Source organism: Neoarius graeffei, chromosome 18, assembly GCF_027579695.1.
Source record: "Neoarius graeffei isolate fNeoGra1 chromosome 18, fNeoGra1.pri, whole genome shotgun sequence".
Taxonomy (NCBI): Eukaryota; Metazoa; Chordata; class Actinopteri; order Siluriformes; family Ariidae; genus Neoarius; species Neoarius graeffei.
The window spans coordinates 23,664,788-23,953,145 of NC_083586.1; the positions used below are offsets into that span (position 1 = coordinate 23,664,788).

General features: G+C 42.6%; 3 protein-coding genes across 7 annotated transcripts; 2 read left to right on the top strand and 1 right to left on the bottom strand.

Annotated features, from left to right (window-relative positions):
• The first annotated feature begins 43,154 nt into the window (after positions 1-43,154).
• elfn1b (extracellular leucine-rich repeat and fibronectin type III domain containing 1b) lies at positions 43,155-45,590 on the top strand. The gene has a single exon (XM_060899446.1). It carries the CDS (start codon positions 43,155-43,157, stop codon positions 45,588-45,590), a length of 2,436 nt encoding a protein of 811 aa, XP_060755429.1.
• A 64,069-nt stretch (positions 45,591-109,659) lies between these two features.
• mad1l1 (mitotic arrest deficient 1 like 1) lies at positions 109,660-225,018 on the bottom strand. Of its 5 annotated transcripts, XM_060898575.1 has the most exons (19): positions 224,814-225,018; positions 221,940-222,157; positions 212,611-212,788; positions 210,469-210,609; positions 207,776-207,955; positions 207,563-207,687; positions 207,402-207,483; positions 207,167-207,297; positions 206,870-206,984; positions 197,513-197,574; positions 189,904-189,990; positions 171,667-171,811; positions 168,550-168,690; positions 168,365-168,421; positions 157,371-157,462; positions 145,895-145,985; positions 140,977-141,181; positions 131,782-131,972; positions 109,660-110,272 (listed from the first exon to the last, which is right to left on the bottom strand). In XM_060898575.1, the coding sequence occupies exons 3-19, from the start codon at positions 212,755-212,757 to the stop codon at positions 110,111-110,113; spliced, it is 2,154 nt and encodes a 717-aa protein (XP_060754558.1). In that variant the 5' UTR covers positions 212,758-212,788; positions 221,940-222,157; positions 224,814-225,018; the 3' UTR covers positions 109,660-110,110. The 5 variants fall into 5 exon arrangements, with proteins under 5 accessions (XP_060754558.1, XP_060754560.1, XP_060754557.1 ...); XM_060898577.1 differs by lacking the exon at positions 221,940-222,157 and having other exon boundaries at positions 224,965-225,018; XM_060898574.1 differs by lacking the exon at positions 221,940-222,157.
• Positions 225,019-253,176: 28,158 nt separating this feature from the next.
• LOC132866023 (interferon-induced protein 44-like) lies at positions 253,177-264,124 on the top strand. Its single transcript, XM_060898579.1, has 9 exons — positions 253,177-253,267; positions 256,269-256,325; positions 256,511-256,565; positions 256,682-256,715; positions 256,845-257,055; positions 257,242-257,394; positions 258,293-258,464; positions 261,074-261,174; positions 261,340-264,124. The coding sequence occupies exons 2-9, from the start codon at positions 256,317-256,319 to the stop codon at positions 261,511-261,513; spliced, it is 909 nt and encodes a 302-aa protein (XP_060754562.1). The 5' UTR covers positions 253,177-253,267; positions 256,269-256,316; the 3' UTR covers positions 261,514-264,124.
• Positions 264,125-288,358: the final 24,234 nt, after the last annotated feature.

Sequence of the window (288,358 nt, forward strand, 5' to 3'; positions counted from 1 at the left end):
GAACATGTCAGGACATCTGTCCATGAACTGAATCTCAAGAGAAGGTGGGTCATGCAGCAAGACAATGACCCGAAGCACACGAGTCGTTCTACCAAAGAATGGTTAAAGAAGAATAAAGTTAATGTTTTGGAATGGCCAAGTCAAAGTCCTGACATTAATCCAATCAAAATGTTGTGGAAGGACCTGAAACAAGTAGCTCATGTGAGGAAACCCACCAACATCCCAGAGTTGAAGCTGTTCTGTATGGAGGAATGAGCTAAAGTTCCTCCAAGCCGGTGTGCAGGACTGATCAACAGTTACCGGATACATTTAGTTGCAGTTATTGCTGCATAAGGGGGCCACACCAGATACTGAAAGCAAAGGTTCACATACTTTTGCCACTCACAGATATGTAATATTGGACAATTTCCCTCAATAAATAAATGACCAAGAATAACATTTTTGTCTCATTTGTTTAACTGGGTTCTCTTTATCTACATTTAGGACTTGTGTGAAAATCTGATGATGTTTTAGGTCATATTTATGCAGAAATATAGAAAATTCTAAAGGGTTCACAAACTTTCAAGCACCACTGTAGTCAGGTCTTTCATTTCTTTGTAAAACCTGTATACTGTGTGCATGCTGTCACCTGAGTTACCTTCAGTTTTACTCTTGTGACTCAGGTATATGACCAGTAATGGTTTGACCAACAATAAAATGAAAGAGCTGACATTTATCCCTCTGCTTCTGGGAATATCTGGACCCTAGAATAAAAACGTCCAGAGAAAAGTTCTCGTCAAACATATGAAATCGACTTTCCAGCCCTGTAAACAAAGTTTTCAGTCTTGTACAGTTCATGAAGGTGTGAAAAACAGTCTCCTTCCTGCCACAGAAAGGACTTTCACTCCTGCCCTCTGAGTTAAAAACACAGATAAAGGAGTTTACTGCAATAACACCCTGAAGGGTTCATACCTCCCATCTGTAAATCCCCCTTCAGCCAGAAAAAATTTTGCCTTCGCGATAAACTGCACAACATCTGAGAAGAAGTCATCTACTCGGGCATTTCTGGCACGTTTGGTTTGCTTCAAGAAGTTTTAATGTTATCAATATGACATGAAAGTGTCAGGAAGTCACTGTGCTGGAGACTGCATTTGATACTACAGTCAAAGAAGGATTCACTCTCACATTGTGCTGAGTTAATGCTGGTAGTGTCTTTTCTCTCTATCTGAGCCTGTGTTCCAGTCTTTTTCCTCCTCTTATGGGGAACTTTAAAAAGGTTTCAGTCCCCCATAAGGGGATTACTACTTTCTTCCAGGTGGCACTGTGGTGTAATGGTTAGCACTGTTGCCTCACAGCAAGAAGGTTCTGGGTTCGAGCCCAGTGGTTGACAGGGGCCTTTCTTTGTGGAGTTTGCTTATTCTCCCTGTGTCTGTGTGGGTTTCCTCTGGGTGGTCTGGTTTCCCTCACAGTTCAAAGAGATGCAGTTAGGTTAATATGGGGTGGCCTTGGGCAAGGCACCTTACCCCCAACTTCTCCCTGGGCACTGTAGCATAGCTGGGTGTGTGTGTGTGTGTGTGCTCATTGTTCACTTGTGTGTGCATGTGTGTGTTCACTGGTTCAGATGGGTTAAATGCAAAGGATGAATTTCACTGTGCTTGAGTGTGCATGTGACAAATAAAGGCTTCTTCTTCTTCTTCTTCTTCTTCTTCTCTATTCTTCTTCCACATGAGCCAGACTCACTTCCTCTTTATTGTGGTGCACCGCCTCTGACTGTGTGTCCTGTATCGGGTCATGTTTATCTCCTGCTGTGTTCTGGTGTAACTGAGTTCTGCTGTAATTGTTTTCTGGTGTAACTGTGTTCTGGTGTCACTGTGGGTGTGTTAGTGGAAGCTCCAGCTTCATCCCTTACTGCCTGAATATCATTGGTGTTTATGGTTTCTGTTGTTATCTGATTTTCCCTTATCTGTTTTTGGTGTTATTGTTCACGTTGTTTTCAGGAGCCTTTGACATTGTTGTTGTGTTTCTTAGGACACAGCCTTACCACCTGACCAGTTTGACCACAACCAAAACATTTCATCAGGTTTGTGGTGCCATAAATAACAATGTTGAAATCTTCCATTTTTCATTAAGAGTTAAATCTGGTTCCTTGTTGTCTTTACAATAATACACACAACTCGCCTGAAGGAGACTGTGGGTTTAACCAGCGGGGGTTTACTCGCTGTTCCTATCAGTTTTAACCGAGACACTAATTTACAATTGTGAGAGAATATTTGTTTCAGTATCTGTATCAGTATCTCATTCTTTATAAATGTGGAGCAATAGAGAAGATTATTTCTCTGAGGGAACAGCTAATGGCAGCACATTCACCAGAACAGCATCAGTAACTACACCTTTATCAGCCAACCCGTTTACTGGCTCTACAATGCACAGGAAAAGGACAATAGTGTTATTCGTTCAGGCCGCTGACAGGATGTTCATGTGGCTCACAGTTTCACTGATGGCAAGGCCACAAACTTCAACACTAGGGGTGGGGACCATCATAATGACTTGCAGCAGCGGAATAAAAGCAAACTTCTCCCTGCCCAAGTCAGTCATGATCCTGGACTAAACCAGATTAAACTGGAACTGCAGCTCAGGCAAAGAGAAGAGACCTTCATTTTTACCTTCTTTTTCTTCCTTCTCCATTTCCTCTGTCCTTTTGTGTGTGTGTGTGTGTTAAATTGCCCTCCTGTGACTCTGTCCCCTCAGCAACACTCGTCTGAGAGAGACAGAGAGAGACAGAGAGAGAGAGACAGACTTATGAAAACTTTTTTTCAACAAAGTGTGATGACAAAGGGTATCAATTAACTTTAATCATTGCTCAAGTAGAGAAAAAAAAACAGAATCAAAATGAAAGCAGCAATTCTCCCTCAATTCTGAGAGTACACAATACACCTCCCATAGCCCACAGGTCACTGAAAGTCAGTTATCAACCGAAGTATAAAAACCATGCTCCACTCTGATACATGCTTTAAGAAGCCCTCTGAAAATCTGCTCATCATCCACACAGCCCACACCCTGACACCCATTCTTACCGCTCAACCAGACAGCTTAGCAGTGGCTGACAAAAAATTAATCAGTGAGTGGATTTTTCCTTTCTTTGCTGAATAATTTGGACCATAGATAAACAACTGAAAAGAAAAGTGCCCCCCCAAACCCTGAACCAATACCCTCAACAAATCAAAAAGTGCCACCAAACGTGAACACAGAATAAATAAATGTGCTAAGGTTTCTGGCTATGAACAGAAAAAACAACCCTCTGCATGATCAGGATCCAGGTGTGCTATGTGTCTGTTTGTGGCTATTGCCTCATGCACGACTATCCACTGGAGGCTCACTGCCCATTTTTCAACAGGTCATTTATATAAGGCCAGCAACTTTTCAGGGATGAACATGGGCCAAAAAAACTCAGCCTGCCTCGGTGCTTTTATGTCCCAGAGTGACTGAAAGTTCTGTATCTTCACACATGTGAAATACAGTGCTTTCTCCCCCAAGCCTTCGAACTTTCATAGCTGTGGTGTTCTGAAGGACAGGAAATGATCTTCTCTTTCTTGCCATTCAGCCACATTGGCACTAACTTTAACTAAGCACTCAGCCCCACCATACAGTATACCCACCCATGACAAAAGAACCACCAAACCCAAATGCATGCAATGTAAAAAATAAATAATTGTGATCTACCCTATCAAAAGCTTTTTCCTGGTTCAAATAAATTACACCAAGGTTTACATCATAAACATGGCAAACGTCAATTAAGTCCTGAACAAGAAACAGATTGTCCAATATAATTCTCCCTGGAATACAATAAGTCTGATCCATGTGCAAAATTCAGTCCAAATAGTCTTTCTGTCCATTAGAAAGTATTTTAGAATCAGTACATAAAAAAGCCACTAGCCTCCAGTTCTTTAAAAGTGCCAAATCCCCTTTTTTCAGTAGGAGGGAGAGAACTGCCCTTCGACAGGACAAAGGCAATGGCGCCCCCACTGAAGCATTCAAGAAACACCTCATGTAAATCCACTCCAATGATTCCCCAGAACTGCTTGTAGAAGTCAGCAGTGAGTCCATCAAATCCTGGTGCTCATCCTGAAGCCATCTGACTGACAGCTGTGGTTAGTTCCTCTGAATCCTGTCCAGATCAGCTTTCTCCTGTGAGCTCAGTTGTGGAAGCCCCTTGAGCAGCTCTGTAGCACACTCTGGACTGTAGCAGTCTCCTGAAAACAAGTTGGCGTAAAAATCCACAGCACAGTTCCTCATCTCTTTGGGATCTGTAGTCATTGTCCCATTAGGGAGTTTCAGAAATGTCATCATTTTCCTTCTCTCAGTATTCCTCTCTAGGTTAAAGATAAAGGAGCTTGAAGCACCCATGTCCTTAATGTTCTGAAAACGTGATCTAACCAGAGCTCCTTTCACTTTCTCCTCCAAAAGCGTTCTAAGCTCCATCTTTTTGCCATTCAATAAGTTATTGGTAGCAGAAGCTGGTTTCAGTTGTAAGCCACTCTCAATGTCATGGAAACTGTTCTCTAGAAGCTGAATTCAAACTTTGAGCTGTGTTGTAGAGAAAGAGGTGTATTGCTGACAAAAAATGCATATCTGAGACTTTCCAACCTCCCACCACTGCTTCAGAGAAACAAAGTTGGCTTTCTCAGATCTCCACCTTAACTAGAAGTATTCAAAGTTGCTGCAAAAGATGTTGTCTTTCAGCAGCTTGTTGTTAAAATGCCAATAAGATGGGGGGGGGGTTGTCCAGAGGTAATTAACTCTATGCTGATGAGGTGATGATCTGTGAAACCACCCAGAATGATGGAACTGCTAACTAACCTGGACCTGAGTGACTGAGATGTAGAAGCGATCTAACCGGGCTGCACTTACCCTGTTGTCGTTCACTTTAACCTATGTGTACTGTCTAACTGTTGGATGTTTGAGTCTCTAAGCATCCACAAAGTCCAAATGTGAGACAATCCTGCCTAAAACAGTAGATGGATGAAAATGTGGTTCCTCACTAGTTCTGTCTAGAGTGAAATCTGTAGTGCATTTCCAGTCCCCTCCTGAGATGAGGTAATTGTCACTAAATTTTCCTAATTCATCTCTCCATAGACTAAAAAGAGCAATTCTTTCTGGTCCTTCATTGGGTGCATATGTGTTAACTAAACAAAAAATAATCCCCTCTACTTCCACTCTAACAACCAGCAACCTTTGTTCAACAAGTTCTGAATTTGACAAGATTTTTGTATTATTATTTTTCCTAAATAAAACAGCCACCCCCTACAGCAATTAGTACCATGGCTGAGTGTGTATAAACCCTTCTATCACAGTCTCCAGTCTACTTCATTTTTCTTGTCACTGTGGGTTTCCTGCAGAAAACTATGTCTATTTTTTTTCTGTTGAATGACTTCAGCAGTGGCGGCACGGTGGTGTAGTGGTTAGCGCTGTTGCCTCAAGAAGGTCCGGGTTTGAGCCCCGTGGCCGGCGCGGGCCTTTCTGTGTGAAGTTTGCATGTTCTCCCCGTGTCCGCGTGGGTTTCCTCCGGGTGCTCCGGTTTCCCCCACAGTCCAAAGACATGCAGGTTAGGTTAACTGGTGACTCTAAATTGACCGTAGGTGTGAATGTGAGTGTGAATGGTTGTCTGTGTCTGTGTGTCAGCCCTGTGATGACCTGGCGACTTGTCCAGGGTGTACCCCGCCTTTCGCCCGTAGTCAGCTGGGATAGGCTCCAGCTTGCCTGCGACCCTGTAGAAGGATAAAGCGGCTAGAGATAATGAGATGAGAGATGAATGACTTCAGCAGCGGCGGCACGGTGGTGTAGTGGTTAGCGCTGTCGCCTCAAGAAGGTCCGGGTTCGAGCCCCGTGGCCGGCGCGGGCCTTTCTGCGTGAAGTTTGCATGTTCTCCCCGTGTCCGCGTGGGTTTCCTCCGGGTGCTCCGGTTTCCCCCACAGTCCAAAGACATGCAGGTTAGGTTAACTGGTGACTCTAAATTGACCATGAGTGTGAATGGTTGTCTGTGTCTATGTGTCAGCCCTGTGATGACCTGGCGACTTGTCCAGGGTGTACCCCGCCTTTCGCCCGTAGTCAGCTGGGATAGGCTCCAGCTTGCCTGCGACCCTGTAGAACAGGATAAAGCAGCTAGAGATGATGAGATGAGACTTCAGGAGCTAAAGCTCTCTTCTGTGCATCCCTGTGCAATGCCTCATGCACATTTATATTTAAAGAGGCTACCTTAAGCATATGCATGGAGGAGTTGGAAAAAAGAGAAAGACAGAAACAGGAGGAGACAGTAAAGAGAGGAATCCTTACCTGGTGATGCATGATCATATAATCATTTTGATAGTTTCATCCTTTTGCCAGTTCTTCCCTTTTCTATCTTCCTTAGAGCTGTGATATGTTTCTTAAGATGGAAATGTTTCTTCACAACCAGTATGTCAACCCCAACATGTTTTTACCAAGTCACAACTGATCTAATAAATTTATCTGTGTCATTGAAATAATCCTTGATTTTTACAGTTTTTCCAAAAGATTCATTTAAAAAGTCATTATTTTCTTCCAATGAGTATAAATCATTCTGCTGTGAGCTGTCACCAATAGAACCACAGTCTGAATCCATCTCATACTCCATATTCTCCACCTCTCCTCCACACTGACTGTTTAAACCATCTTCCTCCTCTGTGTCATCCACACACGCTGCCACACCAGCAGGCGTGACCTTCGCCTCCTGCCCATGATCAGCAGGTTCACTGGTACTTATGGAGGCATTCGCCTGCCCAGGGGCCATAACAGGCTCACCAGTACTTATGGAGGCATTCGCCTCCCCAGCGGCAATAACAGGCTCACCGGTACTTACAGAGGCATTCGCCTCCCCATTGGCAATAACAGGCTCACCAGTACTTATGGAGGCATTCACCTCCTCAGTGGAAATAACAGGCTCACCGGTACTCACAGAGGCATTCACCTCCCTGGTGGCAGCAGTGGGCCCACCAGTACCCATGGAGGCCTCTGCCTCCCCGGCGGCAGCAGTGGGCTCCACCATCCTCTCCCCTCCAACATCCTCATCACAGGCCGCTGGACTCGCAATGGCTTTAGCCTCCTGTTGTTTATGCGGACATGCATACTGTTTATGGCCAACATCTCCACACTCAGGCAGCACGATGGTGTAGTGGTTAGCACTGTTGCCTCACAGCAAGAAGGTACTGTGTTTGAGCCTAGTGGCCGATGGGGGCCTTTCTGTGTGGAGTTTGCATGTTCTCCCCATGTCTGCATGGGTTTCCTCCGGGTGCTCTGGTTTCCCTCACAGTCCAAAAGACATGCAGGTTAGGCTAATTGGAGGCTCTACATTGACCATAGGTGTGAATGTGAGTGTGAATGATTGTTTGTCTCTATGTGTCAGCCCTGCGATGATCTGGCAACTTGTCCAGGGTGTACCCCGCCTCTCGCCCATAGTCAGCTGGGATAGGCTCCAGCTTGCCCACGACCCTGCACAGGATAAGCGGCTACAGATAATGGATGGATCTTCACACTCAAAACATTTCATGTGCCCCACACTTGCATACACCATGTAGGAACCATCACTCTAAATGAAACTTCCAGTGTCTGAGTGGGAGAGTCAAGGAACATGAAGGCATGTCTCCTCAGAGACCAATTATGTCTCAGCTTCGGTTCTTTACAGAGCAGACTGACCATACGAAACCTGCTAGCAAACTTACCAAACCTCTTCAACTCATTTTCTAACAGCACATTGGGAATAAACGGAGGAACGCCCAACACTCTTACATGAGTAGATGGAACTGATAACAGGGAAATTTGACTAAATAAATTGGTAATGATTACACCGCTCACTATCAAAGCACTGATATGTTTCTCCTCTTTCAAAAACACCACCATCACCCTATTCATCCAGGAAGCATAAAGTACATTTTCATGTTCTAGCTTCTCACCTACAGCCAGCAAAACCTCCTCCACTGTCACACCGGGATCCAACAGTACTATCCGAACACCATGATGGATGGACAAATGAGGTGTCTTGAGAGATGCCATTCCTCCCAAAACAATCCACAAACTTCACCTGACTCACCATTCAACAAATAGCAATAAACCAAGAAAAAAAGACTCACCTGATCGCGCATGTAAAAGGGAAGAAAAATAGATAGATAGATAGATAGATAGATAGATAGATAGATAGATAGATAGATAGATAGATAGATAGATAGATAGATAGATAGATTCACACTCTCCACCAAGCTCTTGCACACACCCAACTCCCAGCATGCAACAAAAAGAGAGAGACCTCCAGTCTGTTTCTTTCCTCTGTAAACCCTCAAGGTTGATTCTCTTATTTTTGGTTTTGAAGAAAAGAAAAATCCCATCTTCCCTTTAAGCAATTCAAACTTGAATGATTTTATTTTTCCCCAAAGGGCAGTGGATCTGGTATATCAGAAAATTCTAAGTTTAAATAGAATATTAATGTAATGTTAATTTAATATGGCAATTAAAGTGTAGCCTTGTACTGTATAACGTACTGAATTTTTTCATGCACTGCTCATTTTTAATAAACTGTGCATCATCAGAGATGTTACATTTAACTCTGCTGCATCTGAAATATTTTAATTGAAAGTCAAACCCTATTTGTATGATAATTACAAAGCGTTTACAGTATCTGATCTGGAATATCTGAAACTCCCAGTCTATCTCACTGCTGTTTAATGATTTTCTGAATGGTTGTATTGTCCAATTTAACCAACACATGATTTTGCCTCCACTTGAGCCTGGAATGTAGGTCGTTTCACACAGCTATTGAAATGTTCCAACTCTGAATATGGCACTCACACATGGGCTGGTCCCGATCCAGCTTCTCTGTTAATGTGATTCATCCAGAGACCATCTACAACCATCATTGATGCTCATCCAACAAACCATTATTTAAGAAAAACACGTGTACTCAAGACTTTTTTAGCATGTGTAACACAGTTTCATTGTGGAAATCGAAATTGCTCTCACCCACAGGTCACATTCTTTTAACAAATGGGATTTAGTGTGATCTCTGAGTAATAAGAAGGCAATTGTTGGTGTTTTCCAGACTGTCTGGGGCTGTTTGATATTACAGAGGCTAATTACTTTGTGGAGTCCATTTATTCCACAAAAGGTGTGGTTTTATGGTCCAGGAGAGTAAAACTATAGCTTCAGATTACTTGTTCATGCCTACATTCTGCAGTTGTATTTCTGTATTTCTATAGAGATTAAAGTTTAACTCCATTTTGGCCTGATTTATAACACCTCCCTATGCTACTCCTCTGCATCAGCAGAGGTCACTGTCTTATGAATACTCATGAGCCCTACTTTATTCCGTGATCATTACATTTGGCCATTTAGCATGTGACCTGGAAATTGAGTGTTTTGGAGTGTGACTTGGACCTACACGAGATCTACAAGTACAAAATTCAACTGCTGAAATTAAAAAATATAAATAATCAATGGGTACAGTATACTGCTTTCAAAATGGAGAAGCCAGATGATAGGCAATAATGTATTCTTTTCCTTATTCTTCCCTTGCACCCTTTCTCCACTTCCTCAGAGGAAGTTGAAAAGATAGCCAGGAAAGGGAAGGAGGACATGCAAATTCAGAAATGAGAAGAGCCCAGTATCATTGCGAAGTCTTGCCAATTTTCCCATTTGCCTAATTTCTGAGTGGTATTATTTCCTGATCTCCTTGTTGTTAATTTGATTCATTTTGCCATGACTATTTAACCATTGCTTGCCTGAGTACCTTGAGTTATTGGTAAATCCTGTGAACAAACCTCATGCACATGGATCTTAATCCTCTTTCTGAGTCTCCACTGTTACACCAGTGTACCGTCGCTTTTGAAAATTTAAACTTAAAGTATGTTTATTGTGATGGAGCTGTCTCTGGATGTCTCCTGAGACAGGATGGCATGGTTAAAGTAACCTATGTGAAATGGAAGACTTAAGGTATCTGAGGATCTTATTGATGGACTGACATGAAAAGAGAGCATTGATCTCAGGTTAGGTATAGTGAAAGTGAAGCTCTTAATTCAGCCACAGGTCTTGAATCCATGGGTAGTGAGTAAGAAGTGTTTTCCACAGTGCAGCCAGGCTCTCCAGTATAGAATAAGAATTTTGGTAATCTGGGTGGAGCTCAGAATACAGCTACTGCTCTTCCACATTAAGAGAAGCCAGTTGAAGTGAAGGGACGTGTGATAAGTGACCCCCTGACCTCCTCCAGCTGGAGATACACCAGGTGATCAGGGCTGGCTCTGATATGTAATAGGGAGTGGCACAGTGGTTAGCACTGTTGCCTCACAGCAAGAAGGTTCTGGGTTTGAGCCCAGCTGCTGACAGGGGCCTTTCTGCATGGAGTTTGCATGTTCTCCCTGTGTCTGTGTGGTTTCCTCTGGGTGCTCTGGTTTCCCCCACAGTCCAAAAGACATGCAGTTAGGTTAACATGGGGCAGCCATGGCCTGAGGTTGGGCTGAAGTGCCCTTGAGCAAAGGCACCTAACCCACAACTGCTCCCAGGGTGCTGTAGCATAGCTGCCTACTGTGTGTGTGTGTGTGTGTGTGTGTGTGTGTGTGTGTGTGTGTGTGTGTGTGCGCGCGCTCATTGCTCATGTGTGTGCATGTGTGTTCACTGCTTCAGATGGGTTAAATCCAGAGGTTAAATTTCAGTGTGTGCTTAAGTCTGTGCTTGAGTGTACATATGGCAAATAAAGGCTTCTTGGCTGGGATTATATCTCTCATCAAACGTGAAAACTGGAGGACATTTTTGGGACAGAGATGATGTCTGTGGTTCTCCACTCTTCATGTTGCCACCAATATCATGAGTGGGACTTTCTTATCGCGCTTTTAGAAGATGAGATGTGAGGATAAGAAGAGAGTGAATGTGATCGTGTTACTGGGGTCAGTTGGATCTGCAATGTCACTAATGACATACAAATAAAAATACAGGATCTCAATATAAATACACCTGTTCCTAGAAGAACTCAGAGTTTGTGAGAGGACATATTTAAACACACAGCACCATAAAGCAGAATAAAAGGCAAATGAACCCCTAATTAAAGAGACTCAGCAAATATATGGAAAAAGGTTTTCTGGTCTGATGAGAGGAAAACTGAACTTTTTGGTACAAAGCACTATATTTAGCAGAAACCTAATACCCTGAGAACACCTTCCCTAATGTGAAGCATGGTGGTGGTAGTTTCATGTTGCTTGACTGCTTTTCATTAACAGGGTCTGGGAAATTGTCAAGGTATACTGAATTCTTATGCAACCAACACATGTCTGCTTTGTCTTTGTTTAATTAGTGTTTGTGTCACAATATAAACTGCTGTGTAAATCAAATGGTAAAACTAATTAATTCCATTTCAATTCACACTGTCATGGTGGCACCATGGTGCCGAACTACACAATGCTACCCATCAGCCCCAGCACATTACATGTCCCATTAATCACTCTCACCTGTGTCTCCTTATGCCTTGTTATCACCATTATTTAGAGTAAGTTCTAGTTTTTCAGGGTTGTACCATATTGTTGCAGTTGTTGTTTGTTGTCATGTGCCACAGTAACGTGTATAGTCTGCATGTTTTTTTGCCACGTATCCACAGTTCATATTTGTGGTTCACAGTTTTGCTTGTTTTGTTTGTGCTTCACAGAATAAATTACCCACACTTGCACCCTACTCCAATCCCTGACATACACAATGTGGAGAAGTTCAAGTGGGGTGAACATTTATGCAAGACATTGTAATGTATCACAAACAGGAAAAACTGATGAGCTCCATACAAAAAACCCCCACAGAGAATACACACAGAGTGATAATGAGTCAGTAAAGAAGCAGGGACATATGTGGGTGATCATTATCAGGAGGTGCCAGAGCGGAGTGAGAGAAGAAGAGGAAATGAAATGGAAAAGTCAATGTGGAGACTCCTGGGGTGGAGAATCTGTGACACCACTCGATTACCATATACATCTGTCAGACTTAAACTGACTGAGTCAGTGTCTCCTCACATCTCTGTATACATTTAATAGTATTTATGGAGGTCTAGAATTCATTCAGACAATATAATTCCTCGTTAATGTAATTTTTAGGAAAGAAAAAAGCAGGAAACTCCCCATATTGCTAAAATATATTGTTCATCATCACAATGAAGTCAAAATACATACATTAAGTACAGAAGATCTGAACCATATCCTGTCAGGTTTCTTCATTCTGTCAGGGTGCAGGCGCTTTGGATGCAAATGCAGGGGAGAGCAGGTGTGCCGCAAACTGTAAAAAAAGCCAAATCAGGAAACTGAAAACATAGTCAGGGATGGACAAGGGTCAGTCGATGGGCAAACACAATATCAGAGATCAGGTGAGAGAACGAAGTCAGAAATAAATGTAAACAGAGTTAAATAACAGGAAGTCAGGCAGATAGTCAAATGGCTTGGTAAAGTCAGGCACGGGGACATAGAATGATACTTCACAAAGTCAGAGTGTGGGAGCTGAGCTTATATAGGGAAGGTGATTGCCGGTAAATTAGAAACAGGTGTTGGGGTTAGAATTCTGGTGATGAGGGGTGCTGTGGTGCTTGGGAAGTGTAGTCCAGAGCGATCATGTTTAGAGGCTGCTCTGAACTCAGGTTTTCAGTGCTGTTACTGACAGAACCCTCCCCCCGAGCAGCTCCCTCTGGGAACAACTTATTTTCTTGGATGACCTCTCTTCCTTGGTGCTGGTTTGTCTGGGTGCTCCCTATGGAACTCTTGAGTGGGGGGGGGGGGTTAATATGTCCTTGGAGCTAACCCAGCTGCACTCTTCTGGGTTGTACCCCTCCCGGTCATCCAGGTATTCAAGTTGTCTTGGTCTACAATGGGAGTTGAGGATCTTATTGACTTGGTAAATGGGGTTGCCTTCTAGATCTAGGGATGGAGGTTCTCTGGTGGGTGTGTCTGTGGCTAGAAGACCTTGGATGGCAGGTTTTAAGCATGATACGTGGAACGTGGGAGCCATCTGACAGTTAGGTGGGAACTTGAGCTTGTAGGAGACCACATTGACCTTGCACACTACCTTGTACAGGCCAATGTATTGGGCTTGAAGCTTCTTGCAGGTGCTGGGCTCCCTCAAGTCTCTAGTGGATACCCACACTTGGTTCCCTGGGGCATTCTCTGGGGTCTCCCCTCTGTGCTTGTTGGCATATTGCTTGTACTTTGAATTGTTGTGCTCCAGTCTCTGATGGACCTCCTCCCATACCTATTGACTCCTCTGGAACCAAGAGTCTACTGCCAGGATTTGAATGGGTGCATCATCCCAAGGGAAAAGTGGTGGTTGATAGCCTAGAACACACTGGAAAGGGGTTAACTGAGTAGCAGAGTGTTTTAGTGAGTTCTGTGCATATTTGGGCTGAGGGGGGTGGAATTGTACTCAGTCTTTCTGGTTCCTCATGCAAAAGATTCGGAGGAAGCAACCCACGTCTTGGTTCACATGCTCCACCTGGCCGTTGGATTGAGGGTGATATCCTGAAGTGAGACTTACTCATACCCCTAGCCTTTCCATGAATTTGTACCACAGTCTGGAGATGAACTGGAGACCTCAGTCACTAACAATGTCTTTGGGAATACCATAATAGCAGAAAATGTTATTGAGCAACAGTTCTGCAGTTTCAAATGCTGTGGGTAGGACAGGTAATGGGATGAGTTTGAGTGCCTTGGTGAACTGGTCTATGATCACCAGGATGACTATATTGCCTTGGGATTGAGGTAGGTCAGTGAGAAAGTCAATGGCAATGTGTGACCAGAGTCCTTGGGGTATGGGGAGAGTACAGAGTTTACCTGCAGGTGGAGCTCGAGGTACTTTGGCTTGGGCACAGGCGGACATGAGGAGACAAAGTGGTTGATATCAGAGACCATGTTCTCCCACCAGCACTTGCTCCTCAGAAGCTGGTAAGTGCACTGGCTGCTGGGATGCCCTGTGGCTGGAGAGTAGTGAGTCTATGTGATGAGTTTGCCTCTGAGTCTTGGTGACGCATGAGTCAGGGAGGACAGTTCTCAGGTGGGTTAGCTTCTTGGAGTAGAAGGTGATGGGATGTAGCTTGGACTTTTCCTCAAGACACTGAGAGAGAACCCCTCCTGAGAGAACCCCTCTCTGAGGCATCCACCTTCATGATAACAGCTTCGTAGGGTCTAGATTTTGCAAGATAGGGGCCGCAATGAAGGCAGACTTGAGGCGGTTAAATGCATCTTTGGCTGCTGGGTTCCACTGGAGGTGGCATGGTCCATTTTTCAGCAGGGTCATGAGAGGAATGGCGATCATGCTAAATCCACGAATGAAGCATTGATAAAAGTTTGAAAACCCCAAGAAACATTGTAGCTCCTTCACTGATGTGGGAGTGGGCCATGATGTGACTGCTGAGACTTTGCCCTGATCCATGCTCACACCCTCTGAGGTGATAATATATCCAAAAAATGAGATCTGGTCGATGCGGAACTCACATTTTTTTGGCTTTGACATACAAATGATTCTTGAGCAAACGGGAGAGCACTGACCTGACGTGTTCATGATGGACATCATCATCTGGGGAATAGATCAAAATGTCATCGATGTAAGCAATTACAAAGCTCCCCAGCATATCCCAGAGCATGTCATTAATGAGGCACTGGAAGACACTTGGCGCGCAAGAAAGGCCATAAGGCATGACCAAATATTCAAAGTGACCGGCAGTGGTGCTAAACACTGTCTTTCCATTCATCGCTCTCTTGAATCCTCACCAGGTTATATGCACTATGGAGGTCTAGTTTGGAGAAGATCTTGACTGTTCTTAGCTGTTCCAGAGCTAAAGGCACCAGTGGAAGTGGATAGAGGTATTTGACAGTGATCTGATTGACACCTTGATAATCGATACATGGGTGGAGACCTCCCCTTCTCAACAAAGAAAAAGCTGGCTGAAGCTGGAGATGTTGACGGTCTAATATACCCTTGTTTCAATGCCTCTTGAACATACTCCTCTATAGCAGTTTGTTAAGTTATGGACAGGGGGTAGATACGGCTGCAAGGAGGAGTTGTTGTTGTAATACAGCAGGGGTGTCCAAACTGATCCATAAAGGGCCGTGTGGCTGCAGGTTTTCATTCCAGCCATGCAGCAGCACACCTGACTTGGCTCATTCAATCAACTGAACTGTCTTCACACAGTCAAATACTTGCAGCCACACCCACCCTTGATTAAAGGGTGGGTGTGTCAGTTGATTGAATAAGCCAAATCAGGTGTGCTGCTGCATGGCTGGAATGAAAACCTGCAGCCACATGGCCCTTTATGGATCAGTTTGGACACCCCTGTAATACAGTAATTTGACAATGGAAGCTAAGACAGGAAATACTGCCACCTAGTGTCTGTCTGTATGTTTCACTTTCATTCTGAATAAACACGTAAAACTTCAATAGGTTATGGGCCCAGTCTCTTAGCTTAAAACGGCTGTTTTACACTGAATTTGTGTGATATAAACGGTGTTGTGGGATTCACAATGGAAGATAAGCTGTTTATTGAGAAGCTGAGCGGACCAGAGAACTGGGCAACATGGAAATTTCAAATGGAGCATCTACTGAAAGCTAAAGGACTGTGGGGCATGGTAATGGAAATGGATAACTTAGCAGCAGATGCTAATGCACAGATACAAGCTGAATTCACAAAACAGAAAGAAAAGGCATTTTCTGTCTTAGTGCTGAATGTAAGTACACCCCAGTTGTACTTGATTACAAGCTGTCAGTCTCCTAAAGAAGCGTGGGACATCCTAAAAGGACATTTTGAGAGAGATACTCTTGCAAATAAGCTGTTTCTAAAGAAAAAGTACTTCAGGTGTGAAGTGAAGGCAGGAGAAACCATAACTGAGCATTTAAAATTAATGAAGGAGCTAACTGACAAGCTAGGGGCTATAGGTGCTGTAATTGAAGATGAAGACCAGATTGTAACACTGCTAGGTAGCCTGCCACCAAGCTATGCAACAATTGCCACTGCACTAGAGACGAAGATGGACAATTTGACACTGCAGTTTGTGCAACAAGCATTAATAAATGAAGAGCAAAAGCGAGTCCATGCTAATGATAATGTTGTTAGTGCTGCATCCGGTGGTGCATCAGCAATGTCAACACAAGTTCGTGGAGGTCTGCAGGCTAATACTAAGGCAGTGGGAGCAGACAGATCTAAATGGAAATGCTATAAGTGTGGGAAGGAAGGACATTTAAAGCGTAATTGTCCAAGTATGAAAAATAAAAATCAAACCCACAAGGCTAAAAGCATGAGGTGCGAGGATGCTGAAGATTTGTCTGAGAGTGCCTTTGTCACTAAAGAGGCTAATCAGAATGAGATGCCGCAGCAGGTCGAGTGGCTGATCGACTCTGGAGCATCAAAGCACATGACCTGTCGTAAGGAAATTCTTCAAGACTACCAGGAATTCTCTAAACCACAGTCAGTGAAACTGAGTGATGGCAGAGTGGTTGACGCCCAAGGACTTGGTAACGTCAAACTGAAAATGACTTTCAAAGTCAGTGATGTCAAAGATGTCACAATGTATGATGGAGAGATACAAGTGCAGGCTTGTCGCTAAGGGTTACTCACAAAAGTATGGCGATGACTACGATGAAACTTTTTCACCCGTGGTACGATTCAGTTCCATTTGTACATTGCTGTCCTTTGCTGTTCAGAATAATCTACGGTACATGTTCATCAGATGGATGTCGTAACTGCATTCCTAAATGGACAGAGGAGGAAATCTACATAGAGCAACCAGAGGGGTATGTCAAACCAGACCAGGAGCACTTAGTGTGTAGACTGAAGAAGTCAATCTATGGGCTTAAGCAGTCTCCTCGCTGCTGGAGTAAGACTTTCACAGAGTTCATGAAGGATACTGGATTCAAACAGAGCACATCAGACCCCTGTGTGTTTGTGAGATCTCAACAGGAACTAGAGATACTAGCTGTGTATGTTGATAATTTGATTTTGAATACAGAGTCAATAGAAAGCATGAATGAGTTGAAAGTTGCTCTGAAGATGCACTACAAGATGAAAGACATGGGTGAGCTGTCTTACATATTGGGCATCTCAGTTGTCCAAGACAAGACAAAGAACTATGTGTTTCTTCACCAGAAGCATTACATTGAAGCCATTCTTCAGAAATATGGAATGGATAAAGCCAATCCAGTTACAACCCCGGCTGACGCAAATGTGAAGTTAAAAAGAAATGATGGTGTCAGTAAGCCAGTGAACCCAAGTACCTATCAGTCCATTGTAGGTAGTCTGCTGTATGCTGCAATGGCCACAAGACCAGACATCGCACAAGCAGTGAGTGTTGTGTCAAAGTTCAATGCAGATCCAACTACTGCACATCTGACTGCTGTGAAAAGAATTCTTCGTTACTTAAAGGGCACTGTGAACCTCGCTCTCAAGTATGAGCAGTCAGAGACTGGAACCTTAGTCGGGTTCTCAGATGCTGACTGAGCTGGAGATCAGGATGACCGTCGCTCTACAACCGGTAATGTTTTCATACTGGGTGGAGGAGCAGTGAGTTGGCTTAGCAAGAAACAGTCAACAGTTGCACTGTCAAGAGTTGAAGCTGAATACGTCACAGAATGGACAAATTCAACTGCAATATTGTCCTACAGAAGACATGAAGGCAGATATCTTGATCAAGCCATTAGCAAAGCAAAAGTTTGGGTATCTTATGAGAAAGATTGGACTTTGTGCTGTGTAATTCTGTTAATGTGTAGTGTTTAGTATAGCCTAAGTTAAGAAAACTGTAAGCAAGGTAAAAGGGAATAAGAAAAAGAATCTTTCTAATTTGACTAAATAGGGCATGTTGTCCCGAAAGTGTTTAAGTTTAACTATCCTCCTAAGTAATATAATTTAGTGAAAAAAAGTCTTAATTTCATTGTAAAATTAAGTGGGAGTGTTGTAATACAGTAATTTGACAATGGAAGCTAAGACAGGAAATACTGCCACCTAGTGTCTGTCTGTATGTTTCGCTTTCGTTCTGAATAAACACGTAAAACTTCAACAGTTGTACCTGGGGGGAGGTCTATGGCACAGTCGTAGAGATGTTGAGGAGGCAGGCCACTGGCTTTACCCTTGCTGAACACTTCTTTGAGATCTAGGTAGGATGAAGGAACATTATCGAGTGAATTGGGCAGAGGGTTCTCCACAGAGGTAGAAGAGAGTACAAGCTGGGGGAATTTCAGGCAGTTCTGGAAACAAGACGGTGAGTAAGGCTGGGTTCAAAAGATCGATTCACAATCCGATATCGATTCACATTCAAAAAATACGAGATCGATTCAAAAATGTGTGGATCGATCTCTTCCAGGTGGCTATAGGCATTGAGGTATTTCACCCACGTGACCAAGTCACGTGATGCAGCCATTTTGGACGGCATGCTTAAGTCCTTCAGTGCAAGGCAGTATGAGATGGTGGAGACCTTTGCACATTTTAACAAGAAAGTAAGCTGTGATTCGTGTTAAATTGGATCTGACTTTTATCGCAAATACTGTACCCAGCCTTGGTATGGAGCCAAGGTTGTCGACAGAAGTCAACAGTTTGATGAAGGATGACCCCAGCAGTTTGAAACGGTACAAGGTAAGCTATGTTCACAACACTGTCTTGTTACTCGGGGGATCCGAGATCCCCTGAAACAGACATGAGATCCTTTGAAAACATGATTTGGGAAATGTTGGGGGGGTCTCTAAAATATTGGCAAAATGATGTTTATTGACATAGCAATCGTGTGTAACGGGAAGCATTTGCATATCCGAAGTGTTGTGTTTACATGACAACGACTGCTGCTGCCAGGTTGGTTGTTGAGTAGCCTGACTGTTTTTTTTTTTCTTGCGTGTGGTATCATTGTTGACGCGAGGTTGTTTTTTGAACATGCCAATGCAGACACGATTTCCCCTGATGAGTTATGACTTCAGACGCGATGCGTGTGTGGAGTCCACGTGATATGTGCGTAAGATAGGCTTCTCATGTGTTTGGAGATCCGCGCTCTTTTTTTTTCTTTTTTTTCTCTTTCTTTCTTTTTACTTAATTTCCCTGTTTATTTCTGTGTCCCGTTTCTTTCTAGCCTCTGTTATTGCATTTTATGTCTGATGTCTGCTACATGCAACCCTAGACAAATTAACACTGCCTTGTTTCACTGCTCAGATGGGTTAACAAACACTGACCCATTTACTTTTTGCTATATATTTTATCAAAATTGCGTTAACTGATAAACTAACCTGAAATGAAATGATCACTGCAAAGTCTGGAGTACTCTGTTGGCTCCCAATCCTGTCTTTTCACAGCTGTAATCCCTCTTGTTTGGGTCAGTAGGAAACCGGTAGTGATGTGTCGGTCGCGAACAATCCGGTTCAAAGAGCCAGCTCTTTGAAGTGAACGACGGGAGCCGGCTCTTCGGTGGGAGCCGAGTTGGGGAGCCGAATTATTTTTTTGTCCTTAGGTGCCTCAGAGAGAGAGAGACTTTCACAAAAAAAGTTGCTGTCCGATTGTGTCTTTGTGTTGTCTATTACCATTCAAAGGAAAAAAAGTAGCATGGTGTACGCCTACTTTTTTTGATTGATGTCATTCACAGCTGCGAAAATATGAAAATTGGTGTAATGCTTAAAGCTGTGGAGCGCAGGGGAGAGGAGTCTGTGAGGCACCTGAGGTGGGGAAAATCAGCTGTGTATTTTTTTGCATTATGTTTGTGAGAAAATAATTTATTAATTGGTAAGTTTTATTTCTATAGCTAGAACATTGTTACACTGCTATACTTTACAAAGCTTTACAATGGCTACAAAAACTAAAAAATAAAATGGAAAACATCCTATTGATAAAATATAAATAATGTAATTAATTAACTAGTTAATTGCAGCAATTAAATCAAAAATAAAATCTCAGGAGCCGTTTGGGAGCCGAAAGAGCCGGCTCCTTATAGTAAGAAGAGCCAAAAGAGCCGGCTCCCGAAAAAGAGCCGAAATTCCCATCACTAGAAACCGGTAAAAGGAGCGTCCTGCACGCTGTCCCTGTCTGTTGTGGCAGCCCACAGCACAACAAGCAAACACCATGGTTATTTATAGAGTGCTTACTGACAAATTAATCTATTCTAGGTGTCTGTAGCACTTTTTTTTCAAGCCGGTTCTCCCTCTCTGTCTGCAGTGTTAGTATGTAGCTTGACGTTCAAAATGGCGGACACCAGGGCGTCACATGACCCTGTGACGTCAGGTGAAATACCTCAATAGGCACTATTTTCTCGACCGTGCAAGGACCGCTATAAAAAGCAGGTGCTGGCAAACGAAACCGAAACTTAAGAACGCGAGATGGCTGAAGCTGCACAGCTAAAATTACCACCTGGCCTGAAAGCTGATGTATGACATTACTTTGGATTCAAACGTTACGAGGACAGAGACGAAGTCGACAGAACAAAAGCAGTGTGCAAACTGTGCCACATAGAGGTAAAATATAGTGGCAATACAACCAATCTCCGCAACCACTTATCCAGGCACCACGCCGACACAGTTTCAGCTAAACCTGCGGCGAATCAAACTGCACTGGAGAAGGCATTTGGTGTTAAATTACATGCACAAACACACATGGGGCTGTTCCTGTCAATAGGGACAGTTTTTACTTTAAAGTGACAATCCAGCAATATCTAAGTAAATCGATATCGAATCGGATCGTGACCTTATGAATTGGAATCGAATCGATCCAGGAAATCTGGATCGATTCCCAGCCCTAACGGTGACCATTGGAGGATTTATTTTTGTTGCCAAAATAATAAAGAATCATGAAGCTGAAGCCACGGGAATCCCAAAATAAGGTCATGATGGGTAGTACGGGTGACAAACAGGAAAATTAGCTCAGAGTGGATTGCCCCCACCTGAATTTCAAGGGGTGACGTGTGCACAGTAACAAGACCATCACAGATGGGACCCCCATTGATGGTTTTTAATTTGAGTGGTCTTTAGAGTTCATCAGTGGACAAGTGGAATTTCTGGATGATCGAGCTGCTGATGAAATTTCCTTCTGCCCCGAGTCTATGAATGCAGAGAGAATACGGGTCAAATCTGGCAGTTTTAACACAACAGGTATCTTAAATGAGTGAGACTTGTGAATAGCTTCGGAACTCACCGGGTTAGGAAGACTGGTTACTTGGTGGGTCTGATTTTCCCACGGTGGGCAAACAGGGCACTTAGCAATCTGATGACTGGACTCACCACAGTAGAAACAGAGGCCCTCACGGCATCTCCTGTCTCTCTCAAACTGTTATAAGCAAGCGTGAGAGACCTCCATGGGAGTTGGGGAGGCCAAAGTAGGAGAGGGTGCTGGAGATGGATGCAATGAGGGTCTGTTCTTGATGAGGTGATCCAGATGAATAGCCAGCTCAATTAAGGAGTCAAGGGAGAGATGTTCATCATGCCAGGCCCGTTCACTGAGCACTTCAGGGTGTAGACCTTGACGAAACATGGCCTTTAGTGCCAGCTCATTCCAACCACTGCCAGCGGCCAGTGTGCAAAAATCCAGCACATATTCAGCGACTCTCCTATCTCCCTGTTCCTGTTGCAGTTTGATCAACAAACTCTCACTGACTTCAATTCCTTCAGACTGATGATCAAACGCTCGCTTAAAAAGCTGTATGAGCCAGTCATAGGAGGTGGTATGTTCACCCCAAAGCTTCCACACAGCGCTAGCCCACTGTAAAGCCTTGCCTGAAAGGAGATGGATGAATTGAGCAATCTTCTGTTCTTCTGTGGCTCCTGTGACAGCAGAGAAATACAGGGAGCATTGGAGCAGGCATCCCTTGCAGTTAGACACTTCACCCAAATATTTTCAGGTCATGGAATCATCTGAGAAGCACCAGCAGAAGATGAGGGGTGTGTGAGGATGGCCTGCGACACAACAGCAGTGAGTTGCAACATCCTGGTGTTGAGATCACTGATCATCTGCTGGTATTCTCCTAACAGACACCTCTGAGTGGTAATCGCAGTTTGATTAGTTTCCTCTGCTGCATCCACTGATGGTGAAGTATCCTGTCAAGGTGCACGCACTTATGGATGCAAACGCAGGGGAGAGCAGGTGCATCACAAACTGTAAACAAAGACAAATCTGGAAACTGGAGATGTAGTCAGGCACAGGCAAGGGTCAGTTGATGGGTGAACAGAATATCAGAGATCAGGCAAGAGAATGAAGTCAGAAATAAATGTAAACAGAGTTTAATAACAGGAAGTCAGGCAGATAGTCAAATGGCTAGGTAAAGTCAGGTACGGGGAGACAGAACAAAACTTCGCAAAGTCAGAGTGTGAGAGTTGAGCTTATATAGGGAAGGTAATTGCCAGTAAATTAGAGACAGATGTTGAGGTTAGAATTCTGGTGACGAGGGCTGCTGTGGTGCTTGGGAAGTGTACCACAGCACCTAAGCACCTAAGCAGCTATGTTTGGAGGCTGCTCCGAACTCAGGTTTTCAGCACTGTTATTGACACATTTGGATTCCCTGCATTAACAGACAAGTTAATGTATACATTAGACAAGTTAGTTCTAGAGCATAATCCAAATTGCATTGCATTTTCAAAAACCTGCAAAATCTTTCAAGAAAAATAAAGCAATTAAAAATTTGGTAAATGGCCAATCTTGGCAAATCAAAGCAGTTATAAGACATTTGGCTGCTACGCCACTGGAAAGCTTCATCATTTTTCCAAATCCTTATCAAATTTAACAAGGTTAGGCTGTGAATAAGAATACCAATTTCACACTGCTGATGGAGAAGTTATTTATGGCTTGACACATCTACAGTGGTTCCTCTTTGCTCATAACCTTTACATCATGTTCAATTCAGACTATGAAGTAAGTGTTCGTGTTGAAGTAAGTGTTTTGTATTGGTTGAGTTCTGGCAATCAATCAACAACAAAAAAAAAGAGAGAAGTCAAAATAATGTTTTGCTGTGAAACCTCAGATTTAAGAAACCATGAATATATTCAAGCAAAACTATGTGGAATTTGTTTTACTCAAGTCTTGCCTTTCTTCCTAAAAAGGTGCAAAGATCATTTTAAAGTTAACAAACCCAGCAGTGAAAACAGTCAACCTGTGTAAAGATGTCTACAACTTTACTAGCTGTGTGTGACTTCCTCACACGGTGAACATCACGCTTCAATCAAGTTGTTGTACTGTACATTTATGCTGCAGAGAAACAGGCATACAGTAATTTTAATCAGATCAGTTTGTAATCAGAATATCCATGAAGCTCCTGCTCCATCACATCATCAAGATCATCATCAAAACAGAGAAACAGCACTTACACGCTGTTAAAGATGACAGAGATTTAAAATGTTTAAATGACCGAATGAATCATTGATTATTTCCCCATTGATGTTTTAGCATGAACAGAGATCAGTGGAGTGCAGAGGCAAGGATGAGGTTTGTCTTTAAATTATGCTGATAATCAAAGTAAGAACTCGTTTCCTGTTATAAACTTATCATTAAATAGGACTTTCTCCCTTTTCACTTTACAATTCTGGAACTTTGCTTCTGCTGCAGAAACACACAAAATCAAAAAACATATTTCAGCTCGGGGCGGCACGGTGGTGTAGTGGTTAGCGCTGTCGCCTCACAGCAAGAAGGTCCTGGGTTCGAGCCCCGGGGCCGGCGAGGGCCTTTCTGTGTGGAGTTTGCATGTTGTCCACGTGGGTTTCCTCTGGGTGCTCCAGTTTTCCCCACAGTCCAAAGACATGCAGGTTAGGTTAACTGGTGACTCTAAATTGACTGTAGGTGTGAATGTGAGTGTGAATGGTTGTCTGTGTCTATGTGTCAGCCCTGTGATGACCTGGCGACTTGTCCAGGGTGTACCCCGCCTTTCGCCCGTAGTCAGCTGGGATAGGCTCCAGCTTGCCTGCGACCCTGTAGAAGGATAAAGCGGCTAGAGATAATGAGATGAGATATTTCAGCTCAGGAAAGTCTGTCATTTTCACAACAATATAAACATAGGAGAACATTTGACCATGTGAATTTTTAGACACAAATAATATAGATTTAGATTGGAGAAATGTTTAGGACTGAACTCAGAGTATATTAAAAGACAAACCTATTCACATAAGTGTGTAAGTGAGGAAGCTCTCATACACCCACATGTCTACCCACATACCTCATATGTAGGATAATAAAAGTGTGTAAGGGTAAAAAAAAAAGTACAATCATGTCTGTGTCAAAGTCAAATGGAGGGTTGGGAACTCTGGGTCTTGATCTGTTCAAGCAAACAAAAAGTGAGCAGAATTGATGAATAGCAACTACCCAACACAGGCAGCAGGCCTGGAGGCTTAATTTGACTTGGCTCCTTATAGCAATCAATGTGAGGCATGATGCTACAACAAAGATGAGATGATGTAGCTGTAAGGACAAGCAGCAAAGAAACACCAAGATATGCCAGAGCATGGCAGCATTAAGTTTTTTTTTAATAAACATTACTGGTCAAAAAGTAATCAAATCTCACAAAGAAGGATCTGATAAGAAGATATCACTAACACTGGAACTTCACAAGCTCTTGCAATCTTTGATATCCTCCATATGTCCTTCTGGTCAATGAGTAGTTTCTGGTAGTACCAGTTCAGCACTTGAAGGCCAGATTCGGATTGGTTCTGTGGGTGCAGTCATCCTATAATATTGTGTATGTTTACAGAAAGAGCAGGGGGGTGTAATTAAATTGTCCGAGCTATTATTAAGGGATGGATTTCTTGCCATCCCATACATTAGTGTAACCATGGTGTAGGATGTTTACATCATGAGCTGTGATCAATGGATAATTGATTTGAAATGTCCAATTAAAGTTGCACATAATAATAAAGCAGCTTCAGGGTATCCGTGTACAGAATGCTGATCAGTTCAGCAGCAAAGAGGCCTTCATTAACAATACTTCTTGGACGAAAGTAGAAAGCTGTGACAGTTAAAGCCTTTGCTTGGTAAAACGTCAGATCAGTGGCCAGAAAGTCATATCTTCCTGAAGCTATGGCAGTGTTTCCGTGTCACTGTACCTGTGAGTGTGAAGAGTGTGCCTTGTTGTGTATTAATTTAATGAAGTACATTTTACTGGTGTGCTCAGGGTCAGCTTTTAGCTTGCTGATATTTTGCTCACATGCATATCACCTTTGGTGGGATCATACAAATATGCCTCTCAACTCAAATTTGCCTCTCCAGTCAAATCTGCCTCTCAGCTCAAATCTGCCTCTCCACTCAAGTCCGCCTCTCCACTCAAATCTGTCTCTTCACTCATGCTCAAATCTGCCTCTCCACTTAAATCTGTCTCCCCACTCAAATCTGCTTCTCTGCACAAATCTGCCTCTCTGCTTCTGCTCAAATCTTCTTCTCCAGACAGAACTATATCTCCAGACAAATAGTTTCTCTTGACAAATCTGCCTTTCCATTCAAATCTGCCTCTCTGCTTCTGCTCAAATCTTCTTCTCCAGACAGAACTATATCTCCAGACAAATAGTTTCTCTTGACAAATCTGCCTTTCCAGAAAATGGCCTCTGCAGATAAAACTGCCTCTACTTAGTCATGAAAAAGATCATAAACTCATTGTGGCAGTGGGGGCGTGGTCAAGCATCGGTCTGTGACCGGAGGGCGGAGTCAGGGAAGGTAAGTGGCAGAATCACTGCACCTGATGTCAATTAACCTGTGTTTATGTGTCTTCCCCAGTGACCACGCCCTATATAAGGAGAGAGAGAGCAGAGGAAGGGAGCTCTCTCCCCAACCAGACGACTGATGTGTGTGTGTGTGTGTGTGTGTGTGTGTGTGTGTGTGTGTGTGTGTGTGTGTGTGACTGGGAGAGTGTAAAGCTGAAAAGCTGCAAATAAAGAGGTTTTTGGAACTCAGTTCTGGCCTCCCGTACTTCTGTGCTCCACCCACCCACTCAAAGTCCTACAGTGGTGCCAAAACCCGGGACGAGCACAGAGGAGAACAGCCCCATGGAGTCCTCCCCCTTCGTGGACCTGATCCACGCCCTCGCCACGGCCCAACAGAGCCAGCACCAGGCGCTGGTCGCCCTCCGAAAGGAGCAAGCGCAAAGGTTCGAGGCCCTGGTGCTGGCACAACAGGAAGATCATCAGGCATTCCGGCACGTCCTCACGTCGGTGGGGTCCACCACCTCCACCGCCGCGGGCCCTCCCCACCTCACCCTAATGAAGATGGGCCCGCATGATGACCCTGAGGCCTTCCTAGAGCTCTTCGAGCAAGCAGCAGAGGCCTGGGGCTGGCCGGTGGAACAGTGTGTGGCGCACCTCCTCCCCCTGCTAACAGGCAAGACGCAGCTGGCCGCGCTACAGCTCCCTGCTGACAGCCGGCTGGTCTACGCAGACCTGTGCCGGGCCGTCCTCCAGTGTGTGGGGCGCACCCCAGACCAACAACGCCAGTGCTTCCACGCTCTACGCCTAGAGGAGGTCGGCCAGCCGTTTGCGTTTGGCCAGCAACTCCGGGATGCCTGCCGGCGGTGGCTGAGGGCTGACAACCGCGACACCAAGGGAATCATCGATCTGGTGGTACTGGAGCAGTTCATCGCCCGACTTCCTGAAGGGACCGTGGAGTGGGTCCAGTGCCACTGCCCGGCGTCGCTGGATCAGGCCATCGAGTTGGCGGAGGATCATCTGGCAGCTGTTCCAATGGCAGGATCACAGATCTCCTCTTCTCCTCTCTCTCTCTCTCTCTCTCTCTCTCTCTCCTTATATAGGGCATGGTCACTGGGGAAGACACACAAACACAGGTCAATTGACATCAGGTGCAGTGATTCTGCCACTTACCTTCCCTGACTCTGCTCTCCAGTCACAGACCGATGCTTGACCACGCCCCTGCTGCCACACTCATCAACACAGCCGCCTCCTCAGTAAAGTTATTATAATGATAAATATAAATACATTATAAATTATAAATTATTAACCTTTCTAATCCATCACAGCTTACCAATGCCTTTCTAATAATATTTTAATATTATTTTTGGTGGAGATGAGAATTTGAACAAGCAATTGGCTTTTTTTTAATCTGAAAAGAGCAGTCAACCCTAAAGCATGTTATGAGTTTATGCAAATTACTGAATTTAGATAAATTACTGCGAGCGCTCGTATCTCACAGCAGAATACGCCTCAGCTTAACCAAACAAATATCATCCCTTCTCATGATTTCACTGTCACATGATTGCGTCAGTCCCAAATATAACACACACACACACACACACACACACAGTGTGAAAAAGCCTTTTGCTGTGGTATAATAGGAATAAAACACATGTTGTTCCTGGAAAATAATCAGCGGTGAAGTGGTAACAGTTTCTCCGCTTCATTACAACACTCACCTTGTTGTTGATTGTTTTCCCATAACAGCATGCTTTTACATTTCTAAATATCTAGACACAAAAAATGTAATATTATCATATCATTTCTGTGCAGTTGCAGTGAACGTGTATATGTGCAGTCAAAGGGGAAAAGAACAAAGACATTTCTATTAATAATGAATTGACTTTATTTCACAGGTACTTTCATTTCATTACCATTTTCATGTTTGAGCAGCTCTACTTTCTGAACTTTGTTCCTGGAGCATGTGAGAAAGTGTCCTGCCATCAGTGTAGCTGTATAAGAGGTGAAGGATAAGAGTCTCTGTGGAGGCCACACACCTCTGAGGTCCACAGCAGTGACAGTTTTTGGGTCAGTACAGACTTTATGAAGAGCAGTAATGAGAGAACATTTAAAAGAGATGGACAAGGACATGGGTTTCTCAAATGTTTGATTCTTTATGCATTAGAAAGCAGCTAGATGATGATGATGGAACAGTTTTGGTTTTCTTTCCAACCATAAACTGTATTTTCTGGTATTGTCCGGTTCGTGAGTCATTGTGCCAGAACCCTGAATTCTGTTTATTACATTTTCAAGGCTTATAGAGAACAAAACCAAAAACATACCAAAATGTCATATCACAAAAACACATTTCTACTTCTTCAGTGTTCTGCCTGATGGCAGGTCTGCTCTGACAGTTTCAACCATCAAAGTTTCTAAGGAAGAATTGCAGTAGTAGTTTCCCATTGCCTTCTACTGGATTATGAAAGAAGTTTTCTCCTTTCAACCATTCACACATATGGACAATTTAGAGTAGCCAGTTAACCTAACTGCATGTCTTTGGATTGTGGGGGAAACCCATGCAGACACAGGGAGAACATGGGCTCGAACCCAGAACCTTCTTGCTGTGAGGCAACAGTGCTAACCACTACACTTTTCTACCACCCACATTTCTACTAATGAACAAAATAAAACCACATTTATTTTTGATGTTTAAAATCTAATGTTTATTTATTTAAAAGTGTATAATTTTTTAACATTGAAAAAGACAAAAAAAAATTCAAAAATGTTTAACAAAGACTAAGTACATCACATGACCTGCTTTCAATCAGTTTGTGATTATTTAAAAAACATTATAAAAACATATCAGGATATCTCCAAAACTGTTCTGTGACATAATTGATCATGATTTCAGGATGATGTGATCATACAGTAAGGCCATGACTACACAGTCTCCAGTTTAGTGGGATGGAGGATTTCTCTAATCCAAATAGTGAGATGAGAAGAGCAAGCAGATGACTTCTAACACAATCGAATCAGTGGCTGGATAAAAGGTTTTTTTAAAAGCTGCAAAATATCCGCTTTATATTTTGACATCACGTTGTACGATTTCGGATCAGCCCCTGAGGCAGGGGCGTCAGAAGCATTTTTAATGTGGGGGGACACACTGGTGGGGGTCCTCCCCCAGAAAATTTTTAATTAATTAGATGCCATTTCCTGCATTCTGGTGTATTTTTAACAGGTTGTTAAACACGTAATTTTACCTTCAAAAGTCACTTAATTCAGTGACTATTTTCGAGACTCAACAATAAGTCCTCATTCAACTAGTCCATATATTCATCAGCCTGTTTTTAAACCCACTGCTATGCCTAAGATAATGAGATGAATGTGACACAATTTATCATCAACAATGACTTGCCTGCGGCCCTGTAGAACAGGATAAAGCGGCTAGAGAATGACTTTATGGGTGCATTTTACTTTTTATTTTGTGTTTCCTTTTTTATTTAGTTTTAGATGTAACACAACATGCCACTGTGCCAAGCAATAGTGACACTCAACTGTATGTTTAAAAATAAGAATATTCATAATTTCACACAATGAACAGGCATGACATGGCATCATGCAAACTTCATAACACAAAATCACACTGTGTCAAGCAACGGTGACACATAAAAAATAACTTCACACAATGAACAGGTGCAATTTTGTTAAGCACCAACAGTGACTTTAGTGGGTGCATTTTACTTTTTTCACACAAAATCACACTGTGTCAAGCAATGACACATAAAAGATAACTTCACACAATGAACAAGTGCAGTTTTGTCAACCTACATGCAATGGTGGTACTACAGTAACATTTACAGATTAGTATAACAAATAGATTTATAGATATAACTCCTTACATTGGTGCCACCACAGTTTCTACCACTTCATAACTGTTATCCCCCTTTCCTTCACAATCCACTTGGAATAACATCCATCTCTCTCCGTTGCTTTCCTTTCTACTATTCCTTCCCCATACACTGATTTCCCATGTTAATTTCCAGAAAACTGGCAAAGACCAGACAAAACAAGTTCTTCAAATCACAACAGGGAATCAATAAATATCATCAGAGCAGACTTGACCTCATTCTTGGCATTACAGTAAGGCAGGCCTACTGGGGTTGAATTAAATGATAGCTAACAATAACCTAGCTGATACATCTCCTAACATTGACTAACCAGCTAACTGCACTAACATTTCCATTGGGATAAAAAACCCTGTCCTGTGGGGAAATTTTGACTGACTTTCCACTTCTTTGTAAAGAATGTCCTTATGTCCATTGTGTCTGGGGAGGAGCAAATACTGCAAACAATTCATCATCAACCAAGAATACCCCATTAGACTAAGCTTATTTCATTGTTGAACATTAATTTAACGTGGTCTAGGGTTAATTTTGAGGGCAGATAACAAAAGAATAAGGTTTTAGCAAAAGCTAGACATTGTGAGGTGGCAATGAGGCTGATGTCACTTCCTCCACTTTTGAGCAGCTGCACTAACATTTCTCTGCTCGCGCTGAGATTCACTTCACTCGCTTGCGGTGAGTTGTTGTCGGTAACGCCCGGAAAATCTGGAGTGGATTTTCAGTGGGATGTGTATTCTCTTATCGATCAAGTGGAATGGATTCTTTCACGAAGCAATAGAAACAGTGCTGAGTGAACTAATGCCGCTTTTCCACTACCAACGCGGCTGAGTTGGGCTGAGCCGTGCCGTGCTGAGTCGGGCTGAGTCGAGCTGAGTGGGGCTGTTGGAGTTGCATTTCGACTACAACCGCGCTGAACCGTGCTGGCTGGAAGTGGGTGGACACATTGGGTGGAGTTAGCGAAAGTGGGTGGATGTCACGTGATGTCATTAGGCTGCGCAAACAGTGACATCAGTGATCTTTTAAGCGGTAGTCTCACGACCTGGATAGTAAACAATAAACATGGAGTCGTTAGTGTTGCTGGTCTTGGTGCTGTGGCTTGTTGTCACCGACAACAGATACTGGCAAGAGCGTATAGATGAGGCGAGGCGCATAAGGCTTCAGAAATTCTCGTAATTCGTAATTCTTCTTCTTCCGGGTTTACGGTGTTTACAGATCCCAGCGTGCTCGCGGGGCATGTGTGGGCATGTGAGGACACTCCTCCTCACCAATCAGTGCACAGAGGAGTGTCTGCTCACGCCCCTAGCCCCACTCGGCTCGGTTTGGCTCGCTTCAGCCCCACTCCAAAACCGTGCGAGTTTTGGGTGCTAAGCAGGGCTGAAGCAAGCTGAGTCGTGCTGCTCTAAGGTAGTCGAAACGCGAGCCGTGTCGGGCTGAAGTGAGCTGAAGCGAGCTGAAGTGAGCTGAAAAAGGGTAGTGGAAAAGGGCCATAATATTTTATGTTAAATGTGGGGGGGTCCAAATGAAGAATTATGAAATGTGAGGGGGACACGTCCCCTTCACATTCAATGGTGGCGACGCCCATGCCCTGAGGAGCATGCATGAGGTTTTCCCATCTCTCATTTGAGATTTCATCACCTTCATCTTTCTTCTATCAAGCTTCAGTATGAAGCAATGATGTGAGTCAGAGTGCTGGACTTTTAACATTCAGCATGATGTTGATGGAGTGAACACATCAGTGCTCTTCTTCTACACATGATCATCCATCTGCAGTGTGTTTATGTGGAGCCAAAGCTGCTGCTTGTTTCAGGGAATGAAGTCTCACTAGAGACCGTCCTAATAAAGACTATCTGCATCCATCTATTTTTGTGAATCGCTGACGGATTGATTCTCAGCGCAGAGTGAGTCTGCATGCTGTCTGTCCACGTGGTTCTGTGTGTCTCTGACGGGTGTAAGCGAACTCACAGCAGTGTTTTTAATAAAATAATCTTAAAGAAATTCCTCCTCAGTGTAGCCTAAAATACATAAAGTGTTAGCACTGAATTTTTCCTCTGATGTTAGAAAAGTAAGAGAATTGCTTTTTCTTACAGAAAAACATCTTCATAATAAATGATCATTTTTAAAAAATTAATAATGATAAAGAATGTGAAGAACATTTCGACACCTGTTAATATTATTACAAAAACAAATTTGATAAATCTATACTAAATTAATTCACAACACTACTACAGATTTATTAAATGCTTTTTTTAAGTTACTGTTAAACAACTTGATTACTGAGTAAAGTCACAAGCACGAGCTTTTATTCATAGCGTAAAAACAGCTCCACACTAAAGGAAGACAGAAAATTGGATTGACACTTTCTCTGTGACTCGCCACTCTTTCTCATGAGCTACACACAACTGTGTTTATAAAATACTGCACAACTGCTTTTATATTCAACACATCATCAAGACAGGCTTGTTGGAATTCTCTCCCTGTAATGTATTATATGTAACTGCTTTCTTAACATGCTTGATGGCACTTCAGTTTGCTCAGAAGAATTATAAAGCCAGATTTGAACTGGGAAAGCTTCAGGAGATTTGAATTTCTCTGTAACAGTGAATTTTGACCCAACTTAAATAATTAGGACACATTTTCATTTTACATAACAATCTAGGGTGACCAGATTTCCCTAGTCTGAAACCGGGACACTTTTGCGCGCGACCATGCTCGTGCACGCACACCTTTTTTTTACGTAAACATGACACTCAGAGAGGTGCTCTTATCATTTTGTTGAAGTTCACATTTATCAACATCTCACATGAAATAAAACAAACAGGCATTTTGTTATCTAGTAGCATAGTGGTATACAGATCAGTTAAATTATGGTCAGACAACAGATTTGGTAATGGCTGAGAATAGGCCAGGCTATGTCCATAGGCCAAATTTAAACTGATTTATTTCACCTGTTTGTGAGAACACCAAGAAGAATGCATATGCACATGTAGGCTATATCTCTAAAATTGTATGCACTATAGCATGAACTTAAAAAGTAGATATGTGACCGCAACATAGCCTAGGTCAGAATCAACCTTACTAACCATTCCCCACAACTGAATGAATAAAGCAAGAAGATGTGCACAAAAGTGAACACTTTAATGGAAGTGAACAAGCTGTTCAACACAGCAATATGGCCAAACTGTCAGAATGGTATGTTAAACAGAAACAAAAAAGAGACAAGTGATTTGAGAATATATACTACGGAAGCTGAGAGAGGCCCTTCATATAATCCTTTTTTTTATTCACCTTGTTATCCCAAGGTAACGACATAATTAATTCAGGATCTCGAGAAAACAACACAACTAATTCGAGATCTCGAGAAAACAAAACCGTTATTCCGAGATCTCGAGAAAACAAAACAATTATTTCATGATCTCGAGTAAACAGCTGAGAAATGGTTCATTCAGGTGCGCCAAGAGACTTGTGATATGCTGACTTTGGGGCTATTTCTCATTCTGTATAGACGCAACTTTGGTCATTAGAATGTCTGGAATAATCGATCACCGAATAAGGCAATATTTTGATCAGGGGTTGACACAGGGAAAGATTGCATTAAGTCTTTTAATAAGGGATCATTTCAAAATTAGTCCGCGGCACCTCCGCAGAAGACTGGCCCGGCTTCGTCTCTACCGACGGAGATACAGTGATCCAGCTGAGATCATGAAATAATTGTTTTGTTTTCTCGAGATCTCGGAATAACGGTTTTGTTTTCTCGAGATCTCAGAATAACGGTTTTGTTTTCTCGAGCTCTCGAATTAGTTGTGTTGTTTTCTCGAGATCCTGAATTAATTATGTCGTTATCTCAGGATAACAAGGTGAATAAAAAAAGATTATATGAAGGGCCTCTCGCGGCTTCCGTAAATATACACTCAAACAAAACAGCAGTAAAGGAGGAGAGGGGCGACAGCCCGAGGAAAGCCCCCACAGGAGTGCACAGCATTTGCAACATAGGCTACCCAACTCAGTACAAGAACAAAACACTTACAGTGTGTGCAGTAGGCTTCTTGCGCATTGTTCTGCACCTCTCGGAGGAAGGGGTAGGTGCCCTGTAAATCTTTGGAAAAGGTACATTTTCTTTTCGGCATAATTGCTGCGGCATTACTGCTGCTAGCTGCTAGACAAAGAACATTCGTGCTAGTTAATGTTTATTTTATTGTTGCATGGCAACATGTTCTGTTGTCTGGAATAATGTGGCTAAATAAACACCCATGCCACAGGGCCAGGGGGCAGTAACCAGGAAAGTTTGCGATTCCTGTCAATTCATCAAAATAGTAAATGCAGACATTTCTCCACTAATGATTCCCACGCTGCTCAGTCGCAAACGTCGTGAGTGGCGAAAACCGGGACATATCCGTGTCCCGACAGACTTTTGTCGGGACTCAGGACACACAACCCCAAATCGGGACTGTCCCGGTAAAATTGGGACTGTCCCGGTAAAACCGGGACGTCTGGTCACCCTATAACAATCACAAAAGCAGTGATTACCGTACAACTTGGATTAACGGTAAAGTTGGTGGACTTCAGAAACTTTTAAATGTGTGTGTGTGTGTGTGTGTGTGTGTGTGTGTGTTTAACTCCTTGACCCTATCCCTATTCCCACCCAGGTGCACAAAGCTTAGCTAGAGTTAGCATTAGCATGTACTGTTATAATGTTACTGACTGTTAAACAGACAAATCAGCCACAGATCTCTCGGAGTTAATTCAAAATTCAATACACAGACTCAAACTGGGCTGATGAGGATTATTCTCCATCCATTATTATGTTAACATGAGTGTCTTCTTCCAAATGAATAATTTAGACTGATTACCAACAACATAGCCACAAGGAACCTTCAGTGTGCCATTTATTCATCATGGTCAGTCAGACAAAGGGCAGTAGCAGCACACTGACTGAACGACAACAAGGACATTTATTCGCTTGTTTCCAAACCCTGTATGGTGAAGGAACATGAGGCATCAGACTTCAAGTTAAATTCCATATTAAAGCATAATCTGTTCTTGGTAGAAGAGAGCAACTGGACTTGCTTGAAAAGTCTTGAAGACGTTTCGCCTCTCGTCCGAAAGGCATCCTCAGTTCTGTCTGTCTAATAGGGAGTATCAAGTATTTATCCTCTCATGGATCATCATAGAATCCGAATCAGAATGCTGATGGCTGCATTGTAGGTGGCTGATAAAAGATGTCATAGACACCCACCTCTGTTCAGTGATGGTCGTTCCAGGCTGACAAAAATGAACGATCCTCTCTGGCTAAGATGTCTGCCAGTTTTCTGGAAGTCCTCTCATACTCCCGCACCAGTCGAAGGGATCTCATCCCAAAGTGCGTAGAAACATATCTGTGAAGATACTCAGTCATCCAGGTACATAGTAATCTGTGGTTGGTAGAAGAGAGCAAGTCCAGTTGCTGTCTTCTACCAACCACAGATTACTATGTACCTGGATGACTGAGTATCTTCACAGATACATATTAAAGCATGTTAGCAGTTTAGGAAATATATAAGCATCGAGCTATAGGTGGATGGATGGATAGATAGATACATAGATAGACAGACAGATTGTAAACAAAGTACTCAGATGCGCAAATGTACAGGAAAGTATAGAGGTGCCAGTTAAAATTAATATTAAATTTGTAAAAATGTTATGGTGAAAGACATTCAGTCAAAAAAGGAAGAATTTTCATGGGTTTTTCATTCCCTTTAAATTCTCTGGGCTGATTTAGTCATGAGTTGGAAAGTTGACAATGAGAGCAACATATTTAAAGACAAAGTCAGGCACTAGTTATATGTAGTAATAAAACAAAAGATAATCAGTTTTAATTATCTTATTTATAGCCATAAAGTAATTTTTTATGTTTAATCATTAAAAATGTAACTGTGCAGTCATGCTAGTCTCTTTTCTGAACCTTTATAAGCAAAGGATTTTATATATCTGGACATTTAGGAATTTTTTAAAAATATCAGTGCATTAAAAATAAGACTAGCTTCTGTGTCTCAGTTCATAGAGGATTCTGCTAGCACAGTATATACAGTATGACCTGCATTATGTACCCAAAAGTGCTCTAGATCAGGTTCTTTTTCCATGAGTTCATCGAGCTTAGGTGAGATTTTATATTTAAATCATATCATTGCACTTTATAGTATTAACAGGGACACCTCTGTGATGTCTCCTGTCCTTCTTATTTGCATTAAATACTAGTTGAATAGATCATTTTGTGATGTTGACTAATAGCTCAAATATGCACAATCAAACATTTCTCTGGATATTTCAGCACTTCTCCAGCATCCCAGTCACCATGGAAACCATCTCCATGGACCAGGAGGTCTCTGTTTCGCAGAGCAGAAATTTCTCCAGGTCTGTGTAATATCACATGGCAGATATTATTCGAATAAAAATCTCTCTGTCTTTTGATCTGATGAAGAGTAATTGACATGGATTATGGGGATAAGAGATCTCAGTCCAGTTACATGTCTATGAACATCACTTTATTCCACAATAACCATTACATAACAATTTAACAGGCAGTTTAACTCAAATCAAAATATTTATGAAGTCCATGATAGGGGATTTAATAATGAAGTAATTTTTTTGTGAATGTTTGTCATTGCCTGAATAAATGTATGCATCTGCATTGCACGTCAAGGTTTCTCCCATTGTCCAATAATGTGATAATGATTAAATGACAGGAGGTCTCCTCTGTACAGTGTGACAAAACCATTTTTTAAAACCATGGAGAGTGTAGACAGCATGTCAGCATGTAATACAATGCCACTCTCTCTGTATATTAAATGCTCTAACTATCAGCCCCTGTGTCTGTATACAGATTTAAACACAAAGTTTAGGGCCTAGCCTAAACCAGACAGGTTTTAAGAGAGATTTGTGGTTTCTTTGGGTCTGTTTCTTTAAATTCCTGCTAATAGGCTTATTGGTTTGCTTGGGTTTTTTTTTTTTTTGACATTTTAACAAATCTAGTTGGTTCCAGATATGAACAAACTATTAGCCTAATTTAAACCACAGTGACCCTAACCACGCACTTACTAAGGATGAAGGAATTAATACCATGCATATATTGCTGTAAATGCATCATTGGGGGATTTGGAGTGCTTGTAGGAAAAAGCTCTGCTGCCTGCTGTAGTCATCATTATTCTAGGTACAAATAAAGAACCTGCATCCCTTGATATAATCAGATGTGGTGGATTTTAATAGACAAAAAAGAACAAGGTCACTGTTCTTGTGAGTCCACTGTGGAAGGAGTTGTGGTGCCAGGGCTTGAACTCACAACCTTCTACTCAGTAGTCAGCATAGCAGTAGAAGGTGTATGAATAATTGAATATACAGGGGGGGAAAGCAGTGGATCTAGAAAAGAACCTTGTAGAACACAAAACTTAAGGGATAATGTACAGTGAGCTGGTCATTATTGCTAAGTAAACCTCAACAGGGTGATGCAGGACCCTGACACCAAATGGAGGGTTCTTGAATCACCTGGAATTTATTTCACGACAATGACTGGCCCGCTGTGCATTTTCCTGCTTAATATATGTCTCATCTCATCTCATTATCTCTAGCCACTTTATCCTGTTCTACAGCATTGCAGGCAAACTGGAGCCTATTCCAGCTGACTACGGGCGAGAGGCGGGGTACACCCTGGACAAGTCGCCAGGTCATCACAGGGCTGACACATAGACACAGACAACCATTCACACTCACATTCACACCTACAGTCAATTTAGAGTCACCAGTTAACTTAACCTGCATGTCTTTGGACTGTGGGGGAAACCGGAGCACCCGGAGGAAACCCACGCGGACACGGGGAGAACATGCAAACTCCACACAGAAAGGCCCTCGCTGGCCATGGGGCTTAAACCCGGACCTTCTTGCTGTGAGGCGACAGCGCTAACCACTACACCACCGTGCCGCCCCTTAATATATGTTTATTTATTAAATGTTGACTTAAAAATTATTTTATTGATTGAAAAATAATTTTATTGCTTCCTCTAACGACATGATCCATAGCAATGGTCTTTTACACTTAGAAATGGCCTGTTATTATGAACCATGTCATTAACACAAGCAAGAAGATAATTTTTAAATCAATATTTGCATCAAATTATTGAATTCTTTAGTAGAATGTCATATTTGAGTAATAAGAATCAAGTATTCAACAAATGTACGAAAATAAGACCTGAGTCAGAAATGTGCAGTTCCCTTAAAACTAACAACATAGTTTATAAAGAAGTATAATATTAACTATTGTATTAATATTTAATATTAAAATAAAAATAATTAATTAATAGTAAAGTACCCGGGCGGCACGGTGGTGTAGTGGTTAGCGCTGTCGCCTCACAGCAAGAAGGTCCCGGGTTCGAGCCCCGGGGCCGGCGAGGGCCTTTCTGTGTGGAGTTTGTATGTTCTCCCCGTGTCCGCGTGAGTTTCCTCCGGGTGCTCCGGTTTCCCCCACAGTCCAAAGACATGCAGGTTAGGTTAACTGGTGACTCTAAATTGAGCGTAGGTGTGAATGTGAGTGTGAATGGTTGTCTGTGTCTATGTGTCAGCCCTGTGATGACCTGGCGACTTGTCCAGGGTGTACCCCGCCTTTCGCCCATAGTCAGCTGGGATAGGCTCCAGCTTGCCTGCGACCCTGTAGAAGGATAAAGCGGCTAGAGATAATGAGATGAGATGAGAATAGTAAAGTAAAAATAGTTAATTAATAGCTACACTGAGGTCGAGCAACACAAAGCAATGAGACATGACCCTGATCAGTACCAACATCATTCTCTACTTGTATTAATGATTCCAATGCAGAATTATTTTATTATTTCAGATTTTGGTGGTCTAGGTTTGTCCTGAATCACACTGCTTTCCACAGATATGTGAAAATTTTGCATCCAGAAGGTTTTTTTTTTATTTTTGCTTATGTCCATACAAAACATCAGCTAAAACCTGATTTGGAAGGGGGGGGGGGGGGGGGGGGGTTACAAAATGAATTCCACAAATAATGATTCTGTACATGTCTCTACATGTGTGCAGTACTCTTAGATAAGGCTCCATGTAAACACTATATGTGTGTGTGTGTGTGTGTGTGTGTGTGTGTGTGTGTGTGTGTGTGTGTGTGTGTTTAACCCTTTCAAACATACATTATTATAAAACATCTCAGGTTTTTAGATGGTTTGACTGAAATAAATTTTGAAGCTTTCTAAAAAATATATTTATAAGCAACTGAAGTGAGCAGGTATCAAGTCAAATAAAATGGCTAAAAAGTAAAGTTATAGAAAAAAATATGAATTATATCTTTAACAAATGGAATAATTATGTAGTTTATCTCTGAAGTTATACAACAATTTTTACTTGAGTAGAAATATTTGTGTAGAAAGTTTCATGAGAAATGTTTGAGATGTTCTGCAGCTGTCACTGTCAGCCATGTTGGAGTGGGAGGAGCAATATTTAATGGATAACAGTCTTGGAGTAGCATGAAGGGGATTTATATCCATTAAAAAATAAATTAACAGTTACAAGTGTGGACAATGTTCAAGAAAGGGTTAAATTTGAGACTTATTCTGATTAGTACATACCTAGAAGTGAGTAGTGTCACACAATGCCACTGTATGGATTAGAACAGTGAGGAGCGTGGGCTACAATTTTACAAGTCATAGCAACAAATAGCAATTTGCAGAATTTTATACAACTCCTGAACAGTTCCTCAACCTCAGCTACAACAATGAAGTTCATAACCAGATGTCTTGTGGAAATGTCTAGTGAGATATTCTCTCATTTCCAAATGATGGAACTCTTGTTTATAGTTGATGGCAATAGCTACCTAATAATATTTTATTCAGTTTTTGAGTTTGTTACATTCCAGAAAGATCAGAAAAGCATGAGCAGTGCTGCTACAAGCCAGAATGGAGTCCTTTAAGCTACATTTCATTATCTAGTGATTTTTGGGGGGAAGATTTTCTTTTAATATTGATGGAGAATGTTCATTTAAAAATGATGATAAATATAACTCCATTTCCACAAAAGTTGCGATGTTGTGTAAAATGTAAATGTAAACCCTATATTTCATTGGAAATATTCCAAAGACAACATTTCAAATGTTGAAACTGAAAAATGTTATTGCTTTTTGAAAACTATATGCTCATTTTGAATTTAGTGCCAGCAACACATTTGTCTATTATTGAAAACATTTGGCACATTATGAAATGTAAAATATGACAAAGGAGACCCTGAACTGTTAAGCAACTGAAATTGTATATCAGGGAAGAAGGGAACAACATTTCACTTTCAGAACTACAGCATTTGGTCTCCTCAGTTCCCAAAAGTTTACAGGGTGTTATTAAATGTAGAGGTGATGCAACACAGTGGTAAATATGCCCCTGTCCCAACTTTTGTGAAACATGTAAAACCAATAATTATGGTTTTATTTTGGTGCTCAGTGAAGCAGTGTTAAGTGTTTAGGTGGGTTGGGGTACAGGAGCAAATCACTGACAAAAGACCAAAAAACAGCCCCCAAATACAAATAGCATCTCCTATTTGTATATGTATTTGTGTCTGTTTAGAACATACTATCTGTTCAAAATAATTTATTTGTATTAAGTTACATCCATCCTAGAAGTACTAGTACTTAGTAATTTAACTTTGTGCTTCAAAACATGAAGTAACTGCAGAGTTTGCTTTCATTAGCTAAATAATGGTAACATGGAGACAAAGTGGCAGCACAAAATTGGAAATATTATGTGCATATTATGTGTAGAGCTAAGCAGGTTTCTTGTGTGCTCTAAGTCAGTAATTGGCCTCTGTGTGGTAGGGGAATGTTTCATCGAGTCTATTTTAGGCTGATAGCAGGGAGGCATATATAATGACTGTGTAGATTAAACTGTAAAGTCAGCTAAACAACAGTTGTCTAAAAATATACCTGAAAAATCTCATGGATGTGCAAGAATTGTTTTTATCTCTGCGCTTCCAAAGTAGGTATCTTCCATTATGGGTGGAAGTCAGACAGCAGTAGAGGAGGTGGTGATGGTGTGGGTCAGAAATGTATGTAATTTTGTAAGGTACAATCTACCATCAGCCAATATTCCCATATTAATGACATTAAAAGGTGAAGGTTGTGTGTAAGAGAGCAAAGTCAATTTTGCCATTTTGGACTCCTGGCCTTATGGCATTGGCATTGTTAGGATTTTAACTTGCAATCTCCCAATGATAAGGAACATTCGCAAACATAGAAAATTACATTTTACCTGAAGAAAAAAAGAAAAACCCCCAGATCAAAACAGATCTTTATCTCCTCTTGCAGTAAACATCCATTACTTTATCAGTATACCTGAGCTCAGAGAATTTCTAGTTAGTCACTTTCAAACAGAAATGGAAAAATGCACAATTTTGATTTGTTAACCTTGTTTCTTACCACAGCAGCTTATATCCAATAAAATGCTATTAAAATACTAATGGACAAACTAATGCTAATTGTGGAAACATAATGCTAATGCTGTCAAACCTTTATAAAAAAATCTTAACAGCAGAATTACTGCAGAACAGTGTTGTGTGACATTTATACAACCCTGATTCCAAAAAAGTTGGGACAAAGTACAAATTGTAAATAAAAACGGAATGCAATAATTTACAAATCTCAAAAACTGATATTGTATTCATAATAGAACATAGACAACATATCAAATGTCGAAAGTGAGACATTTTGAAATTTCATGCCAAATATTGGCTCATTTGAAATTTCATGACAGCAACACATCTCAAAAAAGTTGGGACAGGGACAATAAGAGGCTGGAAAAGTTAAAGGTACAAAAAAGGAACAGCTGGAGGACCAAATTGCAACTCATTAGGTCAATTGGCAATAGGTCATTAACATGACTGGGTATAAAAAGAGCATCTTGGAGTGGCAGCGGCTCTCAGAAGTAAAGATGGGAAGAGGATCACCAATCCTCCTAATTCTGCGCCGACAAATAGTGGATCAATATCAGAAAGGAACTCGACAGTGTAAAATTGCAAAGAGTTTGAACATAACATCATCGACAGGCATAATATCATCAAAAGATTCAGAGAATCTTAAGGGTCAAGGCCGGAAAACCATACTGGGTGCCCGTGATCTTCGGGCCCTTAGACGGCACTGCATCACATACAGGCATGCTTCTGTATTGGAAATCACAAAATGGGCTCAGGAATATTTCCAGAGAACATTATCTGTGAACACAATTCACCGTGCCATCCGCCGTTGCCAGCTAAAACTCTATAGTTCAAAGAAGAAGCCGTATCTAAACATGATCCAGAAGCGCAGACGTCTTCTCTGGGCCAAGACTCATTTAAAATGGACTGTGGCAAAGTGGAAAACTGTTCTGTGGTCAGACGAATCAAAATTTGAAGTTCTTTATGGAAATCAGGGACGCCGTGTCATTCGGACTAAAGAGGAGAAGGACGACCCAAGTTGTTATCAGCACTCAGTTCAGAAGCCTGCATCTCTGATGGTATGGGGTTGCATTAGTGCGTGTGGCATGGGCAGCTTACACATCTGGAAGGACTCCATCAATGCTGAAAGGTATATCCAGGTTCTAGAGCAACATATGCTCCCAACCAGACAATGTCTCTTTCAGGGAAGACCTTGCATTTTCCAACATGACAATGCCAAACCACATACTGCATCAATTACAGCATCATGGCTGCGTAGAAGAAGGGTCCGGGTACTGAACTGGCCAGCCTGCAGTCCAGATCTTTCACCCATAGAAAACATTTGGCGCATCATAAAACGGAAGATACGACAAAAAAGACCTAAGACAGTTGAGCAACTAGAATCCTACATTAGACAAGAACGGGTTAACATTCCTATCCCTAAACTTGAGCAACTTGTCTCCTCAGTCCCCAGACGTTTACAGACTGTTGTAAAGAGAAAAGGGGATGTCTCACAGTGGTAAACATGGCCTTGTCCCAACTTTTTTGAGATGTGTTGTTGTCATGAAATTTAAAATCACCTAATTTTTCTCTTTAAATGATATATTTTCTCAGTTTAAACATTTGATATGCCATCTATGTTCTATTCTGAATAAAATATGGAATTTTGAAACTTCCGCATCATTGCATTCCATTTTTAATTGCAATTCGTACTTTGTCCCAACTTTTTTGGAATCGGGGTTGTATAATCAACGTTTATGTGTCTGTGTTTTATGTTAACCATTCATGAATAAATCTTTGGAATTGGAAATTATTTCAAAGGGGTTAAAATCCAAAACCTCACCCATCTAAGCCTCTGGTGTATTATATCATGTCTCATGTTTGTTGTCTTTTTTTCTAGGGTCAAAAATGACAGAAATGGAGTGTACAAGCCAGCAACTGTTCACCAGCAATTTGTGGAGCACTGCAGTGGTCCAATCTGACCAGAAGTTGTACACATCTGAGATCATAACTGGATGTTTCTTTTGATAAGTGAAAAGGCAACCAAGACATTCAGCTTCTGCCAAATCTGATTTGACTATCCTTCCGAAGGAACAGACCAGATCAGCTCAATTGCTAACAAGCATTAAAGTGGACGTTACAGGTGTGGCAGGATTGCAAAAGTAAATAACCATCTGTAATTTTTTATTTCTCCAAGAGGGTGAACCTGTGCTATCACCTGTATGAGCCATGAAGGAAACGCATGTGAGCAATTCAGCTCGGTCAAGTGGAAATGTTAGAGGTATAGTGACCAGTGCCTTCTTCTGGTGGACCGTGGCAGTTTTCTTTTTGTCATTTTCACAGATGCCAGTGGCCCAAGCTGATTGTTGGCTAATTGAAGGGGAGAAGGGTTTTGTGTGGCTGGCAATCTGCAGCCAGAATCAGCCACCATATGAAGCAATTCCACTACATATCAACAGCACTATTGTTGACCTACGGCTCAATGAAAACAAGATTCGGAGCATCCATTTTTCTGCTCTAAGCCGCTTCAGCAACCTCACCTACCTGAACTTGACTAAGAACGACATCTCCTACATAGAAGATGGGGCATTTTCTGCTCAGTTCAATTTGCAAGTACTGCAAATCGGTTTTAACAAGCTAAGGAACTTAACAGAGGGCATGCTGCGAGGCTTGGGCCGTCTGCAGTACCTCTACCTTCAAGCAAACTTGATTGAGACTGTCTCACCAAATGCTTTCTGGGAGTGTCCTGCTATTGAGAATATTGACCTCTCCATGAACAGGATTCAGCAGTTGGATGGAAATACATTTCGTGGTCTGTCAAAGCTGACAACCTGTGAACTCTACTCAAACCCTTTCATGTGCTCCTGTGAGCTAATTGGATTCCTGCGCTGGCTAGTAGCATTCCCTAACAGGACAAGCGAGAGGATGGTATGTGATACACCAGCTGGGTTTTCTGGCTATAGCCTTTTAAGCCAAAATCCAAGGATGCCAACATATCGGAATGCATTCCATGCTCTCTCTACAGTCTGCACAGATGACAATGTGACCCAATACCTGCTGGGATCTTCAGATGGAGGCACTCCCACAATCCTGCCAGATCTGACCCCTTGTGGACTGGAAGACTGCCCTTCAGGGACACCTCCAGATGAGCCCATAAGCATCAGCCCAACATATTTTGACCCAGATGCCCGCCCAATCATGAAGCTTAAAGAGGTGACACACACAAGTGCAGTTATCACTATCCAAATACCAAACCCTTTCCGAAAGATGTATATTCTTGTCCTTTACAACAACAGCTTCTTTACAGATATACAGAACTTAAAAAGCCAAAGGGAAGAGATTGAGTTGCTCAACCTTAAATCCCATACAAACTATACATACTGTGTAGCCTCCATACGTAATTCTCTGAGATATAACCATACATGCTTAACTATCTCCACTGTCACAAGGACAATAAGAGAGCATGTTCCAAATGATTCGACAGCTACTCACTATATCATGACCATATTGGGTTGCTTCTTTGGAATGATCATTGTGTTGGGCGTGGTGTATCACTGCCTAAGAAAACGTAAGCAAGAAGATGAATCAAAGAGCAAGAAGCTTGAGAAGATGAAAAGGAATTTGATAGAGATGAAATATGGGGGTGAACTGGAAGGTGGGAATATCTCTCAGCTATCACAGAAGCAAATGATGTCTACTGTCGACCCCATTCAGAGGATGCCATATTTACCAGCTGCCAGTGAGAAAGACCCATATAAGATACAGGAACTGTCCGGAACACCCAAAACAACAAAAGGGAATTATATAGAAGTAAGGTCAGACCAATCAGATCGCATTGAATGCAGCATTCCACCACCTGAAAACAGCCAAGGGTCTGTAGCAGAGATATCCACAATAGCCAAGGAAGTGGACAAAGTGAATCAAATTATCAACAATTGCATTGATGCACTTAAATCTGAATCAGCATCCTTCCAGGCAGTAAAATCTGGAGCCGTCTCAACCGTTGAGCCTCAGTTGGTTCTTATATCTGAGCACCCACCAGGCAAGTCCAGTCTTCTATCACCAGTGTATAAAGGAGGTTACCACCACCCACTACAGAGGCATCACAGTATGGAAGCACCACTTAAGCGTGCCAGCACATCATCAAGTGGATCTTTACGCAGCCCTCGATCATTCCGTTCAGATGGTGCCTATCGATCAGAGTCCAAGTACATTGAGAAAACGTCTCTGGATGAGTCTGGGATTCTGACAGTCACCCCAACTTCTGCGATACTTAAATCAGAGGCAGAGAGAACGCGACACTACACGGAGCACCGGCACTCGTACCCTGGCCCACACCACATGGAGGAGCAATTGGAGGTTTCTGCAAGCAGGAAGTCATCCATCTTGGAGCCGCTAACACGCTCCCGACCACATGAGCTGTCATATTCGCAGCTTTCACCACAGTACCACAACCTCAGTGGTTACTCTAGCCCAGAGTACACCTGCCGACCATCACTTAGTCTATGGGAACGGTTCAAACTCCACCGCAAACGCCACAGGGATGAAGAGGAGTACATGGCTGCTGGTCATGCATTACGGAGAAAAGTACAGTTTGCGAAAGATGAGGACCTCCATGACATCCTCGACTACTGGAAGGGAGTGTCTGCCCAACAGAAATTATGATTGCTTATTTTAATTTAGAGTTTATTTAAAAAGTGGCTAAATAAACCACACCTCACTCTCTGGACCAAATAAAGCCAGTCTTTATTAAAGCTGCAGTAAGTAACTTTGTGATTTAGAGATTTGGATTTAGCCATCTCTGGTACAAAAATTTCACTGCAAATAACTCAGTGAAGAACAGTTGTGTTGTGCTCATGGTGAGCGTCAAATCAAGACCATTTAAACAATGTTCAAGTGCTCAAATCTTCATAAATAAAATGTCTCTGGGGATATAATTTATCATGACAATAATATAAATGTGATTATTCTACTGTCTGCATTATTACAGAAGGTTATTTTGCAGTGAAGAAGTATAAGTTATAGGATTTATTCTAAGTGGGAAGTCAATCCAACAGACAGGAACTAGCTAATTGGCTTAGAAGCTACGAAACTGGCTAACAGGATAATTAGCTAAGAAGAAGTAAATAAGTTAATATTAGCAAAAAGAAAACACTATTAGTGAGCTAGCCAACTCACAAAGCTAGCAAACTTCAAAACTGGGTAATAAGGGTTAAATTACGGAGCTCTCATGACCTTTAAAAAGCCAAGCCGATATTCATCTTTGTGATGGAAATTTTAGCGAATATTACCTAGTGCTAATGTGTGTTTAATGATTTGACTTGATGCTTGTGTATCTTTGTATTTTATCAACTTTTAATGCACAAAATCTCCGACATGGAATTTTAGCAGCGAGTGAGTTGCAGCAGTGCAAGAACACCAGGTTTTAGTGTGTTTTTTTCCCCTCTACTGTCGCTCTAATACAAAACAAAAAAGTTACATACTGCAGCTTTAAATAGAAATACTCATTTTTTGGAGTTAGAGTAGCTTAGATATAATGAAATCACTAGCTATTTTTGCTATTTGACAATAAAACATGAAACATTAGCTCTTATGGTGAGGAATAAAAAGTAATAGATGAATTTTAACAGTATTAACCTCAAATTAAAACATTTTTATATATCAGTAATTCTAAAAGTAATTATAGGGTATTATATATTGTCTAATTCTTATTACTATCATTATTATTATCACAGTCATCATTGTCACTGTCATTTCATCATCACTATTATTATTAAGATTATTCTTACTGATTACTATAATTAATCTTTGGTTATCGCATGGCCGTGTCCTGTGACAGTATATTGACTGTTGTGCACTCGGAACAAAGAACTTAATCAAAATGTCTGCCGAATACTGTTTCCTGTAAGAGTTCAAGAAAAACAAAAACAAAACTGTGCTACTTTTTTCCAACGGTTCAAAAGGACTGCTACAGAGTTCTCCATCTTTTCAAGGGAATCTGTATCCAAAAAAAAGTTATACCTTTGCCACAGAAGCACACGTGTTTACAACAAAACAACAACTTTAAAAAGAAAACACAGCTTCTGTTCATGCTCTTTTTGTAAAGTTTATGTTCAAATCTGCAATGAATGTCTCAAGACCTTAAGGATTGCACTGTTGAACTGCACAAAAATACAGAAACACACACACACACACAAGAATGTATGTAGAACGGCTATTCTAGTCTTTTCAAAGTTCTGAGTACCACTTCAATTTTTATGTAATGGTTTATCCATCTTTGACTATTCACAATGATAAATTCTTTTTTAAAATCCCGGATTATCTTCTCTGAGTAACAGGCATCAATTGTGCCAGATTTGTGCCAATGCACTAAACAACTATGACCTCCAGATCAAGTTCACGTAAAAGCCACTTTCAGAAAAATCACATCAGTTTCACGTGTGTATGAAAGTACATTCCAAAGTGCAGGTTATTCCCTGAAATTACACATAACCTCGCAAACACGTGACATGTGAGTAAAGAGATAAATAAAACCCTACACGTCAAAAAGTAATGTGAATCATGAATCATGTAAAAGTAAATGAATCGTGTGGGATCAATTTATGTGAGAATAAATGAATCATCTGTTAAAAAATCAAGGGGAAATAATTAAATCAAGTGGAAATGAATGAATGAATCTTTGGGGGGAGGGGGAAATCATGTGCAAAAAAACGATTCACATAAAAATAAATAAAAAATGTTAACATTCACATCTGGAAATAAATGTGGGGAAAAAATTAAAGAATATAAATATCTTTAAAAAATTTAGCTAATTTTTACAAATGCAAAAAGGACGTCTTAAAATTAATGTTATGCAAAAAGATTCATGTGAAAATAAATGAACCGTTAAAAATCATATGTGGAAAGGAATCATATTAAAATAAATGAATCATGTTAAAAATCACATGAATATAAATGAATGTTATTGAAACTCTTGTGAGAAACGTGTGATTTTCTGTAAGGGTCAGCTCTGTAAAGTTGTAAACAGAACGTTTTTCTCCTTCAGCTCTTGCAGCAGCTGTAAAGTGCTGATCACGGCGAGTTTCCAACAGACTAATCTTTCTTCACAGACAGTAAGGCCGATGGACCTTTTAAACTCCTCCAGTGGAAATGTGTTATAAATTCTGCAGCGTATTCATTTCAAAATGGCCACTGCATTACACACTCGCAGGCCGGAGTTCAGATGGGGTGGGGCTCGGCTCGGGGACGGCTGTAAACCTGAACCTACATGACAAAGATAAGGCTCATCACGTGACAGGTGTGGCTCGTTTATTACAGTAAAAATAGTTAGATTTATTAAATTTGTTATTATTCTTTATCGGAGTATCAAAATATCACATCATAAACTCCGCATTGTTTACTATTCAGTATCTAATACAAATGATTCAGAAAGTAAACCGAGAGTAACAGTAAGCATGTTGTACAAACACACATTAAAACTGTCAGGAATATTTACGTTACAGTTAGCTGGTGAGTTAAGATGAGACACTACATGGAGGAGTGGATGAGAAATTTCAGCTTTTTGGATAAATCACATCTCTAACACATCTCTCAGACTTTTTTTTTGTTCCTCAGACTTTAAGCTCCACCCACTTCATAATGACATCATGTCATACTGTATATGCCTGAAAGGCTTGGTCATCATATAAACCACACCAGCTAGAGTTAATATTAAAATGCATTATTTTTATATTTTATCGCAGAAGAAATGTTCATAATTGTTGGATTTAAAATTATGATTTTATACTAAAATAAAAATGTGTGGTATTTTCATGATTAAATAATAAAAAAGATGATCCAAAGTCTTCCTCTGCAATGTCCCAGAAAAAAAATTCTAATAACATGCAAAGATGAGATTTTATAAAATAAGCAAATTTACACATATGTAATTAGATGAAGATCCATTTGCACAAATAAATGTCCAGTAAAAAGATCCAGCAAATATTATTTGAAATATATATTGTGTTTTTAAAAAATCCCCCATCTCCTGTAGTGTCTCGCCTTAATAACAAACTAAATGAGATTTCTGTAAAATCACACATACACTGAAATATCTGTAACTTGAAATTATTGTATTAATACACTTAAAGGTAGACTGCCTTTCAGATTTTTCAAGTGTAGGTCATAAAAAGAATTTTCCCTGACACCCAATTATTTTTTGTTTCGTAGACTGAAAGCTACTGAATTCAAATCACAGACTTCCAATTTTATTAGGGTTTTTTTTCTAATAGAACAATTAATGAATTTAGGGCCACGTGGCCCTAAATTCTCCACTATTTTTTCCAGCTTCACCATGACCCAATTCAAGATACTACATCATGCATCTTGTGGTGGGCTTTCCCTGTTTGCGCAAGGCACTGTGGAATACAAATTTGAAACAGGAGACGAAAATGGAGGATGCGAGTGTGTGAATGAAAAGTGGAAGACTGACTACAGTAACAGAAAGCAAGAAGAAAAGACGTTATGTTGCGAAGGAAAGGAAATGCAAGACCAAACTAATAAATATCGGTGGTCAGTGAGCACCTCGGTGTGATCAGCTGTTCATTTAGCAACATAACTGTCAGTGCACGGTCAAAGGTAAACCTGCGCATGTGCACACGGACTTCCTCTGTCTGTTTGACTGAACGAAATGTGCAATTTTATGCACATTATTTGCTCGGGAATCCCCTCAAATTAAATAACTTCCCAGCCACAGAATGGCCTGATATGTTGTGAGATATTACAGAAATAAACATATATCACAATGACCAAATTTCAGAGGGAACTAAATTTCACCAATTTTATGAAATTGAAAAGCAATCTCACTTTAAATGTGGGTTGTTGTTGGGTTTTTTTTGCTATAAATTAAATGATGTGACTGTGCTGTGATAAAACACAGCACAGTCACATCACTGCTGTTAATATTGACAAAATTACCATTAAAAAAAAGAATCAGCATTTTATGGATTAAAAGCAGCTCAAAACACCACTTAAATTACAGCCATTTAGCAGATGCTCTTATCCAGAGAAATGTATAATATACCCAGAGCAGCCTGGGATTAGATGCCTTGCTCACAGGCATTTCAGCCATTCCTGCTGGTCCAGGGAATCAAACAAGTGACTTTTTGGTGCCAAAGCTGCTTCTCTAACCATTATGCCATGGCTTCCCCTTTCACCTGCTGGTGAAAATCATTCTGAAACTTTCAAGGCCGAAGCTGATGTAGACTCGCCCGTTTGGTGCTTCCCTACATCATGAAATTTTCATGAAAAAAGAATATTAGCACTCTCTAATCAGAGGTGGACAGCCCCTACCTCCCCAAGCTCTGCCCTTGGGTGGGAGACTGTAAAACTGTGCTTTTTTTCAAATATACCCTGTGTCCCAAATCACTCACTACTCACTATATAGTGGACTATATAGTGAGTTTGGCATTTTGTAGTGCTGTCTGAATATATAGTGAGAATTATTACACCCTATATAGTGGACTCATAGTATCCCACAATGCACCCTGAAAAGTAGTGTACAATTGATGGTCACTAACCAAGCAATATATACCATCATGCATTGTGGTTGCACTGAAAAAAAAGTGTGTTGGGGTGAATGGACGGAGGAAGAAACACATTATAAACCAACATTCAAGTACAACTGAAAATAGTAAGAGAATAGAAAAAAACCTAAAATAGAATAAGACAAAATACAAGAATAACAGTTACAATGCAGAGCAAGGAATTAATCAAAAGCCTAAAATTTGATTTATTAAAAGGCAGCGGCAAAGAAGAAAGTATTCAGCCTTGATTTAAAAGAACTGAAAGATGCAGCAGACACAAAGTACTTTGTATTTATTAATGCGGGAAATATGCTCAGTGTAATACGTATATATCACAAAAATATATGCATGTATTTATTATTTTGAAAACCCACCAGCCGACTGATCTGGCACATTTAAATTGTGCAACAGTAATGACGTAAATAGCGGCACAGTGGAGTAGTGTCCAAAAGTGTTTTTTTCATTATACCAATGAGCTCACTATATAGTCCTCTATATAGAATTCGCTAGTGAGTGGGGAGTAGTGAATGAGTGAGTGATTTCGGACACAGCCATACGCTAATCAAGACTCATCATTCATAAGAGTGAATTCACAAGACTCCACCCCTCCTCAGCTCCTCCCTTCAGCCCCTGCCCACTTTTTAGCATTTTTCAAAATTATGTAGTGGGTGCAGTCAGGCTCAGAACTGGTGGTGGAGTTAAACTTTAATTATTAGTTGGAAAAAAGGACGGTTTATTTATTTATTTTATTTAAATGAAGCTGAAATCTCTTCCACCTTCCTTTCCGTGTGAGAAAATTTAATAATGAAAACTTTAATAAATAAAATTAAGGTTTGCCCTGATGCTAGATTGTTGCTCATTAATTATTTAGCCACTGTGTGTGGAGCTGGAGGTGCTGGAGGTGGGGGTCTGGGGGGAACCCACCAGGAGCCTCTGTGACTGAATTCTGGAAAACAATCAGTGATAAATTTTGAGGAAAACCATCATCCTTAAATGGAACTGGAATGAAATCTTTACATGTGATTTTGTTCCTTTCTTTTGAAATCTACTTTTAGTTGAGAAAAACATTACATTCCAAGCATTTAGCAGACACTCTTATCCAGAGCAATGTCCAGCATACCCAGAGCAACAGTCAGCCATTCCTAATGGTCCAGGGAATCAAATATTTTGGCCCCAAAGCTGTTTCTCTAACCATTAGGCCATGGCTTCCCCATGCTAGAAAGAAAAACAAAAGAGAAACAGTTCAGGAAAATCTGTTCCTCTGTATCTGAGAAAATGTTCGATTTTGAGTGTGTGTCAGCTTTTCCATCCCCTGCATAGAGCTTTCTGGTTAGTTTCCTGTTCGTGAATAATAAGATGGAAGTTTAAGAGTTTTATTTCAGTAGAAAGTTCAGGTTGATTGGACACACCTTCAGAGTCCAGTAGCCTAAAAAAACATGAATCTTGTAATAATTCTTATTTCATATTTCATGATAATTCATGTCGGATTTGGTGTTAGAGGTCACTGCTGATTACAGCTCTGACATTAATATTAAACTCCACCCTCCATATTCACACTCGCACAGTAGTCTTTATTAATAACTATTTAAGGTGTATTTTAGAATCAAATCAACATGTCGGTATGTTTTCACAGTTTCCAATATTACCCACAATGCCATTCTGATAGAGGTGCAATGGGATGTCGCCTTCGTATCACTTTTACCTGAACAGAGTGATGCAGCGGCGCTTTAGTGCTTTACTCTGTTCAGTGTTCTCACCTCCTTATCTGTACACTCTGCTCACACACCAGCTTCCAAAGCTTTTAATGAAAATATCACCATCAGTGGTGTCACCCTCATCATCTCGTTCATCACTAACTCGGCGTCATAGAGCTGCATTGCATTCTGGGCTGGTCTCCGAGTTCAGCATTTGCTCCGACATCTCCACTGGATTTCACGGGCACTGAGAAATGAAAAATAATGAGAAGAGAAGCTTGAAATGTGATGAGTTTTTCACCTATTAAACTCCAGTGTAACTGCGCTAGCAATAACAGTAACAATAACAATAACAGTGTGTCCCTCTTCCTCACAGGAATAACGACAGTACAGCACCAACCAGACTCACAAAACACATCACACACACACACTCCAGTATAAATAGACTGAATATGTTTTAGGATGGACTTTAGCATCACGGTTACTGAAATGTTCAGTTTGTTTGTGCTTTATCTTTTATAAAGGTTAAGAACATTCAGGTGATTACTGTAATGAACATGGAATGTCATTGTTTAATCCCTCTAAATGATACAAACACAGAATGTTCTTGTTTCTACAATTATCCAGAGGATTGCAGATTAATCAGGTCTGTTTCTCTTCAAACAATATATGTGAAGACTGAATCATGTTGTCATCATTCCATGGGTGGCAGGCCTTATAACTGTGATGCTTTTTTTATCTCAAGTCTATATTGTGCAGGCCTTGACCTCTGGGCCTTAATATTAATATGAAGGATATTTATATGCTTTAGAGCTAAAAAATGGATCATTTAAAATATGTTAATATCCATTTCTTAAAAAAAAGATCTCTGGGAAAAGACTACAGCATGGAGGAACATTTTAGTGTTAGTGTTTGGAGAAGGCCATGAGATTTTTCCATACAGCCTTAAAAACAATGTAAGCTTTGTTGTTTTTTTCTTCTTTTCTATTGATGTAGCTAATCAATGTAAACTTTACATGACTGAAAAACTGAAAAATGATGTTTCTCACTCTTTATCTCTTCATTTGTATGTAACCTTCATCCTTGTATGCTCAAATTGCGATCTGTAGCACTACTGAGTTACCATGGACATTTTACAGGACGATGAATGATATGGATTCGGAAAAGCCTGGACTGTGCTGTCACCATCTGCTTCTAAAATGGTTCTGTTGGATCCCAAAGGGCTTTTTGGTCTGATGGAACTTTCAATGAGCACAATAAAAAATAAAATCTGTTTATTTCTTAGTTAATAAAATGGTGGGGTTTTGATTTTGTTCAGATTTTGTCACACTTTGGTCAAGAATGATGTGAATTAAAATATTTAGTATTTTTTGAGTCAGTTAGCAGTGCAGGATGGCTTAGTGCTGGTGATTCTCAATCTTAGTCCTGAAGTCCTGAAGAACCCTCAGAGATTCCAGTCAGAGGTTATTAATGAGATGAAGACTCCAGGGAGAGTGGGGAACTGAACCAACATCCAACTACTCAATCAGGATTTATTCCCTTTTTGCCCTGCACTGTTAGAAGTGTAATAATATAGTCAAAACACAAATGTTTTAAACTTTTGAAGTGAAAAATAAGTTCACACCTGAAATCACAGTGACTTTGTCCACACATGGAAAGGAAACTAACCTCAGAACATGAAGTCATACAAAATAGATTTTTAATCTTTGAGTTCACACAAAGTTAGCATTCGACAACTTACCTTGCTCTCCTCTACACCACTGGGTCCTCCTCCGTCAGTAGATGAATCCGGGTGACTACAGCTTGCTCCGGTTTCTGTACAGTTTTATATACAATTCTTCTTTGTTCATTAGACAGTGAACAACTTTATAGAGCTGCAGGACAGAAACAGACCCAGACTGATGGAATGTCTTACTTTCAGGACTTTACACAAGAGCTCCAGTTGGAACCAACTCAGCCAAAGCTGATTGAAATGCATGAACGACTTTCTGCTTTAGTCTTTAATCAGAAGAATCAATTGATTTTTGCAGGAAGTGAAGTCTGGTGTCGATCATCATGTGTTGAATGCAGTCTGAAAACTCATACAGTGTTACTGAGATTTTACTGTGGCTCTGATTCTCCAGTGTCCTGATGAAGCTCCACTTAAGGCAGAGTAATAACCTGTTAATAAGCTGATAATAACCTATAATAATCAGGAATAAAAATAATCATTCATACAAACACAGCATTCAAAAAAGGGGAACATTTCTACTGAGGTAGATTTAATAATCAGAATGTGACTATCACTGTGTGTGTGTGTGTGTGTGTGTGTGTGTGTGTGTGTGTGTGTGTGTGTGTGTGTGTGTGTGTGTGTGTGTGTGTGTGTGTGTGTGTGTGTGAAATGTTCATGTTACACACCTTAAAGGATTTAAAGAGAACTGTCAGGTTCGATTAATGATGAGATGGGAATTAAACACAAACAGTGTTTAAGTAGAGAGAGAGAGAGAGAGAGAGAATTTTTAATGGGAAAAAAGTAATCAAAAATTTGGTAAATGGCAAATCAAAGCAGTCACAAGACATTTGGCTGCTACACCACTGGAAAGCTTCATCACTTTTCTCAATCCTTATCAAATTTAACACAAATGGTGAGGCTGTGAATAAAAATACCGATTTCACACTGCTGATGGCGAAGTTATTTATGGCTTGACACATCTAAAATGGTTCTTCTTTGCTCATAACCTTTACATCATGTTCAGTTCAGACTATGAAGCAAGTCTTTATTGGTAGTCTGGGAAAAGTTGTTTGTACTGGCTGAGTTCTGGCAATCAATCAATCAACAACAACAACAAAAAAGAGAAATCAAAATAATGTTTTCCTACTTTGACACCTCAGATGTAAGAAACCATGAAAATATTCAAAAACTATGTGGATTTTTTAAACTCCTATCTAGCCTCTCTTCCTACAAAGATACAAAGATCATTTTAAAGTTAACAAACCCAGCAGTGAAAACAGTCAGCCTGTGTAAAGACATCCACAACCTTGCTAGCTAAGTGTCACGTCCTCACACAGTGAACATAACACTTCAATCCAGTTGCTGTATATCTATGCTGCAGTGAAACAGGCATACAGTAATCCTAATCAGGTCAGTTTATAATCAGAATATCCACAATGCTCCTGCTCTGTCACATCATCATCATCATCAAAACAGAGAAGAGCACTTACGCACTGTTACAGATGACAGAGATTTAAAACATTTAAATGACAGAATAAATAATTGATTATTTCCCCATTGATGTTTTAGTATGAACAGAGATCAATGGAGTGTAGAGACAAGGATGAGGTTTGTCTTTAAATTATGCTGATAATCAAAGTGAGAACTAATTTCCTGTTATAAACTTAGCATTAAATAGGACTTTCTCCCTTTTCACTTTAAAATTCTGGAACTTTACTTCTGCTTCAGAAACAAGCAAAGTATAAACACATTTCAGCTCAGGAAATTCTGTCATTTTCAGAACAATATAAACATAACATTTGAACACGAATTTTTATACACAAAAAAATCTCTATATAGATTTACATTGGAGACACATTTAGAACTGAGCTTGGAGTATGTTAAAACACAAACCTATTCACATAAGTGTGTAAGTGAGGAAGCTCTCATACACCCACATATCTACCCATATAACTCATATGTAAGATAATAAAAATGTGTAAGGGTGAAAAAAATGTATAATCGTGTCTGTGTCAAAGTCTAATGGAGAGTTGGGAACTCTGGGTCTTGATCTGTTCAAGCAATCAGGAAGTGAGTGGAATCAAGTAACCAACACAGGCAACAGGGCCTGGAGGCTTAATTTGACTTGGCTCCTTATAGTAATCAATGTGAGGCATGATGCTACAACAAAGATGATATTAGCAGTAAGGACAAGGAGCAAAGAGACATCAAGATCCACCAGAGCATGGTAGCATTAACGTTTTTTCTTAAATAAACATTACTGGTCAAAAGGAATATCATCAAATCTCACAAAGAAGGATCTGGTAAGAAGATAACACTGGAACTTCACAAGCTCTTGCAATCTTTGATATCCTTCATATGTCCTTCTGGTCAATAAGTAGTTTCTGGTAGTACCAGTTCCGCACCTGAAGGCCAGATTCAAATTGGTTCTGTGGATGCAGTAATCCTAGAATGTTGTATATGTTTACAGAAAGAGCAGGGAGGTGTAATTAAATTGTCCAAGGTTGTATTGAGGGATGAATTTCTTGCCATCCCATACATTAGTGTAACGACAGTGTAGGATGTTTACATCATGAGTTGGGATTGAGGGATAATTGATTTGAAATGTGCAATTAAAGTTTCGTATAATCATAAAGCAGCTTCAGGGTATCTGTGTACAGAATGCTAATCAGTTCAGCAGCAAAGAGGTCTTCATGAACAATACTTCTTAGAGAAAAGTAGAAAGCTGTCATAGTTAAAGCCTTTGCTTGGTACCTGAAGCTACATCAGTATTTCAGTATCAATGGATCTTTGAATGTGAAGAGTGTGCCTTGTTGTGTATTAATTTAATGAAGTACATTTTACTGGTGTGCTCAGGGTGAGCTTTGAACTTGCTTATATTTTGCTCACATGCATATCACCTTTGGTGGGATCATATAAATCTGCCTCTCAACTCAAATCTGCCTCTCCAATGAAATCTGCCTTTCCAGACAGAATTATATCTCCAAATAAACAATTTCTTTGAACAAACTGCCTCTCCACTCAAATCTGCTCAATCAATCAAAATTGATTCCTGGTCAAATCTGACTTTCCACTAAAATCTGCGTCTCCATTCAAATCAGCCATTTTGCTCAAATCTACCCCTCTGCTCGAATCTGCCTCTCCACTCAAATCTACCCCCCCACTCAAATCTGTGTCTCCACTCAAATCTACCCCCCCCACTCAAATCTGTGTCTCCACTCAAATCTACCCCCCCACTCAAATCTGTGTCTCCACTCAAATCTGCATTCCCACTCCTGCTCATATCTGCCCCTTCACTCAAATCTGCCTTTCTGCTCAAATATGCCCCTCCAGTGAAATCTACTTCTCCACTCAAATCTGCCCTTCTGCTCCTGCTGAACTCTGCCTCTCTGCCCCCAAACTTCCCCTCCACTCAAATGTGCCTCTCTGCTCAAATCTGACCCTCCACTCAAATCTGCTTCTCCACTCCTGCTGAAGATGTCTCTCTGCTCAAATCTGCCCCTTTACTGAAATCTCCCTCACTGCTCAAATCTGCCACTACACACAAATCTGCCTCTCCACTCCTCCTCAAATCAGCTTCTGCACTCCTGCTCAAATCTGTCTTTCAGCTCAAATCTACCTCTGTGCTCAAATCTGGCCCTCGACTGAAATCTGCCTCCCCACTCCTGCTCAAATCTGCCCCTTCACCCAAATCTGCCTCTGCTCTCAAATCTGCCTCTCCAGTGAAATTGGCTTCTCCACTCAAATCTGCTGCTCTGCTCCTGCACATACAGTGCTTTGCAAAAGTATTCATCCCAATGTTTTGTTGCATTACAAGCTGGAATTAAAATGAATTTGGGGGGGTGTAGCACTATTTGATTTACACAACATGTCTACCACTTTAAAGGTGCACATTGGTTTTGTTTGTGTGTGTGACACAAACAATTAAGATGAAAAAAAAAACAAATCTGGCGTGTCCATAAGTATTTTCCCCCAAGTCAAGACTTTATAGCTCCACCTTTAGCTATAATTACAGCTGCAAGTCTCTTGGGGGTATGTGTCTATTAGCTTAGTACATCTACCCACTGGGATTTTTGCCCATTCCTCAAGGCAAAACTGCTCCAACTCCTTCAAGTTAGATGGGTTGCATTGGTGTACAACAATCTTCAAGTTATGCCACAGATTCTCAATTGGATTGAGGTCTGGGCTTTGATTAGGCCATTCCAAGACATTTATATGTTTCCCTTTAAACCACTCCAGTGTAGCTTTAGCAGTATGTTTAGGGTCATTGTCCTGCAAGACCGTGAACCTTCATCCCAGTCTCAAACCTCTGGCAGACTCAAACAGGTTTTCCTCCAGAATTGCCCTGTATTTAGTGCCATCCATATTTCCTTCAGTCCTGGCCAGCTTTCCTATCCCTGTAGATGAAAAACATCCCCACAGCATAATGCTGTCACCACCATGCTTCATTGCAGGAATGGTGTTCTCAGGGTGTTGGGTTTGCCCCACACATGGCATTTCCCATGATGGCCAAAAAGTTCAATTTTTGTCTCATTTGACTAGAGAATCTTCTTCCATGTGTTTGGGGAGTCTGCCACATGCTGTTGGGCAAACTCCAAACACAATTTTTTAAGCAATGACATTTTTCTGGCCACTCTTCCATAAAGCCCCAATCTTAAAGTGGTCCTATGCACAGATACTCCCATCTCCACTGTGGATCTTTGCAGCTCCCTCAGCATTATCGTTGGTGTCTTTGTTGCATTTCTGATTAATGCCCTTCTTGCCCAGTCTGTGAGTTTTGGTGGGCGGCCTTCTCTTGTCAGGTTTGTAGTGGTGCCATATTATTTCCATTTTGCTATAATGGATTTAATGGTGCTCCCTGGGATATTCAAAGTTTGGGATATTTTTTATAACCCAACACTGATCTATACTTCTCCACAACTTTGTCTCTGATCTGTTTGGAGTGCTTCTTGGTTTTCATGTTGCTTGCTTAGTAGTGTTGCAGAGTCAGGGTCCTTCCAAAACAGGTTGATTTATACAAACATCATGTGGCAGCTCATGTGACACTTTGATTGCACACAGGTGGATCTTAATCAACTAATTATGTGACTTATGAAGTGAATTGGTTGGACCAGCTCTTATTTAGGGCTTTCATATGAAGGGGGGTGAATACCTATGCACACTCCAGATTTCTGTTTTTTTTTTATCTGAATTATTGTTTGTGTTACAATTAAAAAAAAAAAACAATTTGCACCTTTAAAGTGGTAGGTATGTCGTGTAAATCAAATGGTGCTAACCCCCCCAAAAATCCATTTTAATTCCAGCTTGTAATGCAACAAAACAGGACAAACACCAAGGGGAATGAATACTTTTGGAAAGCACTGTATCTGCCTCTCTGCTCAAATCTGCCTCTTGACTCAAATCTGCCTCTCCACTCAATTCTGTCCCTCCACTCCTGCTCCAATCGGCCTCTAAACTCAAATCTAATCTAACCCTCCACCCAAATCTGCCTATCTGCACAAATCTGCCCCTCCACTGAAATCTGTCCCTTCACTTAAATCTGTCTCTCCTGCCAAATCTACCTCTCTGTTCAAATCTTTCTTTCCAGTAAAATCTGCTTCTCAACTCAAATCTGCCTCTCTGCTCCTGCACAAATCTGCCTCTCCACTCAAATCTGCCTCTCTGCTCAAATCTGCCCCTACGCTCAAATCTGCTTCTCCACTCCTGTTCAAATTGGCCTCTCTGCTGAAATCTGCCCCTTCACTGAAATCTCCCTCTCTGCTCAATCTGTCTCTCTGCTCAAATCAGCCTCTTTCGTCAAATTTGCTTCTCCACTCTTGCTCAAATCTGCCTCTTCACTCAAATCTGCATCTCCTCTCAAATCTGCCTCTCCTCTCCTGCTCAAATCTTCCTTAAAGGTCAAATCTGCTTCTCTACTTCAGCTCAAATCTCTCTCCTCAAATCTGCTTCTGCAGACAAAACCCTAGGCCCTAGATGAATAGTTTCACATCAGAAATCTGCCTGTCCACACAAATCTGCCTCTCTACTCCTGCTCAAATCTATCTGTCTGCTCAAATCTGCCCCTCTAATCCTACACAAATCTGCCTGTCCACTCCAATCTGCCTGTCCACCCAAATCTGCCTGTCAGCTCCTGCTTAAATCTACTTTTCTGCTCAAATCTGCCTCTCCACTCATATCTGTCTCTCCCCTCAAATCTGCATCTCCACTCAAATCTGCCCCTGCACTCAAATCTACTTCTCCATGCCTGCTCAAACCTGCCCTTCCACACAATTCTTCCCCTACACTCCTGATGAAGTCTGCCTCTTCACTCAAATCTGCCAATCAAATCTACCTCTCCACTCAAATGTGCCCCTCTTCTCAAATCTGCCTCTGTGCTAAAATCTGCACCTCCACTCAAATCTGCCTCTTCCATCAAATGTGCGTCTCAGCTCAAATCTGCCTCTCTGCTCAAATCTTCCCCCACTGAAATATGCTTCTCCACTCAAATCTGCCTCCCCACTCCTGTTCAAATCTAGCTTTCAGCTCAAATCTGCCTCTCTGCTCATATCTGCCCCTCTGCTCAAGTCTGCCCCTCTGAGCAAATCTGTCTCTCCACTTCTCTTCAAATTGGCCTCTCCACTCCTGTTCAAATCTGGCTTCCCCCTCAAATCTGCCAATCCAGTCCTGTTCAAATCTACCTCTCCATGCAAATCTGTCTCTCTGCTCCAATCTACCTTGTCACTTAAATCTGTCAATCCACTCCTGCTCAAATCTGTCTCTCTGCTCAAATCTGTCTCCACTCAAGTCTGCCTCTCCTCTAATGTGCCTCTTTGCTCAAATCTGCCCCTCAACTCAAATCTGCCTCTCCAATAATATTTGCCTCTTCTCTTCTGCTCTAATCTGCTTCTCTGCTCAAATCTCCCTCTCCATGACTGCTCATATCTGCCACTCTACTCAAATCTACCTCCCCATTGAAATCTGCCTCTCTGCTCCTGCTGAATTCTGCCTCTCTGCTCAAATCTGCCCCTCGGCTCAAATCTTCCCCTCTGCTCAAACCGGCCTCCCCTCAGTTGCTCAAATCCGCCTCTCCACTCAAATCTGCCCCTCTGATCAAACTGACCACTCCACTCGAATTTGCCTCTCTGCTGAAATCTGCCTCTATAATCCTGCTCAAATATGCCTCTCTGTTTAAATCTGCCCCTCCACTGAATTGGGCTTCAACATTGCAATCTGCACCTCAGTACAAATCTTCCCCTCTGCTCAAATCTGCCTCTCCACTCAAATCTGTCTTTCAACTCCTGCTCAAATCTGCCTCTCTGCTCCAGCCAACCTCTCTGGTCCTATCTGCCTCTTGATTCAAGTCTGCATATCCGCTCCTGCTCAAATCTGCCTCTCTGCTCAAATCTGCCTCTCTACACAAATCTGCCTCTCCACTCTTGCTCAAATCTGCCTCTCCTCTAATCTGCCTCTCTGCTCAAATCTCCCTCTCCATTACTGCTCATATCTGAGTCTCCACTCAAATCTGCCTCGCCACTCAAATCTGCCTCACCACTCCTGCTCAAATCTGCCTTTCCTCAAATCTGCCTCTCTGCTACAGTCTACCTTTCAGCTCCAATCTGCCTCCCCACTCAGCTCTGCCAATCCCCTCCTGCCCAAATCTACCTCTCTGCTCAAATCTACCTCTCCACGCAAATCTGTCCCTCAGCTCTTGCTCAAACCTGTCTCTCTGCTCCTGTTCAAACCTGCCCCTCTATTCAAATATTCCCCACCACTCATGCTCATATCTGCCTCTCTGCTTCAATCTGCCTCGTCACTCAAATCTGCCATTCCACTCTGCTCAAATCTGCCTCTCCTCTCAAGTCTGCCTGTCCTCTAATGTGCCTCTCTGCTCAAATCTGCCCCTTGACTCAAATCTGCATCTCCACACAACTCTGTCTCTCCACTCATCTGCCTCTCCCATAATCTGCCTCTCTGCTCAAATCTACGTGCCTTTCCATGCAAATCTGTCTCAGTTCCTGCTGAAACCTGCCCCTCCACTCAAATCTTCCCCTCCACTCCTTCTCAAATCTGCCTCTCTGCTCCAATCTACCTCGCCACTCAAATCTGTCAATCTGCTCCTGCTCAAATCTGCCTCTCCACACAATTCTGCCTGTCCACTCAAATGTGCCTCTCCACTCAAGTCTGCCTTGCCAATCAAATCTGCCTCTACACCACCTGTTCAAGTCTGCCACTCCACTCAAATCTGCCTCTCCATCCCTGCTTAAATCTGCCACTCCAGTTAAATCTGCCTCTCTGCTTAAATCTGCCTCTCCACTCCTGTTCAAATCTGCCTCTCTGTTGAAATCTGCCCCTCCACTCAAAGCTGTCTCTCCAATGTGGCTCAAATCTGCCTCTCCACTTAAATCTGCCACTCCACTCAAATCTGCCTGTCCTCTAACATGCCTCTCCGCTCAAATCTGCCCCTCAAATGAAATCTGCCTTTCCCCTAATCTGTCTCTCTGCTCTGATCTACAGTACCTCTCCATGTAAATCTGTCTCTCAGCTCCTGCTCAAACCTGCCTCTCCACTAAAATCTGTCTCTCTGCTCCTGCTCAAACCTGTCCCTCTATCCAAATCTTCCCTTCCACTTCTGCTCATATCTGCCTCTGCACTCGAGTCTACCTCTCTGCTCCAATCTGCCTTGCCACTCAAATCTGCCAATCCACTCCTGCTCAATTCTGCCTTTCCACACAATTCTGCCTGTCCACTCAAATGTCTCTGCACTCAAATCTGCCTTGCCACTCAAATCTGCCACTCCACTCAAATCTGCCTCTCCGACCCTGCTCAATTCTGCCTCTGTATTCAAATTTCCCTCTCCATTCAAATCTGCCCCTCTATTGAAATCAACCTCTCTGCTCAAATCTTTCTCTTTGCTCAAATCTTCCCCTCCACTCCTCATCAAATCTGCCTTTCTACTCCAATCTGCCCCTCCACTCAAATCTGCCTCTCTGTTGAAATCTGCCCCTCCACTCAAATCTGTCTCTCCACTGCTGCTCAAATCTGCCTCTCTGCTCAAATCTGCTCATCCAATCAAATCTACCTCTCCACTCAAATCTGCCCCATCACTCCTGCTCAAATCTGCCTTTCTGCTCCAGTCTACCTCTCTGGTCCAATCTGCCTCTCCACTCAAATCTGCCTATTCGCTCCTGCTCAAATTTGCCTCCCCATACAAATCTGCCTCTCCGCTCCTGCTCAAGTTGGTTTGTCCACACAAATCTGCCTCTCCACTCCTGCTCAAATATGCCCCTCCACTCAAATCTGCCTCTCCACTCCTGCTCAAATATGCCCCTCCAATCAAATCTGCCTCTCCACTCCTGCTCAAGTTGGCTTGTCCACACAAATCTGTCTCTCAACTCCTCCTCAAATATGCCCCTCCACTCAAATCTGCCTCTCCACTCCTGCTTAAGTTGGCTTGTCCACACAAATCTGCCTCTCCACTCCTGCTCAAATAAGCCCCTCCACTCAAATCTGCCTCTCCGCTCCTGCTCAAGTTGATTTGTCCACACAAATCTGCCTCTCCACTCCTGCTCAAATACACCCCTCCACTCAAATCTGCCTCTCCACTCCTGCTTAAAGTGCTGATGACACGTTTTTGACATCTTTGGCGATGTTTTATAACATAAAAAGTAATTCCCGATGATCCATATATTAATTCACGAAGGTGCCTATTTTACAAGTTATGATAAAAAACGCGGCTATTTGGGCAAATTTGACAGGGCTGCAGCACCCAGGAGATGGAGGAGGAGGAGGAGCTACATGACATCAGCGAAAGAACCTTCCTCCTAACTTACCAGTTTATTGTTGATGCGACAGGTGTTCAGTTTATCATTATTAGTATTATTATTATACATTTATATATATATATATATATATATATATATATATATATATATATATATATATATATTAGTTATTATGCCTTCGCGTTGTGTTGCCGGCTTTTGCTCCAAAACCTACAAGGATGGGGTAAGTTTATTCAAGTTTCCCAGAGATCCCGAGCTGCATGCGAAGTGGGTGAAGCAAGTCAGGCGCACTCGTGACAAGTGGGAGCCCTCACCAACATCCGTCCTGTGCTCTGAACACTTCGATTTGGATTGTTTTGACACCCTTCCCAGCGTAAAAGAATCTCTTGGGTGTTCAGTTCAGCACAAACGTGTGTTACTACCATCAGCAGTGCCTACACAGTGTTGCCAGATTGGGATTTTTCCCACCCAGTTGAGTGGTTTCAAGTGCATTTTGGTGGGTTTTGAACATATTTTGGGCTGGAAAACATCAGCAGTATCTGTTGCCAGTATCTGTTGCCAGATACTGCTGAAGTTTTCCAGCCCAAAATATGTTCAAAACCCACCAAAATGCACTTGAAACCGCTCAATTGGGCGGGAAAAATCCCAATCTGACAACACTGCCAGTATTCCGGAGGGGGTCTACTAGTAGCTATGCCGGATCCAAAGACAGTCCTCCTGTCAGAACATGTGTTGTGAAACGACATAAGATAAAGGTACGTAGAGCTATAGATTGTACATGATAATCATAAATGTAATCATAAAGTTGGCGTGATATCAGTCATGTATTTGCTTGTGAAAGCTTGTGGCTTTCATGTAACTGCTGCCTAGCAACGAGAGGCAAAGGGTAAAGAGGGTAGACTATCATAGATTCTATTCGGAAGAGATCAACACAATTCTAGACTCCCAGAAGAGGAAAAGCTAGCACTAGAGAGTTCACCAGCGTTTTCATGCGCCATTTCCATTGAGTAGAACCAGAGTAGAACCATAGGATGTCTATGAGTAGAACAGCCAGTGAACCGCAGCGTGTTCTTCCGCTGACGTCACAACATGGCCGTGAGCCACGGACCCAGTTTTCTTGCGCTGTGCAATTAAAAGTTGGATATTTGCGTAACAACAGCTTCTTTTCACGTAATTATAACAGAAATCTAACATGTTTGCCATGTTGTATAGTTTATTTAAGAAATTGCATAGAGTCATGTTCATGTCATCAGCCCTTTGAGTTGGCTTGTCCACACAAATCTGCCTCTCCACTCCTGCTCAAGTTGGCTTGTCCACACAAATCTGCCTCTTCAACCCTGCTCAAATATTACCTGCCACTCAAATCTGCCTCACCACTCCAATCTGACCCCCACTCAATTCTGCCTCTGCACTCAAATCTGCCCCTTCACTCCTGCTCAAATTTGCCTCTCTGCTCAAATCTTCCCCTCCACTCAAAGCTGCCTCTCCTCTAATCAGCATCTCCACTCAAATCTGCCTCTCTGCTTCTGCTCAAATCTACCTCTCCACTCAGGCTCAACTCAGCCTCTCCACTCCTGTTCAGATCTGCCTGTTCCCTCAAATCTGCCTCTCCACTCAAATCTTCCCATTTGCTTAAATCTGCTTCTCCACTCACAGCTACCTCTCCACTTATGTTCAAATCTCTCTATCAAATCTGCCTCTTCAGACAGAATTATATCTCCACCTACAGTAAATTGTTCCTCTTCACAAATCTACCACTCCACTCAAATCTGCCTCTCCAAACAGAACTATGTCTACACATAAATAGTTTCTCTTAAGGCTCACTCACAGCCCGCCGTACATGCTACTACGGGTGGTCTATGGTAAAAAATTTGGCAAAACGTACTTTCATGACCATTGTCATCCTCTCCAGGAGTGGTCGACCATCAAAGATCACTCCAAGAGCAAGGCATTTAATAGTTGGCAAGATCACAAAGGACCCCAAAGTAACTTCTAAGCAACTGAAGGCCTCTTTCACATTGGCTAATGTTAATGATCATGAGTCCACCATCAGGAGAACACTGAACAACAATGGTGTCCATGGCAGGGTTGCAAGGAGAAAGCCACTGCTCTCCAAAAATAACATTGCTGCTCGTCTGCAGTTTGCTAAAGATCACGTGAACAAGCCAGAAGGCTACTGGAAAAATGTTTTGTGGATGCATGAGACCAAAATAGAACTTTTTGGTTTAAATGAGAAGCAATATGTTTGGAGAAAGGAAAACACTGCATTCCAGCATATGGTAAGAACCTTATCCCATCTGTGAAACATGGTGGTGGTAGTATCATGGTTTGGGCCTGTTTTGTTGCATCTGGGCCAGGACGGCTTGCCATCATTGATGGAACAATGAATTCTGAATTATACCAGTGAATTCTAAAGGAAAATGTCAGGACATCTGTCCATGAACTGAATCTCAAGACAAGGTGGGTCATCCAGCAAGACAACGACCCTAAGCACACAAGTCATTCTACCAAAGAATGGTTAAAGAAGAATAAAGTTAATGTTTTGGAATGGCCAAGTCAAAGTCCTGACCTTAATCCAATTGAAATGTTGTGGAAGGACCTGAAGCAAGTAGTTCATGTGAGGAAACCCACCAACATCCCAGAGTTGAAGCTGTTCTGTACGGAGGAATGGGATAAAATTCCTCCAAGCCAGTGTGCAGGACTGATCAACAGTTACCGGAAACGTTTAGTTGCAGTTATTGCTGCACAAGGGGGTCACACCAGATACTGAATGCAAAGGTTCACATATTTTTGCCACTCACAGATATGTAATATTGGATCATTTTCCTCAATAAATAAATGACCAAGTATAATATTTTTGTCTCATTTGTTTAACTGGGTTCTCTTTATCTACTTTTAGAACGTGTGAAAATCTGATGTTTTAGGTCATATTTATGCAGAAATATAGAAAATTCTAAAGGGTTCACAAACTTTCAAGCACCACTGTAAGTGATCACTATCAGTTTGTTGATGTAAATGGTGATTTTTCTAACTTTACTAAGGTAAAGTTGGGTGTTCTACAATGTTCTGTCTTTGGCCCAATGCTTTTTTCTTTACATATGTTACCTCTGGGTAATATTATTCATAAACATGGTATTAGCTTCCACTGTTATGCTGATGACACACAGTTGTATGTTTCTGCAAACCCAGATGAGAGACACCAGCTTAATAAAATTGAGGAATGTGTAAATGACATTAGACACTGGATGCTTATTAACTTCCTTCTACTTAACTCTGACAAGACAGAAGTACTTGTACTAGGACCACATGCAGCTAGAAGTAGGTTTTCTGATTACATAGTAACCATGAATGGCTTTTCTGTTTCTTCATTTGCAGCAGTTAAATACCTCAAGGTGATCATTGACTCGGGGTGATCATCTTTCATTTGAAACTCATATTGATAACATTACCCAGATAGCTTTCTTTAATGTCAGAAATATTGCTAAGATAAGAAATATAATGTCACTATATGATGCAGAAAAACTAGTTCATGTTTCTGTTACCTCTAGGTTGAATTATTGTAATGTTTTCCTGACTGGATGTTCCAAATAAGTGCATAAAAAAAGCTCCAGTTAATTCAAAATGCAGCTGCAAGAGTCCTCACTAGAACTAGAAGATATCACCCCATCCTATGCAGATTGCACTGGCTCCCAATCAAATTTTGCATTGATTATAAAATACTACTCTTGACCTTTAAAGCACTGAATGGTCTTGAACCACAGTACCTGAGTGAGCTGCATGTGGTCTTAGTACAAGTACTTCTGTCTTGTCAGAGTGGGTCCTTTATGACCCACCACACCTACTTTGATCAAAAGGTGCAGGCTATCTGTTGGTACCTCATATAGTGAAGTCTCAATCAGGGGGCAGAGCCTTTTCTTACAAAGTCCCACAGTTATGGAATAGCCTTCCAAGTAGTGTTCGGGACTCAGACACAGTCTCAGTGTTTAAGCCTAGGCTGAGAACATATATTTTTAGTTAAACCTTTTGTTAATCGCTTTTTATTAGGTAAAGGAGTAGATCTGGAGGGTCCTTAGGCATAGAGTGTTTTGATAAACTGGGATGTATGGATGCTGTCCCCCTGCCCATATTCACTGGGGTATGTTGATGGTGGAGTGGCTGCTGCTTTATATCCCAGGGCTTGCTCATGACTGTGTTACCTTTTGGCTCTCCTTTTTAGTTATGCTGTCAGAGTTAGTTTTGCTGGAGTCTCTGCTTGCACTCAATGCAAAATGTATACTGTTCTTAACCATTAGGTGACACTGGGCATACATACCAACCTGTGGGTGGCAGCAGGGGCATGGTCGAGCATCGGCTGTGAATGGTGAGGAGGCAGGTTGAATCAGCAGGTAATAGGTGATGAGGTGCACTTGTGTCAAATTACTGGCTGTCTATTAACCTGTGTGTCTTTCAGGCAGCCAAGAATGAGAGAGAGAGAGAGGAGCGTCACCCCATGTGTATGTTTATGTCTGCGTGTTAGTTGTCACTGAAAAGAGAAAAAGAAAAACACCTGTTCTGATGCCTGCTTCCACTTCCTCTGTTCCCCACAAGTTAGAGAGTTGTTACACTGTGTTTTCTCTCTCTCTCTTCCCTCTGTCTCTCTGTCGGGTTACATGTCGATCCTGAGACACCAGTGATGCTGACCTCTTCTGCTCTTCAGACCTGCCTGATCCATCCTGATGCTTTACTTCTGGCTGGAGTCTCATCACATTACTCCTGTGGAGGATGGCCCCATATGGACAGTCAAAAGTCACAGTTGGAAGATGGCTCTGGACACTTACAGTTTTGCTATGATAGCAGAGGACTACAATCACCATGGTAACTTTAGGACTGCAGTTGTCATGAACAGTTTTGCACTCAAATCTCCATCAATGAACAGTTGATAACTTCAGCAAAATACACTTCATGCTAAAACTATAATGAATTTCCTGGTTACACAGTTGTACTTTGTGACTATATAGCACACAGTTATAGAAGCAAGTTATTTATAATCATGCTATCTGCTATCACCCAAATGAGGATGGGTTCCCTTTAGAGCCTGGTTCCTCTCAAGGTTTCTTCCTCATTTCATCTGAGGGAATTTTTCCTTGCCACCATCGCCACAGGTTTGCTCATCAGGGATAAAAATTTGGATAAATTAGGGATAAAATTAGTTCATGTTTAAAGTCTTTAATTTTCTGTAAAGCTGGTTTGCAACAATGTCAGAGTCTAGACAGCATGTCAGCATGTAATACAATGCCACTCTCACTGTATATTTAATTCTCTAACTATCAGTCCTTGTGTCTGTATCCAGATTTAAACCCAAAGTGGCCATGGCCTCAACCAGACAGGTTTTAAGAGAGATTTGTGGTTTCTTTGGGTCTGTTTCTTTAAATTCCTGCTAATAGGCTTATTGTTTTTGGGTTTTTTTTTTGACATTTTAACAAATCTAGTTGGTTCCAGATATGAACAAACTATTAGCCTAATTTAAACCACAGTGACCCTAACCATGCACTTACTAAGGATGAAGGAATTAATACCATGCATATATTGCTCTAAATCCATCATTGGGGGATTTGGAGTGCTTGTAGGAAAAAGCTCTGCTGCCTGCTGTAGTCATCATTATTCTAGGTACAAATAAAGAACCTGCATCCCTTGATATAATCAGATGTGGTGGATTTTAATAGACAAAAAAGAGCAGGGTCACTGTCCTTGTGGGTCCACTGTGGGCCCATGGTGCCCCTGCAGAGGAGGGAGTTGTGGTGCCAGGGCTTCAACTCACAACTTTCTGCTCAGCAGTCAGCATAACAGTAGAAGGTGTATGAATAATTGAATATACAGGTGGAAAAAGCAGTGGATCTAGAACAGAGGCTTGTGGAACACAAAACTTAAGGAATAATGTACAGTGAGCAGGTCATTCTTGTGAAATGAACCTTGACAGGGTGATGCAGGACCCTGACGTGAAATGGAAGGGTCTTGAATCACCAGGAGATTATTTCACAATAATGACTGGCTCACTGTACCTTTTCCTGCTTATTACATGGTTATGTATTAAATGTGGATTTAAAAATTATTTTATTGATTGAAAAATAATTTTATTGCTTCCTCTAATGACATGCTTCATAGCAGTGGTCTTTTATGCATAGAAATGGTCTGTTATTTCTGTATAATAGACTGCTACTATGGACCATGTCATTAACACTAGCAAGAATTATTTTAAATCAATATTTTATGTTTAATTATTGATTTCTTTAGTAGAATGCCATAACTGACCAATCAGAATCAAGTATTCAACAAATGTAATAAAACCAGATAACAGTTAAATAAGACCTGAGTCAGAAATGTGCAGTTCCTTTAAATCTAACAAAATAGTTTATCTAGATGTATAATATTAATTACTGTATCAATAGCTGCTTTGAGGTCAAGCAACACAAGCAATGAGACACAACCCTGATCAGAGGCCAGTATTTCGTTATTCACTTCTTTAACCAGTGCTATCTCAGTACTGCGATGAGCCATAAACCCTGATTGATTGCAAGTTACAAGTGATTTCCCGTTGCTTCTTGCAGGACTTGTTTAACATCATGTGCAGGTATCAGATCTATTGCATATCTTGATTTTAAGGAGAAAATTAGTGAATTCAATTTTTTTGTATTAGATTGCAGTAAAGGACTGCAATGACTCCACTTATATGTTTATATAGTTTTCTACATAACTAGGAATCAGATAGTTTGATTTTAAATGAATACTCTGAATTTACTGTCTGATGTTTTCAATTTTGTTAGAGAAGACAAAGTTGTGCTTTGGTGGATGTTTTATTCTGAATTAAATATTTTACCTTATTAAATAAAAGTCAAGAATTTTAAGTGCTCTGATTTAATGTGCAGATGCAGTTATTAAACCAGGGTTTGAGCTTTTACTTTAGAATTATTTTATGTTAAGTGCGGCATTGATATTTAGTGTGGCAGGAAACACTGACTCTGAGCTTTTAGTCACTTAATGGAGTTCTATGGGCTCAGAGAACAAACAAAGTTAAATAAATCTGGGAAATTTTCAATTAAGCTGGATGCATACATGACATGATTATTTAATGAATCATGCAATGTGACATCTATATTCTATATGATGATTGACATGTTTTCAATGAAATGAGGTAGTAGTCTGAAATGTGCAAAACATTATTACATAACTTAGAATGGAAAAGTTAGAGATGTTAATTGGATTCACACTTTAAATCAAAAACAATATGACTTTTGAAGTATTTTAATGATTATTCTTGAAGATAAAGTGTAGTTATAGTGATCTGGGACAATGAAAAATGCAGTGTTGCCAATTTAAAGTGATGTGTCTGAAACATTCATGGAGATTGTTGTGAAGGAAACACTCTGTTTTTAAAATTTATTTTTACTTACATTGAGATGTAAATTAGTGGCATTCTGATCGTGGAATTACCCCTCAAACAGCAAATATACAGTCATTAAATTAGCCAGCACTTAACAAATATGCTAATCATTATTTCAAAAACAAGTCAAATTGCTAGATTTTTTCCGAGTACATTGTTTTGTTCCTCATTACATGCCTGCCAATAATTCATAGGCATGAACCACATCATTTTGAAATGTTAGGCTTTTATGGTACCAACATCATTCTCTATCTGTGTTACAGGATTAATGATTTTATTGCAAAATTATTTTAATATTTCAGGTGGGTCGTCGAAATGCATTCCACAAATGATTCTGTAGATGTCTCTACATGTATACAGTACTCTTTGATAAGATTCTGTGTAAATACAATATATGGGCATACGTGTGTGTGTGTGTGTGTTTAACCCTTTTATGCAGACATTATCATAAAACATCTCAGGTTTTAGATGGTTTGAGTGAAATAAATGTTGATGGTTTCTAAAAAATATAAGCAACTGAAGTGAGAAAGTATCAAGTTAAATAAACTGACTAAAAAGTAAAATTATAGAAAAAAGATTGGAACAAATATATAGAAGATTGGGATTGGGTGGGGTGCTAAGATTGCTCGTGATAAGGCACCATCTGGGGTCTGGTCTAAGCCGGAAGCTGAAAAACACATTAATTATCGAGAATTATTAGCAATTAAATTTGCCTTTTCATCTCTGTTTGAGACAAAGTCAGATTCATATTAGAATAGCGTGTGACAGCTGTCGCATATGTTAACGCCATGGGCGGGTGTAAATCTGTGGAATGCAATTCTCTTACTTGAGCGATATAAGACTGGGCAATTAGTAGACAGATCTGGCTATCAGCAGCACATATTCCTGGTTCCAGTAATGTTGATACAGATCAATTATCTTGTAGCTTCAATTTAGATCTGGAATGGATGCTGTACCAAAGTGTGTTCCACAGGATTGTCATGCTGTTTGATACACCTGACTTGGACTTATTTGCTAGTCATCTAAATGCTAAAACTGCCAACTATGTCTCATAGAAACCAGACCCAATGGCCAAATTTGTTGATGCATTTACTATTGATTGGTCTGGTTATTTCTTTTATGCATTGCCACCTTTTTGCCTTGTTTCTAGGTGTGTTGAGAAAATAGTACAGGAACAAGCATCAGGAATCCTGATAATTCCTTTGTGGACAATGCAACCATTTTTCTCAGTGGTTCTTCACATGTTAACCAACATTCCTCAAGTTGTGAAAGCCCACAGCCACAACCTAATTCACCCAATTCGGTGAATTAGGTTGTGAAAGCCCACAGCCACAACCTAATTCACGCTGACAGGACCCCATCCATTGCACAGCCGGCTGGAGCTGCTGATATGCAAATTGTCCGGCAATCCTTGCAAGAGTCAGATATTCCAGCAAGTGTTGTCAATGTCATCATGCTCTCCTGGAGGAAGAACACCCACAAGCAATATAAAGTCTACATTGACAAATGGGTACAGTTTTTTGGCCAGAAAGAAACTGATTCCTTGTGTCCCTCCCACTGTAAAATGGGTCCTAGTGTTCCTCCACTCACTATTTGAGAAGGGGTTAAGTTACTCAGCACTAAATACTGCTCACTCAGCAATTTCTAACATTGACTTGAGAGATGGCCTGAGCCCTAACTCTAGGCCCATAGGCCAATACCCCCATGTATGCAGATATCTTAAAGGACCCATGGCATGGTGGTTTGTTGATGCTTTAAACAGGCTCGTGGAGGTTTCCGGATGTTATATCTGCAGCCTTTCTCGAAATGAACCCTCGGCATGTAGATATAGCCTCCTGGGAGAAAGCCCCATTTCAGCGCTTTTCCCAGTGCGTCGTTTTGCTAATGAGAAGCAGGAGGCGGGGAAGGGTGGGGGTGGGTCTTATCATTAATATTCATGACATGTAAACGTGTTACCTCTGATTGGCTAACAGTACTGTGATGCTACCTCCAGTGGATCAGAACAAGCGGATGTGGGTGTCTTACTATGGTGAGAGAGAAGGAACAAACCGCGAAGGGAAAAATACCGCGCGCTGACGTCATTAAGGTGCGACGCGAGGAAATAAAATAAATTCAACAAATGTTTGGGTTTTTACTGAACAAACAAGCAAATAAAATGAACGAGTGACTTAAAAAAAAGAATGTGGGTGTCTTTGTAAAAACTGTTTTGATTGGCTATTATAACAGAGCATGCTGCATGCTTTTTGGTTTTGTAGCGCAGAGTACCTGGCTAACTGCAGGAAGCGGTTAGCTGCACAGCTAATGTAGCCATTGCAAGGCTAACGTGGCACCGATTTTAAACCATGGCAAAACATAAGCTCATAAGTTACAGTCAATTTCCAGACTAAACTCAGTTTAACAGAGCATGCTGCATGCTTTTTGGTTTTGTAGCGCAGATTACCTGTATATTACCTATATATGTTACCTCTGGGCGATATTATTCGTAAACATTGTATTAGTTTCCACTGTTATGCTGATGACACACAGTTGTATGTCTCTGCAAAACCTGATGAGAAACACCAGCTTAATAAAATTGAGGAATGTGTTAAGGACATTAGACACTGGATGCTTATTAATTTCCTTCTGCTTAACTCTGACAAGACTGAAGTACTTGTGCTAGGACCACATACAGCTAGAAGCAGTGTTGGGGAGTAACGAATTACATGTAACGACGTTACGTAATTTAATTACAAAAAAAGTGTAACTGTAATTCGTTACAGTTACAACAGGAAAATATGTAATTCAGTTACAGTTACTTATGGAAATATTGAGAATTACAATTTTAGTTACATTTGAAAAACAAAAACCTTTGCGACATGAGCAAGGATATTTTTATTGCTTTGCGCATAATTTTGCCGTTTCCCGCCACGGCTCCTTGTCTGTCCTGGGTTTTCCTATCATGTTTGCCAGCAGCAGCGCCACTCTGTTTCTGTGCTTGAGCACTAGAGCAGCAAGAAGCGCGCGGTTCAGTTCAGCTCAAGCAGCAGTCAGGGCCGTAACTACCATTGAGGACACCGAGCTCATGTCCTCGGCATTTTTTTCCCACGGTTTTTTTTTTTCACTCAGAAATGTGAAATTAATATATGATGAAAATCGTTCTGACTTTGATCGGTGGAAAATTCTAAATTCAGCTTGCATCCCCCTGTTCTCATTTGTTTGTCTAAAAATAAAGTCCACATAATCATTTTTAAACGAAGCTGAAATATCCGACATTGGAAACATTTCATATCCGGCAGCCTCGCGATAGTCAGCTCAGCACCGCGGGATACACAAGAGCTGAGAAGTGTTCTCATCAAGGTCCGACTCCGCAGCCAGGCAGTTTGTCAATTAGTCGTGGAATCTGAAAATTGACATAAGATGAAGAAGTCTACTACACTAAAACAAACCAAACTCAGCTCTGGAAAGTCAACAAGTGAGAGAAAAAGAAAGAGGGAAGAAGGGGAGTTAATTTTGCCAGTCACTGACAGTTATGTGCCGGAATGCTTATGATCATTAACAGTGCAATTTTAATTAGCATTTCAAGCAACAACAGTGGAAGCCACTTAGCTAGATAGGATTTTCGTTTTCCAGGCGGCACAAACTCTTTTATTCTCTCTCTCGATTTGATTTGGTGCGTTTCAGATCAGAAAAGGCTGGACAGTCGTGACCTGTTGTTTATGAAGTTATTGGGTGCTGACGAGACTTGAGCTATTTTGCTAACTTACCAGACTATAGGCTAACATGAACACAAGACACTATTGTTTTGATCATTGGTTGTATTTTCGAACGGAAATGAAAACGGGTAGCAAACTTATTATGTTCACATTTTATTTACAACATGATGTACCACCTCTGACTGCTTTCTGTCAATCATGAGCAGCCCAGCCGCGTTCACAGCTCCTCCTCCAATCAGCAGCTGGAGATGAGCCTCCTCTCGGGAAGTCTTGTCCCGCCCCTCTTATTGACTCCCATCTCCAGTGAGGCTCAGTCTCCGAATGGAGCGGTTTAGTCGGTTTTGTCCAATAACCGTCTAGTATTTTGCTATTGAAAAGGGCAGATATTTTTTAAAAAGCAATTGAAGTCCATTCAGGCTCGGCTAGATTGCGTTGTCACTCTCACTCACTCACACTCCATCACTCACTCAAACTCTCACTCACTCACTCTCACACACTCTCTCTCTCACTCACTCACCCACACTCACTCACGCACACACATACACAAAATACTTTTGTGATTGTGCAGTTTTGAAATTGTTAAAATAAACATGTTCACCTATGTACATGTTCATCTTGTTGGGCTTGTGATTTTGACTCGTTTCCAAAATGTATGAAAAGTCACCATATTAGGACATTTTTTTGGCAAATAAGATGTATCGCAATGTTTGACCTCGGTATTTGAAAAATCCTGGTTACGGCCCTGGCAGCAGTCATGTCAGACGCCTTCAAGCATTGGAAACTTAAGAAGCATTTCATCTACATCACTGAAAATGGCTCAAATTTAACTGTCCAATGCAAGCAGTGTTTGCCGGCCATCAAGAAGTTGTCCACGTCGAAGCAGTCTATGTCAAACCTAAGGAAACATTTAGAGGTAAGTGCAACTCACTGGTTTATTTCCGATCAGAAGGCATTCATTTTGAGGTTGTAAGCACATTAACAGCAAGGTAGGCTATGCTGACGAAATATGTTGAACTACCAGCTCTAGAACAACTGACACCCACCTACATACCATCGTTGTTATTAATCCCAGTGGGCAACATAATATAATGATGTACAATTGATTCAATGTCATATATCACAACAACGGTTAAGCACACATGTCGTTTCCCTAGTTAGCTACGTGCTAGGCTACTACCATTCACTTGAATGTGTTTATTGTTTATTGTATTTTTTTGTAATCAACATTCCATTGACTCTTAAATGTTCAATGACTGACTACCCATCGTCAGTCTTAATTCTTGATGGGCTGTATTGTGCCATGTTTCATTTTACAAGCAAAGAGAAAAACAAGAAAAATAAAATGTGATGTAAAAGTCTCACTTTGGTTATTTATTACTAGATTAAAGTAGAACACTTCATTGTCATTGCACATGTATGAAGTAATGAAATGCAGTTTGGCATCTAATCAAGTGCAACACGTGCAGACTGCACATAATGCAGTATTTAGAGACAAAATGCCGTTATTTACAGCTAGTGTAAGTAAAGATGGTTATATGTGCAGAGCATGTATGCGCAGAGTATGTACAATGTAGTTATGGCAGTACAATGCACAGGGCAATGAAAAATAGCATGGTATAAATAAATGTGATGAATACAGATGGAATCATTATACAGGTAATCCTATACCACTGTAGATAGGGCTATACAGATGTGAATTGAAGAGGAACACTATATGGATGGTAAGGTGTGGATAGAGGGGAACGAAAGACTGGTCTTTGGGAAGAGTTCAATAAGGTGACCGCTGTGGGAAAGTGGTTTCTGAACCTGCTTGTGTAGTCTGCAAACTGTGAAAACAGTAGAGCCTAGGGGAGGAACAGAAGAGTATGGCCCCTATGACAGGAGCCTGAGAATCACATGCACGGTGCAAGCATCTCTTATGGACCTCCTGTGATTGCTTGTCAGCAATTCCCTCTCAGCTTAGTACTGCTTTAAGGTTCACACTGTTGGTTTTCAAAAATTAAATGGTGAACATGGGTCAATATTCATTAAAACCTTAAAGTAATTAAAAAGTAATCCAAAAGTAACTAGTTACATTACTTTTTAAAAGTAATTGAAAAAGTTACACTACAATTACATTTTAAACAAGGTAACTTGTAACTGTAACGAATTACATTTTTAAAGTAACTTACCCAACACTGGCTAGAAGTAAGTTTTCTGATTACACAGTAACTCTGGATGGCCCTTCTGTTTCTTCACGTGCAGCAGTAAAAGACCTCGGAGTGATTATTGACCCCAGTCTTTCATTCGAAACTCACATTGATAACATCACCCGGATAGCTTTCTTTCATCTCAGAAATATTGCAAAGATAAGAAATTTAATGTCATTGCATGATGCAGAAAAACTAGTCCATGCTTTAGTTACCTCCAGGTTGGATTATTGTAATGCCTTACTGTCTGGATGTTCCAATAAGTGCATAAACAAGCTCCAGTTAGTTCAAAATGCAGCAGCAAGAGTCCTTACTAGAACTAGAAAATATGACCACATCACGCCTGTCTTATCCACACTGCATTGGCTCCCAATCAAATTTCGTATTGATTATAAAATACTACTATTGACCTTTAAAGCACTAAATGGTCTCGCACCACAGTACCTGAGTGAACTTCTGCTCCTCTATGACCTGCCACGCCTACTTAGATCAAAAGGTGCAGGCTATCTGCTGGTACCTCGTATAGTGAAGGCTACATCAGGGGGCAGAGCCTTTTCTTACAAAGCCCCACTGTTATGGAACAGCCTTCCAAGTAATGTTCGGGAATCAGACACAGTCTCAGCATTTAAGTCTAGGCTGAAAACATATCTGTTTAGTCAAGCCTTTTGTTAATGGTGTTTATGAGGTAAAGGAGTAGATCTGGAGGGTCCTCAGACATAGAGTGTTTTGGTAAACTGGGATGTATGGATGCTGTCAGTCCCCACTCGCTTGCTCACTCGAGTTTGTTGACGGTGTAGTGGCTGGCTGCTTTATGTCCCGGGGCTCCCTCATGCCTGTGTTACCTTCTGGTTCTCCCCTTTTAGTTATGCTGTCATAGTTAGTTGCCGGAGTCCCTGCTTGTACTCGGTGCAATATGTATACTGTTCCTACTTATTCAGGTGACATTGGGCATACCTAACCACCTTTGTTTTCTTTCCCTCCCCCCACCCCAAATCTGTCCCTCTGAGTTACATGGAGTCAACAGGAAATCTTTTGGTGGAGAGGGTGGAGACCTCGACTGGCTATCGTAGCCTGCAGGGAATCGGCCGTCAGACATTCTGTCGCATGTCCCACACCCGGTGAAATGTAACTGAATTGTCTTGGCCAGCCCTAAGGGTCCCATCTGCATCTCATCATTGCTGAGGAGTGTGCTCCCATCACCCAATCAAGCATCCAGCCAGAGCAGGTCATGATATATTTTACCATATTAACATGCCATTGTTGTGTGTTATGCCTGATGTAAAGACTCTCATCTCTGCAAGCCTACCACACAGATTTAATACTTGTGATTTTTAGGGCATACCTAACAACGTGTTTTCTTTCTCTCCCCCCCCCCCCCCCCCCCCCCCCAATCTGTCCCTCTGAGTTACATGTTGATCCTGGGATTGAGATGCTGGCCTCTTCTGCCCCTCGGACCTGCTTGATCCATCCTGGTGCCCTGTGTCTGGTCGGAGTTTTATCGCACCGCTCCTGTGAAGGACGGCCCCATGAGGACAGTTGAGGGTTATACCTGTTAAAACTGTTAATGTTATAGTCATGCTGTCTGTTGTTGCCCAAATGAGGAAGGGTTCCCTTTTGAGTCTGGTTCCTCTCGAGGTTTCTTCCTCATGTCGTCTGAGGGAGTTTTTCCTTGCCACCGTCGCCACAGGCTTGCTCATTGGGGATAGATTAGGATTAAATTAGCTCATGTTTTAAGTAGTTCAAATTCTGTAAAGCTGCTTTGCAACAATGTTTATTGTTAAAAGCGCTATACAAATAAACTTGATTTGATTTGATTACCTGGCTAACTGCAGGAAGTGGTTAGCTGCACAGCTAATGTAGCCATTGCAAGGCTAACATGGCACCGATTTTAAAACACGGCAAAACATAAGCTCATAAGTTACAGTCAATTTCCAGACTAAACTCAGTTTAACAGAGCATGCTGCATGCTTTTTGGTTTTGTAGCGCAGATTACCTGGCTAACTGCAGGAAGTGGTTAGCTGCACAGCTAATGTAGCCACTGCAAGGCTAACGTGGCACCAATTTTAAAACACGTCAAAATGACTTAACAGTTATACACTTACTTGTTCGCTGTTTGTGGCTGATGCGGCAGGGATGCTTAGTATGGACCCAGGCTTCAGTGACAGTTGATGTGCAAAACCTGCCCTGTACTGTCCCAAGTTGTGGAAACATTCATCAGGAAAATGCTTCCGACAAACATACACCGTCTTAGGTAGACTCGACGGCGTATTATTGAAGTAAATAAAATTAAGTCACTGCGTCTTCAGGGGCTCTCCCGTCGGCAGTAAAAACACTCTTTTCTGTGTTGTCACATCCATGTACAGCGCAATTTCCATGTTTCACTCACTTAGGTGATGCCATGTTGTTGTGTCCTCTATGGTCTCCTCACTACAACTGGGTGGGCAATTCATACAGTGGGTGGGAATCCAGAGGGGGCGTGGGGATCATCTCCCTTGCTGACGTAGTAAAGGGAAGAGCTTATCAACGCGCCGTTTTGACGCGCCATTCTCAAATGTTGGGCATAGTTTGGTTTACACATTATGAAATTTCTAGCCACTGGGGTGACTTAAGAAGGTCAGAGGAACTCATTTTAATGTTAAAAAACCTCAGAAAGTGAAAATTTAATGCCATGGGACCTTTAAAGGGGTCTTTAACAAAGTGAAACCAGTTCCTAAGTACAACAACATCTGGTCGGTGGACCAAGTCCTTGATTACCTGAGGTTTGTGGCCTCTAGGAAAGATCACCAGAAGGAGCTGACTCAAAGTTGACCATGCTGATTGCACTAGCTATGAGTCAGAGGTGTCAAACATTAACATTCCTTGACACTTCAGAGGATTACATGCAAAAAGATGATAGATGTTACAACTTTGCACTGACAGAGCACATTAAGCAGGATAAACCAGGCAAGATATTTGGGAATCTGTGACTCTACAAATATACTGTTGGAGAACTGTGCATGTATGAGACTCTAGATTACTATCTTAAAACAACTGCAAGTCTCAGGTCACCCACAAAAAATCTTGTCTTTTACATTAAACCTCACAATGCATTTGCACCTTCCACTGTTGGCCACTGGATTAAAACTACACTTAACCAAGCTAGTGTCAATACAACAGGGTTCTCAGCACATAGTACCAGGTGTGCTTCAACAAGCAAGGCATGTGCATCAGTATCTGCTGATGTTATCATTGCTACTGCAGGTTGGAATGAGGAATCTACATTCAAGAAATTCTACAATAAACCTGTTGCCATTACCAATCAAATGAGTCTGGTAGTGCTGGAGTGAGGTATTGCTATTATGACAAACTGTAATTGAGTAACATATGAGTGTTTGAGTGAATTGTTGGTATAATAAACAAGCTGTAATTAATCTTTCTGCATATGCAATTAAACATGGTTGTTTTGGTTATATGGTATTTTGTGGTCCCAGTCTGCTTTAAAGTCTCATTTTAACCCGGAAGTATGTAATGATTTGGTAGAATTTAAGATTAAATGAGACTTACCTGGTAAGTTGAAGTTTGATGATAATTCTGCTGAATCATTAGTAGTACAATAGGGTCAACTTGCCCATTCAACATCCTTCCCACCCATATGGGGGTCTCACTTTGATGTCATTACAACATGGTAAGGGAATCTGCCATACCACAAAACGTTTTAAATACTGAACCATGGTGGTGCATGCACATCTGTACTACAAATGATTCAGCAGAATTATCATCAAACTTCAACTTACCAGGTAAGTCTCATTTAATCTTAAAATATAAATGAATGTTATTGAAACTATTATGAGAAATGTAAAGGCATGCACTCAGTGTGAAATGTGTGATTTTCTGTAAGGGTCAGCTCTGTAAAGCTGTAAACAGAACGTTTTTCTCCTTGAGCTCTTGCAGAAGCTGTAAAGTGCTGATCGCTGTGAGTTTAAATGATCTTAAATGATTTGAAGAGAAGTGTGAGGTTGGATAAAAGATGAGATGGGAATCAAACACAAAAATAGTGTTTAAGGGGAGAGAGAGAGAGTAAGTATCTGGATCTAAGTATTTGTAATAACTGATTGTGTATCTGTTGTTTACAGTATTTTTCTCCTGGTTTACAACAGAGGATCAACACGAGTTCAGAATCCTCTCTGTGTTCATTCAAATATTTGAATCTGAGCTCGTCGTCTTCTCAAGAGCTGAAATCAATAAATATTTGAGAAAATGAAGCTTGGACACATTTCCACTTCATCACTACCTTCCTACCATCAAGATATTAAGTTTTCCATAAATTACCACCCTAAAGGTGAATAATCTGTTACTACAGAAACCATAATGAGCTCATTAATATAAACCTGCACTATTGTAGAGCTGCTGTTACAGAGAATTAATCAACACTTGGTGATTGTTCCACAGTCCCACTCCCACACTCTCTCTCTCTCTCTCGTCCCCCTCCCTCCCTCTCTGTGTGTTTGTAGAGGTGTGGAGAGTGTGCTGTCTCTGTGTCTCACTGTCTCTATGTCTCTCTTCAGGCAGTTTGATGTTAAATGACCCCTTTAATAAAACTGACAGTGATGTCACTTCCTGGTCATGACCTCACACATGAGCCACCTGTCAGCATTCAGCAGCTCAGACAGAGGAAGAGAAACAGACCTGCAGTGAATAAATATTTATCTAAAGGACATGCTGATATTCAACATACAGCACTTTACGTAAGTACTTACACCCTTCAACTTTCACACATTTTAGAGTGTTACTGAACTGAAATGGATTTAACTGGGCTTTTGTCATGAATGTGTGTGTGTGTGTGTGTGTGTGTGTGTGTGTGTGTGATGACAATAATAAATGATACACAATAAATAATAAATCATTTGAACAATGTGTATAATACTTTATGAAAGCATTATGATATGATAAAAAACATCGTAGTTCTTAGGGAGTTTTATCTGAAAGTTTATGATGAGTGAAAAAAAACCTTACAGGCAAGGCAAGGCAAGTTTATTTATATGGCACATTTCATACACAGTGGCAGTTCAATGTGCTTTACAGAAGTAAAAGCAAAACAGTAAGCAATAGAAAATAAAATTACATAAAATAAATGGGGAAGAAAAATAATAAGAATTCAACAATAGTAGAAATAAAATAATAAAATGAAATCTCATCTCATTATCTCTAGCCGCTTTATCCTTCTACAGGGTCGCAGGCAAGCTGGAGCCTATCCCAACCGACTACGGGCGAAAGGCGGGGTACACCCTGGACAAGTCGCCAGGTCATCACAGGGCTGACACACAGACACAGACAACCATTCACACTCACATTCACACCTACGGTCAATTTTTAGAGTCACCAGTTAACCTAACCTGCATGTCTTTGGACTGTGGGGGAAACCGGAGCACCCGGAGGAAACCCACGCGGACACGGGGAGAACATGCAAACTCCACACAGAAAGGCCCTTGCCAGCCCCGGGGCTCGAACCCAGGACCTTCTTGCTGTGAGGCGACAGCGCTAACCACTACACCACCGTGCCGCCATAAAATGAAATAAAAGTTCAATTTAAAAAAAAAAAGGATGACAGGATGACAGACTGGAAGGGGCAACAGAACAGCAAAACATACACACACACACACACTGCTGTCCCAGCAATTAGAGCGACAGGTAGGTTAATTAGGGAGGCTTTAATTTGCTAGAGGTTGATCAGCCTCATGATCTCTTCTCTAATTGCTCTGTGTGTGTGTGTGTGTGTGTGTGTGTGTGTGTGTGTGTGTGTGTGTGTGTGTGTGTGTGTGTGCATGTCAAAATTAAATTACTAACAGAGCTCACTTCAAGGACAGAGAAAAGTCAGAAACTCAGAAATATACCTGGGGAAATGTTTAGAGGAAACAGCAGCTCGCACAAAAAATGTCCGAAATACTTTAACTAATTAATAAAACACATAGGGTCATGTTGTTACAGGAAAATAATCAACAATGGGTTGGTGTGATGGAGCAGAGTTACTACTACCATCTTGAACATGATTATTTCCTCGAACAGGACATCCCTGAGCGTTTTATTCCTCTTACACCACAGCAATTTATCAACTATAATAATTATTACTCATTAAAGAACACCACCTCATACTTTTTATCAGTTTATAGTTACATTAAATGTTGTGGAGTTTGTTATATTAGTGAGAAATTACAGGTTTATATTAATGCACTGATTCTAATACATTGTCGTTTCAGTAGTAACAGTGCAAGCGAGAATTTTTTGTTGATGTGTGACATGAAGTGTAACTATAAACGGATAAATCATACTACAGCGGTAGTGAAAATGAAGGAAACAGCAGGAAGTGTGTGTGAGTGGGCGTGGTGGGGGCAGTGTGATGAAATTATCAGGAGAATTACTATAATTTGTTGGCCAGGGTTGTACAGCTTCATCTACTGAGCTTTATTTTTTCCACCACAGCCCACACACGTACTTTTTCAGTTTTCATAAAATATGGAAATCTGATTGAGCTTCTCTGTGTCTCTCTCACACACACACACACACACACACACACACACACACACACACACACACACACACACACACACACTTTACACCATGACACACATCTCCTCTCTGCACTTCTTCTCCATAAAATATAACATAACCTTTTATTCAGAAATATAATGATACCTGCAGGCGACTTCATGACTCACTGTATAAAGACTCTCTTCTTTCCTTCTGGAAAGTAAATCTAAAATCTGAGAGCAATTTAGAGATCTGAGAGAAATCTAATTTTGACACAACACTTTGCACTTGGAAATGGATAAATACTAAATCACTTGTTCCAGTGATGAGAGCCATCAGTGAAACAAAAGCTGACCTCAATTCAACAGGCTGCAATTCAGTTATTAAAGGTCCCATGACATGAAATTTTCACTTTCTGAGGTTTTTTAATGTTAAAATGAGTTCCTCTGACCTTCTTAAGTCACCCCAGTGGCTAGAAATTTCATAATGTGTAAACCAAACTATGCCCAACATTTGAGAATGGCGCATCAAAACGGCGCATTGATAAACTCTTCCCTTTACTACGTCAGCAAGGGAGATGATCCCCACGCCCCCCCTCTGGATTCCCACCCACTGTATGAATTGCCCGCCCAGTTGTAGTGAGGAGACCATAGAGGACACAACAACATGGCATCACCTAAGCGAGCAAAACATGGAAATTGCGCTGTACATGGATGTGATAACACAGAAAAGAGTCTGTTTTTACTGCCGACGGGAGAGCCCCTGAAGACGCAGAGGCTTAATTTTATTTACTCCAATAATACGCCGTCGAGTCTACCTAAGACGGTGTATGTTTGTCGGAAGCGTTTTCCTGAGGAATGTTTCCACAACTTGGGACAGTACAGGGCAGGTTTTGCACATCAACTGTCACTGAAGCCTGGGTCCGTACCAAGCATCCCTGCCGCATCAGCCACAAACACCGAACAAGTAAGTGTATAACTGTTAAGTCGTTTTGCCGTGTTTTAAAATCGGTGCCACATTAGCCTTGCAATGGCTACATTAGCTGTGCAGCTAACCGCTTCCTGCAGTTAGCCAGGTACTCTGCGCTACAAAACCAAAAAGCATGCAGCATGCTCTGTTATAATAGCCAATCAAAACAGTTTTTACAAAGACACCCACATTCTTTTTTTTAAGTCACTCGTTCATTTTATTTGTTTGTTTGTTCAGTAAAAACCCAAACATTTGTTGAATTTATTTTATTTCCTCGCGTCGCACCTTAATGACGTCAGCGCGCGGTATTTTTCCCTTCGCGGTTTGTTCCTTCTCTCTCGCCATAGTAAGACACCCACATCCGCTTGTTCTGACCCACTGGAGGTAGCGTCACAGTGCTGTTAGCCAATCAGAGGTAACATGTTTACATGTCATGAATATTAATGATAAGACCCGCCCCCACCCTCTACCCTTCCCCGCCTCCATGCTTCTCATTAGCAAAACGACGCACTGGGAAAAGGGCTGAAATGGGGCTTTCTCCTAGGAGGCTATATCTACGTGCCGAGGGTACATTTCGAGAAAGGCTGCGGATATAACATCCGGAAACCTCCACGAGCCCGTTTAAAGCATCAACAAACCACTGTGCCATGGGTCCTTTAAGGAATAAAACACTTCAGTTTCTCGAGGTTTCTTCCTCATGTCGTCTGAGGGAGTTTTTCCTTGCCACCGTCGCCACAGGCTTGCTCATTGGGGATAGATTAGGGATAAAATTAGCTCATGTTTTAAGTTGTTCAAATTCTGTAAAGCTGCTTTGCGACAATGTTTACTGTTAAAAGCGCTGTACAAATAAACTTGATTTGATTTGATTTGATTCAGTGTTTGCTGTTATAGTAAAATAATCTACAACTCGGAGTGAATTTTACCATCTTAAAGCTGCTGCTGATGATGATGATTATTATTATCTCATCTCATTATCTGTAGCCGCTTTATCCTGTTCTACAGGGTCGCAGGCAAGCTGGAGCCTATCCCAGCTGACTACGGGCGAAAGGCGGGGTACACCCTGGACAAGTCGCCAGGTCATCACAGGGCTGACACATAGACACAGACAACCATTCACACTCACATTCACACCTACGGTCAATTTAGAGTCACCAGTCAGCCTAACCTGCATGTCTTTGGACTGTGGGGGAAACCGGAGCACCTGGAGGAAACCCACGCGGACATGGGGAGAACATGCAAACTCCACACAGAAAGGCCCTCGCCGGCGACGGGGCTTGAACCCGGACCTTCTTGCTGTGAGGTGACAGTGCTAACCACTACACCACCGTGCCACCCTATTATTATTATGTTACTATGGAAATGATAACATAGCAAGCTCATTAATATAGGGTAACCAGTAGCTAAAAATATATACAGTGGTGCTTGAAAGTTTGTGAACCCTTTAGAATTTTCTAGATTTCTGCCTAAATATGCCCGAAAACAACATCAGATTTTCACACAAGTCCTAAAAGTAGATAAAGAGAACCCAGTTAAACAAATCAGACAAAAATATTATACTTGGTAATTTATTTATTGAGGAAAATGATCCAATATTACATATCTGTGAGTGGCAAAAGTATGTGAACCTCTAGGATTAGCAGTTAATTTGAAGGTGAAATTAGAGTCAGGTGTTTTCAATCAATGGGATGACAATCAGGTGTGAGTGGGCACCCTGTTTTATTTAAAGAACAGGGATCTATCAAAGTCTGATCTTCACAGCACATGTTTGTGGAAGTGTATCATGGCACGAACAAAGGAGATTTCTGAGGACCTCAGAAAAAACATTGTTGATGCTCATCAGGCTGGAAAAGGTAACAAAACCATCTCTAAAGAGTTTGGACTCCACCAATCCACAGTCAGACAGATTGTGTACAAATGGAGGAAATTCAAGACCATTGTTACCCTCCCCAGGAGTGGTTGACCAACAAAGATCACTCCAAGAGCAAGGTGTGTAATAGTCGGTGAGGTCACAAAGGACCCCAAGGTAACTTCTAAGCAACTGAAGGCGTCTCTCACATTGGCTAATGTTAATGTTCATGAGTCCACCATCAGGAGAACACTGAACAACAATGGTGTGCATGGCAGGGTTGCAGGGAGAAAGGCACTGCTCTCCAAAAAGAACATTGCTGCTTGTCTGCAGTTTGCTAAAGATCACGTGGACAAGCCAAAAGGCTATTGGAAAAATGGTTTGTGGACGGATGAGACCAAAATAGAACTTTTTGGTTTAAATGAGAATAATAATAATAATAATAATAATAATAATAATCTCATCTCATCTCATTATCTCTAGCCGCTTTATCCTGTTCTACAGGGTCGCAGGCAAGCTGGAGCCTATCCCAGCTGACTACGGGCGAAAGGCGGGGTACACCCTGGACAAGTCGCCAGGTCATCACAGGGCTGACACATAGACACAGACAACCATTCACACTCACATTCACACCTACGGTCAATTTAGAGTCACCAGTTAACCTAACCTGCATGTCTTTGGACTGTGGGGGAAACCGGAGCACCCGGAGGAAACCCACGCGGACACGGGGAGAACATGCAAACTCCACACAGAAAGGCCCTCGCCGGCCACGGGGCTCGAACCCGGACCTTCTTGCTGTGAGGCAACAGCGCTAACCACTACACCACCGTGCCGCCCCAATAATAATAATAATAATAAGTTAAATTTATATAGCGCCTTTCAAAAAACCCAAGGACGCTTTACAATTATAGACAAGGAAGGAAAAAAAAAATAAATAAAAATATAATAAATAAATAAATAAAAAGTAAAAAGTCCACCAAGTAGGGGTCAGGATGTAATTCCCATGGTGTAGCAGCCACAGTCCCACCAAAAGGCACACAAAAACAAGTCCCACATCTCCAGCACCGCCGCCACGACGCCGTCAGCAACATCGCTCGAACACCACGCCGTGGATCCACAAAGCGAGCAGAGAAGCTCCGCCACGCACAGCACTGGTGTGTCCCAAACCGCCTGCACAGCCGCCGTGACACCACCGAACAACATCGCTCGGAACATCACGCCAAGTGTTAAAGCGCAGAGCGCTGGACAACCACGATGTAAAATGAGCAACGAGCTCACTGCAGTCCACAGCTGGGAGCACAGGCATCACCCACAGCAAACTAAGGCCTGGAGGGAACTGACGCCCAAAACTAGGTCCAGAGCTACAACACAACCAGGGGAAAAAACACTCAAACAAACATCAAACTACACAAACACACAGAAAAAAAAATAGAAAAAGAAATAAAATAAAATAAAAAAGCTCTGGTGAGAAGCGGCAGCCAGAACGCGCACGACGTACTCTCAACCGGAAACGGAAACAAAACAAAAAAATTTATGTTAAGCGTTATGTTTGGAGAAAGGAAAACACTGCATTCCAGCATAAGAACTTTATCCCATCTGTGAAACATGGTGGTGGTAGTATCATGGTTTGGGCCTGTTTTGCTGCATCTGGGCCAGGATGGCTTGCCATCATTGATGGAACAATGAATTCTGAATTATACCAGCGAATTCTAAAGAAAATGTCAGGACATCTGTCCATGAACTGAATCTCAAGACAAGGTGGGTCATGCAGCAAGACAACGACCCTAAGAACACAAGTCGTTCTACCAAAGAATGGTTAAAGAAGAATAAAGTTAATGTTTTGGAATGGCCAAGTCAAAGTCCTGACCTTAATCCAATCGAAATGTTGTGGAAGGACCTGAAGCAAGCAGTTCATGTGAGGAAACCCACCAACATCCCAGAGTTGAAGCTGTTCTGTACAGAGGAATGGGATAAAATTCCTCCAAGCTGGTGTGCAGGACTGATCAACAGTTATCGGAAACGCTTAGTTGCAGTTATTCCTTCACAAGGGGGTCACACCAGATACTGAATGCAAAGGTTCACATCCTTTTGTCACTCACAGATATGTAATATTGGATCATTTTCTTCAATAAATAAATAAATGACCAAGTATATTATTTTTGTCTCATTTGTTTAACTGGGTTCTCTTTATCTACTTTTAGGACTTGTGAAAATCTGATGATGTTTTAGGTCATATTTATGCAGAAATATAGAAAATTCTTAAGGGTTCACAAACTTTCAAGCAGCACTGTAAATACATTTGTGGGTAAATTAAAAAGAACAAGCCTTTATTTTTGTCACATTCCTCCTCTACATTTAACCCTTGTGTGCACGCTTGCATGCGCACACACACATACACACACACGGAGAGAGAGAGTGTGCGCATGCAGTGGGCAGAAAAAATAAACATGTTTGTGGGTAAATTATATGGTTCTGTGATGCCTGCTGGAAGAGAAGAGCAGGGAGAATTGAGAATCAAGCAGCTATGGTTTGTTTACACCTGATAATAAAATTTGTAGCATCCTAGCAACTATCACAAAGATGTGTACAAAAAGCCCAGAAATTTCTCCTTACCCTGGCATAAATGATACAGGATTTATCTTGTAGTGTTCTGATCCCCAGATCTTTAGCCCAGCCACATATAAAAAGTTGTACTCCTCCATGCTCTTCCAGGTTTTCATCTGTTTGTCCATGTAGAATGATATCTGCAGCACCAGGTAGTTTGAGATGTCAGGAACTCAACAGATGGATAATTTTCCAACTCATAATGAATGAATGAATGAATGAATGACCTTATTCAAACACAATAAGTTGATCAGCAGAGCTGGTGGGGTCATGCATGTACAGATACAAATAATTGCAAATACAACAACAACAATAATAATAATAATAATAATTATTATTATTATTATTATTATTATTATTATTATTATTATTAAGTGCCTTTCAAGACACTCAAGGACACTGTACAATGAATAAAAAACAATAAATAAAATCAACATACAAAAGAAATAATGGAGAGTGTAATAGAAGTTAAAGTGAGTGAGCAGTCTTAAACAGGTGAGTTTTGAGTTTAGACTTGAAGATGGAGAGAGATTCAGAGTTGCAGATGTGAGGAGGCAGAGAGTTCCAGAGGTGGAGAGCAGAGTGGCTGAAAGCTCTGCTCCCCATGGTGCTGAGGCAGGCAGAGGGGACAGTGAGGTGGATGGAAGAGGAGGAACGAAGGGAACGGGCTGGAGTGACGATGTGAAGAAGATCAGACAAATATGGAGGGGCGAGGTTGTGGATGGCCTTGAAGGTATACAGGAGGAGTTTGAATTCTATACGTTGCTTGACCAGAAGCCAATGGAGTTGCTGGATGATGGGGGTGATGTGGTGATAAGAGGAGGTTTAAGTGATGATACAGGCAGCAGAGTTCTGGACCAGTTGGAGTTTATGGAGGGACTTTTGAGGGAGGCCAAAAAGAAGAGAGTTGCAGTAGTCAATCCAGGAGGTCACAAGACTGTGAACAAGGATGGAGGCAGCAGTATGGGGGGTAAGAGAGGGGCAAAATCGATTTATGTTACGTAAATGGAAGTATGCAGAGCGGGTAATGTTATTGATATGGGATTGGAAAGATAGTGTGCTATCTAGGATGACACCCAGGCTCTTAACCTGAGGAGAAGGGGAAACTAAGACGTTGTCAATGGTGAGGGAAATGGTGTCAGCTTTAGACAGTATGGATTTGGTGCCGATGACAAGGAGTTCAGTTTTATTGCTGTTTAATTTTAGGAAGTTTGAGGTGAACCATGATTTTATTTCAGATATGCAGGAGGTGAGAGAGGAAGGAGGGAGACAGGAGTCCGGTTTGCAAGATAAGTAGAGCTGAGTGTCATCCACAAAGCAGTGAAAATGAATGTTGAATTTGCGGAAAATGTGGCCAAGGGGAAGGAGGTAGGTGATAAAGAGAAGGGGCCCCAGGACAGAACCCTGGGGCACACCTGAAGTGATAGGAGAGGGGTCGGATTTGAAAGTTTTAAGCTGTATGAACTGAGTGCGGCCTAAGAGGTAGGAGTGAAACCAATCCAGGGGGGTATGAGTGATGCCAAGGGAGAAGAGTCGGCTGAGGAGGATGGGATGTGAGATGGTATCAAAGACCCCACTCAGGTCAAGGAGGATGAGGATGGAGAGTAACCCAGAGTCAGCTGCAAGGAGGAGATTGACTAAAAGACAAAAGACTAAAAATATACACAAGACTAAAAATATACACAATCTTTTTAAAAAAAAAACTTAAAATCTGTTGATTATCTGTTAATTATCTTCACATTAAGTTAATTAATAGTATGCATAACTATTGTCTTTGTATTTAGTTACAGCTACAATAAGATCAAAATTTATTCTATTAATGTCAAATTTAGCTAGTAAATTTTTCTTCCATAGGAAAAATCCTTCTTTGTTAGCGTGTAAGGATCTAATCCCATTGAGTGGTTTCTATATCCACTTGAGTGTACTTATTGGTTTTAATAACTTGCTTGTTTGCTGTACACAAACATGGCAATAATTCCACTTATGGATCATTAATCCCTTTTGACTGAGAATGCCCTGCATGCATGGTTTGGCTTCTGGCACATCCATATAGTTTTAAATACAATACCTACAATTAAAAAAATTGTTTTTATTACATTTATTTAATTCCTGGGCTCCCATCTGTAACAGGGAGTGATGTTGCATTCCATTAATACACTTTACAGTAGATTATTAGATTCTAATAGAATAGATGAGATCTTTTTTAAATGGGCCCCGACTCATTACAAGTATGAATAGGTGGGCCTTAAACTAGAAAAGGTTGAGAACCCCTGTTTTAGAACACCTCTGGTGATAGCCTTTCCAGTGTTTTGATTGGTGGAGCTGAGGAACAACTTTTTAGCAGAGCACGAGAATCTTTTCCTAAACTAAAGTCATTCATGCCCTGTGATGACCTGGCGACTTGTCCAGGGTGTACCCCGCCTTTCGCCCGTAGTCAGCTGGGATAGGCTCCAGCTTGTCTGCGACCCTGTAGAAGGATAAAGCGGCTAGAGATAATGAGATGAGATGAAAGTCATTCATTCAGCTTTGACAGATCACTTCATCCGTTCCTGGACAGGTGAACCATGTAGGCCTAAGTGACATTGTTTGTTATCTATGTTATTTAGCCTTTAAATGTGTAAGCTACATTTTGCGATGTTGTAGGTGACATAACATTGCTTGTCACACTGTAATGAGATGTAGCGGTCGACCTAACAAACCGTAGCTGACTGTGGCCAATGCTAGCAGGAGAAAGCTCAGTGCAGCACCAATGAGTCAGCTGAAGTCATTGCTAGATGTAACATTGCTATAACAGAAATCCAGCTGAGGTAAAATTGTAACAGTTCAATGGCATAAGCTAACTTCCAAGTTGGTGTGTTATCCCACAGAGTAGCTGGCTATGGAAAGCTGTAGGCTTATGGTAATGTTACCAAAGTGTCAGTAATTTGTATGATTTGTTGTGATGTGAAGTGGACAATACATTTTGATTAAGGCTACTCATTTAGGCGAGGTCATCAGTTCAGTGACGGCTACAGTTTAGGCTATGAGAGATCGGAAATCATTTGTATCCCCAATAATAATAATAATAATAAGAAGAAGAAGAATATGTTACCATCCCTTGAAATTGCTTGGATTGAAGTAAACTGTTTATTTAAATAGTGTTGTGTGTTTTGTATATTTTTAAATACATTGTCCATTACTAGTGGCATATCTCATCTCATCTCATTATCTCTAGCTGCTTTATCCTTCTACAGGGTCGCAGGCAAGCTGGAGCCTATCCCAGCTGACTACGGGCGAAAGGCGGGGTACACCCTGGACAAGTCGCCAGGTCATCACAGGGCTGACACATAGACACAGACAACCATTCACACTCACATTCACACCTACGGTCAATTTAGAGTCACCAGTTAACCTAACCTGCATGTCTTTGGACTGTGGGGGAAACCGGAGCACCCGGAGGAAACCCACGCGGACACGGGGAGAACATGCAAACTCCGCACAGAAAGGCCCTCGCTGGCCCCGGGGCTCGAACCCAGGACCTTCTTGTTGTGAGGCGACAGCGCTAACCACTACACCACCGTGCTGCCCCTAGTGGCATATATGGTAATTAATTTAATATATTTACTTTCATGGGTCTAAAACATCTATTTCAGCTTGCCTACAGTTTAAGAGTCTATAAATCTAAACTATGTACCCATCTCATCTCATTATCTCTAGCCGCTTTATCCTTCTACAGGGTCGCAGGCAAGCTGGAGCCTATCCCAGCTGACTACGGGCGAAAGGCGGGGTACACCCTGGACAAGTCGCCAGGTCATCACAGGGCTGACACATAGACACAGACAACCATTCACACTCACACCTACGGTCAATTTAGAGTCACCAGTTAACCTAACCTGCATGTCTTTGGACTGTGGGGGAAACCGGAGCACCCGGAGGAAACCCACGCGGACACGGGGAGAACATGCAAACTCCGCACAGAAAGGCCCTCGCCGGCCCCGGGGCTCGAACCCAGGACCTTCTTGCTGTGAGGTGACAGCGCTACACCACCGTGCCGCCCACTATGTACCCATACCAGAGATTTTCACATTGTCTTTAATGAATGTAAAAAAAAAAGCAGTTACAGAATCAGCCTACAGTGCACTCAGTGAGGAAAATCCCACGTTTTATGCAATGCATGATCAAAATACATTAAAACCAGAAATCCCCCCCCCATTACAAAGATGAAAACATTAGATGTTTTAATTATATTTTTCTTCTCAATTATAGTTTTCTTCTCAGAAATCTGGTCACCTGACATTAATATAAACCTGTACTACTCTCAGAGCTGCTGTTACAGAGAAATAATCAACACCTTCTGACCAATCAGAGTCCAGAACTCAGCAGCTGAGGGATAAATATAAAGTTGTAAGCAGTTTAGTGCTGTGATGTGACTGTGATCTAAACCCAAATCTCAGCAATCTTCAGTAAAGTTCAAGGGTTTTTTTCTGATAGAAGTGAAGGTTTTTCTGTCACCAAGTTGACGTTCTCCTGTCAGTAAGATTATTTCAGAACAGTCCGTTGTTCCATGTTTCTAAATGGTTTAGTTGAAAAGGATTAGCAGCTGAAGCTGGAAAAATGTTCTGTTCCTAAAATCACAAGTTCGTGAACAATAAAGCTGGAAACACTCTCCTCAGTCTAATTCTCCACATCATCAGCAACACGTCAGTTACAGTTTGTGTAGAAAATCACACATTTCTGTGGACGGATCCGAAGCCGAGTGTAATTCGATACCGCAAAGTAATCACGCCTGCAGCAGGGAAATGAAGAAAAGGAGGAAAACAGATCAAAAGAAAAGATACGATGAAGAAGACGAGTGGAGAAATGAACAAAGACGCCTTCTGGGTTTCCGTAATCTGTTTAGGCCACTTCTAACTCGGCTACCAAACTCCTTCTGGAAGCTTCTGAGCAATCATGATATGGTGGGTTATGGAACTAATTTGATCACACACACACACACACACACACACGATAATACACCTCCATGAGTTTGAATGTTTTGGGCCAGAGGGGATGAGAGAGAGACAGAGTGTGAGAGAGAGAGAGACACAGTGTGTGTGTGTGTGTTTATGAGCACTAAAGCGGTGAGGGAAGCTGTTATCTGGTTGGAAGACATTTGGAGAATTCCTCAAAGGGACATACGGAGGCACTTCCTGAATCTGGTCACGGAATGTCGCTTCTTCAGGTGAGTTTGCGGTTTTGTGCTCAAACAAAACTCACCATGGATGTTTGATGAGGGAAAACAATGATCCTCAGATGAGTTGTGCTCCAGGAGTGGATCTGAGGAATGACCAGAAAAACTTCAGAATCCTTTGGCAGAAAAAAAGACACAAAAATATTAAAATAAACTACGAAAGAGGAAAAAGCAGAACGTGAGACAGTTTACTGCTCACCGTCAGTGTAACTCATCTCTCTTTCATAGCACATAGCACATATGAAAGTTAAATATAAAGTGCGATCAGAAAGTTCCAGGACTTTTCCTGTTGCAGACAAACGCAGTAACTCTGGTGAGTCAGGACGCTGCATGATGTCACGCTGTCATCACCAGGACCATCAGGACCATCGTTACACATGTAACGTGCACAAATACAATTTTACTAGAGACTTCAAACTTGAGCAGAGAGCAAACATCACAAGTTTTATGTGTCAGGATCATCAGATTGCCCTCCTGCCCTTCCTGCAGCAGTACTGCCCCTCAAGACACCTCATGGCTCATCGCTTCAGTTCTGTAGGTTTGCTGAAGAATTTCCAGGGACTCTGCTGCTGATTTCTCGAGTCTGACACAGAATTGTATGTTTGCTTTCTGCATAGTATTTCAAATGCGCGCATGCACGTTGTCACAAAAATGTGTGTAACACAGGTCTTGATGGTCCTGATGGTTTTCATTGTCCAGGTGATGGTGTGATGTCACACGGCATCCTGACTCACCAGAGTTACTGCGCTTGTCTGCAACAGGAAAAGTCTCAGAACTTTCTGATCACGCCTCATAAATAATTATTATAAAATATTACATATTGTAATTGCAGTGGGGTGGCACAGTGGTGTAATGGTTAGCACTGTCACCTCACAGCAAGAAGGTCCGAGGTTCGAGCCCTGCGGCTGTGTGGAGTTTGCATGTTCTCTTCGTGTCTGCGTGGGTTTCCTCCAGGTGCTCCGGTTTCCCCCACAGTCCAAAGACATGCAGGTTAGGCTAATTGGTGACTCTAAATTGACTGTAGATGTGAATGTGAGTGTGAATGGTTGTTTGTGTCTATGTGTCAGCCCTGTGATGACCTGGTGACTTGTCCAGGGTGTAGCCGACCTCTCACCCATAGTCAGCTGGGATAGGCTCCAGCTTGCCCGTGTCCCTGTAGAGGATAAGTAGATACAGATAATGGATGGATGTAATTGCAGTAACATTTATAAAGTTTACATATATCCATCCATCCATTATCTGTATCCGCTTATCCTGTTCTACAGGGTTGCGAGCAACCTAGAGCCAGAGGCGGGGTACACTTTGGACAAGTCGCCAGGTCATCGCAGGACTGACACATAGAGACAAACAGCCATTCACACTCACACTCACACCTCCGGTCAATTTAGAGCCACCAATTAGCCTAACCTGCATGTCTTTGGACTGTGGGGAAAACCAGAGCACCTGGAGGAAACCCACGCGGACACGGGGAGAACATGCAAACTCCACACAGAAAGGACCTCTTCAGCCGCTGGGCTTGAACTCAGGACCTTCTTGCTGTGAGGTGACAGTGCTAACCACTACACCACCGTGCCACCCGGTTTACAGATAATAATCTTTTTTTAAATATCAAAAATGGTAAAATGGTGAATCGCAGTCTGCATGTAGAGTGCGTAAAGAAACTTAGGGGACCGAACCGAGGACTTTCAGCAGAGACGAGGAGCGACTTAAACATTTCAGTGGCTGATGACTCCATCTGACACGTTTGAGAAACATCATAATGTTGTGAAATGAGAATTGAGATGATCAAAAGATGTTTTATTGTCCCAGCATCAAAGGCAAATCTGATGTATCTCACCTACACATCTGTATCTCACCTCTACATCTGAACCGTCATAAGCAACAAATTTTCACCGATAAATAAAATGTATTGGATTAGATTCAAAGCATATGATCAAAACCATAGTGTGATGTGTTTGAACACAACAAACAATTATCATAGGAAAATCTTATAGCACAAAAAAAATCCAACATCTAACATTTTATTCTGGAATACGTGAAATTTACTCAAGGATTGATTTCACCCTATATACAGAGAGCTGCAGGAGATAAACTCACATCCAGCTTGTGCAGATTCTCAGCTCAACACACGCACAGGGTTTGAGTGACAGGAGTAACGGTGCTCAGGATGACCTCTGTCACAATCATTCTCATTGCCATCGTCCACATCGATACACCAGGGAACGGCTCCGTCTCACACATTCTCTAGTTCAAAATGGCAAACTGGGTAGAGAACAGATAACATGCGCGTGCACGCGCACACACACAAGTGATATCTGCAGTCTTATCTTCAGTGCAGTCACGCTGTGTCTGTGGAATTCAGGCTTTGACACTCCGCTCTGCTCAGCCACTACAGATAAGTTGGCAAACTTTTCCGACTCGTAGCCGTTTCCCCTCCATCTTAATTCTAGCTGTCATTAACCCCTCAGTGTCATCCTCATCCAACTCGGTTTCACTTAAGTTTTGTCCAGGGAATGTTCACACAATGACTAACTGACTTTTTATTTTTACTTTGTTCCCAGACAGAGCACCATTCATGTTCATTTATATGCTTCCACATACTGAAACTCAAAAACGTTCTCATCGTTATCTGGAGACAGAATGGCTGTGAGATGTGGGCAGGTCAGCTCTCCATTCATTTACTGTCTTTCATTAGCAAAGGACATCCTTAATCCCACATCATGGAAAAGGCACGAATTAAACTTCGGCATGAATTCATTATAAATGAACAAAAAGACCAAAAAAGGTTCATGGACAGTTTAACTTCATTCTAAAATACCAACAAACATGTCAATTGCAAAAGATGACGTGTCAGAGATTCGCACGTTTCTCCAGTAAAGAATAGTTACATATGCAAACACGGTTCTAGGAAACGGGAAAAAAAAACACAAGGCCAGGAAGAACTCCAGATGTTCCAGAGCGGTGAAAACATCCCGGACACATTTAGATTTGATGAGGCCAGATTCCTGTAGAGCTGATAGTGTTTGGTGTGGATCAATAAAATATCCAGTTGATTCTCTGATGGTCCTGAGAGGTGAAGTAGAACTCTGATCTGTCTTAAACGCAACACATTTATCATTTTTATCCATTTCTGGGATCGTGACTCATTAACCTGAAGGTGATTTCTAAAAGCACTGTTCAGTATAGTAGAATAAAGTGTGTGTTAACATCTCATCTCATCTCATTATCTGTAGCCGCTTTATCCTGTTCTACAGGGTCGCAGGCAAGCTGGAGCCTATCCCAGCTGACTACGGGCGAAAGGCGGCGTACACCCTGGACAAGTTGCCAGGTCATCACAGGGCTGACACATAGACACAGACAACCATTCACACTCACATTCACACCTACGCTCAATTTAGAGTCACCAGTTAACCTAACCTGCATGTCTTTGGACTGTGGGGGAAACCGGAGCACCCGGAGGAAACCCACGCGGACACGGGGAGAACATGCAAACTCCACACAGAAAGGCCCTCGCCGGCCACGGGGCTCGAACCCGGACCTTCTTGTTGTGAGGCGACAGCGCTAACCACTACACCACCGTGCCGCCCTGTGTGTTAACATACTGCAGATAAAAACTGATTCTAGCATTACAGTAGTTTTTTTTTTACAGTAATGAGTATACAGTTTCTTGTGTTTTTCCCCAACATGGGTTTAGGCCTGTTAGCTTTTCATCACTCATATGAAAATTCAGGCATGGGTTGTGTGTTTTTCCACGAGTCTCGAAGGTTTATGGATAAATAAAATGAACAGTGAAGTGATCGCAGCTCTACAGTAACGTTATCGAAGAGAAACACAGTGCAAGATTTTATTTCACATTAAAGCTAGACTCCCTTTCAGATTTTTCAAGTGTAGGTCATAAAAAATTTTTTCCCTGACACCCAATTATTTTTGTTTAGTGGACTGAAAGCTATTGAATTCGAATCACAGACTTCAGATTTAATTAGTTTTTTTCAAATAGAACAATTAATGAATTTAGGGCCATGTGACCTTAAATTCTCCATTATTTTTTCCTGCTTTACCATGACCCAATTCAAGATACTACGTCATGCATCACGTGGTGGGCTTTCCCCATTCACGCAAGGCATTGTGGGATACAAATTTGAAACAGGAGAGAAAAATGGAGGATGCGAATTAAACGTGAAAGACCGACTACAGTAACAAAAAGCGAAAAGAAAAGACGTTATGTTGCAAAGGAAAGGAAAGGAAACGCAGGACCAAACTAATAAATATTGGCGGTCAGCAAGTACCTTGGTGTGATCAGCTGTTCGTTTAGCGAGAGAATGATGGAACTGTCAGTGCACAGTCAAGGTAAACCTGTAAATGGCAGTAATGCAACACTGGATGCCAGCTGCCATAAAACCCAAAAGAAGAAGGAAAAGAAGGTGGTAAACTTGCACATGCGCACACTGACTTCCTCCGACTGCTTGAATGAGCGATTTCATGCACATTATTTACTAGGGAATCCCCTCAAACTAAATAACTTCCCAGCCATAGAATGGCCTGGGTTTTTTGGGTTTTTTTTGAGATATTATAGAAATAAATATATCACAATGACCAAATTTCAGAAGGAACCAAATTTCACCGATTTTATGAAATCGAAAGGCCATCTCACTTTAATGAACTAAAAACATTTGAGAAATTATTCATGTGAGATGGTGTGAAGGGGCCAGGGCTTCCAGAGAGCCAGTTCATATCAGTGAATTCAAAAGCATCTACAGAGCCAAAGTGTTGTTTTCGTTAACGATGACGAAATGATTTCGTTAACGCACCTTTTTTTCATGACTAAAACGAGACAGTGACGAGCTAAACGTAACTCTTTGATCACGAAAATATGATGAGACGTATCTGTTTTCGTTGATGAGACGAGATGAAAATGTTAGTGGGTTGGCTATAGGACGGCGCGTGCGCGAGCAAGAGCGTGCACGCGAAACATTAATGTCTGCATCGCGCATATGACGGAGTGCGTGAGGGAGAGCGAGAGAGAGAGTCTGCGTGTGTGCCTGTTCATGTAGCGCATGCTAGACAAAGAGCATCCTGATTGGTTTACAGACATCCAAACTCATTTCAGGAAGGTGTTGTGACGCATGACTTTTTTCCCATCAGCGGGGGGGTGTCACAACACCTCCCTGAAATGAGTTTGGATGTCTGTAAACCAATCAGGATGCTCTTTGTCTAGCATGCGCTACATGAACAGGCACACACACTCTCTCTCTCTCGCGCTCCCTCGCGCACTCCGTCATATGCGCGATCCAGACATTAATGTTTTGCGTGCACGCTCTTGCTCTAGATTCCGGGAGATATTCTCCAATTTGCAGGCCTCAGGGAGCCACTATCAATATGCAGGAGACTTGGGATGTCTGCACTCGACAGTGTTTATGTAGAGAGCATGCGCACTAGACAGCGTTTATGTAGAGCACATACACACTTCAATCAATCAATCAATCAATCAATCAATCAATCAATCAATCAATCAATCAATCTTTTATTTCAATTACATATAAACATATAATAGACTACACGAGTCTGCAAATAGTGCACTGCTAATCAAAGCAGACTCATGTTTACAAAGAAAAAAATATTTTATATGAATTAATATAATACTTAAATATGTATGAAAAAGATAAAACATACTTGACAAATTAACAACTATTTGGTAACAAAAAGAAAAAGGAGACAATATTTGTTATTCGATATAAAGGTACAGTAATATATCATTCAATAACATTGAAAAAAATATATATATAGAGAGAGAGGTATACTTGTCATACTGATAATAATAATTCATGCATGGTATTAAATAATATTTCAAGTTAAAACTAAGATAAATAAATAAATAAATAAATATAGCTCTTAATTATATATAGAAATAAAGTTATGTAGAAAGAAAGAGTTTGGAGATGTCAACATCATATCCATATCTACTTAAATCAGAAAGGCGGTGTCTGACTTTTTTCTTGAACGACAATTTAGATGAAGATCTTATAGAAGTTGGAATCTGGTTCCATACCCTAACACCAACACGGGAAAATGAGTTCTTTTGTAGATTTGTATGAGAATACTGAGTACCGTATATAAGTTCTTGGAGTAAGATGACCTAGTGTTATAAGAATGGATACTAAAAATAGAAGAAAATAATTTACAAATGTTTGACGGTGCACTTTTATTAACAACATCATACATTAATTTAGAAATACATTCATAGAAAAGATTTACTGGTAAAATATTGGTTTTGGAAAACAATGGAAGGGCACTTTCTCTATTATCAACAAAATGGATTAATCTTAAAGCTCGTTTTTGTAGGATTAATACTTTATTTATGAGTTTTACAAGCCTGTCCCCAAGAACTAAGACCATATGTCAAATAAGATTGAATCAGAGAGCGATATAATGTCATAAGGGTATGTAGTGGAATAAAATGTCTAATGGCCCTTTTCCACTACCCTTTTTCAGCTCACTTCAGCTCGCTTCAGCTCACTTCAGCCCGACACGGCTCGCGTTTCGACTACCAAAAACCAGCACGACTCAGCTCGTTTCAGCCCTGCTTAGCCCCTAAAACTCGCACCGTTTTGGAGTGGGGCTGAAGCGAGCCAAGCCGTGCCGACTGAGGCTGGAGGTGTGAGGAGACACTCCCCTGTGCACTGATTGGTGAGGAGGAGTGTCCTCACATGCCCACACACGCCCCGCGAGCGCGCTGGGATCTGTAAACACCGCAAACCCGGAAGAAGAATAATTATGAATTACGAGAATTTCTGAAGCCTTATGCTCCTCGCCTCATCTATACGCTCTTGCCAGTATCTGTTGGCGTTGTCGGTGACAACAAGCCACAGAACCAAGACCAGCAACACTAACGACTCCATGTCCTCCATGTTTATTGTTTACTATTGGGGTCGTGAGACTACCGCTTAAAAGATCACTGAATCAGTGACATACAGAGCATCGTGGACGAGTTCGCGGAGCGCAAGGCTCGTCGTATGCCCTTCAAATAATGCGCGCAGTAGGCTATTGATGTTTTATTATGAGCCATGTACAGTATGTCGCCTAATGTTTTTTTGTTTCTGAGTTACATGTTCGTTTGAAGGACTTAATGTACAAAATAACATAGTTGCACCCCGGAGTGTTGAAATTGGTAAACACAGTGCATTCAGTGAGGTTTGCACCGCCCTCCTTTTATTTCTGACTCTTCCTGTCACCGTTGCAACCTCTGAGCGCTCATTCGTATGCCTTTCAAATAATGTGCGCAGTATAGGCTATTGATGTTTTATTATGAGCCATGTACAGTATCCTAATGTTTTTTGTTTCTGAGTTACATGTTCGTTTGAAGGACTTGATGTACTAAATAACATAGTTGCACCCGGTAGTGTTGAAATTGGTAAACACCGCAGTTGCGGACATTTTGTAGCCTAAAATGATGTTATGATAAGCTTTAATAAAGGGCCCGGTCATTTGCCCTGCCCCCGGCCCGGCTCTGACTTGTTCCGCCACTGTCACTGATGTCACTGTTTGCGCTGCTTAACGACATCACGTGACGTCCACCCACTTTCGCTAACTCCACCCAATGTGTCCACCCACTTCCAGCCAGCACGGTTCAGCGCGGTTGTAGTCGAAATGCAACTTCAATAGCCCCGCTCAGCTCGACTCAGCTCGACTCAGCACGGCACGGCTCAGCCGCGTTTGTAGTGGAAAAGCGGCATAAGCTTGGCCAAAAGGCCAACAACCTTGCTTATTTTGTTGCAAATAAAATCAATATGAGGCTTCCAAGAAAGATTGTCATCGATTATTAAACCCAAATATTTGACATACTTTTTACGTTCAAGTGAAACAAGTTTGTTTTGAGACAGTTTTGAGAGTATGTTATGCACAACCTGTCAACCTCAATTACAATTTCTTATCTCTGTATTGGCCTAATTTAATGTTTTAAAGTAATTATTTTTTCGACTAAAATGAATGACTAAAACTGGACTAAAACCCTTTTAGTTTTCATCGACTAAAACTAGACGAAAACTATCAAGGATGGAATTGACTAAAATGTGACTAAAACTAATAAGCATTTCGTCCAAAAGACTAAGACTAAAACTAAATCAAAAATGGCTGCCAAAAACAACACTGCAGAGCCGTCAATCATTCTAGATTCACAGGCTGATTGGCTCATCTGCTGTTTTTATTGGAAAATAGAAAACTTAATCTATTTTTGAGTAATCATTACAGCGTCCTCTGGTGATAAAACATGCAGTGTTTACATAAACGTGTAAATATCATTAGGTCTGTTCTTCTAGTTGGATGTTTTTGGACCAGCTCCATTCACGTCCTTATACGGAAACTATTTCACCATGTGGGAATCTCACCATCTCAAGAGTTGTTCCATTATACAGTCACTGGAGGGAAAGTTGGTAAATGAGTCTTTAGAGGCTCAAAGCATCGACTCGACTGAACTGCAGACTAAAGAAGAAAAACAGAGAGAGGGAAACATAAACTGACGTAATTTCCTCTTCAAAACAGCAAAAGGTGGTGGACAAAACCATTTCTGATTCTAATTAGGAGTTTCCCAAAGGACTAACACACACACAGATTGTTGAAGTGGAATTTGTGCCTGTATGTCATTTTCACTCAGATATGGAATGAACTTCAGTTCCGAATCATTCTGCTGGACTCAGATGTTCCGAATGTATAGTTTACCGTCGGTTCTCCTGCAGCATTTTCACACTTCTACCTCTGTATGTGAGATCGTTTCTCGTATCTGAGAAAGCAGTGTGCGCTGCCTGGAAGAATGGGATTTGTTTACACTTTACTCCCTGATCCACATTTCACATCAGCAGGGGATTTCTGGCCCGGGAGATAAGAAGGCTTCTCTGTGTATGGAGATCAGACGGGAAATGTGAAATATGTGAAACAGTAAGATGTTGCTTTTCAGTGTGGTGTTTTTTCCATGTCATGATTGTTTGTGCATTACATTTTACTAATGTCATCATCCCCAGCGTGATTGCTCTTCTATCTGGCACAGAATCTTCTCCAAGTGATGACTGCTTTAGATTTTACCTTGAAAATGGAGGAAATGTTCAATCAATCAATCAATCAATCAATCAATCAATCAATCAGTGACAGTCAGGCTCCACCCTGAGAAATCTCATCTCATCTCATCTCATCTCATTATCTCTAGCCGCTTTATCCTTCTACAGGGTCGCAGGCAAGCTGGAGCCTATCCCAGCTGACTACGGGCGAAAGGCGGGGTACACCCTGGACAAGTCACCAGGTCATCACAGGGCTGACACATAGACACAGACAACCATTCACACTCACATTCACACCTACGCTCAATTTAGAGTCACCAGTTAACCTAACCTGCATGTCTTTGGACTGTGGGGGAAACCAGAGCACCCGGAGGAAACCCACGTGGACACGGGGAGAACATGCAAACTCCACACAGAAAGGCCCTCGCCGGCCCCGGGGCTCGAACCCAGGACCTTCTTGCTGTGAGGCGACAGCGCTAACCACTACACCACCGTGCCGCCCACCCTGAGAAATAAAACACCAATTTATTCACTTATTCGAGACTTCCGGTGGAGAGGGGAATGGAGTAGACGCACATATCGCGCTCCCCCGCGCTGACCTGAAAAAACATAACTTTTCATATCCCAAACCTGACCCGAATTCCTGGTAAGAGTGAGTAATATTCTCTACGCTTCATGGCCTCCGGAACCAGGCTGGCTAAAGAAAGAGAAGCTGCAAGTGATGACTCGCTCGCCATGACTAATCAGATTAGCATGTCTGCTCTGACTAGCTTGCTGGACAACCACCGCCAGTCTATATTGGTGGCACTGTCTGCTGAGCTCAAGTCGGCGTTTACCTCTCTTGAGGCTAAACTTGATACGGTGCAGGCCACAGTGACTGACTTTGGTGAAAGAATTGTGAGTCTGGAGTCCAACGCCAATTTAACTGATGAACGCATCCTAGCCCTTGAAGCATCATGCTCTACCTTATCAGAGGCCTGTGCTAAGCTTAAAACCAAAAACATCAATTTGGAGGGGCGAAGCCGACGTAACAACATCAGGATTATCGGCCTATCTGAGTCCATAGAAGGTCCACGACCCATGACCTTCTTCTCGGATGTCCTGATGGAGATATTCGGGGATCAGGTGCTGCAAACCCCACTGGAACTTGACGGGGCCCACCACTCCCTAGCTGCAAAGCTGCGACAGGGAGACAGGTCCAGACCCGTGATTGTGTGCCTTCACCGGCACCAGATTAAGGAGCTAATATTCCGGGAGGCTCGCAAACGGAGGAACGACCTGAAATACCGCGACTCCCCGGTCCACATCTATGAGGATTACTGCCCCGACGTCCTAGAGCAACGTGTGGTTTACCGCGATGTCATGGCCAAACTATACAACCTGGGCCTCCGGCCAGCCCTGCTTTACCCAGCAAAGCTCCAAATCACTAAAAAAGATGGCACTAAGAAGCGTTTCTCCTCAGTTGAAGAAGCCGTTGCCTTCGCGGAGTCCATACCCATCCCTTGAGGTTACTTCAGTGGCCCGGCTCCGCACTGATGTACGAACTAATTTATTAACGACTAACGTTAATACCACTACTGGCACGGGCTTCGGGATGACTCGCCCAGCCGAAGTAAGAGTGTCTTGAGACGATAATATTAAACACATAGTGACTGTGATCTCCTACTAGTGCCATACGGTGCTTTTTTTTTTTACTTATTTTTTAGTTTTTTGAACACTGGGACTTTTTCAGTATTTGCAAATCTTCACCTGGGCCTGCTAAACTGACGCTGAGCATGGAGTTTACCTTTGTTTGTTTTAGTTAGCCATGCCATAATTATTAATCACTGATTATACTTTTCATTTTCCATTGGGGTAATATCTGAATGTCCGGTATATTACAGTTTGAATCCGGATAAATGTGTGTAGTTTCCCCTTTTCTTTTGTTATATGAAGATGTAACCTCTCTAGTCTTGTTTTTCCTTTTCCCCTGGGTCATATTGTCCCCTACTATTTTGAAGAGGTGGAACAATAGGAAAACTTGCAGTCATGGGTTGTTTTGTTCTTTTGTCCTCATAATGATCATTGTTTTTTTTTCTTTTTTGCAACGATTATGCCCACGCGTGAGTAAATTGGGTTTTGGCCTTATAATATGGGAGGCACTGAAACTTTTTTTTTTGTTAATGTTGACTGTACTACATGGGCTACATTTAATCCTGCAGGAGTGGTGAAGTCATGGGGATCAGTGAGTATAAAGAAACTGGAAGCTATATAGGGGTTTTGAATGTGTTTATAGAGGTTTTTGTTGTGTCCCCCCCCCCCCCCCCCCAAGGGCATCAACACGTACATCGTCATTTAATAAAGGGTGAGTAATGCACAATACAAATACACCTCAAAATCATGGATGCAGGTTCGTGTCATGGAACGTTAGGGGGGTCAATGGAATAATCAAAAGGGGCAAAGTGATCTCACACTTGGGACAGCTCAAGGGGGATATTTATTTCCTTCAAGAAACTCACCTTAAATCCTCTGAGATTTCACGTATTAAAAGAGCTTGGATGAGTCACGTTTTTCATTCCAAATTTTCTACAAGGGCGAGAGGGGCAACCATCATTATAAGTAAGAACATAGCATTTAAACCATCAAAATCTTTTGAAGATCCCAATGGCCGCTTTGTGGCTGTCTCAGGTAAGCTGTTTGACATCCCAGTTATTTTAGTGAGTGTCTATGCCCCTGTGGGGGATGATGACAAATTTATTACTCATCTTTTTTCCTCCCTCCCGGACATGGACAGCCATTACCCGATTATAGGTGGTGATTTCAAACTTATTCAGGATCCGGTTCTAGATAGGTCCTCCGCTAGTCCCCTTGCTCTGTCCAGTTCCGCTGCTACATTGAAATCTTTTATAAAGCAGCTTGGCCTATGTGATCCTTGGAGATCTTTTAACCTATCCACCAAAGCCTTTTCATTTTTCTCCCTTGTCCATCGTACGTATTCGAGAATTGATTTTTTTCTTGTTGATAATAGGTTATTACACTGGGTTAACTCTAGCGAGTATCACAGTATAGTGATCTCAGACCATGCTCCTACATCTGTTGTCATAAACTTCCCAAACCATAGTCCTCCACACACACAGTGGAAACTTTCCCACTTTTTACTGAACAACCCACATTTTAAGAAATTCTTTCAGGAGGAAATAGTTAATTTTTTTCAGGCGAATGACACCCCTGACATCACAAGAAGCATTCTTTGGGAGGCGTGTAAAGCATATTTGAGGGGACAGGCGATTTCGTTTGCCTCTCGGCGGAAAACAGCAGACATAGAAAGGATGGTCTGGCTCTCAGATCAACTAGCCATTATCGACACACAGTATGCCGCTGCCCCTAATCCCTCTCTTTACAACCAACGTCTTAAATTTCAGGCTGAGTTTGACCTTTTGTCAACATCCAAGGTTGAAACAAAATTGTTAAAAACAAAGCAACGTTATTTCGAAATGGGAGGTAAGGCGGGCAAACTCCTTGCCAATCAAGCTAGAACCACAGCTCTCTCCAGACTGATCCCTAGGATAAAATTGCCATCTGGATTAGTGGTCACTGACCCCAAATTGGAAAATAATTCATTTTTGAATTTCTATTCTGACTTGTACACCTCAGAGTATTTACCTGAAACCTGGAAGGACCACAATCCCCTGGAGATGCGTTTGTATCCTAAAGTTGATTGCAATCTGGCTGATAAGTTAGGCGCCCCAATCGCAGTAGCGGAAGTACAGGAGGCGATCGAGCAGTTACAGAATGGCAAATCCCCTGGCCCAGATGGGTTTGTAGTAGAATTTTACAAAGCATATTCAAACCTAATAGCCCCACATTTGGTTAATGTCTACAACGAGTCCATTAATAGCGGCAGTTTGCCTCCAACTCTATCAGTAGCCAACATCTCTCTTTTATTAAAAAAAAGATAAGGACCCACTTGAATGCAGCAACTACAGACCCATCTCACTTTTAAATGTGGACCAAAAGATTCTGGCCAAGGTCCTAGCCACTCGTTTGCAACAAGCCCTACCTACCCTAATTTTCAAGGACCAGACTGGGTTCACGTCCGGAAGGAGCTCATCATTCAATACCAGGAGACTTCTCAATATTATCGGCTCCCCCAATCCTGCTACACCTGAGATGGTAATTTCCTTAGACGCCGAGAAAGCGTTCGACAGGGTTGAGTGGGAGTATCTGTACTATGTCCTGTTTAAATTTGGTTTCAGCTCTGACTTTATTGCATGGATTAGACTGCTATATGACGCTCCAACTGCCCATATCCTTACAAATGGATTGAGATCGCCACCTTTCGCCCTCTGTTGGGGTACCAGACAGGGATGCCCCCTCTCCCCCCTCCTATTTGCTCTAGCTATCGAGCCACTGGCCATCTGGCTTCGGGGGGAGGGGAGAGTTGAGGGCATCACCAGGAATGATGTCACCTACAAGCTGTCCCTTTACACCGATGGCCTGCTATTATATGTGTCAAACCTGGCCTCGTCCATCCCCGCTATCTTAGACATTCTAACCCAGTTTGGCAGATACTCTGGTTACAAATTAAATTTTAATAAAAGTGAACTTCTTCCTGTCAGCGAGCTGTCTAGGAGGATGCCACCATCCTCTTTCCCATTTAAAGTTGTTTCAGAGGGGTTTCGATATCTTGGTATATTTGTAACTGCTTCTTTTGAAGACCTTTTCAATAAAAATTTTCGCCCTCTCATTGATAAGTGTAAGCTAGATTTGACTCATTGGTCCTCCCTCCCTTTCTTCCTAACTGGCAGAGTCAACCTGGTTAAGATGGTGATTCTTCCCAAATTTCTCTATTTATTCCAACATATTCCGATTTTTATTAGACGGTCTGTCTTTCAACAGCTAGACCAGACAATATAGTCGTTTTTATGGTTGAATAAGCCAGCCCGTATTAGTAAAGCTGTTTTACAACTTCCCAAGAAGCAGGGCGGTCTTGCACTACCCAATCTTATTCAATACTATTGGGCATGCAACATTAACAAAATTAGTCACTGGCTTGATAGAGGAGCCGATGTAGGCCCCTTGTGGGCGCTGGTAGAATTACGGTCCTCAAAGTTTTCTTTACAGTCCCTCCTTACCACACGGCTCCCCCTCAAGATTTATAACATCTTGCAGAACCCTGTTGTTACCAACTCATTGAAAATTTGGAATCAATTTCATAAACATTATGGCTTGAACGAGCCTTCAACTTTAGCTCCGGTTGTTAAAAATCATCTATTCCCACCCTCCTTATCAGACCCTACTTTTATCATCTGGCGAAACAAAGGTTTATTACATATCAAAGACCTGTACAAAGAAAATGTATTTACTGATTTTACAGAGCTCGCAGTCAGGTTTGAATGACCTTACTCTCACTTTTTTCGTTTTCTCCAAGCCAGGCACTTTGTCCAAACCTCCTATCCTCACTTCCCCAACCACCCGCCCGGGTCTCTGATCGATTCTTTGCTCACCCTCGATCCTGCACAAAAGCGCTCCATCTCTGTGATTTACAATTCCATTGGCTCCCTTAACCCTGTCCAAACAACCCGACTGAAGCAGACCTGGGAGCAGGAGATAGGAGCTCCAATCTCGGACAATCAATGGAATCAAATCCTTAACCTAGTTCATACAGTACGTCCTCTATATGTGCCAGGCACAGCTTATTACAATGTAAAGTTCTTTTTAGAGTGCACTACACAAACGCCCGACTGGCGAAGATTTACCCAGGCACCAGTGACAGTTGTAATAGATGTAAGGAGTCACCTGCTAATCACACCCACATGTTTTGGTCCTGCTCGAACCTCACTGGCTTTTGGCGCCAAAAAGTTGACACACTTGCAACAGTGCTTGATGTGGATCTTAACCCTGAGCCCTGCACGGCCTTGTTTGGCTCTCCTCCACTCTCGTCACCGAATTTCCCTGTGTCCAAATGTCGAGTACTGGCCTTTACAACCCTATTGGCTAGACGCTTTATTTTGTTTAAATGGAAACATGCTCTTCCACCTTCACACAATAGCTGGCTTAGAGAGGTCCTAACTCATATTAAACTTGAGATTAGATTTTCACTGGCGGGTTCTGATGATGCTTTTTGGAACATTTGAACAGAACTATTATCCACCCAGAAAGTGACTAGATGCCCCCCCCGCCCTTAATTTTTTTATTATTTATTTACCCCCCCCCCTTTTTACGTAATAACAGTTTGAATGTTTACGGTGGGTGGGAAGGGTTAAGGGTTAACTATAGCTCATAGAAACTGTTCTGGCTTAGGCTAAGTTCGTTGTTGCTCCCATCATACCTTGTGTAGGACAACCATCTTTTCTAATAAGATTCTCTCTATTTTTATACAATGTATGTGTGAGATATTGTTAGATGTGAACGAAAAATCTAATAAGATTTATAAAAAAAATTATTCACTTTTAAAGATTTTTTCCTAAAACTTTGCCTGCAGCAGAAGTGGACAAGTTCTCACAAACTTCACAGAAGAATCAGAGAGGAATTATACGGAAAAACACAGTAGAAGTTTTAATTATTCTTTATTTGAGCAACATGAGCGTAAATAAAAACACTTTCATATTCATCATGGCTTCCTGAAACATGGGGTGGATAAGTCAAACCACAAGGACAAGGATGACATACAACATCTTCAGGATCTGAATGAAGGGTAAAGCAGTCAGAACTCACACAGACGCCTTATCTTTGTTTGTATTAACGTATTTAACTAGTGAACTAGCTCAGCGTACTTTATTACATTATGTGCCTTTTTTTTTTTTCAACCTTGATTATTTTTCTGGGTCATAAATATGGGACTGGAAAGGACATTAAAAGTTTAGCCCTGGCCGGGGGGGGGGACAGAATTATTAATTGGTCCATCTCTGTGCCAAATCACCTCAGGAGAAGTATGTACTGACTGACGCAGATTTAGCTCTCAGTAGAAAATTTGCACGCTTTAAGAATTCTGACGCGCCGCTTAAACAACAGTCTGCCGGCTGAACAGGTCGAGTGTGACGGCGCTGAGGAACACCGGAATGCTCTTCTGATGGAAGAGATGAAGATCCACCAACTCAGTCAACGTACGAGAGAAATCCGTTTCCAGGAGCTGCATGCTTCCACTTCCGACTGCTCCACTGGCCTGGAGAAACAACGGGGGGAGACAACAACGTGTGAGGAGTTCAGTGTGAGATTCATCCACAAATACTTCTGCACTCTGAAATGATGACAAAACAATTGTAAAGCCACTTTTTCTTGTCTGATACCTCAAAAGCCCTTTGACAGAAGTCTAACCAACATGTGTCACGGTGTTAGAGGCCATGTGGATTTGTTTTCTCCTTCTTCCCCAAATCACACTTAAGAAAGGTCAAACTGAGGTTTCTTCTGTTCTCAGAGTGCGATTTATTCAAATTGTGACCTTATCAGCATTTGTTTGCATATTCAGCACCTCAGAAACGTGTAGTGAGCAATATTTGACCTTTTCATCAACAATGTGGGTTTAATTTCTTAAATCAAATCTTCCAGCTGTGAGCACAAGTGCACAGCCGAGGTAACGATTGAACGCGAGTTCAAAATACTTCGTTTATCAAATCTGTTTGGAAAGTTTTTGTGGGTAAAATGAAATTAAAGTTTCTGGAATTACTAAAGATTTGATTTTTTCCACACTCGTGTGTGTGTGTGTGTGTATTGATCAGCACCAATCAGCTATAAATTACCAAGCATCTTCACATCACATTTACATTTAGCCCCGCCCACAAAACGCTAGAAAGTGCTGAAAAAGACAAAATAGCAAATGAACAATGAAGGAGTGCCTCCTAAGAGCAGCGACTGCAGGGTACCATTACTTTCACTCTGGTCTTATTTGGATAATTTATAGATGTGTTTTGGAATCGCTTTCTTTGAGGTCATTAACATGAAGCAGCTGAGTTTGAGAAACGTTCGTTAAAGCAGTAACAAATAAATCAGTGAGGAATCCGTTTATAAGCGCATGGGAACTCATGGATAATTATTTTGTCGGAAGATGATCAGTCGAGGCTCACATTAGTGACTCAGCTTTTATGGAAATTCACACCAACACAGGATACAAAACGTTTTCCTGAAACAGTCATGTGAATGATTTATGGATAAATTTGGTTGTAGTTTAATAAACAAGGCTCTGTGTATGAAAGAAAGAACAGAAACACTATCTGCAGAATGAAGCTGGAGTCTGTGGAACGGTTTCACTTCTCTCTCCATGAGTTCCTCTCGGAATGATGAAACAAATCGATCCGTTTGGTCGCATTAGAGGAACGCTCCTGAGAGCTGCTGGGACGAAGCGAGCAAATCCGAGTGTTCGTGCAAGGAGGAGGAGGAAGAACTTGGAAATTTGATTTGATGATGACGAGGCTGCAGTTTTGTTGTAGACGACACAAACACCATGCAATATTTATTCCAGTAAGTCATTAATTATTTTACATCAGAAGTCTTCAAATCCCAGTGAGGATTAACTTCAATAAGCACGATCCAACTCGTGAAGATCATCTTTATGAACTTTATGGTGTGAATTCTGCAGTGATTTTCACACGAAGATCCCAAACTGATGTTTACGGATTCATTTCTTTCCTAAACAATGTGCGACACTGGAAGAAAGGGACCAGAAACCATCCCGGAATTATCTGTGAATTAAAGAGGTGTGAAGAGCCATAAATGTTTAATTAGTGCTAAGTGCTGCTGAGGCTAAGACGTAATTAGAAAACTGCTAACAGAGCTTTAATACATGGGAGATACAGTTTCAGTCAGAAGTTTACATGCAGGGACACAAATGTGAGGGTAATTCAGATTTTTCAGTGATTCTCTGAACTGATTTTTTTCTGTGACAGAACTATGACGACGTTAACACATCTTTAACAGAAAAAACAAGACGAATTTAGTGCACACGTTTTAATTTATTTTGGCTTTTCTGAAATAAAACACAGGGTCAAAAAATATACAAACCCCCACTTAGATTATAAATTCAGTGAAGCTGAAATTTCCAAAATGTCTTTAACTCTCCAAGGCCTCTTAACTTCCTGTTAGTGATGATTGACTGACTACAGCTGGGAGCTTCTCTGTGAACAACATAAAAATGGTTTGACACTCACTGGATTGACCAACACAGTACAATGGGAAAGTCCAAGGAGCTCAGTGCAGATCTGAGAAAGAGGATCATAGATTTACACTCGAACGTCTCTTGGAGCCGTTTCTATACAACTGCAGATTCCAAAATCATCAGTTCAAACAATTACACATAAATACAAGTTATTGGGAGGTGGAGCCAATCTGCAGGTAGAAGATCCAAACCGTCCCCCTCTGCTAAGAGGAAACTGGTTCAGATGGTCAGGAACAAACCAAGAACCACCAAGGCACAGACCTGCCATGAACTGGAAGCTGCTGGAACACGAGTGTCACCGTCTACATTCAGGTGAGTTTTACATCACCATGGACTGAGAGGCTGCTGCCCAAGAAAGAAGCCCCTGCTCCAAAATCCACACCTTCAAGCTCGACTAAAGTTTGCTGCTGACCACATGGACAAAGAAAAAGCTTTCTGGAGGAAAGTTTTACGGTCAGATGAGACAAACTTTCAATTGTTCGGCCACAATGACCAGAGATACAGAGGAACACTGCACCAACTGTGAAACACAATGGTGGTAGCATCAGGCTCTGGGGCTGTCTCGCTCCCAGTGGAACTGATGTATTGCATCAAGTGGAGGGAATCTTGAAGAACCTCAGAATTCTTCAGCAGAACCTCAAACCATCAGAAACTTGGACCCAGTTGTGTGTTCCAACAGGACAATGACCCCAAACACACATCAGAGCTGGTTGTGGAGGATAAAACAGGACAGCAATAAACTTAACCCTGTCAACAATATGTGGACTGTGTTTAAAAGTCGAGTCTGTTCCAGAAAACACACAAATTTAACTGAAATCTACCAATTCTGCCAAGAATAGAGGACAAATATCAAACCAGAATTCTGACAGAAGCTCGCTGATGGTAAACAAAAGCGTCTGGTGAAGGAGAAACTCACTCAGGCAGACTTAACCAAATACTAGGTGGCTATACAGTTAGGTCCATAAATATTTGGACAGAGGCAACATTTTTCTAATTTTGGTTCTGGACATTACCACATTGAATTGTGAACAAAACAATTCAGATGCAGTTGAAGTTCAGACTTTCAGCTTTAATTCAGTGGTTTGAACAAAATGATTGCATAAAAATGTGAGGAACTAAAGCATTTTTTTTAAGCACAATCCCTTCATTTCAGGGGCTCAAAAGTAATTGGACAAATTAAATAATTGTAAATAAAATGTTCATTTCTAATACTTGGTTGAAAACCCTTTGTTGGCAATGACTGCCTGAAGTCTTGAACTCATGGACATCACCAGACGCTGTGTTTCCTCCTTTTTAATGCTCTGCCAGGCCTTTACTGCAGCGGTTTTCAGTTGCTGTTTGTTTGTGGGCCTTTCTGTCTGAAGTTTAGTCTTTAACAAGTGAAATGCATGCTCAATTGGGTTGAGATCAGGTGACTGACTTGGCCATTCAAGAATATTCCACTTCTTTGCTTTAATAAACTCCTGGGTTGCTTTGGCTTTATGTTCTGGGTCATTGTCCATCTGTATTATGAAATGCCGATCAATCAGTTTGGCTGGATTTGAGCACACAGTATGTCTCTGAATACCTCAGAATTCATCCGGCTACTTCTGTCCTGTGTCACATCAATAAACACTAGTGACCCAGTGCCACTGGCAGCCATGCATGCCCAAGCCATCACACTGCCTCCGCCGTGTTTTACAGATGATGTGGTATGCTTTGGATCATGAGCTGTACCACGCCTTCGCCATACTTTTTTCTTTCCATCATTCTGGTAGAGGTTGATCTTGGTTTCATCTGTCCAAAGAATGTTCTTCCAGAACTGTGCTGGTTTTTTTAGATGTTTTTTTAACAAAGTCCAATCTAGCCTTTTTATTCTTGAGGCTTATGAGTGGCTTGCACCGTGCAGTGAACCCTCTGTATTTACTTTCATGCAGTCTTCTCTTTATGGTAGATTTGGATATTGATACGCCTACCTCCTGGAGAGTGTTGTTCACTTGGTTGGCTGTTGTGAAGGGGTTTCTCTTCACCATGGAAATTATTCTGCGATCATCCACTACTGTTGCCTTCTGTGAGTGTCCAGGTCTTTTTGCATTGATGAGTTCACCAGTGCTTTCTTTCTTTCTCAGGATGTACCAAACTGTAGATTTTGCCACTCCTAATATTGTAGCAATTTCTCGGATGGGTTTTTTCTGTTTTCGCAGCTTAAGGATGGCTTGTTTCACCTGCATGGAGAGCTCCTTTGACCGCATGTTTTCTTCACAGCAAAATCTTCCAAATGCAAGCACCACACCTCAAATCAACTCCAGGCCTTTTATCTGCTTAACTGAGAATGACATAACGAAGGAATTTCCCACACCTGCCCATGAAATAGCCTTTGAGTCAATTGTCCAATTACTTTTGGTCCCTTTAAAAACAGGGTGGCACATGTTAAGGAGCTGAAACTCCTAAACCCTTCATCCAATTTTAATGTGGATACCCTCAAATGAAAGCTGAAAGTCTGGACTTTATGTCCATTATATAACTATAACTTGAATATGTTTCAGTAAACAGGTAAAAAAAAAAATTGTGTCAGTGTCCAAATATATATGGCCCTAACTGTATGTGTAATTCTGTCCCTGTACTGATTTCAGGAACCCCCCCACCCCACCCAAATAAATAAATTAATTAAAAAGTTGTGCATCAATTTCTTTTTTCCCCTCCCCATTAAAGATGTGTTAATGTCCTCATTGTTCTGTCACAGAAAAAGATCAGAATCACCCTCACATTCATGTCACCATATGTAAACTTCTGACCAAAACTGTAGACATGCACCACACACACACACACACTGTCGGAGCCGTTTTTGAACTCTAAGTTTATATATGTATTTAAATTATGTTGATAAGATTCCACTGGAATTTAAGTCAAGGAAATATTAGATTCATAGTTTAAAAGTTGTGAACAGTGAATACATTGCCATGTTTAGTTTGGTGATGAACGTGATTACCACGTCATAGCCAATTGTCTGGCAGCCTAATTGAAAGATTGATGGACGTCTGGTTAACGTGATATAGAGCCGGCCCACCTGGAGCAAGGTGGGCGGTGAAGTGCAAACAGTTTTCAACCGTGTGTCCGCGTCTACAACAGAGGGCTTGTTTTGAGTTACTTGGAAAATAAACCACTATTTTTATACACGCGTTGTCTGTAGTACTATCACTGCTCCAAGAAGCCGCAACTGAAAAGCTGTCTACACACACAGTATGCATAGGTGCTGCACGGTGATAAAATAATAAACTCTAGGTTTTGACTGAAAGCTACGTCACGTGATATATTTATAGAAGTCCCCAGTAAACACTCTCATCATCATGGCATACCACAGCAGATCCTGCTGTTTTTCCAGCATCAGCATGGCCTGTCAGTTCAGCATAGACTCCTTTTCTTTTTTTAGACTATTATTGATAACACTGAGCATCTTTGCTATGGCTCAATTAGTCTGTGCTGTGGCGCATAACTGGCTGTCAGCTCTTCCCAAAGTATCAGCCAACTATCTATTCATCAACATGCTAATGGAAATGCAAATACGCATAAAAAGTACTGAACCTGCAATATGTTTAGAATCAATCACAGTAACAGGACAGCTTTAATGACGCTCTCTGGAGTTGCTGGACGAAGGACTCCACAACTTTAAAAACTGAAGCAGCACACCGATTTCTGCAGTCTTCTCGTATAATAAAACATTCCACCCTGAGCTGCAGTTCTGTTGGAGGAAATGGTCTGCTGATGAGACGGTCAGAGGACGACAGACTGGGCGAAGCTGACAGGAAGGCTGTGGTGACAAAAATCACCACTCTTTACAACCGGTGTTGAGCAGAAAAGCACTTCGCAAACAAGCTGAAACTTGAGATGGGTAAGCGACAAGAAGCTGAAGATTAGAAGAACGGTGTCTGGTCCGATGAACTAACCGGTGCTGTGTGAACAGTTCAGGCTGCTGCTGGTGTAATGGTGTGGGGGCTGGGGTTTCCTGGCATCGTGTGAAGCTCACCACAGCATCAGAGTGTGATATGACCATCTGCTGAACTTTATGATCACGATGACCAGAACTTCAAAGCAAAGTTTCCCCACACCTTGTGGAGTCCATATCATGAAGAACTTTACCCTTGATCCAGAAACTGAACTTATTTCCTTCATGTGATTTGATAAATTCTCATGGTGTGTAAATTGTGCATAAAATCCGTTTGAATTCGATTTAAATTGATCACCACAATTGAACTTGATGTTCAATTGAACTTTCCTGTTCAAACAGTGAAAATCTGAAAGCGTCGTCCCGTCCCGATCTTGTATGGAATTCTCTGGGCAACATGAAAAACACAAACAGAATGAAGATCCAGACAGGAGACGAGACGGGGGACGTTCTCATTAGCAGGTGGGTTAAAGGAGATAACGATATTCACTAATCAGTGAAATGGAAATGCTAAACATGAAGGCTCCACTTAAATGCAGATTCTGACATTTAGCTTTCAGAATAAAGGAGAGCGACTGAATATTAATTATTTATTTTTTTAAAAAGTCTGCATCTTGTTTTACGCGACTCTATTCAGAACCTATTAAAACTACCTTGAGCTTCCAGGGGACTTGGTTATGTAATGCGAAGAGGAAAACGCTTAATCGTCTTCATCATCTAATGTCCCCCTTAGAAACCAGGACACATGATTCTACATGGCTGAGATAAGTTTAGATCAGACATCTCTACTGCATACATACACACAGCCAGAGAGTGAAACATCCCGAGTCTTGAATCATGGCTGAATTTGAGAAACTACTATAAAGTGTGTGATACACAGAAACTATTTAACTTCATAAACATCTTGCGGTCTGTAATCCTTTCTGTAAGACAGGAACACGCGCTGCAGTAGGATGGCTGAGGAACGCTGTGCAGATGCGTGAGAGAAAAGACAAAAACGTCACTGAGGATTGTGTAGCATCTCTGAAGGGACGCTCTGGACGTCAGAGATATGGCTGATCTGTCAGACAGACGAAGTCTCGGTCTGCGGCGCCGCCAGGCGTTTTCCTCTTTTCAGTACACTGAGCCCGTCTCCGTTAGCCTCTGGAAATCACACGTAAAGTTAAACACGGGCGTATTAGTGTGAAAGTTAAAGCTTTGGAAGCTGGTGTGTTTGAGCAGCGTGTGAGGTGGTGACAGCTGGACAGATGAACACTAAAGCGCTGCTGCATTGCTCTCTGTACGTAGACACAAAGTGAGGGCGAAATCTCAGCACCTGTATCAGAACGGCATTGTAGGTCTCATCTCATTATCTCTAGCCGCTTTATCCTGTTCTACAGGGTCGCAGACGAGCTGGAGCCTATCCCAGCTGACTACGGGCGAAAGGCGGGGTACACCCTGGACAAGTCGCCAGGTCATCACAGGGCCGACACATAGACACAGACAACCATTCACACTCACATTCACACCTACGCTCAATTTAGAGTCACCAGTGAACCTAACCTGCATGTCTTTGGACTGTGGGGGAAACCGGAGCACCCGGAGGAAACCCACGCGGACACGGGGAGAACATGCAAACTCCGCACAGAAAGGCCCTCGCCGGCCACGGGGCTCGAACCCGGACCTTCTTGCTGTGAGGCGACAGCGCTAACCACTACACCACCGTGCCGCCCCCGGCATTGTAGGTAATGCAGGAAACTGTTATCCAATGTGAACATTAGGGTTGCACCGAATCCAACATTCGGTTTCGGATTCGGCCGAACCTTGGCCTTTTTAAAGGGGTTTGGTTTCGGCCGAACCCTAGAGCGCCGACCGAACCGAATCCTACGTGCGGCGCATGTGCATGCGATTACGTCGTCAATGTTTAGGAGAAGATAGCCTCCATCGTGCTTGCAGTCGAAATCGAAAACGGAAGCAGTGAGCCGAAAGAGTGTTGTGCAGCAGTACTTTCAAGTGAAAGAGGGAGATTCAAGTCGCGCAACATGCACACTTTGCCAGAGATGCACCGATTGACCGGCTGCCGATCGGAATCGGCCGATTTTCACGTGATCGGCCATGACCGGCGACCGGCCGGTCAAAATTAAAATATGCCGATTTTCTGCCGATCAAAACTTGTGTATCACATAGAGATGAAAGTGGAAATACTCGTAATTCGCAACTAAAAGGCTGCAGCTCCACTGGCAGCTTGAACATGCTTTCTAGTCCGATTGTGTTGCGCTTGCGCAGAACAGTGTCAGTCCTGCGCGCCTAACGAGCTCCGGTGCGCGCGCCGTTAACAACAACGAAATTCACTATATTTGGATATCCACATATAGTGAAATTATTTTTGTGCCAGATATTGGATGTGAAAAGAAGAAAACGTTTGTGGTTGTGTGAATTTCCCATTACAGGAATGTTGGCCTATTACCAAACATCTAGTTAGATTTGTACAAAGAGAGAAAGAAAAAAATGTCTTTTTGTTTGTTTTACAGCCTTGGTTGCACTTGATTCCATTGGAAATTACTCTACAAATACACATTTGACAAAGATGATAGAATGGCTATGGTATAAGTATGACTGGAAATTATTTTTGTATTTTGATACTGAATGAAGAAATGGGTTGTTCTATAAGGCACAAGTTTTCAGATCTAAACAGGCTTATGAAAGTGTGTTCCATAGCAGTAGGCAAATAATATATGAGGGGGAAGTTGGTTTTGTGCCAGATATTGGATGGGAAAAGAAAAAAATGTTTGTGTGAATTTCCTATTTCAGGAATTAATGTTAATACCAAACATGAAGAAAGATTTTACAAAGAACAATGTCTTTTTGTTTGTTTTCAACCTTTGAGGTGTTAAATTTATTACTGAAAATCTGGCAGAATGTTCTATTAAAGAAAAGATAAAAAGAAAATAGTCTGTGTGTGCTGTGAAGTGGTTTGAAAAAATGAAATCGGAATCGGCCAAAATCGGTATCGGCAGGTCACACTCCATGGAAAATCGGAAATCGGAATCGGCCCAAAAAATTGCAATCGGTGCATCTCTACACTTTGCAGTACAGAGTTGTCTCGTGGTGGGAAAGATGCTAAACAGTACACAACATCTCCGCTGTTAAAACATCTTCGCTCAAAGCATCCGACAGAGTACGAGTTGTGCATGGCCGACTCTAACGTCAGTGAGGCTTCAGGTACCACAACCGCAGTCACAGATAAAAAGTGGTACTTAGACCACCATTACCAACGCTAGCTATAGAACTAGGTTGTTAATAAAATAGCCTACGTGGAGACATGTTCGAGATTTTTTTTTGTGCTACACTTTGTTTAATGTATCTAATTAAGCCTACAGTTGTAAGTGCTTGAAATTGAAGTGAAATAGCCTATAATTTATGTTCCATGAGTGTAAGCATTAAACATGATCAAGATCCCTAGTAAGTTTTTTTTTTCTGAGGAAAACAGATTCAGCATTAAATATCACCTTTTTGTTTGAAAATTAAGTAGGCTTACATGTATGCAAGAGTTAAAATGTAAATGTGCTATGTTTTGCTGCATTCTATCTGCAGAGATCCTTTTTTTTTTTGGTCAACAAAGAACACTTTAGCAATGGCTCACTGTTACGGACAGGCCTTATTCTTTTAGCAATAATGTCACTTTTTGCTCTCTCTTTGTTCTTTATAATGGACAGTATACTAAAGCGGGTGGCACGGTGGTGTAGTGGTTAGCGCTGTCGCCTCACAGCAAGAAGGTCCGGGTTCGAGCCCCGTGGCCGGCGAGGGCCTTTCTGTGTGGAGTTTGCATGTTCTCCCCGTGTCCGCGTGGGTTTCCTCCGGGTGCTCCGGTTTCCCCCACAGTCCAAAGACATGCAGGTTAGGTTAACTGGTGACTCTAAATTGAGCGTAGGTGTGAATGTGAGTGTGAATGGTTGTCTGTGTCTATGTGTCAGCCCTGTGATGACCTGGCGACTTGTCCAGGGTGTACCCCGCCTTTCGCCCGTAGTCAGCTGGGATAGGCTCCAGCTTGCCTGTGACCCTGTAGAACAGGATAAAGCGGCTAGAGATAATGAGATGAGTATACTAAAGCCTGTACACTGAATGACTTTAAGCTGAAAATTTCAGTGGTGTTCTCTAAGTGTGACTATTCAAATACAAAATAGTGGCAGAAGTTATTGCCTATGTTTTTACAGTTTAAAATAAAAAATATTCCTTCTGGATAAAGTATCTCTATCTTACTATTAAGAAAAGGAAATGTGCAATGTTTTTCACTGCATTATAATGTACTAGCTGATGTTCGGAGTAGGATTCGGTTTCGGCCGAATCTTAAGCAGTGGATTCGGTATTCGGCAGAACCTTAAAAATCAGGATTCGGTACATCCCTAGTGAACATACACAAAAATGACGATTATAAAATAAATCTTGGATGCTCCTGAATTTCTCGCTGTAGTTATAAAGATTAATACACGAGTCTTTAGTGTGGCTCTTTTTTCTTCACTCAAACACTGCTGTTTTTTCAGTTATTAGATAAAAATACAGGAACTGTGTAAGAACGAGTATTTTCTTTTGTAGGTCTCCCAAACTTCAGTCTGCTTTTCGAACAGGTTTCAGTGAGCCATCAAAACGTGTCAGCTGAGATCCGGACATCGGTAAACCTTCCACGTCATTCAGACTTCAGCGCTCAACTGCAGGAACAGAAGCAGAGGAGTGGTGCGTCATTAACAGCGCGTCATGAAGGGCGCGCCATTAAGGGCACTAATCCTTTTGCATTCTGCTCCGTCCGAGAAGCCCAGGTTCTGAGGATGAAAAGCATTCCCAGAGCATGATGCCACCCCCATGTTTGACAGTAGGGATGGTGTTCATTGAGGCACGGCCATCACACACAGCACTTTGAAACTTTCCCAAATACAGCATCTCGATCTTGTTATCACATGAAGAACCCACATCTTCACTGTGTCACACTCGTGCCTTTATATGTATGGCTCTTTGTAGGTTCGGGTTCTTTCTCCCATACAGTCTTCACTCCACTCTCAGACTCAAATGTGGCCTCCCTCACCATCTCCTTCTGGTTTTTGAGGCACTGGTTGTCTGGCTAGTGCTTGTTTGGCAGCTTTTGCACAGTTTGCAGTAAAAATACAGACAGGAAGATGTGTATTTATCATTTGCTAGTCAGACAAATCTGCAGAACCAAAATAAGTTCCAGAGGAGTGAATACTTTTGCAAGCCACTGTATGTCCATTGCCTTTTTCACTACTGTGGTGCAAACAGGATTTTAAAACTCACTTTCTCTTCTGCAGATTCTTGTTTATATCCAGGAAACCTACCACCAGCACCTGACCTCGGACTCTACATTTACAAGGCCTGATTTCCTGTGACGGATCACTCATCTCAGGAAGAAAAAAAAAAGAGAGAACACAAAGATGTATTCTGAAAGCTTGGGGATGAACAAGCCCCACCCACTGAACAAGCTTCATGCCTAACTTCAACTTTGTGAAATGAGTGAGCAGTGGAGCAGAACGGCGCGTGCGCTAATGCCCAACAGTCATGTTGCGTTAGCTCGTCTTATTTAGGACGCATCTCTTTCACGCTGAAATCAAGCTGGAATTAAAGCTATAACCTGAGAAGTTAAAAGTCTTCCTGGACGTGTCAGGTGTTCTGGTGTTATCAGACCTCGTAAAACTCTCTTTGAAAAATCAGATACGTTACATTAGAGATGATCTGATCGGTTGCGTTTTGCCTCTACATGACACATACTTCACTTCAGGATGTAATCAGCAGCTCAGTGAGATTCAGTAATCACCTCCTGATTGGACAGGAGCAAACCTCAAAAGTGTGAGCGCCCACAACCCCGTACGCTGCTACAGCTACGAGACGTGAAGAGATGAGGATCATCAGTGGCGTGGTGGTGATCTCGTCCACCTGTCACTTCCACCACGCCCGTGAAGACAGAACTGATCCCAGACAGCAGTTATCACTTTTCTGCAGTCTCTTTCAGGTTTCTACATGTCACACAGCTATGAGCTGAATATTTATGAAGCACTTCAGCGGGAGACGTTCCACAGACATCATGAATATTCCACTGAGCTCCGGTTCAGAGAGACAGCACACTTAATCACACACTGAGTCCTGGAGAAAAACACACACGGAAATATCAGAGACAGAAACAGACAGAGAGAGAGAGAGAGAGAGAGAAGGGGGGGACAGAGGGACAGAGAAGGGAAGGACAGAGAGAGAGAGAAGGAGGAGGACAGAGAGAGGGGGAAGGACAGACAGAGGGAGAGAAGAGGAGGACAGAGAGAGGGGAGGAGGACAGAGGGACAGAGAGAGAGGACAGAGGGACAGAGAGAGAGAAGGGGGGACAGAGGGGGGGAGAACAGAGGGACAAAGAGAGAGAGAGGACAGAGAGAGAGAGAAGGGGAGGAAGGACAGACAGAGGGAGAGAAGAGGAGGACAGAGGGACAGAGAGAGAGAGACAGGCAATGAACATTCATTGACACACACACACACGTACGTATTTGAGGAAACTAATCCCATGTGAATAAGTTTTCCACACGTACTGCAGCAGTAATGGCCCACAGCTCTCTTTCTGTCTCTCTCTCTCTCTCTCTCTCTCTCCCCGTCTCCACACATCCCCTGAGTAAATTCCTCAGTTTGACCCAGCAGTTCTCATTCTTACTACACAGACAATAAATGGCTTATTACATGTTGTTAAAGAGATGTTTTATAAATCCAGTTTGGAGAGACATGTAGAGAGACACTGAGACACACACACACAGACAGACACGCAAAAAGAGACACAGGCAGACACAGAGACACACACACAGATTAAATACATCAGTGTGAGAGTCTGCAGAGTGAAAACAACACACACTGTACAGTCACACTAATACCCATCATTCTTATCACACTTCAGACTGGAAAACAGAGGAAGAGCTCTCTGTGTGTGCGCGCACGCGAGAGAGAGAGGAAAAAAAAAAGACCCTCAAGGTTAATAAATACTGACAGGAAATTATCTTTAGCAGTAGGGACTCAGGTGGTCTCAACACGCCTGATTTGACACACCAAAACACACACACGCACGCAAACACACGAAAGAACACAAAAGCCGAGCCCTCCTGACATGAAAAAAAAAATCTCTGTACACAAACTGCAGCATGAGTGTGTTTATAAAGAAACATTTTAAAAAGCTCAGAATGACACGAAAGCCTCAGCTGGGCGTCGTCTCGGCTGTGATGGTGTGAGAGAAGAGGTTCAGGACTGTACAGTGGATCCGAAATAACAATCTATTCCAAAATTAACCGTTAATTATTTAGACTAAAAATAAACCTCTCTGATTGGTCAGGTGGTGCTGGTTGCAGTTTTATTTATTAAACAGATCTGATCTCTAACTCTGGGACTCGTCCTTCTCTCTGACGCTCTCACCAACACTCATCAGCGTTCTGCTGCTCTGCACGTTGCTGTTAAATAACAATTATTAAAATGGGATTTTTACTTCATGGACTTTCAAATCTGGGGAATTAAAAATGCCGGAATGCTGTGCAGCTACACGCCGTGAGTCATTCCCGAGTTTTTCCAGATGATTTGTCGAAGGCTTTGAAACACCGCAGCGATGGTTTCAGAGCTCTCGCGCCGCCCTCGTGTCCCCGGCGTCAGGCTTTTATTAAGTCTTCGCACAGATATCCACTAAAATCGGATTGTTTTTTCATCAAAATGAAGGAAATACATCTCAGAAACAATATTAGACTTTCACTGGAAGTTTCAAACCAAGTTTTTAGATCAGTGCTCGAATGAATTCCACAGTAAAATATAACATGGATAAACTCATGAGCTGATCAAGAGCGAAAGGAGGATAAAGGAGAGAGTCTGTAGGGCAGAATGTCAGTAAAATCTTTACTCAGGAAACAAAATACAGCTGAGAATTAATTTATGCAAAAACACATCTCGGTGTAACAGAATAAACATCTGCGCTGTGTGGACAAACTCGCACCGAGACACAAACCAGCCGACCGGAGGTCAGGAGCAGAGGTTACTAAAGGTCAGTTATTTACTTAGAAGCAGCAGGAAAGTGGAGATAAAATTAACGCAATTTAAAGAAAGAATGTCCGCTTGTTATGTTTGTAATGTTTGCCCCTGCTTAAAAAGAATAATCTGGATGCTTCAGTATTGAACAACTACAGGCCAATATCAAATCTACCATTCATCGGGAAAATCCTTGAAAAAATTGGCTTCAATCAATTAACTGCCTTCTTGATATCAAACAGCTGTTTTGATAACTTTCAGTCAGGATTTCGTGCCAATCACAGCACTGAAACAGCGCTGATTAAAGTTATAAATGACATACGTCTTAATACTGATGCAGGCAAAACATCGGTCCTGGAGTTACTGGACCTCAGTGCAGCTTTTGATACGGTTGATCACAACATACTGCTATATCGACTTGAACACTGGGTTGGGTTGACTGGTAAAGTTATCACCTCTCATCTCATCTCATTATCTCTAGCCGCTTTATCCTTCTACAGGGTCGCAGGCAAGCTGGAGCCTATCCCAGCTGACTACGGGCGAAAGGCGGGGTACACCCTGGACAAGTCGCCAGGTCATCACAGGGCTGACACATAGACACAGACAACCATTCACACTCACATTCACACCTACGCTCAATTTAGAGTCACCAGTTAACCTAACCTGCATGTCTTTGGACTGTGGGGGAAACCGGAGCACCCGGAGGAAACCCACGCGGACACGGGCAGAACATGCAAACTCCACACAGAAAGGCCCTCGCCGGCCATGGGGCTCGAACCCAGGACCTTCTTGCTGTGAGGCGACAGCGCTAACCACTACACCACCGTGCCGCCCCGTAAAGTTATCAATTGGTTAAAATCATACTTAAAAGATAGAAGCTTCTTTGTTACCATGGGAAATTGTACCTCAACATCAATGTCCTTGACCTGTGGTATCCCTCAGGGGTCAATCCTTGGACCATTACTATTCAACCTTTATATGCTCCCACTTGGACAAATTATCAAGAACAACTCAATTTTGTATCACTGCTATGCAAATGACACCCAAATTTATTTTGCTTTATCACCTAATGATTATGCCCCCCTTGAATGTCTCTACCAGTGTTTCGACCAAATCAACAACTGGATGTCACAAAATTTTCTTCAGCTGAACACAGATAAAACAGAAGTAATTCTATTTGGGAAAAAAGATGAAAGACTCAGGATTACCACTATTCTTGACACAAAGGGGATTAAAACAAAAGATACGGTTAAAAATCTTGGCATTTTCATTGACAGCGAGCTAAACTTTGACAGTCACATGAAAGCAATCACTAAATCGCCATTTTATCACCTAAAAAACATTTCCAAACTAAGAAGACTTGTGTCAAAAAATGATCTGGAAAAACTTATACATGCCTTCATCTCTAGTAGGGTTGATTACTGCAATGGCCTTTTCACAGGCCTGCCAAAAAAGACCATCAAACGACTTCAGCTGGTTCAAAATGCAGCGGCGAGGGTTCTCACACGAACAAAAAGAACAGAGCGCATTACTCCAATTCTAAGGTCCCTTCACTGGCTTCCAGTAAGCTACAGAATTGACTTTAAAGCATTGCTGCTGGTGTACAAACCTCTAAATGGTACAGGGCCCAATTACCTCTCTGATATGTTGCAGCGGCCTAACCCAATCAGATCTACCAGATCGCAGCAGCAAAATTGACTGGTAAAACCTGTTGTTAAAACAAAGTGTGGTGAAGCAGCTTTTAGCTACTATGCAGTACAGCTATGGAACCAACTGCCACAGGACATCAAAAATGCTCCTGCTGTCGGCAGCTTCAAATCTAGACTAAAGACCAAGCTGTTCTCAGATGCTTTCTGCTAACTGATAAATATCATCAACTTTACATGTTTTAAACTATACTTAACTTTTACAGTCTCTGCATGTTTTAAACTTTACTTAACTTTTATTCCATTTTATTCTGCTGTTTTTTACTGAACTTTTACTTCATTTTATTACTTTATTTCTAGTATTGTTTAATTCTTATATTATTTTTATTTTTCTCTCTTCTTCCCCCTTTATTTTATGTAATTTTATTTTCTATTGTTTACTGTTTTGCCTTGACCTCTGTAAAGCACATTGAACTGCCACTGTGGATGAAATGCGCTATATAAATAAACTTGCCTTGCCTTGTAATACAGAATGCCACGCCGCTGAGGAACATCACGAGTGCAAGGTGAGACACAGAGAGACAGACAGGTGTAGGAAAGGGAGAAGAGAGAGGTGGAGGAGGAAGAGAAAGAAGCCTTTATTCACTTCCAGGAGCCTTATATAAGCTCTAAACACAACTCCTCTAATCAGGTGATGACGATCACTGAATCTCCAGTGTGTGGTCTTCTACACTCTACATGTAGGGCACTAGGTGGGATGGAGCCTGTAAAGAGGAAGCTGTGTTGTATGTGCAGGAAGTAGATGTATCAAGGTTTAGTTGTTTAAATTTAAGTTGAATCTCGCTGATCTCAACTCACAGATTTAAAAGTTTTAATCGTGGACTTCCTGAGGAAAGAAAACCTCCCGGTTTATTTAGAGTTAATTTATTTTGGATGAACCTAATTAAATACACTACCGTTCAAAAGTTTGGGGTCACTTTGAAATTTCCTTATTCTTGAAAGAAAAGCACTGTTCTTTTCAATAAAGATCACTTTAAACTAATCAGAAATCCACTCTATACATTGCTAATGTGGTAAATGACTATTCTAGCTGCAAATGTCTGGTTTTTGGTGCAATATCTCCATAGGTGTATAGAGGCCCATTTCCAGCAACTCTCACTCCAGTGTTCTAATGGTACAATGTGTTTGCTCATTGCCTCAGAAGGCTAATGGATGATTAGAAAACCCTTGTACAATCATGTTAGCACAGCTGAAAACAGTTGAGCTCTTTAGAGAAGCTATAAAACTGACCTTCCTTTGAGCAGATTGAGTTTCTGGAGCATCACATTTGTGGGGCCGATTAAATGCTCAAAATGGCCAGAAAAATGTCTTGACTATATTTTCTATTCATTTTACAACTTATGGTGGTAAATAAAAGTGTGACTTTTCATGGAAAACACAAAATTGTCTGGGTGACCCCAAACTTTTGAACGGTAGTATATATGAAATTCCTAAGTAATAATCAGGTGTGCACAAACTTTTGGCCATATAGTGTATATTAAATATTCTATTCTAAACAAAGCCTATTAGCCTCATGCTTAGGGTGGGTTCTGTAATATTTTAACCAAAGTGTATTCTTATTAATTGTGTTTTTTCTTGTTACACAGCCTATAGCAGATATGTCTGATGATTGCAAATGTAGTGAAGGCAGTAAACGAAAGAACACACAGCAGGAACAGTAAAACATCTACAGAGTGGTACGAATACCAGGGCATTTTATATGATTCTGTTCGTAGATGAGCTGCACCACCATGCCTCATTGTGTACTCAATCCAGAAGACAGCATTGTCTAAAGGTTTTATTGGCACATCTCTGTGGAGTCTGGAGAGTCTTTGCATATTTTCCCGGTATGAAGGGTTATGGAGCACTTCTTTCACAGTTAAAAGGAAGGAGTCTTTGTCCACAGTTGCAAAATTGACATTCTTTGCAACTCCCTTCACCCTCATTTTTGCAAGATTGTCAGGCTGATCCCAGACGAGTCCAAAACCAATCATAGGAACTCCATGATAGATAGCTTTCTGAATTCCATTGGTTCCACCATGAGATACAAATGCCCTGGTCTTAGAGTGGCCAAGGAGATCATTTTGGGCTATCCAGTCCATTATTAATGTATTGTTCATTATTAATGTAGTGCGACTTTTCATGGAAAACACAAAATTGTCTGGGTGACCCCAAACTTTTGAACGGTAGTGTAAGCTCATACACTCACCAGGTCCTTCCTGGCTTTAACATGATGACAAAGCGGCTGATCTTCACTTCTACACAGCGTTCTAATAAAAGAACTGGCGTCGTGGATGTAGAGGTGATCAGAGTGGAGAAGAATAAATCCCATGTTTAATAAGGCACTCGGAGAAAAGCCAAAAAAAAAAAAAATCACAGAAGGAAAAGGAAAACCCGCTTTAAAAACTTGTGGCTTTAAAGTGAGAAGGTCCATCATTTGGCCTCAGGCTCTTTCTCAGCCCGGAGTTTTCATTCGACTACACAGCAGCACAGAGGAGGAGCTTTACAGCATCAAAGAGACGAACACCGAGGAGCTCCGAGAGCTGAGAAGCTGCCAAGAAGAGAGAGATTACTACCACATCTGGACTATTAGCTGGTGCAGCAGGAGTGAGGGAACAGGACGAATGGAGCGGGACGAGCTCTTAAAAACAGGAAGTGGACACGAGGGGCTTTTTTTTTTTTTAAAACGTTCAAGCCAAACATGTGAGGAGAGGAGAAGGAAACAACAGCGAGTGTGTTACAGTCAGAGTCTGAGAAGTAATAAAGTGCTGAGGAGAGAAATAAGAGTCCAAAATTAACATTAGTTAACTCCTAACTCAATTTTAGTTCATGCAAACACACTTTCTACAAAAATCCACCTGCTTCTTCAGCAGCATTCAGTGCAGATCTTTACAAATGCTGCTGAAAGGAACTCGTGCATTTTTCGTGTGAATAAACAATAACTCAACACATTCTAAACAAACAACTCTGAAAGTAAAAAGTCACTAACAGCACATAAAAGCCAGAGACAACAATCCAAACACCAGCGTGTTTTCAGGAGGAGGAACCCAGAGAACCCACAAAAAAAAAAATCCAGGATAGAAACATAAGAGATAACCAGCTACTCCACTGAGATCAGGAGATAATAACAAGCAGGCTTGTAATCCTCGAGTCCAGGACTCGGACTCTAGTCTGACTCGTGACTCGACTTGGACTAGAGCACTGATGACTTGGACTTGTAAACTGGAGACGAGGACTTGGATTTTTTTTTCTTTATTTTTTGTAACATGCCATAATAATTTGGCATATCTACATTAAATTTTGTGTAAGTGTGTCACACCTGCGCGCCTTGGCATGTGCATCAGATAGACTCTCGGGCGCGCTCTGGACAGCGCACGCACCAAGGCTCTCGTGCGCACCGTAAACGACTCGCGCCTGCGCAGGATTGAGACGCAATCAGCGCGCCTATATAAAAACTGTGAAAAAACACTTACTTTGCGAAGTATTGAGTTGCTTTGCTGATACATTACTGAGCCTTATTTCCTTGTTTGGTTTCCTGATTTCCTGTTTCTTGTCTTTGATCCTGCCGAGTCTACGATAGCCTGTTTGTGCCCTGCTCGACCTGTTGCCTGTTTCACTGTATTATGATTTTGCCTGCCGTTCTGGTTCGTCTAACCCTAACCCTAACACACCTTCTGCACTTACATCCATCTCCCAACCATCTCTGATGGAATACTTCACCCTCCCTGATAAAGAGAAGCACATTCACCTGTTCATACGTCATGTTCAGGAACAAGCTAATGTTAACGGCGCTGAAACAACCACCGTCACATGGTGCGGTTGGAGTCTTGTTCTCGGACTCGACTCGAAATTCTTTTTATTAATGACTAGGACTTGACTCAGACTTGAACACTGGGGGACTTGAGACTGGACTCGGACTCTAGGTTTAGTGACTCGACTACAACACTGATAAGATAATATCTTGTAGACAGTGGCGGCTCCTGAATTTTTTTTTCAGGGGGGGCAATTTTCCCCCCATTATGTCTACACGGACCATAAATGTCCACAGGACTGAAGTAAATTGACCTAGGTAGCAAATCAATTGGCCGAACTTGTTTTTGCCTGGTAAATTCAGATATCAATATAGACAATATCTCTTCTCTCCACTAGGTGGCAACACTGAACAAGTTAAAGGTGGCAAACTAAGGTAGCCTAGTAAACTAGACCCACCCGCCTAGCGGTCAAAAATATTTTTGCCTACGAGTGGCAAATATTCACATTTAGTCTGGCTTGCCAGGCTAAAACTAAGGAAGATTCATTGTGAAGCCTTCAAAGCAAAACATTTGGCATCACAATCAATTAATATTACATTACTCATTTATTTTCTCATATTATTCCAGTATTCTATAAGAAGTAGACACAAATTCTTAATTATAAACATATTCTAATTTCTTCATTCTAAAGAATGCAATTAAAGTGGCAGGATATAAATCCTAAACAAGTGTTTATTTAAGTTTTGAAAAAGATGAAGAAAAGCATAACCATCAAACAAACATGTGCAGCTTAATTATGTGGGTTTTTTTTAAATATGGAATTGCACCATTTTAACAACAAATAATAATTCTAAATAAATTCTGCAGTTTTTTTTCCCAAGAATTCCTCCAGAAAGCCATGCCTTAAAAGGAAATTTAAAGTATTACAAGCATGTCAATGAACACAGAAGGCTTTAGTTATTTAGCTATATACACACAAGGTTACACAAGGTTTTGTAGTCAGTGCAACTTGGCTTAACAAGTTGGAAAAAAGGTAAGGTGCTGCTGGCTCCAATGAACACATACTGTACAATATATAAAAACTGAAAATATGCTTAATTTACACCAAGTTAGAGAGAACTTGAGGCTACTGAAATATTCCAAGCATGGCAATGTTAAACTGCCATTGGTAAAACAAAAACATGGCAATGTTAAACTGCCATTGGTAAAACAACTGCCATTGGTAACACACACACAAATACACAAAAAAAAACCTTTTGCCTAGTAAATTCAAATATCAGATATCACTGTACCGTCTGCTGTGCTACTTCCAGGGTGGAAGAGAACGCAAGGGTAGCAAAAAAGAGCATTGACTACATCACAGCCAGCTAGCCAAGTTTTCCGGTGGCACCAGTTCTTGTTAAAACCTCTTGAGTAGGTCTTCTCCCCCTTCGTAGACACTTGCTTGATGTTTAAATTCGGTCTAGGAGGTCCTAGCTGTTTGATTGCCGTTTTCTCCTCATTGGTACGACGACTAAAGGGAACTTCTTTCAGAGACGCTATCGTATTGTTGCACTCAACACTCGCCGCCATCTTCTTCATAGAATGTTCACACATTTCCCGCGCAAGTTGCGTTTTCCAGCCCAAAATTATGTTCAAAACCCGCTAAAATGCACTTAAAAACGCCCAATCTGGCAACACTTGCGCGGCGCAACAGGCGTATGACGTAAGCACGCTGCTTGTGCGAGCACATAAAACCTAATAGAAAATGCATTGGGAGCATGATTTTCGAAAAAAACGTACGTACCATTACAGTCAATGGGAGATTTTGGGGCAAATCTGAACCTGACAGAAATCGCCCCAAAAGGGCGTGGCTACACCAGGCACGACTTTAGCCTGATTGGACAATGACATTACTGTTGCCGTGGTAGTAGGAGTAGATGAAAAAAAAATCTCCCTCCCTGTTTGGGAGTGCGTCGCCCAAATCGCCCCTATTAACGAGCCGCCAGTGCTTGTAGAACAACATACGTTTTTAAAAACAAGCCTTCTACAGCAATGTTAAATCAAAAGACTGTAAACTCAGAAGAGGAAATTATGATTTATGTACAAGTTTTTAAAACTTTTACAGAAAGTGGTCTTTCCATAAAATACATTGTCAGTGAGTACCTTGAAGAGCAGCGAGTCCTCCATGCGCTCAGCGTACACTGAAGTGAGGCGATACTGGTTTTCCACAGTCATGTCAATCTGGTACCCGGTCAGAACATAGCACGCGGTCCGGAACTCCTGGATCTTCTTCTGGAACACCTCCTTCAGCCTCTGGTTCTTCAGCTTCGCGCTCTCCAGCTGTTTACGCAAATCTGCCAAAAGGACATAGAACATGTTACTGACTATCATTTCAATTTTAATGAACACGTGAATGAGGAAACCAACAGCCGAGTCGCCTCCATCATGACAAGCCCTCCATCATCCAACCAACCAACAGCACTAAGCACAGGGTTATTCTTCTTCTCAGGAGAGAAACCAACACTGGAGTTTAGTTTCACACTGATGTACAGATAATGCTTCCTGCTGATTGGTTCCGAGATCTCAGCACTTTGTCTGTTAGGAAAAAAATAATTTGACTAGAAATGATCATTAAGCAGCTTAAAACAGACGCTACAGTTGTGGTCGGAAGTTTACATACAGTGACATGAATGTCATGGCAATATTTAGGCTTTCAGTAATTTCTTTGAACGGTTCTTTTTCTGTGGCAGAATGTATAGCATACATCTTTACACTAGAATTTGGTGCACAAGTTTTAATTTTCTTTGGATTTTCTAAAAATCAACACAGGGTCAAAATTATACATACAGCACACCAATATTTGGGTAAAATGTCTCTTCGCAAGATTCACCCTGACCAAACATTTGTGTTTACCATGAACAAGCTTCTGGCAGAATTCTGGTTGGATATTTCATGACCCTTCATGGTAGAATTGGTAGAGTTCAATTAAATGTTTTTTTCCCCCTTTGGCATGGACTCGACTTATAAGCACTGTCCATATATTTTCAATAGGGTTGAAAACAGAGCTTGTTTTAAGCTTAATGTTCGCCTGCTCTATCCTCCACAACCAGCTCTGATGCGTGCTTGGGTTCATTGTCCTGTTATAACTCCCAAATTGTGTTCAAGTTTCTGATGGTTTATGTTGAAAAATTCTGAGGTAGTCCTCCTTCTTCATTATTCCATCCACTTTGTGCAATGAACCAGTTCCACTGGCAGCAAAACAGCCCCAAAGCATGATGATCCTACCAACACCACCAGCTGGTACAGTGTCCCTCTGTACATGGTGGTCATTGTGGCCAAACAACTCAATCTTTGTCTCATCTCCCCATACAGCTTTCCTCCAGAAGGCTTTTTCTTTGTCGGTGTAGTCAGCTTCAAACTTTAGTTAAGCTTGAAAGTGTCAATTTTGGAGCAGAGGGTTATTTCTTGGATAGCAGCCTCTTAGTCCATGGTGACCTGAACTGTAGACAGTGATCCATCAGCTTCCAGTTCATGGCAGGGCTGTGCCATGGTGGTTCCCAGGTTGTTCCTGACCATCCAAACCAATTTCCTTTCAGCTGAGGGTTGCAGTTTGGGTTTTCTTGAAGCAAAGTGGCTTGGCAAAGTGACTCCACCTCACAATGCAGTTGCTTAGAAATGGCTCCAAGAGACATTCCTGAGTTGTGTACATCTGCAATCCTCTTTCTCAGATCTGCACTGAGCTCCTTGGACTTCCCCATTTTACTGTTTCAGCACCTCTGAATTAATAATCTAAGTGAGCGCATGTACATTTTTGACCCTGTAATGTATAATTATGACCGTGTTGATTTCAGAAAACCCAAATAAAATTAAAACTTGTGCACCAAATTTGAGTTGTTGGGTTTTTTTTAAATTAAAGATGTATGCTGTAGATTCTGCCACAGAAAAAGAACAGTTCAAAGAAATTAAAGCCCAAATATTGCCATGACATTCATATCCAAGATGACATTCATATCCAAGATGACCTAACAACATGTTCTTTCTCCCCCCCCCATCTGTCCCTCTGAGTTACATGTTGATCCTGGGATTGAGATGCTGGCCTCTTCTGCCCCTCGGACCTGCTTGATCCATCCTGGTGCCCTGTGTCTGGTCGGAGTTTTATCGCACCGCTCCTGTGAAGGACGGCCCCATGAGGACAGTTGAGGGTTATACCTGTTAAAACTGTTAATATTATAGTCAGGCTGTCTGTTGTTGCCCAAATGAGGATGGGTTCCCTTTTGAGTCTGGTTCCTCTCGAGGTTTCTTCCTCATGTCGCCTGAGGGAGTTTTTCCTTGCCACCGTCGCCACAGGCTTGCTCATTGGGGATAGATTAGGGATAAAATTAGCTCATGTTTTAAGTTGTTCAAATTCTGTAAAGCTGCTTTGCGACAATGTTTATTGTTAAAAGCGCTGTACAAATAAACTTGATTTGATTTGACAGTCACTGAATGTAAACTTCTGACCACAACTGTAGGTGTAATATAATAAGAATAATTATTATTATTATTATTAGTTACACAACAGTCTGTGCTGGATCGAACGCTATTCTACATGCTGCTGAATAACGAGTGTGGAAGCCGTTTGGTTCACCGATACTGAAAAGCGTAATATAAAAGAGATATTTTACATAAATCAATAACGTGAGGGGGCGGCATGGCAGTGTAGTGGTTAGCGTTGTCACCTCACAGCAAGAAGGTCCGGGTTCGAGCCCCGTGGCCGACGAGGGCCTTTCTGTGCGGAGTTTGCATGTTCTCCCCGTGTCCGCGTGGGTTTCCTCCGGGTGCTCCGGTTTCCCCCACAGTCCAAAGACATGCAGGTTAGGTTAACTGGTGACTCTAAATTGACCGTAGGTGTGAATGTGAGTGTGAATGGTTGTCTGTGTCTATGTGTCAGCCCTGTGATGACCTGGCGACTTGTCCAGGGTGTACCCCGCCTTTCGCCCGTAGTCAGCTGGGATAGGCTCCAGCTTGCCTGCGACCCTGTAGAAGGATAAAGCGGCTAGAGATAATGAGATGAGATGAATAATGTGAGTATATTTTAAACCTGTGTGAGAGAGACGAGACAATAAGACACATCTGAGACACAAAAGAGAAAGTGAATTACACACAAACGCAGAGAAAATAAACAACGTGTTCATGAGGAGTCAATGATTTATGCCGACAACATAATTTATTAAGACTAATTCTCTCGACCCATGTACTTTTTCTTCCCTCCATCTGGTACGCTCGAGCTTTCTTCCAACAATCAATGCTGAGAAGCACATATTCCCACAAGGCTGTATTGCACAAAAAAAAACAAACAAAATAAATCAAGAAAACTGGCTTCACTAAGAAAAAGCACACAGAGAGAGAGGAGAAAAATTAGATCTGAGCACAGCACCTTGGAAAAGTAGTATAAAAAGTGTGTGTGTGTGTGTGTGTGTGTGTGTGTGTGTGTGTGTGGGGTGGCAAAAAAAACCCCCAAAAAACCAAACACCGGACTGTTGCCGTGGCGACAGCGGATGCCAGGCCTGTCCAGGTATAAGTGAATTTTCTTAACGTTTTCACAGAGCAGAGAGAAAGAAAAAAAAAAAAAAAAAAGACAGATGTGATGCTGTTAAGAAGAAAAACTGAAGGAGGAACGAAATAATGGATCATTTTAGCAGAAAAACATCCAGTCGATCAGCAGATGAGATGCTAACAAACAAACAGTATCGCTGATATTTATCTGTGGAAACGTTTCGCTTTATAAAGAGCCGAGTGAATACGCTGATTGTACGTCCGTATTCTTCTGTGCATCTGAAACCGTAGTGGAAATATTTACTGTACAATTTGTACATGTAGTAATTTGTTGATTTGAACATCAGTGTGGTATACAAATGCGTCTTTACACTTTCATTACTGACAGGAAAATAAAAACAAACCAAACATATGCACTAAGAACACAAACGCACAGCACATTCTATCCATCTTATAAAATCGCAACAAAGCATACCGCACTCGTACGCATCCTCACTTTATTACTAGCATGAAGAACAAGTGATCATGTGACCCAGTCAACTCGCACCGATTGGCTGGATGCGAGTTGTTGGAGAAACTGTGCCACTCCGGTTGATGTGAACGTTTTTAAAAACACACAAATAAAACTATAAACCAGAAGTGCAGCGCTCCTGTTTTCACGTCCTGCATCCTTCCCTCGCCAGTGAAGCTCATTTTGTTTGCCAGGAGAATTTTATTATTTGCAACTTGTGTCTCATAGCTGTTTTTGCTATAAATGCAAAAACGCCCACGTCACCGTAGCAACATAAACCATAAAAAGGCTCCAGCTAACCTGGCACCTCACATCGCCGTGTCTCAAACCTGACCCCAACATGAATGAACCAACTCATCCAGTGTGTGTGATGTTTGAGTTCTTTGTTGCGAAAATCAGAAATGCTAATTTAAAACTAAGCAAAATTAGGCTAAAAGATTAAAAACAGCTGACGCTCACTAACCCTAAATAACTAACTGAGGGGTTTATAATCCACTAAATCTGATGAGTCCCACAATCGCCCCTCCATTTTGGCTAATTATGCAACATGCATGCTTGTTAACCCAAATATCTCGAGTAATATTTATTGTATTCTTTTGATTTTTCTTAAACGAGTAGCTCAGTGAGGTATCTTTTAAAGGGAACAGAAAATCATTTTAATAAGTGAAAAACCAAGTGAAACACGTTATGAGTGAGGCCAATAATTGCAAAAACAAAAAACTGTTTATTTCTCGCTAGATATGTACAGTTATCATTTTCCTCCATTCATAGTCGAGAACCTAATAAATACAGTGGGGCAAAAAAGTATTTAGTCAGCCACCAATTGTGCAAGTTCTCCCACTTAAAAAGATGAGAGAGGCCTGTAATTTTCATCATAGGTACACTTCAACTATGAGAGACAGAATGGGGGGAAAGAATCCAGGAAATCACATTGTAGGATTTTTAATGAATTAATTGGTAAATTCCTCAGTAAAATAAGTATTTGGTCACCTACAAACAAGCAAGATTTCTGGCTCTCACAGACCTGTAACAACTTCTTTAAGAGGCTCCTCTGTCCTTCACTCATTACCTGTATTAATGGCACCTGCTTGAACTCGTTATCAGTATAAAAGACACCTGTTCACAACCTCAAACAGTCACACTCCAAACTCCACTATGGCCAAGACCAAAGAGCTGTCAAAGGACACCAGAAACAAAACTGTAGACCTGCACCAGGCTGGGAAGACTGAATCTGCAATAGGTAAGCAGCTTGGTGTGAAGAAATCAACTGTGGGAGCAATTATTAGAAAATGGAAGACATACAAGACCACTGATAATCTCCCTCGATCTGGGGCTCCACGCAAGATCTCACCCCGTGGGGTCAAAATGATCACAAGAACGGTGAGCAAAAATCCCAGAACCACACGGGGGGACCTAGTGAATGACCTGCAGAGAGCTGGGACCAAAGTAACAAAGGCTACCATCAGTAACACACTACGCCGCCAGGGACTCAAATCCTGCAGTGCCAGACATGTCCCCCTGCTTAAGCCGGTACATGTCCAGGCCCGTCTGAAGTTTGCTAGAGAGCATTTGGATGATCCAGAAGAGGATTGGGAGAATGTCATATGGTCAGATGAAACCAAAATAGAACTTTTTGGTAAAAACTCAACTTGTCGTGTTTGGAGGAGAAAGAATGCTGAGTTGCATCCAAAGAACACCATACCTACTGTGAAGCATGGGGGTGGGAACATCATGCTTTGGGGCTGTTTTTCTGCAAAGGGACCAGGACGACTGATCTGTGTAAGGGAAAGAATGAATGGGGCCATGTATCGTGAGATTTTGAGTGAAAACCTCCTTCCATCAGCAAGGGCATTGAAGATGAAACGTGGCTGGGTCTTTCAGCATGACAATGATCCCAAACACACCGCCCGGGCAACGAAGGAGTGGCTTCGTAAGAAGCATTTCAAGGTCCTGGAGTGGCCTAGCCAGTCTCCAGATCTCAACCCCATAGAAAATCTTTGGAGGGAGTTGAAAGTCCGTGTTGCCCAGCGACAGCCCCAAAACATCACTGCTCTAGAGGAGATCTGCATGGAGGAATGGGCCAAAATACCAGCAACAGTGTGTGAAAACCTTGTGAAGACTTACAGAAAACATTTGACCTCTGTCATTGCCAACAAAGGGTATATAACAAAGTATTGAGATGAACTTATGTTATCGACCAAATACTTATTTTCCACCATAATTTGCAAATAAATTCTTTAAAAATCAGACAATGTGATTTTCTGGATTTTTTTTCTCATTTTGTCTCTCATAGTTGAGGTATACCTATGATGAAAATTACAGGCCTCTCTCATCTTTTTAAGTGGGAGAACTTGCACAATTGGTGACTGACTGACTAAATACTTTTTTTCCCCACTGTACATGGTATGAGTTTCTTGAAATAAATCTTATGTAAATAAGAGTCATTGGAAAAGGACATACTTTCTCACTCTTGGGCTTGGAACGCTTGCCCAGTTTAAAGAGAGAACTAAGTATAAATTGTCTTATTTTTTTCTACTTGAGCATGATTATTTTCACAAAATACAATACCTACAGTTGTGGTCAGAAGTTTAAATACAGTGACATGAACGTCATCTTGGATATGAATGTCATGGCAATTTTCGGGCTTTCAGTAATTTCTTTGAACTGTTCTTCTGTAGCAGAATGTACAGCATACATCTTTAATAAAAAAAAAAAAACAACACTAGAATTTGGTGCACAAGTTTTAATTTTCTTTGGAGTTTTTGAAATCAACATAGTGTCAAAATTATACATACAGGGTCAAAAATATAAATACAGCACACCTAATATTTGGGTAAAATGTCTCTTTGCAAGATTCACTGTGAACAAACATTTTTGTTTACCATGAACAAGCTTCTGGAAGAATTCTGGTTGGATATTTCACGACTCTTCATGGTAGAATTGGTAGAGTTCAATTAAATTTGTTTTTATGCCTCCGCCACCGTAAGGTGCAGGAGGCATTATGTTTTTGGGTTGTCCGTCTGTCCTGAAACCTTGTGAACGCGATATCTCAAAGGATAATGAAAGGAATTTCACCAAACTTTCACCATTTGTGCGCTTTGGGACAAACATGAACTGATTAGATTTTGAGATCAAAAGGTCTAAGGTCAAGGTCACCGTGAGGTCAAATGTGTCCGAAAACCTTGTGAACACAATATCTCCAAGACTAATACAAGTAATTTCACCAGGTCAAGATTACTGTGAGGTCAAATGTCCATCCCCAAATCACAACTTAATAAGGCGTGTAAGTCTACCAGATGGAGGCATCCCCATCGACGTCGTTGACGTCGAGTTCTATCTAGTTTTTTCTTGCCATGGACTTGACTTATAAGCACAGTCAATATATTTTCAATAGAGTTGAAGTCAGGGCTTGTTTTAAGTTTAATGTTGGCCTGCTTTATCCTCCACAACCAGCTCTGATGCGTGTTTGGGTTCATTGTCCTGTTGCAACTCCCAAGTAGTGTTCAAGTTTCTGATGGTTTATGCTGAAGAATTCTGAGGTCGTCCTCCTTCTTCATTATTCCATCCACTTTGTGCAATGAACCAGTTCCACTGGCAGCAAAACAGCCCCAGAGCATGATGATCCTATCACCACCACCAGCTGGTACAGTGTCCCTCTGTACATGGTGGTCATTGTGGCCAAACAACTCGATCTTTCCTTCATCTGACCATACAGCTTTCCTCCAGAAGGCTTTTTCTTTGTCTGTGTGGTCAGCTTCAAACTTTAGTTAAGCCTGAAGGTGTCAATTTTGGAGCAGGGAGTTATTTCTTGGATAGAAGCCTCTTAGTCCATGGTGATCTGAACTGTAGACAGTGATCCATCAGCTTCCAGTTCATGGCAGGGCTGTGCCATGGTGGTTCCCAGGTTGTTCCTGACCATCCAAACCAATTTCCTTTCAGCTGAGGGTGACAGTTTGGGTTTTCTTGAAGCAAAGTGGTTTGGCAAAGTGACTCCACCTCACAACGCAGTTGTTTAGAAATGGCTCCATGAGACATTCCGGAGTTGTGTACATCTGCGATCCTCTTTCTCAGATCTGCACTGAGCTGCTTGGACTTTCCCATTTTACTGTGTGTTGGTCAATCCAATGAGTGCTGTAAACAAACCCTTTTTCTGAAGGCACAGAGAAGCTACCAGCTGTAGTCAATCATGCTCACTAACAGGAAGTTAAGAGACCTCAGGCTTGGCAAGATAAGAGACATTTTGGAAGTTTCAGCAGCTCTGAATTAATAATCCAAGTGAGCGTATGTAAATTTTTGACCCTGTAATGTATAATTTTGACCCTGGGTTGATTTCAGAAAGCCCAAAGAAAATTAAAACTTGTGTACCAAATTCTATTTTCTTTTTAATTAAAGATGTATGCCGTAAAGAAAACGAAATGGAGAGGGGAAAAAAAAACCCAAAAAACAGAAAATCACACTCTGTAAAGCCTCAAAGTTTCAACTTAGAACCACCATGGAATTTTGTTCCGTGTGTGTGGGGGGATCCTAATAAAGAAAACAGGGCACTATGAGCATGTGCTCACCTACGGCCTATGTGGAAACCTAGACAGGTCTAGTGTTTACATATGGAGAAAGCGAAAGTTACCAGTCTTGAACCAATTTCACGCAAGAAAGCGGCTCAAACGAGAAAGGAAGAAGAAAAGAGAGCGCGAGATTGGGCATATTACTAGAAAAACTGTGAAAAGAAGATCGCCCAGGTAAAGAAATGGAGAAAAATGAAGAAAGAGACGTCAGCATGGCCAGCAAGAATGATGAGTGATCTAAAGACTAGAAAACAAAGGGAAAAATCACAAAGAAAAGAAAGACACCATAAGATGAGAGGCCCAAGAAAAACGAGCAAAAATAAGAGAAAAAGCAAACAATCCTTCCCTTCAGCCCCAACAAAACAAAAAAAGCCAAAATTCTAGGAAACTTGATCAGTAGAACATTATCCTTTAATTCTGTTTATATGTTTTCATGATTTTGCCCTGTATTACTGCTAATTTGGGATATTGCCATGCCCACACTGCATTATGGGTAAAGTAGAAAATTGTGAAAATCCCTTAAATGATGTAAAAAAATAATTTTTTTTGAATCATGTGTAATAGACATAAAAAAACGTTTATCTACAAAGAATCTAGAATTTAAGACATCGATATTTTTGACCTGTGTTACAGTAACTGGAGGGGTGATTGCGCTGCTCATCTCGATAAACACTACCATCTCATACATCAGACTGACGAATTCTTTAAACCAGAAGCTCAGACAGAATCTGGTTCACGAGGTTTTCGTACCCAATATTTCCTGCGAAGGCGGGATGATGAGTGTGGTGTCGTCGGACGTGATGGCTCCTCCGGCTTCCATCTTGCGAAGGCGCTCTCGCAGACGCTCACACTCCACTTTCAGCTGCTCCACCTCTTCAGCACGCTCCTGCTTCGCCACGCTGGTGGGGTTCAGACGGAAGTGCAACACCTTTGTCTTCACCGGATCGTAATCTCCCTGTGGGGCGAGAAAAGTTCAAAATAAGTGGGGAGGGGGAAAAGGTACTAAACTATACTGTTCCTTCTGGGCATGGTGGTACTGCTACTTACTTTAAAGGCGTCGTGCGGTAATTTCAGCAATCAGGCTATATCATGTGTCAAAATGTCGGGTTTGGTGGGTTATTCAAGCCCCTCGGTTTCCTGCGATCTCAGTGTCACGATGCGCCCGCTACAAGCATTTAAAGTTGACGCGCACAGCCAAATTTAGGCAGCCAGCCGTTAACTAGGTCAACTTATGTGTGACGTCATACCAGTAACCTCCCTTGGGTGATGCTGGCCTGTCGCCATGTTTTCTCTATAGCGTGCGTTTACCAGAGTTATTTACATTGCGGATTTTGTGGATTTATTCAGTTTGTGGATAGTTTTGAACACTCAAAACACTATGAAATGATGTATTAATATTCTGTGATACAAAATGCCTAATCGGTGTATTGTGTTTGGCTGTAACAACGAACACTGAACACTATTTGTGACTGTTGTTATCAATGGATCTGATTTCAAGGTCATGGCTAGGTATTGATAGAAAAAATATATTTTTTTAAAAACACATGTTTTAAGTGTTCCTATGTATCAATCATTAATTGTACAAAATGATTTTCATACATTTATGTATTTGTCATATCTTTCTTTGTCACATGAAGTGTTGTCTTGATAACATATGTGGCACATAATTTTAGCAAATGGATGACAGAAGATTAATTGAAAGATTTATGCCACAGAGCTGCCTTTAATTAATAATTATCACTTATTACTGACGACTGTACGTTTACTAAACAATACAATACAAAGCTAAATACTCCCAGCCTATAACATACTGAATATCAAGTTAAAATCAACCGCAATAAAAGGAAAATGATGAAAACTGGAATATCAAGGGGTCTACTGTATCAGAAGGCCCACTGCATTTCGCGAGATCGCAAGCTGTCAAGTTGCTAGAATTCAATCTTTCTAGCTATACTTTCACCCCCTACAGCTATCAGTATTACACATAATCATAGATTAATCACACAGCATTCTAATTCAAGTGAAAATGGTCTTTAAAAATACACACAAGTAGTGATTTAGTCAGAGAAACCAACCAAAACAAGTCTTCAAGTCGCCGGTCTTCTTCATTCTCGTCTTCGTTTCTGTCGTCGTCAGAACTGTCCTCATTTTCTTCTGAAGATGAGCGCTCAGGTTCAAATCTGTAAGGCTGGATACCACCAGGACATTCAGCTGTCAAAATCTCTACTTGTGGGCCATTTTCTTCTTCTGTATCGGTAAAATCAAAGCTAATTTCCTCAGCATCGCTCCTATTTTCTGGTGTGTCCGCCATTGCAACTGCACCGAGTGGTTACTGGTATGACGTCACGCAGCTGTTCCATTGACCGAGAGGGGGCGCTGCGAACGCGGAAAATTTCAAGTGATGGGCATGACCAAATAAGGACCGATTACAACCGCAGGAAGCTTTTGAAAAATCGATGGTCAATTTATTTCGAATCTCGAAAGCATTCTGGTGCAGAATAATGCGACTTTTATCGCCACTGCGTGACGCCTTTAAAAAAAATTGAGTAAACAGACTTGTAAATAATAAACTTCACACATATTTCTATGGTAAAAATCCCCAGCAGGAGGAACCGGATGGTGTGCAGTGTACAGTACAGTTTAATGCTGTCAGGGCTGAGGTCATCATTCACACCCGCACTGATACAGGAGGAGTAGAGAATCGACCCGAGTAATCACGTCATGCCACGTTTGCAATTAAACTCATCCAATACATCTTTTAATGCTTAACTATGGATTGTGTACTCGGGCCATGGCAGGTTTAAAAAATAAAATAAAAGATAATCTCTGAGCTTATCAAGTCAGATCTGTGTGAAGAAAATCAAATTGAGATTAAAAAGTCACAAATTTGCAAGAAATAAAAAGGAAAAAAATAGCAGGGTTTTTTCTTTTTTAAAGGAACCAAAATCACTTCGTTTTTCAGTGTTGGATCATCGGCGTTGCACCACAGACATCACGACTGAACCCAGAGCGACAGGAAACCATCTTTCCTCCTCAATCAGCAACACAAAAGAAGAAAACGCTAAGAGATTTTCAGCTACATTTCCCAGAACGCACTTCAACCAGAAAGCAAGCGAGTTTTTTCTCATGAATTTGTAATTTGAGTTTCCGCCCCCAGTCTTTAAAAAAAAAAAAAAATGCCTACCATGGCCCTAATATGCCGCTCTATTGAACTTCACTCCGTTTCACCTCCAAAAAACCTTCTGCTGAAATTGTCTCATTTACAGAGTTCATGCTGCTTGTTTCTTTCCACACAGCTTTAAAATCATGATAGAAACACTTCAAATCAAACCATTTCTCTACTCATGTGGATTCAGCAGGTAGCTCTCTTTTATGCAAGTCGTGCCCGACCCTCACAGCAGAGGCGACCTGGATTCTAGTTAAAGCGAAAATCTATATAGATCATACTTACCAGAAATGTACAATACCAATCAGCAACCCCTCCCCCTGAACAAACACACACATTTAAAAATCCAGAATTTTACAAACTTTTGAGGGTCTATATTTTTTCTATAACGTTATAAAGGTTATGAAAACCTGACAAGTTCCTCCCAATTTTTTTCATACAAGATGTAATTTTCCAAATAAACAAAGATAAAATGTTATGAATAAATGAAATTCGTATAAATACGCAGGTGATTATAGAAAATAGCATGCGCTGATTGGCCGAGAGATTCGGACTACTTCTCGAGTGACTCGGCAAATGGCGACCGATCGCTTTGTCACCGTAAGTGAGGAAGGATTACAAATGACAAAAGAAAATGCTGTTCCTAAAAGCACTAAAGATATTACAAAGTTTGGTCTAACGCTACGTTCACACTGCAAGGCTTAATGCTCAATTCCGATTTTTTTGTGAAATCCGATTTTTTTGTGAGGTCGTTCACATTAACAAATATATGCGACTTGTATGTGATCCTCAGTATGAACGAAAAGCGACCTAAAAGTGTTCCGCATGCGCATTGCAGGATACGACGACGTCACACGCAGTGAGCATGGCCAGTGTTTACGGAAGTAAAACCGCCCGGTTGCGGTATGACCCATCCAATCTAGCTTGAATAGCTGCATCCCCCCAAATGGAAATCAGCTCCCTAACCTCTGCGTCCTTCCATTGAGAAGATTCAGAACCTTCACAGCCCGAAGCGTCCCTCGCATTGATGTCATGCGCAGGGGCGCAGATACGTTTTTTTAACTGGGGGGGGGGGACAAAAAACTGGGGGGGGACAAAGCTGCCAGCAAACCAACCCCAACCCCGATATGCCTGTCAAACTTGTTGTTAGTAACCATAGCAACCAAGCTCGAGCTCGCAACCTGTGCAGTCTGCGCAGCTCAACCAACCGAATATCAGTCTTTGTTTTGTGTGAGTTGTTGCAACTATATGTATACACTGCTGTGCACCTCAATAAACCGAATGGTAATTAGTCTTTTGATTTTTCCGTGAGGTTTGCCTTATGCAAAGAAAGACAGCATAGATGTTTTTTCCTCCCTATAAGTGGGGGGGGACCGAACGAGGTGAATTTAAATATGACTCGTCCCACCCTCTATCTGCGCCCGTGATTATGCGCCATGTTGTTGTAACTTTTTTGAGAGACCCGCCGCCTACTTCAGCGCAGAATAGTGACGTTTGTGGCTTGTTGATGACGTGTAAGTCGGATGAATGCGACCTGGCGGTTCAGACTGAAGTCGCATATGAAAAGATCGGATAGGAATCGGAATTAGGACCACATATCCAAACGGCCTGGGTCGGATTTGAAAAAATCGGATCTGTGTCGTTCATATTGTCAATAAAAGATCGGATACAGGTCACATGTGGGCGAAAAGATCGGATTTGAGTCACTTCAACCTGCAGTGTGAACGTAGCCTAAAACTATTGAAAAGGTAAGGTGGAATCGTGATTTATTTTATCAATTTCAAAGCAAAAAGTATTTTATGTGACTCAGGAAAGATAAGGTGAAACAAGTCTGCGCCGTGCCGTTATCACATTTACATGCTGCTTTTGAAGTCTGAAATAATTTTTTTTAAATAGGAGTTTTAAATTTTTCGAAACATAATCACCTGTGTATTAATACTGAAACAATTATCTGCCTCAGACTCGGTGAATATTGACCTCGGATATTACTCACCGATATTCACTTCACCTTCGGTGTTATATAAAGTGAAACAAGAGGAGACCTCAGGAACAAACCTTACTGGGATGATGGGTTTCGCAACAACGGTTTAAGCTGACAATTTATTTCTCACACACACACGAAAAGGTAGATCGAATTTAGACGTAAATCCAAATCTATGATTTTCCATAAGTACTCTGACACACCGTCACTGTGCAGCATTAGTGTGGAAGAACCACTGACACGTCAACGCAAAACAACGAGGAATCACTTTCCACAGGCGAGAGCTCCTCCTCCATCCTTAATGATGGACATGAGCAACAGTGCAGCGCAACACACTCGGAAGAAAGCGCTCTCTACCCTCTTCCACATCCATGAGCTCACAGACACCCACGACTGCCCAGTGTCACTGTGACTGACAGCAGAGAGAGATTAAGCCCCTCCCACAGCTGACTGGGCTCTGTGGATTGGAGCAGGCGATCTGCAGCTGCGATCAGGAGCTCAGAACAGTGGGGTGGAGGTACCTGCAGGTTGTGCCGTTCTAATCTCATCTTCAGAACATGGTTCTGCTCTTCCAGCTTCTGCCGTTCCGACTCCAGCTCCTCAATCTTCTGCCTGCGGAAACGAATAACAGGACAAAATCATTACACTTTCATAAACTGCTGGTTGATCAGGAAGAACAGCATGAGAGCGGAGTTTACACATGGGTCAGTCAGTCTTAGTTCCAGGTAGGTGAGAACAGAGCTTGCACACGCGCGCACACAACAACCAGACCGAGAGCATCCGAGTGACGTGGGTTCAGTTCGGTTCGAAGTCAAACACCACGGTGAGGAAGTGATTCAACTCCGACTCAACTCAGCTGCAGAAAGTGGAATGGTCACGCCGTGTGTTTTGGGTTGCAGAAGATTTGTGTGTGATCTGCTAAAGTGAGCCAAAGCACAGAGCTGTAGCACTGTAGAAACATCGTGTGTTCTGGAGGTTTGGACAAACAAAAGGAGAAAATAAAAAATACAGGACACACAATGTTCTAAAATGATTATTAATAGAATTATCTGGTCATGTACTGAGAACCAGCTCTGTATTACTAACACACACACACACACACACACACCTCAACATGAAGAAAAATTAAACTCTACAACACTAATGGAAGTCATGTTGATCTGAAACGGGCCACACAAAGAAGAGCTGAGAATCAGACTCCTGAGGCAGAGGAACACAAAGGAAGCACAGAGACAAGATGACAACTGTGGGCTGAACTCAAGAGTCTAATCCAAATACGGGGTTGAGTCACACACTGACATACTGACACAGATTTCCACATCCAATCCCATTTCACACAGAGTTAAACACCTAGTGTGGGCTACACAACAGAGAGAGATTGGGGGGGGGGGGGGGGGACGACACACACACACGGGACAGATGTGAAGAGAAGGAGCAAGAGAGAGACATGTGGAGAGATTGAGACAGACAGAGAGACAGGCGGGGAGAGATGTGAGAGGGAGTGAGAGAGAGACAGGGGAGAGATGTGGAGAGATCGAGGGACAGACAGATAGACCAGGAGAGATGTGCAGAGAGGGAGAGACAGACACTGCAAGAGATGGAGAGAGAGAGAGAGAGAGAGAGAGAGAGAGAGAGAGATGGGTAGAGCAGGAGAGACACCGACACAGGGAGAGATGGAGAAAGAAGGAAGGATAGAGAGAGACGCACACAAACACATGGGGAGAGATGTGGAGAGAGTGAGAGAGAGATGTGGGGACAGAGAGAGACAGACGGGAGAGATGTGGAGAGACAGAGACAGACACATGGGGAGAGATGTGGAGAGAGAGAGAGAGAGAGAGAGAGAGAGACAGACAGACAGACACAGGAGAGATGTGGGGACAGAGAGACAGACACAGGAGAGATGTGGAGAGAGAGAGAGAGAGAGACAGACACAGGGGAGAGATGTGGAGAGAGAGAGAGAGACAGACACAGGGGAGAGATGTGGAGAAAGAGAGACAGACACAGGGGAGAGATGTGGAGAGAGAGAGACAGACACAGGGGAGAGATGTGGAGAGAGAGAGACAGACACAGGGGAGAGATGTGGAGAGAGAGAGAGAGAGACAGACAGACACAGGGGAGAGAGAGAGAGAGAGAGAGAGAGAGAGAGAGAGAGAGAGATGGGTAGAGCAGGAGAGACACCGACACAGGGAGAGATGGAGAAAGAAGGAAGGATAGAGAGAGAGACACACAAACACATGGGGAGAGATGTGGAGAGAGTGAGAGAGAGATGTGGAGAGACAGAGACAGACACATGGGGAGAGATGTGGAGAGAGAGAGAGAGAGAGAGAGAGACAGACAGACACAAGAGAGATGTGGGGAGAGAGAGAGACAGACACAGGAGAGATGTGGAGAGAGAGAGACAGACACAGGGGAGAGATGTGGAGAGAGAGAGACAGACACAGGGGAGAGATGTGGAGAGAGAGAGACAGACACAGGGGAGAGATGTGGAGAGAGAGAGACAGACAGACAAAGGGGAGAGATGTGGAGAGAGAGAGACAGACAGACAAAGGGGAGAGATGTGGAGAGAGAGAGACAGACAGACAAAGGGGAGAGATGTGGAGAGAGAGAGACAGACACAGGGGAGAGATGTGGAGAGAGAGAGAGACAGACAGACAAAGGGGAGAGATGTGGAGAGAGAGAGACAGACACAGGGGAGAGATGTGGAGAGAGAGAGACAGACACAGGGGAGAGATGTGGAGAGAGAGAGATGTGGAGAGAGAGAGACAGACACAGGGGAGAGATGTGGAGAGAGAGAGACAGACACAGGGGAGAGATGTGGAGAGAGAGAGACAGACACAGGGGAGAGATGTGGAGAGAGAGAGATGTGGAGAGAGAGAGACAGACACAGGGGAGAGATGTGGAGAGAGAGAGACAGACAGGGGAGAGATGTGGAGAGAGAGAGACAGACACAGGGGAGAGATGTGAAGAGAGACAGACAGACACGGGGGAGAGAGAGAGAGAGAGAGAGAGAGACACATGGGGAGAGATGTAGAGAGAGGGGGAAGACTGACTGTATGGTTGTATGATTTATATACTGAGTGTTGATTAAATGTTGCAGAATCACGATCCGTCTTTGTCACTGATTTTAATTTTATTAGACCTGAACAGATAATGTAAAATAATAAACGTATGCACGCATGCACACGCGCACACCAATTTTTCTCCTGTCTAATAAGATGGCGAGAGAGGAGAGCATTCACGTCGTACTGTCTCTGATTAATTAAAATTAATGTCAGGAACGTTTGCTTTGCTGAAGATGGGACTAAAAACGAACCCGAGCGCGACACAGAACAAACGGGAATGCCGAGTGAGAGCGGCGTCTAAAAATAGTGGCTTTGTGGAGAGAAAAGTCAGCTCCTGTTCACGTTACAAATCTCAGAAATCCTGCTGTTTCTCAGTAAACAGGATGGAGAGCTCCTTTCCTTTTCCCTCCCATGTTTATCCAATTTTCTCATCTACTTAATAGGTTTAACAGAGGGATCCGTTTCCATAGCAACTGACCCTGTCAATATTGCTGATGAGGAAATCCTTCTCAAGTTTAAAGGGAAAAAATGTTCATAAAATAACTTCGCACTACATGCAGCAACAACAACAACACTGATGTGTAAATAAATAAACATCCACGACGTCCTCTTCATTTCCCATGAACAAAACACTTCCTGTAATTTTTCTTTCCATTCAGCAAAACTTATGATTAATGTATGAAGTGGGAACAGGAAGTGTGAGGCTCTAATTAACTCCGAACTCGTTAAAGACAAAAGATCAAAAGGGACAAAAGGACAATTTACACCGTGACAAGTGTGATCAAAGAGAGTGAAATTAATTAGAAATAATTCTATTTCCTCAGCACTTCCTTTACTCTCAAACAGCCTCAACTCTTCAGGACATGGGTTCCACATGATGTTGGAAACATTCCTTTGAAGTTCTGCTCCATGGTGACATGATCACATCACATCACATCACATCACACACCTCCTGCACATTCTTCATGCTGTGGATCTCCTGGATTCAGATCCGGTGACTGAACAACACTGCACTCGGGGCCATGTTGATGAAGCCGGTTTGAGACGACGTTTGCTTTCCGGCATGGTGCATTATCGTGCTGGAAGTAGACAACATGTGAAGATGGCAGACTATGGACCCTTTTCACGTGACGTCACGACAAACGCAGCCGCCATTTTGGACATGTACTACCAGTAGTTTACCACAGCCAGCACTGAGGAACGGCAGCAAAAAAAGTGTTTATTTTCAGCAAGACTTCCATCATGCCACTATATTGTTGTGCACCTGGATGTAGTAACCATCAACAAACAAGGCAAAGGTTATCATTTTATCGGATCCCGATGGAGAAGATGGATAGCGGCCATTAAAAAAAATTAACAGATTGTCAGCCCTCGGCATACCAGCGCTTGTGTAGTGACCACTTTGTTGGAGGTAAGACGAATAAAATTAGCCAGAAAAGGCATTACATTGCTGTTAACATTCTGTGGCGGCGAGTGTGTAACCAAATAGGCTAAAATAACCCATTGTAACCGCTTTGTTCTTCTGTAGTAGCTATTAGCTAACGACATTAGCTAGCGTTGTGTTCCTTTGCTGTTGGTAGACTGTAGGACAGATCAGAGGCAGTGTCCTACAAACAGCGCTTAATTTGAGGGGGAGCAAGCCGGAGCGCGCTCCGGAACCTCGGGCGTTGGCTCCGGCAGCTATTTACACTGGATCCGGTGATCCGACACCTCTTTTGACTATGTAACAAAAAAAAAAAAAAAAAAACAAATAATTAAATTTAAAAAATGCAAGTTTATTTAGTGTTAATGTCTGATTTTGATATCTGCTTTGTTGGTGATTTCTCTCATGAAACGACATCCACAAAATATCTGCAGATGAACTTAATTTGCAGTGTTATTACAAAACATGCCCAGAAGCGCAGCGCCCCGCCCCCTTTTTTTTTTTTTTTTGCGGGCGACACCACAGTCATTGGATTGATCACCGGTAGAGAGGAGACAGCGCCCCGCCCCCTTTTTTTCCGCACCGGAGCCGCTCATCCTCTGCGCTCCGGGACCTCCCACTTTACAAATTAAAGCACTGCCTACAAATAAGTGTTCAAAACAATAGGAGCATGTATTTGTCTCTTAAATCCAGGCCGGTCCCTGTAATCTGTAACATTGGGTTGGAGAAAGTAATGGCAAATAGCGAGTGCACAAACCATAGAAGGTAAACTGTACACAGCGCCAGGGCAGTGTGATGGTATGTCTACTTTTAGATTGTGTTAGCTTATCAATGAACACACTCGTCACTCGACGAGTTTCACGTCTTTACGACGGATACTTAAATGTGTGTTAGGTATTATTGTTGCAGTCTAAGCAGTCGTTGTAGCAGCTAGATGAGCGAGAACCGAAAGGGTCTGTGCCATAAACCGGTATTTCTGTACGGCGTTGCTAATGTGTCGTTACTGTTATTTCTCCCTCTGCTCGCCCTGTAAATGCCCTACGTCGCTGGATAGCAAAGGTGTTTTCTGCATCTCGCTCCTTTTTCTTGTATGTTCTCCGTTTGTCGCCTTCCTCGCATTCAAACCAATTCGAGCCGAAGTCCGCTACATGTCCAAAATGGTGGTCGCGTTTACGAAGGTCACGTGACTGAAAAGGGTCTATAGCCATGAAGGGATGCAGCATGATCAACAGCGCTCAAAATACACTGTGGCATTCAGGTGATGACCGATTTGTATTCACGGCCCAAGTTAGCCAAGAAAACATCCCCCACACCACGTCCACCGGCCTGGACTGCTGACACAAACCAGGTTGGGTCCATGGGCTCATGCTGTTGGCACCAAATTCTGACCCCACCATCTGTGTTCCGCAGCAGAAATCCACACTGATCAGACCAGGCTTCATTTCTCTCATCTTCATCTGGCCAGTTTTGGTGAGTCTGAGCCCACTGCAACCTCAGCTTTTTGTTCTTGGCGGACAGAAAAGGAACCCGACATGGTTTTCTGCTGGTGTAGTTCATTCGCCTCAAGGTTTGAGATCTTTAGGTTTGCGGGCGACACCACAGTCATTGGATTGATCACCGGTAGAGAGGAGACAGCATATAGGAGACTGGTGGCCTGGTGCCAGGAAAAATAATCTCTCCTTAAATACAGATAAGACCAAGGAGATGATTACTGATCCTAGGAGGAGGAGGGAGCAGCACGCCCCAATATACAGGGTGTCCCAAAATCCATGCAACCCATGTCACTGCTCATAATTCTGCCAATATTAACGTTCTTGTTCTAATTTTTCAGATTTGACAAGAGGGGACCATAACAACGAATAATTATTAGTCAAAATGCCTTGGACAAAGGAGGAAAAAAATATATATAGTGTTACTACTTATTTGGAAACAAAATCATTCAAAACGGTGCAAGCAAAATTTTGCAGGAAGTTCAACTTTAAAAACTATCCCCAAAAAAGCCAAATTTAATCACTGGGCACACAAATTGCAAGCCACAGGATCGGTAAACCACCTCAACAAGAAGAGAGAAACGCCCAGATTTGGCAGGAAGCTGACTGCAAGATCTCCTGACAACGTGGATGCGGCGAGAGATTCTGTCGGAAGGAGTCCAAAAAAGTCCATCCGAAGACGAAGCCAAGAACTGGGTCTTTCACGTGCATCAGTGCAAAGCAGTGGCGGCTGGTGGGCTTTGAAATAGGGGAAGCTCAGTTTTAGGTCTACGTAATACAATTTTTCAATTATTTGTTATTTGTCATGAGTCAATTTGTTGTTATGTGGGTCTGTCTCAGAAACTGGTCTCTCATTTGGGACATTATGGTCAAAAAATAAATTTTCTAATTTTTTTTTTTTTTTTGCATTTACCTAACACTCAATGTTTCTTTTATCATGTTTAATAAGAATAAAGATAGCGTCTTGCTTTATCTGGCCTCTGCTGTGGAATTTTTTTTTTTATTACAATTCAAATGTTTTTGTAACATTTTTTGAAAATATTGAATAAATTTCCTCTTTTTGATTGCTTGGGTTAAAAATGCCAAGTTATGATGACTGAATTGATTATTCACTTAAATATGAATAATATGAAACAGTTTGGGTATTTAATATGGCAAAATAGGACACAATGGAAAAATCAAGAACACACCGGAAAGATGAGAATAACGGCGGTGGTAAAAGAACAGCGACTGTACCGGCTGAAGGCCGCGCGGGTCTCTGCTGTGGCGCGCGAGCCTCTGCTGTGGCACGCGAGCAACGGGACATCACTACTGCACCGGACGGAGCGCGAGGCGGGGGCGGGGCAAAATGACTGGCCGTACTTTGCCATGATAGCAGATAGATACCAGCTGTTAGCAGCTAGCACTGCAGATCCCAATAAGGCTCAAGCTAGCCTACAACCACGTTGATTGAACTACAAATGAAATAAACGAGTGAATTCACGAATGATCAAACTGATAGAATGGATGAAAGTTAATGGAGCACAACGAGTAATATTTACATTTATTTACAGAGTATTGTACAGAGACATCAATGAGAAGAAACATTTATATGAAAAGAAATTCGGACAGCACTTTGGCACACGACTACACTTTCTCGACATCCGCTAGGGACTGACTGATCATACTTCCGTGTTCCTCGCCGAAGTACCGCGACCGCCCCCTCCTCACGTCTTTCAAACACCACCTCCAATAATCCTTTATCAGCCCGGCTTCTTGGCCCTCCCATGTCCCGTTTACCTCCAGAGATACCCGGCTTCCCTGGAAGTGACGATTTTGTCGATTTTAACCAATAACAACTAGCCGAAATTGGCTGTTCAGAGCCGTCTCGTAGACTGCAACGGATACCCGGCTGCCAGCAGTGTTGCCAGATACTGCTGACGTTTTCCAGCCCAAAACATGTTCAAATCCGCCAAAATGCACTTAAAACCGCCCAATCTGGCAACACTGGCTGCCAGTCCGTAGAGCCCATTGAAATAAGAAAGGTTACAGCCTGACAGCAAAAGTGATTCTCGTAGCGAACTGCAAGTTCGTCAGACATCACTCAAATAAGTTACAGGATGACATAGGGATAGTTAGGAACGTAAATACAATCTTGGGCATACATTATGTTATGCAAGTTATTGTTTTAATGAGAATTCAACGTCGTAGATGCCGCAGTTTGGGGAGAGAATTTTAGGGGAAGTTCGGCTTCCCTTGTTGTCTCTGAGAAATCACCCCTGGTGCAAAGAATCATGATCAAGGATCGTCAGCTGTACCCATACAGGATCCAGATCAAACAAACTTACACCAGCTGACATGGCAAAACATGTTGTGATGTGCCAGTGGTTTGGAAACAAGATGGAATAGGATCCTGACTTTCTTGATGATGCGACGAAGCACACTTCTTGCACTCTGAGCATGTCAATAGCAAGAACAATGTGTTCTGGGGCACACAAACCCCAGATGAGGCGCTTCGGAGGCCCTTGCACTCAAATGTACAGCCTGGGTGGCCATCTCCAAACATGGCATAATCGGACCATTTTGGTTTGAAGATGCAGACGAGGAAGCAGTCACTGTCACAAAGGAGCACTACCTTGTGGTGCTCAACAAGTTCTGGAGGGCACTTGGGACACGTCGTGGCATGAATCGAGATGTGCAATGGTTCCAACAAGATGGGGCAACTCCACATACAACCAACATCACAATGGAGTGGCTGGACCACCAATTCCCCATCAGCTGATCAGCAAGCACCGCGAACAAGAGTGGTCTCCGCGTTCACCCGATCTGAACCCCCCAGATTTTTATCTTTGGGGGTTCTTGAAAGACCATGTGTATGAGAATCATCCTCAATCCATTGCTGAACTGAAAGTGGCCATCACCCAGAAGATTCGTGCCATCAGGAAGGAAGCGTGTGTCAGGGTGACTGACAACTTCGCTCGTCGGCTTCAAGTTTGTCTGCAGTGCAACGGCAGCCATTTGGAACATACGCTCGAATGGATGGATCCTTTGAGCTAGAGACCTCAAATCTTTAGTTTTGTAATTGTTATATCAGCTTCTAGAAAACGTAATCTTTTTTGGAGTTTCTTGTCCGAGTAATAAATTATGTTAATGGGTTGCATCTATTTTGCGACACCCTTGTACATTGACGAGACAGAGGTGGAGAGAGTAAAAACTTTTAAGGTCCTCAGCACTCGCATCAGTGAGGACCCCACCTGGTCTCAACACTCAGCAGCTTCTGCAGAAGTCACAGCAGAGACTTTATTTCTTGAGAAGGCTGAGGAAGTTTGGCATGCCAACCAAAATCCTCAGCAACTTCTACAGATGCACAATCGAGAGTGTCCTCACCAGCTCCATCACAGTGTGGTATGGAAACTGCACTGCTCAGGACAGGAAGGCTCTCCAGCAGGTGATCAAGACTGCCCAGTCCATCTCTGGAACAGCCTTCCCATCACTACAGGGAACTGACAACACCAGGGTCATCAGGAGGGCCCATAACATTATTAAGGACAACACACACCCACAACACAGTCTTCACATTCCTGCCATCAGGGGAGACGCTACCGGAGTGTCAAATCAAGGACTACAAGACTCAAACAGTTTCTATCCACAGGCTATCAGGCTCCTGAACAATACAACACACTAAATACTGCACTCCCCATTCTCCAGCATCCCCACCGCAGTTACCTGTTTGCACAAAGCACAGAGTCACTTTACAAATTAACTCAGGGTTTTTTTTGGCACTTCTTTTACCTATTTAGTTTTACTACTCCCCCCCCCCCCTTTTTTTTTTTGGTGCATCTTTTTGTCATGCGTTATTGTTGTGTATAAGGAAAGCAGCAAAGTAAGAATTTCATTGCATTGTCTGAACCTCTGTTTTTACGATGCATATGACAAACTTCTTGAATCTTTATTCTGAGATGCTTTTCTGCTCACCACAGTTGTACAGAATGGTGATCTGAGTCACTGTAGCCTTTCTATCAGCTCCAGGCACTCTGGTCAGTCTCCATTTACACCCCCCCATCATCAACAAGGCGTGTCAATCTGCAGAACTGCTGCTTAGTGTATGCTTTTTGTTTTCCGCACCATTCAGAGTAAACGAGAGATTGCTGTGTGTACACATCCCAGGAAATCAGCAGTTTCTGAAATACTCACCAGCCTGTCCTGCACCAGTCATACCGAGGTGATCGTTTTCCCCATCCTGATGGCTGATGTGAACATTACCTGAAGCTCTTGATCTGTAGCTGCATGATTTTACACACTGTGCTGCTGCCACATGATTGGCTGATTAGATAAACGAGCAGGTGTACAGGTATTCTTAATAAAGTGCTCAGTGAGTGTATGCACACACACACACACACACACACACATCTGAATATCCTCCGTAAGAGCAGAGGGGTGCGTGTATAACTAATTACGGTAAGAGGAATCTGATTGGTGCAAAAACAGATTTTGTTATCCAATCAGCTGTCACTTCGAGGCGTCACACATTTACTTTGTCGTCCTGTCGTTTCGTGAAATGTCTTGCCCATAATACACATGCATGGATTAAAGCAAAAAAAAAAAATTTGACTGAAAATTTACGGGGAGGGGGTTATGGGTGGATTTCGATGAAATTCTGAGAATGGTTAACTTAGAACTGATAACTTTATCATCAATTAATTAATGGATTAATATCTTCAATTTATTGCACTCTCTTTCCATTGCTTCCGTATATTATTTTTTTGTGGCAAACCACACAAATGCAAGCGCCTGGAATGTTTAGTTTCTTGCACCATGAACTAAATGGCTTTCCGTTTTCACCTATTTCGTACAGCCAAGCCCACCTCCACTTGTTTTTTACACCTTTATCGATGGCAGACACATCAGTGCCTTCTTTCATGTAAAGCGCATCCATGCTGCCGAAACCGAAAGCACAATGACATGCTCCTCTGTGCTCGACGTCAATATAGAAAAAAGTTTGGATCTTCGCTTAAATTAAAATTGGGGTTTGACCTTACTTTGTGTTGAATACGACTTCAAAAACAATTCAAGATTTTATTAAGAGAAATATTGTGGCCAACACGAGTGTTAAGTTACCTAAAAGATCGCATGAAGTTGGCTGCTATCTACTTTGCGTTCGTTCTCATTTTCCTCCATCATTTCATAGGCCAGAAACAGATGTTTTGACGTAATTTAACTTAGTAGGCTATGATTATTATTTAACCGTAGTCTTCTAGACATTTTGACTGTTTGGGGCATTGAACGCTGGTGGATGATTTTCAGGGAATAAAGTTTAGCGCATGTCGGAACATCATTGCGCTCGCAGCCTCCAACTCCTCAAACGTCCTTTAAATTGTGATATAACGTAGGCTATAAGGCACGGTTCGAACATACCTTACACATTGGCCTAACGAAAATAATAACTGTTGGGGCGACTGCTGATTTGTTAGCTATAAATTTAGGTCTAATTACTTCTGACAGTCTGCAAGCATTGCACCGTCGGGTCTTCAAGTCTGGCTGAAGCAGAGGAGCGGGCTTTCCGGGGTTTATTTTTTCGTTTTTTTTTTTTTTTTACATGCTCTATTTCTATATGCCCAAGTTTGAACTGAGTCATTTTGGTTAATTTAATACAAAACAGAAATGGTCAGACACAAGCACGCGGGAATGTATTTTTCCAATTTTGACAGCGCATGTTTTTTTAATGCCGCACCGTAGACAGCGAACTTTTAAACACGATCAAACATAGGAAATGAACAACACAAAGCATGGCTCAAAAACAAAAAAGTTAAATAAACCCTGCTGATAGTTGATGGTGTTGCAACACATCAGTGTTATAACCCAATCTCTACCCAACCACCCGTCATTTTAATTCTCCTCGGATCAGCACCGACCTCACATTTGGCCTTGGGAGAGTTCAGTTAACGGAAATCCGTCACACGACGGAAAACTTTAATCCATGCACATGTGTAAGTGTACATAATCTCTCTCTCACACACACGCACACCATTTACAGGTCTCTTACCTTAAGAATTTAATCTCCTCCTCTGTTGCTATGGGACTCGCCTCAGAAACAGAAGACTTCTGTTCTTTCAGAGCCTTCAGTTCCTCAGCAACCTGACACACACACACACAGTGTTAATGCAGTTGCTATGACGATGTGGAACCTGAACACAGTTGTCTTCATCTTGTTTAAAGTTTGAGCTTCCTGTGAACATTCTCAGTCCTTTGTGCTTTTGACCAGTTTTCTTTCATGATACGAGCTCAAATGAGGAAGCGGGATGAAGTCCAGTGCCACTGTGTGACAGTTTGATGCAAGTGCATGACATCACACTGAAGTGTATCCACTCCTCTCGCCTGATAACATTAACATACTAGCTCCCCCCCAACTTGTGCGCTAAGGCAGCGTGACCGATTTGACTGATCATTTATTTTTCTATCAATCACTTTATTTCTACTGCATTTATTCATACACAGCAAATTAACTTATGAGAAATAACAGTTTTTATTCTGTTTACCAGACTACATTTAATACAGTGGTGCTTGAAAGTTTGTGAATCCTTTAGAATTTTCTATATTTCTGCATAAATATGACCGAAAACATCATCAGATTTTCACACAAGTCCTAAAAGTAGATAAAGAGAACCCAGTTAAACAAATAAGACACAAATATTATACTTGGTCATTTATTTATTGAGGAAAATGAGCCAAGATTACATATCTGTGAGTGGCAAAAGTATGTGAAACTTTGCTTTCAGTATCTGGTGTGACCCCCTTGTGCAGCAATAACTACAGCTAAACGTTTCCGGTAACTGTTGATCAGTCCTGCACACCAGCTTGGAGGAATTTTAGCCCGTTCCTCCGTACAGAACAGCTTCAACTCTGGGATGTTGGTGGGTTTCCTCACATGAACTGCTCACTTCAGGTCCTTCCACAACATTTCGACTGGATTAAGGTCAGGACTTTGACTTGGCCATTCCAAAACATTAACTTTATTCTTCTTTAACCATTCTTTGGTAGAACGACTTGTGTGCTTAGGGTCGTTGTCTTGCTGCCTGACCCACCTTCTCTTGAGATTCAGTTCATGGACAGATGTCCTGACATTTTCCTTTAGAATTCGCTGGTATAATTCACAATTCATTGTTCCATCAATGATGGCAGGCCGTCCTGGCCCAGATGCAGCAAAACAGGCCCAAACCATGATGCTACCACCACCATGTTTCACAGATGGGATAAGGTTCTTATGCTGGAATGCAGTGTTTTCCTTTCTCCAAATATAACGCTTCTCATTTAAACCAAAAAGTTCTATTTTGGTCTCATCCATCCACAAAACATTTTTCCAATAGCCTTCTGGCTTCTCCACATGAGCTTTAGCAAACTGCAGATGAACAGCAATGTTCTTTTTGGAGAGCAGTGGCTTTCTCCTTGCAACCCTGCCATGCACACCACTGTTGTTCAGTGTTCTCCTGATGGTGGACTCATGAACATTAACATTAGCCAAATGTGAGAGATGCCTTCAGTTGCTTAGAAGTTACCCTGGGGTCCTTTGTGACCTTGCCGACTATTACACGCCTTGCTCTTGGAGTAATCTTTGTTGGTCAACCACTCCTGGGGAGGGTAACAATGGTCTTGAATTTCCTCCATTTGTACACAATCTGTCTGACTGTGGATTGGTGGAGTCCAAACTCTTTAGAGATGGTTTTGTAACCTTTTCCAGCCTGATGAGCATCAACAACGCTTTTTCTGAGGTCCTCAGAAATCTCCTTTGTTCGTGCCATGATACACTTCCACAAACATGTGTTGTGAAGATCAAACTTTGATAGATCCCTGTTCTTTAAATAAAACAGGGTGCCCACTCACACCTGATTGTCATTCCAATGATTGAAAACACCTGACTTTCACCTTCAAATCAACTGAGGTTCACATACTTTTGCCACTCACAGATATGTAATATTGGATCATTTTCCTCAAAAATTAATGACCAAGTATAATATTTTTTGTCTCATTTGTTTAACTGGGTTCTCTTCATCTACTTTTAGGACTTGTGTGAAAATCTAATGATGTTTTCAGTCATATTTATGCAGAAATATACAAAATTCTCAAGGGTTCACAAACTTTCAAGCACCACTGTAAAATTCAATCACTTTTAGGGGTGCAAGCAGCAAAGCTGCTGAAATCCTACAGCTTTTATAACAATAATGATAATAACCATCTCCTAGGTTCCTGACCTAGGAGATCTCTCACAGCATTGGAATTACTGGCTCACTCTAAGGGGTGAGCTATAATGTGTATTTACATACACACACACATACATACATACATACATACATACATATATATATATATATATATATATATATATATATACACACACACACACACACACATACATACACACACACATATATATATATATTTTTTTTTTAATGTGATTCCTTATAAGCTTCCAAATCTAATAGACCCATTACCACCAATTTCCACCTGGAAATTTTTCTGCCCTTTTCAAAAATAAATAAATAATTAAATAAATAAAGTGAAAGTTAAATGAGCTCCTCAGAAGCTGTTTATCCCATTCTCACAAAATTTCATATCTTCTGCATACGATCCTGACAAAAAAGCTGTACAAAGAATTCTGATCCGATTATCGGTTTCAAAGTGATGCTTCAATCAAATTCAAAGGTGTGACCCATCGTAACTCAACAGCCAATATGCTGTGATGAAATGATCCAAACTTAACATTTGGACCTGACGAATCACTACAACATTCTTGAGACATGCAGCAAATTGTCAAATTCTGTCCATAGGAGGCACTGCAACTGACATGTCAATGTCTCATGACCCACTTAAGCTATAAATATAAAAAAATAAAAATAAAAATTGATGGGGCTCTAGCTGGCCACATTTGTTAAAGTGCATGTAATGCCTCTAAACTCCACTTTTTTTCCCCATGTACAAATCAATCATTTTGTTGATTGACCATGTGTTTTCGAACCATCGCTGATCCATAAGGCTATAAAATTAATGGAAAATCACTAAGATTGGCCAATCTTCACGGAATCCGCCGAGACTGAACCGGAAGATCCCAAAGGGGTGTGTGGCATCAAGCATGTAATAATTTGGGTATCGATTTAGTTCATGTGGGGACAGAGCAGGCTATACTTCCTTAGGAGGCTGTGGTCCTTTAACATCTGCAGGAAACTCCTGTGGATGTTCTATCAGTCTGTGGTCGCCAGTGTCCCGTTTTACACCGTGGTGTGCTGGGGGGGCAGCACATCCAAGGAGGACACATCCAGGCTGGACAAACTGATCAGGCGGGTTGACTCTGTGGTCGGCATGAAGCTGGACTCTCTGGTGACGGTGGCAGAGAAGAGGTCTTTGGACAAACCATTACGGCAGATTCTACCGTAACTGGATCCATTAACCACTTCCCACAAAATAAGAAATTTTTCTTGTCCTTTTTTCAGTGAGGTAATATTTTCAAGATTGAAAATATGGTATTTGGTCTTCTAAAACAGCACGTAATTTAAAAATACACTGAGTATATCAATAAAAGATTTTTAAAGAATAAAGTTCTATTTCTTTGACATATCTGACACACATTTTAAAAATCCCTTTCATTATCCCTGTTGCTATCGTCAGTGAATTTCTGTCAGACGACCTGACGATGGACTCAGCCATTATGGATCTTTGGTAGTTATCGTGTGGAAGCAGGCTTTATCATTTTTGGGTGTCAACAGATAGAGTTGAAATAGATTAACAGCGAAAAAACTATTTCGTTCACGAGAGAAGCCCACAGTTATTTTTTAAAAATGCTATCGTCAGTCTGTCAGTCTAATGCACCTGACGATAGCAAAATTCAAGCCCTCACCACGCACATGTTGACTGACGCAAAGAGGAAATTCTACTGCGCGTGATTTTTGTGACAGCAGACATTTACTTCCGGGCAAGACTTGGAGTTCTGACAGCTAGATTTCATCAAATAAATCAAGGTAAGATTTTCAGTCAGCTATCCTGACGATAGAAATTTTTGACGATAGAAACATTGAGAAAATATTTGTGCATTCATATTTAAAATTTTTCTGGAGGAAAACTATCGTAAGTTGAGATAAATCAGAGCCGCTTGCGACCCTTTCAGCCGACAGGCCGTTTCAATGTGTTATTTCCCCGCGAAAGTGACACAGTCGTGTCTATCATCACTGTTCTGACAATTATTGCTGATATTTCAATTTTGAAAATAAATTTTATCTTTATTTCAATATTTTAGTTTATTATTTGGTTCAAGTGATGAGGTATTTAATATTATTACTAAATTTGTCAGATTAATAATGTAAGAAACAGTTTTGTTGCTATGAGTGTCTGTCAGAATATGATGGTAGACGTTAGTTTGTCTGTCAGATTTTGATGATCGAAACCGATGTGTTTCTATTGTCATTTAGCACGTCTGTCACGTCAGGCTTTTATTAATTAGTTACCAGGACTACTGTCCTAAAATTTACTGTGAATGTCCAAGACCCCAAATGCTACGAGAAAAACTTAATAGAATGATCAAAATAATCAATTCAGCAATTTAAGGAGATGGGACTTAACTGGCCTCTGTTATGGTAGAATCTGCCGAACCTCATGGACGATGCCAGTCACCCTCTGCACACTGTCATGAGCAACCAGAGGAGCCTGTTCAGTGACAGAATGCTCCTTCCCAAGTGCAGGACGAACAGACTCAAAAACTCCTTTGTCCCTCACGCCATCAGACTGTACAACTCCTCTCGGGGGGGGGGGGGGGGGGGGGGGGGGGGGTAACAGGAGGACAGAGGACGGGGGAAGGAGCAGTAGCCTAGCCTGACAATAAGCAATACCGGACAATGTGCAATATAATGTGCAATATCTTTCCTGCCCCCCCCCCCCCCCACACACACACACTCACCCTAACCCCACTTCTCCCCCCTCCCCCATATTTTATTCTTTTATATTTTAATATATCTAGAAGTTTTTCTCCATTTCTTTTCTCTGTTTATCTGTAATGATGCTGCTGGAATCTTAATTTCTCTGAGGGAACCCTCCCACAGGGATCAATAAAGTTTTATCTCATCTAATCTAATCTAACGTGTGCAGCAGTGGTTAGACCAGTCTCAATATGGAATCAGGTTTTGGAGAGAACTCCAATAGTGATTGGGATTCTTATATGTCGGATGAAGGGGCAGATGATTATCAAGGATATTACGGAGTAAATGGTTATCTGTTCGAGCCCCCAAGACGAGAAACTGCCAGTTCACGACAGTCTTCCTCTGTAGCGCACGTGAGACGGAGAGATAGAGCGAGAGAGATGTGCAGAACGCAGTGGCTCCCTTTCATCATATTCTCCTGGATAAAACAAAACAAATCGAGTTGCAATATTGCAATCTGAGAGTGTTTAACACGTTTCAGTTAATAATTAATGATCATTGCGCGTGCATTTTTCTTTCTGTTAAAGGACATCAGATATAAGATCAGATGTCGCGAGCGTGTAAATGTTGCTCATAATCCCGCATCTAGTGCACTGTGTGTGAGTGAGAGTGTGAGAGAGAGTGTGAGAGAGAGAGAGCGCGCCAATAGGGGAATCGACAAACTGTCCAAATGTCAGCTCAAACGTCATTTATTAAATAAATGGGTTTCTTTTTGCTCCAATAATTCCCATGTGGTTGTTCTGGTGGTGGTGAACACTTGATGAATCGGATTTATTATTAGTAGGCGACACGAAATCTGCCTGCTCCGTTTGCACAAACCTCGCCCACCGTCTCTTTAGATTTGTGTTTTTTCTCGGAAATTTGTGAACCGAATGTCCTGTTGTATCTGAATTTGAACATCCAAACACAACTCGGCACTTTCCCATTGTTATTTTTGTAAGATTCCTACAGCAATATCCAATCTCGTGGAATAAACAAGCACAGAGCCAGATGAACGGAAATGACCCAGATAACCAGGGTTCCATGTGCGAAGTCATGCGAGATTGGCCCTGAGGCAAGGCTGCCTTTTTCCAGGATCCAGCAGCCACAATTTATCAATAGTTTTGTGCTTGATGATAAAATAATTTATATTATTCCCCCCCTGCTTTATTAATTCACTTTGGCAGTTACCAACGATAGATATTCATTTTAAACATTAAGAATGTAGTTCTTAATTTCCCTGAGGGAACCCTCCCAAAGGGATCAATAAAAGTTTTATCTAATCTAATCTAAAGCATTACAAAAAGGCATTACATACACTTTAACACGTCCTTTTGGACAAATTGGCTCACTGGAGAAGGAAAAAAAAAAAAAAAACACTGGCAAAAGCCAATCAAATTTCAGCAGTCAATATTGACAAAAACGTACGTTTTCAAACTCGTCCGAGACCATGTGTCCGATTTGCATGAAATTTGATGTAAACCACCTCCAGATGATGCCAACAGAATTTTGATTCATCAAACCATTTCAAAATTATGAGCCAATTAAATTTTAAGATGTACCCCTACTGACCATGCTGAATATCTTGTGATGTACAAGTTCAGATTTTATCAAACTTGATACGCTTCACACTGGAACCACATCAGGTGATGCTGTCCATCGAGGGCGCTATAACTGAACCGCTGCAATACAGTAAGAACCGTTTAAGCTGAAAATGTGAAATAGTTCAGATCACTTCTAATTCCACCATTGTTTGCGACTTCTGCAACGCTGCTTGGACCACGGTGATTCCACCCCCCCCCAGACTAAATGAATTTGATTTTTTTTTTTTTACAGAGCAAATTAACACATTATGAAAATTCATTAAAGGGGAACTGAAGTCATTTTTAAACTTGCTTTATTTCTTAATTAACGTGTTATTCAATTACGTTTTCGGTTTTATTAACCTTATATCGTGACTTGTATTGGCATATTATATTACACTTATCGGCCTTTTCGGTTTTCAGCCGTGTTGAATCTAGTTCGTTTGGTCCACGGCAGGCGTCGCTTATCTGCGCAATCTTCACGAGACTTGTGCGAGACTTCAAACGTGAAGTGTCGGCGCCGCCATTTTGAAAACTGTTTACACAGCGGCCAGATCGTCATATCAGGCTTTCGTCTAAACGGGGGAACAGGGGCGCTGCGCCCTCTTACTCTCGGCGTGCGCCCCCTTACCGACTCCGTGAAAACATCCCAGCAACACTACGTGACAATGTGTCTGATCATCAAATACATTATAATTGCTCCAAAAATATTCCAATCATAGTAGATACACCGCCAGACGATGCAAAAACAATCCGAATTGGCGTTTTCCAGACTGAGGCGCCATGTTGTTTAGTTGTTTACTTGTCGCGGCTGCTCTCGCGAGATTTGACATGGGTTACATACAAGGTCAGCTGAGTTGTAGAGCGAGATTTCGAGACTGAATGACCTTTCACCCACCGGCACGGGAGCTTTTGACAGAAGTAGTTCGCGAGTTGTTTTTGTTGACACTTGGGCATTTAAAGATGTCATCCCGCGGCACGAAGCGGAAGAAAGCCAAAGACTGTCCGGGGCAGAAGAAGATTACTTCTTTCTTTTTCAATGTTGACAGACAATTTGTTACAATTTCCCTCTCAGATAGCCTCAGAATGTCCCATTGGAGCATTTTTCAAAGGCTTTGCATGGCGGGGGGGGGGGGGGGGGGGGGGGGGGGGGGGGCGACGACAACCGGCACCATCTCCCCCCGCTTCGCTCCCTCGCCATGGTGAGCGCCCTCAAACTAAATTTTTCTAGAAAAAACCCTGCATATCATTCCAATTTAGATTCATTTTGAGATTTGCCAGCTTCATCAGTGATGGAGAGTATTCCATACGACTTCGAACCAGCGTGGCGTAGAGAAGAGTTGGAAAGACGACAGGATAAGGACGAGTCTGTCACGCTGGTATTTACGTCATTACTGTCGCACAATTAAAACGTGCCAGATCAGGCGGCTGGTGGGTTTTCAAAATAATAAATACATATTATACTGAGCGCATTTCCCACATAATCCTCACTAAGGTTTTGGACAGCACTACAAAATGGCGTCCCCAGTATATAGTACCCTATATAGTGAGTAGGGAGCGATTTCAGACACAGGGAAAACTTCCGGCTTGATTACGTCAGCATTTGAAGGAGGGCGCGCGTGTCTTTTGACAACGTTGGCAGATGTTGGTCACTTTGATTTCCGCTGTACGTTTTACTTCCGTCCTACGATGCCTTGCACAGGTCTCAACGAATCTCGTTTACGGCCATCGCTTTGACATACTGTATGGACTGATATATTGCAGAGCATATTTCAAACACTCAGAATCTGCTATAGCAGTGACAAAATAGCTGTCAGAAACGCATTCCTACATTTTATAAAATGATATAAACAGAATTTTGATAATAAAAAAAATATTGCCTTCAGTTCCCCTTTAATAAGTTCATTCTATTTATTTTACCAGACTAAATTTATTAAAAGTCATGTTTTTGAATTAAAATTCATTTTACTGCAATGATATTTACAGACTAAATTAAACGAATTTTACTTTATTTGCATTTCCCCCCCCCCCAGAGACCACATTCCTTTGTTTGTTGGCTCACACAAGCAAGGCTTGTGAATTCAGGAAAATATCAATGAGAGAACGTTGCCGTGAAGTGAAACTAAAAGCTTCATTAACATTTGGTCTGCAGTAAAATCCTAAAAGTCCTACAGAAAAAATTAGTACCTCTGTGCTTGTGGGTAAAAGTGCAATTTATACACAGTACTGGGAGAAATCGAGGACATGATCAGATATGCCGTGTGACTGAAATACACTGACGCCATTTATTTTTCACTGAAAACGGTGGCTTTGAGTCGTGCAGGTCTCCAGGACACATCTGATCTCCTGCTGCTTACAGAGCGCTGAGATGCTACTGAGCTGTGACATCATGTTCTGAGGATGAACACGAGAGAGCTCGCTCAGAGAAATGGGACAAATCAAAGAGGAAATCTGGGCCAACGCTCCCTGAAGCACTTCCGTCCAGAAACGAGCGCTTCAACATTTAACACCATGATACTGTGAGGAAATGGAACCTTCTGAAGAAGCACTGCTGGATAAAAGGGCACGCTGAAAGGTCAGTGCCCGGCTGCCCGCTTCATAGCTGTGCGAACTGAGTGATTTAAAAACCACAGCACTGAACTGTGGTTAAGGGAAAAAACAGCAGGAAATAATAATGAAACAAAACCAACATGAACATCCGCCATTTCTGTATTGCACCTAGTCCAGCACCATGACACCACCAGGACACTGCCGATACTGATGGGTTGGGGGTTGATTCATTCTCAAATCACAGCAACTCTGACTGTAGTGCAGGTTTATATTAATACGCTCGCACTAATCGTTTCTACAGTAACAACTCATTCACAATTATCAACCAAGTACAGTCATATACAGTGTTGCTTGAAAAAGTTTGTGAACCCTTAAGAATTTTCTATATTTCTGCATAAATATGACCTAAAACATCAGATTTTCACACAAGTCCTAAAAGTAGATAAAGAGAACCCAGTTAAACAAATGAGACACAAATATTATACTCGGTCATTTATTTATTGAGAAAAATTACCCAATATTACATATCTGTGAGTGGCAAAAGTATGTGAACCTCTAGGATTAGCAGTTAATTTGAAGGTGGAATTAGAGTCAGGTGTTTTCAATCAATGGGATGACAATCAGGTGTGAGTGGGGACCCTGTTTTATTTAAAGAACAGGGATCTATCAAAGTCTGATCTTCACAACACATGTTTGTGGAAGTGTATCATGGCATGAACAAAGGAGATTTCTGAGGACCTCAGAAAAAGCGTTGTTGATGCTCATCAGGCTGGAAAAGGTTACACAACCATCTCTAAAGAGTTTGGACTCCACCAATCCACAGTCAGACAGATTGTGTACAAATGGAGGAAATTCAAGACCATTGTTACCCTCCCCAGGAGTGGTCGACCAACAAAGATCACTCCAAGAGCAAGGCGTGTAATAGTCGGCGAGGTCACAGAGGACCCCAGGGTAACTTCTAAGCAACTGCAGGCCTCCCTCACATTGGCTAATGTTAATGTTCATGAGTCCACCATCAGGAGAACACTGAACAACAATGGTGTGCATGACAGGGTTGCAAGGAGAAAGCCACTGCTCTCCAAAAAGAACATTGCTGCTCGTCTGCAGTTTGCTAAAGATCACATGAACAAGCCAGAAGGCTATTGGAAAAATGTTTGTGGACGGATGAGACCAAAATAGAATGTTTTGGTTTTAAATGAGAAGCATTATGTTTGGAGAAAGGAAAACACTGCATTCCAGCATAAGAACCTTATCCCATCTGTGAAACATGGTGGTGGTAGTATCATGGCTTGGGCCTGTTTTGCTGCATCTGGGCCAGGACAGCTTGCCCTCATTGATAGAACAATGAATTCTGAATTATACCAGCAAATTCTAAAGGAAAATGTCAGGACATCTGTCCATGCACTGAATCTCAAGAGAAGGTGGGTCATGCAGCAAGACAACGACCCGAAGCACACAAGTCGTTCTACCAAAGAATGGTTAAAGAAGAATAAAGTTAATGTTTTAGAATGGCCAAGTCAAAGTCCTGACCTTAATCCAATGGAAATGTTGTGGAAGGACCTGAAGCGAGCAGTTCATGTGAGGAAACCCACCAACATCCCAGAGTTGAAGCTGTTCTGTATGGAGGAACGGACTACAATTCCTCCAAGCCGGTGTGCAGGACTGATCTACAGTTACCGCAAACGTTTAGTTGCACAAGGGGGTCACACCAGATACTGAAAGCACAGGTTCACATACTTTTGCCACCCACAGATATGTAATATTGGATTATTTTCCTCAGTAAATAAATGACCAAGTATAATATTTTTGTCTCATTTGTTTAACTGGGTTCTCTTTATCTACTTTTAGGACTTGTGTGAAAACCTGATTGTTTTAGGTCATATTTATGCAGAAATATAGAAAATTCTAAAGGACTCACAAACTTTCAAGCACCGTTGTAAAATACACCAAAAAAAGTGTGTGTATACCTGTTGAGCTTGAAGTTTGAAGGTTCCAGCCTCCTCCTGGGCTTTACAAAGCTGAATCTACCACAACAGAAAAGAGGAAGAAACACAGCAGTGTATTATACACCCTATTATAATCAGTATCCTGGTGTGTGTGTGTGTGTGTGTGTGTGTGTGTGTGTGTAAAAAACAGGAATTCAAGTCTTCACCTCCATCTCAGAGTTGTGACTCTGGACTTTATGCAGCATCTCCTCAGCTTCTTTAACTCTGCGTGAGAGCTGAGGGGAGTACTCGCTAGCTGCTAGTTCACTGTCATACGACTCCAGGATCGCCCTCATACCATCACGCTCCTAACACACACACACGCATCAAAGAAACTGATTTCTAAACAGTGTTAATTCTGCACCTCAATACACCAGAACAGTGTAAGGAAAAACACAATCATGCATCTGTTAATTTCCCACACACCACCTGTTGAGTAAGGAAGAGTATGACATGTTTTATTCTCCATTTGTCTATTAAAGACAACAAATAAAAATCAAAGACTGAAAGAAAACTAATGGCGCGAGTGCACAATGCCTGTGTGTGTGTGTCATTTTAGAGTCGATTAAACAGAAAATCTAGCCCTGAAGCTACGGCCTGAAAGATCAATAACACCTCGTGATTCATTATCCAGAGGAGCGTTAAATGAACAAAAAACACAGAACATAGGCAGGAGTGTTTAGGAGGGACTGCGGAAAAACGCCAAGCCCTTATCTTATTTACACACAAACACAAAGCTGGGTTTATCTGTTCCTGTGTGCAGATTGCTCATGTTCAGTGAGCGATAACTCAGAGCGGCGTACTCTGATATTAAAGCGTAAAATGTGTCCATGTTAAAATAAATAAATAAATAAATAAATAAAGCTTTATTTCCTTTTATGGCATTCGGCAGCCGCCCGTATCCACAGCAACTTACAAGTGTTCTGAAGTCTCCATCTATAAATACTAGTGTTGCACCGATACCATTTTTTTGGCCCCGATACCGATACCTGGCTGTGCAGTACCGGCCGATACCGATACCATACCGATACCACTCCGTTTGAAATGTGTGTGTGTGTATATATATATATGAAGAGCTGCATACTTGGATGTAAAATCATCGCTATCATGGCTTTGTCAGGCTGCTGCTTACCTTTGTGAAACAGGAAAAAGACTAATACAAAGTGAATCCAGTAGAACTTTTTATTGCCTACCTGGTATGGATGACTGACAATAGTTCAATAAACTTTTAGCTCTCACAGGCCGAAATAGTGAGAAAGTAAAATTACATTAATAATTGTACTCGCCGGAGTTTCTATGCTGAAATATATCCAGACCGCCGACATTTTCTTCTCGTGGTTTGTTTTTCCTCCGAATGAAAAAGCTGCCCCTGTATTGGTTAAGAGCGGCTATTGGCCCGCTCTCATTGGTCTGGAGCAGGTCAATAGCAATAGCTGCTTGGCAGGCATGCACAGTGATCACGTGTGATCACACAACACAGAGTGTAGTGAGTGTCGGGAGAGAGAAGGCTGCGTTCAAGTGTCATACTAGCATCGGTAAATGGTATCGGCGCCCTATTTCTTGCTACTCGCCAATACCGATACCACCATTTTAGTGCCAGATCGGGGCCCCGCCCGATACTGGTATCGGTGCAACACTAATAAATACATCCTGATGCCAGTTCACGAGGTCACGGACGAAGGACATCAGTCTAAAACTAACAGAAAGAAAGGCACAGACAGCACAAAATGCATTTGTTTTTTTTTCTCTGAACTGAATACAAAGTCAGTTGAGAATCCCGAGACCCTGCTCATGCCCTGGACACTTCCTTTCCTACAGTGAAGCGCGGTGGTGGCAGCATCATGATGTGAGGACGCTTTGTAAGTCAACTGAAATTCTTTCTGAACGTCTGTGTGTTTATGTCGGGAGACACAGTTTAATCTGTTTCAGGGCAAGGTTGGAACGCAACAAAATGAAAAACTGAAGGGGTCTGAATATACAAAAAAAAAAAATCTAAAGTTAAAGGGGAACAGAGGGCAATATATAGAGTAAATATAACAATAAAACGCACATTAACGAACCTTATTCAAGACTTACAAAAGTTTTTTGTTCTAAGGTTGGAAAGTTATAGTGTTTTGAAAGTAGCTCGAGCAAACTATTTCTGCAGTTTGAACAGCCCGCCATGATATTAATTTTATCCAATCAGAATGCACGTTCATTTTCTCTGCGTAACACTCATGACGCATGTATGTGCCCAGTTGTGTTGGCTCATTGAGGTTGGGAATAGCACGTGTGAAATGCCTGTTTCTGCCTCTTGCGACGATTTCACAAGTCCACGGGTGGCGCCTATCTCATTGCAGCAAATAAATTCTGCTGGACTCGTGAGCAACTCCACGTTACATTTTCCACACGAGCACCACGCCGTGTCACCTGCACGCAGACGCTCTGCCCCACGCTCGCCACGCCCATGGTCAGCATCAGTCTCATCCTCGCCATCATCCGAGCTTTCTTCTCTTATTTCATCACCGGAGTCGAGAGTACCTCTCCTAGCTATTTTAAGTTCGTTTCTTAAGACAAGGATTTTTTAAGATGTTACCTTGTTGACAGTTTCGGCGAGAATCTTCCGCCTTCTTCAAAACAGTCACCAGATGTGTCCTGGGGGAGCGACCTGACAGCAGGAGGCGTGAACTACCTGTCAAATTGGGCGGGACGTTCACGCCTCCGTAGCGTAACATCAGCTGATAAGGCACGTCACCACTCGACATCTGGTGACTGTTTTTAAGAAGGCGGAAGATTCTCGCCGAAACGGTCAACAAGGTAACATCTTAAAAAATCCTTGTCTTAAGAATCGAACTTAAAATAGCTTTAATAGTTAGACATAATGAACTTCCACTACATAGTACCTCTCCTAGGTTCAAACTGGTACCCTTCTAAGCCATAGCCTGCTTGCAGTGTGTCTTGCGGGATCTCTTCGTATGATTCGACAGAGCTGTCGCTTTCGCTTGATGCGCCCGACGCCATGATTACACGCTTCTCTCCTCTATTTCGGAGAGTTCCGCTAGTGCAGTGGGTAGCGCTGACGTCACGGTCTTTTAAAAATGGCGACTCTTGTGCGGTTTAGCGTATAAAGTATTATATTTACAATTACCAAGATATTTCGTTGTTTTCTAGGATATAAATTTGATAGAATACTTAAGAATACGTTACTTTGTCACATCAGCAACTGTATATATTATATTTGGTACCCCTTTAAGAGAAACATTTGGTGAATCCGACTGAATCATCTTTGCCCAAACAGATCAGACCTTGGTCAAGAGCAGAACTCTCTTCTGTAGGCGGCGGACCAGTGCATCCTGATTTTCCCGCTTCTTCTGCTCCTCCAGGGCTTTGGCACGAAACTCGGCCGTCTCGGACTGCAGCTGCACGAGAGTCTTCTCCAACTTGCGAACGCTGACAGACAGAGAAAAGGACGTGAAAGAAACAAAGAAGTGCACAGGTAAAACAGACGGTACGTTAGAGGAAGCGCTCCGTCAGCGAGACAGATAAAGAGGTCATGTCTTTCAACGTGTACATCAATCTGCACATCCAGATGTTCACTACAGACAGGTGGAGAAGGAAAGCCGTGTGTTGCTGCATTCCTCTGCAGTAAACATTTTATAGACTGTTGAACAGTAAGATATAAAAAGATAAAACAGTGAGTCTTCGCAGTTAAGCAGCACAGCGGTGTGTGTGTTCATGTGGTGAAAAATCAATGAGCAGTACAGAACACTGAGACACACAACACAGACATGTTTGCGTTTTTCACTAAATAACTCCCGAATTCTAAAAGTGTGAGCTGCTTGCTTTGCTTCATTTCCCGAAACGAGTCTTATTTCCATTTCTCACGCACTTCTGCTTCTGTTTGCTGCTGCTTCTTTAGCATTTAAATTAATTAGCCTTTGCAAATAGTGTTAATATTTTACACAGAGGACTGCTGTGTTCCTTCAACATGAAATAATGAGATTTATTTAAATATTTCTTGTTTAGGTTACAACGACGCTTGTAAACAGCTTAGCTTCTAAATCCATCTTTATTTTAAGGAAATTTACATTCCCTCATAAAGCATCATCGTGTTTTGATTAAAGCGGAGTCTTCCTCCAGGGGCTGTGGCGGTGGAGATTAGAATTATGTTGTGCAGCTTGATGAAAATGTTGCTGAGCGCTTTCATCTCAAGAGACTTTCACTTTGCTTCACGATTTTTATGCCAAAATCAAAAGATTTTATATAAAAGGAGAGATTGTCATAAGGAGTTATACATCAGGAGACCCAAAACACACAGAGACAGCCAACCCCAGCTGAGAGTCGTTTAAAGATTTTTAATACCGAGATGATACCTTGAATTCGAGATCCACAATGATGTATTTCGATATCTTATCAAAATCAACAAAGCATACGTTACTGTATCTACTACTGATGGCACTTGACTCCTTCTCTGTGACCGTCCTCTCTCCTCTCCATGACTTTCTCCTGGACTGAAAGGTATATTCATTCAGTCATAGCTAACATGTCTGGGATATGAAATCTGCAGAGAATAGAACTTCGGTTTTGAGATGACGCCTGAATACTAATAAGTGTCATAGTGGTTCTTGAAAGTTAGTGAACCCTTTAGAATTTTCTATATTTCTGCATAAATATGACCTAAAACAATCAGTTTTACACAAGTCCTAAAAGTAGATAAAGAGAACCCAGTTAAACAAATGAGACAAAAATATTATACTTGGTCATTTATTTATTGAGGAAAATGATCCAATTTTACATATCTGTGAGTGGGGGAGAAAAAAAAAAAAAGTGTGAGAACCTTTGCTTTCAGTATCTGGTGTGACCCCCTTGTGCAGCAATAACTGCAACTAAGCGTTTGCGGTAACTGTTGATCAGTCCTGCACACTGGCTTGGAGGAATTTTAGCCCGTTCCTCCGTACAGAACAGCTTCAACTCTGGGATGTTGGTGGGTTTCCTCACATGAACTGCTCACTTCAGGTCCTTCCACAACATTTCGATTGGATTAAGGTCAGGACTTTGACTTGGCCATTCTAAAACATTAACTTTATTCTTCTTTAACCATTCTTTGGTAGAACGACTTGTGTGCTTCGGGTCGTTGTCTTGCTGCATGACCCACCTTCTCTTGAGATTCAGTTCACGGACAGATGTCCTGACATTTTCTTTAGAATTTGCTGGTATAATTCAGAATTCATTGTTAAAACAAAACATTTTTCCAATAGCCTTCTGGCTTGTCCACATGATCTTTAGCAAACTGCAGACGAGCAGCAATGTTCTTTTTGGAGAGCAGTGGCTTTCTCCTTGCAACCCTGCCATGCACACCATTGTTGTTCAGTGTTCTCCTGATGGTGGACTCATGAACATTGGCTAATGTGAGAGAGGCCTTCAGTTGCTTAGAAGTTACCCTGAGGTCTTTTGTGACCTCACCGACTATTACACGCCTTGCTCTTGGAGTGATCTTTGTTGGTCGACCGCTCCTGGGGAGGGTAACAATGGTCTTGAATTTCCTCCATTTGTACACAATCTGTCTGACTGTGGATTGGTGGAGTCCAAACTCTTTAGAGATGGTTTTGTAACCTTTTCCAGCCTGATGAGCATCAACAACGCTTTTTCTGAGGTCCTCAGAAATCTCCTTTGTTCGTGCCATGATACACTTCCACAAACATGTGTTGTGAAGATCAGACTTTGATAGATCCCTGTTCTTTAAATAAAACAGGGTGCCCACTCACACCTGATTGTCATCCCATTGATTGAAAACACCTGACTCTAATTTCACCTTCAAATTAACTGCTAATCCTAGAGGTTCACATACTTTTGCCACTCACAGATATGTAATATTGGATCATTTTCCTCAATAAATAAATGACCAAGTATAATATTTTTGTCTCATTTGTTTAACTGGGTTCTCTTTATCTACTTTTAGGACTTGTGTGAAAACCTGTTGTTTTAGGTCATATTTATGCAGAAATATAGAAAATTCTACAGGGTCTCTTCCAGAAGTCAGAAAGCTGATTGGTAAAGTGTTCTCACTGATTAATCCCATGTTTAATCGAACTTCGTAACTATGAGGTTAAGGCATAACCCAACTGAAGCAGTGAAAACACACACACAAAAGTGTGTGAGCAGTTGGGGGTTAGGTGCCTTGCTCAAGGGCACTTCAGCCATAGACATAGATGGAATGGAAAGTGCTGTTCCTTCACAGTGTTGTGTATTGGGACGCCATTCGGCTGTTTTTGTTTCGATCGTTTACGTGCGAATCAGTTTATGGCGGCAATGATTGGCCTGTTGTTCATGAGTGCATATCTAGAACATACCAGAATAATTTGGACTGTTCAGGATATTACAGTGGATTGCTGGCTACGCCAAATTGTGTATGATGTAATGCCGCTCTTTCAAGTTCCATCTGGAAAGTTCGGCGGACTATATAAACAACGATATGCAGAAAAGAAGAGAACGGAGTTGACATGTGGGGGAGGTTCACGCCTTTGTGTTTTGAGGTCGAGGGGAGGAGCTGGGATGTCATCTTATTTGTAGTTCCGCATTGGTGTGGTTGAAAATTCAGAAGTCATCCCGATAGCCACATCTTTGTTAAATCCGCGGACTTGAAGCCGGTTGTTAATCAGTTGCTTATGGGATCATCACAGCAAGGCTTTCAGACAGATGAACCGCTCGGACTCGGAATTTGGCAACGCATCAGGGATCATTTTTCGGATTCTTTGCTTCAGGATATTTCATGGACTCTGAACACAGGCCAGTGTACTTTTTGTAATGCTGTTGAAATGGTGTCTTTTGCATGATATTCTCCTTTATTTTTTTTTTAATGAAAACTATTTTTATTTAATAAATCTACAAGCTGTATTCCAGTCTTTTCTGTTGCGTGTATATGAACTAAAATATGCAACAGAAAATTCAGCCACATATTTTCCTGCTGGTCCAGTGAATCGAACCATCGATGCTTTGGTCCAAGAGCTACTTCTCTAACCCTTAGGCCATGACTTCCCTCATGCAGGTATTCTCCTCTTCTTCAAAGTTTTAATAATCCCTCATGGTGCAATTTTTGTCTAATATATTGAAAATGGACACCAAATGTTTCAAGAGTTTTCAGTACCAAAATACTACAGGGATATTTTGTCAATCCTAGCTAGTAACTTCATTCATTCATCGTCCTTCCTCTTGTCCTGGTGTGTGTCAGGATGGGAGCAGGCGGAGGTGGTCAGTGCAGATGTTTCACACACTCCAGCTCCTCCTGTAGAATTCGCAAATGTTCCCAAGCCATCTATGGGATATGATTTCTCCAGCACGTCCTGGTTGTGCTGATGGAAGCCACCATCCTTCAACACAATCCAGGCTGATATTCAGACACAGAGGTGCGTCCTTTTGATTAAAACAACTGAACTGACCCCAGGTGAATTTTAATAAAAAATTTAATATAGAAACATTAAAAAGCCAGCTGAGGTCAACCTCAAGTCACAGCAAAGGAGCTGAACTGCAACTGTGAAAGAAAAAAAATATCCATTATGGAGTATTTTTGACGAAAAAGAATAAATAAAAAGGTCTTAATTCTTGCTGAACACAGGATATATTGAATAAAAATGCATTTCCAACAACAGCCTCGTTAGTGTCATGGCTCATAATTAGCACATTTTAAGCACCCTAAAGATTCTGGAGCCCATTAAAGAGAGAGCTGACATCAGAGTTCTTGTCTGACAACCAGTGAAGCAACAAAATGTACACTGCAGACATATGGCAGCTTCCGTGGACCGAATACCAACGAATTACAGAACACGCAAAGGAGTGAGAAAGAGACATGCTGAAAGAAAATATGGCAAAATCTGAAGATCACTTGGAAGAGCATCATTATGTCTATTAATTAAAATGTAAAGAACACCACAACCATCTACCAGAAATCAGTGAGCAGGTAAAGAAGGGATGTGTCACAATTTTTAAATTTTGTTTAAATACTCTGCTTTCGGTTTTGCTTTTGTAAAGATCACGCCTGCTAATAAACACTTCGATCCGTCTATCTTGTCGTGTCCTGATTACCAGATCTTTAACTCAGCCACATAACAAGTTGAACTCCTCCATACTCTTCCAGGTTTCCATCCGTTTGTCCGTGTAGAATGATGTCTGCAGCACCAGGTAGTTTGAGATGTTGGGGAACTCAACGGATGGATAATTTTCCAACTCGTAGGAAAAATCCTTCTTTGTTAGCGTGTAAGGATCTAATCCCATTGAGTGGTTTCTCTGTCCACTTCTTTTGAGTGTACTTCTTGGTTTTATTAGCTTGCTTGTTTGCTGGACACAAACATGGCAATAAGTTTGTGTTAATGGACCAGACTCCACTTTTGGATCATTAATCCCTTTTGACTGAGAATGCCCTGCATCCATGGTTTGGCTTCTGGCACATCCATACAGTTTTAAATACAATACCTACAATTAAAAACAGCTTGTTTTTATTGCATTTATTTAATCCCTGGGCTCCCGTCTGTAACAGGGAGTGATGTTGCATCCCATTAATACACTTTACAGTAGAGTATTAGATTCTAATAGAGTAGATGAGCCAAAATAACTGGGGATCTTTTTTTAATGGGCCCCGACTCGTTACAAGTATGAATAGGTGGGTCTTAAAGTAGAAAAGTTTGAGAACCCCTGTTCTAGATCATTCTAGAAAGCCATACTGGACTGATTCACTTCCAAGAACCTGAGTGTGTTGGAACGGCCCAGTCAAAGCCCAGACCTCAATCTGTTTGAAAACTGCTGTTCACCAACAAAAATGCTCTTCATCCAGTTTGAGTAATACTCCCAAGAGGAACAAGGGAAAACATCAGGTTCCAGAGGTGCAAAGCTGACCGATATCCCAGCTCTGATTACAGCCAAAGGTGGTTGGTTGTACCAAGTACTGACCCAGTACGTGAATACTTATTCAAGCAAAATCAGGGCTGCTTTTTATTTAATTTACCTCAGAGTCTCAATTTTAAAAATTCTGTTGTTTCAATTCCAGGTTGTAAGGCCACAAAATGTGGAAAGGCTCAAAGAGGTAAATACTTATCAATGCTCAAAAAAACTCATGTCCGATCATCCGAGACGACTAAAGTCTGTTCAAGAACGAGTAAAACTTTAATGGTAATCGTCTGATCAGACGACAAAAGTTAGCGCTGACAACCTAAGCAACACAGGCACTAAGAGAGCAGGGAACCAGTCTAAAGTAGTTCATCTCGTTTCACTGGAAATACATTAAGTTTTATTCATCAATACGACGATATATAAAAAGTACAAAAATATTTTGAGGAAATCATTGAAATTTTCTTTGTTCTGGTTATAATTCATCAAAAGTACGCGTGTTCGAGTGCACTGGAAAAGCTCGGCTCAGAGGGGTCCACGTAATTATACCAATTGGCTAAGAGCGACGAGGGTCAAGGACATCGTGTGCCAGCAGCGCGGTTGAAGCGGGCAGGTATCAAACTTGGAACTTTTATCTCACAATTGCAGTTAATAATAAACAATATCACTGAATAAATGTTCCCTACCTCTAACCAGTATATATAATTTAATTGTTTTGATGGTTTCATATATTTCATACATTACATTTATTTTCTAAATATTTATCAACATACTGCCATTGTGGCACAGAAGCCTGTGATTAGATTAGATTCAACTTTGTCATTGCACGTGTCACAGGTACAAGGCAACAAAATGCAGATTGCATCTAACCAGAAGTGCATAGCAGTAAATAAGTGTAATATACATAAATATAAATGCACAGGAATTACAGGGAATGGAATTGTATAATGATATGATAGATATTTACAGTATGTTTAAAATGTGCAATATGAATGAACTGTAGTGCAATGGTATGATACATAGATATTTGCAGTATATACAAAACACAGTATGAATAAACAGTGCAAATAGTGATAGTGCAATGAAGTCAGTTCAAGTCAATTCAGTTTGTTTGGGGGGGGGGGGGGGGGGGGGGGGGGGGTGTTTGAGCGTGTGTGGAGGGGGGGACCGTGGGGGAGCGGAGTTCAGCAGTGAGACAGCGGGGGACCTTCCTGAACCTGGTGGTTTTGGTCTGAAGGCTCCTGTAGCACCTTCCAGAGGGCAGGAGAGTGAACAATTTGTGTACTGGATGACAGGAGTCTTTGCTGATGTTTATGGCTCTCCTGAGACATCGCTTCCTGTAGACATCCTCAATAGCAGGAAGTGAGGCTCCCACGACACGCTGGGCAATCTTCGCCACTCTCTGCAGTGCCTTCCGGTCCGAGACAGAGCAGTTCCCATACCACACTGTAATACAGTTGGTTAGGATGCTCTTGATAGTACAACGGTAGAAGTTCACCAGGATGTCTGAAGAAAGGTGTTTTTTCTTCAGAGTCCTCAAGAAAAAAAAAAAAAAAAAAAAAAAAAAAGAGATGCTGGTGAGCCTTCTTGACCAAGTTGGAGCAGCTGGTTGTCCAGGTGAGGTCCTGCGAGATGTGGATCCCCAGGAATTTGAAGCTGGTCACATGCTCCACTGCTGCACCATTGATGTGGATGGGTGTGTGTGTGTGTGTGTGTGAGAGAGAGTGAACATTCCTCTTGAAGCCCACGATGAGCTCCTTGGTTTTATTGGTGTTGAGCAGCAGGTTGTTCTCGCTGCACCACACAGACCTCCTCCCTGTAGGCTGACTCATCGCTGTCCTTGATGAGGCCCATCACTGTGGTGTCATCCACAAACTTGGTGTTAGTGTAACGTACAGGTCTGCAGTCATGAGTAAAAAGGGAGTAGAGGAATGGGCTCATCATACAGCCTTGTGGTACGCCGGTGTTTAGGATGAGGGTGGAGGAGCAGTGATGGTCTAAACGAACATGTTGGGGCCTGTTTGTTAGAAAATCCAACAACCAGTTGCAGATGGGAGCACTGATGCCCAGATCTGTGAGTTTGGTGATGAACTTGGAGGGAATGACAGTGTTAAATGCTGAACTGAAGTCTATGAACAGCATTCTGGCCTATGTGTTGCCATTATCCAGGTGCAAGAAGACAGAGTGCAGTGCTAGGGAGACTGCATCTTCCGTGCTCCTGCTCTTACAGTTGGAAAATTGGTGGGGGTCCAGGGTAGGGGGAAGACAGGATTTGAGATGTGCCAGGACCAGCTGCTCTAAACACTTTGTAATGATGAGGGTGAGTGCTACTGGACGGTAGTCATTGAGACATGTTGGAGTGGAGTGTTTTGGTACTGGCATGATGGAGAAGCAGGTCGGAACAACAGCATGGGCCAAAGACATGTTGAATAAGTCTGTCAGGACCCCCGCCAGCTCCCCAGCACATGCTCTGAGCACACGTCCGGGGATGCCATCAGGGCCTGCAGCTTTGTGTGGATTGATCCTGCTCAACACTGCTTTGACATCAGTAGGGGAGAGTGTTAGGGGTGGGTGGTCTGTAGTCATCCTTGCCCGGGATGCAGACTCCTGGTTGTCCTTCTCAAACAGAGCATAGAAATAGTTGAGCTCATTAAGAAAGGAGATATCAGAGGATGGGAGGGAAGGGTTGTTGGACTTGTAGTCGCTGATGACCTGAATGCCTTACCACATACGTCAGGGGTTGGAGTTGGAGAAGTGCTCCTCAACCTTCTGTTTGTAGCAGTGCTTGGCCTTCTTGATGCCACACTTCAGGTCAAGTCTGGCTGCACATCTCCTGATCTGAAGGCACTGTTGCGGGCTTTCAGCAGTAGACAGACATCCCTGTTCAGCCAGGGTTCATGATTTGGGTACAAGGTGATCATTTTCTGGGTGGTGATGCTGCCTAATGGTGGTGGTGATGTAGTCCAGTACAGAGGAAGCGTAGCTCTCAATGTCTGTGTGGGAGTGACAGGTTGCTTGAATGGCAAACATATTCCAGTGTGTGTGTTTGAATTGGTCCTGCAGCACAGTGTCTGTCCCCTCTGGGCATAATTTATTGTTATTATGGGTTTCACACGTTGGATGAGTGGTGAGTACTTAGGGGTGAGAAAAAGAGAAAGGTGATCTGACTGTCCTACATGGGGGAGGGGTGTAACTTTGTAAGCTCCAGCTATGTTGGAGTAAACATGATCCAGTGTCTTATTTCCTCTTGTGTGGCAGGTAGCATGTTGATGCAGTCTGGGAAGTACTGTCTTCAAGTTGGAGTGATTAAAGGTCACCCACAAAAATAAAGGCAGCCTCTGGGTGGATTTCCTGCTGTTTGCTAACGGCTGCATGCAATTCTTCCATTGCAAACTTAGCATTAGTGTCTGGTGGTGCATATACAGCAGTAACGAAAACTGATGGGAGTTCTCTTGGGAGGTAAAAAGGTCTACATTTAACCATGAGAAACTCCACATTAGGTGAGCAGTGTCTCTCAGCGATAACAGAGTTTGTGCACCAAGCTCTATTTATATAAAATGCACAAACCTCCGCCTCTGGTTTTGCCGGAGCCATCGACAGTCCTATCTGCACGGACAGCATGGTGTCCTGCTAACTCAATAGCATTGTCCGGAATACTGCGGTTTAGCCATGTCTCTGTAAAGATCATGACACTGGAGTCGAAAATCCGTTTATTGCTGGTGATGCAGAGTGATTGGTGGACAGCCAACATAGGGTGTCTCCCATTGGTTGTAAATCGTGATATAAAAATCGCAAACACATACAGGACCCGCTGACTGGCAGTTCACATACTGAAGCCAAGCGGAAATGTTCGGCGTCTGTTGTTGTTGTCCGAAGAAAACTACAGCTAAAAAAGCTCTACTTAGTCAGAAAGAAGCGAAGGATAGATATACCAAGAGAACTAAGAAACCTTTCTCACATGCACACTTCAAGCACAGTGAAATTTATCCTCTGCATTTACCCATCTGAAGCAGTGAACACACGCACACAGAGCAGTGGGCAGCCACACCAGAGTGCCCAGGGAGCAGTCAGGGGTTCAGTACCTTGCTAAAGGGCACCTCAGGCCAAGGCCGCCCCATGTCAACCTAACTGCATGTCTTTGGATTGTGGGGGAAACCGGAGCACCCGAAGGAAACCCACGCAGACACAGGGAGAACATGCAAACTCTACACAGAAAGGCCCTCACCGGCCGCTGGGTTCGAACCTTCTTGCTGTGAGGCAACCGTGCTAACCACTACACCACCGTGCCGCCCACGTGGAAGTTAGAATTTACAACCCCGATTCCAAAAAAGTTGGGACAAAGTACAAATTGCAAATAAAAACGGAATGCAATGATGTGGAAGTTTCAAAATTCCATATTTTATTCAGAATAGAACATAGATGACATATCAAATGTTTAAACTGAGAAAATGTATCATTTAAAGAGAAAAATGAGGTGATTTTAAATTTCATGACAACAGCACATCTCAAAAAAGTTGGGACAAGGCCATGTTTACCACTGTGAGACATCCCCTTTTCTCTTTACAACAGTCTGTAAACGTCTGGGGACTGAGGAGACAAGTTGCTCAAGTTTAGGGATAGGAATGTTAACCCATTCTTGTCTAATGTAGGATTCTAGTTGCTCAACTGTCTTAGGTCTTTTTTGTCGTATCTTCCGTTTTATGATGCGCCAAATGTTTTCTATGGGTGAAAGATGTGGACCGCAGTCTGGCCAGTTCAGTACCTGGACCCTTCTTCTACCCAGCCATGATGCTGTAATTGATGCAGTATGTGGTTTGGCATTGTCATGTTGGAAAATGCAAGGTCTTCCCTGAAAGAGACGTCATCTGGATGGGAGCATATGTTGCTCTAGAACCTGGATATACCTTTCAGCATTGATGGTGTCTTTCCAGATGTGTAAGCTGCCCATGCCACACGCACTAATGCAACCCCATACCATCAGAGATGCAGGCTTCTGAACTGAGCGCTGATAACAACTTGGGTCATCCTTCTCCTCTTTAGTCCGAATGACACTGCATCCCTGATTACCATAAAGAACTTCAAATTTTGATTCGTCTGACCACAGAACAGTTTTCCACTTTGCCACAGTCCATTTTAAATGAGCCTTGGCCCAGAGAAGACGTTTGCGCTTCTGGATCATGTTTAGATACGGCTTCTTCTTTGAACTATAGAGTTTTAGCTGGCAACGGCGGATGGCACGGTGAATTGTGTTCACAGATAATGTTCTCTGGAAATATTCCTGAGCCCAATTTGTGATTTCCAATACAGAAGCATGCCTTTATGTGATGCAGTGCTGTCTAAGGGCCCGAAGATCACGGGCACCCAGTATGGTTTTCCGGCCTTGACCCTTACGCACAGAGATTCTTCCAGATTCTCTGAATCTTTTGATGATATTATGCACTGTAGATGATGATATGCTCAAACTCTTTGCAATTTTACACTGTCGAACTCCTTTCTGATATTGCTCCACTATTTGTCGGCGCAGAATTAGGGGGATTGGTGATCCTCTTCCCATCTTTACTTCTGAGAGCCGCTGCCACTCCAAGATGCTCTTTTTATACCCAGTCATGTTAATGACCTATTGCCAATTGACCTAATGAGTTGCAATTTGGCCCTCCAGCTGTTCCTTTTTTGTACCTTTAACTTTTCCAGCCTCTTATTGCCCCTGTCCCAACTTTTTTGAGATGTGTTGCAGTCATGAAATTTCAAATGAGCCAATATTTGGCATGAAATTTCAAAATGTCTCACTTTCGACATTTGATATGTTGTCTATGTTCTATTGTGAATACAATATCAGTTTTTGAGATTTGTAAATTATTGCATTCCGTTTTTATTTATAATTTGTACTTTGTCCCAACTTTTTTGGAATCGGGGTTGTACACACTGGTTCCATGGTGCCATTTTGCACAGGACTGTTCCTTTGATAACAGAAACAAAGCTCCAGCATTATTATAATACTCTTTCAAAACTCTCCACAGCTTAATATACCCTAAATTATTAATTCCTCTGCTACTAGAACTTTTCTTTCTGAAATTTGTCTGCATATATTGAAGTTATGGTTTTGTGGATTTATGCTGCTTCACCTATTTAAAAAAAAAAAGAAAAAAAGAAAAAAAAAAAAAAAAAAAACTGCATTCTGTCCTCTCCAAAATAAAATAAAGCTCTGGGCAAGTGGAATTGTTTTTCGGGCAAGTATGTTTTGGGTGCTGCTTGCCCATTGGGAAAGTAAGGCTAGGAGATTTTTTTTTTTCGAGGATTACTCATGCAACAGATTATAACTAGTTTTAAAGCACTTCCAAAGTGGTTATTTTTAAGACGCCGGTTGTGCGTTTGGGAACACTATATTGCTGGCTTCAGGCGTCTGTACACTCAGGTTTCCTTGGTCTTACAGCCAGTTTGGTGTGTATTGATATGACTTCCTATCCCAGTATTGGGAATCAGGATCTGATTTATGGTACAAATGACATTTTTGCAAACATTTTGTCAAAACGAGTTCATGTTATCTCACAAATCCCAGCTCCATCACTGCATCTGCTGACTGCTCTAAACATCTGTCTCTCTTTTGTGCACTTGTGCTCAGAAGGAAATACTTCACCCATGATGTTTCCTTCTGTGATTATACACTGTCTAATCTCCTGCTGATCCTCAGACTAAACACACACTTCAGCATCCTGACTCCTGAGATTCTGAAGTTTAGCCAATTAACCTTCACAGACAGATTAATAAGCCTGGACTGCGGGCTGATGTTTTCACATGTGGATGGATTAAGACATAATAGCTCATTATTTTGCTCATATGCCTTTTTTTTTTTTTTAAAGAAAAACAGTTTCATTACATAAATGTACAGTCGTTGATGATTGATTCGTCGTTAACATGACTCATGGCGTAACACTGTTCGGAAATTAACGATCTGTTAGTGTTTATGAGTCTGCAAGATTATTAAGAACCCAACCCAATGGGGCAGGTCGAGAATCTTGCTCGTGTTCGCTGCTTACAAACTCGCTTTTACTGCATGCTAGATAAATCCTACACAGCAACCAACAAAAACTGGATGTAAATAAACATTAAAGTGCATATCATGGGTAAATTCAGAAGCAAGATCAATGTAATTCTCCTATTTTATATTAAACTTTGGTCAAATATCTGTCACATTCTGCATTCTCTGCAATTTTTTTTTTTTTTACCTTGCGCAATACCCGAAAAATTCAGTTGAAATCAAGCCATTTGAGGCGAATTGGTCCGCCTCTGAAAAAACTTGGCGTTTGGATTTCCTGCCAAACATTGATTTTCGTGACGTCGCGTGCGGGACGCCTCCCTCTGACTTCTACGTCAGTGCTGGTTTGTTTATGAGAAAACGACCTGGTGGTTTTCTGCAAATTTCTTCAACGTTATCATGTAATTATTAAAATGGTTAACAGATGTATCGTAGGAGGGTGTAGCAACACCAATCTTGATGGGATTAGTACTCATCGTTTCCCAAAAGACCGGACAATGAGAGAGAAATGGGGGCGCTTGGTCTACACAGGCTGTGGACTGAAACCGTGCAAAGCTCGTGCAGCCTGCTGGCGCTTCTGCAGGTAACGTCACGAATCTGGCTCCAGACTCCCTTAGGATTTTTCCAGACTCGTTTTATTTTATTTTTTTTCTGCTGTAGACAGATGGCCTTGTGCAAAATTACCATTCTGGATGAGTGTGTAAAGGGACATACACTCCCGTTCAAAAGTTTTGGGGTCACCCAGACAATTGTGTGTTTTCCATGAAAAGTCACACTTTTATTTACCACCAGTAACAGTAAGAGGGCGCAGCGCCCCTGTTCCCCCGTTTAGATGAAAGCCTGCTATAACTTGGTTCATGAAACGCGCTTACAAAATATTTTCACTGTGAATATTTATTGTGTAATGGTGCAACGTGAGAGAGAGAGAGAGAGAGAGAGAGAGAGAGAGAGAGAGAGAGAGAGAGAGAGAATAGCCCTTAGGGCAGAGTCAATCCCGCCAGCAAAAATAGGGAAAAAAAAAGGAGCGATCTCACCTCTTCAGATGTTGGTTTAAGTCCTACAATACATTCCTCAAAAAGGGCGCAGAAGAACAAATTAATCCATCAACGTGTAGCATTCAATTTATTCCGGACCATTAAAGACGCCGCCTTCCACGTAGAATCATACGTCATCCTCGCCGCCATATTGGATGGGGCAAAGCGGAGAATAAAGATGCCTCGTTCATGTGCTGCGTTTAACTGTACCAACAGGTTTGCCGTCCAAACGAGATCACATGGGATTACCGTATTTTCTGGACTATAAGCCGCTACTTTTTTCCTAGGTTTTGAACCATGCGGCTTATACAAAGGTGCGGCTATTCTGTGGATTTTTCTTCCACCGCTAGGGGCGCTCTAACCGGAAGTAGAATCAAAAATAAGATAGACGAAAAATCAATGCAAAGAAGAATTAGCAGATCTTTAGCAGATAGATAGAACACGCACGACAAATTACTAACTGGTAATTATTTTCAAATCCAGCGAAGATGATTAAAGTGACTTGTGGTTTCAAACACAGGAGAAATGAAGGTAAATAAATACTGGTTATTTTCTCTTGGTTCTGTTCCGTTTTAATCAGCAAAGTTGCTGCTGTGTTAAAAGGCACTGTTCGGAAAGAATCTGTTCAGGTACATACATGTACATTTACAGTACAAAATCGTTCTGTACATGCAGTAAATATCTAATTTTTCAACATAGATATCTGCGGCTTATAGCCCGGTGCGGCTTGTATATCTTTTTTTTAATTTTTTTAAAAAAATAGAGCGGATGCGGCTTATATACAGGTGCGCTCTATAGTCCAGAAAATACGGTACCTTTCACAGGTGAGACTGGAAAAATACTTTTCGTTGTATTTGGTCATTATAACGTAATTTTACGAACAGATTTTTCTGACTGTGGCTAATATGAAGTCTCGCACATAATAGTTTATGCGCATGCGTCCTTACTTCTTCTATTGCTCTGGTGTCTCCGATGGGACTGTCTTACAGCTGTAGGTATCATGCCGCCATCTTGTGTCAGAACTACAATTCCCAGGCAACTTCCGCGTGACCTACGTCACGCGTGGGCGGGATCATCTACGTCAGTCCGCCATGCGCGTATAAGTCCAGGCGGAAGCTCTGCCATTTTGTCTCTCACGTCCGGTTTTCAAGGAAGCTAGACGCAGAAAAGACATGCTCTCCGCCAAAAAGACGTCTTCTTTCTTGCAAGATTCACCATCCAGCGCATTCTGTGCCTAACCACTGGCCAAGGTAAAAGTCCAGAATAGCGCGATCTTTAAACTCAACCTGAGTTACAACCGGTGTCTTCGTATTAGAAGTGACGTCACGACTGCAGCCCAGGCAGTTAAAAGTTAAGAAGCGATTGAATCCTTTTTAACTCAAAAGCGCTGTGCATCTTATTCTGATCAGAGACTTTTCCTCACGAACGCTGAGGTTCGGACCAAGAATCCTCTGCTTTCCACGGGAACCACCCAAGTGCTCCGCTGGACCCGAAAGTTTTCTACGCCTCCATCACGAGCGGCTCACGTGCTCCCACGGCGAGGCCCGAAACTACACCGGCGAATAGTTCTTCATATCTTGCTAAAGGCAGGATTAAGTAAGATTTTGGCATTTGGGCATAATTAGGATAGTCTTAGGAATTTGCTTTTATTGGAATAGTGTGAATTTAAACCCAGGTTTATCTGTTACACTGTTAGACACGCAGCGTGTTGATTTATTTTGGTTCTATGTTCTCTCAATTATTTAATAGATAGGCTGCGCATGCTTTTCTTTGCTTACTAACATTTTAATTTCCTTATCATACATTTTGACCTTATCAAGGCTTCAGTGAGTTTGATAATGTTATGAGTGTGGAATCTTTGTTACTGAGAAAACACGTGTTCAACAGGCCTGATACACTTTAGATAGCTTCCCTTTGTCTTTAGCGACACGTGCTCAGTAGGCCTCACCAGGCCTAACAAACACACTTTAGCTAGGCCATAGGGCCGTTCACAAACACACACTAGCAACACAAGGCTAATCTAGGCCTCCACCACATGTAGTTAGCTACACGAGGCTAAACACATGGTCAAGTCCTTCACACACACACACAAGCACACAATAACAACAGAGCTAATCCTTTGTTCTACTTAGATAACATTCCTTTGTTTTAGCTAGCAACAAGCTAGGCCATACACACACCTCACTGCTTGTATATATTGATTTATTATTTTTATCTTTGTTATAATAAATTCATTTATTAAACAAACTGTGTTTATTTGTGTGAACAATATATGAAGTCCCCAATCTCCCTCGAATTCAAAAGGGTGCATATAAAAGTTATGTAATGTGGTAAGTGATTGTAATAATTTGGAAATATACCATAATCTAGCTGTTGGTAATTTATTATTAAGCACCAGGATTAATGGTATGATTCACTAAATGATTCACTGAACGATTCACTAAATTATTCATTGAACAATTCACTATACGATTCACTAAATGATTTGTTGAACGATTCACTTCAAATGAGTGATTCTATGGTATGATTCAATTCAAATGAGTCAAAGTAAACGATTCAATGGGATTGATTCGTTTTAATTATTAACCTTCAAATTTAATGAGACTGATGAGATTGATCACTTAATTTCAATAATTAACTGATTGCACCCACACAGCGCACCTTGAGGTGTGGCATGTGTATTGCATCGTTTTCAGCAAGCGTTGCCATATGTACCTGATATTTTACTGATCCATTGCCCATGTGGACGCGATATTTTTTTTTTAAAAATCTCGTTGCCGTTGTCGTGTGGATGTAGCCTCAATCTGCTCAAAGGAAGGTCAGTTTTATAGCTTCTCTAAAGAGCTCAACTGTTTTCAGCTGTGCTAACATGATTGTACAAGGGTTTTCTAATCATCCATTAGCCTTCTGAGGGAATGAGCAAACACATTGTACCATTAGAACACTGGAGTGAGAGTTGCTGGAAATGGGCCTCTATACACCTATGGAGATATTGCACCAAAAACCAGACATTTGCAGCTAGAATAGTCATTTACCACATTAGCAATGTATAGAGTGGATTTCTGATTAGTTTAAAGTGATCTTCATTGAAAAGAACAGTGCTTTTCTTTCAAAAATAAGGACATTTCAAAGTGACCCCAAACTTTTGAACGGTAGTGTACTTTCATATAAAAAAAAAAATGCACTAGCCAGTCACGGGTTTTATGTTCCCTTTAGTAGGCCTCCGTCGGTCGTAATTGACCATTGATAATTTCCGCTCCCTTTATTTGCTAATATTCCACTCCCAGTTAACGGCTGGAGCTTTGAGAGTCAGGACTGCAATCATGTGTGTCCTACCAACACTGATCAGATCAGTACACACACACTGCTGTGGTTAATCAGCTCTGTAAATGCAGCCCTATTGGCCATAAACACAGAAAATTTGCTGCTTCAATAAAACCTAAAACATTTCCAATAAAAACATGTGACTTCAGAACGACCCTCGACATTCATCATACTTAATGAAACCAAAGCACAGTCAAGTCACTCAGTTTTTACGAGCTTCTGTGTTAAAACGTCTGTTAACACCATCATAATCAGCAGCTCCATGTCTTTATGAAGTTTAGACAGTAATATCGACAGCAATGCTCCTAATTTATACCGTATAAAGCGAACACTTACATCAGACACCTCCACACAGGTTTCAAGAGGTGTACTGTCCTGTCAGAAGTGTATTTAAAAGCTTAGAGAGTAAAAATATCTTGAATACAAGTAAATTTATCTAATATTTCTTGCAAGATTGTTCTAAATCAAATGTCCTGATTTTAGATGCATTTACTACCCTGTCCACACTAGGGATTTTATACCGATACGAAACTACTTTCGTACCGCAACACCGGTCCACACTAGCAACTATACCGGTACTGTAGCGGTATAACTGTATCGGTACGAAACCCACAAATGTATGGGTTTCGTACCGGTACAGTATCGGTACTGTAGCGCTTCACTGTAGTGTGGACAGATGAAGCGGTCCTGTATCGATACAGATATAATGCGCATGCGCAAAGTCACACACCTCAATCGATGTCTTCGCTGAATAAAATAGTGAAGAACGGAGTTTCGTTTGTTTCTTTCTCAACTGCCTCGCGCGTTTTATACAATTCGACTGAATAAATGACCACCAGAAATACAGACTGTACACTGACAACAAAAAGCACGCACACGTTGTTTCATCCGCCATGTTCTCGGAAGGAGGTTACTCGGTAACCACGGAAACATTTCGCGCACGCGCATTTCAACTTCCGTGAAAGAAAACCGCAAACATTTCTCGCTAGTGTGGACGGATGCACTAAAGTGTACCGGTATACTTTGTATCGATACAGTTATACCACTATCGTACCGGTATATATGTGAACACAGCATACGTTTCTAAAACTTTAAATTCATTAATTATTTTTAACAAAAATAAAAATCTGCTAAAAAGAACAAAAAGTGTAACAGTAGGCATGAGAGCACAGACACTGGAGACTCCTTCCGGCTCTACACAAATTAACCGGCGCGGCGCACAGTGCGTGTTGTGTAGTATGTACGGTGTGGTGCGAGTGGTGTGTGTAGCTCACTTGCTGCTCAGAGTGCAGTTGTGCTGTTTGAGACTCAGCTCTCTCTGCTGGATCTGCATCACTTCCCTGGACAAATCCTCTGGCTTCCTGTGAACAAAATGACTTGATCTTATTTCAGGTGATGCACTACAGAGGAACAACACACACAACAGAAACGTTCAGAAAATCTCACACAAACTAACAGACTTCCCTGAACCTCATTATGGCTCGCCTTTACCTCTCAATCCAGAGCATCAAACTCGATATTAAATTATCCCTCAACCAATCAACACACTACTGCTTAGTGTCATCACATCATCCTCCCATAAACAAAGAGCTGTGATTCATGAGTTAACTGCAGCAGAACACGGTGACACACACGCACAGCCAGTTCCTCTGTAAACGATGATCACTTCCACCGCGGCTGCAATGTGATTGATCAGGTGATTAATTCTCCAAAACTGCAGCTCTGACAGATAGTGAAAGGTAGTTACAGCTGCTAGAACTGATAACCAGAACATGTTCCTTGAACATTCCACGGATAAACATGATGTTACTTAATAAAAAACAATCATTAATGTGTAGGTCACAACCGGACGTACAATTTTTTGGCTGTACGATTTTTGGCGTTTCCCCAAATCGCTGTTTTTTTTTTTTTTGTTCGTGGAGAAAGACGCACGTTGGCCGCAAGTTTGTCTTGCAACCTGAAAAAAAACGTAAGCGCCCGTAGAGTTTGTTTGACATGACAAGACAAAGAACCTCTGCGGCCGGTCTACGGCTCGAAAATCAGCACGTCACACGCGCGCCCTCCGTGCGTTTCTTGCGTTTTTTGCACGTAGACCGGCCGTAGGAGCACGTACGGCCGGTTGTGACCTAGGCCTAAGTTGCCGTCAAGGAATAAAACACTGATAAGCGTGGTGCGAGTGCAGTGACTCTGCTCCATCACAACATGCTGTCCTTGATTATTTTTCCTCCAACAGCACATGACCCAGTGGTTCATTCCATCCAGTTTTAGTGAATGTGGTCACATTAAGTTCCCTAAATAAACTAAATTCACCAGATATCTTCGTAATAAAGGTTAAAGAGTGAAGAGATTTAAAAAAAAAAAAAAAAAAAAAGTGTTCTACTGGAGATAATTAAATGTGATGATTCGGTGAATGAAGATGTTGAGGATGAACCTGTAATTAGTGTTATCAAAACTTTCTGATAAACTGAAGCCTTAAATGTCATCACCACTCCACTCATTAATGCAAGTAAACTTTTTTTTTTTAACGAGACCGCATGATTATTTCCGTGAATCATTAAGTGTAATTATAGAAGATGAGGCTGGAGAAGGCAGCAGACACCATGAAATTAGCTCCTGACTTGCATGCTTAAACACTTCCTGTACCCAGGCTAAAGGAGGGGCAGATCATCACACTAACTCACACATTGCTGATCTTATACTTTATCTCCCTCTCTCAAGATCAGCCACCATCCTGTCTTGCACCCTAAATACTATACCTCCATCACCACCGCCACCCTGTAGTGCACCCTAAATACAACAACACCACCACCACCACCAGCAAGACCTTCCAGAGAAACTACGTGAACACACCCCGGACCTGTTGTATGAACCTCAACATGCTGCATAAAGTCTAATTCAGGCTCTGGGATGTAGTGGCACAAAATATGGAAACGCCTAAGAAAAGATCAATTTTGCATACTTCATCAGTGCAAATGACATCAGAACCTGCATTGAAAGCAACTGAAATACATTATGGACATACAGAGAGACCTTTTAACCACAATTTTATACTTTAACCATGAAAACACTACATTTAGCAATTTTGACCATTGTTGTGTGATAAACATCATAACATTGGAAATAGTATCTCTTTTTGTCTAGTTTAGCCCCAAAAACCTTCTTAAATCGCTCCTTGTTGGGCAGTCCTACCACTCATCCATCCATTATCTGTAGCCACTGATCCTGTTCTACAGGGTCGCAGGCAAGCTGGAGTCTATCCCAGCTGACTATGGGCAAGAGGCGGGATACACCCTGGACAAGTCGCCAGGTTATCACAGGGCTGACACAGAGACAACTATTCATACTCACACCTACGGTCCACCAATTAGCCTAACCTGCATGTCTTTGGACTGTGGGGGAAACCGGAGCACCCGGAGGAAACCCATGCGGACACGGGGAGAACATGCAAACTCCACACAGAAAGGCCCTCGCCAGCTGTTGGGCTCATACTCAGGACCTTCTTGCTGTGAGGCGACAGTGCTAACCACTACACCACCGTGCCGCCGCAATCCTACCATGATGTGCTAATTGCTCCACAGAATCATGTGGTCTCGACAAATAATTCATTAGAAAAAAGTATTTATCCTCTGACCACAGCCAGACAACAGGCAGAAATGGCACCAGAGAGAGAAACTACAGAAGAGCAGCGAATTAGGATGAAGGTTTTGAGGGAGGAGGGCCATTCATACCGAGCCATAGCAAAGAAACTGCATGTGACCCACAGTCGTCGTCTTCTGGCTATTCCTGATTAGAGGTCGCTACAGCGGATCTTTCATCTCCGTTGCCCCCTGTCTTTCGCATGCTTCTCTACCACACCTGCCACTTTCATGCCCTCTCTCACCACATCCATGTATCTCCTCTTTGGCCTTCCTTGTTTTCGTGTGTCTGGCAGCTCCATCCTCAACGTTCTCCTTCCAACATGTTCTGCACCTCTTCTCAGGATGTGCCCATGCCATCTCAGTTTCATCTTTCTCAGTTTAATTCCCAAGCTCTCCACATGTGCCGTCCCTCTGACGTGCTCGTTCCTTATGCTGTCCAACCTGGTCACTCCCATCACATCTTACCTTTCACTTTTGCTGGGACCTTCCTATCACAAATGACTCCCGAAATCCTTCTCCAACTGTTCCACCCTGCCTGCACTCTCTTTCTTACCTCACTATCGCAGCCCCCATTTTCCTCCACAGTTGGCCCCAGGTACTTGAATTCACCAACTTTCTTTACGTCTACTCCTTGCATCTTCACTCCACTCTCATCCCCATTCTCATTGATGCACATGCATTGCTCACCTTCATTCCAATGCATACCTCCATCTCTCCAAACCCAACTTTACCTCCTTTCTACTTTCACCACATCACAATATCATCCGCAAACATCATGTTCCATGGTGACTCTTCTCATTTTGTCCGTCCGTGCACATGACCCACAGTGCTGTCTGGAAACGCCTTCAGCGTCACCAGAAGACCGGGAACTTCAAGAACATTTCAGGCAAAGAAAGGAAGAAAAAGTTGACTAAAGCTGATGTCTAGTACCTCAAGACTACATCCCTATGAGAGAGGAAGAAATCAAGCAAGGAACTGGCACAGGACCTCCAAGATGCTACAGGCGAGGAAGTCTCCCCATGACTGGTTAGGAAGACGCTCTCAGCAGAAGGCCTCAAAGGTCATGTGTCAGTGCACAAACCTTCGTTGAGAGGTGGAAATAAGCAGAAGAGACTTAACTGGGCAAAAATTCACAGGAGTTGGACTTCTGAGCAGTGGAAAAGGGTCATGTTCTCAGATAAGAAGAAATTTGAATTATTTGGCAACGTTATGCGGCAGTATGTCAGGTGCAGAAAGGGAGAAAGATACAAGGCAAACTATTTCTCCCACAGTAAAACACGGCAGAGGGGCCCTGCAAGCATGGGGAGCAATCACCTACAATGGAGTTGGTCATCTCGACAAAATAGATGGGACCGTCACTACTGACAAGTGCAGGCAAATCCTTATCCATCATGCTGTGCCTTCTGGAAGAGCCCTCATTGGCAACAACTTTATCTTCCAGCAAGATAATGACCCAAAACACACAGCCAGGGTGGTTAAACAGGATTTACAAAACGGCAGCTTGACAATTCTTGATTGGCCAACCTGAAGTCCTGACATGAATATAATTGAGCAAGTCTGGACCTACATGGCGCGAGAGAAGGTGAAAAGGGCTCCTTCGAACATGCCACAGCTCTGGGAAGTGTTGCAAGACATATGGAGATCAATTCCACTTGATTTGATTCATAAACTTTATGATCGCATGCCTGATCATCTCAGTGCACTGCACAGAGTCAAGGGGTTCCATACCAAATATTGATATTTTATAAAATGATTTACTCTGGTTACTTGTAGCATTTGTTTGGGATTATGAAAATGGTTACTTTGCTAAGAGAACTTGAGAACAAAAAGGTCAAATTTTGGGTTGTTTTGTCATTTTTGGTAGGTGTTTCCATATTTTGTGCCAATACTGTAAAGGGAACAGACAAGTGTTCAAACTGGAAACTAATGCCACTTTTCCACTACCAGCGCGGCTGAGTCGGGCTGAGCCGTGCGGTGCGGAGTTGGGCTGAGTCGAGCTGAGTGGGGCTGTTGGAGTTGCATTTCGACTACAACCGCGCTGAACCGTGCTGGCTGGAAGTGGGTGGACACACTGGGTGGAGTTAGCGAAAGTGGGTGGACATCACGTGATGTCGTTAGGTGGCGCAAACAGTGACATCAGTGACCTTTTAAGCGGTAGTCTCACGACCCGGATAGTAAACAATAAACATGGAGTCATTAGTGTTGCTGGTCTTGGTGCTGTGGCTTGTTGTCACCGACAACGCCAACAGATACTGGCAAGAGCGTATAGATGAGGCGAGGCGCATAAGGCTTCAGAAATTCTCGTAATTCGTAATTCTTCTTCTTCCGGGTTTACGGTGTTTACAGATCCCAGCGTGCTCGCGGGGCGTGTCTGGGCATGTGAGGACACTCCTCACCAATCAGTGCACAGGGGAGTGTCTCCTCACGCCCCTAGCCCCACTCGGCTTGGTTTGGCTCGCTTCAGCCCCACTCCAAAACCGTGCGAGTTTTGGGTGCTGAGCAGGGCTGAAGTGAGCTGAGTCGTGCTGCTCTGAGGTAGTCGAAACGCGAGCCGTGTCGGGCTGAAGTGAGCTGAAAAAGGGTAGTGGAAAAGGGCCATAAATCAGCAATGCCAAAACCCATCTCTCTCTACCTCCCTCTACCGATTATTCTAACACCACAGCAACTTACCAATGATCACAATTTTCTATTCATTAAAAATAATTTATCCATTTATGGTTACAGTTAATGTGGAAGCTCTTGTTTTCATGATAGCAGCTGTAAACGGTCGTTCCTTCAGCATCCTTGCTTTATTTCTCTCAAAGTTAATAAGAAAAAAAATTCGAACAGGTTGTTGGGTTTTGTTTAGTTTTTTTTTGTTACCGAGAAACTGTAAAGTGCAAACTCCTCTGCACTGCCATCAGAGGCTCCTTCCATAAAGATGACAGAAATCAACGTTTCCTGAAAGAAAACTTTACCGCCTCAATGATTTTTAATCTGTTCATGTGGATCGCCCGCCGGGTGATTAGCGGTTACTACAGAAACACATTCCAGGCAATCAGAATCCAGAGTTGGAGAACTGACAGCGCTAATGGTAAAGCTAAAGCAACAATTCTGCAGTATGTTTACGCAGATTTTTATATACAATTATTTATAAAGGCATGCAGAGAGGGCGATGAAGAGTATTTCACTGCTTAAAAGGAGTGCAGAGAAATAAGACACGAGTGTGTGTGACCAAATAAAGCCTCAACATTTTACACATCTCACCATAAGACTGACTGACAGATACACACGCAGGCTCTTCATGGGCGTGATGCGTAAACAGAACAGGACAGGAAAAAAAAAAAAATCCAGACTGATTTTGTTTGATCAGAGCACCCTCCTGTGGTCAGGATTATCATGTTTTTGGAAGCATGCATTCCATTACAGCCTCATTATTAATCCCTACTTTGGGAATATTAATAAAAATTCAGGGATTTTAATCAGCAGAAGTGAATTAATCGATGATTGCCAGCTTTAAACAGCGAGTCCTGGTGTCATTATGAAGAAAACCATCAACATGACAGGATTTCCTTCTCACAGTACATTAGGATGGAATGATATTTCTAGACATCATGTCCTGAAATGAGTTTTTGCAAGAAAGAAAAGTTATTACAGATTTCACTTCATTTATTAAGGAAGGAATAAAACCATTAGGGGTGTGCTGCTATAGGGAAATGATCAACACCAGAGTGATGCAAATTGCTGTTAAAACCCGGAGCTTTAATTTATTTACTATAAACAGTGCTATGCTGAAGAGGATTTACATATTAATGAACCATGTCATACTTGTATCCATTTATAGCTACTTTTATATGTTGATATAAATATGACCATAAACGTTTGACAGAGCTATAAAACCATATGAAATGGGACAATCGCACAAAGCATTTCCAGTCTGCTGCTTGTGAGTTTCTGCAGTGATCACTCCTGAGAATAACGACTGAGTGCAGGCAGAAACACTAAACCCTGAAAGGGGAATAATTCATTCACTGACACTTCATTTCTCTTCAATATTAATCATTAAAACAGTGATGTCCGATAGTTTTCTGCTCTCACACAGTAAAAGGGTTTAGTGTAACATCTCTCTCACACACCTAGGCAGAGCACGGCCACTTGTATAAGAGCACTTCTCATTCAGAACATGAATTCCTGCCCTCTCGTTCCCTCTCTGTGTGGATGTAAAGCCCACTCAGATCTGGTATGGTCATGGTATGAAATAACGCTTCCTAAACCAGTTCACTTGAAACACACCTCCTGCTGACTGACAGCTCTGGTATTGGAAGAAAATTACTCCTGAGGAGTGTGAATTGTCTGCAGCTCATCAGTTAGAAACACTGAACATTTCAGTAACGTCTGAGAGAACCCCATGGAGAACACTGATCCACATCCAGCTGCTTCCATCATCTCCATATCTTCAAGTCGGAGAACAGCACGGTGATATAAATGCTATTAATGGTAAGTAAGTAAGAAAGACAGACAGACAGAGACAGACAGACAGACAGACACAAAAAGACAGACAGACAGACAGACACAAAAAGACAGACAGACAGACAGACACAAAAAGACAGACAGACAGAAAGAGAGAGACAGACAGACAGACAGAAAGAGAGAGACAGACAGACAGACAGACAGACAGAGACAGACAGACAGACAGACAGAGACAGACAGACAGACAGACAGACAGACAGACAAAAAGACAGACAGAAAGAGACAGACAGACAGACAGAAAGAGACAGACAGAGACAGAGACAGACAGAGACAGACAGACAGACAGACACAGACAGACAGACAGACAGACAGACAGACAGAAAGAGACAGACAGACAGAAAGAGACAGACAGACAGAAAGAGACAGACAGACAGACAGACAGAGACAGACAGAAAGAAAGAGACAGACAGACAGAAAGAGACAGACAGACAGAAAGAGACAGACAGACAGAACGAACGAACGAAGTAATAAAGCAGGACTTCAGGAGCTGTGCTTTGGGTTTGTGTCGTGTTGATCCTGGACAGTTTACATCAGCACGAAATAGAATCCCATCTAAAAGACCTCTCTGTTCCAAACGCACACAGTGATGGACAGACTGGAATATTAACTTATTTATTCATTCCAAAAGTCATGATCAAATTCTAATACTACTACACGAGTTCCAGCTCCACGTAGAAGAGGGATACGGTATGACGCTCAAGACTGAGTTAAAGAGCGCAAGTTCTTGGTTCCTTACCTGATGTTGAGGCTGGTGGTCTGGCCGATGTTCTCCCAAGCCTGCAGATTCTCAGTTAACTTCTGTTAAAGGAAGAAGAACAGGTTAGAGATTTGTACAGATAGAGAAGAATCCATGCAGCGTGTTGGTAACACGAGTCTCTGTGCCATCATTAATTTTAATTCACAAGAACCGGAATGATTTCTGCTGAAGCGGATAAAAGACGAGCTACACTGACTATGCTCTCCTGCACTTCTATACGAGGAATAAAACAGTGTTGTGCTGTTAGAGGAAAATCAATAACACAAAAGTTACAACCCTAAACATGATTATTTTCCTACAACAGCATGTTTGAGTGTTTTTGCTCCTTCATATATCAACTCAAATATCAAACTTTAATTACAAAATGACAAACTTATCCCTTTATAGTTGCCTTCAATGTCGTTGAAACACGTTCTTTCCTGCTCTCACTTCATGTCAAAATAAAAATATGCTGCTTGTCATGTTACTGAGGAACCTGAAAATTAGTTTCACCTCCGACACTGGAGACTCCTTCCATCAACGTCTCCTGACAGAAGACTTCACACAAGTGAACGAACCGTTACGAAGGAAAAGATAACATACTAGAACGAGCGCACTAATATAAGCCTGCACTACTGCGAGAGCTGCTGTTATAGAGAATTAATCAACACCTTGTGACAAATCAGATCTGTTAAACTATAACTATCTGACTTCACTTCCTGTCCATATTCTCTACCTCATCCTACAGGAAGGAGCTCGGATTCCTCCACACAGATGACAGAGCACCAGGAGGTCCAGGCTGCTGAAACAGTCATCGCTGTGGAGCGCCACTCTTCCTTCATAAAACTACAGTGGTTCTTGAAAGTTTGTGAACCCTTTAGAATTTTCTATATTTCTGCATAAATACGACCTAAAACATCAGATTTTCACACAAGTCCTAAAAGTAGATAAAGAGAACCCAGTTAAACAAAGGAGACAAAAATATTATACTTGGTCATTTATTTATTGAGGAAAATGATCCAATATCACATATCTGTGAGTGGCAAAAGTATGTGAACCTTTGCTTTCAGTATCTGGTGTGACCCCCTTGTGCAGCAATAACTGCAACTAAACGTTTGCGGTAACTGTTGATCAGTCCTGCACACCGGCTTGGAGGAATTTTAGCCCATTCCTCCGTACAGAACAGCTTCAACTCTGGGATGTTGGTGGGTTTCCTCACATGAACTGCTCGCTTCAGGTCCTTCCACAACATTTCCATTGGATTAAGGTCAGGACTTTGACTTGGCCATTCTAAAACATTAACTTTATTCTTCTTTAACCATTCTTTGGTAGAACGACTTGTGTGCTTAGGGTCGTTGTCTTGCTGCATGACCCACCTTCTCTTGAGATTCAGTTCATGGACAGATGTCCTGACATTTTCCTTTAGAATTCGCTGGTATAATTCAGAATTCATTGTTACATCAATGATGGCAAGCCATTCTGGCCCAGATGCAGCAAAACAGGCCCAAACCATGATACTACCACCACCATGTTTCACTGATGGGATAAGATTCTTATGCTGGAATGCAGGGGTTTCCTTTCTCCAAACAAAACGCTTCTCATTTAAACCAAAAAGTTCTATTTTGGTCTCATCCGTCCACAAAACATTTTTCCAATAGCCTTCTGGCTTGTCCACGTGATCTTTAGCAAACTGCAGACGAGCAGCAATGTTCTTTTTGGAGAGCAGTGCCTTTCTCCTTGCACCCCTGCTATGCACACCATTGTTGTTCAGTGTTCTCCTGATGGTGGACTCATGAACATTAGCCAATGTGAGAGAGGCCTTCAGTTGCTTAGAAGTTACCCTGGGGTCCTCTGTGACCTCGCCGACTATTACATACCTTGCTCTTGGAGTGATCTTTGTTGGTCGACCACTCCTGGGGAGGGTAACAATGGTCTTGAATTTCCTCCATTTGTACACAATCTGTCTGACTGTGGATTGGTGGAGTCCAAACTCTTTAGAGATGGTTTTGTAACCTTTTCCAGCCTGATGAGCATCAACAACGCTTTTTCTCAGGTCCTCAGAAATCTCCTTTGCCCGTGCCATGACAAACATGTGTTGTGAAGATCAGACTTTGATAGATGCCTGTCCTTTAAATAAAACAGGGTGCCCACTCACACCTGATTTCAATCAATGGGATGACAAACACCTGACTAATTTCACCTTCAAATTAACTGCTAATCCTAGAGGTTCGCATACTTTTGCCACTCACAGATATGTAATATTGGATCATTTTCCTCAATAAATAAATGACCAAGTATAATATTTTTGTCTCACTGGGTTCTCTTTATCTACTTTTAGGACTTGTGTGAAAATCTGTTGTTGTTTTAGGTCATATTTATCAGACCCTCCAGGATTTCGCGATTTGCACCATCAACGCAAATTCAACCAATCCCCGCGAATTCAGGGCGGTGTTGCAATTATATCCAATCACCGCAACTTTCCCGCAAATTTGACCAATCGTTGGCGTCGTCTTGGTGACGTCGACAAACTACCTTCCGCCTTACTTCCGTGTATACGTTCAAGAGAAGCAGCATGTGCGCAGTGTTGTCCGATTGAGCGGTTTCCCGCCCAATTGGGCGGTTTTAAGTGCATTTTGGTGGGTTTTGAACATATTTTGGGCTGGAAAACGTCAGCAGTATCTGGCAACACTGCATATGCGAGTCAGGGTTTATATAGGCTTAAATTCTGTTACTGAAAGTGTGTTATGTTTACAGTGAAGGACTGTGTGCACTTTATGTTTTTACTTAATACAAGAAATTAATGGATGCCGACATTTTTGCCAAAATGGTATTTTATTTTCCATTGTTTAGGCAGCTTCAGCATCATACTGTGAGATTCTGTTCAAATTGTTTTTTTTCCCCTTCTATGAAGCCTGAGCCATTTATTTTATTAGTTTATAATTGTTTAATTTAGTCTTCAGGAAAGACTGCCTGCACTAGGGCTGTAACAATATGCGTATCGAATTCGAAATCGCGATACGCAGAGCCACGATCTGTGTCGCGATACAAGAAGGCAGAATCGCGGTACACCCTTTCAAACTTCTCCTCAGCCCAAAAACAGAGGCGCTTCCAAACTTCAATTTATGAATACTTTACTTTTTATTTAAATTACATTTTAAACTTACTTAAATTACTTTTATTTTTTATATCTATTAGTAAGTCGTTTTTTCGCCGACCTGCGACAATCTTCTGCGAGTCACGCAACGTCCACACTCGCCACTGGCAGAGCAGTCATTTCTTTTAAGCGGTCACCATTCTGGTTGCGACGCGGGGAGCGAATCTGTAAACAAGCAGCTCATTGGCTGGCTAGGTGTGCCACAAGCCAATCACAATCACTTGACCGGAAAGGCATGCAGTGTTGCCAGATTGGGCGGTTTTAGGTGCTTTTTGGCTGGTTTTGAACATATTTTTGGGTGGAAAACAGCAATATCTGGCAACACTGAAGGCATGTCTGCTTCTGCAGCGGTTACATTTTGACACGCGAGCAATGTTTCACTATAAAAATTCCGTAATTTCCATCTGTTTTCCACGATCTCAGAAAATCATTGGCCCTATGAGAGTGAGACAGTGAGAGAGCCACCCCCCCAAAAAAAATCTTAACGGATTTACATGATTTGGAAAAATGACTTTTTCAGAACCGAAAAAACCAGAGCTTCCGGCTCAACAGTATTATTTTGAGAAATAAAACAATCTTTGGATATACATTTGTTCATTTTTGCATACATATTACTCATTCTCTGCAGTGGTCTGAATTATTTGTTATTAAATAGTTAATGTAAGTAAGTAAATGTTAATAAGTCAAATTTACTACTTTAAAAAAACATTTTAAAAAAATCGTGGGTGTATCGAATCGTGGGTCAAAAATCGCGATACGAATCGAGTCGTGAGTTGGGTGTATCGTTACAGCCCTAGCCTGCACACAGTACTAGTATTAATAGGTTTTTTTTTTTCTTCCATGACAGCTGAGGCATTTATATTTTAAGGTAACTTCATGTTGTGCTGTGAGGTTCTATGCACTAACTTTTGAACCAACAGGCGCATTTGGATAAGTACTGTAAAGCCTATTTTTCTGCATTTTTGTAGTCCTGGTAATCTTTTATATTGGTAAAGTTGCTTATAGGACCATTTCTCAGTGTCTTTGTTTTTTTAATCAATAGTTTTTCAGTAATAACTTAATATTTAACATATCACTCAATTTTAATCACAAAAAGAGAAAACCGCAACAATTTCTCGCAACTGTCACTTCATCCCGCAATGTAATCGCAACAAAAACCTAAAAAACACTGCCACTTTCATCGCAATTTTTTAACCAAATAACCAAAGGCCAATTTTGCCCTGACATGATCACCTGAGAGCGCCCGTGCAGGGATGGAGGGATCCTTTTCAATTTCAATGATTCAGTGACTCAATATTGAGAGTAACCACAGGTGCCCCTAAAATCACTGAATCATTGAAATTGAAAAGGATCCCTCCACCCCTGCACAGGCACTCTAAGGTGATCATGTCAGAGCAAAATTGGCCTTTGGTTATTTACTCTTTACATTAATGTTATAGAAAACATATTGCTCTCAATGGTGCATTTTGCCCATGTTCAGGGTGGAAAATAAAAAAGAAAGATTCGAGTAAGACAAGCCAAATTGTGTTTTTAAAAAGAAGGGATCATGGAGAATAAAGAAAAAAATATTTTAAAAATCTGCACACATTCCCACAAGGTGTTACGGTGCTCTGAAAATGACATCCAAAATGATTTGTCAGACTTGAGGTCTTCTGTTCAAACACTGACAGAGTTTCCTTTCTGTTTATTGCTTTTTTTGAGAGCGTTTCTACTTCTCAATAAGGGGAAAAAAATCAAGAGCCTATGTTGGGTAAAAATATGTCTTCTGAAGGCCTAAACAGAGCCCAGCCAAAAACTCCAATAAAATTTTGATCATCTTTGAAGGAATGCTGTGACCATGCAGGATCATCCAGACCCAAAATGACAGTTTTGCTACATACTATTCCTATTTATGTACCAGCATGCAAAAATTGAGACTCCTACATGGTTTAGTTTTTGAGCTATGGGCTTGTGAACTTTGACAAAAAAAAAAAAGTCTGAACAAAATTGACACCCCCCTCTCCCAATAAAACTGGCTGTAACATGTATACATCTTACATTCAAATACATTTACAGTGTTTCTCCTAGGTAACATGGGTACATCTGGTGATTTTTTCAGAATTTTTTGAGACCCAAGTGCGCGGGCCCCGGTTGAATTGACGTGGAATGACCCATAGACAAGTTGAAGAATGATGACACAGCACAAACTCAAAATAGCTATTACAACTGCTCTACAGGAAAATGCCCCGATCAAGAAGACACAGAAAATGTTGAGGACATGTGGCAGCGGCTGAAAGATATCGCGTACACAACTGCAAGTGATATACTTGGACAGCAGAAGAAAAGTACACCAGACTGGTTTCAAGAACAGGCTGATTCTATCCGAGCTTGGTTAGAAGAAAAACCGAAGATTTACAACCTACATCTAAAAGAGAATGCTGATAGAAGCATGAAAGCTTTCAAAAGATATTAAAGTGAAAGTGCAATGAGAAATTAGAGCCATGAAAGACAGATGGTGGTGCAAGAAAGCTGAGGAACTACAGAAACTGGCAGACAGGAAGGACTGCCATGGATTATTCACCAGACTGAAGACTCTCTATGGACCAAGAAGCAATGTAGTGGCACCAGTGAAAAGTGCTGATGGAAGTATATGCCACACAAATCCAGAAGACATAAAAAGAAGGCGGAAGGAGCATTTCTCCAATCTCCTAAACCAGCAAGGGTCAGCTGATCCGGAGAGATATCACTGACTTGAGAGGAGACCAACAAGAGAAGATCTGTGTGTACCCATCACATCAGATGAGCTTGAGAAAGCACTCAAGGATACTAGATGTGGCAAAGCATCCAGCCAAGACGGCATCCCAGCTGACGTGTTGAAGCGAGACGGACCCAGCTTAACAGCTGCATTCTTAAAAAAACATACAATGCATGTTGGGAGAACATGTGTCTTCCCCAAGACTTCAAAAGACACACTAATTGTGACCATCCACAAAAAGAAAGGAGCAAATGTGGAAACCACTGGGACACATCTCTGCTTTCCAATGCAGGCAAGATTCTGGCCAAGATGGTTCTAAACCAAATTAAAAATCTCTCAGATGATGTACTTCCAGAAAGTCAGTGCAGTTTCAGGGCGGGCAGATCTACCCTCAGATATTATGTTTACCCTGAGACAACTCCAAGAGAAAGCCATAGAGTAATGTCAACCTCTGTACGTGGTTTTTGTTGACTTCTCAAAAGACCTTTGACACCGTTGACCGAGAGACGCTTTGGAAGATACTAGAAGTGTATGGATGCCCGGAAAGACTAATACGGCTCATTAAGCTCTTCCATGAGATGATGTCTGGGAAGGTTTCGATCGGAGGAGACATTAGTGAAGCTTTTCCTGTCAATCATGGGGTCAAACAGGGACACGTTCTTGCCCCGAAATTATTTATACTCTACCTTACAGCAGTCTTATGGCCCTTTTCCACTACCCTTTTTCAGCTCACTTCAGCCCGACACGGCTCGCGTTTCGACTACCAAAAAACAGCACGACTCGGCTCGCTTCAGCCCTGCTTAGCCCCTAAAACTCGCACCGTTTTGGAGTGGGGCTGAAGCGAGCCAAAGCGAGCCGAGTGAGGTTGGGGGCGTGAGCAGACACTCCCCTGTGCACTGATTGGTGAGGAGGAGTGTCCTCACATGCCCACACACGCCCCGCGAGCACGCTGGGATCTGTAAACACCGCAAACCCGGAAGAAGAATTACGAATTACAAGAATTTCTGAAGCCTTATGCGCCTCGTCTCATCTATACGCTCTTGCCAGTATCTGTTGGCGTTGTCGGTGACAACAAGCCACAGCACCAAGACCAGCAACACTAACGACTCCATGTCCTCCATGTTTATTGTTTACTATTCGGGTCGTGAGACTACCGCTTAAAAGCTCACTGATGTCACTGTTTGCGCTGCTTAACGACATCACGTGACGTCCACCCACTTTCGCTAACTCCACCCAATGTGTCCACCCACTTCCAGCCAGCACGGTTCAGCGCGGTTGTAGTCGAAATGCAACTCCAACAGCCCCGCTCAGCTCGACTCAGCACGGCACGCCTCAGCCGCGTTTGTAGTGGAAAAGCGGCATTAGAGACTATGGGCACTAACCTAGATAAAGGAGTCTACATCGGGACTCAATCGGAAGGCAAACTCTTCAATCTTGCCAGACTCAAGTCCTCAACCAAACTTTGGCAAATTTGCGTGAGAACTGCTGTATGCAGACGACTCTGTGTTTGTAGCAACAGATTTGGATGACATGCAGGAAATCATTGATCGCTTTGCCACAGCTGCAATCGTCTTTGGCTTGAAAAGCAATACTATGAAAACAGAACTCCTGTATCAACCTTCACCAGAGCCACAGAGTCAAACAGTGTTGTTTTAGGAGTCCTTTTAGGAGTCCTGAAAGTTTCATCTACTTAAGCAGTGCAGTTACCAACACAAGCTCATCAGACTTGGAGATAGACCGCCAGATTCAAGCTGCCACCCAAGCCTTTGCTGCATTACAAAAGCAACTATGGTCTCACCATGACATCAAGAGAACCACCAAGTTAAAAGTATACAACGCCACAGTCTTACCATCTCTGCTTTACGCCACTGAATGCATGACTCGCTACCGTAAACATTTCAAGAAACTGACCAGGCTACAACTCCGACACCTGCGTAAAATCCTCAAAATAAGCTGGCAGGACAAGGTCCCCTTTGTAGAAGTCCTCAGGCGAGCCAAAACAGTAAGTGTGGAAGCTTTCGTCACAGCCTCCCAACTTCGTTGGGCTGGACACATCCAGCACATGCCTGACACGCAACTACCCAAAGGCGTTTTCTACGGAGAACTGAGCCGAAGACAAAGGAGGCAAGGAGGACAGAAACTGAGGTACAAAAATGTCTTGAAGAGGAACATTAAGAATGTCAAAATGATCAATCAGACGTGGGAAAGGAATGCCTCAGGTAGAGCAACATAGCGAAGCATAGTTAAAAGCTCAGCGTTCACAACTGAAGAAAAGCGGCGAAGGGAGTCTACAAGAGCTCACAAAACCAGACATTCCATAGCAGCTCAACCAGGCCATTCATGCCACCGCTGCGGACGAATCTGTCGCTCTGGTGAGGGCCTTGTGGCCCATCTGCGTTTCTACGCATCCTAATGAAGCAGGCATTATCGCTAGCAATGGACAGCTGACAACACTTGATTAATTTCTTATAACAGCATGTCCCCAAGTGTGCTATTCCTTACAACAATCACCTGCATAAAAAGTGTCCAAGTCCTAACATGTTAGAGAGAGTTTAGTTTTAGATACCGTATTTTCTGGACTATAAGCCGCTACTTTTTTCCTAGGTTTTGAACCATGCGGCTTATACAAAGGTGCGGCTATTCTGTGGATTTTTCTTCCACCGCTAGGGGCGCTCTAACCGGAAGGAGAATCAAAAATAAGATAGACGAAAAATCAATGCAAAGAAGAATTAGCAGATCTTTAGCAGATAGAACACGCACGACAAATGACTAACTGGTAATTATTTTCAAATCCAGTGAAGATGATTAAAGTGACTTGTGGTTTCAAACACAGGAGAAATGAAGGTAAATAAATACCGGTTATTTTCTCTTGGTTCTGTTCCGTTTTAATCAGCAAAGTTGCTGCCGTGTTAAAAGGCACTGTTCGGAAAGAATCTGTTCAGGTACATACATGTACATTTACAGTCGTTCTGTACATGCAGTAAATATCTAATTTTTCAACATAGATATCTGCGGCTTATAGCCCGGTGCGGCTTGTAAATCTTTTTTTTTAATTTTTTTTTAAAAATAGAGCGGATGCGGCTTATATACAGGTGCGCTCTATAGTCCAGAAAATACGGTAAATGATTTTTGGACAAAATGTTTATTTTGCTTTCACAATATTTTTATAATTCTACAAAAATCATGTTCTTAGTGCAGCTGTTGGAGATAACGAGTGGCTAAGACCCTGATGTGTCTTTATTTTAAAAATCAGAAGATTTTATTCTCACTGGCTGAAAACATGACAATTTCACTTATTACATTTTAAAAATATTTTGCACAAAACCCCTGAGATCCTGAAGGAGACGTGAGACTACCACGCAAACAAAAGAGCTTAAAAACCACATGTCTGTGTGTGGGAGTGTGTGTGATTGAGAGAGAGAGAGAGAGAGAGAGAGAGAGAGAGAGAGAGAGAGAGAGAGAGAGAGACCTCTTTCTCCAGTTCCAGCTTCAGTTTCTCTTCTAGAACCTTCTCCATTCTCTCCAGCTTCCTCCTCAAACCATCTGTCTCCTCTTTCAGTAGACTGCTGTTCTCCTGCATCTCTCTGGAGGAAGAAAACAAAAAACGTGAGGAAAAACAGACTGCAGAGAGCCTACTTTCCAAAAGTATTCACCCCCATAGACACTGCATCATGAGCATTAACTCAATGATTACTTTCTAGTGTGTGCGTTTGATGAATGGATAGCATTATGTGTGTGTGTGTGTGTGTGTGTAAGACAGACAGACCTGAGGTAGGCGTTTTCCTCCTGCAAATGTTTAATTTCTCTCTTCAGTTCAGGAAGCCTGGTCACCTCGGTCTTCATGTTCTTCACGATGATCGAGTCCTGCTCCTGGAGCTCCAAACGCCTCTTCAGTTCCTAAACACACACACACATATACCGGGGTGGGGGGGACGTCTGACATGAGCCGATGCAGCGCCACATGTTCTCCTTCATACTCATATGTGGAACACTCCATGTACCTTAATCTTGATTTCACTCTCAGTGTTGGAGACATGGGACATCTGCAGATTCTGGTACTTCTGATTCACCTCCTGGTACTTTCTATAAAAACAGATACAGCTTTGCATTAAAGAAAACGCTGATGTTAAAACACACAGAACTCACTGTCTTGGATCATTACTTCTGCTGCATCTCAAGCTGTTCCTCTAAAGCCTGCTTCTCCAAACTCTGGGTGGAGAACTTCGACTCCTGGATCTGTAGCTTCTGGTTCAGTGTCCGGATTTCGTCCCGGAGTTCATTCATCATCTAAAAAACAAACGAGAAACATTAAAAACTATGAAAATAATCAATAATAAAAATATGATATGATCTCAACAGCAGTGCGTGCGCGTACCTGATTGGTCTCGGAGAGTTTTCCGTCCTTGTCGCGTGCTTGTTTCTGGAGTTCCTCGATGTTTCGCTTTAGGGATTTGTTATTTTCCAGCTGTTCACTCAGTGCTTGGAGGGTTTTCTCCTCTTTTTCCTCCAGACGCCTGATCTTCATCAGCAGGTCCTGGTTCTGGTCAACTTGTCTCTGCGATGAAAACAGAATCCCAGAGTGATTCAAGAGCATATGTTCCAGAATAAATAAAATTTGGGTAAATTTATATACTTAAAGAAAAGAACAACAGCGAGAGAGAAAAATGAGGTGAAGACGTTTAATGACTTAGGTTAAAAAAAAATTAAAAAGTAAAATATTCAAGTCTATCTCTTTGGTTAGGAGTAAACTTCAGGGCATTCTGTTACAGGAAACAGCAGCATTAATGTTAGCAACCCAGATGAGCGCATTTTCTTAAAACAATTTTATGACTCTAACAACACAGTAATTTACCAACAATTACAATTTACTATTAGTAAAAAAAAAAAGATATAAAAAAAATTATCCATTTATAGTTACATGTATTCTGCTGTCATTCTCTCTCCCTCTCTCTTCAAATTAAGAAGATATAACAATTTTTAAATAATGAGCGCCTGATTTGAAAGTTTTCTACTGTTGGATATTTTTTTAAAGAGTTGTACAACCCCAATTCCAAAAAAGTTGGGACAAAGTACAAATTGCAAATAAAAACAGAATGCAATGATGTGGAAGTTTCAAAATTCCATATTTTATTCAGAATAGAACATAGATGACATATCAAATGTTTAAACTGAGAAAATGTATCATTTAAAGAGAAAAATTAGGTGATTTTAAATTTCATGACAACAACACATCTCAAAAAAGTTGGGACAAGGCCATGTTTACCACTGTGAGACATCCCCTTTTCTCTTTACAACAGTCTGTAAACGTCTGGGGACTGAGGAGACAAGTTGCTCAAGTTTAGGGATAGGAATGTTAACCCATTCTTGTCTAATGTAGGATTCTAGTTGCTCAACTGTCTTAGGTCTTTTTTGTCGTATCTTCCGTTTTATGATGCGCCAAATGTTTTCTATGGGTGAAAGATCTGGACTGCAGGCTGGCCAGTTCAGTACCCGGACCCTTCTTCTACACAGCCATGATGCTGTAATTGATGCAGTATGTGGTTTGGCATTGTCATGTTGGAAAATGCAAGGTCTTCCCTGAAAGAGACGTCGTCTGGATGGGAGCATATGTTGCTCTAGAACCTGGATATACCTTTCAGCATTGATGGTGTCTTTCCAGATGTGTAAGCTGCCCATGCCACACGCACTAATGCAACCCCATACCATCAGAGATGCAGGCTTCTGAACTGAGCGCTGATAACAACTTGGGTCGTCCTTCTCCTCTTTAGTCCGAATGACACGGCGTCCCTGATTTCCATAAAGAACTTCAAATTTTGATTCGTCTGACCACAGAACAGTTTTACACTTTGCCACAGTCCATTTTAAATGAGCCTTGGCCCAGAGAAGACGTCTGCGCTTCTGGATCATGTTTAGATACGGCTTCTTCTTTGAACTATAGAGTTTTAGCTGGCAACGGCGGATGGCACGGTGAATTGTGTTCACAGATAATGTCCTCTGGAAATATTCCTGAGCCCATTTTGTGATTTCCAATACAGAAGCATACCTGTATGTGATGCAGTGCCGTCTAAGGGCCCGAAGATCACGGGCACCCAGTATGGTTTTCCAGCCTTGACCCTTAAGATTCTCTGAATCTTTTGATGATATTATGCACTGTAGATGATGATATGTTCAAACTCTTTGCAATTTTACACTGTCGAACTCCTTTCTGATATTGCTCCACTATTTGTCGGTGCAGAATTAGGGGGATTGGTGATCCTCTTCCCATCTTTACTTCTGAGAGCCGCTGCCACTCCAAGATGCTCTTTTTATACCCAGTCACGTTAATGACCTATTGCCAATTGACCTAATGAGTTGCAATTTGGTCCTCCAGCTGTTCCTTTTTTGTACCTTTAACTTTTCCAGCCTCTTATTGCCCCTGTCCCAACTTTTTGAGATGTGTTGCTGTCATGAAATTTTAAAAGGTCTCACTTTCGACATTTCATATGTTGTCTATGTTCTATTGTGAATACAATATCAGTTTTTGAGATTTGTAAATTATTGCATTTCATTTTTATTTACAATTTGTACTTTGTCCCAAATTTTTTGGAATCGGGGTTGTAAAATATTTAAGATAATCATTTTTCCTTCTTTTCCAGTGTTAATTATTCCCAGATTTCCCCCTGGGGATTGATGAAGTTCATCCATCCATCAATCTATTTATTGTTTCATTTAGTTTTTGTGGGTATCAAATTAAAATATTGAATTAATTAAAAAATTTTTTTTTGTTTTTTTAAACGCAACGCAACTAAAGGAGGTGTATCCTGTAACTATTGGGGTATAATTTTTGTCCGATCGCCCGTCAGCTCCATCATTTAGTGCTGCTGGAAAACAACATGAATAAAAAATAAATAAATAAAAATAAAATAAAATAATAATAATAAAAAAAAAACAGAAGATGAAATCATAACCTCTGATACAAAATATGTCCATCAAATAAAAACAGAAACCAAAGAGAACACCACACATGACAGTTGGCAAGAGATCAGTGGGATGAAAAGAATTCTGATAAAAAGGTGAAGTGGTGTTGACCTGTAAATCCCTGGAGCTGTTGTGAGCCTCTTTCTCCAGCTCGATCCGTGCTCGTTTGTGGCTCAGCTCCATCTGCTGTTTCTCCTGAGTCAGCTGCAGCAGGCTCGTCTTGGAGTGGATTCGTTCAGCTGCTTCCTCCATCTACACACGCACAACAAATATTCCGCAATATTTTAAAAGAAACGGCTAAGTCACAAAAACATGCTCAATGCACCAAGAGTCGATTCACAGAAAGACTCGATAAAAAATAAATAAATAAATTGAGTCGATTCCCAAAAGAATCAACACAAGAGTCAACTCCCAGAAAAAGGCAATGCAAGAGTCCATTTCCAAAAAGAGTCAACATAACGAGTCAATTCCTAGAAAGAGTCAATAGAAAAGGAGTCGATTCCCAAAGAGTCAATGCAACAAGAGCCGACATGAGTCAATTCCCAGACAGAGTCAATACAAAAAGAGTTGTTTCCCTGTTCCCAGGCACTGAAAAATAAGAGTTGACTCTGAAGTGTAAGACTAACGAGTGTAAATACTGTGACCCTGTGACTCTGGGTGTCAGACAACAAACTGATAAACATCAGGAATACTGTATTGGAGGTCGTGTCGAGAGTCCTACACTATATTGATGAAAGTATTCGCTCACCTGCCTTGACTCACATATGAGCTTCAGTGACATCCCATTCCTAATCCATAGGGTTCAATATGACGTCAGTCCACCCTTTGCAGCTAGAACAGCTTCAACTCTTCTGGGAAGGCTGTCCACAAGGTTTAGGAGTGCGTTTATGGGAATTTTTGACCATTCTTCCAGAAGTGCATTTGTGAGGTCACACACTGATGTTGGACGAGAAGGCCTGGCTCTCAGTCTCCGCTCTAATTCATCCCAAAGGTGTTCTATCGGGTTGAGGTCAGGACTCTGTGCAGGCCAGTCAAGTTCATCCACACCAGACTCGGTCATCCATGTCTTTATGGACGTTGCTTTGTGTACTGGTGCACAGTCATGTTGGAAGAGGAAGGGGCCAGCTCCAAACTGTAAAAACAGTCTGCATGCCTAGGTGCTTGATTTTATACACCTGTGGCCATGGAAGTGATTGGAACACCTGATTCCGATAATTTGGATGGGTGAGCAAATACTTTTGGCAATATAGTGTAGAAATATTTTCTATATTATTTTAAACATTGAATTATTAACCAAATCTTAGTCTAAATATTTCAAAAGAGTTTTGCATTTCGCATATTCCTTAAAGGTGCAGTACGAGATTTTGGAATAACGGTTCCCGCAAGCCATATTTTGAAAAGAAACAAGCCCGCCCTCACCATGCTCCCACCCCCCGCGTCTCGTTAAGTTAGAGTGTAGAGAGCTTGGAAAAATAGTTCAAACTTTCTCATTTAAACTGTTTTCAGCCCCAATTTTCACTCTACACACAATTTTCTCAAAAGTAGTAGCCACACTTGTCCTGATTCACACAATGTGTCTACCTACACGATAGGACTTGCAGTTTTTGAATGAGAAGCCTGAAAGTGGGGAGAGGACAGGCGCGCAGCCCCATAGACTGCCATTATAAACTCGGCAGAAAAGTCACTCGTTTTTAACTCACTCTAGTAACCTCTTTTTACACTACAGACAAAAAAATTACATCAGTGTGTTCAGGAGAGCCTTGTGGCGCTCACTGTGAAAGAATTTTGTGAATATCTCCTTCCATTTTCGTGTAAATCCCTGTTGTTTGGTGGGACCTTTTTCTGTGCATTTCTGTCTCTCCCTGCTGAGCGCGGGTTGGGGGAGGGGCTGCTCACTCTCTCTCACACACACACACACACACACACACACACACAGAAGGGACGGGCTGCTCGCGGGCTTCAGTCTGATTGACGTGTCAGTATCCAATCATTTTGAGGTGGTACCTCGATAGGATTGGATGGCGTTTTTCCTTTATTTTACACTGCAGACTGGATTAAAATATTTCATTTTTGGGGTCAAACCTTCTATTGTACTGCTTGCAACATGGGTGTGAGGAGCTTTTCAAGCAATATGGTAAAAAATACTCCTGAAAAAAAATCTCGTACTGCACCTTTAAATTACTTTTGGAATTAAATAATTCGTCACTGTGACAATACTGTGAAGAATGGAAGCAGAAGTGAGCAGTGACTAACCTCGACTCTCTGCATGTAGAGTTTCTGAAGGTCACTCCTGCCGTAAGCGGACTCAGGCTCCGGGAGAGAGCAGTCAGGACGAGAGATTAGACTCTTAAAAGATTTCAGTGTGGAGAAGATGATGGTGTCATCCTCCAGATCGCTCATCTTGGAGAAAACACCTGGAGCTTGAATTTTACTGCAGAGAAAGACAACAGCTGCGTAAAAAAACATGATGCAGGAAAAAAGAAAAAAAGTAATGCACTGTAATGTTCTGTGATGGTGTGTAATAGACTGTAATGGCCAGTGATGTTCTGTAATGGTCAGAAAACAGCACTGTTCCTGGAGCCAGGTGCACTTTAGCGACTCTGGGTAGGCATATCAGACACTCGCTGGCATGTGCTGTGAAAACTGCCCATCCAGATGCTCATTTAACTCTTGAATATTTTCTATCGTGAATACTAGGGCTGCACAATTATGGAAAAAATGATAATCACGATTATCTTGATCAAAATTGTAATCACGATTATTAAATCACGATTATTCTTGATGTTAGGGAAATCACTTAAATTTTATTTCACTATATTCAAACAAACAATATGAACAGCTTTCAGTGCAGAATGAAATTTAAGAGAAATTCTGTTTTCCAAATGACAAATAAATGAAATTTATCCAAGAAATTACCAAAGGATGAAGGAACTGAAAATTCAGTTGCAATAATTACATAGCATTATACTGAGGCCTACAAGTTTTTAGCTAGAAAGACCAGCCTATCAACATGCTCTGGCTTTAAACATGAGCGAAGGCAGGTCACAACATTGCCTCCAGTGCTAAATAGTCTGTTGTTCCGACATAGTTAGCTTTTCTCTCTCACCTCAATCTGTTACCTACTCTCACGCTATCACCCCTTGAAGAAGATACCGCTGCACTGAAGCTCTGCGCACTTGGCCAGTGTTGCCAGATACTGCTGACGTTTTCCAGCCCAAAATATGGTCAAAACCCGCCAAAATGCACTTAAAACCGCCCAATCTGGCAACACTGTACTTGGCTTGCTTGCTTATATAGGCGGAGTAATGAAAACTTACATGTGTCGGTTCGCCCCCTAATGGTTTGGCGGAGTACTGGTCAAAAAGTGCTTGATCAGATATGCAGCAGAGCTCGCATTTTAAATGGAAATAAATCGCGATTTTCATTTAATTTAATCGTGCCAGCCAAAATCGCGATTTTCGATTAAATTCGATTAATTGTGCAGCCCTCGTGAATACCATCACTAAAAAGCTTAAATTTCTTTGGGAAGCAGAAATATCTTGTTAAGATCTGTTCAGTACTTTGGAAGTAACAGCAGGTTGAAGTTGGTACAATGGAGTACACTGCTCGCGGGATGTCAGGAAACTGCCGGTACTTTTTGAGTCACGGGAAAGCGGTCAAGCTCTCTCTCTTCTGATCAGTTTCCAACTGGACTACTCGTAAATATCAATCAGATCACTTTTATAGGGACATTCTCTCGCTCTCACCGTTTCTGATGAAGTATTCAGCAAAATTTTCCGTCAGCTAGTTTTGATGTTATGCTTCACGGGAGACTTTGAATTGAGTTTTCATAGCTTTACCTACTTCTTTTTTTTTTTCCCCAAATCAAACCGATTCATGTAAATAAATAACCATTTTAGAATAGAACTGTAGTTGCTTTGATTAAAAATATTGACATCTTAGGGGTCGGAATTTCAATTCAATTAATTGGAATTGTTTATTGGATGTGGCTCACACAGTTTTTTCGAGGTTAGCCTTGAAAGGTGTGAATATTAATCGAAATAATCATTTCTGTTCTTTCATATAAACACCAGCAGGCCTTACTTAGAAATACAAAGGCATACAGAGCACAAAGGGGTATTATAAATAATATCTTATTTTGATAAAGAATGGTAGACGTGAATGACATTCAATGCTTATTTATGCACATTTTGTAATTACAGCAGCGGCTACAGTTAGACAGTCCATAATTATCGACACCGCTTCAGATTTACCAATAAAAAACAAAATTTTACAAAGGTGAGTTTCAGTTCCAACAGTTATTACTGGTTAATTAAACAACCGGAAGACGACCCCCCCCCCCCCCTCGCCCTTTGATCATCTCATCTGATGACACAGCACGTTACCCGAGATGGATTTTTTTTTTTCCCCACACGATCAGCAATTTGAGGAAAACCCAGATATCATCGCAGGTAAGCATGGTGGAAAGATCATGGACATCTTTTTACTGATCAAATTCACCGATATCTCATGAGCTCCTTGTCAAAACCTACTTTGTTTCTTACGCTTTCATTTGACAGTCGCCATTTTGTATCTAAACACGTGTTTGAGAAGTCACGTGAGGTGTCGATAATAGTGATCGTTTTCACCGGTGTCCACCATTATCGACACCCTGTAGAATTAAGTGACATTTACAACCGTTATGGATCCATCTTTGTGTAGCATTGTTGAAGTAGATTAAGTACTTTAAAAAAAAACTAAGCGCTGTGACATTTTTTTCTGATTCATAACAGAATGGAATATTTATAGAGTATTTGGAATCCTATTGCAATAAATAGAATTAGACCAGAATTAAATTCCTAGCATATTAAAAAAAAAAGTTACATGCTTGAAATATTCATATTTTTCTATTCCATTCAGAAATTTTTTTTGCAGTTTGTTGTAAATAACAACCAGATATTACAATATCAGTAAACATTTTAGATTTTAAATGTAAAAATATACAGTTTTGGTTCGAGGAATGACATGTGACCTTTGACCTGGATGTTCATGTGCTTACAATGTCAAGTGCCTGTTGACATTTATTGGTAAACTACAAAACTAGGAATTAATACAAACAATAACGAATGATTAACAAAACGTGATCTACGAAAATACTTAGAACGTGGGTAGAAAGTGGAACAAAAAGATTTTCTGACGCAAGGTAAACATTATCAGTTCATTTGTTTACAAACATTAGAATTACTTCCTCATTTACATAAACACCGACATTTATATAAAAAATAATTTAGTACTAAAATATTAAAAGTCTGTGTATAACAAATTTTAAATAAAAACTACTAATGTTTTCTTAACTTAATACCACATACCGATTATCTATAGCCTAGGTCACAACCAGACGTACGATTTTTTGGCCGTGCGATTTTTGGCGTTTCCCAAATCGCTGCGTTTTTTTTTGTTTATGGAGAAAGACGCACGTTGGCTGTAAGTTTGTCTTGCAAACTGAAAAAAACATAAGCACCCGTAGAGTTTGTTTGACATGACAAAGAACCTCTGCGGCCAGTCTACGGCTCGAAAATCAGCACGTCACACGTGCGCCCTCCGTGTGTTTCACGTGCGCCCTCTGTGCGTTTCTTGCGTTTTTTGCACGTAGACTGGCCGTAGGAGCACGTATGGCTGGTTATGACCGAGGCTTAAATAATAGGTAAGCGCCAAAGTTTGTCTTGAGCTAACATCACCATTTCTCGACGGATTTTCCCCAAATTTGGCAAGTCAGTCCAGTGACGACCCAGAATTTTGCAGATATAAACAAAATTCATGTACAGGCCCCAGGAAGGTCCCTGGGGGGCACAACATCCACCCACCCCCTCAATGCCTTTCATGTTACATTTATCAACACAAACTCTTGACAGATCTTCACTAAACCTGGCACGTAGGTACAGGAGACAGCCATAATTTGGTAGAACTTAGAAATTCCAAATTTGGGCCCCAGGGGCAGGGCTCGAAATTAACTTTTTTTCTTTGTGTCCCCCAGTGGTCCCGAATTCTGTGTTGTATTGTCCCGAATGGAAGCAATAGTGTCCCCATTTTTTTCCTCTCTGAAATAACCAGTGGTTAATATTATCATATGAAGTTACTATTATATTTGTAACTATGCGATTTTGAATCCTTTATATCATTTTTACAATAAGTCACAAGACACAAGAGACACATGTCCTATGCTATAAGTATTTACACCTCTACTTCAAAAAACACATCTACTACTACATGACACATCTACTTCAAAATTACAGTTATTGCATTTTCAGTTTATTAAACTTTGGCGATCTCACTGTATGAATAGATACCCGTTTATTTAAAGGGGCCAACTAGCTCATTCAGAAAATGTTTCAACTCCCTACATCTGCAGTACACTTTAGTTGAAAATAAGACCCCTTTTATGTTCATTTCATCTACTTATACCTTGAATATCTGTTGGCACTTATAAGGCCAACTTATCATTTTCACCATTACCGTTATCCATTTTTATGAACTTTCCGTTATCCATTACCGTTATCCATTTTTATGAACTTTCCGTTATCCATTACCGTTATCCATTTTTATGAACTTTCCGTTATCCATTACCGTTATCCATTTTTTATGAACTTTCCGTTATCCAGTTTTATGAACTTTCGCTGCCGAAACTTGGGTGCAAATGTTAGCAACATCAGCATAGTGGCAGGTCCGAGCCTAGTTGTGCTGCTGACTGACTAAACTTTCTGAACTAGAAAGACACCAAGAAAACTCACTTATTCTGTTGAACGGTATCTTCCATCAATATCATCCACATCATTCCTGTTGTATTGTATAACGTGTCTAACAGTGTTCATTAAGTTCATTCAGTTGCTAGCGTTGCCTGCAGACCAGGCGATGACACTTTGGATCCTGAAGGTCCCGGAGACGTTATGTCTGGGCTTTCAGTTTCTTCCCCGCGGTCGGTCCGCTTCAACCACTTCAGCATTTTTGTTCTGGCAAGAGTCGGCGCAGCGTGTGCGGTAGCAATTCCATTCCAAGTCCATATAATGTGGACTCCGGCCGAAGATTCTAGAACAGAATGCGCTGCTCTGTAGCCTACGGATGCAGGTGCATCGAAAGTGTAGCTACTATGTATTTTTCGCTGTTAACGTTTTAAAATTAAAATTGACAAATTAGGTGAATGTCTACGTATGTGTTACGGCTTTGTAAATAATATTAATGTAGAACTTTTTTTCTAGATCTATTTTTTTTCCCATTGTCCCGGGATTGTCCCAGATATGATCATTTTGTGTCCCGATGACATTTTTTATGGTCCCCGGGACGTCGGGACACCGTTAGTTTCGAGCGCTGCCCAGGGGGTCCCTGGGTGGTGGATGTTTGTTTGTCTTGGGTTAACATCACCATTTCTCGACGGATCTTCACCAAATTTGTCATGGAGGTATGGGGGCAACCCAGAATTTTTGCAAAACTCAGTCAACCTGCTAGTATTTTTTTTTATAAATAATCACCTGGATGTCGATAACTGCGGAACAGTGTCACGTGATCTGATACACAAAGTAATCGGGAATCAACTCGTTTTTTTCCAGTGGAAGTTTGAGTAATTATTCATGCACAATTTACGTATTGAAAGTCTTTTCTACTTATGCAATTGCCAAAAGATCATTAAAGCATATATGCAGAGCCATGGCCTCACTTTCATTTATAAATGCCTTGACACCTCAAGAATGGCACAGGAATAGTTTTAATCATTAACAATACATCTAATATAATCATTTTTACAATTAAAGTGAGTCATACAGGTAGCAGTCTGAATGAATGACCTTGACGTCTGTAACATCACAGCAGGAAGTCTATCGGTCTCATCACCATTTCCGCTATACTAAAACATAGAGCTGACTGCAACTCTGATCTTCCATTTTGAGCCAATTTATCGCCATGCCACATAGATGTGTTGCTGGCGGGTGCAGCAACATAACAGAAGGTGGATTTACGTCGCATTCATGGCCCAAGAATGTTCAAACTGCAAAGATTTGGATGTGTTTTGTGAGAAGTTCACGGGCACATTGGGCGCCTACGAAGTGGTCTCTCCTCTGCTCTGCACTTGACTCGTACGAGACCTCTGATCTGTTGAGGAGCGCTGGCTATAAGCCCGTATTGAAAGAAGGTGCAGTACCAACAATTAAAGAAAAAGAAGGTTTTAATTAAATTTTTTTAAAAGGAAAGCAAGCTCAGTTGCACCGAGTGAGCCGAGGGTTGTTGCTAAAACCCGGGATGGAACAGGACGGGATATTTCGCTCGGGCAGTGACCTCCCTGCGCTTGTTGCTAAAACCGGTGACATCCCGTTCCGTCCCGGGTTTTAGTAATTGCCTGAGCCGAGCAGTAATGGCAAAGTACTCAGTATGAAGAACAGTGAATGAGTGGAGCAGCCGTCTGATTTCTAAACTGGATATCGCTGCCATCTCGCCCTTATGTGGAAGAAGTGAATGAACGGAGAACTGAACGAACAACTGAAAGTCAGATTGTTTCTGAAACAATCAACCTTCAAGAAGTGAGAACACAGACGGGTAAGGTCAGACTCTCATTTGGATAAAAAAAAATTTAAACAAACAAACAAAAAAAAACAAACCACACAACCATCCCAACTCGTTGTTTACCTGCATTTAGATTAATACATGTAACTTGCATTGTGTGTTTAAGTTACCGGTATAAGATAATTTAATTTGCTTCAGAATGTGATAATCTCAGTTCATCTGATTATTTAATTAGCCTTTTACGTTTTATCAGTGAAAATGCATGCATGTACATGTATGTTGCATAAGTTATAACACCTATCCTGTTTTAATCAGTCAACCCACAATCAATGAAGTCAAATCAGTCTTAGTTGAGCGAGTCGGTGACGGGATTTCTGACTTTCACCATAAATGTTTATTTATATGACTTTGGTCTATAGCTGTAAAAGGCCTCGGACTTAAAACCGGTTCCCGCTGTGACGTCACGCACTCAGGGCTGGCTGGCTCAGCGGGGCAGCTCGAATGCCAACTTTGCGGTCGATTTTAACTCTCAAAAATATATATATTTTTTATTCCCATTTATGCAGCATACAAGAGTCAAGGATGGAGATACTATCCACTCAGAAATTTATTTAAAAATAAAGGTTCTGTGTATCTGCTTTGTGTCGATAATTGTAGCCGCCACTCTCGTCAGCCCGACTTAGAAATAGGCCTACAGAGCACAAAGAGGGTATTAAAAATATATTACTTTTTTTTATTTTGATAGAGAATGGTAGATGTGAATGACATTCAGTGCTTATTTATGCATATTTTATAATTAGCATTGATTTCTCCTTCTTTGTGATGTACAAATGAGAGTTAAGATCTGCTTTATATTGCACAAATAAAGCGATTTGGTGAAACTTTCAAGAAGAGAGAGTGTACTGATTTAAGGGTTGTTGTTTTTTTTACCCAATTAGCATAATTAATGCTAATTAAATTTTTCAAATTTTGTATTCAGTACACAACCATCTATGTGCTGCCAATTTCCATGTAAATATCTTGAAAAATAGAAAAGAGAGTTATTAAGAAAAACGGCATTTTTTCACTCAGGGTACATCTGTTCCAAAATGGTCATTTTTTGAAAGTTTAGTTTTCAGATTTTTAGTCAGTGCATTTGTTTCCACATATCTTAACATTACAGTGTGAAAATTTCATGAGGCATCCTCATCTGATTCAGAAGATATGGCCTGTTGATCAAGACCACCGTTTCAGTGAATTGGAGGGGGCGACAGAGACTACACCAGTGAACATTTTTTTCCACAGAATAAAAAAAAAGAAAGATTTAAAGATATAACTAGATATATCTCATCTCATTATCTGTAGCCACTTTATCCTTCTACAGGGTCGCAGGCAAGCTGGAGCCTATCCCAGCTGACTACGGGCGAAAGGCGGGGTACACCCTGGACAAGTCGCCAGGTCATCACAGGGCTGACACACAGACACAGACAACCATTCACACTCACATTCACACCTACGCTCAATTTAGAGTCACCAGTTAACCTAACCTGCATGTCTTTGGACTGTGGGGGAAACCGGAGCACCCAGAGGAAACCCACGTGGACACGGGGAGAACATGCAAACTCCGCACAGAAAGGCCCTCGCCGGCCACGGGGCTCGAACCCAGGACCTTCTTGCTGTGAGGCGACAGCGCTAACCACTACACCACCGTGCCGCCCCCATAACTAGATTTATTTTATTGGAAATATTATGAAATACAATTTGTATGGCAATGAGCACAGGAATAAATTTCTTTTCTAATGGAGAAACGCCTAACGAAGAATTGGGGGCTACGGAGACTACATTTCTCAATTAAACCAACACTCAGTGCAATTATTTCGAGTCTGTAATGACTAAAGGCATTTTTACACCTTTACTTCTCATGGTAATTATAAAAACATTATGGGAAATTCCTTAACCCTGATTAAACCCAAAGTTAAGAGAGGGCTATGGAGACTACATTGCTTTTTCCATTATCCCAGTGAACATTTTCAATCAACGCTGAAAGGTGTCGCTGCCTTACAGTCAACACATTTTTTCTGTGCATTATTCCGACATATACAGAGATTGAAACTACTAAAATGGATACCATTAAAAGAATCAGTGATTGAATTTTTGGGTTCCTTTTTGAGAACACTGACCAAAAATGTCATCTGGCATAACGACGGACACATTATTAAAGAACCGCTAAATTTTTGCCAGGTGATAAATGACTCCTTTATATGCATATATTAAATTAAGCAGCGATACTATATTATCATTTCATATATCAATCTTATAGCACAAAACACACTAGAAATGTGGGGTTTTGTATGATGTTATATAGTTGTGTACAGTGGAACAGTATAACATGCCAAAACAGCCCTAAAATAGACCAAAAAGGCATAAAGAATCAACATGGAAACAAAAAAGTGTTCTCTGTGGTGATCCGATGACACTAATGTAAACATATAAGTTTAATACAAGAAACTTGACATATTTTTTTTTAAATACACCTCAGGGCTCGAAATTCGCGGTGGTCCGGTCGCCCGAGGCGACTTAATTTGTCATTTGGCGGGTAATTCCTGTCACTAGCCAGCCCAGCTGGCTAGTTGAAAATAAAAAATATACATGAAGCGAAGATTCAGACACACCGTCAACTAAAGCTGCCATATATTAAGCGTGTGGCGTGTCTGTGTTAATCGATGTGTTTATTGGCAGGACGGAAAATACCGAAGAATACTGAATCATATCGTGTACGAGTCAGGCTGTCGGTTTCTTCACTACTGCACATGCATATAATGCATCTCGTTGAATATCGCGGTAATCACGTGTAGTATTGGACCAGGTGGGTGGAGCACAGAAGCATGGCAGGCCAGAACTGAGTTCTCAATGAACTATTTATTGCTAGCTTTTCAGCCTTTTATCACTTCCCAGCCTCGGTTGGGGAGAGAGAGCTCCCTTTCTCTGCTCTCCTCTCCTTTTAAAGGGCGCGGTCACTGGGGAAGACACACAAACACAGGTTAATCCCCATCAGGTGCAACGATTCCACCACTTACCTTCCCTGACTCCGCCCTCCATTCACAGACCGCCACTTGGCCACGCCCCTGCTGCCATATCACGTTATCAAATTCAATAGATGTGGCCACATTATCGCCCGTTTAAACACGTGTTTTTGTTGTTGTTTACATCTACATCTGTCAAAGCGAAGTTGCGATGTGGAATTTTCTGAAAGGTGTACAGAAACTGCCAGAGACGGGGACAAAGCGACCTCGGTCTGAAAAAGAGAAACGACAAAGGACTTATAAGCAAACGTGGGAGCAGGGTAGGCCTTGGCTGCAATACGATTTTTATGGAAAAATTAATTTTTTTCAAGTTGATTCCTAGTCAATATGAAGCTCCTAATGCTTTCTCTCTCATAAATGGTTAAATACAGAAAGCATGTTGGACATATTTTGGGTGCTATAGTCATGATAGTAAGTAGATTTGTTTTCAATACTCCAACGCCAAGTTTTCCAATATATCATTATTTGTTGATATTATATTATGGTGCTTTGTGTTGTTCTCATTTAATGTATTTAACAACAGTATCAAAATACTCAGGTCTTGAAATAAATGCACATTAGTCATAGCCTGGCAAGCCAGACTAAATGTGAATATTTAGTCTGGCCTCGCTCGTAGACATTTCCGACGGGTGTGGGAGGAACAACTGCTGTCTTTCAAACTGTCTCTGTGCGTATAGGCCAACGCTCTGACCAATCAGCGCAACAGTGACTGTGACGTAGTCAGAGCGACAGAAAGCAGTGGGGGAGGCCTTGAAATAAATAATTTTTCAAAATGCGTATTAATTAATAAACAGGTTCTAGATATTAAGAAGTTTGGAGATAATGACGACAAGTTTGGTGTCTGTACCACATACACTTTTTTTTTTCAAGTGTTTTTCAAGGGTTTGCTTAAACTGTTTTTGAGAGTTTTTATTTAGTGGTGTTTGGTGAAATAATTTCCCTTAAATTTAAAATAACGGGAAAATAAGAAACAATCAAAAAGTAATGTTTCAAAGCTGTTTATTAATTCTTCGTACTGCACAAACTAGCCCCATCCTTTTGGCTACGAGCGGAGCCAGCTGGTAGATCAGACTTTTGCCATAGCCGGTCGGCAAAACAGCGAAAACGTCCTCCTTGAAAAGGAATGAGCGGAGAGCCTCTTCCTGCTCATGTTTCAACGAAAACTCCAAGTCTAATTCTTCTAAAACTGATTCCAAAGCGGAGTCAAACGCGCGCTGTTCACTAGCCGTAGCCATCTTTCCTGTTGTGCTTTCTCCAGCGTCGCACAGCTTTGTCGTCACTCCTGCAAAAGCACGCCCAAAGAATCCAAACAAAAACCTTGCGTTGTGATTGGCGGGCACGATTTGATGCCCGGGGTGTTTTGTTTATATGGTGCGAGGCTAGACCCACTCGTAGGCAAAAATATTTTTGGCCGCTAGGCGGGTGGGTCTAGTTTAGGGCAATTCCATGTAAATGTCAACCTCACCATGCAAAAATAAAGCAACATGTAATACATCAAAACCACTCCCAGAGATATCACCTAGGCCTGTATTTTACAGATGTGAATAAGTTGAACCAATCTGTAACCAACCTAATATGTCACTGTCAGTCTTTCTTTCTTATAATGTAAAACCCAGGCTAAAATCAACTTTGATCATGTACAATTCTATATTATTGCCACAAGCCACAGAAATGTATGCTAAAATCCACAAAACAGCAAAACAATAGCCATCCTAAATATTATTTAAGAACTTTGATAGTTTTAGCTGATATTTAGAGAGTTTTTCAAAGGGTTATGGTGGTTAAATTGCTGATTTTCTAAACATATGCCATGTCTATTTCAGACGCGTCACATCCATAACGGAATTTCGTCACATCCATAACGCTGACTTTTCCTTCCGAAACTCTGCATGAAATACAAAATATTTTAAACAAAGATTTTTTAATATTCACCTTGGACCCCTCTATCAAACGGATATCTCCATTTCGACATTAGGTTTACAATTTCACAGAGTTTGATAAAAATGTACAGTCACCCAAGAAAAGTGATACTTTTTCTGTCACGTCCATAACGCATCTTTTATTGGCGTTTTCTGGCATGCCCTAGATGTACTATGGGAATTGTTCTTGTTCTATCACTTCTCCAGTATGGTACAGCCTTAAAATATGCAACACCTGTTTAAATACTGGGAGACAATAAAACATGCACTGGGTCATTTGTTGCCATTTTGAGTTCAAGTGTCACGTCCATAACGCTGGAATTGCTCTTTACTAGGCTACATTAGTCATGAACAATGGTACGAGTAACTACTCTCTTTTGTGTTATTTTTGACAGAAGTAAAATTCATACATGAACAAATTTTGGCGAGTTGATCTTCTGTTTGGCGAGTTACTCTGGAAGGTTAGGTAACTAGTCTGGCTGGCTGGTGAAAAAAAATATATGAATTTCTAGGCCTGTATCTGCAGAACATCTTATTTCTCCAAATGTGCACCCTGAGTGAAAAAAATGCCCAAAAGCATTTGATCTCATTGGTTAATGAGGCCCATTTTGGACCACGTGATCCTAATGCATAATATTACAGCAGTTTTTCTCAAAATTAAGCAGGGTTCTCCCCCCAATCTTTGATTTGTAATATCTCAAGAACTGATAAACATATTTTAATTCTGGAACAAGTTTGTTGTTCAGCATTCAATTCTGAATTCAATGAGACCGCTTTCATGCAATTTGGGTTGAATTTTCAGTTAGTGTGCCTATTCTGGGGAAATGTCTTCAAATAATTGCATTTACAAACTTAATATGAAGCGTCATGCACCAGTTTAATCAACAGTTATTAAATACACTTCCTCAAGTTCTGTAACTAACCGGTAAACACACACAGCGTCACTCACCACCTCAGCCGCGGTTTATAAATCCTCCACAGGACACAAAGTGCTCTTGAGTTTCGCGTTAACTTCCTGATAAACTGCTGTAAAGTTCAATAACAACTTTTGTGCATTTACTGTAAAGAATAAAATGAGAGTGAGAATTGAATCTCACCACCTAAACAACGCGCTGAATCTCCCTCCGTTTACAGCAGCGCTTCTTCTGCTACTGCTGCCATCATGCGGTGCTGCGTCACTTCCGCCCCCTAGCGGAAACCCCACGCACTGACCAACACAACTGCTGCATGATGTACACATTTTCCACCAAACTAAGGTGGGGTTTACATTAGACCGTATCAGCGGATCATCAGATTAACGTTTTTAAAACGATTAACATGCACACAGCAACACCAATACACGATTTGCGTGCACACAGCAACACCAATACACGGATACGCTCGGCTCCGCAGGCATCCTGCGCTCCAAATCACTCCGCCCTGAACAGCGAGTGCCCTCTGGAGGGTGCGCACTCCGGCCCTGCGCAGCTCACAGAGCGCGCGAGTGAAGCGCACGAGCAGTGATTCGGGACTGAGCCGCTGTGTATGTGATCTCAGTGCATATCGGGCATGCGCGTCACTTACCACTTGCAAGTGGAAGGATGGCAAGCCTAAAGACAATCATAACTACACAATGGGCAGTATTTGCATCAGTATTTGCAGTATTTTCATACTTTTATACTCTTTAATGAAAGGTGATACAAGGCGGAAGTCTGCGCCGTTTTTCAGCAGTCGCGTCACATGACCAACGCCAGCGAATCAGGAAGGTGGATGTCACAGTGACGTTGTCCAATGACGACGCCAGCTAGAGCTCAGCACAGCGTATCCGCGTATTCTCACTCACTACGTTTACATGCACATAGAGAGAATCGAATTTCTGCCGTTGCTCGACTGAAATCGAAGTTCAAAATGCCATGTATACACCTTAATTCGGCTGAAATTGAACCGAACTTGATTTCTCGGAATCGAGCTACACGACCTAGTTTATGCGATTTCTGCCGAGCTACTTTGTGCATGTATACCCTATCGAGCTAGTTGTCGAGCTACTTCCGGAAGTGACGAGTGACGAGACCACAAGCAGGAAACACAACAGCCTCGGTCGGCATGACAACAGTAGTAGCGAGCAGCAGAAGAGGTCAGGAGGAACAAACGAAGAAGAGAAAATGGCGATGTAGAGCCATGTGGGTGGAGCACAGAGGACGGCAGGACAAAGCTTCTGGTACTAATAGGCTTTTTATTGTCAGACTTTTCAGTTTAACAGCCTACTTTTATTCTTGAGAGAAGCGCGCGCGCGCGCGCTGTGTTCTAGTCCTGGGATGAGCTCTCCCCTCTGCCTCCTTAAATAGGGCGCGGTTACTGGGAAGACACACAAACACAGGTTAATTACCGTCAGGTGTAGTGATTCTGCCACTCACCTTCCCTGGCTCCGCCCTCCTGTCACAGACCGGCGCTTGACCACGCCCCCACTGCCACAGGCAAGCAGAAACGTGCACTTCTGGAGCAATGAGGAGAGAGAGTTCATGCTCATTCAGCTTAAGGAGTTGAATATATTAAAATTCATGGACGGGAGAAAAATGCGCAATGGAGAACACGGAACTGATAACTTTGTTTACACTCTTGAATAGCTCTTCTTCATGACGACAACCGGAAGTGTACCAACACGATGGGGCGTGTTGCGCCACCTGTGGCTCGGGTGCACAATGCACCTCACACAATAGCCTGATTTCAGTTGTGTGCATGTAGGATTGGATTTCTCTGGCACCCTGCTGGGACCTTCAGCTCGATTACCGACAGCAGCTCGATTTGGATGTGCATGTAAACGTAGTCAATGTTTACACGGCACCGGACCAGACACGATCTGGATTGAATACGTGGACGCTGGCGGATTCCCGTTTCCCGGCGTTTACAGTCGTTTTAATGTAAACGGACAGTGCATCCGCGAAGAAAACGAGACAGATACGGTCTAATGTAAACTTGGCCTAACACTACGTTCAGACTGCAACCTGAAACGACCCATATCCGATTTGTTGTGAAATCCGATTTTTTTGTTAGGCCGTTCACATTACCAATTATATGAGACTTGTATGCGATCTCCAATATGAACGGAAAACAACCCAAAAGTGTCCCGCATGCGCAAATTGACACGTAATAAGCACATCTACGTAATACGTAAACAAAAAAAGCGCACTCTTCAAGTTTAATGATTTCTTTTTTTTTGTTTGTTTGTTTGTTTAATTATCTGGTTAGTGTTAAAGTGTGAGGTCTCGTGTGTGTTTTTGTTCCTGAACTGAAATGAAAACGTGTAGCCTGGTAACGAGGGTTGACTCATAAATGTCTCTCTAATTTCTATATAAGTGCACTACATGTTACTAGGAAGTAATGGATTTTTAAACTCTATATAGTGCACTCGAGCTTCAGTAGGCAGTCATTTGGGATACGGCCGTTGTATTACCAAACTCTTAATTCAGGCTTAATAATTTGCACATATTTATTTTGTCATATTAATAAACTTTTTCTACATTTTTATAAATATTTATTTAGATTGTTTATAGCCAGCTGAATTCTGCAACTTCTCTCAGCGCTGGCTCAAGGTGCAGAAACACCAGCGCAGTTTGCTATGGAGATGAGGCGAGACCTGGCGATGTGGTTTTTGTGGCGGCGGCGGAACTCACACAATAATCTGATTAATGTGGGCAGCAGACTAATGAGACCGAAGGTGTCAAATTACTGGAAATTTCCAGAACAATCTTATAATCTTGTAATACAGGATGGTTTAAGTTATAAATCAGTTATAGAAACTGTTTTATTTAATCAGGCTAACAGATAAACATCCAGGTCCCTACCAAATCCACCATTAGCTTCATCAATTCTATAAAAGTCTATTTAAATTCTGAAAACTGTACAAATGTTGTTGTTTTCCACCAAAGAGGCGGGATTAGCCAACGCAGAATAGTGACGTTTGTCTCTTGTTGATGACGTGTAGGTCGCATGAATGCGACCTGTCCGGTCAGACTGCAGTCGCATGTGAAAATATCGGATATGCATCGGATTTAGGACCACATATCCAAGCGGCCTGGGTCGCATGTGAAAAAATCGGATCTGTGTCGTTCAGATTGTCAATAACAAATCGGATACAGGTCGCATATGGGCAAAAAAATCGGATATGGGTCATTTCAGGGTGCAGTCTGAACGTAGTCTAATGTGGATTATGGAAATAAACAGTGTTGGGCAAGTTGCTTCAAAACTGTTTTGCGTTATTAGTGATGCAGTGCCTAGGCACGCATAACTATTGTTCTTCTGTGTGTTTCTTCTTATTATTAGTGAAGCAGTACCTAGGCTCTCTAGAAATTTCGATTTCGAATAACCCAATAACCGTACATTGCACACAGACAAACAATATATCAAAACGTGCGGCTTGATCGGACTCGCTCGTGAAAAAATCGTCCAAAATTTCCCATTCATTTCTATGGAATTAATTGAAAAACAATGCACATTTTCAACGTTTTTCAAACCTCCGCTGCTCTGGCATGCTTTCACCTAGAGACATGATTCAAACTTTAAAACGTAGAGAAACTTCTCCTGTGTGCATCTGGCATTCAACTTTCTTTGCTAGGTTCTATACTTTTGGATCAGTCCCAGCTCAAACACCATGAACAAACCTGGAGAAATTCAGGCTTTATAATGGGTGTCTATTGCGTTACACACCAGTGTGGCTCAGGAATTTAGACTACGTTCAGATTGCACCCTGAAACGACCCATATCCGATTTTTTTGCCCATACGCGACCTGTATCCGATTTGTTATTGACAATCTGAACGACACAGATCCGATTTTTTCACATGCGACCCAGGCCGCTTGGATATGTGGTCCTAATTCCGATGCATATCTATTTTCACATGCGACTGCAGTCTGACCGGACAGGTCGCATTCATGCGACCTACACGTCAGCAACAAGAGACAAACGTCACTATTCTGCGTTGGCTAATCCCGCCTCTTTGGTGGAAAACAACAACATTTGTACAGTTTTCAGAATTTAAATAGACTTTTATAGAATTGATCAAGGGCGGCACGGTGGTGTAGTGGTTAGCGCTGTCGCCTCACAGCAAGAAGGTCCTGGGTTCGAGCCCCGGGGCCGGCGAGGGCCTTTCTGTGCGGAGTTTGCATGTTCTCCCCGTGTCCACGTGGGTTTCCTCCGGGTGCTCCGGTTTCCCCCACAGTCCAAAGACATGCAGGTTAGGTTAACTGGTGACTCTAAATTGACCGTAGGTGTGAATGTGAGTGTGAATGGTTGTCTGTGTCTATGTGTCAGCCCTGTGATGACCTGGCGACTTGTCCAGGGTGTACCCCGCCTTTCGCCCATAGTCAGCTGGGATAGGCTCCAGCTTGCCTGCGACCCTGTAGAAGGATAAAGCGGCTAGAGATAATGAGATGAGATGAGAATTGATCAAGCTAATGGTGGATTTGGTAGGGACCTGGATGTTGATCTGTTAGCCTGATTAAATAAAACAGTTTCTATAACTGATTTATAATTTAAACCATCCTGTATTACAAGATTATAAGATTGTTCTGGAAATTTCCAGTAATTTGACACCTTCGGTCTCATTAGTCTGCTGCCCACATTAATCAGATTATTGTGTGAGTTCCGCCGCCGCCACAAAAACCACATCGCCAGGTCTCGCCTCATCTCCATGCTTTACTTGCAAACCTGAAGAGTGGGCTTTTTTTTTTGTTTACGTATTACGTAGATGTGCTTATTACGTGTCAATTTGCACATGCGGGACACTTTTGGGTCATTTTCCGTTCATATTGGAGATCGCATACAAGTCTCATATAATTGGTAATGTGAACGGCCTAACAAAAAAATCGGATTTCACAACAAATTGGATATGGGTCGTTTCAGGTTGCGGTCTGAACGTAGTGATAGAGTGTAGGCAGCCTGAAAAAAAGGCTCTAACTTTCTAATTTAAACTGTGTTTTCAGCCACAATTTTCACTCTACACACATAATTTTCTCAAAAGTTGTAGTCACACTTGTCCTGATTCATACAATGTGTCTAGCTGCACGATAGGATTTACAGTTTTTGAATGAGAAGCCTGAAAGTAAGGAGAGGACAGCCGCGCTGCCCCATAGACTCCCATTATAAACGTGGCAGCACTTTTACTGCAAAATCAGAAAAGTCACTTGTTTTTAACTCGCTCTATTGTCCTCATTTTTTACACTACAGACAAAAAAAAATTAAATCAATGTGTTCAGGAGAGCCTTGTGGCGCTCAATGTGAAAGAATTTTGTGAATATCTCCTTCCGTTTTCGTGTAAATCCCCGTTGTTTGGAGGGAGCACTCTGAGAAAATCCTTCACTTTCTGTGTGACACTCACTACGTTCAGACTGCAACCTAAAACGACCCATATCCGATTTGTTGTGAAATCTGATTTTTTTGTTCGGCCGTTCACATTACCAATTATATGAGACTTGTATGCGATCTCCAATATGAACAGAAAACGACCCAAAAGTGTCCCACATGCGCAAATTGACATGTAATAAGCACATCTACGTAATACGTAAACAAAAAAAAGCGCACTCTTCAAGTTTGCAAGTAAAGCATGGAGATGAGGCGAGACCTGGCGATGTGGTTTTTGTGGCAGCGGCGGAACTCACACAATAATCTGATTAATGTGGGCAGCAGACTAATGAGACCGAAGGTGTCAAATTACTGGAAATTTCCAGAACAATCTTATAATCTTGTAATACAGGATGGTTTAAGTTATAAATCAGTTATAGAAACTGTTTTATTTAATCAGGCTAACAGATAAACATCCAGGTCCCTACCAAATCCACCATTAGCTTGATCAATTCTATAAAAGTCTATTTAAATTTTGAAAACTGTGCAAATGTTGTTGTTTTCCACCAAAGAGGTGGGATTGGCCAATGCAGAATAGTGACGTTTGTCTCTTGTTGATGACGTGTAGGTCGCATGAATGCGATCTGTCCGGTCAGACTGCAGTCGCATGTGAAAATAACAGATATGCATCGGAATTAGGACCACATATCCAAGCGGCCTGGGTCGCATGTGAAAAAATCGGATCTGTGTCGTTCAGATTGTCAATAACAAATCGGATACAGGTCGCGTATGGGCAAAAAAATCGGATATGGGTCGTTTCAGGGTGCAATCTGAACGTAGTCAGAGAGACACAGGCTTGTAGCATCAGGGCAAGTCACACATTCACACAGTACAGCTCAGCTCCAGCAATTGTGACTGCTCCGCGCACTGCATCACTCTCACAGTTTCCCCCGGAGGAATTGTCTCTAGTTTATTACTTGTTACTGTCATTTTAAAGTAATTAGTTACATTATAATATTACTGTATTTAAAATGTAAGGCATTACACTACTATTGCATTACTTTTAAGTTACTCTCACCAAAATAACTGGAAGTATGGATTTGGCTATCTAAATGTAGCTCAAGACGCTCAATTAGCTCATCACACATCCAGTGGAAGGTGATGTGGTATCTGACTGAGCTAGGCTTATGGTTAAAAACACTAGAATATAATAGCCACAGTGATGGCTCATGGCACAATACAAGGAACAATCATCGCAAGAACAGACAAAAGGTGAAAGTCTGGCAAACTGTGATAGAAATACTGTAACTTTAGGCCTATTCATATTAACATTAATTGAACTGTATTGTATTGTAATGTCTAAAGATATGACAGGATACAAAATTAGCATTTCTATGCCTTTATTGTTTTCAAGTTTACAGCATTAAGCATAGTTTATGCTTCATAAAAAAAAAAAAAAGATTAGCCCTAAGGGATATGACTCCATTTCAGAAATTTAACAAAAATGAACATATTATGGCAAATCGTAGCCTACAATAAAACTGGCCTGAAAAAAAAAACACAAGCCTTTTAAATCACATCTAGACAATGACTATTAGCTATGTGAGGCTACCCAGTCACATTTCGAAAAACAGAATTAGAAATAAAATCAAAGTGCTTTTAATGATATTGAAGTGCTTAGGCATATTAGCCCTCGAAGGAAAGGCAGCTCAATCACTTTAGTCTGACTTCCGACCAGAAAAAAAACTCAGTTATACAGGACAAAAATGTAAACAAACTGTCAGCATATCTTCAACAACATACTCCGCCACAAGTCTCCTAACCTCTTGAGGCTGAAGGAGCATCTCAGAGCGGGAGAACGTTAATTTTGGCTGCTTTGTGATTTTATCGCCACTCTCATCCTCCGCTTGCTCCCTTGCTAACTTCATGTTACTATGGCACCTCTGTAAATGCTTAGTTAAATTACTGGTGCTATTTCGGGAAGTGGACAGTTCTTTAGGTTTCGCACACAAAGTGCATTTGACTATGATGTTCTTCACATCCTTATTTTTCACAAACTTAAAGTAATGGGCGTATACCCATCTGGAGAATGTGCTATCCGACGTTAGATCAGCTGCAGGTTCACTCATCTCTCTCTTCTGTCTGACTAGCCTAAAGGAAAAGGAAGTGAAACATTTTGCACGGACGTTTCACCTCTGCTGATCTCGCGGTGATTTTGGCGAATTTGTATGAAGGAAAAAAAAATCCCACCACTTCATTCCAGGTTAAAAATGCATTGTAACGCGCGTTACTGACATTTGTACTGAGTAAAATATTACCAAATTTTTTCTGTAATGCCTTACATTACCACGTTACTGCAAAAAGCAATGCATTACAGTAATTCGTTACTTTTGTAACGCGTTACTCCCAACACTGGAAATAAAATACTGATTTACTGTTTACCCCTCCTAGAACTGCCACCTTATTGTGGTGGAGGGGTTTGTGTGCTTGAATGATCCTAGGAGCTATGTTGTCGGGGGCATTATGCCCCTGTAAGGGTTTCCCAAGGCAGACAGGTCCTAGGTGACAGGCCAGACCAAGAGCAGTTCACCAAAACCCCTAATGGAGCAACAACCAAGGACCGAGACGTTGCCCGGTATGGCACACCTGGGGCCCCACCCTGGAGCCAAGCCCAGGGTTGGGGCTCGCATGCGAGTGCTTGGTGGCCAGGCCTTTGCCCATGGGGCCCGGCCGGGCTCAGCCCAAAGAGGTGACGTGGGCCCAACCTCCTGTGGGTTCACCACCCACAGAGGTAGCAGTAGGGGGCTGGTGCAGTGTGGATTGGGTGGCAGTCGAAGGCAGGGGCCTCGACGACCTCATCCCTGGACACAGCGGCTAGCTGTTGGGACATGGAATGTCACTTCGCTGGGGGAGAAGAGCCTGAGCTTGTGCGGGAGGTTGAGAGGTACTGTCTAGAGATAGTCGGGCTCACCTCCATGCACAGCTTGGGCTCTGGAACCCGGCTCCTCGAGAGGGGCTGGACTCTCCACTTCTCTGGAGTCGCCCATGGTGAGCAGCGGCGGGCTGGTGTGAGCTTGCTTATAGCTCCCCAGCTCAGCCGCCATGTGTTGGAGTTTACCCCAGTGAACGAGAGGGTCACCAATCTGCGCCTTCGGATTGGGGAGAGGGCTCTTGCTGTTGTTTGTGCCTACGGGCCGAATAGCAGTGTAGAGTATCCGGCCTTCTTGGAGTCCCTGGGAGAGGTACTGAGGGGTGCTCAGACTGGGGACTCCATTGTGCTACTGGGGGACTTCAATGCTCACGTGGGCGACTACAGTGACACCTGGAGGGGCGTGGTTGGGAGGAACGGCCTCCCCAGTCTGAACCCGAGTGGTGTTTTGTTATTGAACTTCTGTGCTAGTCACGGTTTGTCTATAACAAACACCATGTTTGAGCATAGGGGTGTCCATAAGTGCACGTGGCACCAGGACACCTTAGGTCGGAGATCGATGATAGACTTTGTTGTCGTTTCATCTGATCTCCGGCCCTATGTCTTGGACACTCGGGTGAAGAGAGGGGCTGAGCTGTCAACTGATCACCACCTGGTGGTGAGTTGGATCCGCTGGCGGAGGAGGAAGCTGGACAGACCTGGCAGGCCCAAACGTATGGTGAGGGTCTGCTGGGAACATCTGGCCGAGCACTCTGTTGGGGAGGTCTTTAACTCCCACCTCCGGGAGAGCTTTTCCCAGCTTCCGGGGGAGATGGGGGACATTGAGTCTGAGTGGACCATGTTCTCTACCTCCATTGTGGACGCAGCTGTTCAGAGCTGTGGCCGCAAGGTTTCCGGTGCCTGTCGTGGCGGCAATCCCCGAACCCTGTGGTGGACACCGGAAGTAAGGGATGCCGTCAAGCTGAAGAAGGAGTCCTATCAGGCCATGTTGACCTCCAGGACTCCTGAGGCAGCTGACGGGTATCGGCAGGCCAGGCGTGCTGCAGCTCGGGCAGTTGCAGAGGCAAAAACTCGGAACTGGGAGGAGTTCGGGGAGGCCATGGAGAAGGACTATCGGTCGGCCTCGAAGAAATTCTGGCAAACTGTCCGGCGCCTCAGGAGGGGGAAGCAGTACCCTGCCAACACTGTTTACAGTGCGGGGGGGAGCTGTTGACCTCGACTGGGGACATTGTCGGGCGGTGGAAGGAATACTTTGAGGATCTCCTCAATCCCACCGTCATGTCTTCCATTGAGGAGACTGAGGCTGATGACTCAGAGGTGGACTCGTCCATTACCCAAGCCGAAGTCACTGAGGTGGTTTGCAAGCTCCTCGGTGGCAGGGCACCGGGGGTGGATGAGATCCGCCCTGAGTATCTCAAGTCTCTGGATGTTGTGGGGCTGTCTTGGTTGACACGCCTCTGCAACATCGTGTGGCGGTCGGGGACAGTGCCTATGGAGTGGCAGACTGGGGTGGTGGTCCCTCTTTTTAAGAAAGGGGACTGGAGAGTGTGCTCCAATTATAGGGGAATCACACTTCTCAGCCTCCCAGGGAAGGTTTACTCCAGGGTACTGGAGAGGAGAATTCGACCTATAGTCGAACCTCGGATCCAGGAGGAACAATGCGGTTTTCGTCCTGGTCGCGGAACACTGGACCAGCTCTATACCCTTCATAGGGTGCTCAAGGGTTCATGGGAGTTTGCCCAACCAGTCCACATGTGCTTTGTGGATCTGGAGAAGGCATTCGACCGTGTCCCCCGTGGTATTCTGTGGGGGGTGCTTCGGGAGTATGGGGTTCGGGGCCCTTTGCTAAGGGCTGTCCAGTCCCTGTACGAACGGAGCAAGAGTCTGGTTCACATTGCTGGCAGTAAGTCAGACCTGTTCCCGGTGCATGTTGGACTCCGGCAGGGCTGCCCTTTGTCACCAGTTCTGTTCATAATTTTTATGGACAGAATTTCTAGGCCCAGCCAGGGGCCAGAAGGAATCCTGTTTGGGAACCACAGGATTTCATCTCTGCTTTTTGCGGATGATGTTGTCCTGTTGGCTTCTTCAAACCAGGACCTCCAGCATGCACTGGGGCAGTTTGCAGTCGAGTGTGAAGCGGATGGGATGAGAATCAGCACCTCCAAGTCCGAGGCCATGGTTCTCGACCGGAAAAGGGTGGCTTGCCCTCTTCAGGTTGGTGGAGAAGTCCTGCCTCAAGTGGAGGAGTTTAAGTATCTCGGGATCTTGTTCACGAGTGAGGGAAGGATGGAGCGTGAGATCGACAGGTGGATTGTTGCAGCCTCCGCAGTGATGCGGTCGCTTTACCGGTCCGTCGTGGTGAAGGAGGAGCTGAGCCAAAAGGCGAAGCTCTCAATTTACTGGTCGATCTACGTTCCAACTCTCACCTATGGCCATGAGCTTTGGGTAATGACCGAAAGAACAAGATCGCGGATACAAGCGGCCGAAATGAGTTTTCTTCACAGGGTGGCTGGGCGCTCCCTTAGAGATAGGGTGAGAAGCACAGTCACTCAGGAGGAGCTCGGAGTAGAACCGCTGCTCCTCCACATCGAGAGGAATCAGCTGAGGTGGCTCGGGCATCTTTTTCGGATGCCTCCTGGACGCCTCCCTGGGGAGGTGTTCCAGGCATGTCCCCCTGGGAGGAGGCCCTGGGGAAGACCCAGGACACGCTGGAGGGACTATGTCTCTCGGCTGGCCTGGGAACGCCTCGGTGTTCTTCCCCAGGAGCTGGCCGAGGTGTCTGGGGAAAGGGAAGTTTGGGCTTCCATGCTTAGACTGCTGCCTCCGCGACCCGGTCCCGGATAAAGCGGAAGAAGACGAGACGAGATGAGACGAGACGAGACGAGATTTACTGTTTATAAAAACACGCACAAAACCAGACTTAATCAGGGGTAATATATAGATTTAGGCACTGCCTAAAAGCGGAGCTCCCATCTGTTTCTGGGTTGTAGAATCTTCTTATATCATAGCCAGTAGTGTTGCACGGGTCGACCCGCGGGTCAGGCTGTCCGGGTTGTTTTTTAGGAGGAAAACGTGGGTTGCAGGCAGGTTGGGTCAAAATCTCAATCATTTTACCAATTCGGGTTATGTATCAGTTCATTGGTGTGTGAGAAAATGTTCTCCCCATCTCTTCCCTGCTCTGTCTCACATGCATGCAGGCCGCACGTAAGAGACTGCATCTCCCGCCCATAAAGGCTGGCGCCCACTGGACACAGCACTTCAGATGGAATGCATCTAACTTTCTGATATTTCCATTCACAGTGCTGCCATCAAAACGTAGCAAAATGACACAATTTAGCACTACTTTAAGGCATAACAAAGACTGAAACACATTGTTTTAATGCTATTAAGATAGACATTGGCTTTGTGAACATTACTATGCAGTTAAATCACCATTTTTATCAGCCAAATATGAGCTAGATGATTGATATTGCATGAGTTACTTTTGTTTACTGATGGCAACAGCTGCTAAGGGAAGAAAAATATTATTTAAAACAAACAGTATTCTTAGCTTCAGCCTAAATGGTCAGAAATGGCAAATATATCAGAAATCAGAATCAGAAACACTTTAATTGCCAGGTATGTGGACACACACGAGGAATTTGACTCCGGTTTCACTTAGCTCTCATAGTACAAAACAGATAAAAAGCGTATACACAAAACAAACAAAACAAAACAAAATGGTGCAATAGGCGCATAGTGCAAAGTAATCCAGGGAAGTCAAGTATGAAATAGATAAATAAATATAAAGTATACAGTGTGCACAGAATGACGGTATGAGTGTGCAGATATTTTACAAGTGATATTACTGATAGATGAATCTGGATGGGCAGCACGGTGGTGTAGTGGTTAGCACTGTCGCCTGACAGCAAGAAGGTCCGGGTTCGAGCCCCGTGGCCGGCGAGGGCCTTTCTGTGTGGAGTTTGCATGTCCTCCCCGTGTCCGCGTGGGTTTCCTCCAGGTGTTCCGGTTTCCCCCACAGTCCAAAGACATGCAGGTTAAGTTAACTGGTGACTCTAAATTGACCGTAGGTGTGAATGGTTGTCTGTGTCTATGTGTCAGCCCTGTGATGACCTGGTGACTTGTCCAGGGTGTACCCCGCCTTTTGCCCGTAGTCAGCTGGGATAGGCTCCAGCTTGCCTGCGACCCTGTAGGACAGGATAAAGCGGCTAGAGATAATGAGATGAGATGAGATGAATCTGGATTTTACCTGTTCATCACAGAAAGGATTTTCCCTTTTGGTGCAATATGGTGCATAGTGCAAATATGAAATAGTAAATATAAATAAGTATAAATATAAATATAAGTAACAGTGAGCATAGAATGACAGTATGAGTGTGCAGATATTTTGCAAGTGATATTACTGATATATGAATCTGGATTTTAGCTGTTCATCACAGAGACAGCCTGAGGGAAGAAACTATTCTTCTGTCTGGTTGTTTTTGCATACAGTGATCTATATCGCCTCCCTGAGGGGAGAAGATTAAACAGATTGTGACCAGGGTGTGATGGGTCGGCAGAGATGTTACCTGCCCGTTTCCTGACTCTGGACAGGTACAGGTCTTGGATGGAGGGCAGGTTGACACCAATAATTTTCTCTGCAGACCTTATTGTCCATTACAGTCTGTTGTTCTCCTGTTTGGTGACCGATCCAAACCAAACAGTGATGGAAGAGCAAAGAACAGACTGAATGATGGCAAAGTAGAATTGTGTCAGCAGCTCCTTAGACAGGTTGAGCTTCCTGAGCTGGTGCAGAAAGTACAACCTCTGCTGAGCCTTTTTGATGATAGTGACTGTGTTGGTCTCCCACTTCAAGTCCCGAGAGATTGTGGAACCCAGAAAGCTGAAGCTTTCAACAACAGTCACAGTGTTGTTGGTAATGGTAATGGGCAGCAGAGTGGGGGGGGGGGGGGGCTCCTCCTAAAGTCCACTGTCATCTCCACAGTTTTGTGTGTGTTCAGTTCCAGATTGTTCTGACCGCACCACCAGACCAGTCGTTCAACCTCCCGTCTGTATGCAGACTCGTCACCATCTCGGATGAGGCCGATGACCGTTGTATCGTCCGCAAATTTCAGGAGTTTAACAGACGGGTCTCTTGAGGTGCAGTCATTGGTATAAAGGGAGAAGAGCAGTGGGGAGAGCACACACCCTTGGGGGGCGCCAGTGCTGATAGTCCGAGTGCTGGATATGATGCTCCCCATCCTCACCTGCTGCTTCCTGTCAGTCAGGAAGTTTGTAATCCACTGACAGGTGGAGGAGGGCACAGTGAGCTGGGTGAGCTTGGTGTGGAGGATGTCTGGAACAATGGTGTTGAATGCCAAACTGAAGTCCACGAACAGGATCCTGGCGTACGTCCCTGCAGTGTCAAGGTGTTGCAGGATGTAGTGTAGACCCATATTTATTGCATCATCCACTGACCTGTTTGCCTGGTAGGCAAACTGCAGGGGGTCCAGCAGGGGGTCTGTGATGTCCTTCAGGTATGACAACACCAGTCTCTCGAAGGACTTCATGACTACAGATGTGAGGGCAACAGGCCTGTAGTCATTCAGTCCTGTGATATTGGTTTTCTTAGGAACCGGGATTATTGTGGAGAGTTTGAAGCATGAGGGGACTTCACACAGCTCCAGGGATCTATTAAAGATCTGGGTGAAGATGGGAGCCAGCTGGTCAGCACAGACCTTCAGACAAGAGGGTGACACACCATCTGGGCCAGGTGCCTTCCTGATCTTCTGTCTGCAGAAAAGCTTACAGACATCCTCTTCACAGATCTTGAGTGCTGGTGGGGGGTCAGAGGTGGGGGGTGGCAGAATGGCAGGGGGTGTAAATGGATCTTTAATGACTGAAGGGGGGAGAGGTGTGAATGTGTCGAATCTGCAGTAAAACATATTCAGCTCATCAGCCAGTTGATGGTTCACTGCAGTGTTGGTGAATGGTCTCCTATAGATAGTTTTCACTGACCTCACGGCATTCTGGGGAACGCCCTCCAGCCGCCATCTTGTGGGGCAAACAAAACGGACCATCGCCATTACCGGCTACGTTATCTCGGACGAATTTATGAAGTTATATAGTCAGTTTTCTAAAATAAAGATCAATGTCGGCAAAATCAAGCAAACAGAAGTATATAGATACATTAGACGACATCTCACGACAACGGTATGCAGCCAAACTGGCCTTGATTGGGGGAATTGACCCCTACGAAGTGGACAAAGATGCATTTTCAAGTGACTATGCAGGGCTGCCAAAGCCTGAAACTGCCAAAGCCTGCTCCAAAGCCTGAAACTGACTTCATCAAACTTTAAAGGCTCTCTGATTTATACAACTTTATATATTCACAGCGCACTTTTTGTCGGATGCCACCTTTTTCACGGCTGAATCGCGCAGATCCGATTTTTTTTTTAGGGGGGGCGTTGGAGTGTCTGATTATAATTTCAAAGTAAATTCTGTATTAAAATTACTAAATAAGCAAATCCGTTACAGTCCATGAAACAGGAAGTATAAGGATAAGAAAAAACAGTTTAAATCGCAAAGCTGCGCACATTTGCACAGTCCTGCACACTGCTTAGGCTGCGCAAATGTGTGCAGCTTTCTGATTTAAACTGTTTTTTTCTCATCCTTATACTTCCTGTTTCATGGACTGTAACAGATTTGCTTATTTAGTAATTTTAATACAGAATTTACTTTGAAATTATAATCAGACACTCCAACGCCCCCCCCCCCCCTAAAAAAAAAATCGGATCTGCGCGATTCAGGCGGCATCCGCCAAAAGGCGCGCTGTTTGCATCCCAAACACAAATCAAATCATACAGAATAGACCTAAAATGTTTTTCAAAAATAACCCTTGTGTGAGTGAAGTGACAAGTTTCAAATAGAAATGTGACAAACGAGCGATATTAAGTGTACATTACAATGTAAACGTACACTCAGCGGTTCCAGTTAGGCATTCTCCAGAGATTGTTTACATGATGTTTTGGTTTCCAAAAACAAACTTAAACACAATTGATTGTTTATTTAAACAACTTACCACTTATAAAATGATCGGAGCAGACTTTGCTGTGTTTGGAAGGCTGATAATCCTTGCGGTTGATTCTCGCAAGCCACAGATTTCTCCTTTGTATGCTGAGTTTCTTTGTTTTCTCACCTTCGTGCTCCCGTACAGTGGGAATTCCATAAAAGCTCCACTTGACTTCATCATTTGACCTATTACGACAGCCATGAATACAACAGGTGTGCGCCATTGCTAGCTTTAAATAGCCTGCTTGGGTTCTTTTGAAGACTTTGTACTCGTGCGTTACAATGTGTGCTCAGTCACCCGTATGGTAAGCTTGACCCACAAGATGGACGCCACTAGGGAATCCCCGACTCTGTGACGTCATGTGAAAACTATCTATAGTTAGTAATGTTCTGCAGGCTTCTCCACACTGATGTCGGATCGTTTGCTGAAAGGCTGTTTTTAATCTTATCAGCATAGCTCCTCTTAGCTACTTTCACCTCCATTGTCAGTGTGCTTCTGGTCTGATTATACAGAACTCTGTCTCCACTTTTGTAGGTCTCTTCTTTGTTCTGATGAAGTTGCCTGAGTTTTGCAGTGAACCAGGGTTTATTGTTGTTGTATATGCGGAAGGTTTTGGTAGGCACACACACATCCTCACAAAAATGGATGTAAGATGTCACAGTATCAGTCAGTTCATGCAGGTCTGAGGCTGCAGCCTCAAAAACACTCCAATCAGTGCAGTCAAAGCAGGCTTGTAGTTCCACTTTGGCCTCATCGGACCATCTCCTCACCGTCTTAACTACAGGCTTAGCAGATTTCAGCTTCTGCCTATAGGACGGGATAAGATGAACAATGCAGTGATCAGATAGTCTGCACGTGTTAGGGTTTTGCTGGGATTCGAACCTGGTTCGCTGGTGTGATAATCCAGCAAACCCCCACTAGGCCACTAGGGGTATGACTCAAGTGCAGAGGCGTGAGGTGGAAGTAGAAAAGTATCATCTCATCTCATTATCTCTAGCCGCTTTATCCTTCTACAGGGTCGCAGGCAAGCTGGAGCCTATCCCAGCTGACTACAGGCGAAAGGCGGGGTACACCCTGGACAAGTCGCCAGGTCATCACAGGGCTGACACAAAGACACAGACAACCATTCACACTCACATTCACACCTACGGTCAATTTAGAGTCACCAGTTAACCTAACCTGCATGTCTTTGGACTGTGGGGGAAACCGGAGCACCCGGAGGAAACCCACGCGGACACGGGGAGAACATGCAAACTCCGCACAGAAAGGCCCTCGCCGGCCATGGGGCTTGAACCCAGGACCTTCTTGCTGTGAGGCGACAGCGCTAACCACTACACCACCATGCCGCCCATTAATTATTCTAAAAAAAAAAATCTGTTAAAAAGAACAAAAAGTGTAACAGTAGGCGTGAGAGCACAGACACTGGAGACTCCTTCCTGCTCTACACAAATTAACCGGCGCAGCGCACAGTGCGTGTTGTGTAGTATGTACGGTGTGGTGCGAGTGGTGTGTGTAGCTCACTTGCTGCTCAGAGTGCAGTTGTGCTGTTTGAGACTCAGCTCTCTCTGCTGGATCTGCATCACTTCCCTGGACAAATCCTCTGGCTTCCTGTGAACAAAATGACTTGATCTTATTTCAGGTGATGCACTACAGAGGAACAACACACACAACAGAAATGTTCAGAAAATCTCACACAAACTAACAGACTTCCCTGAACCTCATTATGGCTCGCCTTTACCTCTCAATCCAGAGCATCAAACTCGATATTAAATTATCCCTCAACCAATCAACACACACTACTGCTTAGTGTCATCACATCATCCTCCCATAAACAAAGAGCTGTGATTCATGAGTTAACTGCAGCAGAACACGGTGACACACCGCCCAGAAAAGTATCAAAAACAGTTTATTTACACTATGTACAATCCAAGGGAAAAAACAAAAAGAATAATCTAAAGCTCAGAAGATAAACAAAAATAAAATATCCCAAGGTTCAAAGTCCAAAATCCAAATAAGAAAAAAGGCAAAAACTCAAACGCTCAGAAGATCAAAAAGGTCAAAAACAAAATCCACAAAGTCCAAAAGAAAGAATCAAAAACCAAGAATATAAAGACACAGGCAAGGTACATGGGACAGAGGGAACTAGCACTAACAGCAAAAAATAGGAAAAAGACTCCGTGACAAGGGAACAAACAGAGGGGTATTTATACACACACTAATTAAGGAACAAGGCGGGGCAGGAAACAGGCAATGAAGACAAACACAAAAACACAGTGGCGGCCTCTAGAGGCCAAAACAAACATGACAAGATGGAAATAACAGCGGCCTCTAGAGGCCAAAACAGTCCCAGTCCTAACAGGACCCCCCCCCCCCCCCCCAGGAGCGTCTCCTGACGTTCCCAGGGCGATCCGGATGGGCCGAATGGAAGTCCCGGCATAGTCTTTTATCTAGAATGTCCCGGGTGGGGACCCAACAGCGTTCCTCAGGGCCATAGCCCTCCCAATCAACTAGATATTGAAGCCCATCGCGGACCCGGCGGGAGTCAAGCAGGCGATGCACAGTGAACACAGTCTGACCCTGGGGGGTGTGGGGGGTTACTAGGGGCAGGGGCATACGTGGACGTCAGTACGGGCCGCAACAGGGAAACATGGAATGTGGGGTTGATCCTCAGAGTCCGGGGCATCTGGAGCCAGTAGGTGACAGGGTTCACCCTGCGCACCACCTTGAAGGGGCCAATGTAGTGAGGAGCAAGCTTGCAGTTCTCCACCCGCAGCGGAAGGTCCTTAGTGGACAGCCAAACCCGCTGCCCAGGGCGGAAAGCGTGGGCAGGTCTTCTATGGCAGTTGGCCTGAGTCTGGTTGGTTCTGGAGGTCTGGATGAGGGTCTTCCTGACCTTGCTCCAGGTCTTGCGACACCGTCTCACATATTGGTTGACCGAGGGCACCCCCGCGTCCTCCTCCTGGTCCGGGAAAAGAGGTGGCTGGAACCCGAATTGGCACTGGAATGGCGACAGCTTGGTGGCCGATGACTGCAGGGTGTTGTGGGCGTACTCTGCCCATGGCAGCCAGGTGCTCCACGATGTTGGGTTATCCATAGCCAGGCCTCGCAGGGTGGTTTCCAGGTCCTGGTTGAGCCTCTCCGTCTGGCCATTGGACTGTGGGTGAAACCCAGAGGAGAGGCTGGCAGTGGCTCCGATGACCTTGCAGAACCCGTGCCACACTTGGGAGGAGAACTGGGGCCCTCAGTCTGAGACGATGTCCTGCGGGAGACCAAAGACTCGGAAGACATGAGTGAATAATAGTTTAGCAGTTTCAAGAGCAGAAGGGAGCTTGCACAGTGGTAAAAAGCGGCAGGCCTTGGAGAATCTGTCAACTATGACCAATATGACAGTGTTACCTTGTGACTCAGGGAGACCCGTGATGAAGTCGACTGCCACGTGGGACCAGGGACACCGGGGAATGGTCAGAGGATGCAGGAGACCCTGGGGGTGCTGTCGTGGGTTCTTGCTTCTGGTGCACACTTCGCAGGAAAGGACGAATGACCTCACTTCCTTCTCCATGCTAGGCCACCAGAAGCGCCTTCTCAAAAAGTCCAGGGTCCTTCGAGCTCCTGGGTGGGCGGTGAGAGGGGACGAGTGACCCCACTGGAGAACCTTGGCCCGGGCTTGATGTGGGACATACAAGAGGCCTGGTGGCCCCGTCCCAGGACCGGGGTCCTGGCGTTGGGCTCATCGGATGGCCTCCTCAATACCCCAACGGACAGGGGCCACAATCCGGGACACAGGAATAATAGGCCCGACTTCACTCTCCCTGTTAGTGGCAGAGAACAGCCTGGACAGTGCGTCAGGTTTGGTGTTCTTGGAGCCAGGGCAGTACGACAGGGTGAAGTCAAACCGACTGAAAAACAGGGCCCACCTAGCCTGTCGTGGGTTCAGTCTCTTGGCTTGCTGGAGGTACTCCAGGTTCTTGTGGTCCATCCAAACCAGGAATGGATGTTGCGCTCCCTCCAGCCAGTGCCTCCACTCCTCAAGGGCCAGTTTGACCGCTAGCAGTTCTCGATCCCCCACATCGTACCGGGACTCCGCAGGACTCAGGCGGTGGGAGAAGTAAGCACAGGGGTGCAGCTTTCCTTCCGAACGTTGAGAGAGCACCGCGCCGACACCACTGTCTGAGGCGTTCACCTCCACGATGAATGGTTGGGAGGTGTCCGGGAGGACCAGAATGGGTGCCGTGCAGAAGCGGTCCTTGAGGTCTTTGAACACCTTTTCCGCCTGAGGAGACCAGACATAAGATCCACCTGTCCCTTTGGTGAGGTCCGACATGGGTGCTGCTACAGAACTAAAGTTCCTGATAAATTTGCGGTAGAAGTTAGCAAATCCTAAGAACCGCTGAACCTCTTTGACGGATTTGGGAGTGGGCCAGTCCCGGACGGCCAGGGTCTTGGCTGGGTCCATTTGGAGTTGGCCTATCCATACAATAAAACCCAGAAAGGAGACCTCGGGAACATGAAATTCGCATTTCTGGGCCTTGGCGAACAGATTGTTCTGTAGCAGCCTCTGGAGAACCTGGCGGACATGGTGACGGTGCTCCTGCACAGTCTTGGTAAAGATAAGGATGTCATCGAGGTAGACAAAAACGTACAGGTTAATCATGTCCCTCAAGACGTCGTTGATTCGGGCCTGAAAAACAGCTGGTGCGTTGGTGAGTCCGAAGGGCATCACCTGGTATTCGTAGTGCCCAGACGGGGTGTTGAAGGCAGTCTTCCACTCGTCTCCCTGTCGGATACGGATAAGGTGGTATGTGTTCCATAGGTCCAACTTGGTGAAGACGGTGGCGCCTTGGAGCAGGTCGAATGCTGTGGACATCAGCGGAAGGGGATATTGGTTGCGCACAGTGATCTTGTTCAGGCCCCTGTAGTCAATACATGGTCGGAGCCCCCCATCCTTCTTTCCGACAAAGAAGAAGCCGGCACCAGCGGGTGAGGTGGAGGGTCGAATGAACCCAGAGACCAGGGTGTCTTTGAGGTATTCCTCCATGATATGAGCAGGAGCGGATGGTGGAACAGAATCAGGCAGAGGAGATGGGGGCAGAGAAGTCAGCTGTGCCAGGGTTTTCCCAATCTGCTGAAGCAGTACCTCGTGGCGAGTAAGGGTCTCACGTTGGCTTGCAAGAGTCCATCCATGAGTGTCCATTGTGGATCCGAGGTGTGTTAACGCAGCCATCATTCCCTGAAGGTTGGCTGGGTAGACAGATGAAGCAGCCTCTGCTGAGTCGGTCATGATGGAGTCTTTCTGTTAGGGTTTTGCTGGGATTCGAACCTGATTCACTGGTGTGATAATCCAGCAAACCCCCATTAGGCCACTAGGGGGATGACTCAAGTGCAGAGGCGTGAGGCAGAAGTAGAAAAGTATCAAAAACAGTTTATTTACACTATGTACAATCCAAGGGAAAAAACAAAAAGAATAATCCAAAGCTCAGAAGATAAACAAAAATAAAATATCCTAAGGTTCAAAGTCCAAAATCCAAATAAGAAAAAAGGCAAAAACTCAAACGCTCAGAAGATCAAAAAGGTCAAAAACAAAATCCACAAAGTCCAAAAGAAAGAAGCAAAAACCAAGAATACAAAGACACAGGCAAGGTACATGGGACAGAGGGAACTAGCACTAACAGCAAAAAATAGGAAAAAGACTCCGTGACAAGGGAAAAAGCAGAGGGGTATTTATACACACACTAATTAAGGAACAGAGCGGGGCAGGAAACAGGCAATGAAGACAAACACAAAAACACAGTGGTGGCCTCTAGAGGCCAAAACAAACATGACAAGATGGAAATAACAGCGGCCTCTAGAGGCCAAAACAGTCCCAGTCCTAACAGCACGGGGGACAGAGTGGTACGAGTCCTTTAAAACAGTGTAACAATGGTCCAGAGTGTTAATGTCCCTGGTGGGACACTTAGGCCCTGTCCACACGGCAACGGATTCAGGTGAATCCGATAAAATTTTTTATCGTTTCGGCCTGGCGTCCACACGGCACCGGCATTTTGGGTGCCCCAAAACGATATTTTTGAGAACGGGTTCCAGAGTGGAAAAATCTGGCAACGGCGCCATTGCGAAGTCGTCTGGATGAGTAGAATGGATTTGTTTACGATGACGTCACAACCACATGACTAGAACAAGCAGCACTCACTCATTCATGCCGGGTAGAAGAAGGGGTTTATGCACATGCGTCCTACTTCTTCTATTGTTCTGGTGTCTCCGATGGGACCGTCTTACAGCGCACGTAGAGGTGTGGCATGTGTACTGCATCGTTTTCAGCAAGCATTGCGTTGCCATATGTATCTGATATTTTACTGATCCGTTGCCCATGTGGACGCGATATTTTTTTTTACCCGCTAAAAAAAAAATCTCGTTGCCGTTGTCGTGTGGATGTAGCCTTAATGTGCTACAAATGTAATACATTTGTTTTGGCAGTTTGTGGCTGAGGTTTGCTCTGTTAAAGTCCCCCAAAACAATGAGCAAAGAGTCCGGGTGTTTTTTCTCCACGTTGTTTATCTGGTCAGCCAGGTGTTGTAACGCCTCAGTAACACACGCCTAAGGGAGGATGTAAACTCCAACCAGAATAAACAAGGAAAACTCTTGCGGAGCATAAAACGGTTTGCAGTTTATGAATAATGACTCCAGATGAGGACTGCATGATTTGTTTAGAACCATGACATCAGTACACCAACCTTCGTTAATATAAAAGCAGATTCCACCTCCCCTCGTTTTCCCCGTGAGCTCCGTTTCGCGGTCCGCTCGGTGCAGGTGAAATCCAGGCAGGTGGAGAGAAGTGTCCGGGATGTGCTCACCGAGCCAGGTTTCAGTGAAGCACAAGGCAGCAGATCTGTTAAAATCCGTGTTGATTGTGTTGAGGAGCAGCAGTTCATCCATCTTATTGGCCAGAGAGTGGACATTAGCCAGGTGAATAGACGGGAGCGAAGTGTGAAACCCCCGCTGCCACAGCCTGACGAGCGTGCCAGCTCGCTTCCCCCGGTGTCTCTGGCATCCTCGGTGTAATCCATAGAGAGCTGCTGCTCCTCCAACAAGTAGCTCTGGAAAACTTTTCAGATCAATGAAAGCAGATGAAAAACTTTACTGGTGGTTATTCCAATGTTTATAAGTTCTTCTCTGGAGTATGTGACCAGCGAAGGAGCGCAAAAAACACAACAACTACACAAAAATATAGAAAGTACGAGACAGCGAAGTACTGAAGCACCCATCCACGGCACCATCTTGGATGTGATACATGAATTTGTTAGAAAACCAAGCCATTTCTATGGGCTTGACACGCAGGTTTTAGAACAGTTTTCTAAACCTCTGCAGCAGACGCGCGACTGACATTTCCAGTGGGCTTTGCTCCATTAAAAACAATGGAGTTCTTAATTTTTGGAGGTATCACCAATTTGAATATCCTCTACTCGCCATGCTGGCTAAAGCGGTTCTTTGCATTCCAGCAACGAGCGCATCCAGTGAGCGGGCCTTCAGCTCGGCTGGTCGTGTCCTGGACGCACGCCGTAACGGATTAAATCCTGACACTGTTGTTAGGGCCCGAGCACCGAACGGTGTGAAGACCCTATTGTTTTTCAAAGGATTATTATTAGGGCCCGAGCACCGTACGGTGCGAAGACCCTATTGTTTTTCGAAGGATTATTATTATTAGGGCCCGAGCACCGAACGGTGTGAAGACCCTATTGTTTTTCGAAGGATTTTTTTTTTCTGTCATGCTTGGCCTTATTTGAGGCATTTCCCATGCACAAAAACTCATGAAATTTGATACACACATCAGTCATTGTCACCCCTACTCAGCCACAGACTTTTGGCCCCGGGCATGGCCCAGGGACTTCATAGCGTCCCTTTTCCATTTCCCATTGAAATGAATGGGTAGAACTTTGGAATGATGATGTCATAAGGCCATTTGGAGTGAAATTACACGTGGTAATTTTTAACATACTCCTCCTAGATGGTTCATCAAATTCATGTCAAACTTGGCAAACATGATGCCAAGATATTGCTGAAGTTGAATTGCTAAGGGATTTTTGATATGTTGTAATATGTTGAAATATTATAACATATAATATGCCAAGATATTGCTGAATGTTGAACTTGATATCTTGTAATATGATTCTGATACTCTTTAGCTGTTATGGGCCTGTGTGGTATAGCGCCACCAACTGGCCAAGGAAAGAATAGGGTTTTGAATATGTGTGTTTTGACACATGATTAATTTTAACATGCTCCTCCTAAACGGTTCATGATATTCATGTGAAATTTGTTATATGTGATGCGAAGATGTCGCTGATATTAAATTGCAAAGGGATTTTTGATATCTTGTAATCTGTTGAAATGCCCTTATGATTTTAATATCTTGCCACATAAACAGGAAATGTGTCAGAAAGCCATAGTGCATTGACTGTATGGTCAGACACTTCTTACTTCAATAGATATTATGATTATTATGATAACCTGACACCCAATGGGCCTGCCTGTTATAGCGCCACCACCTGGCCAAGCAGGAAATGTGCCAGAAATTGGCAATACCTTAACTGATTGATCTGACACTTTACAAAATATTGTGTATTATGATTGTGATGATATTCACATGTGTAATTCAGATGCTTAGCACAGCGCCACCATCTGGCCAAGCAGGAAATGGGGAAAAATGTTCAATTCATTGATGGATTGATCTGAAACTTTACAAAACATTGGATATCATGAGTCTGATGATATAACATATGCAATTCTGTGCACACTCATACACACACAGTCGTATGCATATTTATGCATACACACATACACTCACAAGCATGCACTCACATGCACACGCAACATCTATGAGCACACTCTCTCTTTTTCACACACACACTTTCTCTCTCTCTCTCTCTCGCTCTCTCTCTCCCTCTGACAAACAGACACACACACACACACACACACACACACAATAATAGCGGAGTTCCAGCAGAGCACCATACCTAAGAAAAAACGGTAAACCCATCGAGTCAATTTTTTGTGGTTTGTCCGTGTACATGTACCACCAGTCATAGACACCGCCTAGTGGTCAGTGTTAGTAATTACCAGTCATACACACCGCCTAGCGGCACGGTGGTGTAGTGGTTAGTGCTGTCACCTCACAGCAAGAAGGTCTTGGGTTCGAGCCCTGTGGCTGGCGAGGGCCTTTCTGTGTGGAGTTTGCATGTTCTCCCCGTGTCCGCGTGGGTTTCCTCCGGGTGCTCCGGTTTCCCCCATAGTCCAAAGACATGCAGGTTAGATTAACTGGTGACTCTAAATTGACCATAGGTGTGAATGTGAGTGTGAATGGTTGTCTGTGTCTATGTGTCAGCCCTGTGATGACCTGGCGACTTGTCCAGGGTGTACCCCGCCTTTCACCCGTAGTCAGCTGGGATAGGCTCCAGCTTGCCTGCGACCCTGTAGAACAGGATATAGCGGCTAGAGATAATGAGATGAGATGAGATGAGACACACCACCTAGTGGCCAGTGCTAGCCAGTAAAGAAATAAAACAAAAGAGACTGGCTAGGATATAAGAAAATTCTACAACCCAGAAACAGATGGGAGCGCCGCTTTTAGGCAGTGGCTAAATCTATATATTAGTGACCTGCCATCATTGTGCATTTTCTTGCAGACATATGAAAACTCTGCATGTACACACACACACACACACACTGCAGACACAGGAAAGCTAAGATGACTTAAGATTACAGCGTGAGATAGAGATAAGGAGGAGACACATGTATAGATTTATACATATATAAGTGTACATTTTCACACCACAGAAACACACACACACACACACACACACACACACACACACACACACACACACTCTTTGTCTATCTCTCATCCATCAAGCAGTCATGGCATTTGCAACATGCACATCACCTTTGAACATTTGATGAATATATGACATGTGACCGTGCGAGGGCCCGTCAAGGCCACTAGCGGCTTTAATTCCATTTTGTTCTTACAGAGTGCGGGCAAAAACAGGCCTACATAATGGGGAGGGAGTCTATTTTGTTGGTTCGCAAATGGGAAATTTAGGCTACCATGTTACACCATTGACCTGTTCTGATAGAGTCTAGCCAAATGTTTGTGAGATTATGTTTGGGAAAAACTGAGCATTCAGTTCCTTCTGTGTGAAACATTTTGCGCCTGCCTAACCTAGGCTAGTTTGTTTTCTGTCCTATCGCGGAGCAAAATTGTAAACCCTTTCATATTCTTTTTTAAAGTATTTGTGTTCACAAAGCGAGTGCAGCCAGCCAACTGGTCAATGTTCTTTGTGCTAAAAACGATGGTTTATGATGGCAGTGATGACAGATGAAAAGTCCAGACCGGCGTTATTATGCGCCTGCATGTGTGTGTTGGGGGTGTTCATGTGTGTGCTCGTGTGTTTGTGAGTGAGTGAGTGAGTGAGTGAGTGAGTGAGTGAGTGAGTGAGATGTAGAAGGAGAGATACTGTGCGTTTATTCTCATGCATAAAATGTTTAGTTTGTTCCCCTATGTATTTCAAGAATAAAACAATCTTTTTGGATCATTTTGCCGTTCCTTGATAACTAAGTTAAGATTCAATAGAATCGTGGAAGTTGCATGAGTAGGCTATTCACCCATCATATAAAAAATTATGACTACCAAACAGCAGTGCAAGGTGAGCTAATGCCTCTTGTAAGTAGGCTAGAACTAGGTTACCATGTATTTTTCTCTAGGCTATCGCAACTCGCAATGTAGACTCACTGGCTCCTTTTTTTCTTTTCTCTCTCCGTTTTAGCGGGTTGGGTAAAAAATCAGTGCGTAATTTTGCGGGTCAGGCGGTTCGGTTTGGCTGTCATGACGGGTCGGGTTGGTGCCGCACCAATGGTGCGGGTCTTAAAAATCCTTGACCCGCACATCACTAATAGCCAGTCTCTTTTGCTTTATTTCTTTACTGGCTAGCACTGGCCACTAGGCGGTGTGTATGACTGGTAATTACTAACACTGGCCACTAGGCAGTGTGTATGACTGGTAATTACTAACACTGGCCACTAGGCGGTGTGCATGACTGGTAATTACTAACACTGACCACTAGGCGGTGTGTATGACTGGTAATTACTAACACTGACCACTAGGCGGCGTGTATGACTGGTAATTACTAACCCTGGCCACTAGGCGGCGTGTCTCATCTCATTATCTGTCGCCGCTTTATCCTTCTACAGGGTCGCAGGCAAGCTGGAGCCTATCCCAGCTGACTATGGGCGAAAGGCGGGGTACACCCTGGACAAGTCGCCAGGTCATCATAGGGCTGACACATAGACACAGACAACCATTCACACTCACATTCACACCTACGGTCAATTTAGAGTCACCAGTTAACCTAACCTGCATGTCTTTGGACTATGGGGGAAACCAGAGCACCCGGAGGAAACCCACGCGGACACGGGGAGAACATGTTGGCGGCGTGTATGACTGGTAATTACTAACACTGGCCACTAGGTGGCACTGACCACTAGGCGGAGTGTATGACTGGTAATTACTAACACTGGCCACTAGGTGGTGTGTATGAGTGGTAATTACTAACACTGGCCACTAGGCAGTGTGTATGACTGGTAATTACTAACACTGACCACTAGGCGCCGTGTCTCATCTCATCTCATTATCTCTAGCCGCTTTATCCTGTTCTACAGGGTCGCAGGCAAGCTGGAGCCTATCCCAGCTGACTACGGGCGAAAGGGGGGGTACACCCTGGACAAGTCGCCAGGTAGGCAGCGTATGACTGGTAATTACTAACACTGGCCACTAGGCGGCACTGACCACTAGGCGGTGTGTATGACTGGTAATTACTAACACTGGCCACTAGGCGGTGTGTATGACTGGTAATTACTAACATTGACCACTAGGCGGCGTGTATGACTGGTAATTACTAACACTGGCCACTAGGCGGCACTGACCACTAGGCGGAGTGTATGACTGGTAATTACTAACACTGGCCACTAGGCGGTGTGTATGAGTGGTAATTACTAACACTGGCCACTAGGCGGTGTGTATGACTGGTAATTACTAACACTGACCACTAGGCGGCGTGTCTCATCTCATCTCATTATCTCTAGCCGCTTTATCCTGTTCTACAGGGTCGCAGGCAAGCTGGAGCCTATCCCAGCTGACTATGGGCGAAAGGCGGGGTACACCCTGGACAAGTCGCCAGGTAGGCAGCGTGTATGACTGGTAATTACTAACACTGGCCACTAGGCGGCACTGACCACTAGGCGGTGTGTATGACTGGTAATTACTAACACTGGCCATTAGGCGGCGTGTATGACTGGTAATTACTAACATTGACCACTAGGCGGCGTGTATGACTGGTAATTACTAACACTGGCCACTAGGCGGTGTGTATGACTGGTAATTACTAACACTGACCACTAGACGGCGTGTATGACTGGTAATTACTAACACTGACCACTAGGCGGCGTGTATAACTGGTAATTACTAACACTGGCCACTAGGCGGTGTGTATGACTGGTAATTACTAACACTGACCACTAGGCGGCATGTATAACTGGTAATTACTAACACTGGCCACTAGGCGGCGTGTATAACTGGTAATTACTAACACTGGCCACTAGGCGGTGTGTATGACTGGTGGTACATGTACACGGGCAAAACCACAAAAAAATCGACTCGATGGGTTTACCATTTTTTCTTAGGTATGGTGCTCCGCTGGAGCTCCGCTATGATCAGTTCAAATGATGAATGTCAGTCCCCTCCAACCAATGCCTCCAATCTTCCAGGACCAGCTTGATAGCTAGCAGTTCTCAATCTCCAATGCCATAGTTGCAGTCAGCTGGTGTAAAGCAATGAGAAAAGAATGCGACTTCAAAGCTAAGCTCGCAACAGGCCCTCGTGTTGCGTCACGCTTAGGATGGGCGGGCCCAGGCTAGCACCTTATTTTCCTTGGCTGATGTCTGTGTCAGTTCTGGGAAAGTGAAAGTAAAAGTAAAATGCCCAAGTCACACCCAGTTCAGTATTCAGAATTTCTTCAGTGTCTCAGCATACAGGTTCAGCTCGACAGCCGGAACAGAATAAACCGTAAGTGAAAGACTTCACTTTGTAGCACTGAACATCCATTTAAATTAGATTTAACATTTGCACCAAATCTTACAAAACTGATTACAAAAACTGATTATATTTTGGATGTCTCAAATGGCACACACGCACACACAGCGCACCAGGCTCACACACACACAGCGATATTTCAGGGAGATATTTGCAAGACTCACGCAATGGTTAGAAATCAGCATTATGTTAGATTAAGTAGTAAAGATTGAATGCACGCCGTTAATCTGCACCGTTTATAGCACAGCTGATGTAGGACAAAAATCTGTTCAAATGCCAAGAAATAACGGTTTGTGCTCTGCGCATGCGCAGTGGGGCTTTGTAGGACCTTGTGGGGCTTTTTACAGGGAGTCAGAAGAATGGGCGGAGATAGAACATGGCATCGAGTACAGGGATTGGTGTGTTCATAAATGGTTACGGGCATAGCAATCCATTCCTACATTACTTTATAAGCTTTGCAGAGCATTTTTTAACATAGTTACTGGGAGACCAAATGGTCTCCCAGTGGCCAGATTTGGTGGGGTTTTCGAAGTGTGGGAGAGTGAGCCCCCCCTCAGAGAGCAAATAAACAACAGCACCCCCCCCCCCTTACAATTTTTGTTGTTGCTATACTATGGCCCAATCCCAATTCTAATTTCTACCCCTACCCCTCCCCCTTCCCCTCCTCCTTCCCCTTGGCCCTTCCCCTTGAAACTGAGCTACAAGGGATAGGGCTTGAAATTCAACCCCTACGTATTGGGATAGCCCTTCAACGATCGCATACGTCATCGCGTACCTCCGTCAGCGTTTACGTTAGCAAAACGCGACCAAATGCGTCACTGGCTGCGACCAGCCGCTACAGTCAGAGCCAGAGGCAGAACCAGAAATCTCTGCTGGCAGGGTGTGATTTGTTAACTAACACCACTGAATGGGATATCTTTGGCGCTTCGTGCACCACATCCGACAGAATGAGGTGTCAGAACACTCATGTAAACAATAAAAGCGAGAATAACAGAACAAAACGTACGCAGTCAAGCAACCGAAAACAATACTCACTCCCAAAGCTTTTTAGCAGCAGCTTGGATTTCAGAAATCGCTGCTCATTCTCAGCTCGAAAGCGAATCAAGCGGCGTGTTTCCTCTGGATAACAACTTAAAACACGTAAATAATGGAGAAAATACATTTATGACAATCTTTCGCCGCGGGAACCGCCATCTTTCTGAAATCCGCATGAAATCTCGCTGAAATCCGCATGGCATTGTGGGAAATCACTCAAACCCCTTCGTTCGGAGTCAGCTCCAGGAAAATCTCCGTTTGGAGGGGTACAGAAGCCTTACCCCTTCCCCTACCCCTCCGCGTTAACTGGGATTGGGATACCCCTACCCCTTCACGTGAACGCGCAAAATGGAGGGGAAGGGCCAAGGGGTATGTCCAAGGGGTGAAATGGGATTCGGCCTTAATGTTCCATTCGTATTTAAAAAAAATGGTTGTTATACACATTTTTTATTTTTTTCTTTTGCAAATTTTAAACATCTGTGCTTTTTGAAAATTTTTGTTTACACATTTAAAACATATGAGCTTTATTAAAATCTCTTTTTACACATTTTAAACATCTGTGCTTTTTTAAAACATCTTTTTTACACATTTTAAACATCTGTGCTTTTTAAAACCTCTTTTTTTTACACATTTTAAACATGTGCTTTTTTAAAACATCTTTTTTTTACACATTTTAAACATCTGTGCTTTTTAAAACCTCTTTTTTACACATTTTAAACATGTGCTTTTTTAAAACATCTTTTTTTTTACACATTTTAAACATCTGTGCTTTTTAAAACATCCTTTTTACACATTTTAAACATCTGTGCTTTTTAAAACATATTTTTTACACATTTTAAACATCTGTGCTTTTTAAAACATATTTTTTTACACATTTTAAACACCTGTGCTTTTTTAAAACATATTTTTTTTTACACATTTTAAACATCTGTGCTTTTTAAAACATCTTTTTTTTACACATTTTAAACATCTGTGCTTTTTTAAAACATCTTTTTTTACACATTTTAAACATCTGTGCTTTTTTAAAACATATTTTTTTACACATTTTAAACATCTGTGCTTTTTTTTTTAAACATCTTGTTTTACACATTTTAAACATCTCATAGCATCGTTAGCTAGCACCTCTTGGCAGACAACACGCTGTGGCAGTGGAGCATCTTCAGATCCAGTCCATGAAAATCCAAACTTTAAATAATCGTGGTCATACTTCCTTCTCTTTTTGCTTGGCCCAGACTCTGTCTCCTCACTCACTGTAGCTTTAGGTACTAAAAATCGATCCATTTTGTCTCTGGCAAAGGCTAGCTGAAGTTCGCTAAATGTCCGCAATAGTAACTTATTCTGGTTTATTTTTCCTCACGTTGCGCCCCCCCAAAGAACTCTGGCGCCCCCTAGGGGAGGCGCACCCCACACTTTGAAAAGCCCTGGCCTAGTCAATGCCAAACCAGCTTCCCTGGGAGACCAAATTTTAAACCAAGTTATGTCTTATCATTTGGTTCAATCAGTTGCAATTAATTAACCAAGTACCATGTAAGAATACATTAAACAAGGAAAATGAAGATCTGTGTTATAAGATATACACACAAGATCATGTTGGTTAAGAAAAACAAAACTAAAATTTGGTTACTGAGATGGCTGATGTCAGAATCCGATGTCATTACTGTGTAACTTGGAGTGTCTTTGACATAACATTTGTGCTTGGTAATTGCTCTTGATAGCTGTGTAGTCACTGTAGTGTGTTTGTCTGTATGGTGATTGGTGAACCATTTTGCATCACAGAATATGCCGCAGCGGTGCAGCCGCATGGACTCTGGGGCCTGTGATTGTATTGCCCAGACCAGTTGGTCTCCTAGTGGAAAATCCTTAAAAAATGCTCTGCTTTAGGGTGAAAATAATGTCTAAAAATAATAATCAACTAATTCAGTGACACATTTCTATGCAGAAGTCAAGCAACAACATATTTGAGGTGTCATTCACAGAGGCCAGAGTCATGAGTTGGGTAAGAAAACTGATTACTAATAGAAACAATAACAGGTCTTAACCCAAACCACGAAATAAAATTTCTCACTTCTGAAATCATAACACTTTGAGTAGATCAGAATAAAGTGACAATACTACAATATTTTGACTTGCATATAGTAAATGAGCAATGAAATGTGTGCTTATTTTATATTGCTATTGCAGCTTAAGAATTTGTTTGGTCTTGGCCAAAAAACTCCAAGCCCAGACCCAGATCCTGGTAAGTTACTGCTGAAACAAGATTTTGAAGCAAAGCCATAGAAAGAAACATTTATCATGTCATGTCACAGAAAAGCTATATAACATTTAATTTTTTTTTATTTTTCCTTTTTGCAGTATTTGATAGTCCATGGCGGCCAGTGGCATGGAGGTAATACCGATGACTGCAAAAAAAAAAAAAAAAAACACAAAGACACGATCATTGTGTGCTTCAAGCTGTAATTAGTAGAACAAGGTAACTAAGAATATATGGTGTTGTATTGGTTTACTTCTTAAATAGTGAAAATAAGAAGAATGAGATGTTGAGATCCCTGAAGGATTTCCAGCCAGGTACTGCAGAAGTCAGTGAGATTAAGATTCTGCTTCATGGCCCAATCGGAGCAGGAAAATCGAGCTTTATCAACGCCGTCAACACTGTCCTCCAAGGATACAACGCCACTGGTGCATTGGCAGATTCATCAGGTGGTCAAAGTCACAGCTTCACTCAGGAGGTAACCAAACAATAGAATATTTACTGTAATAGACTGAAGCCTAGATATGGTTTCCCTGAACTTCAGTGATTGTTTAACATGTTTTGGTCTCATATCTAATTTACAGTTGGATCTAGATGGACAGATTTAACTGTTTTAGAAAATCTTAAAATCTTGAAATAAGACACTCCTGCATTTTGTGTCCAGTTTAAAATTCACAGGCTGAAGAAAGATAGGCCTGGAACTTTCTATCCATTCACCTTTTCTGACATCATGGGTCTGGAACCAGACAAGTTAAAAGGAGTGCAGACTGAAGATATCATTAAAATATTCAAGGGCCATGTCAAAAGTGGTTACACTGTAAGTTCATGACTTATGAGAATTTTGTATTCTCCAGAATAAGTTTGGTTATGGCAATGACAAGATGTGAAAAATTCAGACTAACAAATTTTAGCATCTTGGTTGGATGCGATACAGAACCTGTTCCCTGATGTTTAAAGCTGCCCTGGTAGTTTCCGTCCTGATCTAGTGAAGTTTTACTGTGTGCCTGTTTCCTAGCTGAGTACTCAGGACAGGGGAGACTGATGGAGCTCCTGGCTTCACATCCTCAGCAGAGTACAGAATTAAAAGTAATAATAGTAATAGTCATTCTCATCAGCAGAGAGCAGCATCAGTGATCCAATGATTCTTATTCTCAGTTAAAACCAGTAACAGCATGTAAGATTATCTCACCCAGATCACTATCAGGATCACACCTGAGTAACTGTCAAGAAGAAGCAATATTGATGCTTTGAGCTGCCATCATTCCCCATAGAAAAACAGTGATATTAAAGCACGTGATGGAAGTACTGTCCAGGAAACACATCAGGAAGTGTTAGGAATATGATGACGTAGTATTATCATCACTTGGCTGATAAACAAATGCAGAATAAAACGTCATTAGTTCTGGAAGGAAAATGCCCTGGCAGTGTTCTACGGAGCTGTACAACCAGTTACTTACATACCCATTTTTTTCCATTTTTTTGATGTATTCAGCAATAAGGACATTTTTCTTTAGCATATGAACATTCCTTATTCTCATAATTGCAAAACATGATAGATTCTCATAACTAATTACCAGTATTCATTGTAGTTACTGAATAATTCACGAGTTACTCTTAGTACTTTGTTTCTGAATTTCACTCAGTCTCATGTACATTTAAAAAGCATTTGCGGTGTTTCTCTTCACCTCTAAACATTAAGTACTTTGCTCTTTCAGTTTAACCCTGTAAGATCAATTGATGAAGACCATCTAAAGTATAACCATAATCCCACCCTGGAAGACAAAGTGCACTGTCTGGTGAGTGTTCTACCAGCGGACACAATCTCCCGCATCAGTGAGGAAGTTATCCAGAAAATGAGAGCTGTTCGGGAAAAGGCAAGGGACTTAGGTGAGTTTTTACCTCCACGATATGGCCAAAAGTATGTGTCCCCTGACCATCACATCCATACATTGGTGCTTGAAAGTTTGTGAACTCTTTAGAATTTTATATATTTCTGCATAAATATGACCTAAAACATCATCAGATTTTCACACAAGTCCTAAAAGTAGATAAAGAGAACCCAGTTAAACAAAAGAGACAAAAATATTGTACTTGGTCATTTATTTATTGAGGAAACTGATCCAATATTACATATCCATGAGTGGCAAAAGTATGTGAACATCTAGGATTCACAGTTAATTTGAAGGTGAAATTAGAGTCAGGTGTTTTCAATCAATGGGATGACAATCAGGTGTGAGTGGGCACCCTGTTTTATTTAAAGAACAGGGATCGATCAAAGTCTGATCTTCACAACACGTTTGTGGAAGTGTATCATGGCACGAACAAAGGAGTTTTCTGAGGACCTCAGAAAAAGCATTCTTGATGCTCATCAGGCTGGAAAAGGTTACAAAACTATCTCTAAAGAGTTTGGACTTCACCAGTTCACAGTCAGATTGATTGTGGACAAATAGAGGAAATTCAAGACCAATGTTATCCTCTCCAGGAGTGGTGAACCAACAAAGATCACTCCAAGAGCAAGGTGAGGTCACAAAGGACCCCAGGGTAACTTCTAAGCAACTGAAGGCCTCTCTCACATTGGCTAATGTTAATGTTCATGAGTCCACCATCAGGCGAACACTGAACAACAATGCTGTGCATGGAAGGGTTGCAAGGAGAAAGCCACTGCTCTCCAAAAAGAACATTGCTGCTCATCTACAGTTTGCTAAAGATCACGTGGACAAGCCAGAAGGCTATTGGAAAAATGTTTTGTGGATGGATGAGACCAAAATTGAATTTTTTGGTTTAAATGAGAAGCATTATGTTTGGAGAAAGGAAAACACTGCATTCCAGCATAAGAACCTTATCCCATCTGTGAAACATGGTGGTGGTAGTATCATGGTTTGGGCCCAGTTTGCTGCATCTGGGCCAGAACGGCTTGCCATCATTGATAGAACAATGAATTCTGTATTATACCAGCGAATATTAAAGGAAAATGTCAGTCCATGAACTGAATCTCAAGAGAAGGTGGGTCATGCAGCAAGACAACGACCCTAAGCACACAAGTCGTTCTACCAAAGAATGCTTAAAGAAGAATAAAGTTAATGTTTTGGAATGGCCAAGTCAAAGTCCTGACCTTAAGCCAATCGAAACGTTGTGGAAGGACCTGAAGCGAGCAGTTCGTGTGAGGAAACCCACCAACATCCCAGAGTTGAAGCTGTTCTGTACGGAGGAATGGACTAAAATTCCTCCAAGCCGGTGTGCAGGACTGATCAACAGTTACCGGAAACGTTTAGTTGCAGTTATTGCTGCACAAGGGGGTCACATCAGATACTGAAAGCAAAGGTTCACATACTTTTACCACTCACAAATATGTAATATTGGATCATTTTCCTCAATAAATAAATGACCAAGTATAATATTTTTGTATCATTTGTTTAACTGGGTTCTCTTTATCTACTCTTAGGACTTGTGTGAAAATCTGATGTTGTTTTAGGTCATATTTATGCAGAAATATAGAAAATTCTAAAGGGTTCACAAACTTTCAAGCACCACTGTATGTGGTTCTTCCCCAAACTGTTCCCACAAAGTCTGAAACACACCGTTGTATAAAAGTGTCTTTGTACGCTGTAGAATTACAGTTTCCCTTCACTGGAACTAAAAGGCCCAAACCTTTTCCAACATGATGTCCCTGTACACAAAATGAGCTCCATGAAGACATGGTGTGTGAAGGTTGGAGTGAAGAGCTCGAGTGTCCTGCACAGAGCCCTGACTGAACTCAACTCCACTGAACACCTTTGGGATGAACTGGAACACCAACTGCACCCCAGACCTCCTCACCCAACATCAGTGTCTGATCTCACTTTATGCTCTTGCAGCTGAATGAACACAAATCCCCATGGCCACACCCCAAAATCTAGTGGAAATCTGGAAAGGGATGTTCAACAAGCAGGGATGGGTGTGTTGATCAGGTGTCCACATACTTTTGGCCATACACTGTAATTATGGACAGAAATCTGGTCATCTATAAGACTATTTGTACCATGAGGTATTGTACCATGAGTCATGTTTTTTCATGAGCAGTGTCATCTTATACATGAAAGCTAGATAGTAATTAATTACCTGGCCCCGGGACGGAGTCCACCAGGGGGCGAGGTATTGTTTTCAGTGGGGTTTCTTCATGAAACTTTCAGGATAGATGGGCATTGGTCTCAAATAGAACCTCCAACATTTTGAAGGTCAATCAGTCAAGGTCACCAAAAACGTCAAGATTTGTTCATGATATCTTCCTTTATATTCATTCAGATGTGTTCTGATTGGTAAGAGAGCAGTATGGTGTGTGAATAAGAATCAGAACCATGTTTACTGGCCAAGTATGTTCACACACAAGGTCAAAATCAAAGTCACGAAAAAAGTCAAAATCGTTTTTTCGCAATATCTTCCTTCATATTCATTGTAAGTGCTACCGGGCAAGGTTTGTTTTACCTGGCAACAATTGTTTGTTTCTGGTGATTTAATAGGGATTCCTCAAGTTGTCATCATGTCACTGGTTGACAAAGCATGTCCCCTTGTTAACAAGAATCTGGAGAAGATCTACACCAGCAAAAAAATCAAACAGAAGGTGAGAACAACAACAGCAGCCATCTTTTCCTCCCTTTATTTACTGCCTGTAGGTCTCCCATCTACTCTATGGCATTTTTCAGCAGCATAAAACCTTCTAACAGACATCTAAGAGTTTTATATTAACATTATTCCTCCCAATATAACATGTCTTTTTTTGTCATAGATGGAAGAGTGCAGTGTTAAACTGGGAGTCCCGATGAACTGCATCTTTCCTGTGAGGAACTACCATGAGCAGGTTACCAACGACTTGCACATGGATATTCTGATTCTCATGGCAATCACTAATATGATTAGATTTGCCAATGACTATGTTGAAGACCAGGTTTACAATGAATAAATTCCCCATGTGTCTTGTTTAATCTCCAACATGCAACTAGATTGTTTCAGGAATTCACAGAGGTTTACTAATGGCCCTTTTCCACTACCCTTTTTCAGCTCACTTCAGCTCGCTTCAGCCCGACACGGCTCGCGTTTCGACTACCAATAACCAGTACGACTCAGCTTGCTTCAGCCCTGCTTAGCCCCTAAAACTCGCACCGTTTTGGAGTAGGGCTCAAGCGAGCCAAAGCGAGCCGAGTGAGGCTGGGGGTGTGAGCAGACACTCCCCTGTGCACTGATTGGTGAGGAGGAGTGTCCTCACATGCCCACACACGCCCCGCGAGCGCGCTGGGATCTGTAAACACCGCAAACCCAGAAGGAGAAGAATTACAAATTACGAGAATTTCTGAAGCCTTATGCTACAATCCTGTCACAGTCCTGACACAAACGTGATAGTCCTTTTACAGTCCTGACACAAACATGATACGGTCCTGACACAGTCCTTACACAAACCTTATGGTCCTGATACAGTCCTGACACAAATCTGATACAGTCCTGCTATAGTCCTGCTATAGACCTGATAGTCCTGATACAGTCCTGACACAGTCCTGACATTAACCTGATAGTCCTGACACAAACCTGATACAGTCCTTCCACAGTCCTGACACAGACCTGATACAGTCCTGCCAAAGACCTGACACAAACCTGATAGTCCTGATAGAGTCCTGACAAAAATCTGATACAGTCCTGCCACAAGCCTGATGGTCCTGATACAGGCATGACACAAACCTGATACAGTCCTTCCACAATCCTGACATGGAACTGATAGTACTGATACAGTCCTGACACAAACCTAATACAGTCCTGTCACAAAGCTGATACAATGCTGTCACAATTCTGACACAAACTGATAGTCCTGATACAGTCCTGACACAAAGCTGATACAGTCCTGACACAAACCTTTTAGTCCTGATCAGTCCTGACACAAACCTGATTCAATCCTGCCACAGTCCTGACACAAACCTAATACAGTCCTGTTACAGTCCTGACACAAACCTGTTAGTCCTGATACAGTCCTGACACAAACCTGATAGTCCTGCCACAGTCCTGACACAAACCTGATACAGTCCTGACACAAAGCTGATACAATCCCTTCACAGTCCTGACACAAACTGATAGTCCTGATACAGTCCTGTCACAGTCCTGACACAAACCTGATACAGTCCTGACACAAACCTGATACAGTCCTGACACAAAGCTGATACAATCCTGTCACAGTCCTGACACACACTGATAGTCCTGATACAGTCCTGACACAAACCTGATACAGTCCTGACAAACCTGATGCACTCCTTTCACATACCTGATATTCCTGATGCAGTCCTGACACAGACCTGATAGTCCTGCCACAGTCCTGACACAAACCTGATACAGTCCTGACACAAAGCTGATCCAATCCCTTCACAGTCCTGACACAAACTGATAGTCCTGATACAGTCCTGTCACAAACCTGATACAGTCCTGTCACAGTCCTGACACAAACCTGTTAGTCCTGATACAGTCCTGACACAAACCTGATAGTCCTGCCACAGTCCTGACACAAACCTGATACAGTCCTGACACAAAGCTGATACAATCCCTTCACAGTCCTGACACAAACTGATAGTCCTGATACAGTCCTGTCACAGTCCTGACACAAACCTGATACAGTCCTGACACAAAGCTGATACAATCCTGTCACAGTCCTGACACACACTGATAGTCCTGATACAGTCCTGACACAAACCTGATACAGTCCTGACAAACCTGATGCACTCCTTTCACATACCTGATATTCCTGATGCAGTCCTGACACAGACCTGATACCGTCCTGTCACATACCTGATAGTCCTGATCCAGTCCTGACACAGACCTCTCACAGTCCTGACACAAACCTGATAGTCCTGATACCATCCTGACACAAACCTGATAGTCCTGATACGGTCCTGACACAAACCTGGTACAGTCCTTTCACATGCCTGATATTCCCGATACAGTCCTGACACAAACCTGATAGTCCTGATACAGTCCTGACACAGACCTGATAGTCCTGACACATTAATGATTCAGTCATGACAGAGCCCTGACACAGACCTGATGTCAGCTCTACTCTTTCCCATCTTTTGTTATCCCCTCACTCACTACATTTACATGCACATAGAGAGAATCGAATTTCTGCCGTTGCTCGACTGAAATCGAAGTTCAAAATGCCATGTATACACCTTAATTCGGCTGAAATTGAACCGAACTTGATTTCTCGGAATCGAGCTACACGACCTAGTTTATGCGATTTCTGCCGAGCTACTTTGTGCATGTATACCCTATCCAGCTAGTTGTCGAGCTACTTCCGGAAGTGACGAGTGACGAGACCACAAGCGGGGAAACACAACAGCCTCGGTCGGCATGACAACGAATCATGACAACGGCATGAATCTTTTCTTTTTGTGGCATTGTTTGCACTGTTAAAATTTAGCTCACTTACTGTATCACCAAATACATCTGTACAGCTGTTGCATAGCTGTGAATTGTGTACATAAACAAGTCATTGTATTTGTGTGTATATATATGTCCAACATCTGAAGAATGTCAATAAAAACAAAACAATTGAACTTTTTGTGTGTTTATTAAGACATAAGTTAAATTGTAAGCAAAAAAAAAAATATTTTTTGTAAGCAAAAAATGGACTTTAGAAAAATATTATTGTGCAAAATAAGTTGTCTTACAAAACAGTGGTCTGCGCCGGACAGTTTGTAGCCATAGTCTGTTAGAGCAAGCCTAACAGCTTGAGCACGGAACTCTAGTGTTGCCAGATTGGGGGTTTTAAGTGCATTTTAGCGGCTTTGAACATGTTTTGGGCTGGAAAACGTCAGCAGTATCTGGCAACACTATAGCTCTTCTTCATGACGACAACCGGAAGTGTACCAACACGATGGGGCATGTAGCGCCACGTGTGGCTCGGGTGCACAATGCACCTTGCACAATAGCCCGATTTCAGTTGTGCATGTAGGATTGGATTTCTCTGGCACCCCTGCTGGGACCCTTTGCTCGATTACCAACAGCAGCTCGATTTGGACGTGCATGTAAACGTAGTGATTGTCTTGCTGGAAGATGAATCTCCTTCCCAGTCTCAAGTCTTTTGCAGCCTCCAACAGGTTTTCTTCCAGGATTGCCCTGTATTTAGCTCCATCCATCTTCCCATCAACTCTGACCAGCTTCCCTGTCCCTGCTGAAGAAAAGCATCCCCATAGCATGATGCTGCCACCACCATGTTTCATAGTGGGGATGGTGTGTGCAGGGTGATGAGCAGTGTTAGTTTTCCGCCACACATAGCACTTTGCATTTAGGCCAAAAAGTTCAACTTTGGTCTCATCTGACCAAAGCACCTTCTTCCACATGTTTGCTGTGTCCCCCACATGGCTTCTTATGCCTGTCTTTCAACAATGGCTTTCTTCTTGCCACTCTTCCAAAAAGGCCAGATTTGTGGAGTGTACGACTTATAGTTGTCCTGTGCACAGATTCTCCCACCTGAGCTGTGGATTTCCGCAGCTCCTCCAGAGTGATCATGGGCCTCTTGGCTGCTTCTCTGACCAGTGCTCTCCTTGCTCGCTCTGTCAGTTTAGGTGGACAGCCAAGTCTTGGTAGGTTTGCAGTTGTGCCATACTTTTTCCATTTTTGAATGATGGATGGAACAGTGCTTCTTGAGATGTTCAGAGCTTGGGATATTTTTTTATAACCTAACCCTGCTTTAAACTTCTCCAGAACTTTATCCCTGACCTGTCTGGTGAGTTCTTTGGTCTTCATGATGCTGTTTGTTCTTCAGTGTTCTCTAACAAACCACTGAGGCCTTCACAGAACAAATGTATTTATGCAGTGAGTAAATTACACACAGTAGGATTCTATTAACTAATTAGATGACTTCTGAAGGCAATTGATTGCACTGGATTGTATTTAGAGGTATCAGAGGACAGGGGGCTGAATACTAATGCACACCACATTTTTCAGATTTTTATTTGTTTAAAATTTTGAAGACCATTTATCATTTTAGTTTCACGTCACAATTATGTGCTACTCTGTGTTGGTCTATCACATAAAATCTCAATAAAAAACTTTTAAGTTTGTGGTTGTAAGGTGGAAAAATGTGAAAAAGTTCAAGGGGTATGAATACTTTTGCAAGGCACTGTATACCAGTGAATTCTAAAGGAAAATATCAGGACATCTGTCCATGAATTGAATCTCAAGAGAAGGTGGGTCATGCAGCAAGACAACGAACCTAAGCACACAAGTCGTTCTACCAAAGAATGGTTAAAGAAGAATAAAGTTAATGTTTTGGAATGGCCAAGTCAAAGTCCTGACCTTAATCCAATCGAGATGTTGTGGAAGGACCTGAAGCAAGCAGTTCATGTGAGGAAACCCACCAACATCCCAGAGTTGAACCTGTTCTATATGGAGGAATGGGCTAAAATTCCTCCAAGCCAGTGTGCAGGACTGATCAACAGTTACTGCAAATGTTTAGTTGCAGTTATTGCTGCACAAGGGGGTCACATCAGATACTGAAAGCAAGGGTTCACATACTTTTGCCACTCACAGATATGTAATATTGGATCATTTTCCTCAATAAATAAATGACCAAGTATAATATTTTTTGTCTCATTTGTTTAACTGCGTTCTCTTTATCTACTTTTAGGACTTGTGTGAAAATCTGATGATATTTTAGGTCATATTTATGCAGAAATATAGAAAATTCTAAAGGGTTCACAAACTTTCAAGCACCACTGTATATAGTGAGCTCATTGGTAAAATGAAAAAAATGTTTTCGGGCACTAGTCCGTCGCGCCATTATTTACGTCATTACTGTCGAACAATTAAAATGTGCCAGATCAGTCGGCTGGTGGGTTTTCAAAATAATAAACGCATGCATGTGGTTTTGTGATAAATCCATATTATACTGAGCGTATTTCCCACATTAATCACTACAAAGTACCTGCATCTTCAGGGCTCGACATTAACTTTTAAACAATTTCCACTTGCTCCCCAATATTATCACTTGCCCCCTATTTTGAGAGTCCTACTTTTTTTTTAGGAAAACCATAGAATAGTTGTGAATTGCAACATAAAATGAAGATCACACATTGAGTTGAAGTTTGGTTATTGGTTACTTTTTTACTTTTACTTGTAATAGACAATAACAATTTTATCCAAAATAGTTTTTCCTGCCTTAGTCAATTTATTTCCATTTCACATGCATGCAGTTGTAAAGTTCAGTGTGTTTGTGTAGAACTCTCTCAGACTGTAGGTTCATTACTCAATAATGCAGAAATCATAAAATAGAAATCCATAACAAAGTTTGTATGAAGAAAACAATAGGGTACCAAGACTTTTGAACAGTACTGTGTTTGAGAATATTTATATATTGTTTTTTTTTTTAATATCATCCACCTCTAGGTTAAAAAAAACCCCTGTGCTGCATCATGACAGACGGATAATGTTTGAGTTTAAAATTATCGTTTAATGTGTAGGTTAATCCAGCCACTGGGGGTGCATAAGCATACTCTTGGTGCTGGTCCCAAGCCCGCATAAATTGGAGAGGGTTGCATCAGGAAGGGCATCCAGCATAAAACTGTGCCAAATCTAACATGCGGAATGAAAAGAGAAATACCATACCGGATCGGTCGGGGCCTGGGTTAACAACAACCACCTCTGGTACTGTTGGTCAACAGGGTACCGGTGGAGAATGTGCTACTGTTGCGTCAAAACGGAGAAGGAGAAAGAGAAGGGGGAGGCGTGTTAGAAGAGAGATTGACAGATGGAAGGGAAGGAGCTTAGAATTGAGGGTAGGAACACTGAATGTGGGAACATTGACTGGCAGAGTGAGAGAGTTAGCAGGTATGATGGAAAGAAGGAAGTTGGACATTTTGTGTGTGCAGGAGATGAGGTGGAAAGGAAGCAAGGCCAAGAACATTGGAGATGGATGCAAGTTGTTTTATTATGGAGTCAATGGAAAGAGAAATGGTGTTGGTATTGTTTTGAGGGGAGAGTTGGTCAACAGTGTGATTGATGTGAAGAGGGTGTCAGATAGAGTGATAGGCGTGAAGTTGGAAATTCAAGGAGTGGTAATCAATGTTGTGTGTGCGTACGCCCCACAGGTTGGATGTGAGCATGAAGAGAAAGAGTCTTTCTGGGAAAAGATGGATGAAGTGGTAGAAAGTATACTGAGGGAGGAGCGTGTGCTGATAGGAGCAGATTTCAATGGACATGTTGGTGAGGGAAACAGAGGAGATGAGGACGTGATGGGCAGATATGGTGTAAGAGAGAGAAATGTGGAAGGGCAAATGGTGGTTGATTTTTCAAAGAGGGTGAATTTGACAATAGTCAATACATCAAGAAGAAAGAGCAGTATAGGGTTATGTTTAAGAGTGGAGGAAGAGCTACACAGGTGGACTACATACTCTGCAGAAGGGGTAACCTGAAGGAGACTGGAGACTCTAAAGTGATGGCAGGGGAGAGTGTAGTTAGACAACATCAAGTGGTCATGTGCAGGATGAGCTTGAAAGTGAAAAAGAGGAAGCGTGAAATAGTGGAGCTGAAGATTAAGTGGTGGAAACTAAAAGAGGTTGAACATCAGAAGGAGTTTAGGGAAGAAATGAGACGAGCATTGAGTGGGCAGGGAAGTCTGCCAGAAGATTGGAATACTACTGCTGTACTAGTAAGCGAGGCAGCAAAGAAGGTGCTAGGGTGGTCATTGGGAAGGAGGAAGGAAGACAAGGAGACATGGTGGTGGAACAAAGTGCAGGAAATTATAAAAGAGAAGAGGCTAGCAAAGAAGAATTGGGATGATCAGAGAGATGAGGAAAGCAGGCAGTTATACAGAGAGACAAGACAGAAGACAAAAAGAGCGGTAGCAAAGGCGAAAGCAGATGCATACCAGGAGTTGTATAAAAGACTGGAGACCAAAGAAGGAGAGAAAGAGCTGTACAAACTAGCTAGGCAGAGAAACAGGGAAGCGAGGGATGTACAGCAGGTAAGAGTGATGAAAGATATAAATGGAAATGTGCTGACAATCAAAGAGAGTGTATTAAGAAGGTGGAAAGAGTACTTTGAGGATTTACTAAATGAGGAGAATCCAAGAGAGAAAAGGTCAGATTCATTGGAGACAACAAATCAGGAAGCAGTGTTGGTTAGTAAGGATGAGGTGAGGGCAGCCATGAAAAGAATGAAGACTGGGAAAGCAGTCAGACCGGATGGTATCCCGATTGGGGCTTGGAGATGTTTGGGTGAGACGGCTGTGGAGTTCCTAACGAGATTATTTAATAAGATCCTAGAGAATGAAAAAATGCCAAATGAATGGAGAAAGAGTGTGCTAGTCCCAATATACAAGAATAAGGGAGATGTACAGAGCTGCAGTAATTACAGAGGAATAAAATTGATGAGCCACACCATGAAGCTATGGGAAAGGGTATTGGAGGCGAGATTGAGAAGAGAGGTAGCAATCTGTGAACAGCAGTATGGGTTTATGCCAAGGAAGAGCACGTCGGATGCAATTTTTGCTTTAAGAATGTTAATGGAGAAGTACAGAGAAGGCCAGAGAAAGCTACATTGTGTGTTTGTAGACCTGGAGAAGGCATACGATAGAGTGCCGAGAGATGAATTATGGTATTGTATGAGAAAGAGTGGAGTGAATGAGAAATATATTAGAGTGGTGCAAGACGTGTGAAAACAGTGAAACAGCAGTGAGGTGTGCAGTCGGAACAACTGAATGGTTCAAGGTGAAGGTGGGACTCCATCAAGGATCTGCTTTGAGTTCTTTTTTGTTTGCCATTGTGAGGGATAGCTTGATGGACGAAGTGAGGCAAGAGTCACCATGGAACATGATGTTTGCGGATGATATTGTGATATGTGGTGAAAGTAGAAAGGAGGCTGAGTTGGGTTTGGAGAGCTGGAGGTATGCATTGGAACGAAGAGGAATGAAGGTGAGCAGTAGCAAAACAGAATACATGTGCATCAATGAGAATGGGGATGAGAGTGTAGTGAAGATGCAAGGAGTAGATGTAAAGAAAGTTGGTGAATTCAAGTACCTGGGGTCAACTGTGCAGGAAAATGGGGGCTGCGATAGTGAGGTGAGAAAGAGAGTGCAGGCAGGGTGGAGCAGTTGGAGAAAGATTTCGGGAGTCATTTGTGATAGGAAAGTCCCAGCAAAAGTGAAAGGTAAGATGTATAAGACAGTAGTGAGACCAGCTGTGATGTATGGATTGGAGACCGTCCCCTTAACGAAGAAACAGGAGGCAAAGTTGGAGGTGGTGGAGTTGAGGATGTTAAGGTTTGCGATGGGAGTGACAAGGTTGGACAAGATAAGGAACGAGCACATTAGAGGGACAGCACATGTGGAGAGCTTGGGAATTAAGCTAAGAGAAATGAGACTGAGATGGTATGGGCACATCCTGAGGAGAGATGCAGAGCATGTGGGAAGGTGAATGTTGAGGATGGAGCTGCCAGGCAAACGAAAACAAGGAAGGCCAAAGAGGAGATACATGGATGTGGTGAGAGAGGACATGAAAGTGGCAGGTGTGGTAGAGAAGGATGCAGAAGACAGGGAGCAATGGAGACGAAAGATCCGCTGTGGCGACCCCTAATCGGGAGCAGCCAAAAGAAGAAGAAGCTTAGTGTGTAGGTTGTGGGTGTTTTATACAGATCTGGCAACCTGTAACTGAATCAGTGCAGCCCAGTCTGTCATGACGCAGCGCTGGGTTTTTTACATATGCTCACTCCAACTTGCCTGGTCGGGCATGTCGGGGACATATCCCACTTGCCCGAATGTATGTTTCACTTGCCCCGGGCAATCAGGCAGTCCTTAATGTCGAGCCCTGATCTTTCGGTTCTTTGTAAATCAAGGCTGAATACTTTCTTCTTTGCTGCTGCCTTTTATTAAATCAAATTTGAGACTTTTAATTTGATTTCTTTCAGCACGACCACAATGCATGATGGGATATATTGCTTTGGTTAGTGAGCATTGGTTGTGCACTACTTTTCATGAAGCATTGTGGGATACCCTGAGTGCACTATATAGGGTGTAAATAATCCTCACTAAGGTTTTGGACAGCACTACAAAATGGCGTCCTTGCTGTATAGTGCCCTATATAGTGAGTAGGGAGCGATTTCGGACACAGGGCAACATCTGCCAACATTGTCTTTCAAATGCTGCTATAATCAAGCCGGAAGTTTTGTTTGTTTTGATAGCAATCAGGAAAGTTTGAAAAAAGTAGGCAGTAATCGTCATTTAAACTCGTGTTTGTGCAATATTTCATTTGGAAAACAGTTTTCAAAATGGCAGCACTGACACCTGGCTGACACTTCACGTTTCAAAGTCTCGCACAAGTCTCATGAAGATCGTGCGGATAAGTGATGCTTACCATGGACCAAACAAACTAAATTCAACATGGTTAAAAACCTCCCTGCCATCCTGTCAGAGTTTGTGAGGAACACTAGAAGAACATTGTTCTGGACCTATACAGGCCATCGGTCAGTATTTTCACTCAATGCCCCCCACAATACCCAGTCCTATAACTAACACATCCAGGTGAGAGAGAAAGAAAAAAATTCCTCTGAAGTGCTATCATGCTAAATTGCAAAGCAATATTCAGTTGCTAGCCACCAATTCAAACAAAACAAAACTTTGACCCTTTCACGTGCTCCACATCCCACTCTGACTCTTCCGTCGCGCATGCCCAGTTGAGCTTTTGAATCTCCCTCTATTTACAGCAGCGCTTCTTCTGCTTCTTCTGCTAATGCAGTGCTGCATCATTTCCACCCCCTAGCAGAAATCCCACGCACTAACCAACACAACTGCTGCTGCATGATGTACACACTTTGTCATGCTCCGCCCCGGACATCCACTCCGGAGATTACAGATCTCTCACGCCAGCGCCAATCTGGATCCGGGACGGGAATTCCATCTCACCTGTGTTCACTTTCTGGTTTTCACTGCTGCTTATAAATAGGCCGTTCCCAGACTATGACTTCGCCAGAACATCTCATTTGCTACTCTAGCCGTTTCTATGCCTTTTTGCATCTCGTGGTTTTTTGCTCTAGCTATTTTTCTGGTTCATGGTTTTTTTGCACTAAGGTTTTTTTTCTTGTTCATGGTTTTTTGCACAAGCATTTTTGCCCTTGCCTGTCTCATGTTTTTGTCTAGTTTTTGTCTCCTTTTTCCCGGACTATTTTTGCCATTTATTTTTTGTCTTGTTTGTTTACCTTTTTGCCATGCCCTTTTTTTCCTGGATTAAATCACCTTATTTATTGGATAACTGTCTGTGTTCTGCTTTTGGATCCTATCTCACCACACCTCCACCACCCCTAACAGTAAGTTCTGGCTGACATGGATCCAGCGGAACTCACCCATCTGAGAACGGCCATCCAGTAGCAAGGGACTCTCCTCGGGACCCATCAACAAGACCTCCAGCAGATCACCCTGTCCAACTCACTCAACCTCCTCACCACACAGATGCAGCGCTATCAAGCCGTGCCTACCCCTGCTCAGCCGTCTCCTACTTCAGCTCCTGCCACTGCTTTTCTCCGCAAGCCGAGACTCCCAACACCTCAGCCCTATGATGGAGAGCCAGGTACTTGCAGATCATTCCTATCTCAATGCTCATTGATCATGGAGCTGCAACCTCTGACCTTCCCCACAGAATGCTCCCAGGTGGCATATATCATCATGCTCCTCACCAGCAAGACCAGGGAGTGGGGAACAGCAGTCTGGGACGCCGATGATCCCTGTTGCTCCAGTTTCAAAGATTTCTCCGAGGAGATGGGGCGAACTTTTGACCGCTCTCTGTCCAGCCAGGAGGCGGCTAGGGAACTCATGGAGCTGCAGCAGGGGTCCTGGTCTACCTCGGACTACGCCATCGAGTTCCAGACATTAGCGGCATCGTGCGGTTGGAACGAGAGAACCCAGGTCGACACGTTCATGCATGGCTTGTCCAACGCCATTAAAGATGAACTGGTATCATGGGAACTGCCGTCGGACCTCTCCAGTCTCATGGACCTCGCCAACCATATTGATGCCCAGTTCCAGCAGTGGAGTAGAGAGAAGACCCACCCCAGCTTCACCTACTCTCCACCTCCTGCCTCGTCCATCGAACCCATGCAGGCAGACCGAGTATGGGTGTCAGCGGAGGAACAACAGTGCTGGCAGAGCACAGGAGCCTGTTTCTACTGTGGTCAGCAAGGACACATCTGCCAAGCCTGCCCGCTAAAGGGAACAAGACCACCAGTGAATCGAGGGGCCCTGGTGGGCAATGCTCGGAACCAGCCCCCCGCTGATCGACCATTACTCCCTGTCATCGTCATCCATGACAACCAGCATCACCATCTCCAGGCCCTTGTCGACTCAGGGGCGGACAGGAACCTGATCTGCTCCGCCACCACCAAGCGTCTGGGAATCCCACTACTCGCCCTCAACGTCCCTCTCACAGTCCTGACACTCAATGGCACTGGCTTGACCACCATCACCCACCTTACTGCCCCGCTCACCCTGAGGATTTCTGGCAACCACTCTGAAACCATCCAACTCCATGTCATGAACAACCCCCACGTACCCATCATCCTAGGATTACCCTGGTTAATGCAGCACAACCCCCACCTAAACTGGGCCGATAACACCATCCAAGGCTGGAGCCATTCCTGCCTAGCTTCCTGCCTGAACTCCACTCTGCCTCCTGCCAAACCACTGCAGCCTTCAGCCAGCGAGCTTCCCGACCTCTCTCACGTGCCTCCGGAATACGTGGACTTAAGACTTGTCTTCAGCAAGACCCAAGCAGTGTCCCTCCCTCCTCACAGACCCTATGACTGTGGACTCAACCTCCTGCCTGGGACGGCGCCACCCAAAGGGCGACTCTACTCTCTCTCTCCCGTCAAAAGGCAAGCTATGGAGAAGTACATCTCTGAATCTCTGGCAGCTGGGGTCATCCACCCTTCCTCCTCCCCAGCAGGGGCGGAATTCTTCTTCATGGAGAAGAGGACAAGTCGCTCTGCCCCTGCATTGACTATTGAGGTCTCAACACCATTACGGTCAAGAACCACTACCCACTACCGCTCATGACCACAGCCTTTGAACTACTCCAGGAAGCCAAGATATTTACCAAGCTGGACTTACGCAATGCCTACCATCTCATCAGGATCAGGGAGGGGGATGAGTGGAAGATGGCCTTTAATGCCACCACTGGCCACTACGAGTACCTCGTGGTCCCTTTCGGCCTGACCAACGCACCTGCAGTCTTCCAGGCACTTGTCAACGACGTCCTAAGGGACTTTTTTAACATCTTCATTTTCGTGTACCTGGATGACATCCTGATCTTCTCTTTCTCCCTGAAGGAACATCGGGGCCACGTCCAGCAGGTCCTCCAGCGCCTGCTAGAAAATAAGCTGTTTGTCAAGGTGGAAAAGAGCAAATTCCACCAGAGCTCTGTCTCATTTCTGGGGTTCATCATCTCCCCTGCTAGGATCCAGATGGACCCCCTCAAGCTTGAGGCAGTCGTTGACTGGCCCACCCCATCCTTGCAACAAGAGCGCCAGCGTTTCCTGGGATTCGCCAATTTCTACAGGTGCTTCATCCGCGATTTCAGCACGATGGCTGGACCTCTCACTGCCTTGACCTCGATTAAGACCTCATTCAAGTGGGGGGAGGAAGCAGAGAAAGCCTTCTCCATACTCAAGCACAAGTTCACCACAGCACCCATTCTCACCATACCCAATCTGACCAAACAGTTCATCGTGGAGGTCGATGCTTCCAAGTCCGGGGTCAGAGCCATTCTCTCCCAGAGGGCCAATGACAACAAGGTCCACCCCTGCTCCTTCTTCTCTCGCCGGCTGTCCCCTGCTGAACGAAATTATGACATCGGTGACAGAGAGCTGTTAGCTGTCAAGCTAGCCCTGGAGGAGTGGAGGCACTGGCTCAAGGGGTCAGCTCTCCCCTTCCTTGTCTGGACTGACCACAAAAACCTAGAATACCTCAAGTCCGCCAAACGCCTTAACTCACGACAAGCCCGATGGTCTCTCTTCTTCTCCCTGTTCCGATTCACGCCAATCAACCCCCTGCCGGCCTGCTAAGACCCCTCCCAATTCCTCATGGACCCTGGTCTCACATTGCCCTGGACTTCATCACAGGATTCCCCAACTCAGGTGGCAACACATGCGTCCTCACAATTATTGACCGTTTCTCCAAGACAGTCCATTTCATCCCTCTGCCCAAGCTTCCCACAGCTAAAGAAACTGCCAAATTACTCATCCTTCACATTTTCTGCCTACACAGACTCCCCACTGATATCGTCTCCAACCGGGGTCCTCAGTTCACTGCGCAGTTCTGAAGGGCCTTCTGCAAATTCACTGGGGCCTCCTGTAGTCTTTCCTCAGGGTTCCATCCTCAAACCAACGGCCAGGCAGAATGGGCAAATCAAGATTTGGAGGTGGCACTCAGGTGCATGGCGTCCAGGGATGCTGGTTCTTGGAGTAAGTACTTACCTTGGGTCGAGTACGCTCACAACATTCTCCCTTCATCTGCCACAGGTCTCTCGCCCTTCCAGTGCTCCCTAGGTTACCAATCACCACTCTTCCCCAACCAAGAGGAAGAGGTCGCCGTACCCTCAGCCCAGACCTTCATACGCTGATGCAGGAGGACATGGGCATTGGCCTGGAGAAGACTCATTTGCTCCACCCTAGCATCCAAGAGGCAGGCCGACAAACGCCTCTCTAAGGCACCCACCTACCTGGTGAGGCAGCGAGTCATGCTCTCCATGCGCCATCTGCCACTTAGAACCGTCTCTCCCAAGCTGGCCCCCAGATACCTAGGACCATTCCTCATCAGCAAGGTAATCAATCCATGTTCCGTCAGACTGGCATAACCACTCACCATGTGACGTATTCACCCCACTTTCCATGTGTCACAGCTTAAACCTCTGGTCTCTAGTTCTTTGTTCTAGTACTTTCTTCTCGTTTCTCGCTCTTTGTCCTTCTTCTACTACGTTGTTTGCTGATCGCCTGACCCTCACTAGTTTTCCAACACGGATTCCAGCATCTCGATTTGGCTTTGACGACCTTCTGCAATCTGTCTTCCTCCCTGCATACATCTGTAAGTGCATGCATCCTCATAGGATACCGTACTTCACCTACATGGATGTAGTGGAGGATTCCAAACAGACTGCTTTAAATGCACAGGGGCATTTGCTAGGAGAACATCAGCAGATGTTCACCAATCTCAACACCCAGATGTCTCAGCTTGTAACGGTGATGTTGCAGGTCCTCCTAGAGCACCCCGAGTCTCCTCCTAATCCGGCGTTGCAACTCCCCACTCCAGAGAAGTTCGCTGGAGATGTCAGCGCATGTAAAGGTTTCCTGTTACAATGTTCTTTGTATTTCGCCACTATGCCCAACCTATCTGATGAGCATAAGATTGCCTAATTTTTGTCTTTTCTCACTGGCAAAGCACTCTGCTGGGCAACTGCAATCTGGAACAAGGGTGGTGAGCAAACTAAATCCTATTAACAGTTCCTCTCACTATTCAAGAGGATATCTGACCACAAACATGAGGGGATAGAGGTTGGAGATAGCCTACTTACAAGTTCCCAGGGTAATCGCAGTGTTGCTGAATATGCTCTGGACTTCAGGACACTAGCTGCCGCCAGTGGATGGAACGACCCCACCCTGAAGGCAGTTTTTCACCAGGGTCTCCATCCTGAGATCATCAGTGAACTGGCTTGTAGAGATGAGAACCTTTCTCTCAACTCCCTCATAGATCTAGCCATCCGTCTCAACCAGTTACTTAAGCACTGACCCTCAATTCAAGATTGTGCCAGGACTGCTCTGCCATCGGAGGACAGTACACCCATGGAGGTCTCTCGCACTAGACTAACCCGTGCTGAGGGAGCTAGACGACGCAAGGAGGGGTTGTGCTTCTACTGTGGGAGCTCCGAACATAACATCCAGAACTGTCCAATCTGACCAGCCCATGAGAACTCAGCCAAAAATCCTGTACCATCTATAAGTCCGGTAAGAAAGCTCTCCTCAAAATCTTTTCAGTTACCAGTGATACTAAAAGTTACATCCTCCATTCACACCCTATCTGCTTTCATTGATTCAGGGGCAGAGGGGAACTTTATAGGTGACCGTTGGAGAATTTCCTTGTGTTGCCAGGAAATGAGAGGGTCGTGAAGTTGCAGCCAGGGATATCTGAGAATAATATCATGATTAACGGTTGGCATAACATAGAGAGATAGGAGCTCCTTGTGTAATGCTCCAACCTGGATCTGCACAGGTTGGGTGCGTGAGGTGACCAGTGGGATGATGGGTAGGTTGAGCTCCTGCATGATGGCTTCATCATGCAGGAGCTCAATCTACCCATCACCCCACTGCACAGTACACTCAGCATCTGGACCATCGATGGAGGACCCATAGGTGACGGGCTGGTCACCTCACACACCCAACCTGTGCAGATCCAGGTTGGAGCATTACACAAGGAGCTCCTATCTCTCTATGTTATGTCAACCATTAATCATGATATTATTCTCGGATATCCCTGGCTGCAACTCCATGACCCTCTCATTTCCTGGCAACACAATCCAATGGTCACCTACATGTTTCCAGAGCTGCCTTTCTCATCCTCAGGTCCAAGTAGCCTCCACCTCTTTAGACAGCCCTCAACCTGACTCCATTGACAACATTCCTGACTGCTATCGGGACCTCTCTGAGGTCTTCAGCAAAGAGAAGGCCTGCGGGCTACCTTCGCACAGACCTTACGATTGCCTGGCTGTTTTCCATTTCCACAGCCCACTGTTTGAAATATGCTACAGTTTCCCTCTGCAAAGTGGATAAATATTATTATATTATTATATAATAATATGTTAATACTATTATTATTAATCATATATGATATTATTATATCTCCAGTTGTAATGACAATTAAGGGACAAATAGGCATAAAACTTAAGAAAAGGAAAATGAATTGCATTGTCAAATGGAGATAGATGATGGGTCTTCCCAGTTTTAGCCCTGTAACTCTTTGGCAGAAACTATCATCTTCAACAAACGCACACTTCCTTTCTCCTATACTGTTACCTATATTGTGCTAAAGTACGTGTTTGTTTGTTTGACCAATAACTCTAGTCTTATCTATGCATTTCAGCTATAAAAACAGTACAGTTGTCACAATAAAGCTTCAAAAGAGAGTTTGTTTTCCACTGTGTAAGGTTTCTCACTGCTGCATTCACCTCGGCTTTATTTGTTATCCAAACTGGTACTGGTGTTCAACAATACAGCAGACTGCTCTATCTTGAAACTGTATCTAGATTCTTCAAAGAGATAATACCAGAAGCAATCATCCATCCATTTATCCATTATCTGTAGCCGCTTATCCTGTTCTACAGGGTTGCAGGCAAGCTGGAGCCTATCCCAGCTGACTATGGGCGAGAGGTGGGGTACACCCTGGACAAGTTGCCAGGTCATTGCAGGGCTGACACAGAGACAAACAACCATTCACACCTACGGTCAATTTAGAACCACCAATTAACCTAACCTGCATGTCTTTGGACTGTGGGGGAAACCAAAGCACCCGGAGAAAACCCATGCAGACACGGAGAACATGCAAACTCCACACAGAAAGGCCCTCACCAGCCGCTGGACTTGAACCCAGGACCTACCAGAAGCAATCAAACATGATCTAAAAATAATGAATTCTTCTCTTAGCACTGGTTATATATCTAAATCCTTTAAAAGAGCAGTTATCAGATGCCTGATTAAAAAACCTGACTTGATCCCTGGAAGCTGTCCAATTTTAGGCCAATATCACCACCCCCTTTATCGCCAAGATCCTAAAAAAAAGCTGTGGCACAGTGGTTATGTTCATATCTGTCATGATCTGCCCCGGACTTCCACTCTGAAGATTTACTATCTCCCAGTGCAGCGCAATCCGGATCCAGGACGGGACTTCCATCTTGCCGGCATTCACTTCCTAGTCTGCTCTGCTGTGTATAAATAGGCCGTTCTCAGAAGGGGACTTTGCCAGAACGTCTTGTCTGTTTCTCACATCATCTCTGTGCCATTTTTTGCTTCCTGGATTTTTGCTCTCTGTTTTGCCTAGTCTTAGCCACAGTTTTTTGCACTCATGTTTTATCAGTTTTTCATGTTTTTTGCACTACGTTTTTTGTCTCCAGTTTTTGTCAGAACTATTTTTCATGTTTTTTCATATTAGCACTTTGTCTTTGTCTACCTCATTGTTGTCTGGATTATTTTTGCTATTTTTGTTCATTGACTCTTTTTGGACTTTAATTAAATCATTTTTTATTCATTGGATTTTCTGGTTTGTGTTCTGCTATTGGATCCTAACTCACCACATCTCGCCACCCTTAACAGAATGTTCTGGCCAACATGGATCCAGCAGAACTTAACCATCTGAGAATGGCTATGCAGCAGCAAGGAGCCCTCCTCAGGACCCACTAACAAGAACTCAGGCAGATCACTTAGAATCTGGCCACCCTGTCTGACTCACTCAACCTCCTAGCCACACAACACCAGCACTCCCAAGCCATGCCTACCCCTGCCCAGCCGTCTCTTTCTTCACCTCCCATCACCGCTGTTCTCCATGAACCAAGACTCCCTTCGCCTCAGCCCTACAGTGGAGAACCAGGTACCTGCAGATCTTTTTTGTCACAGTGTTCGCTGATCTTGGAGCTTCAACCTCTGGCTTTCCCCACAGAACGCTCCCGGGTAGCCTATACCATCACGCTCCTCACCGGCAAGGCCAGGGAATGGGGAATGGCAGTCTGGGACACCGATGTGCCCTGTTGTTCCAGCTTCAAGGAATTCTCTGAGGAAATGAGGCGAACATTTGACTGCTCTCTGTCCGGCCGGGAGGCGGCAAGAGAGCTCATGGAGCTGCGGCAGGGGTCCCGATCTACCTCGGATTATGCCATCGAGTTCCGGACATTGGCAGCGTCATGCAGTTGGAACAAGAGTGCCCTGGTTGACGTGTTCCTACATGGCTTATCCAACACCATCAAGGATGAACTCGTCTTGCAGGAACTGCTGTCGGACCTCTCCAGCCTGATGGACCTTGCCAATCGTATTGACATGCGGGTCCAACAACAGAGGAGAGAGAGGAGCTGCCACAACTTCAACTCCTCTTCACCACCTGCCTCGTCCATCGAACCTATGCAGGTAGATCGGTGTCAGCGGAGGAACGACTGTGCCAACAGAGCACAGGGGCTTGTTTCTACTGCAGTCAGCAGGGACACATCTGCCGAGCCTGCCCGCTAAAAGGACAAGCCCACCAGTGAATCAAGGGGCCCTGGTGGGCAATGCTCGGAACCAGTCCCCTGCTGACCGACCGTTGCTCCCCGTCATCATCACTCTCAGCAATCAGCATCACCATCTTCAGACGCTCATTGACTCAGGGGCGGACAGGAATCTGATCTGCTCTGCCACGGCCAAGGATCTCGGAATCCCATTACTCGCCCTCGAGGTCCCTCTCACCATCCTGATACTCAATGGCACTGGCTTGACCACCATCACTCACCTCACCACCCCACTCACCCTAAGGATTTCAGGCAATCACTCCAAAACTATACAACTTCACGTCATGAACAACCCTCACGTTCCTGTTATTCTTGGATTACCCTGGTTGATGCAGCACAACCCCCACTTAAACTAGACTGACCACACCATCTTAGGCTGGAGTCCTTCCTGCCTGGCCTCCTGCCTGAACTCCGCTCTGCCTCCCGCCAAACCACCTCAGCTCTCAACCAGTGAGTTTCCTGACCTTTCTCATGTGCCTCCAGAATATCTGGACCTCAAGCCTGTCTTCAGTAAGACCCGAGCAGTGTTCCTTCCCCCTCATAGGCCCTATGACTGCAGTATCGACCTCCTGCCAGGGACGGTGCCACCCAAGGGACGTCTCTACTCTCTTTCCCCCACCGAGAGACAAGCCATGGAGAAATACATCACTGAGTCTCTGGCAGCTGGGATCATCCGCCCTTCCTCCTCCCCAACAGGGGCGAGATTCTTCTTTGTGAAGAAGAAAGACAAGTTGCTCCTACCCTGCATTGACTATCGAGGTCTCAATGCCATCCCAGTCAAGAGCCGCTACCCACTACTGCTCATGACTACAGCCTTCAAACTACTCCAGGGAGCAAAGGTGTTCACTAAACTGGACTTACGCAACACCTATCACCTAGTTAGGATCAGGGAAGGGGATGAGTCTTTGACACCACCACAGGCCACTATGAGTACCTCGTAGTCCCTTTCAGCCTGACTAACGCGCCCGCGGTATTCCAGGCATTGGTTAATGATGTCTTGAGGGACTTTCTTAACACCTTTGTCTTTGTTTACCTGGACGATATCTTAATTTTCTCTCACTCCCTGGAGGAACATTGGGGTCATGTCCGGCAGGTTCTTCAATGCCTGCTGGAGAATAAGCTGTTCGTTAAGGCAGAGAAGAGCGAGTTCCACCAAGGCTCTGTCTCATTCCTGGGGTTCATTATTTCACCAGCCAAGATCCATATGGACCCCCTCAAGCTGGAGGCAGTCGCTGACTGGCCCACCCCATCTTCGAGACAAGAGCTCCAGCGCTTCCTGGGGTTCGCCAACTTTTACAGGCATTTCATCTGCAATTACAGCACGGTGGCAAGACCTCTCTCAGCCCTGACCTCGACCAAGACCAAGTTCAAGTGGGGGGAGGAAGCAGAGAAAGTCTTTTCCAGTCTCAAGCACAGGTTTACCACAGCACCCATTCTCACCATACCCAATTCTACCAAGCAGTTTATTGTCGAGGTTGACGCCTCCAAGTCAGGGGTCGGAGCCATCCTATCCCAGAAGGCCAATGACAACAAGGTCCACCCATGCTCCTTCTTCTCCCACCGGCTATCCTCAGCCGAATGAAACTACGACATCGGCGACTGAGAACTACTGGCCGTGAAATTAGCCTTGGAGGAGTGGAGGCACTGGCTCGAGGGGTCTCACCTCCTGTTCCTAGTCTGGACCGACCATAAAAACCTGGAGTACCTCAAGTCTGCCAAATGTTTCAACTCTTGTCAAGCCCGTTGGTCTCTCTTCTTCTCCCGATTCAACTTCATGCTCTCCTACCACCCAGGCTCCAAGAACGGCAAACCCAATGCCCTGTCCAGGATGTTCTCTTCCCACCAAGAGGAGTCCAAGCCACCCAAGTCTATCCTTCCTCCACGCTGCCTGGTGGGAGCCGCGATTCTAGAAGTTGAGACGCTCATGCAGAAGGCCCTGGAGCAGGACCCCAGTGAAGGTAACTCCAACAATATTCCTCGTAACCATCTGTTTGTTCCCTGTCATGTGCAAACTCAGGTGCTGCAGTGGGGTCATGGTTCCAAGCTGGCCTATCATCCGGGAGCCGCCCAAACCATGGCTCTCATCCAGCAGCGCTTTTGGTGGCCATCCATCAAGGAGGACGTCCAGGAGTTCGTAGCAGCCTGCGACACATGTTTCCAGAACAAGACAGCCAATTGACCCCCTGCCGGCTTACTAAGACCCCTTCCTACTCTGCATTGACCTTGGTCTCACATCGCCCTGGACTTCATCACAGGACTCTCCAACTCAGGTGGCAGTACATGCATCCTCACTGTCATTGACCGTTTTTTCTAAGACCGTCCATTTCATTCCTCTGCCCAAGCTCCCCTCAGCCAAAGAGACCACAGAACTACCCATCCACCACGTTTTCCGCCTACATGGTCTGCCTACCGACATAGTTTCTGACCGGGGTCCTCAGTTCACTGCACAGTTCTGGAGAGCTTTCTGCAAACTCATTGGGGCCACCTGTAGTTTCTCTTCAGGCTTCCACCCACAGACCAATGGCCAGGCAGAACGGGCTAACCAGGCTCTGGAGGTTGCACTCAGGTGCATTGCATCCAGGGATGCCAGTTCTTGGAGCAAGTACCTACCTTGGATCAAATACACACATAACACTCTCCCTTCCTCTGCTACAGGTCTCTCTCCATTCCAGTGCTCACTAGGGTACCAACCACCACTGTTCCCCAGCCAGGAGGAGGAGGTCGCAGTACCATCAGCCCAGGCCTTTATACACCTCTGCAGGAGAATGTGGGCATTGGCCTGGAGAAGAATCATTCGCTCCGCACTCGCATCCAAGAAGCAGGCCGACAAATGTTGCTCCAAGGCAGTGTTGTTTTCATTAACAATGACAATGACGAAATGATTTCGTTAACGCACCTTTTTTATGACTAAAATGAGACAGTGACGAGCTAAACATAACTCTTTGATCACGAAAATATGACGAGACGTATCTGTTGTTTTTGTTGACGAGACGAGACGAAACGAAAATGTTAATGGGTTGGCTATAGGACTACCAAAATGCATGGCGTTTCCTCCAATGGCACGTGCAACCTGTCTGCCAAATGCTGAAAACATCAGCAATGCATCTGCATCCTGTCCTTGTTTGGCCACGCCCACCAGGCACAGTGTATGGACCATGGCGCTGGCAACGCCAGAACAAGGGCTTGGTGGGCGGAAAAGATGCGATGATTTATGGACATACTTTACACATAATCCAGCAGAAAATAAAACGGAATGCCTTGTAGTGGGAGACAGAGGTACACGCTGTGGCTATAAACTACGTGGCAAGAATACGACCAACCTCAAGAGGCATCTAAAGCTCACCATGCTGCTATTTCTATGACAGTAAGTTAACATTACAAGAAGTCCTTAACAGATCATGTATACATTTGCTAGCTTTGGTTAATGTCACTCAACAATCGGGCTGTGATGAATTTCCTATGAAGTTTTCCAAAACACCGTGACCTGGCGAAAATGAATGGGACCGCTAGCTTCATGCTAAAGTTGGCTTGGTTAAGCTAACTTAAATTCAATTAACATGTCATGAGTAAAACTTGTCCTGCAGGGATTATTGGTGGGACAGCAACTGAATGCTTTGTCATATATTGACCCATATTTGAGTTACTGTGAAACATACGGGGGGAAATGTAACTTTTCAGACCTGTTGCTGTGCTTTAATATATTGCAACATGTTAAACTGAGGCAGAAACATGAGTCTGTGAACAATGGAGCATGTGCACTAGCAGACATCCCAGCCTGCAGAAACTCATTTCAGGGAGGTGTCGTGACACATTACTTTTTTCCCATCAGCGAGGGGGGTGTCACGACACCTCCCTGAAATGAGTTTGGATGTCTGTAAACCAATCAGGATGCTCTTTGTCGAGCATGCGCTACATGAACAGTCTCTCTCGCTCTCCCTCCCACACTCCGTCATATGCGCGATGCAGACATTAATGTTTCGTGTGCACGCTCTTGCTCTAGATTCCGGGAGACATTCTCCAATTTGCGGGCATCAGGGAGCCACCATAGATATACATAGAAGACTAGATGCCTCACCGCGTATTCCAGAACATCCGCACAGGGCGGCCATCTTACCACAGGCAAGCTTTTCCACAGAATTTGCGGTACACTGAGGTAAGACCATTGAGGTGCTTAAATGTTTATACTCTTATCTCGCTGAAATTTTGACGTATATACAAATGGTTTGATTTCTTAAAACATTATTAATGTGGTTGTAATTCTGGGTGCTTGAACATGCTGAAATCGTACCTTTTCTCTTCAAAAACGACTTACTGCAGCTTTGTAACACTCTAACACTGGTTGTGTCCCTATTTTTTAAGCTTAGACTCCACCACATTGCCATGATGACAACCCTTTCCTTACAGAACAACAGCATGAGACAGAAGCACAACAAAGCAGTACTGTTTAAAGGGCATTAGCCAAATATACAGTGTAAAAATTTTCAAGGGGTATTACAAGCTTGTGAACTAGAACTCCAGTGCCCAAGCACAGCCCAGCACTCACATTATGAATTACAGGAAATCAAAGTACTGACTTTGATGACAAGATGATGTGTCTGTCTGTGTGTGTTTTAATTGTAGACGTTTATCAGTATGTTTAGTTTTATTTTAACTGCACGTTGGAGCCTAGTCAAATGAAATTTCAATCTTCTGTGCTAACATATTGACTTTGACATGATTAATCAGCTTTGAATGTTCTTTTTGTAAATGTAAAGATATCTTTTTATCCTTGGAAGTATAACCACATGTGATTTAATTAAATGCTTTTTTTTGTCACAAACTACCGTGAGTCGCTGTCGTGTTTTATACTATTACTTACTCGGGCAGTGCATTTGTTATTATGCTATGATGTGAGTTTACATTTGTTATTATGCTATGATGTGAGTGCATTAGGTTTTTGAGGTGTATGAAGTATTTCTGAAGTTTCAGAAGTGAGTAAGCTGTTTATTTAACTTTAGCTTCCCCTACGGCCCTATCACATGTAAAAATATTTTCACTAAAAATTGGAAATAAATTGTATGGTTATTTGTCCTAAGGCCGCAGTTATCCATAAGTATGCAGTGTAAAGGCCTCTGCATGCTCGTGCGACAAGGCTTTCACAGATAGTTTTTTGCAGACAGTTGTAATTTATTGTTGAGCGGGGATAATAGGCGTGCGCGATGTTATTCACCGGCACAACGCAAGGGGGCGCGAAGTCGCTAGGAGTAGTTGGTGGGTTTGGTTAGTGGAGTGTTTATCCTCCGGTTACTTATAATGACTAGAACTTTTTTTTTTATAATGACTAGAACTGGAGTCGTATAGATGTACGTACTTCCTCAATCAACCGCTCTTCATGCTGCTCCATCTTCGCTCGTGTTTTTAAAAATGCCGGTTGTGAAAACAAACCAAACCGGGAAAGTAGGGAAGCGGAAGTGCGTGTACAGCGGATGTAGAGTGGACCAATCAGAGCCCTCTTGTCTGCGACGCTGTCTGCGAGGCTTCTGCGGTGGTCACAATTTTTGGGAGGTGCACGCAGAGCGTCTGCGAAGGTGGGGGGGCTATGCAGACACTGTCTGCGACGCTATCTGCGAGGACTGGGTTGTCAGCATAAATTGGCCTTTAGGCTTCTCACAGCATAGGAATTTCAGCATGTATTTTTTTTAAAACATAAAATGATTATTCATCATTAATATCATAAATACATACTTCCGTTTGTTTTTTTTATATAACAAACCAAACCGTTTGAATATCGATTGAAATTTGAGGACGTTACGGTCATCTGAAAAGTACATATCGCTACCAACACAATGTAATGGGTAAGCCAGCTGTCTGAGGTAAGATGGCCGCCATGTGCGGACGTTTGACTTCATTGACGGGCAAGGGGGACGAGGCATCTAGTCTTCTATGTAAATCTACGGGAGCCACTAGCAATATGCGGGAGACTCCCGGAACTTCCGGGAGACTTGGGATGTCTGCACTAGACAGTGTTTATGTAGAGAGCATGCGCACATCAATCAATCAATCTTTTATTTCAATTACATATTAACATGTAATAGACTACACGAGTCTGCAAATAGCGCACTGCTAATCAATGCAGACTCATGTTTACAAATAAATTTTTATATGAATTAATATAATACTTAAATATGTATGAAAAAGATAATAAAACATACTTGACAAATTAACAACTATTTGGTAACAAAAAGAAAAAGAGGAGACAATACTTGTTATTCGATATAAAGGTACAGTAATATCATTCAATAACATTGAAAAAAAATAGAGAGAGAGGGGTATACTTGTCATACTGATGATAATTCATGTATGGTAAATAATATTTAAAGTTAAAACTAAGATATATATATATATATATATATATATATATATATATATATATATAGTTATGTAGAAAGAAAGAGTTTGGAGATGTCAACATCATATCCATATCTACTTAAATCAGAAAGGTGGTGTCTGACTTTTTTCTTGAATGACAATTTAGATGAAGATCTTACAGAAGTTGGAATCTGGTTCCATACCCTAACACCAACACAGGAAAATGAGTTCTTTTGTAGATTTGTACGAGAATACTGAGTATATAAGTTCTTGGAGTAAGATGACCTAGTGTAAATGGGCTACTGGAACAAGACATCGATGGACGAGGACAGAAAATATGGATTTGCTGGAATGCTACTATACAAGCAATCCCAGAGAGAGGGGATACATGCAGCGAATGTGGGACCATTGGATACTTCGAAACCCACAATCAAGGCTAACAAAGAAACAGCTATTAGCCCAGTGTTCCAACATCCGTAATCGAAATCTACTATCACAACTAGAGATTAATGAAATACAACAACGATGCTACGGCAAGGGGGAGCCAGGAAGACAGGTCAGCGGGGAGATGTCATCATCATCCCCACAATCAGAGATTGGGTACCAAGCCCCAACAGCTAACAGCCTTAACACAAGAGCTGCTGACCTGAGAAGGAAGATCGTGACCCAACTGGAAACCTGGAGCCCCCGACGAATACCGAAGCTGAGTTGCCAAGTACCTTCAGAAGATCTACTAGTAGATGTGAATGCTGCTCTGAAGACAATCTCCACAAGAACCATCACTGAGACCAACAAGCTGATACACAGTACAGCAACAGTAATCATGGAGATGCTTGGACACAAGGTGGGCTCGGGACATAACAAACAGTATCCACCATGGAAGAGATGATTAGAGGCCAAGATAAAGGCAGCACGGAGAGAAGTTAGCCAGCTAGCTGAACTACAGAAAGGGAACATGGTGAATAAAGGGGCACCCAGGAAGTACAACTCACTCTCCATACCATAGGCACTCGAAACTGCCAAACAGCGACTAACAGCTCTGGCCACCCGGTTGAAGAGATACACCAGGGAGGGAGAGGCCAGGAGAATAAACAAGCTGTTCTCCACTGAACCAGCCAAGGTGTACTCTCAGTGGCAGGGAAACAACAACCGGTCAGACCCACCAAGAGCTGAGGTGGAAAAATACTGGAAAGACATATGGGAAAGAAAGGCATCACACAACACCGATGCCCAATGGTTAGTGGACCTAAGAGCTGACCACAGCAACCTCCCAGAACAAGAACCAGTAACCATCTCAATGGCAGACGTCCAAGAAAGAGTGTCAAAGATGAAGAGCTGGACAGCACCAGGCCCCGATATGATCCATACGTACTGGCTGAAGAAGCTAACTGCACTCCATGAACGCCTAGCAGCACAGATGAACCAGCTGCTGAGAGATGGGACCCACCCAGAATGGCTAACCCAAGGCAGGACAGTCCTAATCATGAAGGACCCCCAGAAGGGACCCATCCCATCCAACTACCGGCCAATTACCTGTCTCTGCACAACATGGAAGGCCCTGTCAGGCATCATTGCAGCAAAAATGAGTAAGCATGTGGCTCAATACATGAGCGAGGCACAGAAAGGAATTGGCAGTAACACCAGAGGAGCCAAGCACCAGCTACTGGTCAATAGAACAGTCACCCGAGACTGTAAGAAGAGACAGACCAACCTGTGCACTGCCTGGATTGACTACAAGAAAGCCTACGACTCAATGCCACACACATGGATACTGGAATGTCTGGAACTGTATAAGATCAACAGGAACCTAAGGACCTTCATCCAGAACTCAATGGAAATGTGGAAGACAACCCTAGAGGCCAACTCAAAACCCATTGCCCAAGTCAACATCAAGTGCGGCATATACCAAGGAGATGCGCTATCACCACTGCTGTTCTGCATGGGCCTGAACCCCCTCAGTCAGATCATCACGAAGAGCGGCTACGGGTACCGATTCCGTAGTGGGGCAACAATCAGCCACCTGCTCTACATGGATGACATCAAGCTGTATGCCAGGAACGAGCGAGAAATAGACTCGCTGATCCACACCACCCGGATCTACACCGATGACATAGGGATGTCATTCGGATTGGACAAGTGTGG

Coding starts and splice junctions, on each gene's coding strand:
- elfn1b (XM_060899446.1), top strand. CDS start 43,155: ATGAAGGAAACGCATGTGAGCAATTCAGCTCGGTCAAGTGGAAATGTT.
- mad1l1 (XM_060898577.1), bottom strand. CDS start 212,757: ATGAGCGATCTGGAGGATGACACCATCATCTTCTCCACACTGAAATCT. Junction 197,575..206,869: donor AGCTGGAACTGGAGAAAGAG/GTCTCTCTCTCT, acceptor TTCCTTTAACAG/AAGTTAACTGAGAATCTGCA. Junction 168,422..168,549: donor GTCACAACTCTGAGATGGAG/GTGAAGACTTGA, acceptor CTGTTGTGGTAG/ATTCAGCTTTGTAAAGCCCA.
- LOC132866023 (XM_060898579.1), top strand. Junction 256,716..256,844: donor TGGCGGCCAGTGGCATGGAG/GTAATACCGATG, acceptor CTTCTTAAATAG/TGAAAATAAGAAGAATGAGA. Junction 257,395..258,292: donor ATGTCAAAAGTGGTTACACT/GTAAGTTCATGA, acceptor TTGCTCTTTCAG/TTTAACCCTGTAAGATCAAT.